Source organism: Botryllus schlosseri, chromosome 7, assembly GCF_051294905.1.
Source record: "Botryllus schlosseri isolate E-star chromosome 7, Bs_hap1, whole genome shotgun sequence".
NCBI lineage: Eukaryota > Metazoa > Chordata > Ascidiacea > Stolidobranchia > Styelidae > Botryllus > Botryllus schlosseri.
In genome coordinates, this window is record NC_137242.1 from 19,144,741 (window position 1) to 19,371,258 (window position 226,518).

The 226,518-nt window shown below is 40.0% G+C and overlaps 6 protein-coding genes, 5 long non-coding RNA genes and 1 other non-coding gene across 18 annotated transcripts; 9 read left to right on the forward strand and 3 right to left on the reverse strand.

Moving 5' to 3' along the window:
• Positions 1 to 33,667: 33,667 nt before the first annotated feature.
• Positions 33,668 to 80,432, reverse strand: LOC145442965 (uncharacterized). Its single transcript, XR_013916219.1, has 4 exons — positions 80,423 to 80,432; positions 34,214 to 34,326; positions 34,011 to 34,094; positions 33,668 to 33,762 (listed from the first exon to the last, which is right to left on the reverse strand). It is a non-coding gene; the product is annotated as an uncharacterized LOC145442965 (long non-coding RNA).
• Positions 41,484 to 42,613, forward strand: LOC145442619 (uncharacterized). The gene is made up of 3 exons (XR_013916098.1): positions 41,484 to 41,625; positions 41,753 to 41,836; positions 42,500 to 42,613. It is a non-coding gene; the product is annotated as an uncharacterized LOC145442619 (long non-coding RNA).
• Positions 47,751 to 58,552, forward strand: LOC145442617 (uncharacterized). Its single transcript, XM_080320580.1, has 8 exons — positions 47,751 to 47,973; positions 48,811 to 48,861; positions 49,928 to 50,216; positions 50,785 to 51,692; positions 52,666 to 52,960; positions 53,018 to 53,284; positions 56,981 to 57,440; positions 58,110 to 58,552. Exons 1-8 carry the CDS (start codon positions 47,880 to 47,882, stop codon positions 58,398 to 58,400), a joined length of 2,655 nt encoding a protein of 884 aa, XP_080176706.1. The 5' UTR covers positions 47,751 to 47,879; the 3' UTR covers positions 58,401 to 58,552.
• LOC145442882 (uncharacterized) lies at positions 67,923 to 74,762 on the forward strand. Its single transcript, XM_080320919.1, has 4 exons — positions 67,923 to 71,077; positions 71,142 to 71,369; positions 71,436 to 71,586; positions 72,772 to 74,762. Exons 1-4 carry the CDS (start codon positions 70,812 to 70,814, stop codon positions 72,913 to 72,915), a joined length of 789 nt encoding a protein of 262 aa, XP_080177045.1. The 5' UTR covers positions 67,923 to 70,811; the 3' UTR covers positions 72,916 to 74,762.
• Positions 75,227 to 81,032, forward strand: LOC145442940 (uncharacterized). Of its 2 annotated transcripts, none has more exons than XR_013916178.1 (8): positions 75,227 to 75,562; positions 76,339 to 76,436; positions 76,599 to 76,687; positions 76,748 to 76,811; positions 76,874 to 79,238; positions 79,567 to 79,642; positions 80,010 to 80,096; positions 80,269 to 81,032. It is a non-coding gene; the product is annotated as an uncharacterized LOC145442940 (long non-coding RNA). The 2 variants fall into 2 exon arrangements; XR_013916177.1 differs by having other exon boundaries at positions 76,939 to 79,238.
• On the reverse strand, positions 75,432 to 75,835 carry LOC145443011 (uncharacterized). Its single transcript, XR_013916265.1, has 2 exons — positions 75,734 to 75,835; positions 75,432 to 75,674 (listed from the first exon to the last, which is right to left on the reverse strand). It is a non-coding gene; the product is annotated as an uncharacterized LOC145443011 (long non-coding RNA).
• Positions 81,033 to 104,207: 23,175 nt separating the features above from the next.
• LOC145442924 (angiopoietin-related protein 2-like) lies at positions 104,208 to 117,824 on the forward strand. Its single transcript, XM_080320973.1, has 5 exons — positions 104,208 to 104,328; positions 104,383 to 104,441; positions 104,504 to 104,572; positions 104,773 to 104,869; positions 105,005 to 117,824. Exons 1-5 carry the CDS (start codon positions 104,256 to 104,258, stop codon positions 105,133 to 105,135), a joined length of 429 nt encoding a protein of 142 aa, XP_080177099.1. The 5' UTR covers positions 104,208 to 104,255; the 3' UTR covers positions 105,136 to 117,824.
• Positions 117,825 to 118,172: 348 nt separating this feature from the next.
• LOC145442947 (uncharacterized) lies at positions 118,173 to 121,837 on the forward strand. Its single transcript, XR_013916194.1, has 5 exons — positions 118,173 to 118,664; positions 120,909 to 121,053; positions 121,126 to 121,262; positions 121,332 to 121,409; positions 121,465 to 121,837. It is a non-coding gene; the product is annotated as an uncharacterized LOC145442947 (long non-coding RNA).
• Positions 121,838 to 126,203: 4,366 nt separating this feature from the next.
• On the reverse strand, positions 126,204 to 126,310 carry LOC145443892 (U6 spliceosomal RNA). The gene has a single exon (XR_013916574.1). It is a non-coding gene; the product is annotated as a U6 spliceosomal RNA (small nuclear RNA).
• A 13,401-nt stretch (positions 126,311 to 139,711) lies between these two features.
• LOC145442826 (organic cation transporter protein-like) lies at positions 139,712 to 158,841 on the forward strand. 3 transcript variants are annotated; one of them, XM_080320843.1, is made up of 12 exons: positions 140,812 to 142,207; positions 144,785 to 144,988; positions 145,489 to 145,640; positions 146,313 to 146,413; positions 150,777 to 150,931; positions 150,988 to 151,159; positions 151,599 to 151,719; positions 152,784 to 152,902; positions 152,965 to 153,182; positions 156,279 to 156,461; positions 156,519 to 156,657; positions 157,770 to 158,841. In XM_080320843.1, the coding sequence occupies exons 3-12, from the start codon at positions 145,584 to 145,586 to the stop codon at positions 157,846 to 157,848; spliced, it is 1,344 nt and encodes a 447-aa protein (XP_080176969.1). In that variant the 5' UTR covers positions 140,812 to 142,207; positions 144,785 to 144,988; positions 145,489 to 145,583; the 3' UTR covers positions 157,849 to 158,841. The 3 variants fall into 3 exon arrangements, with proteins under 3 accessions (XP_080176967.1, XP_080176969.1, XP_080176968.1); XM_080320841.1 differs by lacking the exons at positions 140,812 to 142,207; positions 145,489 to 145,640 and adding an exon at positions 139,712 to 140,762; XM_080320842.1 differs by lacking the exon at positions 145,489 to 145,640.
• A 10,368-nt stretch (positions 158,842 to 169,209) lies between these two features.
• LOC145442820 (organic cation transporter protein-like) lies at positions 169,210 to 216,052 on the forward strand. 4 transcript variants are annotated; one of them, XM_080320833.1, is made up of 12 exons: positions 186,250 to 188,042; positions 188,159 to 188,365; positions 188,816 to 189,022; positions 189,979 to 190,079; positions 200,792 to 200,946; positions 201,006 to 201,177; positions 202,911 to 203,031; positions 205,005 to 205,129; positions 209,567 to 209,784; positions 215,117 to 215,299; positions 215,364 to 215,502; positions 215,899 to 216,052. In XM_080320833.1, exons 2-12 carry the CDS (start codon positions 188,180 to 188,182, stop codon positions 215,978 to 215,980), a joined length of 1,689 nt encoding a protein of 562 aa, XP_080176959.1. In that variant the 5' UTR covers positions 186,250 to 188,042; positions 188,159 to 188,179; the 3' UTR covers positions 215,981 to 216,052. The 4 variants fall into 4 exon arrangements, with proteins under 4 accessions (XP_080176960.1, XP_080176959.1, XP_080176961.1 ...); XM_080320834.1 differs by lacking the exons at positions 186,250 to 188,042; positions 188,159 to 188,365; positions 188,816 to 189,022; positions 189,979 to 190,079; positions 200,792 to 200,946 and adding exons at positions 169,210 to 169,454; positions 169,573 to 169,779; positions 170,428 to 170,528; positions 174,644 to 174,798; XM_080320832.1 differs by lacking the exon at positions 186,250 to 188,042 and having other exon boundaries at positions 188,067 to 188,365.
• On the forward strand, positions 175,423 to 184,941 carry LOC145442874 (solute carrier family 22 member 6-A-like). The gene is made up of 6 exons (XM_080320910.1): positions 175,423 to 175,709; positions 175,961 to 176,085; positions 177,128 to 177,345; positions 180,717 to 180,899; positions 180,957 to 181,095; positions 181,609 to 184,941. The coding sequence occupies exons 1-6, from the start codon at positions 175,575 to 175,577 to the stop codon at positions 181,685 to 181,687; spliced, it is 879 nt and encodes a 292-aa protein (XP_080177036.1). The 5' UTR covers positions 175,423 to 175,574; the 3' UTR covers positions 181,688 to 184,941.
• Positions 216,053 to 226,518: the final 10,466 nt, after the last annotated feature.

A 226,518-nucleotide genomic window follows, 5' to 3' on the forward strand; every position in this document is an offset into this window, starting at 1 on the left:
CTCACTGCAAGGTGTGATGGCATTACAGAAACTGCCTTGCGTGATTTTACTTAGTCTCAAACGATCATGGATTTACCACAGTGCCGCGACCGTGGCCTTCGACACAGCGTTTCTGGTAGCGAGAAACGATATCGCCTCCACTTGACGGGCATATTTTCCAAAATTTATGAGTAGAATATATCCGTTCTCATTAATGATGAGCCTGATTGAGGTTAAAATGGCACCGTCCGGATTCAATGATAAGCCCGTGATATTTCACCGCAATTTGATGGAGAAACATAAAGCAATCAACTTAGAAAATTGCACGAGGAGATGGTGATTTGATTCCAGGATATATTCCAATAAGAAATTCCTCTCCGGATATTCAATCCATTCTGTGGAGTTTACGAGCATGAAATGATTGGGGAGCTGATTACATTGCAGTGCAGAACAAGTTTGAGTTCGACCCAAAGTTCAGTATCTCCATGCAATCAATCGTTCTGGATACACAATTGAATTAAATAGCAATACCTTCACTGGAGTCGGTTAGAGTTTTTCGTCATTGCCCTTCCCGCTCATATTTGATAGAACGTGTTTTAAGTGCCGTGATAAGATAATAAGGCTCACAGCAGAAATCGACTTGACAGTACGGGACGTGAACCCTTGAGATTTTAGAATAAGATTGTTCTTATCACGACTCAAACCCAATATGTCGAGGATGATGATAATAATATACAACAGCTTCATCCGTCTCATTATAAGCTGTAATAAATGCAGAACAACTTTCGTTTTATCATTTAGGCGTGGTGTGAGGGGGGTGTCGAGGGGCGCTGGCACTTTATTCGGGGGGCGGTAGCTAAAAAATTTGGGAGACACTGCTCTACACGGTCGTATATGTTCGAATCCCGTAAACTCGTAGACAATGCTATAATTTATAATAAGGCTTTATGCGGTAACTGAGTGGCCGTTGAAAGCCGCTGATACAAAACTGCCCAAACTATTTTCTGTGCATAAGCAACTAATGAAAAAACGAATAGCCTATGTTTCTTGCTGTAGCCTACATCAGAGGTCTCAAACTCAAATGTGCTCACGGGCCAATTTCTTGGTTGTGATGACGCCGCGGGCCACACCACAGAATTTCCAAGTAGGGGAGACCGGGGACAAATGTAACACGGGGCAAATGTAACAATCGACCTCACCGCTAGTAGGGTGGAGATATCGCCTTGATATTTTGAGTGCGCATGCGGTAGTTATCTCTCCAAACATACCTGAAGTTACGTTGAGCTACGACGCGAAACCCCGGAATAATTTGAAAAAAACGAAATTTTAGACCCTTGAGTAAATATTTTCTGGTTTGTTCAGACGGATAGTACCTCAAGTGGTTACAACGTAATATATGTAGCTGGAACAATGTTACGATAGTCTACCGTGATGATAGGAAAACTAGGACTTGCATCGCCGGGAAGGTGCCATACTGAGACGCTAATCATGGTCGAGCGTGTCAGGGGCTATCGTAACACTCTGTTACTTTTGCCCCGTTAAAATATTTTTTCAATGCTGATCGAATATCATATTTTGGTATAACCATTTATCAACTGAAGACCAATCTTGCAACAGCCAAAGTTCAATACCAGAACAGATACTACCTTGCCATACCAATTCTAACATGATCATTTGTCGGAAAAGGCCATACAAAAGTAGTGATGTAAATCGTAGGGTTCGGTTATTTCCGTGATTCTACCACCCTTTCTCATGTTGATCGACTTTTGGTGTGTCGACCTTCAATGGTCACTTGAGAACTTGCCCATGACTGAATCCCCATCCCCTGACTTTGAGCATGGTCCACTTACATTTTTTCATTTTGTGTGAACAATTTATTTTAATTTTGTACAGAACGGAAGAATGCCATTAACTTTGACGCCACACGATGCTGTGTCCTCGTTTTTCTACGCTATCATCGGACCATTCAACCGAGATATTTTACCCAGGTCGGTTTCGCACCTTTGCAGGTGACCGAATGCCCAACCCATATTGCACGCTGAACAACAGCACCTTGGTAGAAGAGGCCGGATATGTGTAGGGAGATGATGGAATGGTTGTGCTTCCCGTACACTTTGAGTTCATGAAGAAGGCACGAATGGTGATACTGTATTCAGATGCCAAAATGCGATGGGGTTAGCCTGGAAGCGTTCAAACTTCTCTCTCTTTAGTTTAACGCAATAGCACAATTAGTGCTCTCGTTTTCGTTGTTCAGTTCGTTTGTTTTTTATTATAAATAACATTGTTATAATTGCCCCGCATCGGTGATACAATTGCCCCTGGGTACGGGGCGATTGTAACATTTGAGCGGCGATTTTCGCGACCCAAAATTTCCAGGATTGATTCTTGATTGAGTTCCATTTTAGTTTTTATACTAACTATCAAGTTGTTCGCTTCTTTATATGAAACTTTGGAAACGAAATTTCCATGAGAAAAACACGTAATGTTAGAAAATCCAAAAAGTGTTACAATTTTCCCCGGTCTCCCCTAGGCCTTATTTGACGGGAGCTTGAAGACAGACATTCCAGAAACATCATGAATATGTAATTTATTATTGTAAGCTATTGCGAAGCTTTAATTACTTATGACCTGTGAACGCTCATTTCGTATTTCTGTTTCCCTCATTTGGTGATTGGGTCAATGATTATTTGATTGTTAGGTTAAGACGTAGTGTATAAATGCGTTAGTGTGTTCGCTAGCGCTTGCTGTTAATTTGCCTGTGTTGTCTACGCTGGATGCTACTTGCTGCTGTAAGAACAGATTATCTGCTTCTGTAAAATATATTTAATTCGATTGAAGATATATCTCGAGCCTCGACGGATCAGGTCATGATAGATCGTTCATCACTATTCACGCTTGACACGAAAAAAAATCATATTTTAAAATATTTGAATAAACTTGATTTTATGCCAGGCATTATTTGTTCAAAATTTTATGCCAGGCATTATTTGTTCAAATAATGAGTTATAGACATCACGCGAGAGGATGCATCATGGCCCATGTTCCCTGTAAGCTGCGCACGTGCGCAAATGCGCATTGCTGACAAGGTCTCTGCGCACAGAAAATCTAAGTTGCGCACAAAAAATCCGAAGTGATGACCTTTTTTAGAGGGAGCATTGATCATGACATCGTCAAACTGTCGGGTTATAATATTGCAGCTAGTAGGGTTACCATATTTTTGTGGCTCCGATTCCGGACACTCTCTAGCGCCCCTAGCGGATTTCAAAATGGGGTATGAGCACATTGTATGTCAATATGACGTCACACTAGCAAAGTTTTGCCTGTCGAACATAGGTGGTCACTGGTCACGACTCACGATCCGGTTCAGGATTATGTGGTTGTGTGTTGTAACCAGGACCGAAACCACATTTTTTTCAGACTCTTATTCCTCAAAAATAAACATTGATCTTGTGCCCACCATAGGGTAATCGATGCAACTTCTGAGGGCTTGCCATATGCATCTGGTCGTTAAATTTTTTGACTGAATACTGTCAATAATATTTGTTTTTCTATATATTACTATATTATAATTTTGATCCTCTCTCCGACCACATGATCAGCGTTAGCAGTAGAGCTGGTGGTGGAGGATGATAGGACTTCGAAAATGCAGGGAGCGCAATTCGACATCGTTTATTCATATTCGTGTCAGCCCGATTAGATTATTAATGAGCCGGCGCGCACCACTGAGCGGTGGTTTCCAACCTTTTATGGCCGCGACTCCATTTCCAATTTGAAACTGTATCATGGTCCAGCTCAAAACTTGATACGCTGATTACTAAAAAAAAGGTCAGCAGTCAGTACCTTTGCCCAGACTTACTCACGACCTATTTTGGAAGCTGATTACGATCAACATCTTCGCGAACCACGGATAAAGGCAAGCGACGCCCGGATCTTGAACCACTTTCTCTGAGTAAAGTATTTAAACGGCCTTAACCGACTCTAGAAATATACCGTTCTCCTATAATTGCGATTACAATTAGACTTATTTCAGAAAATTGAAGGTTAATTTTATTTATTTTTGATTGCAGTTTTTGCGAGGGTGGTAGTCCCCACAATAAAATCAATATGTGATGATAAATCGCGCGCAGCGCAGAGAAAAATTTCATGTTGCATAAATCAGCCCAAAGATAATGTTGTTTATGTTGATATACGAAAAAATTATGACCTAGACTTCAAAAATGATATAGACTTCAAAATTCCGGACATTTGGGCATATCTAGGAATTTCCTACCGGGCGCAGTTTAAACAGTGAAATTCCGGACGTATGACAACCCTAAGCTGGTGGACCTTTGACGAGCCACAATTTTTTGTAGAATATTTTAAAATCTACTGAAGATTGATCTGATATCAGAGCATTTGAGCGGTGTAGCCTAATCCGCGTTATGATATAGTCTTGAATCGTGATCAGTAGGCTATTGTTACTATGTCATTGCCAAAGTCAAATAAAATCAGCGTCAGATTTTGCCTTTGATTATTATTTATTTGTAAATAGCTAGTCATAACAGATATGTCATAACAGACTGATCTAGCGCAACGCGGGCTGTCGCTTGAAGACGCCCACGACCGCCTACGTTGGAGACGCTTAACACGAGCCCAAAACTGATTATCTCGATGTTCTTTTGTCTCCTGTTTTCTTTTGCCCCTTTTTATTTTATCTAATTGAAAAGTCGATATATATATATAACAGATATATTTACGTAATTTAAATTAGTGAATTTATTCGTGTGATACAGTTTTATATTTGATATGGACATGTTGGTTTCTTGCAAAGATCACACTATCATTGTTGTGTTCCGAAATGCAACAACGACTCAAGAGGGATGATGAATCCATCTTTTTGCGGGAGGAAATAGATACAAGAAATTAGACGTGAAGTCGGGCCGAATTTTAAAGTGAGTAAATAAATTACCATAAGTGTTTCAATCCGATTATATACTCTCTCCTGATCTTCTGTGATAACGCAGGGTTGTAACCAAGTCACAAGTCAATCTCCATTTTATAGTTTTGACGGGAGTCCAGTCAAGTCGAGTCATTTTCAGTTCACCACTGAGTCAAGTCCGAGACCAAGTCATCGAGCAGAAGGTCGAGTCCGAGTCATGGTATTATGACTCGAGTCCAAGTCATTGTTTTGACTGTTCGGTTTCCAGTTAAAGTCTCCTTAAACCCACTTTTATAACTCTGTTTGGTGATACCGGATGGTTCGCATTTATAATATAATAATTTTCCTTACTTTTAGCAATTTCGTATGGTAGAATTTTCAAGTACCAGTACCAATAGACGAAATTCCAACAGTGTGGTTACTTTACTTTTCTTTGAAATTACCATGAAATGTCGGCCTTAGCCGCCTGAGTCTCACGTCATAGGACTTGCACCGAGTCATGCGCAATGACTCGAGTCAAAGTCGAGTCAATACACAGGTTGACTCGAGTTGAGTCGAATCATTTCCGCATTTTCAGAAAATGGCTCGAAGAGTCAAGTCATCAGAAAATCGTGACTCGAGTCGAGTCAAGTCATGACTTGAGTCATTACAACCCTGTGATAACGTTGCTATTGACTTTTGTCTAGGTAACTGGAAGTACACGTGTTTCAAGGGACCAATTACATGACAAGGATTTTGTCTTGCAGACGTCACTACTTGAAAATTGGAGCAGTTCCGGTGATGCACAGGCAACAGAGGTGAGATCAATGTAGACTGACATGATATGATGCTACAAATTACTTTTATGTCTTAACAATGACTGGTACATGGTAGATAGGTCTTTTATGTGAGAGATAGATTCTAATAGGCCTATTTTATAAAACTATTTCGTGAACTCGGCACATACCGGTATATCAATTGGGTGGAAGGGAGAGTCCTATCACTACATGACACTGCCTTTCCAACAATATATGGAGTGCAGTGAAGCCAAAAATATAACTTGCACAACTCTGAATCAGGAAAAATATCAAACGTGTGCTTGGCCATTCTAGAATCGCGTGAAAGTATTTCTGGTTAATATGATTAGCGAAACAAAATCCCGAGCTCAATCATAAGCTGTTGTATCACTTGAACTGAGACAAACATTATGACCGAACATATATTAGTGATAATAGTGTGACGCAAGCTGACAGAGACATTTTATCCAATTCGGCTCATTTGTGATTCAAGTGATTGTTTACTTTAATTTTTTTTCTGCACTTGATTATGCCACCGGCACTAATTATTTAGTAAAAGGTACTCCATTACTTGAAAAACATAGATGTACTTGAATAAATGCCATTTTTAGTTGATCGTAAATATACCGTGGCTATGAATGTTTTCATTTCTGTCACATGCATGTTATTAATGCATCTAACTGTATTTGCAGTGGGTATCACACTCCAGAAAAAATTATTGGTCCAAGTAGCACCAATCAGATTCCATATCTACAACTGCCATTGCTGGATCACACGTGTTTTTGAAGAAAATTTTCCCCTCTTCGAAAAAAGTCATCTAAAGCAAAGGGAATAATTCAGGATTTAAGTGACGAGCTGGAGAAGCTGATTTTGTGCACGATTCAAGGCATCCGATGAATTTATGTTTCGATATTATTCTGGATTTTCAAGTTATGGATAGGTTTTGACAACAGATGCAACTGTTCCACTTTGGTCAGCTGTTAAAAATGATGTAAGAAGTGGTATATTGATGAATTTCAATGCAAAGGCAAATTCAAAAACTCTGCCATTGCAAGACGAACTGTTGTTATTTCTTCGTCGGATTCACCAAGGCTTTGTAGGGAAAGATGTCGGCGTTCGATTCAACTTGTCCACCGCATCTGTTAGAAGGTTATCGATAACTTGGGTTATCGATAACTTGAGTGAGTAGAGAGAAAATTAGAGAACATCTGCCCCGATCCTTCAGATTCCAAAATTACGGTAGCACACATGTTAATAATAGACTGCTGTGGAATAACGAGTGCAGATACCAATATCCCTGCTACTTCAGAGTGAACTTTATTTATTGCTTCAAGAACTATGCAATTTGTAAATGCTTGATTGGTATCGCGCCACATGGCAATAGTGGCTACGTACACACAAGTCAAGTCTGCTTTGCATCGCTATTTTTTTTCTTCATTTTTTATATGCTCAATAAACAAATAACATTCAACAATTCTGTTGGCCGTGTTGGGTATTGTTTATTGACAAATTATCAGAAATATTGACAATTTATCCGATATTTGCTAGTAGCTAGCTAGTTATGGGGAAGGCTATCCGGGACACAGCTGGGAGTGAACGGCTTGGTGTAGGCGTCCACCGTGGAGAACAAAGTCTTAACCCAGTTAGAGAAAGATCTTCGGGTCGCCATTACCCTTTCGTATCCAGCAAATGGGCAAGGTGTCCGTGACAGTTCTAGCTTTTCATCAGCCTATGTAATATCCTTGTCGATCATTGATAGTGCGTGGCTTTGTGGCCGGTCGAAGAGGCACATCTGCAACCAGGGCTTTGGAGCAGCCGTAAATTTGCATTGCTCTAGCTCCGACTCCGGAGCTTTCTTCTATCATACATTAGCTCCGGCTCCAGCTCCGGAGCCGCATTATTACCACTGCTCCGGCTTCGGCTCCAGCTCCGGCTCCGGCTCTGAAAACTATCAAAGGTGTCTGTCTACATCAGAGGTGGGCAACCCGCGGCCTGCGGGCCATATGCGGCCCGCGAGATTTTGAGTAGCCCGCGAGCTAATTTCCCATTATATTATCGAAATTGAATTGCTCAGATTGTGAACTTGCAAGGTCAACCAAAAGTATGATTAGTATGGTCGCGACACTTGGGATGTTGCTGACTTAAATATCAGTTCCGACGCATTGGCAGATCCAGGGTCCAGTCTCATTTTTAGTAAATCGTCGTACATTACAATAAACTAAAAAAGCTGTAAAATTTTTCTACACGCCTCGCGTGTTCAATTTTCGCAATATTTCTTTCTCTGTAGCCTACCCCCACCTGAAAATGAAAAAAAAACGCGTGATTCAACCGATTGAAGTCTTACTATATTCGCAATTACGAGAGAAAGTGTTTTCGCGTTTGCGCTCGCTGAAAGATCGTCGGCGATGAAATGTATAGGCACAAATTGATTGTCGTATATTAGCGGAAATCTTCGAAATCGATATGTCCAGATGCCGAATATGGTCCCGTCCTTGCAAATTGAGCCCAGCGGGCGGTGTACAGTCGACCCGCAATCTACCCAAGAAGCAATAATAATATTAACTTTGAAAACTTTACGCGCCCGGCGCGGCTACTGGGCAACGCACTCGTTCGTCAATTTCATGTGGCTCTTTAGCCGAAAAGGTTGGCCATCCCTGGTCTATATATATTACTAATTTACCCGTAGATTAGTTATATGTAGTAATCTAGAGTCTGTCAGCTGTCCGTAACAGCGGATGCAGCAACGAACACATATGTGCCGCCGTGCCTTGTGACGACATAATAAATACTTTGTCAATTGTCGATAACATCATAGTTGCACTAGAACGGACTTTACTCGATGTCATTGCTGTGTACAACATTCTAATTATGATGCTGCGTTTTGACACTGGCACTGTACTCGTTAGCATTAAGCCATACAGCTCAATTCAATCTTTAAATGTGCGATTATCATTCAACTGTAACTGTAGTAAAAGCAATATGGGCGGATATAACGACGTGATCAATAGAAATTCGATTTGTATCAAAATGCCAGTGGTTTGACGTTCGATATTGGTGCACTCGTTACCAGTCCATCCGGTGTCGATCAAGTTTATCGGAATATAATATTTTTCCGTTGAAACGAGTCGAATAATCGAATTAAACACTGTGCCATGCCCATGAGGAATTAAACTGTGCAGTATGCACATTGCACATTGCACATTGCACATTGCACATTTACAAGTTTAAGAAACAGATGATTACAAATTGGAAATCGCATATCATATCAGTAATTTGTCTCCAACATAAAATATCATGGGGTTTTGGGCTACTCTTCTGCCATCCCCTATTTACGCTCGAAAATCCTTACTGGAGTGAATGACGATGATGCGCAGTAATGAATTCCAATTAGCATGCATAATTGCATACTCAATAACACTGTCCTATCACGAAAGAACGAGTATTTGCTCATCCGATTCATAGCAACGATGAGATGGAATTTTTCGGCGCGTGCTCCTCATATCGACATGTGCAACGAAATCACGTTTTTATCCTCTGTCCCATTTCGCGTAATACATAGTGATCATTATTTTCGAATCGCATACAATTGGCCAACAAGGTTGTACTGATGATGAAATTGCGGGCATGTCGAATACCCACAATATTCATAGGCATATTCCGCATACCGAGGTTCGGTTCTAATGTATGAAAATTGAACATTGAACATACGACCAGACTTGGGGTGATTACTTCATGAATGCAATCGATTGCGATTACGATTACTTCCGAATCACGCGATTACGATTATGATTACGAATACAGGAAAATCAGTGAGCAATCGATTACGATTACGACTGCATTAGAAAAGTAATCACGATTACTCGCGATTACATTAATTTTGCTTCCTAGAACTAATCTTAGAAGAGATATTGGTAGTGGATTATGAATAAAATAGTATTTACGGTGACCAATTCTTCAATTATAGTGGTGCCCACCGTAAATACTATTTTATTCAAATCCAAATTTGTCGACGGCAATACCACCGCTTCCGCTGGTTGGATTTGGACCAAATTTGTCGAACATCGTTTGTATAGACAGGCAACGTGGACAGCAAGAAATGAAAAGCTTCTTCACGATCGCATACTCGGACCCAAATGGATCGTGAACTCGGCCATACGCAGGATCGCCAAAAGGAAAGGCTGTTCAGATGAACAGCAAACAGACGATGTGCTACGTCGCCTTCAACGTGAGATGACAGACGCAGTGACGAGAACCTATGGAAGAATGAAGAAATGAAAATTTGATATTCATGTTTTAAAATTAGAGCGTATTATATACCTACACAATCTTTCCATTGTGGAAATTTATGTCATTACGTACATATACGCAATAAACCCAAATGTCATCGTTTCTATAGACAACCCACCACTTTCATGGGGTGAACAGAAAATTTTCAAATATTTTGTTATTTATTTTATATAATAAATATAAACTTTGCTCTCCTGTAGCAATGCGGCTACTGGTTGGAATTGAACCAAATTTGACGTGTAGGCTCAAATTAGGTAACCTAACAATTTTATCAAGTAGCCAGTGCGATTTGAGAAAAAAAGTCATTTTTGAAGAGCCCTAGTGTACATTCATGTCCTGGTCGCGCGATGAGCGAAATATTTTCAAAGGTAATGAATGAATTCGATCAATAATATGTTACTTGCATATATTGGGGGTCGCTTCTGTATACCACTGGACTCATTTGGCTAGGACAGGATTATTCGGCGTTTAGGCATAGCAATATCAAATGTTTCGGTGAACTTTCCTCTATCCTTCTGTGCAAGTTTTTTTATCGCCGACGATCTCCGTGCAAGCGCACAAACGAAGTCGCATGTTGGACGACAAGTTATCTCCTAATTGCGAATACTTAGACTCAATTCTGTAAATTACGCGTATTCATAATTTTCGGAAGGTGGCTCCCATACTAAAGGCAAGAAATCGAGTGACAATAAATCATGCAAAGGGCTAAAAAAAATTTGAAATCAACTAAATATGCTACGAAATATTCTACTTTATGGTCATATACGAAGATCTTCGATAAATGGGGGTGGCCCCGATAAATAGGGGTGGCCCCTGGTTACGCCAATGCGTCGGAACTGATGTTTTAGTCATCATCAAATTTCGCGGTCAGCTAATCAAATTTTGGTTAGCCTTGCCATGTTACCTGATGTTATAACTAATTTCGACAATTACCTCGCAGGCCACACAAAATCTTCTCGCGGGCCACATTTGGCCCTCGGGCCACGGATTGGCCGCCCCTGATATAAGGATAGCGATAAAGAGGCATTATGATGTAACAACTTTCTTTGAAGATGATACGTCATTTGCTTGTTACGTCATAATTTGCCCATTCACCAACTTAGGGGCCATTTATGGCATCCATGATCAGTAACCGCGCCGCAGATACAATACAAATACCACTCGGGGCTTCCACAGACGAACGAAGTCATAACAATTTGTTTGTGCGTCTCACGAAAGTTTTTCTTTTAGTCTGCTGGGTGACTACAATAACTTTGATTATAGCTTATAGCAGACGGGAGGTAAAGAATTAAAAATAATCAATAAGGTAATTATAACAACATATCAGATGTTATAATTATAAATTATGTGCCCCCAGCTCTACTGTTAAATCTGACCATCGGGAGGGGTTTGAGAGAGGAATGAAAATGAATAGCAACATAATGCAATCATCATTATCATTGAACAAATTCAGTCATCAACTAGAAATTTAACCACCCTATAGGAGCTCAAGACCAACGTTTCGAGAGAGGGGACGAATTGCTGTTATGGTTATGGATCTAATTCTATAGCTACAATCCACGCTAGCATGGAGTATAAACAGGCGGATATGGCACCAGGTTGAAATGTCGAGTAAAGAATAGCGATTGGCGCCCGTTTCAAGTAGAGTCATATGAGAATAAGATAAAGTGAACATATAATTCTGTTTTCTACTTGATACAGATACTGCATAAGCTGCCGTTACCAGAAACGGCAAAGAACGACTCGGTTATGATATAAATCAACAGCTGTTGATATTTATTGCTTCGTTGTGGAAATCGTGATGTTTCCATTGACCAGCACAAAATTTCAAATATCTGTCCGGTGTACAGGCCTACTGCTCGCCAAGCAGCGACGGTCAGACAACGTTCAACTAAGCATAACCAAACAGGAATACAAGTTACATCTTGAAACTAGGCAGAGTGGTGATTATCATCCTGCTGCGAGGTAGCGGCTTCTGGAGTGTATTGATAACCTGATATACAGTATGGCGGGTGTTCTTTCACACTACGATGTACTGTACATCGAATATCTATTTACTACGTGTGGAAACTTCTTACGCATTGACACGCAACTAGGGATGGTGTGAATGGGAGGTTCACGTTCGCGTTCTGTGTGTGAACCTCAGAAATTAAGAGGTTCACGTTCACAAACGAACCTTGGTAGGTTCTGCACTGTGAACCTTTTTCATATATATTACAATTTTCACTTCATTATGACATCTTTGGTTGAAATTTATTGCATTTCAACTGCGGGCCACTCTATGCATGGCGTTGACAGCATAAAAAAATCAACACGAAACGAGCATGCACCTTGACAATCTCAAAATATCTACATGCTTTGTGACAAAAGTTTGCTCGAAAAATCCAGTTTTCCGTTTGTGAATATTTAGTGACTCTCTGCTGTGTGCATGACCCGCAATCACACACGATCAAGAGCGAAATACACTACATGTCGTCGGCGAATGATGCTTATTCAACCAATCAATGAAATTGATATCGTTGTCTGATGTAAAAAATCGAGCAAGCTTACGGGGTTATTCTTGACTTCATATATTTATTGTATCATAAAAACCAAATCCGTGCGATTGGGGTGCTGGCTACTATCGGTAGCGAGTATAGAAATTGGAAACCCGTTATACACTCTGCTCAATATCAACCTAGCAATACTGAGACGCCGGATACATTGTCCCGTCTGGCCTAGACTCTTGACGTGTAAGTTTATATTCCCTTGCAAGTGCTCGTCGAAATTGTTGGCAATGCGACAGAAGATATTGATTTTATGGTATTATTATTATATCATTTGATGGCACCAGTTGATACATTTGGCGACGTTTAAAACGTCGGTATGTACTTCAGCATTGTGGCATTATATTACCCGAGTCGTCGCTAGGTATGGTATACATTAACATAGGCTATCACCAGACATGGGGTAATCGCGATTAGTAATCGTAATCGATTACGACGATTACAGCATTTCCAAGTAATCGTAATTGCAATCGATTACATTCGAAAAAATCCCGAAGTAATCGTAATCGTAATCGACTACTTCCCATATTTAATCGATTTCTTTGTGAAAGAACGATTAATTTTTATTTGTACAAGGACTGTGACATAAAATGAACACTCGTGAACAAGGAAGAGATATTATACCAGTTATTGAGAGCACAATCGTCTGATTTTCAAATGCCACTGCTCATTATTACGTCAGAGGTACCCTATTAGCTTTGCTCGTCTTTGCGTAGGAACTGTCCACACATAGTAAATAGATATTCGATGTACATTAGTGTGATTGTAAGAAAACCCACCGTGCTGTATATCGGTTTATCAATACATTTCAGACGCCATTACCTCGCATCAGGATAATTAATCATAATCACCTCTCTGCCCAAGTTAAAATGGCAACTTTTATATTGATGTTTGGTTATGCTTAGTTAAACTATAGAATGTATAATAGTTCCAATTCTAGAGTTAAATGCAGTTTCACCGTTGCTGCTTGGCGAGCAGTAGGCCTCTATGGTACGAACGTACAGCAGACAAAGGTTTAAAATTTTGTACTCGTCAAATAAAAGAGTACAGTTTCCACAACGAAGCATTAAAATCAGCAGCTGATGATATATATTATACCTGGACCGTTGTTTTGCCGTTTCTCGTAATGGCAGCTTGCATTACATTATCTGCATTAAGTTGAAGGCAGAATTTTATGTTCACATTCTGTTATTCTCATATTATTCTACTCAAAATGGACGCCAATCGCTATTTCACAATTCTTTACTGAACATTTTGACTTGCCGCCATGGCCATATACAGAGGTGGTCAGTAACGAAGTACTTCTACTTTTTGGAAGTACTCAAGTAGTTTTCCTCTACTTCTGATACTTACTCAAGTAGGTATGATTTTCTCTACTTCTCCTTCTACTTCGTAATATTTTGTGATCTACTTACTTACTTTTCGCTATTTGCAGTTTGTCAAGTAGAAGTAGTTTAATTCCCATTACGAAAGATAGCCTGAGAAATTTCGGGGCTGTTTTCCCGGAGTACCAACATTTAATATTCAGATAAGTCAAGTGAAGCCCAGAAATTCTGTTGCGCTTCGTGCACAGTAGTTATGGAGTGACAAATATGTTTTCAGGAAAGTATCGGTGAATGTAATTTAGGTACGGGATTGCTTGGCTCCGCTCACACCGCATTGTCGCCCTCGCCCATATCAAATATTTTATCACAGTAACTATGGCCCACCATAACGTTTGAAATTACCGTTTCGCAATCTATCAATTACTAATCATATCGTAATCTAGCAGCCCATTATGTGTCTTGCTAATCTGGAAAATCCAGCGTTTTTGAAAGTTACACCTGTTTTAGCAGATCACCTTTGAAGCTTTATGGACAAAAGACATGAAATATAGTTTCCGCTTTTTTGATGTGGTATTTGTATTTCACTTTAAATTGCGGCTATCATACTTCGAGTTCTAATTACTTGCAGTTCTTTTTTCTGCAGAAATACATGTTGAAGCATAAAAGCAAGTGTAGTAATATCTCTATTTTCCAAAAATAAAGCTACACTAAATATAACTTTTACTATCCACAGTATTTGTTATTAACGTATACTAATCGCGCAAAGTGATGAAACTTCTACGTATTGCTCTTCGCCAAAAATCTGGGCCTTATGATATGGGGTAGGGCACCGTGCCATGATATTCTCTAAAACATAGTCTTCTAGTAAACAAAGGGTTAGTATCAGATTTTCATATCAATACTATAATTTGCATCCCATGAAGCGAAAAAATGCTTGTTCTGTCGAAAATTGATAGCTCCTGGGATGCATCAATACGAATCAAGCTCTCTGCACCTTCCGCATAGCTCAATTCGCAGCTTTTGACAGTCCATGCGAACGAATTAGGACTGTTTTCAAAACTACTTACTTACTTGAGTAGATTTAAAGTCAGTCAATTCTACTCCTACTTCAAGTAGTTTTAGGTGGCCTATTGAGAAAGTACTTCTACTCGTACTTGAGTAGATTTTTTCCTGGCTACTTCTACTTCTACTTGAGTAGCTTTCTTGACTACTTTGACCACCTCTGGCCATATAGCGCGGGTTGTAGCTAGAATCAGGATCAAAACGGCAAAAGCGTCCCCCAACCAAACTTTGGTGTTGGGCCCCCATAGGGTAGTCAATTTGGAAGTTGAAGATTTAATTTCATCAATAATATTGGTAATTGCATTATATTGCATTTTTAATCCTATCTCAGCGCCCGATGGTCAGATTTACCTGAGGGGGGGGGGGGGGGGGGGGCGTAATTCATAATTATAACATCTGGTATCTTGCAATAATTACTTTATGGTATGTTGTTAATTCGTGACCTCCGGTCTGTTATATAGCCAAAAGGAATTGATTGTAGCGGCCAAACAGCAGACTAAAATAAAAACATGCGTGAGACGCACACACAAATTGTCATGTCTAATGCTCCGTGGGTGCCGGGTGGCATTTGCATCGTGGGCTCAGATTGGAAGGACTGGAATATTAGTCACGCCCACCCAGCGCGGCTATTAACAATGGACACATAGATATACGATAACCCAAGTGTTGGCCAATGTCTTTCTTTAATAGCACACTTCGTGGAGTTGTTGGCCGAAACTGCATATGTATTTTGATGTGTCGAGGAGCGGTATTGACTGGTACCTAAATGCCTATTAATATGAATTATGCGTGCTTTATTTCTTGAGGGGGAGACGTATGCATTTCGAAATCAAGCTATCCAGAGACATTTAAATCGCAAAGCTCAATGAGAAATTCCGAGTTAATGAAATCTCTCGAAAATGCTCTGTAATTTATGTTGGTTTACAAAATACTTTTGAGTCCCCTCCAACCACGCTCCCCACCCTATTGGGGAATTGGGGGTGCGGCAGTTATGGACCTGGCAAGAATGCAAATCATTGGGTCCTATAAACCGTCCTCTATAAAATTGGCAATGGGTACATTATGACGTAACAAGGAAATGTCCCATCTTTTTTTAAGACAGTAGTTATATCATCGGGCCTTTCCAGCGCAATCCATGTATTGCCTTCCAATATAACTACTACGATACAAAATAAATGTAATCGTGAGTGATCGTGATTACTTTTCCGATGTAATCGTAATCGCAATCGACGACTTCCCGATTTTGCTGTAATCGTAATCGTAATCGCATGATTCAGAAGTAATCGTAATCGCAATCGATTACATTCATGAAGTAATCACCCCATGTCTGGCTATCACTTCACTGAAATGTATGGTTAGAATTAGCAATATGATTTCACGTGACGTCATGAGGTTCACGTTCGCGTTCACACAGAACCTTTCAAAAAGGTTCGCGTTCACACGAACCTGAACCTTTCAGAGGTTCACACTATCCCGACACGCAACGCATTGACACGCAAAGCTAATACTTCTGACGTAATAATGAGGAGTTGCGTTTGAAAATCATACGTTTGTGCTGTCACTAACATATGGCACAATATCTCGTTCTTGTTCACGAATGTTGATGTTCAGTTTATGTTTTAATCCTTTTGCAAATAAAAAGTTATCGTTCTTTCACAAAAAAATCGATTAGAAATGCGAAGTAGTCGATTACGATTGCGATTACTTCGGATTTTTTTCGAATGTAATCGATTGCGATTACGATTACTTGAAAATGCTGTAATCGACGTAATCGATTACGATTACTAATCGCGATTACCCCATGTCTGCATATACGACTGCTCTGCTGTTAAATCCCCAGGAACATGGTTAGTCGGAAAAGGTAGCGCCAAAGAAGCAAAGATTCTTAATTTCGCGAAGTTCTGCTGTTGAATTATGTGAAATCAGCAGATATCGTTTGTTGCATACATAATAGCAGCTTGTTTGTTTGTTTTGGGGTATTCATGGTGTTTGTCGACTGCTATGGTCATTTACACCAGGCCGATATTCTTCATATTTTCCGTAACTGCCGATTTATAGCACGGCCCACCTCTAGGCTTTTGTAAGACACCGCTGACGCGGATGAGGTGGCGAGGAGGAGCCTAGGTAAACCTCCAACACTTAGGTATCGGAATTCGGAAGTCGACCTCGGTCGCACTCGAACCCGCACCCATTGGTGTTGCAGCCGCGGATTATACCACTGCGCTATCTCGCCAGCTTGTGAAATACGTCGGAACCGGAGCTACCCCTCAAATAACTGGCTCCAGCTCCCGCTCCGGCTCCGGCTCCAGCTCCGGTAAAAATGCACGGCTCCGGGGCTCCGGGTCCTGGATCCGGCTCCGGCTCCAAAGCCCAGTCTGCAACTGGAACATAAAATACTGCAGCAGTTTAAGGTGCACTTGACAATCATCGGACTGGGGAAGTGCAACTGGAAACATATTGCAACGACAGCAATTTGCAGTCATATTGTAAAGCTTTGTATTTGTTTATTACTAAACAATTTGCTGACTAGTTATTTAATTTTAGTTTCCTGCACATCTTTTTTATTTTTACAATATCAAGCATTGACTTCAAGAACACTGTGCTGATACTGACATGCTCAAACTCATCAGGATCACTGATGCTACTTGCAAAGTCGCGAAGTCTAATTCTCAAAGCCAGTTAGGAGCCTTTAATTTGAGTGCTTGAATAAATCTACCAAGGACATCTGCTAGTATAAATTACAACATACCTCTAAAATCTCTTATGTAAGATTCAGCGAATAATATATAGCCTTTGCTATTTCCATTGCCCCTCGCTTCACTGGCAATCCTGTCTACGTCGGCAAAACTGAACTCTGGTAGACCCGTCAGCAACTCAGAAAATAACAGCTTCATACTCTAGTCTAGATTACTGCGTAAATTTTTCCTGTTACTGGTGACATGAGAAGACAATGTCAGTACCAGTTCAGTTAAAGCAAAAATACAGTCCCACTGCTTCTCAAACAGCTATAATGAAGTAGGGTCTGGATTTCGCTAGCAATGACATGAAATCAGTCATTAGTATTGTTGCAATAACCAACAACTCATGCATTCGCAGTAACGAGTCGCCATAACGGAAAAACAACTGCAATATTTCTGCACACAATGGTAGCCTTATGGAGGCAAAATTACGACCGCCATCCCTCCACAAGGGGCGCTAAAGCGGTGAGAATCGTCCATTGTCGTCGTTGAGCCTATTAGAACGCCCTATTATCACGTTTTGGAAGTCATATTGAAACAACCTGTTCACATGCACTCACAGTGCTCACTGTTCTGTGAGCCGCAAAATAATTAATCGAAATTATTAGGGTAGAATATTTTGGATATAGGAAAGGTAGTATTCAAGGTGGGGTATTATATTATTTAGCTATGTCATCAAAGTAACAATACGAGTAAATAGTGTACCAAGCACAAACACTAGTACTAGTTTTTAAGGGATCAGTGAAAGGCTGAAGAAGACTGAAGGGTCAAAAGGAGGACTAAATGCTGAATCTACATTCAGTATGTGTAATGTGTATAGATCAATCCTACGATCAGGAATAGGTGAACCTCCCACCTATAAGAGTAGTCTTTTCGACAGTACTCAACTGATCTTGGAATCCGTGAATGTAGGTCCTAATCTATGGATTTAGCACAATGTTTAGTCCTATGTGGGGTTGCATTTAAAACAAATGGTGTTTTAAGACATGTTGTGTTTTTTTCAAACGTTGTAAAATTATATCATGATTGCGTAATTACTCGCGAAAAAAAAAGTATTATGAGTAACAAATGCTTGTTCAAAACACTTTGTTTAAAACATGTCTTAAACAGTGTTTTGAACAAATGCCTCTTTAAAAAGAATAATTTTTTTTCAAGTTGTATAATTATGCCATAATGGTGTAAACACTTTTCAAGAAACATGTTGAATGAGCCTACGGACGATTACCACCCGATAAAGTCGACTTAAACAATATGGGATGGTTGGAAACCTCAAAATTGTCGGTTTAATAGCTATAGTACGTAGATATTTCGTCAAAGGAGCTATATTTACCCAATATTTTCAATTCTGAATGTCAATACAGCATGGCCTCACAATTGAATATTCGTGACGTCATGAGTTGAAAAAGCAAGAACACATCAATGAAAAACATGTTTCAAACAAGAGCCTTGTTTTAAATGTGTTCGTTTTAGTTGATTTTAGTTTTAGATGCAAGTATGAATGTACGGCCGATTTGCACCCAATATAGTCGACGCATACGATGCAGAGTGGCACGACCCCTCGAAATCGTCGCCTGTGCAACATTTATAGCATGTAGATATAGATCACTGGTACGGTACGGAACGAAATTGAAAATTGAATTAAAGAAAATTGAAGCACTGAAAATTGAAGCATTCCATAGTAATGAGATGACGGCTGTGAGCAGGACCGTAACAGCACCTCGTCGTTGCACGCCTTAGCCTGGAACCAACCACATTTATCGTAGATCGTCGTTTATGACCATACTGTACAATATTTCGCTTCGCATATCATCCGAAATCTTCGATATTTACAAGTTCAAGAGCCGAATAATCATCTCCTTGCCATAAAATGAACTTAGCGGTGTATGCAGAGGCGACCCGCAATATATCCAAGTAAGATTATTATGACCGAATATATTGATTAACTTTGAAAATTGTTGCGCTCTGCGCGGCTAGGTCGTGGTAGCACCCTGATTCTTCATGTCATAATTGTTATTGATTTTGATGCGTATTATTATAAGTAATTTTTTCGCCGTTAGCTAATCGGGTTTGCTCCTATCGGAAAGACTAAAAAAGGTCATCAACATTCACGTGACCCGCGCAATGGTTCGTAAATCCCATGTGGCCCTTTGGCCAAAAAGGTTGGCCACCCCTGGACTATGGTCTATCTCAGTGGTCGGGAACCTATTGATCGCGAGTCATATATGGCTTTCTTGGGTATAGGACAGGGGCGGGCGACTTCTTCGGTCGGCGTGCCGGATATGGGAGAATGAAGCACTTGGCGGGCCGGATTACAGAATATATATACATTAATCGCGTATTGATCCACCTATATAAGAAATAAATCGTATTTAATGTAAACATTAGGTTTAAAGCATAGACATCAAAACAGCAGCCTATTCATTGAATTCATTAACAGTATCCGTTGAAGTCAATCGGACATCTGTAGCCGGTCAGAGATGTCAACAAGTTCTTTGGACGCTGGCTGCTTGTAAGTATGTAGGTAGAAACTCTTAGTAAAGACTGCACGTTAACATCAGTTATATTATAACGTAGCCTTGTCTCGTTAAATTTTCACGGTCGAAAATATATGTACATTGTACAGGTACACCCAAACATAGCAAGTAGTTTCATGTCCATCTTTCCCAGGTTGGCAAACTTGGTATCATTCTGTGACGCATAAAATTTGTCACTACTTTCAGATTTAAGAGCTTCTTGGAGGTACAGAACTTCAATATACAATTCAATAGTATATTCATATTGAAATGTACTTGAATATTTTAGGCTGACACTCGTCAGGGGTAATCATCAGCAACTAGTAGAGAGTTGAAAAGAACATTGTATATCAACAATCGTATCCCAAAATATGACTTCACCAGCTTGGAATGGAACAAAGCTTGAGCTGATGTATTTCGATAAAGGACGACTCCAAGGCACATTGATGAAAGTGTGAGCGGCCCCTTCCGATGACGCGAAATCGATGAAGCTTTGCACGAGCGGGATCATCAAACAAATGTTTGGCAATGGCATAGTTTCTGGCCTTTGATCGCTCAGCATTAAGCTTGAGCGGATGACTCATGAGCGAGCTTTCACCGAGCGCGATGCACGTTTTCTACGATTGTTGATATACAATGTTCTTTACAATTCTCTACTGGTTGCTGACGAGTGTCAGCCGAAAATTCCGGGTTCATTTCAATATGAATATACCATTCAATTGTACTTTCAGGTTCGAATTTCACTTTCACGGTAGAAACTCTCTGCGGGCCGGATCCAGCCCGCAGACCATATGTTGCCCGCCCCTGGTATAAGATATGGCCCTTCGAGAAATTTTTAATGATGCACTTAATTTATCAATATTGTCATATATCAATTCTCATGACGGCGAGAATAACTATTCTCGTGGCAGCATAGTCGTGACTTTTAGAGGTCAAGAGAGTGGAGTATCCTGGGATAGGGGATCGTGCCGCCCTCTTTTGAAAATCTCAAAATTTATGCTGCTCTCGCACCGTCGACCAACACCACCCACGAATTCGATCTAACCAACATCGCGCGTCTAGAAATTTTGGATTGCTCTATATCTTGATTGACGAAAGAGAATAGCAGACATGGCGACACTTCTAGGACAATGTAGTTTTCAAATACACATTGTCGTCCTTATCTACGCCGAGAAATAAAATGCCGTGGAATTGACATTCACAATTACAAATTCAAATTAACAACAACGTCATAGCGTTCCATTTTTTGGGTTGGTTAGTAGCTTTCTAGCACCGCCGTAAAATTATAGGTGTGTGACGCAACATTATGTTACGCCGAATATTTCAGAAACTGATCAATACTTGGATTTTCAGAATCAACGCACAATTACATTTGATTCAAATCCATGATCATAAATTCTAAGCTATTTACGATGAGTTGCGTGCGCTGTCACAGGTGAGACGTGGCCCGTCTGTGCCTCATCTGAACCTTAGGTCTCCTTTCGCGCTTTATTTTCGAACAATAAATATGAAAATTCCGTGATTTTGGGATTAAGAAAGTTTAAAATCTAGTCATTCTTAAACATCGATAAAAGATACCAACAACCATTGAAGGGTTACAATTTTCCTTTACTCGGCTCTGAAGAAGTCTCAGGCTCTGCCTCAATTGCCTTCCCTAACCCCATATCACTGACGTATTACACGGTTGGTATGTACTGCTGTAGTGACCATGTTTTCGCTCCACCTACCCATGTAGGCAGAAAAATATGGCGAACAGTACGAATCCCATATATTAGTGATACACATATGTGCCGAGTTAAGGGGTGGCGGGGTGGCATGACACATGGCCATGACACATTTATGGGGTAGCGGCCACCCCATACAATTAGATTAAATGCCCACCGTCTGCGATTTTAAATCATCAGCGCTGTAAATTAGTGAGTCCGTGATAGCGCCTAAATGCCAATTATTAAACAATAACCGATACGCGCGCGAGATAGCGCAGTGGTATAATCCGCGGCTGCAATACCAATGGGTGCGGGTTCGAGTCCGACCGAGGTCGACTTCAGAATTCCGATACCTAAGTGTTGGGAGGTTTACCTAGACTCCTTCTCGCCACCTCATCCACGTAAGCGGTGTCTCACAGAAAGCTTAGAGGTGGGCCGTGCTATAAGTCGTCAGTTACGGGAAATAATGAAAATATCGGCCTGGTTACATGGCCATAGTGGTTGGTCGACAAACACCATGAATACCATAAAACAAACAAACAATTGAATACGCAACTTCGATGGCGAGGACGAACTAGTGCATATATCGCTTGCGCTGAGAAGCACCATCTTATCTCTCGACCAGAGGAGCGAATTCACGTTCTCTTCTAATTGAATTGTATTTGCGCCGATATTCGTTTACAAAATAATTCTCTAGTTAGCTCCGTGTTAGTCTATTTCATTGGAGGCTTGGAGCGCGAGATAGGACAGTGTGTTTGTGTATGCCTGCGAATTGAAATTCATTCCTGCGCAAAGTGCGCATATTCATTACTTTAACAAAGCTTTCCTAAGCCAACTTTTATCGGAAAATGCAACAATACAGCTCAAACGTCGTTATAATGAGCAAACAATTGTTGCGATGTCAGACTTGGAAGTTCCAAGTTGGAATCCCATGTGCTGTTCTCAAGTTGAGGAATTACTGAATACATCAGTGTTGCTAACTCCGGATGCAAGAAAATCGCTTACTCTGTTGTTAAAAATCGCTAGATGTTGCTAAATATTGACAAAAAGCGCTAAAATATAGCGCTAAATCTGCATTATTTGCTAAAGGTGTTAAATTGAACCATAATATCAATACATTCTCCGCTATATTTTACTCGTCTAGGTCCAAAGTAACTTATCGTATTTCTAGTTTATAATACGTAAGAGTTATCTCTAAGCGGGACAAAACGTGCAGTGCATTTCTATAAAGCAGATCGCTTTGCGCAATAATCGCTCTGCGTGACCACTAACCAGGTTTACAGGCATAACCGCTCACTATATGAGCGTGCCTTGCTCGATGCGTCCATGAATACGTGATGCGATATACCGTAGAAATGCGCTTGACTTCTCTAAACTTGACCCGAGACAACACGACCTGAACTGGGTTTGCCAGCCACTATAAGTAGAGACCCTAGGAAAATATTCCGATGACCAACCCGAGGTATGAAATTTAATAAAACAGGTTTTAAACGGAAGCTAGTGTCACATTGGTTCCGACAATACGAATAAGTTTCTTGTCAAGACAATGGAACGACCTCAAAACAGCCAACTAAAGTCTGAAAATCGGCTTTGATCTGAACAATCGCTGTACGAAATTGGTCATTGTTATGTTCATTCATGCCGGTGCCATTGTTGGAGCAATGCCGGTTTTCACACTTTGAGGGCTGTTTCGGGTTGGTCCATTGTTCTGACGAGATTTTAATTTGTATTTTCGAAATCACTGCGACACTACCTTTCGATCAAGACCAATTATATTAAATTTCAGCAATCAGGTCGCCAGATATAGCACTGCGAATTATGCTACTTTAGATTACTCGACTAGAAGAGATATGCTGTTTGCCCATGCGTAACGGCCGAGAGTTGCGTATTTATCCGTAGGTTAGTAATCTATAAATTTATCATCGGAGTCCGCGCTCTGGTGGCCGGTATAGCCAATTCCGTCGTCATCCAGAACTGATCTTTATTAGTCATTTTCGGTAAAAATCGCTCAATAATCGCTAAATACATTTCAAAAATCACTAGATTTATCGCTAGGCGCTAGACCCATATTTTTTGGCGCTAAACCGGATGAAAAATCGCTAGATCTATCGCGAAAATCGCTAAATTGGCAACACTGGATTAGATGCGCGCTTTCTCGTTTGCTGTCATCTGTAGGCTACTACTTCTTGTCTTCTTCATACACTCGTATTCTCTAGGTGTCACTGTCAGTGTTTGATTTGTTACTGCGCATTGTGCAGTGCACGGCGTTGAATTACGTTATCAAAGATTGATGCAACACGAGCTTCTCGGTAGCGTAAATTAACAATTTATTCGATTAGTTTGAACGGGAACCTTCTATGATCTCATAAACTTCATAGCTGGACGGACTCTATCGAACGTTACAATATCGCGGATCGAATTTCAAACCTTTGGGATATGTATTTCTATTGATAAGGTCGCGGCATGCGCCCATATTGCTCTTACTGCAATAACACGTGGATAATTAAAAGCGCACCATTTTACTATCAAATTCAACTGGCTGATCGGGGCCTACGTAGGCCGTAGGTCCCGGGCTGATATTAACAAGCGCGTTGTCGGCATTGAAACCCAAGGTGCGTAGCCAGGTAGTTTCGCATCTATAACTAGAAATCCCGTCCTTCTGAAATGCCAATTCACTGATTCGTATTATCGATGCTGCGTACTGCAAATTAGTGACAATCATTTGTATGCGAAATGGGTCATCGATATCTCATGTGCACTATCGGCAGTGGTTTGATTTAGCGCAGTGGTTCTTAACCTTTTTTCCTCCAGCGCCCCCTTTCAAACACTATCGTGCTCCAGCGCCCCCCAACCTCATATTGTAAGGAATGTAACAAAGACAATGAGTAAGAGGGAGGAGGGCCGTAACAGCACTTCGTCAACTCCCCTAAAACGATGCCTTGCGCACCCATAGCGTGATAAACCAAACTTCTGAGGGCTTCGCCCCCAAGAACCCCGTAGCGTGATTTCGATGGTCAGCAAAGTTTGTGGGGCATGGTCGCCCTAGGTACCAAAATTTTCTATTATGCATGAATGATTAGGTGGTAATTACATATACAAGTCGCTATAAACTTTTTATTCTCTCAGCCCACGTAATCAGATTTACCGGTAGCGCAGAGTGAGCTGTTGTATGGGAAAATAAAGGGCACATAATTAATAATTAAACATATTCGGGCGTGCCCGTAGGTACAATTTATTCGTTACCAGGGCGGTAACAGCACTTCGTCATCCCCCCAATAAAACGTTGGTCTTGGGCCCCCTGTCGGGTGATAAACCAAGCTTCCGGGGGTTTCGCTCCCAGACCCCCCCCCGCTTCGGCTATGCGCTATTTGCTGATACTAGTCATCTACATTGGGTGTCCATTTACTGAGACAACTATTCTCGACTAGTCGCGCGAAGCGCGAAAAATTTCAATAATTAATGATTGAATTGGTCAATATGATCGGGAATTCCATGTATATTGATATCAATTTTTATCCTCTCTCTGCTCACGTAAACAGATTTACCGGTAGAGCTGAGTGATGTGTGATTGAAAAGGTAGGACCCCTCAATAATAATTATACATCTTCGGACGCACACCCGTTGGCAAGAACGAAACGGCACTTCGTCAGGCCCCCCGAAAAAACTTGGGTCTTAGGCTCCCATAGGGTGATAAACCGACCGCCCCCCATCACGTTATTCGCTTTTGCCACGAAATCAGCTGTACTGTTTAGCGAGCCAGTGCGAAGCGCGAAAACTTTCGATAATTCATGATAAAATCGGTCAGTAAGATCGGGAATTGCATATATATATATATTGCTATCAATTTCTTGTCATCTCTGCTCACGTTACCAGATTTACCGGTAGAGCTGAGTGAGGTGCAATGTTCCCTCTAAGCTGCGTGTTGTACCCTTCGATAGAACTCAATACGATCGGTTCCTATGCTTTTATTAACATAAAAGTAAGCTAGTGTATCTGAATACAACATGGCAATAATACCGAGTTAACGTAGGTAAAACTAACAGAAGCGACGCCACACCCAACTAGTACGAATGAAATGAATAGTCCCAACGTGAAGGTAATCAGGAGCAATAAGTATAAACACCCACTAGTGGTCAAAAGGGACTGATACACCACAATCTCCCCCACTAAAGCAAAGTAATTATTCATAGGATTGTCCATTAGGGTTGTCCAAAATTTGAAAAATTTCGAAAATGCTGCGTTGTAATGTCTTATTCTATAGATTATTGATTAAAAACATCAACAAGCCTGAAAGAAGCTCTCAGGAACGTCGTTAAGATTTCTTACAAAGCGTTTGAAAGTAGCTGCCAAAGAGTGGGCGGGCCACCGACGGCGAAATTGCAACTAGGCGGGCAATGACGAAACCACGATTCTTGATTGGGTAATCGGTTATGCTTCAATGATGATGGCGGCTGTCAGCTCTGATTTGGGTGCTTCACCGTGTTTGACAGAAGGAGTAGGTTTTGCTGCTGCTGAGTCTGTTGGTGACGGCTGTAATACTGTAAAAGCGTGTTGTGGTTTGATGAGTCAATAGTAGTAATGTAACAGTGGTTCTTCGAATGTATCAGTTGTAGCAGTAGTTTCTGTTTTGCGGAGGTCGAGTCTGTTAGTAGAGACGGGAATTTGTAAAGCGCATTGTGGGTTGATGCATCAATAGTTGTAATGCAACACTTGTTCCTTGCTCAATGTTTTAGTTGCAGCAGCATTTTCTGTTCTGATGAGGTCGATTTTGTTAGTAGTGGTTGTGGTTATGTACAAGGGCATTGTGGGTTGGTGAGTTAATAGTCGTAATGTAACACTTGTTACTTAAATGTTTTAGGCGTAGCTGTAATTTATGATAGAAGGCAAAAATATTACTGTCATGGCAGAGGCAAAACGGCGGAAGACTGTGCACTTGCCACAGAGAAGAACAAGATCTCGATCTGAGCATTACTTGGTCGGATATGCTTGCGATTACATCTGTGGCTCGAGATTACCAACCTTGCGAGAAGTAATGAGTTACTTTCTGCATCTGAAAGACCATTGCCCTCAGTCAACCCCTACTCGTGAGCTATGTAATGTGGTGGTTCATGATGTCATGACAGTGTGGCAAATGGCGAGAATTGCCACAATACTTGAAGGAAATGCGGTGAAATTACTTGAAAAACTGAACAAAAAATATATTTTTCTGAAGGCGACCATGAAACGGGAAAGTGATCCCAAGGGTAAGAGGAAAAAATTCACGGAAGATTTGGACAAGTTGTGGGATATTGGAAGTACAGATGCGATAGCAATAATACAAAATGACATTTATCTATCACATGATAGAAAGCTCGAAGACATTGCATTCTATGAAGATTAACAGCAATCTCGCAAATGCATAATGTTGGAAGAGACAAGATTCTCGCTAAAGACATCGAAAAGAAAACAGCAACCATGGCGGATAGAACTGTTAAAAACATTCAACATGACTCAAGTGATGACTATGTTGTTTTAGCATCTTCTTCATCTTCAAAAGAGGGTGATAGTTTGAGTTCAAGTTCTGATTATGATGCTGATGTTGGTCTTGGCACCTCGACAGCCATTAAGCTGATGGCACCTAAAAATATTATGAATAATACCCATGTGTCCCAAGCTCTGGATCGATTGCAACTAACAGACAACAAGGCAACAATGCTGATCGGAGCATTTATTACGGCTTGTGGCGGTGACATAGCAATGTTCTCTCTGTCAAGATCTTCGACAAAGAGAGCCAGGGAAACAAATCGTCTTGAAATTTCCAAGGATATTTCAGAAAAATTTGCAGAAAATAAACCTCAACATGTTGCTATTCATTGGGATGGAAAGCTCACAGAGGATAGATTAGGAAATCGGTATGAGGCTCTGTCAATTGTCCTATCTTGTCATCCTCAATACTCAGAAGGAAAACTACTTGGCATTCAAAAGATGCAAAATGCTGCAGGTCAGACGCAAGCAGAAACCACTTTCAACATAATTGAAAGTTGGAATATAAAAGATGCTGTAACAGCTTTGGTTTTTGACACTACAGCAAGCAACAGCGGCTGGAAGAAGGGTGCAGCAAAGATTCTTGAAGACCTTCTAGGAAGGAAGGTGTTCTACCATGCATGTCGGCACCATGTGTATGAGCTGGTAGTGAAAGACGTTTGGAAATCTTTATTTGGAAAGGCCACAACTGGACCAGAGAATGCATGGTTTGCCCACCTTAAAAGGAACTGGAGCACTGGAGCAGTCTTGACAGGGAACAGCAATTCAAGACTCTGACTATTCCTCTATGTTTTGCTGAACGAGCTGCAATGATAGTTGATAAGTTCAAGCTACTGTTGAACAGAAAAGATTTTTTCACACGGGATGACTACAAGCAATGTGTGACTAATGCTCTTGCTCTTCTCGGTGCAGATGAAGATATACGTCATCACAAACCTGGTGCAGCACACCATGCGAGATGGATGGGTACAATTCTGTATGCTCAAAAGATGTTCATGTGGGCCGACCAATTAGATTACAAATCTGAAGAAGTTGAACTGCTGCGCCGCTTCAATTTATTTTTGGTTCTCTTTTATATCCCTGCGTGGGTGGATTCAAGCATTGGTCGTGATGCAGCTGGTAATGACTTGAGATTCGTTCAGCACATGTTGAGTTATAAGGAATATGATGAGCAAGTTTCCACAGCTGCTTCACGAAAGCTTTTGAAGCACGACTGGTATATTGTTGAGGAAACCGCTGTATACGCCTTGTTTTCACCGACGGAAAGCAAGGAAACCCGGGAAAATATGGCAAAGGCGCTCCTGCAAGTAGAGCGAACTTCCAGTTTCAGAAGGGGCCCACCCTCATTGAATGCAACTATACAGATCAACAAGGACAGTACGTTGTCTGACCTTATTGGGCCCCAGTCGTGGTACATATTTGAAGTTTTTGAATGCTCTGGGGATTGGCTGCGTCAACCGGTTGATGATTGGCACTTTTCAGATTCATTCAATAAAATGAATTGCTACGTTAGTTCTGTCAAAGTCGTTAATGATGCCGCAGAAAGAGGTGTCAAGCTAAGCACAGACTATGCTGCAATCTTGACTGACAATGAACAGCAAAGAGACAGTTTGCTTCAAGCTGTGGAACAGCATAGGAAGATTTTTGGAGACAGCAGGAAGTCTACTCTTATCAAAGGCCAGTGATCTGCAACACTGACCCTGCGATATACTTTTTAATGATGCCTTTTGTAAATAGCATTTTTGCCTTTGTTAAATCTTGAATAAAAAGTGTAATATGCGTTCGTTTTAGAGAGAGACGTCGACTTACCATAACAAGCCATAAGGAGAAATTGACTACTGGTTTGCAATTTATGAGTTACAGTCGTTGTCAACGGGTATGTTTTAGAAGGCTCGAAGGTAGCACGATGCATGCATCTAGTTCATTCTTATCTTAATTGGCCAAGCTCCTGTGCAAGAAGTAACAAAACTGTTATACACAGTGTTCAGGTAGAAAATATATTACTGGATCGTTATGCTGTTGTCGATGGCAGCATTAACAACGTCAATTTACCATATCGCCAATGCCACGAACAGAAATGGCTGCAAACCAACACAACAGAGTAGAACGAAATCGTGACCAGCAATGATCACAAAATCAGTATTTCAGCCAATCAGTAGCTTATTATTACAGGTTCCAACCAATCAAAATTCTAGGTTCGTGATTGCCCGCCCACTTCATCGATTCCCCGCCCACATGCAGACGGCTACTTTCAAACGCTTTGTAAGAAATCTTAACGACGTTCCTGAGAGCTTCTTTCAGGCTTGTTGATGTTTTTAATCAATAATCTATAGAATAAGACATTACAACGCAGCATTTTCGAAATTTCTCAAATTTTGGACAACCCTATTGTCCATATCGTTCAGGCGCGCGTTTGATTCTATTTGATCTTCTCAAGGGCGGAGGATCAGCGACAACTTCTTGCGGAGTTTCTGAAGAATCTTCTTTGTTGCTAACGTCAACCGTAGGTTCAACCAGAGACGAATCGTCGGCCACTGCACGGTCCGGTTCGGCAGCCCCATCATCGACTGGGTAGGGCTCAGTAGTAGGCGGATAAGGTGCGAGGTCCTTGACTAAGACGGTCGATTCCACTCCAGATGGATGTCGGATCAAGGCATATTTGGAGTTAGCTTCGAGAAAATCGACTTCGATTCCGAGCGGATCACTTTTGCTTCTCCTTCCGAAGTTCCTCAGCAACACGGAGCCTCCTTGGAGCATCCAATCTGGAACCGATTCCCCCATCATACTTCTCCTACTGAAATTGAAAAATCTGTCGTGCGGACACGAATTAGTAGAAGTACACAGAAGCGAACGGATAGAGTGAAGGGTAGTAAAATTGTTGTACCCTTCGATAGAACTCAATACGATCGGTTCCTAGGCTTTTATTAACATAAAAGTAAGCTAGTGTATCTGAATACAACATGGCAATAATACCGACTTAACGTAGGTACAACTAACAGAAGCGACGCCACACCCAACTAGTACGAATGAAATGAATAGTCCCGACGTGAAGGTAATCAGGAGCAATAAGTATAAACACCCACTAGTGGTCAAAAAGGACTGATACACCACACTGCGCACGTGCGCAGTGCTGACACGGTCTCTGCGCACAGAAAATCTACGTTGCGCACAACAAATCCGAAGTTATGACCATTTTTTAGTCGTTACTCACTGTTGTCCAAGGGTCTGCGCAGTGAGTTGTTGAGTGTGCGCAGACTCGTCAAAACGTAGAGCGAACATTGTGAGGTGTCTTGGAAACTGTAGGGCCCGTAACTAATAATTAAACATATTCGGGCGGGCGAACCCGTTGGTATGACTTCGTTGCATGATGTCATTTCGTGCCCTCCTGTCTGCTATATCAAAAAATATAGAATCGCCCCACAGACATATCGCCCAACAGGAATATCTAGTTTTAGATATTCCTGTCGCCCAATCGCACTAAGCTAAAAGACGCACACGATTTCAAATTGGTATTTCTTCACTGGCATATAATTTTTCCCTGCCAGATGTAATTATTATTCTGAGGTTCAGATTTCCAAGACAGAAACATTCGGTGGCAGTCATTTAGGCGCCCATGGATAATTACACCTATATGTCTTTTGTAGGCCATATATAACGAAGTTTTCGGTGTTAGTTTGCTCTGAATACTCATTAAGGATATGTACCACCACCACATCATCTACTGCGAAGCCATTTTTCTCCAGCGCCCCCCATACCGCCCCCTGAGCCCAGCGCCCCCCATATCGCCCCCTGGGCGTTTCCGCCCCCTTCAAAATCGCCAGCGCCCCGTGGGGGGCGCTGGAGGCAAGGTTAAGCGCGTCCGCATGTAGGCTTGCTACCGTCCGCAGATACACTTTCGCCAAACAGTAACAATCTCTGAGTGTAATATTGTTTGTGTTTATGTATTGTAGCAGACCGCTGGTCCTTTTAATCCAATGTCCTTAGTTAACGCCAGGCATCTGTTATGAAGGAAATATACCGTGCTAGTACCAGGATTTTACTATATCATGACAACTATTAGAACTCTACTATCTCTCTAGTGTTGCGCAAGCTTCGTATGCATTGTTACGCCAAACATAGTCTTAGCTAGAGTACTGCCTTTTTCCTGTCACTAGAACTTTACCAACCCGTTCTCATTGGCTAAAGCATTACAATCACATTCATTGTTACGCATTTTCGGGTATATAAACCCACATTTTCTCCGTGACGGTCCTTGAGATCTGAGATTCACCTCAGCGCCTGACGTACCTTTCTCTGCAATACATCCGACCGAGTGAACTCGTGTGAGTTAAGGAATCAACGCCTAAGACAGCAAGCTACAAGCAAGTCGTTCAGCTACCTACTGCTCCAGCACGACACGCACTTACTGTTACACAATCTTCTTGATAAAAACTTATGCCCGCGTCTGAACAAATTGTGCTAGTTGCCATTGCCGATTCTGGGTATTAAGGTAATACTAGCACACCCTGTAATTGTAATTATTGCAGGTTTGCGGAAAGTTCGCAATTTCGTTATCAGCGCAACCTTGACGGTCGATTGTACACGTACACTCCAATAAAATTGATCACTACTATGTATTTCGCACAGCGTACTGAGGCTGATTTCAGCAAACTAACGATCCTTATTAGATGTACAAATTCGATCTCATCGTTAGAAACGTAGATTTGAAACACTATCGCGATTTGACGATCAAATATACGTTCACCTTTTACAAATTAGGGTGCATTATTTGCATTGATGAGGGCCGCAAGCTGCGTTTGAAGTATTTTGTGGACCATTTTTGTGATAAATATTCTTGGAGCGCAAAGGTGAGCAGTGTATAATTGTGTGTGCCTGCTAGTTGGAATTTATCCAAGTGCCCATATTATTAATCCAATTATGCTTTGCGAACGTAAATCGGGAAATGATGCAATGCAGTCAAAATCGATGTTTTAAATAGCAACCAATTGTCGCAATGCGAGCTACTAAATACTAAGTAAAAACTCATTGTGTTGGCGGTAAGGAATAATTACTGATTGGCCGCGCGCGTTTTTAATCATAATTCTTGTCTGTCTTTCGTGTTCTAGAATTGTCGTGCCGTGTTACTGCTCAGTCCAGCGACGAATGCCGAGCGCGTGGCAATCAAATGACATAATTTCGCGATCGTCGTGAGACGAATCTCGCTGATTGGCCCGCGTAACACTGATAATACGACTTGTTGAATTGCAACTGAATGTTAGCGTCAGAATGGTCATTTCAAAAAGACGGGGTTTCGCGTTTCAAAGGAAGGGGCTTTCGTCACCCCCTGTTTGCGATTGCGCATGTTTATTTGTTCCATATTTGATGTTTTTAGAGGAATCAGTTTCCAATTGAACTGTCCTTTATTTCTATCTCGCTTTTCTACTCATTTTAATTGTCTGATTGTAATCCTGATTATTTGATTATTACTGCTCTACTTTCCTATTCCTTTATATTTTCCTCGTTGCCGTTGCATCGTCCTCCATTCCACCGAGCAACGGACGAGCGAGCACTATTGCGAAACACTCACTCTCTTGTATCAGCTGGTTGGTATTCTTAAAGCAATTCCGAAGATTACATTGTTTAATATTCGATTTGGATTGCTTGATTCTGTTGAAATACAAGACTGATACGCAAGGTTAGCGAGTCCATGAGCAGATTCAGCGAAGCAGACAGGGTTCGACGCTTGCTAAATCGGCACTCATTTACATTGGAGTGCCGCGTCTACGTGCCGCGGCTACGCGACTGCCGCCACCCCAAGCAAAAATAAAAGTCGGCGCCTATGGACACTGGACAGATACCAATACGTCACGGTATTTCAATTGTGAGGCAACAGTTAGTTGACATGTATGGCTCTTTAGGACTTACAATTGAAAATATTGGAACAATATGGCTCTTCGGTCGAAAAAGGTTCCCGACCACTGGTCTATCTGCATATTAACTCACGCCGTGCGTAATCAACAGCGCTCTCCACATTATTCAAGCAATTTGTTCAACGTATATCTGCACGGATTTCAAGAGATAGATTTCACAAAGTTCTAGTTTTACAGGTATCGATACGAATTCAAACAATGGACTGCGCTGCGCCAACGACAACTATCTTCGAAATAAATACTCATAAGCTGCATCCAAAATTGACATTTGGTGGAGAAGTAGACTAATACGACGAAGGTTCATAAAATCTCCAACTTCCTTCGATTTAAAGATCCCTTGCGTCGGCCTCGCTGTGACATTTATCGTCGCTCTCTTAAACAAAGATGATTTCCAATGATGTTTTTATTTTGTCGTCAGCAAGCAATAGATTAATTTCTTTCTTTCGCCTTTAGACTTTGCTCTTTCGCCGTTCCGAAGATCTGTGAATAAATTTTACAATGTACGAAAGACGCGTATTTGTTTTACATGAGAAACACACTATTGCAATAATATGACAGAAGTAACAAGGCGTTCGTATGTCTTATATAATCGTTCGTGGTGTGGGATTTACACGACACCAAGAAGCGCGCAATATGAAAAACAATTATACCATTGACATTTACTGCGGAATGCAGAGCAGACAAATACGATGAAACAAATATGATGAATGAATGCAGGGATCACTCACTCTTCTACAGCAAAGGATAGCATCGGTGTTGGTTGAAGTTGCACCAGTAGCCGGGCGGGCAGTCCAAGTCTTGTTGGCAACCCTCTACAATGAAGAAGATACATATTTTCGGCGATTCTGTACCCTAATATTGAGCATAGTTGCGTTACGCAATCGAATAACGGACTTTTCTATGCAGTAAAATACTGATACACATGACTTACGTCCTCGGACTTCAGCGAGAGTCATTGCCATAATTGCTAATACAATGCAGGTTAGTTTCATCTTGCTTATTGGTTATTACAGGTTCTGTAAAAACGACAGTACGCTATAGTACCTTTAATTTTACGTAAACGGGTACAATATCACGTCGCACGTGTAAACGTGATATCGAGAACTTCCATATGATATCAAGTAGCCTACCCTACGCTCGCGATTCATGCTCTAACGTTATATATCAGCCTCAATCGTAACTAAAGTGGTGCAAATAAAGAGAGATTCCTTATTTCTTCGACCGGCTATGATGAATGGGGTGGGAGGCAGATTATTTAGTCCGTGAAATACATCATTTGGAATTCACAGCCTCATTTTGAGACGCGAGAGAGTACGGCTGCGACTGTAAGCTGCAGAAAATCGAGATTAGCAATCTTTGGAAATAACTAGCTCGTACGATCGAATCGTGTTGCATGGCGGCGATTACGGTGCATTATTACGGCGCATGATTTCTGATTGATTATTACATGTTCTGTAAAAACGACAGTATAATACCTTTAATTTTACGTAAACAGGTATAATTGTTTCGAAACTCGGCCATGCGATTAGATAACTGATCCGGTAGTTATCTATAATGCGAAAGTGACAACGACATAGCGATAAAATACGAGTAGAAAAATATCGCGGATATCTCATAAAGCGTTGCGACTGCTCGATGTAATCATAAACACTCCTTAGCGGCGATGTATTCGCACTTGAGTGCGGCTAGCGCCAATAGAGAAGTAAAGATGTCCGTTCTTTTCGACGCCTTTATGAATTCAGAGTTTCCTGTGATGTCGGAGTTGATCACAAATCCCAATAAGCGAAAAAAGGCAGAGGAAGTAATTCGTAGTACGGTGGAGTTGAAAATACTGTGACGTGTACCGATATATTCCATCATCGTTGGATGTAGTGTGAAACGAGCCGCTAGCACGTTCGTTCTTGTTACTCGCCAGGCCGATCCAACCCTCACTTTTAACCATTTTCCTGCGCCAAGGGCGAAGTTACTTTAGACACTAAATATCGGTTGAGTACACATGACATACAAAAAGTTTTCCCTTGATTTACACTTAATATATACAAGATCTTGATCGATATTTTCGCAATTTATTCTTATTCTTTCTCGACAATGCGGGACCTATCATTCACTAAAACGGAACCACTGTGCAGTCGTTAACATCGTAAATGCTATAGACACTAAGCATAAACCATCACAATCAAACGAAATGCCATAGGCTGAAACGACTGCGCGGAGGGACTCCAAGCCAGCTCACTAAAATATATCATTTGAGTTTGTTTTGGTAAATATGTTGTCTTGAAGATTTTTATGTCAACAAAATCGTTCCTTCGGAATAGTGTGATATTTTAGGTACTGCTTCGAGGTCCCTGAAAACTGTCTCGCAGACACCAACTGCATAGGAACCACTACGTTAGCAGAAGTGTGGTTGCGCAGATGTCGGACGTTGTCGATTGACGAAGGCTATTGCGAAATCATTTCATCGTGGAGTCACCGACATATTCATCCGGAGCGTAATATGGTGTTTTCTGCAAAACTAGTTTCTGCCATCATATACGCGACCATGATAATTTTAATGATGATGAGCTCTTAATTGATCATCTTTACATTCCAGCGTATTTTCTACTCGTAATAAGGAGAGCATAATTTCAAACTTGCTACTTTTGCTCGCATATCCATCGAAGATCGTATTCATATTAGTGCGGAGCGGATCGGCAAATTTTCTGGTCCTACTCCCATCCTGTTTTTAAAGTTCTGGTCCGACTCCTAGGCCGGATTCTAGAAATGACCGTGATCCGGTCCGAAAAACTCCCATGATTATTATCTACTCACAGGATGGTACTGAATATTGATTGAAACAAAATAAACAGAAAATTAATAACTCGATAATCAAGCCCGCCCTTATCTGAAGTAATAATGCTAACTTGGACTTAGCATGTGGTTTATTTCCATGGGCGTTTTACTTAACTATTGATTCGAGGGTGGAACAGTGTAAGGCTATCTTAATCTAGATAAAAAGTACTCATCCGGCTCCAGCCGTAACAGAACGGTACTGAAGATGCTCCGAACCGGCTCCGGTCAAAAATGAGAAAATCCGGCCAGATTTCCAATCCAGTTCCGGTCCATGTCCCGCCCTAATTCATATACTATCGCAAGCATTAAACGTTTTATAATACCCAGTGTAAATAGCTAGGAGACTATAGGTCGAGGGGGGGGGGTGAACGGTTCATAAACGAATGATGATACGGCGGTCTTGGCCATCATTGGTCGCAGGTAATTAGACTAGATCCGTATAGTGTAATTTTGACTGTTGTTATGACTTACGTCGTGTGCAGTGGCAGAAACCGGAGGGATTGGTGTTCGACATCGGAACCCCATCCTCCTGACAATTTTATCTGCAATATTTAGAGGATCATTCGTACGCTTACCTATATAGAGGCTGTAAATCATAGTTACCTTGTGCACCTGTGATGTTTTATCGCTCCAACGAGGTATTTGAAAGTCAGAATGTTGATTTGCGGGAAATATGTATGTGGCAATAATTTTGTAAGTTTAGGCGTAAATTGAAACGTGAGTTTATGCCAACATTTGAGTTGATATAATCTATTTTATTTTTGAAGGTGGCGGCAAAACATTATTCATCGGCCTGCTGTATCTTTAGATTAGAGTACATAACAAAACAAGATGAAAAATTTGAGTTTAGAGCGTATGTCTCATAGGTCCCATGGTCGTGTGCCATTGGACCAACCAGGTGGCGACAGATGATACGTTCGAGCAACAAATTTTAAACGTTTATGAATATTTTTGAAAAGATGGATATTCATGTAAATGTTTGCGATAGGTAGAGGTTGTATCAAAGTATAGAGGCAGCAAAAGATCTGGTATTCTCGGATGAAGATTTTAGCGCCAGAGATCATTTTGCAATTTTTGATCCATCGGTACGACATCTCCCCGACATTGTACATACAACAATTTGGTCTGGCGACCTAGGTTCAGTTTTTTGCATGTGGATTCGAGCGTTAATAAAGTGACGCGTATATTTATCCTTGGATACTACAGAAAACGTATCGTCGGTGATGCGTAATTGCCTTCATCACTTTGAGTAAGTAAGACCTCAGAACTTTCGACTACAATTCATCGTTGTTCATCAACCGACATCATAGCGCCTCTCTTCTGAATTAATCCAAGTAATGGAAATGACTTTCCGTGCAATGCTAGCATGCTTTTGCGACGTATTGAATGTCAGCGTGGATTCGAATAACATGTTTGATTGACATCTCATCATCATAAATATCCTATTTGAGTCTCGATTGAATTATTGCAGGCAACGCTTAAACGGAAACATGATATTTCATTTCACCACGTGTCTTGAGGCAGTGATGATATTTTTTTCTATTGGCAGCATCACTTATCATTATCCTTTCTGGTACTTCACCATGTAGCCTATATCGCAACGTAGGTAAACTCTTCAGCTCGCGGGCTTTTATTAAATTATGTGAAGACATGAAGACGGTAGGCTATATATATATTGCAACAATATATATGTTGATTTGATGATAACGCACATGTGCCAGAAGCTATATCGAGATTTTAAAAGCTGTCCATCCTCGATAAATTCGTCTATGATTAAGAGATGACAGTAGGTTGTGCCGATTCTTGGGATAGGTTGTAAATTTGAATATGTGAGCAACGATCGGCTTATAGACATGTTTATTCTGGGTTCGGTCAACCTTCAGAACACACACTGCAGACAGCTTCTTGGCCAGCATGTTACCTTTTAATACGTTTCAGCAAACGGCTTACTGTGTCAAACTTGCCTTTTTCACGATCTTCTGTGAGGACGAGATCATCATAATTTACCGTTGTCTTAATTATTTTACTCTGAAACGAATCTAAATCACAAGACATTTCCAACCACAACCAAGACATTTCGGTATTGATTTACTTGGATAGTTACCAATAAAGAAGCGTTAAAAAAGCGTAGGTCCCGAGGTCGGATTATTGTGCCAATAATAAATTCAGAAAATGCAATATTACCATTATAACCTAAATATTATCATGATAAAATAGATCAAGAAAAAGTATAATAAAGTCGCTCTGTTGATTAAATATCTTGCTGCTCATTTTATCAATACTTGTATTACGTTTCACGATGCCTCCGAGGGTCGCACAAAATGTTGTTGCGGATCGTAGTTTTCCCACCACTGCTCTACTGTAATGCGGGTATAACAAACTTTCACTTTAAAGCGTTTGTCCTTAATCTTAACTTAGGCTGATCTGCAGGTTTTAGCGGAACCACAATTTTTCAGAGTCACAAAGAAAATTCTACCATATTACACATCTCACTACACGTCTAGCACCTTACTGCAAATTACTGTTGCTCAGTATGAACTGCGTGTCAACGGAATGTTAAATGAACAATATCATTAAAAAAATAACGTCACAAGAATTATATTGTTCGGTATAAACGCCGTGATAGCAATTTCATCACTGTCGCATTTAAAATTCGCCTACTGATCCTACTGATCCTCTGCAGCCAATAATGGCGTGCCATCACCAATGATATATATATATATGAGTTGAGCGGATGTTTCGACCTTAGCATACTCCCTGAGACTGGCTCATGGCTCTTTGGGGAGGTGAAGTGGGGGGGGGGGGATAAGGCCAGTATGGCTCTTCGGACAAAAAAGGTTCCCGACCACTGGTGTATGATGTTATTGGGATGTATTTTGAGATAGCACTTCAACCCATTTTACGTTTGTTTGTGGTGTTCATGGTGTTTGTCGTCTACTATGGCCATTTACACCAGGTCAATTTTCTTCATTTTTATTCCGTAGCTGCCGACTTGTAGCACGGTCCACTTCTAGACTTTTTATATGGCACCGCTTACACGGATAATATGGCGAGGAGGCGCCTAGATAAACCTATAACACTTGGGTAGGAATTCTGGAGGCGACCCCGGTCGGAATCAAACCGGAAACACATTGGTGTTGCAGCTGCGGACTATACCACTATGCTATCTCGCCACCCATTTTATGATGATGCTGTATGAAGAGCGAAATATCAAGCAATATAACGGATCATTTATATTATCTATATGCCAAACACATGTTCATCGATTTTTTAGTTGTTTCGTTCTTATTTCGTTCACCCTTCCCCGAAATCTAGTCAATCTAGTATAGCCAGTTACTGTGATTACTCGCAAACTTTCAATGCCTGCGCTAGTAGATGGATACGATGTTCGATTAATATGCGACCAAATACATCGCGTTTGAAATTATATTCTCATCCAAATTATTACCGGCGTCAAGTGTTGAAAATACGCCTGAATGTTGAGATGCTCAATTAATAGCTCATCATCATTATGATTATTATGCTCGCGTCAATGATGGCAGGAAAAGTTTTGCAGGAAACACCATATTACGATCCAGATGAATATGCCGGGAACTCCGCGATGCAATGATTTCGTAACAGAGACGGGCATGTCAATTGACAACGGCTGACATCTACACATCGGCATTTCTGTTAACGCAGCGGTTCTCTAGCTGGTGACTGGGATACAATTTTCTGGGACCTTGAAGCACTATCCAAAATATTAACCATATCACGAATATTTTGTGAAGTATTAAATTTTCAAGACAACTCATTTTACAAACCTAACTCAAAAGATATAATTTTGTAAGCCGGCTTGGAGTCCCTCCACGTGGTCTTTTCAGCCTGGCCTTTCGTTTGATTGTGATGTTTTTCTTTTCGCGTCAATAGCATTTGCGTCGCTAACGGGTGTATATTGATCCATTTCAGCATGGTCGTGAAAAAGTATTGATAAATTGCGAAATCATCAAGATCTTGTATTTATTCTGTATGAATGAAGGGTAAAACTTTCTCTATGTCGCGTGTGATTACGCGATATTTAGTTTCGTGGATGTATTCTAAGTATCTTCGCCCTGCATTTGGAACTGAAAAGTGGTTGAAAGCGAGGTTTTAATCGGCCGATTAGTAATAGATATACGGTTGTAGTCGCTGCTCGTTCCACACTACTTCCAACGATGATGGAATATCTCCCGGCACGCCACGATGGTAACTAAACTGTACTAAGAATTATTCCGTCCGCATTTTCTCGATTATAGGAATTTGTTTTCGACTCTGGAATCACAGGAAACTCAGAATCCATAAAGGCGTCGAAAGGAACAGACATCTTCACTTCTGCAGTGGCGTGACCCGCACTGAAGTACGAAGACATTGTCGCTAATAAGTGCTTTGCGGCATCTACAAGTCGCCACTCTATATGAGATTTACGCGATGAGTAATCGCGTTTCATCGCGATGTCGAAGGTGTTATCGCATTATAGATAACTAGCCGAGTTTCCAAATAATACCATGGTGTCGGTTCGAATTTAACGTTATCCATTAGAACTGCTAAGCTATAAAAGACGCTCTTGTATTGATTAGAATAAGCTATATTTGGCATCGATAAGATTTCAAGCAATCATTATTATAGATTTCCTGATATTCACAAATAAGAGTCTCCGTTTGCCAAATCCTTACAGGTTTTTTGATACGCTGTAATAGCCACAATGCAACGTAACTTAGTCGTACGAGCTAGTTATTTCCAACGGTTGCTTATCTCGATTTACTGTCGCTCACATTCGCAACCGTACTCTCTCGCGTCTCAGAATGAGGTTGTGAGTTCCGAACGATGTAATTCATTAGGGTTACCATACGTCCCCTTTTAAGAGGATTTGTCCCCTTTTTTGACTTTTTTCAAAGTGTCCTCGGAGGACGCCCTTTTGTCCTCTTTTTTGAGATTTTGTCCTCTTTTTTGAAAATTTAGGTCATATTTAGAGCAAAATGCGAGTGATATGCCGTAAATTAGCACAGCAGTGACGCTCAAACGGTATTTTGAGCTCTGAGCGGGAAAGTTGACCTTTTTTTTCAGTCAACCGATCACAAAGTGGGAAAAGTTCACCGACTTTTGAGAATTCTTCAAATTTCTGAAAAAGTGTCCTCTTTTTAGATTTCCAAAATATGGTAAGCCTATAATTCATAGACTGAATAATCTACTTCCCTTCCCATTCCTCATTCATGGTAGAAAAAATGAGGAATCTCTCTTCATTTGTACTACTTTAGTTACGATTGAGGCTGGTATATCGACAGCTAAACTTCTCACTGTAGCAACATGAATGCCGACCGTACTATGAAAATTCACTATATCACGTTTCCACATGGCGGCGTGATATTCTACCCGTTTACGTAAAATTAAAGGTACTACTGTCGGTTTTACAGAACCTGTAATAATCAATAATCGAGATGAAACTGACCTGCATTGTGTTGGCAATTATGGCGATGACGCTCGCTGAAGTCCGAGGACGTAAGTCACGTGTTTCAGTAATTTACTGCATGGAAAAGTCCGCTATTTCATTGCGTAACGTGGCGATGATGCTTTGCTCAATATTACAGTACAGAATGGCCGAAAACATATTTCGTTTTCATTGTAGAGGGTTGCCAACAAGACTTGGACTGCCCGCCCGGCTACTGGTGCAATTTCAACCAACACCGATGCTATCCTTTGCTGTAGAAGCGTGAGTGATCCCTGCATTTTGATATTAAATTATTCACATTTGTCTGCACTGCATTCAGCAGTAAATGTTGACGGTATATTCTTTTTTCATATCGTGCGCTTCTTGGTGTAGTGTCAATGTCACATCTCGAACCATTATAAGACATATCAAGGCCCTGTTACTCGTGTCATATTATTGCAATATTGCGATTCCCGGATGAGATATTGTGTTCCCCATGTATAACAAATACGCGTCTTTGGTATACATTGTAACATTAAGGTTACCACATGTTGGAATCGGGAAAGGAGGACCCTTCTACTAAACTAGAAAAGAAGTTGATTAAAACTGGAAACATCCGATTTTGCTAATCTTGCTGTAAAATTTGGTGGGTTGACTAAAAAAAGTCACCACTTTCGTTCAAATCCCGATTTACACACTTTTTAGTGATGTTGACTAAAAAAAGGTCGTCACTTTCGATCGAACCACGAATTTTCCGTTTAGTGTCATTTGTGCTCATTTTCACTCGAATGTCTCCATTATCTCATCTGTGAAAGCTGTTAAGGAGGACGAATTTCCAAAAAAGAGGACATTTAGGCGCCCTCGGAGGACATTTTTAAAAACCTGCAAAAGGAGGACAAACCCTCTTGAGAATGTATGGTAACCCTATGTAACATTTAATCACAGATCTTCTGAACGGTAAAAGAGCAAAGTCTAAAGGCGAAAGAAATTTAGAGAAGAGAATTAGAAATAATTAATCTATTGATTGCTGACGACAAAATAAAAATATCATTGAAAGTCTTCTTTGTTTAAGAGAGCGACGCTTTATATGTAACAGTGAGACAGACGCAAGGAATCTTCAAATCGAAGGCAAATGGCAATTTATATGTTTCTTCGTCATACTAGTCGACTTCCCGGTCAAATGTTAATATTCGATGCAGCTCATGTTGCGTTATTCCGAAGATATAGTTGTCATTGGCGTAAAGTGCAAGGTGGTCAAAGTAGTCAAGAAAGTTACTCAAGTAGAAGTAAAAGTAGCGACGAAAGAATCTACTCAAGTAGGAGAAGAAGTACTTCTTTCATAAGCAACCTAAAACCCCTTGAGGAAGAAGTTAAATTGACTGGCTTTAAATATACGCAAGTAAGTAAGTAGTTTCAGAAAAGTCAAAAATACGCTCTCGTGATTGTCTATAAAACTAACTCTTAAGATGACGATTCTGTCACTCAAATGAGCTGTCCTATCATTGATACACAACCACACCAATATTCAATGAATGCAACTTATTTGTTTCGATTTGAAATTGTCGAAATTCAAATGTAATCATTTGAACAGCTTTTTGGAGGTACAGAACTTCAATATACAATTGAATAGTATATTCATATGGAAATGAACCCGAATATTGTGCCTTGGAGAAGAGTTTTATCAAAATACACTAGCCAAGGCTGTGTCAAAAAGAGTTCGTGTACCATCTAAAAATAGTACATTTAACGCTCTCGTATTTGACATTTCAAGCTGGTGACGTCATATTTTTTGATACGATTGTTGATATACGATGATCCTTTGAATTGAATTCTCTACTACAGTGATTCTCACCCTATTTTTCTTCGCGGACCCCTTCTGGACCTTCATGGATCCCCGCGGAGCTCCTCAAATTCAAGTTAAAATTTAGCTTGTTTATCGTGCAGCCGTCATCTATCTTGTGCAATATTGAACTCTGAGATAGTGATAAATAGCAACAAATTACTTTTCTTCAAACCAACAACATACAATATATAGAAATAGGGTGGACTTTTATTATCTTGAAGCGAACTCTACAGCTGCATTTCTTGAAATAGTAATAGTTCTTGAAATACAGTAATACTGCATTACGTCACTAGCAGTAGTCAGGGCATGGTATGGTATGGTATGGTATGGAAGTAGGGTATGGTATGGTATGGAAATTTCCCAAGTATGGTATGGAATGCTCTTTCCATACTTCCATACTTTTTCCATTCACTACCTTCGTGTCACGAGTCATTTCGAGTCATTGCACATTTTGACTCGAGTCAAGTCAAGTCAATCGATTTTCAAAGGTGACTCGAGTCAAGTCAAGTCACTCGAGTTCTGGAGGTGACTCGAGTCAAGTCGAGTCAAGTCAAGTCAAGTCAAGTCACGAGTCAAGTCACATTTCAAGTCAAGTTGCCTTTTCGAAGTATGAGGCATTATTACGTCATTGCAATTTGCTGGCTGTCTGAAATACAGATATAGTCACCCCAAAAAATCGAGTGACTTGAATTGACTCGAGTCACCTTTGAAAATCCATTGACTTGACTTGACTCCAGTAAAAATGTGCAATGACTCGAAATGACTCGTGACTCGAAGGTAGTGACACGATTCGAACACTGCTATATAGTCAACGACTCAATTGAATTATTAGGGGGAAAGGTACAGGTATCGATCTAGGCCGATGCCTTCATCCATTTTTGGTTAGAGGATGCAATCATCCGAGGATATTTTAGATTTAGACACATGTTAGATGCAAACTTCAGGATATGGCAAGAAAATTAAATATTACATTTAGTATCAGCAATAGGTGCAACGCCCCATTCAGCTTATCCAATGTAACTTGAAACTCCTCTACGCTCGAAAGTTGGATCAAGATGAAGATCTTAGGGATAGGAGGCCTAATGATGAAGCTATTGAAATCGAAGATGATTCAGAACTTAGAGTAGTCCACCAACACAAGTTTTATGATTCGGGATTTGGAATAGAAATATTCGGAACTTTCTGCATCATTCCTAATTGAGAAAAGATTAGCCTACTTCGCAAGAGAGAGAAGTTATCTCACTTTCGATTATTACAAACGGCGTTTTCATCGTAGGGCTAATTTCGGAAGCTTTGTGTATTGCCGTGATACTGACATTGGCATGATAATGTTGCCGTGGGTGGCTGGAGGAGCTAGGAGTCCTCAAAAATGATAATAAAGTGTGGCATTCTGCAGAAACGTCTTAGGTGCAGTAACAATTGCACACTCAGTTAGTCTCCCTGAATAATATAGAAACGTTGAATGGTTGCAATTGCAATATCACAAGCACGATTGGATAATATCTGTAAGCTTTGAAATATTGTGTTTATTAGTGGCCAGACAATGAGGATGCACAAGCATACTGCACGCGTAACCCTGATACACGTATGTGCCTCTTTCATGTGTTTATGTCGGACAGAAGGTATTAAAAAAACTATAATATCGAAATAATCCCCTGGAAATCCTTGACATAGTCAGCGATGGGCAAGGAGAAGGTGTCCCATAATATCTGAATATGTTCGAGGTAAGATACCAGAGTAGATGGGAGCTTACATATGTTTGCTGACTGTTGTATCAGTATCAAACGAGACATCGCACAGAATTATGAGTTGTCAGCGTAAATTTGGACCCTGAAACTCCCACTTTATTTGTCCTGCAGGAGCAATATTAGTTTAACGCAAGCAAGAAATGCAGTGCAAATGTTTATTTGAAGTCTATTGATTTACTTTCGGCTGCTTGCGGGTTTTGAAACGTTTGATACAATAAACAGAAAACATCAAAAGTAGTACTTTTATGTTGGTTATGACTTATGAGACAATGTAGTGGGTACCTAACCCAAAAACTTGACTTGATAGCGAAAACGGAAATAATTTTTTAATTCAGCCCCCAAAAGTTAGTCAAAATCTATTGTCTAATCAAAGTCAGCAAAAATTGTGTTGGCCAGTGTAATCGGTAGCTTCATAAGCCTACGTAGCGTAACAGCGCTCAGACAAGCTATATATGGCTACGGGAGTCTGCGGTTCTCAACTTGGTACTTTGTGGAGTGACAGTTACGATGAGCAATTTGTAACACTGGATTGGAACCACACGACAACGGCTGAATATCCGACGCAAGAAACAATATAGGCCTATAGTTGACAGAATTCATTCATTAACCTTAACAAATGCTAGCGCTTATTATGTCGACTAGAACACACATGCTGAGTAAGCCGACTAAATAAATAAATCAATATCAAAAGTGCTTAAGTACGACGCACGCGCGTCCGCGTCGTCCAACTACCATATTGTATACAAAAAACATCGTCGCTATATCAAATATGCCGGACTTGATTTGTGGAACAGCATTTCGCCAACTATCCGACAGTCATCGTGCATTTCCTCATTCAACTCGAAAAACAAACAATTTTTGATGAATGAATACTATAGTTAATCCTCTAGTTCACCGTACCACGACCTGACATATCGATCTCGCCTTGCGACACATGTCACCTTTTTGTCACCTGTCCTTTTATATTACATTTTTTACTCTTCATTCAGTGTGCGACGTGCGTGCCTCCTTCCCTACATCGCCTAGGCCAGGTGGGTGTCTGATTTCGGAGACTGCTCCAAGTCGTTTCGACATCGTCATATCTTTCATTGTATTGCAGTATATTGAAATGATAACATTTTTAGCAATAAATTGAAATTGGACTTGAAATAAGTCACGTGTTCACTGTATTCAGGGGTAATCTTCAATATGAAAGAACATCGCATATCAACAATCGTACTACCAAATATGACGACACCTGGCATGAAATTTCGAAGAATCGGCGCGAGCAGGTGGCTTAAGCTCAACGCACTCGATTATTCGGAATTTCATGCCGGCAACGTCATATCTGGTGATGCGTTTGTTGATACGCAATGTTCTCTACAATTCTCTCTACTAGTTACTGAAGATTACCCCTGACGAGTGTCAGCCGAACATATTCGGTCTTATTTCAATATGAATGAATATTTAATTGTATATTGAAGATCTGTACCTCCAAGAGTCTCTTGAAGAGATTAGGATAAATCCAATAATGATATGATGATATGCCTGATAATGTTATAAGTGCAGAATGGTCCTTCCGCAATAATATCCGTATGGTCTTCTGTATAGTGATATTTCCATTCAAGACGAGGACTTCCAGCTTTACAGAAATTATGGACGACGACACTGACCGCAATTATTCAAGCTCGTATTGTGTCAGCCGCTTATATATGCATCAGTAATGCACCCTCAAGTTCTCTCGAACATTAATTGCAGACATGGAAGGCTAGATAAATCCGGGTTTCTAATAAGAGTAATTTGAGCGAAACTTCGGTAATCTAATTCCGGTCTAATTTTTGAAGTATGTTTCTTTGCTCTAATTCCAATTCTAATGTAATTTCTGGTTTTCCTGGAAATGCTACAGGCGAGCTGCATGCACAGTGCGAACCAAAGCAAGCTTAGCGCAGAGAATTTTCAATTCGCGCTTCCTTCCCAGTATTTATTTCGCATCCGGAATTTAAATTCCATTCCATGTCTTTGCGAATTCAGTAACTCTACTCCTGATCCAACTTGGAAAAGCTAAAAATGTATGGTTTCTAGAATCATTCCTCATTTTCAATAAATAACTACGAAGTATTTTGATCCAAGCCGACTTTCTGCTTCACCAGTAGTCCATGTCCGGCCGCGACCCGAAGCCCCGCGGCTCGACGGAGGTAAACATCTGCATCGAAAACATCCAGGCTGCATCGATTTCGCTGCGTCACTTTCTAACAGTAACACTCGTGTTATTATGAATCGAAATTTCTGTCCACAGGGTGTTTTCAGCAAAGCAGTCGTTCGTGCGTGTTCCATGTGATCTTTAGGTTGGTGAGGTGACGAACGTTTCATATCGTCGCGTAAATATAAGAAGAGCTTCCGCAAAACAGCGTAGGCAATCCTAAGGAGATATGGAAAAACTGCGTCATTGCCGCGGAGAAATTTCCTATTCAACTGATCCCGCCTGCTTCAACTGTAGCCCGGAACGATAGTTCCGACGATTGTTATGATTATAATCAGATTATAACTTGCCGTGAAACCGCCCCCGGCAGGTTAGTGAGTAGCATATATTGTGTCTGTAGGCTATCACTGCACGTTTATTATCTCATTTATGCTTTCAGCTACATACACATCTGATACTTGCCTATCGAAAACTGTATTTTCGATATACATATATATATATGGGCCTATAATCAGACTAATAGATTCAGATGTTCGATAACTTGAAAGTTTAAAGATGTTGCCGACTCACTCGATTTTGTGTATGCTAATTTGGACAGCGGTATTTCAAGAATACTGGATAACCGGATACTCTTCGGGGCTAGTGGAAGGTGGGAATAACTGGATTATATGATCCCATATTATAGTGCTGATGCATTGCAGAGGCATTTTCATTTGTTCCAAATTCAAGTTGCTACATCGGTATGGATATAACCGGAACAATTCCGTAAAAGATAGCTCTTGATGAGTAAACATTTCTAGAATTAGCATTAAGACGCATATGGCAAGATTTCATGATATGGACTCGTCGATACTTTAGCATAGACGTTTGAATCATATGTTCCAACGAACACGTGATGGGCGCAATTTTACAGATAAACGCTAAATTGTGTATACTGTGTGACTGATATTGGCAGGGATATCAAATTTTGAGATCCGTGAAAGATGACACTTTATAAAAGTGATATTAATAGACCTCGAAACGGAAGATCCCAAGAAAAAGTAATGATCGGTCGTTGGTTGGCTGTTCCCTGAAGGTACAGAACTTCAATATATCAATGAGTAGTATATTCAATAATTCATATTGAAAGAAACCCGAATATTTTCGGCTGACACTCGTCAGCGGTAATCTTCAGTAACTTATAGCTTCCTTGGCTAATTTGCGTTGGATTGACCTTTTGTCTTTAGGCAACCTTCCATTCAATTATATGCATAGTTACAGTTTTATGTATTTTCTGTCAATATCATAATAACTAGTTGTCATTTGGGCGTGCCCCGAAGACAGTTTGGTTATCTTAAAAAAGAGGACATAGGTGTATCCCTAGATATAGGACCATAGGTAGCCTATATGATGACCTCGAGGCCTTCAATATTATGTTATGCTATATCTGCACTCTGCACAACAGCAACAAGAAGTTGTCTCTCAATAGATCCATTTCTTGTTGTAGGTCAATACATTCAGACTTACCGAAAAGAGGCTTGCTCGCGAGTTGGAAATGGTAGGTATTATAGGATCACGCAATAGAATATATTATTCATATAGCGCAATAGTTCCTAAACTTTTTATGAGCGTGATCTAATTTGTGTTATGAAAGCACTGTAGTCACCTATTCAAAGTTCTGATTGGAAAATAGAAAGAATCGTGTTTGTTACCTTGATAAATGCATTTATATGAACTATTTCTAGGCTCTGTATATGTGGCGTATGACCCTGGACTATTTCATTACAGCTGTATCAGATTTGTGTTGTTGTGTAAGTTAATCTCGGTATTTCTTCGATACAAAAACCGCATTGGCAAACTTCTCATGCGAGTGAGTCGAAAACCTTCAAGCAGAATTTATGTGACATGTTTCTTCTAGGATAAACATATGAGCTATAAACTAGACTTTCACCAACTTCACATTAACAAAAACAGCTTTGTGGTTATGGTAAAATATCGTTTACGATTACATGATTCCGATAAAATGGTATAAGGCCGTAGTACATGATGTATGATGATTATGATGTTCTTAAATCCCACAATACAGTATATACCACATTCGGAATGACTGGGGTCGGGCTTCATGACTGACTTGCTGGCTTGACGCGATTGGCAACTCAAAAATGACATCTCTTCACTCAGATTCGTGGTACGAGAAATATTGAATAACAAACGCCCGAGTCCATCTTCAAGTCATTGAATATTTCACTTCGCGAGTATTCCAAATATCGCAGACACACTGAGATAATGTCACGACATTTATGCTAATGATCCATTTACTTGATTCCATTTAGTTATTTAGGTTTCCGATACGGCTAATTCCAACGTTATACATTCGGCATCGCAACCGCTCAGTTACTCAAACGGCTTCACCTGAAAGTATTTGGTGACTGCGAATAGACTCGAATCATTTTGGAAATTAGATTGACTCGACTTGCAAAACTAACTCGAGTTGAAATGCCCATTGACTCGAATTCTATTTCAACTCGAAAGGAGTGACTTTTTTCTCGTCGTTGCTGCATACCGACGGAATTCATTGAAACCATTGTGAAAAATACGGAGCTAATAGCAACGAAATTTCTTAGTTCCAGATAGTCAGAATACTGCTCTCGTGATAGTTGATACCAGGATAACTACAATTGAACTTCCAAGAGGCTTGTCTCCTGGGTCGTATCGATGTCAATGGAAATTAATCCTGAACCGAAGCACCGAGATCGGGAATGAAGCAAGTTCCAAACAAGTCAAGGGCATCAGAATCGATTTTCATACCCGCTTATATTGGCCAGATGATGGAGGTTACGACAGCATAATTGGCAATGTAACCGTAGCCATTCCATCTCTACAATTCGTCAATGCAAGATTTGGCTTCAGTCGGTAAGTTAATGAGCCTGCCTGTTTAAGGTGTTCTACAAATTTAGAAATTAGTAGGAACTTGGTCACTTTATCTGCGCTAGCAACGGAATAACAAAGATCACATTGGAAAGTCACATTGGCACGATAGAAGAGAGGAACCTATACAGAGAACCGTGAATGAAATGGCAGCATGATCTCCACTTAGATTCCGTATATAATGAGTACACTGTTGGATTCCGAGGTGTAGGCTATGTTGAAGATAGGCACCTCTACCGTACGTGTACAGGTGCACACACATACGCACACACATCTTGCGTCTCGAACATATGATGATTTCAGCCGTTTTAGTTGGGTCATGTTGGATCAGTGACGTCATGCCATTATCAGAACTTCTACCTCATCCCTAATATCACACCCTAATTTTCTGTCCTGGCTACCCGTATGCCCGGAGCTTCTGATTATTAGATAGTTGAACTATTGAGCTTTAATGTGTGGTACGACTTGTACATACCTTTGGTTTGTGCTGCCAATATAATACAGTATATGCACCAAGCTGACGCTGCATTTCTCACGATTTCTTTGCATTCAGATACGACACTCCGAAAACTGTCAAGTCATTCAACAATTCCTTCATTACCTTGGAGATCGATATCAAAAGACCGGTTTACAGTCAAACGGGTGTTTTTTTCATGAAAGTATCGAAAGATTCCACGGTACCAAATCTGCCGCAACGATTTCGAGTGAAGGATATCATTGGCAAATCTCGATTCATCAAGAACCACCGATTCAAGTGGGTGCAAGCTCGTGGATTCTGTAGAAGCAAGGACTTGGACTTATGCCGAAGGCATAAAGAACACGTTTGTTCATATAACCAACATTCGTTCTCGCATGCCGATGTTGAGATATCTACTCAATATATTCCGGTTCTCCCATTTAACACATGGGTCGAAGTTACTGATAATGGAAACGAAGCTTGCGACGATGGCGCATCAGGGCCACCGCTGTGGGGAATCTTTGGAGACAGGTGTCCTCTCGAAGGGTGCAAGTCTAAAAGCTACATTTATTGCTGCGATTACGACAGTGACTTTAAGCTCAGAAACTACGAACCTCACAATGTACACTTATCAACTGCGAGGGATTGGAACGGTACTGTGTACTATCGTTTTTCGGAAGAAAAAAGTAAACCATTGGATGCCTACGACTACGACTACTATTCTGGGTATGAGCGTTGGTACGACTTCTGGAAGCCAGCCCGTAGAAGCGTGGGTGACATCACCAAATTTACAGCGTCGCGGTCCTATTCCGTGCGGACACCTTCGTCATTATACGTGTGTCAAAAGAGTCTCGATTCCGATGAGTACAGTGACGTGGAGAAGTATAGATACATGCTGGATTTGAAGCCTTGTCAGCATCCCTGGAAGTATCAATATCATGTGTACGTTTCTACGAAAGCGAAAAAGGGCTTGCGTGCTTTGTACGTTGGACAATCACCGCGGGGTAGGTTCAGGTCTAAACGATATCACAGATATGTAGTCGGGGGTTCGTTTAAAACAAAATTATTTTAAAACAAACATCCTTAAAACATGGCCCTTGTTTAAAATATGTTTTTATTATCTTTATCTATTACGTCACGTTGGAATGACATTGTCGCATGGCTCCTTCAGAATAATAATTGAAAATATACGGCCAGAAAGTCTACTTTCACGGAGAAAGTTTCCGACCCATCCTAAATGGTTCAACAATGTCGTTGACCAGGACGATATCGTAATGTAGCATTTTTACGGTACGCGGTGCTCATCATCAGAACATCCATTCCTTTCCAGTGATATAATACCTAATGTTTTAAATGCAATCCTGGTTCACATATGGGTCAGCACTATGAGCATTTATTAAACACTAAAGATACAGGTATATTGATGGTTGCAAAAATAAAAGATCCATATATATACTCTTTCACGAAATGACGCGGCAACGAAGCTATGCGGTTGACTTCGTTCGATACGATCCTCCGCTTGCAAAACAGCTAAATATGGATATAAGTAGGCCTAAGCGTGATTAGAGCGAGCGGTTGGATGATTGCAACACAATCCAGAACGGTGAACGCATTATGTCGCACCTGCGTTTTATACAATTAGGAGCAAAACCTTCGCCGAAATGATCAAAACACAAAAACAATCGCCGGCAATTTGAACTGTGAGTCGGACTGGCTGTCGGGTATGGCTAATAATAACTGACGCACATAATCAATTACGCAATCAAAACAGTAGCCCTCCAATACTTTTGTTTTAACATTGATAAAATTGATTAAATATGAGCTGTAATTCTCTAAAAATGATATGTAGATGCAGACTATGTGATGTACAGCTTATCGTTCGGTGAAATGTGAATACAGGCAGGTCTACACATATACTTAGTTTAACACTAAATCAATTGAATCCCATTAAAACAATGTTGCCCAATGTTTCCATAGGTCACGGCAGCCGCGTCAGCACAACCCCGCCCTGCTGTGGATACACTGATCCAGCATCAGATTTTGTAATGTACGCGCAAGCTAAAGATGGTTGGATTCAACATCGGAAGCCGGACGTCTGCAATCAGATCTCATTCAGCGACGCGACTTTCAACGCGACAACCGTGTCGTCAACATCATTGGAAGGGAAGGGGAGGCCGCCGATATATTGTAGATGGAAGATCGATGCGAATCCGGAACACGGCAAAGGCGTCACAATCAAGTATACATACAGCGGTGGTAATCATCGTTGCAGGTAAATTCATGGTAATCTAGCAATGAACATTGCGATACATTTCAAACCCACTCTCAGGTACAATTACCTCAGAATGGTAAACCCGATGACCGGCAGAATATTTTCCGAAGCTAGCGCTTGTCATGAATCAGGGTCTTTCACTACCGACGGCAGCTCCCTTGAAATAATACTATCGGTTGAGGAGGACGCTTACTCCTTCTCGATCACGTATTCAGCGTCGGAGAAACCGTTACCAGTACCGAAAGGTTTTGAAGTATCCGGTGAAAACCGTACTTGGACGTACGCTCGGAATCTCTGTCGTGGAAAATCGTTGGAGTTATGCACGTAAGCCTATAGCTAGCTATCAGTTTTCATCATGATGCCGTTTAGCAATATTCGACACGAGCATATAGACCGGCAGGTTCTGTAACAGGCTGGGTAATCATAATCGCAGCGAGGCAAATATACTGATTCTTATTTGCTTTATTTTTAATTTATTCGTGCACCTGCATATGGAACGGTAAGATAAATATATCCTAACGACCGGTCATTTAAGAAGCAACATATATGAATGGATTCCGGTGAAAAGACGAACTGTGACTAGAAATACCCGTTACGTACCAAATCGTTATGAAATCAAACTCGAGTTACTCAGAGGCAGAAGAACGATGTTCCCTTTAATTTTTCACGAGTCTGCGCGCACTCATTAACTCACTGCGCGGTGCCTTGAATAACAATTCGTAACGACTAAAAAAGGTCATCACATCGGCTTTCGTGTGCGCGTCGCAGCTGTTTCTGTGCGCACAGACTTTGTCAGCAGTGTGCACGCGCGCAGCTTAGACGAAACATTGGGAATTAGCCATATCCAATGTGCCGTTGTGATAGGAATCCACGGTCTTGTTGATAGAGATTTGAAACACTATGTAGACCTGTTAGAGCAGTTAATTCCGTGCTGAATTCGAATACCGCTCCCAATATCTACTAAGTTCAAACCAAAGTGGCCCGTCCATACAAATCAGATTGTCTGAGTTCGATAGCACTGCTTTTCGATGTCGGCTACTGGAGCGTTAAGTAAATCATCTTAAACCACCTTCGTATCTGTAGTGCAACGATAAGCAACCTGTGGTCAGCGGGGAGTTCGCATACTTCTGCATAATGGTCACGGTCACTATTCAAATAATAAAAAAAACGTCAATACCTTTTAATCGAAAACACGTCATCACTGCCTTACTTGTCACATTTAATGACCTTATAGATTATGAGCAATCAATTTTTAAGTTCTAACAATTGTGGTTTTTGAAGACTGGTCCACGAATCAAAAAACATTTGAAAATCCGTCCGCAGAGCAAAAAGGTTGCTGACCACATCTTCGTATACCATTTCAAAACGCTAGGACATTATGGGGCCTGTGGCCTCAAGAGGGAGCATTGGCACTGGCACCATTTTATCGTTGTAATTTCGTTTTCCCCTCGCTCCCTTGCAACATAAATACATAACCTTTGGCCTGCTCGGTTATTCGTGATCCGCGACACAACTTCGTAAAAGTATTAGTGCGGAGCGGATCGACAAATTGTCTGGTCCGACTACGGTCCGGTTTTTTAATTCTCTGGTCCGGCTATGATCCGGCCGTATCTGGAAAAGTAATGATCCGGCTCCGTCTAAAAATGGAAAGTCAGGCCGGATATACAATCCGGCTCCGGTCCATGCTCGGCCCTCCACGATACGGTGGTTGTGTGAATTTATAGATATTGCTCGTTTATTTTCGCACTGACCTTGGGTTTACATGCGTGTGATTGGTTGGCAGAGGTGGTCGAAGTAGTCAAGAAAGCTATTCAAGTAGAAGAAGGAGTAGCGACGAAAAAAATCTACTGAAGTACGTGTAGAAGTACTTCCTTCATAAGCAACCTAAAACTACTTGAAGTAGAAGTAGAATTGGATGACTTAAATCTACTCAAGTAAGTAAGTAGTAGCTGTGAAAACGATCGTACTTCGTACGCATGGTCTGTCAAAAGCTGCAAATGGCGCTATGCGGAAGGTGTAGAGAGCTTCATTCGTTTTGATGCATCCCAGGAGGTGTCAATTTTTAACAGAATAATCAGTCGTCCACATCATGGGATGTAAATGATAGTATTGATATGAAAATGAGATATAATTTTTCGATTTGTCGTTTTGGTTTATGAGAAGCATGGCCCCCATATAATAAGGCCCCTACTTCAGTCGAAGAGCAATACGGAGAAGTTGTGTCGGATACGGCTTTAACACTTTGCGCGTTTAGTATAAGTTAATTAAAAATATGGCAGATCGTGATAATGCCTTATAGTGTTTAGCTTTATTTTCGGTAAATATAAGGCATTACTACACTTTCTTTTATACTTCAGCATGTATGCTCTTCAGACAAAAGAACTGAAACTATAATTAGAAGTCAACGCATAATAATAATCGTAATTGAAAGAAAAATACAAATACTACTTCTAAAAAGTGAAAAATATATTTCATATCTTTTATCCAGAGAGCTTCATCGGTGGTCTGCTAAAACAGGTCTAACGTTAAAAAAAGTCAAAGTCCACTTTTTCAGATTAGGACACGTCATGGGCTGTTAGGTATATTAGGTAATTGCTAGATTGCGAAACGGTAGTTTCAAACGTTATGGGGGCCATAGTTACTGTGATGAAATATTTGATAAGGGCGACAATGCGGTGTGAACGGAACCACGCAACCCGGTATCTAAATTATATACAGCGATACCTTCCTTAAAACATATTTATCTACTGTGCGCGGAGCGCAACTGACATTGTGGGTAAAACTTGACTTTTATGAAAATTAAATGCTGGTACTACGTGAAAACAGCCCCAAAATTCCTTAGGCTATCTTTCCTATTTGGGATTAAACTAGTTCTTGACAAACTAGAGACAGCGAAAAGTAAGTACGTAGTTCACAAAATATTACGAAGTAGAAGTAGACGTAGCGAAAAAAAAGATATGCTTGAGTAAGTACCAGAAGTGGAAGAAAACTACTTGAGCACTTCGAAAAAGTAGAAGTACTTCGTTACTGACCACCTCTGTTGGTTGGTGGTTGCTTAGTTACAAAAGTCATGCTTATCAATGAAGATTCTAGCCGGATCAAAAGAGTACTGATCCGGCTCCGGCCAAAATTGAATAAATCCGGTCGGATATCCAATCCGGCTCCGGTCCATGCTCCGCACTAAAAAATATACAGTATGGCATAAATACGTTTCTTTATGATTTATGATTGTTTTCCGCGGGATGCTACTTTTAATTCCTTCCCTAATGCTAATGACGTTTAACCTTCCTACTGTTTTCGCATATTGATATTTGCTCTTTTTGTGACCTAATCGAAGCAATCGACGGGGCATGTGTTTTCTCAACGTGATTAAAAGGATATTAGCGCAATGTGCAATTGTCTGGTATCTCCCTGTTGCTATTTAAATCTATGGGTGGGTGTCGCCAGCGGAACAGTGTGGTCGAGATACAATGGCAAACATACTAATATGTTGTCGAAATATGTTATAAACCGTATGGCTACGCCATGTTCGGATGCAAATACTGTTGCGAGTCATTTTTCTTCTGCGGGTCAGAAGGGGAAGTCAAGTCAGGTCTCGGGTTAGACGTTGGAAATTATATCCGGGTATTAATCGTAATGACTAGTGAGCACTTTTCCAACTTGAAATTATCTCTTTTTACTAGTTTTCAAAGTCCGGGTTAGGGTACAATTCTGTCTGTCTTAGATTCGGTTCCGCTAAAGACTATAACCGATGAACACGCAGGGTTGTAGCAATCATCGTATGCGCTACATCTAGGGAAGAGTCATAATGAAATTTCCATGAATAGGTCCGTATCATCCTTACGTTTGGTATCCTCTAAGATATAAGTTCTGGGCCGCCAATTTCGCTTTAGATCAAACGTATGAAAATACAAGCGCAATGCGGGCCACCTAAAATGTTATATTATCCTTGCAACCGACAGTGCTCAAAAGGCTTCCCATAATACACCATCAATATTCGAATATGTTTTTACATCACAGTCTACCACAGATATGCCCATCCGTACTGTATCCTTACGGGGGGATCCGTGACAGCTGGATTGCCGTGGCCGATCGCTTCAATGAATGGACCGAAACATCTTCCAGCAATAGATGTGATCTTGTGTCACTCTACGAGGGTCCTCCTATCTGGAGCGAGGAGAAAGATCCTAAACGAGACGTTGTGTATTGTTGCGACGGACCAAAAGTGCATTTTCCTAAATCAGAGGCTGTTCGGATAAATGTCGGGTACAATAGCAAAAAAGGAGGAGTGTATTGGTTTGGAAAGAAGGACGAGTGGGACTCGCCCGCATATAGATATAACTACAATGACCCCTACCACACTGATGTTTTTGGAGACATGTATCCATGGAAGCCTCCAAGTACAATTGATGATTTCAAGTCGGGCACGGTAGATTATTTCGAGATGTCTTCACAATACACGGAAGGAATATTCGATCTGGTAATTACGATGTTACAGAGATTCGGTATATCTTCATTTCTTATAGATTAGAGGAGCTTATGTCAGGTAAACAACTGAGTCTACTCGAGTAAAACATATCTACATTCCATTCCCGGAGTAGGAAGACCTAACTACGAACGTCTGACATTTCCATTTGTGTCTATTAGCCTATTACGCGCCAAAATTGCAAGTATTCATGATAATAAATATCACTTTGCTTTATAACTCTAGACGTGCAATGCGCGAAATTGTTAAGTTCATAAATAAATTTTGTCAATATCATATGTTATTGCTTAAATTACTCTCAGTCCACTCTCAGCCCAAGTGATCAGATATACCGGTGGAGTTGATATAGAGGTGGTGTCATCGAAAATTTATGACACGTGATTATGCATCCTGATGAAATCATTTTCATTCATGACCACGTTTCTGCACATATGGCTTGGCTGTAGTACCCAACACAGTGCACTTCGACCTTTATAAATTACTAACGTTGCAAGAAATTCAACAAAAACGATCACAAATTTAGACATATCGCTAACCATACTTTAAAGAATAGCTGCACTATACAGTAAACGTCGGTGTAATTCGGGCTGAAGTGGAATTATAGTATTTTGTAATTTGCGTCGCGATTTTGATTATGAACAATATTTCACAATCGCGTTTCAGACGGTGTATTTCTGCTCTACGTCAACTTCATGGACCGACAACACCGCATTCGACAATTACTACAAGGCCAGCCTCAAACAATGTCTGAGTCCGTGGCAGTACGCCTTCCATCTTTATGGCGGCCGGACAAAGAGCACAAACGCATCCGTTGCTCTCGCGTTTGGAAAAAGCGGAGGCCTACAAAAGCCATCTTGTTGCAGGAATAATCCGGATAGTTTCACGATTCACGTAATAGACGCCGGAAGATTAGAATCATACTCTGAACCGGTCGTGAGCGAATATTATTACTAGATTTATTTTGCTGATTCGATGTGATGAAATTGTGCGTTTGCACCTAGAAAATCTTTCACGGTAATTATGTTCGTTTGATCCGGTTGTAAAAATATGTGATTAATTACAGCCACGTAAAGTTTATGAATAATATAGATTCCGGTGCACGGTGAGATTTATTGACTTACACAAGGGGTTTCAGACTCCACTTGGGTCGCGAACCGTACTCAAACTTTTTAATCGCTTACGGGCCCGACCAGAGCAATGATTCCAAAACAAAAGCTGTAAATTCATACCTATGTTTTTCACCTGAATCTTTTATGATCAAGTCTAAACGCAATAATCCTATGCAGTATATTAGGGAACCAAGTGACTCAGTTGTAGCAATACCTTTTTTTTTCGCAAACAACCGGAATCGTAAAAATGCCATTATTGGCCGATTGAATACAGCTATTAACCACTGAAACATCAGTTCTATCGGATTGGCCGCTCGTTCTGTCCGTTCTATTGGTTAATTTTTACGCTTTCTTCAACTTCGTCGTAATGCGGCGTAGGCCGTGTGCACTGTGCGGACTACAAGAGATTTAACGGTAAATGGGGACAGTAGAATGTGCTTCATTATTATTCTATTATCATTCGACTTTTTTTGGTGGCTGGGGGCCATTTGAGTTGGAAGCTATGCATCACTGGGATTCTTAACGGCACGTTGCCCTACCTTAATATGTTGCCCGGACATTAATGCTAATGGCGCAAAGCGTTTCTTCAACTCTCCGTCAATAATTTATTTTCGAAGTAAGATCACAAACAAACGAAATTAAATTTTAGTGCAATCTTCTAATACTGAAGTTTAATTATTTTAAAATATCATATGACTAGCATACGTTCTTAAACTGATTGCAGCATAAATATAACAAAATCCTCAAACTCCTGGAATTGTTACACATTATACGAGCTGAAATTTACTAATAAGTCGAACAGTTCTGTGAAGATGAAATAAATGTTGCCATGAAAAAATATCTCGTTGTTCAGTAGAACCGTTCGGTATAAGTATGACTCGACTTAAAATATAGATGTCTCATACATGCTATTATTAGTATTTTGGGATTTTGTTTCTTTGTCGTTTCAAATCATGAAGAAGCACAATTGCAATATGTGGGTAAGGTATGTCAAACATGCGGCTCGCGGGCCGAATCCTGCCGGCCAAACGATTTTTCCGTTCCGCGAAGCCGTTTTGAATGAATGGGAAATTGCTTTGATTACACCGGTCTACACGATTTTTGCGCCAGGACTTCTTTGGGTCAATTTTAACCAATTTGGGGGCGCTGAATACGAATCTGACGTTATTTTTGGTCAATCACATCATGTTGAATATTTCTACTTTTTCGAGGTATTCAAGTAGATTTTGGCTACTCAAACATCTACCTGAATAGTATTCTGGATGAACTAATTACGTTTGCAATTTGGTTTTTGGAACGTAGAAAGTAGTTCAGAGATATTATAGCACCACTATCATGAGTTAAATTGTCATAAAAAAGGCGTGAAATAGCCTCTGAGTCGCAGTAACTGATTATATTTTTTCGAATCTTCTACCCATGGGTGGTGTCATTATAGTCATTTTGCATTAGCTGCGACGATACATCTTCCGATTTCGTATGTAGCCACCTCCGACTAACTGTTGAAAGTATGCGACCACCCTCCCCCGACCAAATATACTTAGACATTTACTGACTTTCAGTAATTCTCAGACCTCTCATTTCGTCTTCCACTTGAAATAGTTTTCACATATCTTAGAAATTACAACTTCTACTTGTAATGAAGTAGAAATGTAAGGCGTTACTTGTGCTACTTGAGTAGCAAAGCCGATAACTTCGACCAACTCTAGTTTGAAGAATTAGCATGATAAGTACAGACGGAGATTAATGATGACAAATTCTTCAAGTTATCATGATAAGCAATTTATTTTGTGGAACGTTTCAAAACAGGCTGAAAAGGCCACATATTTGGGTCATGTACCGGAGTGAATAATTGTATTCTACATAATATATCAACAACACAATGCTTATTATTTGCAAACTTTTACGTTTTACGAAAGAGCAGTGTGTTGTCACGAAATGCATTGACCGAACAAGTCTGCAGGACAGATGTACAAAGATAGATAACGCAGAGAACTAAATTAGTTACAGAGCTACTAATCACAATATTTAAAAGAGGACTGGTATATAAAGATGATAACTGCTACCGACTAAAAATAGTTGCATCCACATATGAATTTATGGGCTGAAAAGAGGTCCTGATCGACAGAAGATAGAGAACCACTGGATTCAAGTTCACCGAAAACTCAGGTATTCTGTTCAACAAGAACCGAGGTTTCATCATTATAGATGATTTCAATAACAATATTCAATCTGTTGCTGTTGTACGCTCACCGTAATGTCGCTAATGAAAGCCGAAATTTGATTAATTTATTAAAATGAGAAAAATACATACCGGAAATATTCTAACGTTATAGAGAAATTCGGAGCACAAAATCGGGTTCAGCAACCTAATATTAGTCTATCAATCACTAAAATTTTTGGCGCGACATTTGTTTGAAATTTCAAGACCATTATAATTTTATGGGTCTAAAACAGCTTCTGATTGCACGAATATAGGGAATGACCGGAATCAAGTTTACCGAAAAAACACTCATTGTGTATTACAACAACCCAGGTTTCATAATAGATGATGTCAATAACAAAATTTGATCTGTTGCTGTTGTGTGCATACCGTGATGCCACCAACGAAAGCCGGAATTTCATTGATTTATGAAAATGAGAAAAATTCATACATAAAGAATCTGACGTGATAGAGTGATTCTGAGCACAGAATCGGATTAAATATCCTTCAATAGTAGATGGAATACGTCTGCCCCTAATGCGCAGTAATTGCAGGTAATCCAAAACAGACATTACGATTAATTTAACAGTGATATAAGAAGATTCCGAGTCTATATTGTGGCGATATCTTCATCAGAACTTAAATGCACAGTTTGAAACCATCATATGCCACAGAATCTACGTGCACAGTTCATCACAGTTTTGATTTACAGCATAACATCCGGTATTAACAGAAATTGACCATGGTATAAGTATCGTGTGAATTCCTATTTCGTGTCCCCATGAAATCCACGAGTATTTCGAAGTTCACAAAATAAAGATATCAACTCCTCAGTTTCGAATTGCTCGTCGACGCAATACGACGTCAGCAGCATGAAAATTGGTTAATTACAGTACCGAACGACCAGTCAAAATGTCGTGATAATCATTATCAGTGGTCCATACGCTCCAAGCAGTTAATGTGCATTGCGATACACACTACACAGTAAACATGACTAAAGTACTTTCCCTACCGGTTGATATTGTCATACGTAAAAACCAGAGGTGGTCAAAGTAGTCAAGAAAGCTACTCAAGTAGAAGTAGAAGTAGCGACGAAAAAATCTACTCAAGTACGAGTAGTAGTAATTCTTTCATAAGCAACCTAAAACTACTTGAAGTAGAAGTAGAATTGACTGACTTCAAAGGTACTCAAGTAAGTAAGTAGTAGCTGTGAAAAGGATCATAATTCGTTTACATGGATTGTAAAAAGGTGCAAATGGAGCTATGCGAAAGGTGACGAGCTTGATTCATATTGATGCATACCAGCAGGTAACAAATTTTCGATAGCGTAAGCATTCGTCCACATCATGGGATGAAAATGATAGTATTGATATTGAAATGCGATACTCGAAAAGCACGTTTTAGAAAATAGCATGGTATGGCGCCATCCACCATATTATAAGGCCAGTAGTTTAGTCGAAAAGCAATACGGAGAAGTTGTATAGGATACGATGTAAACACTTTGCGCGATTAGTAAACGTTAATAAAAAATATGGTGAACCGTAAAAATGCCATATTGTGCAGCTTTATTTCCGGAATTAAAAGGCATTTGTTATCCAGACAAAAGAACTGATATTAATTATAACTCAAAGTATATGATACTCGAAATTGAAAGTGGAAAATAAATACTAATTCTAAAAGCGGAAAACGTATTTCATGCCTTTAGTCCAGAAAGCTCCAAGGGTGATATGCTAAAACATCTCTAAAACTAACAAAAAAATCAGAGTCCACTTTTCCAGGTTAGGACGCGCCATGGACATGCTATAGATTACGATATGACAAGTAAATACTAGATTGCGAAACATCAGTTTGAAATATTATGTTGAGCCATACATTCTGTGATTAAATATTTGATATGGGCGATGGGCGACAATGTGGTGTTAACGGAACCACGCCAAGCTGCTACCTAAATTATATTCATCGATGCTTTCGTGAAATCATACCGGTCACTCCCAAGTCCCAACCCACTGCGCGCGAAGCGCGACGAAAACTCTGGGTTTTAGTCAACTTTTATGAAAATTAAATGTTGATACTTCGTGAAAACAGCCCCGAAATTCCTCGGCCTATATTCCTGATTGGAAGATTGAACTACTTCTACTTGACAAACTGAAAATAGCGAAAAGTAAGTAAGTAGATCACAAAATTTTACGAAGTAGAAGTAGAAGTAGCGAAAATCAGATCTACTTGAGTAAGTACCAGAAGTAGAGGAAAACTACTTGAGTACTTCGAAAAAGTAGAAGCTCTTCGTTACTGGCCACGTCTGGTTTGTTTTGTTTTGGGGTATTCATGGTGTTTGTCGACTACTATGGTCATTTACACCAGGCCGATATTCTTCTTATTTTCCGTAACTGCCGACTTATAGCACGGCCCACCTGGCTTTTGTAAGACACCGCTAACGCGGATGAGGTGGCGAGGAGGAGCCTAGGTAAACCTCCAACATTTAGGTATCTTTGAAATTCACTCACCGCGGAAGTTTGTTATTGCGGAGGTTGACATCTTCACGCATACATAGTCTTTTAGTAATTATGTAACTTACTGCCTCCGTTCTCGTATTCTTGACTGATTTTGATTTACAGTGTTTTAAACAAAAGTAATTTTATTCAGAAAATCGTGTAATTATGTCTTAAGCAACAATTGCTTGACTTTTCGCATCATCGTCAATCATTTCCATAGACGAGTCACGTTGCGTCCTGAAAGGGTTAGCAGAATCAAGCATTATGTACATTCAAAATTTTGTGGTATACTTCTTGCTCGCAGGGGGCAGGTGCATCATAAACGCGCAGAGAATATGAGGCTTTGGTATCGCAAATCGGTACGTTTCGTTGGTTTGAGTTATACGGGGTATTTGAATGATCCGATGATTCTAATGTACTGATTCCATAACCTTTTAGTAACCTGTGGAATATTTACGCTGGTCTACAACCTGTCGCGGAACAACAAATTTTCGCAGAATCACAAAAATAAAACACACACACATCTAACTGAACATCTAATATATTACAGGTGCACACATTGAACTGTGTATCATCAGAGTGCTAAAAGAACAAAACCAAAAAATTATAATTTCTACACAGAACGAAAACATTATAGTGAATATAGTGACGTTATGGATACCAGTGATACTAATCAGGTCTTTGGTCTGGCCCGGGATCGAACCCACGACCTACCGACCAAGAAGCCGGACGCCGTTACGCTATCTTGTAATGTCGAGTCGAAAAGCAACAGCTTGATGCCAATTGCTAATCGCAAATGAGCTTATAAGTATTCGAGATAAGCTCATTTAGAAATATACAATTGGTATCACGCTGTTGCATTTAGAGTTTAGACCCAACAATAAGATAAGAAATTCCCATGTGAAACCTCGCAATTCTGAAATGATATCTGGAAGCGAATAGCATATACGTCACATGGATTTGCTAAGTATATTTATAATGTTTTCGTTTGGCGTGAAAATCAAATTCTAATGGCTTTATTTCTTTTTACACTTTTTTCTTTTCACACTTATTTTGTACACCAGTAGTCTACCGTAACCTATATGGTGCGTATTGTGGTCAATTTTTTGTTTCTATGACCCAAGCAAAAATTTGGGGTTCCGTCAAGAATTGCAGATTAGCTAAAGTATTCTCCAGGTCAGTAACGCTTTCGAACCATACTGGTTTAATTTTTTGAAGGCCGTGGTTGCGTGCTACGCTGGACCCTGAGTCGAATTATTTACTACGGCTCGCAACACACTCGACCCGGTATCTTGCCGCCGTGATACCGCATACGACCCGTAGCAAAAGGCAATATCAAACTTTCTGGGTACGAACACAGGACTACGACATATATCGCCTAATGATCTAGTACAGTCGTTCCGAACCTTTTTACGGTAGTCGTCTAATTCCCTGTCAATAATAATTACGTAATTACAGAAGAACATAATGAGGCAGTGATCAGGACTGGGAAAGTGAAGACCTCTTTCGGCATTAAATACGCTATAGAAAGTGGGCTGTGGCGACCTTTTTATATTCCCGAAGTTTCACGGTTGGGTTGCTCACAGCATTTAGCTGCCCTTATTGTATGACACACGTCGAAGAGATCCTTTTAGGACACCCAGGTAAAAGAAAGGCTATCAAGGGCTGGTGAGCTTTCCTATCTTGACGGGCTGTGATTATTCTTATCGGATCGCAGGAAATCGACGGACGTACAGCATGCAACCAGCATGCTAGGGTTCTGACCAGGGTTGTAACCAAGTCACGTTGTTCCGAGTCACGAGTCAATCTTACTTTTGTGGTTTTGACTCGAGTCAAGTCGAGTCATTTTCAATTCATCACCGAGTCGAGTCCGAGTCCAAGTCACCGTTTAAAGGCTCAAGTCCGAGTCATAGTATTATGACTCGAGTCGAGTCCAAGTCACAGTATTGAAGTCATGTTCAACATATGTTTTCAATCCTGAATTAGCTTATAGCTTATAGAGAATCAACGTATTCATTCTACATGCTATCTGATATAGAACCAACGAATTCACGTCTAGATACCAGCTGATAGAGAATCAGCAGATGCATGTTTATGTAGACGTACAGTTTTTCTTTCACATGATCAGGTGGTTGACTAAAAAGAGGTCAGCTTTCCTGCTCAGCTCCCGAAATAGCCGCCGGAGCTTTACTAATATGAGAGGAAATTTTGGATTAACTACAAATAGAGATTTTCGAATTTTACCGGCCGCCTCATGATATTGTTATATTGTGTAAAAATATGATTCATAGCAAATTTGGCTCAATTCCAACTAAAAAAAGCGAATTTATTAGAGTGGAATATTTTGGATATGAAAAAATAGTCGGCTTACTACTAGCATGTAATTACATAGGCGCCGACTTTATTTTTTTACGAGGTGGCGGATTTTTGTGACGTCATAATTGTTCCGTATCGATGACTTCATCGTGGCACGAGAACGCACTTTACTGCATGCCGCTGGTGTACGTGCAGAGTTTAACCATTCCCGTGACGTTTTAATATCGGCCCTGCACTCATTAATATCAATCCATGCAGTCGAATTATTAAATGAAATCTTAAAACGGCACGATCATTTGAAGTGTAACTGCGGCCTGCGCTACCATTCCGTCCGACGGAATCTGCAGTTGCATCAATGTTATTCACGCGCAATGCCCCGTGTGAGTCAAGAAATAGACTACGCACCAGACATGGGGTAATCGCGATTAGTAATCGTAATCGATTACGACGATTACAGCATTTTGAAGTAATCGTAATCGCAATCGATTACATTCGAAAAAAATCCGAAGTAATCGTAATCGTAATCGACTACTTCACATATCTAATCGATTTATTTGTGAAATAACGATTACTTTCTATTAGTACGAAGAATATGACATAAACTGAACATTCGTGAACAAGAAGGAGATATTATACCAGGTTTAATGACAGCATCAACGTCAGATTTTCAAACGCCACTGCTCATTATTACGTCACAAGTATTAGCTTTGCTTGTTATTGCGTAAGAAGTATCCACTCCACACTTAGTAAATAGATACTCGATGGACATTGTACATTGTAATGTAATTGTAAGAACACTCGTCATGTTGTATATCAGGTTATCAATACACTGCAGACGCCACTACCTCGCAGCATGATAATAGTCATCACCCTGCCTAGTTTCAAATAGTAACTCACGTATTGATGTTTGATTATGCTTAGTTAAAACGCAGTTTGACCGCTGTTGCTTGGCGAGCAGTAGGCCTATGTACGTGCGTAAGTACACCGGAGAACGATTTGAAATTTTGTATTCGTCAACTGAAACATGAGTTTCACAAAGAAGTATTAAAACCAACAGCTGCTGATATATATATCATGACCGAGCCATTTTTTGCTGTTTCACGTAACGTCAGCTTGCAGTGTCTCTATTAAGTGGAAGGCAGAATTTTATGTTCATTTTATCTTTTACTCATACGACTGTACTTGAAACGGGCGCCAATCGCTATTTCGCAATTCTTTACTCAACCAACATTTGGACCTGCCGCCATAACCACCCGCTTACACAACTAGTTAGCCTGGGTTGTAGCTAGAATCAGGACCATAACAGCTATTCGTCCCCCACCACGTCAATTTTCAGGTTGATGACTGAATCTCTTCAGTTATATTGGTAATCGCATTATATTACTATTCATTTTTAATCCTCTCTCAGCCCTCGATGTTCACATTTACCGTTAGAGCTGGGAGCACGTAATTCATAATTATAACATCTTATATGTTGTTATAATTACTCTATTGTAGCTTCGTTATCTCCCGTCTGTTATATAATCAAAAGATATTGTATAGTCGCTCAAAGGTATCAGACTGAAACTTTCGTGAGACGCACACACAGACTGCCATGTCTTGATTCCTCTGTGGGGGTCCCGGGTGACATTTGTATTGTGGGGCTCCGATTGGAAGGACAGGACTATTCGCCACGGCCAGCTAGCGTGGCTATTGACAATGGACACATACCTAAAGTTCCGGCCTTGGTCTTTCTTTGGTAGCACACTTCGTGAAGTCGCATGCTGGTCGAAACTGCATATGTTTTTTGGAGTGTCGTGGCGCGGTAATGACCAGCACCGAAATGCCTATTCTTATGAATCAGACATGCCTTTTTCTTGGGGGAGACGTATGCATTTCAAAGTCAAGCTATCTAGAGACATTAAATCGCGAACCTCGAAGAATATTTTCAAGTAAATTAGGTCTCTCAAAAAATACTCTATAATTTATGTTGATTTACGAAATACTTTCTAGTAGGGATGGTGTGAACGTGAGGTTCACGTTCGCGTATTGTGTGTAAACCTCAGAAAATCTAGAGGTTCACGTTCACAAACGAACTTTCGTAGGTTCTGCACTGTGAACCTTTTTCACGTAGGCTATTACAATTTTCCACGTCATTATTACATCTTTGGTTTAAATTCTTTGCACGTCAACTTCAAGCCACTCTATGCAAGGCGCTGGCAGCATAAAAAAATCAACACTAAACGATCAAACAACTTGCCAATGTCTAAAATTTTCCATGCTTTGTTACAATGGTTTGCTCGAAATATTCAGCTTTCCTATTTTGAATATGTATTAACTCTATATGCTGTGAGATTGACCCACAATCACACAACATCACGAACGAATAACAGTATATGTATAGTGTCAGCGAATGATGCTTATTCAACCAATATTGAAATTGATATGAAGAATACGTCGTTCTCTTATGTAAAAAATCCAGCAGGCGTATGGTCTCCATCTTGATTTGCATAAAAAACAAATCTGTGCGATTAGGGTGTTGGCTACTGTTGTATAACTTGTTTATTGGCTAATATCGGTAGCAAGTATAGAATCCAGTTTTACACTTTGTTCAATATCAATGTCGCAATAGTCGGACACCGAATACATTGTCCGGTCCGTCCTCGTCCATTAAGGCGTAAGCTTATATTCCCTTGCAAGTCCTCGTCAAAATTGTCGGCAAAGCGACGGAAGATATTGATTTTATGTGATTATTATAGCATTTTATTGCTCAAGTTGATATATTTTGTGTATTTTAAAAATTCAGCATGTACTTCAGCATTGTGGCATGATGTGGCCCGAGTCGTCGCTAGGTATCGTGTACGTACATTTATATATCGCTTCACTGATATGTAGAGTTGTAATTACTAATATGACGACACGTGACGTCATAATGTTAAAGTTCGCGTTCGCACAGACAAAACCTTTCAAAAAAGTTCGTGTTCACACGAATCTGAACCTACCAGGGGTTCGCATTTCGCACCATCCCTACTTTTTAGTCCCCGTCGAGCTCGTTCTCAACATAATTTGGGTGCGGAAGTTACGCACGTGACAAGAATACAAATTGGAGGGTGCGAGAAATCATCCCTTAAGTTGGGTAATAGGCCCATTATGACGTAACAAGCAAATGGCGTATCATATATAGAAAGAAAGTTATCACATTTTAGTCCTCCCGTCGCAATCCTTATATTGCCTTCCAAATATCTTCTAAGATTGGTTTTAAGAAGCAAAATGAATGTAATCGTGAGTAATCGTGATTACTTTACCAATGTAATCGTAATCGTAATCGACTACTTCCTGATTTTGCTGTAATCGTAATCGTAATCGTAATCGCGTGATTCAGAAGTAATCGTAATCGCAATCGATTACATTCATGAAGTAATCACCCCATGTCTGCTACGCACTGGCCTTGCAAGTAACACACGACAATTCTCGAATACTTCAAGCAGACAATAATGATGATTACAAACGCGAAATCGCGCAGCCAATCAGTAATTGTCTCTTGCGGTTTATTGCTTCGCGTTGACCAACTCGCATCTCGGCAATTGTTTGATGATTAAAACATTGGAGCATTTCCCGATTTAAGTTCGCGAAGCATTTCGGGAGTACATCGGTCAATTCGTAAATTCAATCTACATGTCGACGGCCGCCAACGCATACTAATTGAATTACGTGTTGAAGGCCGCACAAACTTCCTTCTACGGCCGCGGGTCGGCCACTTCCGGCCGCATTCCGCGATCTTACCAATAGAGATTAGAGATCCACTGTCTATTTAATGCCTAATAGTTTAATATTCGATAATGTTGTTCTGGATACGAGTACATCCAGCAATCAAGTTTATCGGAATGTAGAAGGTTCCCTGTTCAAACGAATTCGTATAAAATCAGAATTTGTGCCACCCATAATCTTGTGATGCATCACGTTAACAATGAAAGGAACACTGAAAAAGGACATTGAGCGAATTTCGGAGTACGAATGTATCAAGTAGATAACAAGAAATATGGATGATGGCAAATGAGAAAGCGTCCATTTTAATCCGTATCGCCACGAATCGGTTTTGAGTCTGACATCGTATTGAGTAGCTTTCGTGGCAACTATTGTTTTCTCATTATATCTGTGTTTTCTCATTATATCGGTATTTAAGCTGTATTGCTGCATTTCCCGATTAATGCCACTGGCAAAGCATTGTTATAGAAAGGAATCTGCGCAGAAATGAATTCCAATTTGCAGGCACACAGCAACACACCCTCCAATTTCGCGCTCCGATTACTTATCACGAAGCTAGCTAGCTCATGAATGGTTTTGTAAACGAATATGAGCGGTGAGCGCACATAATTTAGATGTCAGAAAAGCAGAAAGTATATTTGGGTGCCCCGTCTGGTCGGGAGAGGAGATCTAGGATGGTGCTTCGTCTCAGCACACGCTAGTCACGTAGCCAGTCGAAATATTACGGGAATTCGGATTTTTATTTCAAATTTACCAATATATCACCAATTCAATTCGGGTCAAGTACATGTGTAAATAGTGATCATATAATCTCTCCGTATCGACGATTTTAGGCGTATGATAAGCTTGCCAAAGAGTCCGGGAATGCTGTCAATTAGCGAGTCCCTGATCTCTGGTGAACAATTAAATACGCGCGCGTATTACGCAGTCTCGGCTACAGTTTTCGCAAATCAAAATGTGCGAACTTGATGGCACCGATTTCAAACCTTTGTCGTATTTCAGAACTCGAGACATGATACGCATCTTCTGATCGTTACGTTCAAGTATTAGCGGGAATCAATAGACACTTACGTGACCTTTGACACGGACCAATCAGATGGCAGTGTGATGTAAACAAACCGCGACATAGGGCAAACTTACTATTTGTGAGCTCTTACTCTTATGTCAAAAAGGTGAACGGATGAAGTCATAGTTCAATTACATTGTATCAGGCATATCTGATTTTGATGAATGGTAATAATATAGATCTAGTATGTATTTACAGTAATTCTAAACCAAAATAACCAGCAATGGTGGCAACTACGCAGCAGTATGCGTCCTAAAATGAATGCATTTTGATAACATTACGGATAAAGCCAGCACTTGACTGTTTCTTGCTATTCGTATACTGTAGGATTGCGATACCGCATATTTCGACTGTTTCATGGGCTAAGGTCTTAAGCGACTTATACAAGCATATATTGTCTTCAGAAATTTAGGATTTACATTGATTTGATTAGAAGCTATGGAGATACTACCAGATTTTTTTGATTTGAGTGGTATAACATTTTCTCCTAACGCCGCGGTAAAAGCTACAAAGTATTTCATGGACTGCTATGTACACGATTTGGGCATAAAGATTGAGGAGACAATCCACTCTTATTGTGGAAGCAATATTCTGGTGAGCGGGCGATGTTATCGCAGTATGCGGAAAAGTGAGGTGCCACATTCGATGGAAATCAAAGTTTTTGGAAAATCCATTATTGATTCATCTTGCACTTGTAAGGCAGGGTAAGTATCAAAACTATCGTTTCTTATGAGAATCTTGCAATAGATATTGTTGATTTCTTTTCAGACTTGGTTCTGATATATGCTCTCATGCATATGCATTAATAAAGACAATTCAGTACCTGAAGCTTCAAGGACTGAAAGACATCCCAAGGGATTTGTCATGCACAAGCATGCCGCAATCATGGAATGTTCCACGTGGAGAAAAAATTCAGCCGGCACCAGTGAGCTCAATCGTGATTGCCAAGCCATCTATTGATCGATATCGCAACCCATCTACTCCGTCTGCCTTGAGGTAAATTTTACTATATCTGGAGCCTTCACCTTTCTAATACGCTACCAAACATAACTATAATCTTAGGACATCTGCACCTGGAGAACTGTTCATTCGACAAATCGGACATCTGAATGAGCTTCAAGGCACACCACTGGAATATATTGTGAACAAAGATGCACCGTTGGTACCCACTGACCACGGCATCGCACAATTAGGATCAGTAGCATGTTATCAGGTGATCAAGATATACGTTTACGATCTATACATTGGAACTTGAACAATTGCAGGATAATAATTTTCATTAAATTTTGTTTTTAATCAACTTATCTTGAAACAGAGTGAGCAAAGCACAGATAGTCCAGATTTTGTTGAGTTGATAGATAATGCTGCATGGTACGACACCGGTCAAAATTCTATACTCTTTGATTCTTCCGATCAGTCGTTCAATATGGATACGGTGTCGTGCAATCCTTCTTGTTGTGGAGCAGTCCGGCCCTGGCATTTGACGGTGTGCAGAAGCCCGTGGAGGAATATTCAAATTTAGATTCAATTTTTTGATATCTGACTCAATGGTGAATCCCTTGTCTGCCATAATAGCATCTCCTGCTGCGATATAGCCCAAGTCCATCATTTTCTGCAATTTCCTGTATAATCCACATTGCTCGGTAATATTTTTATCTGATATGCTTCCTGTGAATAGTTCTCCCACAAAAATCACTGCACCGCCTGGGTCACAACCCACCAATCCTTTTAAAGTCGTATGTGATTTATAGTCCGAATAAAACTGTGATTGTAGTCGCAAAGAGCTTGGGGTTTGAGTCTTCAGCTCGGTACAGTCAATAATCATTATAGTTTGTGGGAATTCACGGATGAATTCAGATGGTGCATTTTTTAGAATCACATCTCTATGTGGCCAGATTGAAATTTTTATTAAGCAGCTATACATGTGATTCACCCAATTGTTGAATATTATGCTGACAGTATTGATAGAAATTCGAAATCTGTGGGATAAGTCCAACAATTGGAAATTTCTCCTCAGTCTTGCCAATGTTAATAGCAGATGATCTGCACTACCATGCAGGGATAACTCGAAGCGATTATCCGGATAATTCACATTACCATCACATGTCAGAAGTTTATGTAATGCCGTAAAAGAATTTGGATGTAGTCCAGTAAAAAATTTCATAAGTTTCTCCGAATCTTTTGACATCATGATACTTTGAAAACTGAACTTTGCTAGCATTAGTTCGTTTGTCAATTTGGTATTTTCCTGGCGGAGTTTCCTGTTCTCTGCTTCTAACCCTTCAAGGAATTTTATTCTTGTGTTCTTTCCATCAATTTCCTCTTTCATACACTGGATCTGAGCAGCTTCACATAAGACGTCCAATGAGCCTGTAGAAACATATTTTTTATTTTACAGAGCAATTCCGCTGTACGGGCACCTGTCAAGGCATACTCATCCAACTCCTGGAATGTCTCGTCACCACTACCAATAGCATCAACTATCCGCCTCCCTACTGAATATAACGGTCTCAAGCAATTTCAAGCCATTACACATCACTAAGCAACAGCACCAGAGCGGAATACTAGGATGCAAACATTAAGCCGGTTGTGGCACCACGAAAGAAAGCTCCGTCTGACCGCATCTCAGTTTGGACTTATTTTGAAACGGAAAAGTGTGCCTTCTAAATTATTTCTCGATTCCATATTTAAGCCACGGAAAGTTATTGCTGCATCAGTTAAGTATGGCCAGGCAAATGAACGAAAAGCTCGGCAACAGTACAGCAGATTGAAAACTGTCCACACTCATGACTACGGCTTGGTAGTAAACCCAGAATTTCCATTTTTGGGTGCCACTCCTGATGGAACAGTTTGTGACGGCGACGGATTCGGAATTATGGAAATCAAGTGTCCATATTCTGCTCGGGAAATGTCAATTGAGGAAGCTGTCGCCAAAATAAAAATTGGCTGGCTTACTAAGTCCTCCACGACTGGTTACTGTCTTCAACCTGGCAGTATATATTATTACCAAATCCAAGGTCAAATTTTGGTAACTGGTGCCCCTTGGTGCGACCTTGTTGTCTATACTAAAATTAGCTTGGAAGTAATCAGAATATACCCAGATATTCCTACAATTCAAGACATGCTATCTCGCCTATGCCACTTCTACAATGAATATTGCCAGCCGTACATACGCAATCTTTAACTACTGCAACATTGTTTTCCATGTTAAATTAATACACTGATTGATTGTTGAATGATTTAACTGACTGACTAGGCTGATACTGTGAATGAGGTATCTCAACCATCTCCGCTGCTATCTCTTGCACTTCATTAGGCTCGTCAGGCATATCTTGATTCTTGCTCGGAAGAATTGTACTGCTGAAAATGAAGGTAAAAAGTGATAATTTTACATCATTTTAAAAAACAGATATAGTGTATCTTGCAAAGATTTTGGATACCTTCAATAAGAAAATGGTAGGTTGGGAATGATGACATACTCAATCACCTGTTGCCTGCTTTACGCCTCTTTCTTGAACGTATTTCCTTACCATCATGTGGTATTGGATAGGGATACTGCTCTGTAGGACCAATCTGATTGTGAAAATGCTGAGGAAAGGAGAACTACACTAGTAATTCAAGCAATGGTTTGGTTTTTGGACAATGTACCTTGGAGCATACATACGAGAATCTTCTAATCGAATCAGGATTTAGCTGACTATGAGGACGTCCGCAGGCCTTTATCCATATTTTACATTCTTCCATGCGTGTTTTTGGCTTTGGAAAAGGTATGAACTGCACATCAGGATTACGGTCTGGGTAGCGACTGTCACTGTTACAACGGCCATAGGAACAGTGTTTATGCGGCATTTGTATTGATAGATTCAATAAATAAGCTAGAAAAAATCAGGAATTTACTACTTACATACGGTAGCCTATATATGATGTAGTGGTGTAGCGTGTGCCGTGTAGGAAACTTATAGGATTCCTTAAATAGCTTTGAGCGCGCATAATTAATACCGCAACCTATTCTGACTCAAGCCACCACTAACATATGCTGTTCAGTACCGCTATCCTGCAGTATACGAATACTGGTAGCAAGAAATTCCACTTCTTGCTTCACCCGAAAAGTTGTTAAATATTGCTGCGTAATTGCCTTCATTGCTGGGTGTAGTAGGGTATTTTGAATAGAAAACCGTGAATAGAATTACTGTAAATACATACTAGATCTATATTATCACCATTCATCTAAATCAGATATGCCTGATACAATGTAATTGAACTATGACTTCATCCGTTCACCTTTTTGACATAAGAGTAAGAGCTCACAAATAGTAAGTTTGCCCTATGTCGCGGTTTGTTTACATCACGCTGCCATCTGATTGGTCCGTGTCAAAGGTCACGTAAGTGTCTATTTCGCACATTAAAGTCTGTTTGCAGCGATTCGATGTTATGCAGTTTCGCGATGTCGCTTTTTAGGGTGGATTGCACAGATGTCGATTAATCCCTAATCGCCGATTAAACGTCAGTAATCGGCTGGCTTCCGTGGCACAGATACCGATCTGCCACTAATCGGTGAATTTTAATCGGCCAAATGTTATCCGCCGAGCGAGGTGTCTAGAAAGTTAATCGGCTGTGTGCTTCGCGTTGACTGCGGTCCGGGCTGGCTATAGGTACACTAGTATTTGGTATTGAGATGGTGTTAACTGGATGTTCTGACGCGCAGTTGCGGTATTAGCTGAAAATATTGTACTCAGACACTACTACAACTGTTGGCGCATATTATCGGCGTGGGCCTACCACAGCCGATAGTAACTTATGCTATGATTATTGGTACGACATTTTTTACAGACTGTACACTGTACAGTGTACACTGTACAGAATTCGATAGTATACTTTGGAAATAAAATACGAGGACGGAAAATTGCAACAGACAGGAAAAGTTTAAAATAATTGAATTGATAGAAGAATATTTTGAAACCAAGGAAGACAAAAAGACTGATGGCAAAACAAAAAGATGCGGCCTGAGATGTAATCAGTAAGAAATATGCAGCTATGAATACTGGTCCTGCGCGTGCAGCCGTACAACTGGCCAAATCCAGAATGTATTGAAAAATTTGAAACGAAAAGCAAAAAAGATATATGCATCATGACGCGTCGAACGGCCCGGACCTTCAGATGACGAACTCCTTGGAAAAGGTTTTCAATAGGTAATTTTACTGGCAGTTCTTTAAAATTCGCAGTAGGAGATGTATTGTTTCCATCTGTGTTTATCGTGACTCTCTGCGTGCTTCATACTCACGTTTTCACGCTCGTTTTGAACTGAATAGACAAATTTTGATGATCATGAAAAACATTTTTGTAATGCCCAACAAACTAACCATATCCAGAGACTGTTGCACGTCATCAGCTATACGAAAACGACACATGGGGAACACTGCTCGGCAAATTCCTAATCTGAACCACTCCTTGATCAATCTGCAATTGATTTTTATAGCACTGGTATATTTATTATCACTTTTCTGACCTTATTCCATCTCAAATTGAATGTTTGAAACATCGGTATGACTACGATTGCGTATTCGATAGTCACACGAACAATGGTGAGTGCATTTAGGACATAAACTTTTTTAATATGTTACAACCAACGGCAGAGGAACTTGCATCCAATTTTAACTTGCAACAGTCTGGCTTTGCTACTGTGCAGTGCAGGTGCCTGAGCAGTATCGTTTGCCATATTATTGTTAGGCTTGCAACTTGACTTGAAGATTTGACTTCGAGTCAGGATTTCTCATACTGTATGTCATATTGAAGCAGTGACTCGAGTCAAATCCATTCATCCTATTCCAACTCGAATCAAGTCATGATTTTAGTCATCCATCCTTCCTCTGTTTCGCGAGGTTAAGATAAACCGTGAAAAAATAATTTGAAAGTAACTTTTCTAATGTATTTCCAACTAAAATTTTCAAATAAAATGTTTATTCAGATGCATATTCTAAAGATTCAGTTTGCACCTTCATCATCGACGAGGATGTGAACACAGAGGCTGGTTCTTCATGTCACAACAGCGATGGTTAAGTTGAGGTACTAATTTGAAATCCATATGAATCGTGTTGGTACTAACATAGCCACACGAATACTTCAAATAGAACATTGTGGGTTGTTTTGATTGACATTAACATTGCTCTATTGAATTTGAACTCTATTGAATCAATACAACTGTTGTTAACCATAGTTTTCTTGCAGCCAATGAAATTGCTGCCCTTTCGTTGTTGATGACGATGTGACGCTTCCTTCAGTCCCCTCGACAGACTTCAGGATAGAACCCCAGACCGGTAAGTGTTAGCATACAATGATGGTGATGCAACCCACAGTTTATTCATTACTACCTTCAGACATGCAAGATGAAACAGAGAACACAAAAAGCTCAACGCCAATTGTCTCGAAAAAGAGAGCCAGGTGTGTTGATGAAAAAATTCTCATTTTAACTATAATGTTGGTGATCAAAATGTGGTGTTCAGAAATGAGCGTCCTGGAAATGGCAAAGGAGCAGCATGATATCAGAATGAAATATTTTGACTTACAGATGCATATCAAGTACCAGAAACTGGGAATGGAAAAAGAACTGCAAAATTGAGAAGTTACACCAACGAATCGAAATAGCACAAAAACCAGACTTGGACAACTAGTTAATTGGCTGTATATAATTAGAATAGTAAGTGCAACATGCCAGCAATATATTTTTAACTTAATTTCTGGTTTTGCTGAAAATTCTACAGTAGAACTCTACAATACTAAGCGAGTTGTGCAGATTCAATTTCCAAATTTTCACATATTCAGTAATCCCTATTCTGATTTAATTGAAATATAATTCTATTCTAATTTGTAAAAATATGCAGCCATAATTATCATCATAGCCTAATCTTGAAAAGCCGATTTTCTAGTTGTCCAATTCTGACTACAGCATAGGCTACTGGATCTCGTAATAAAAATAATTGACGAGGAATTGAATGTGTGGTTATTGTGTTCAAACACGAGATGAAATACTCGAGACATTCCAGCGAAGTGATTTTGAACAATCTGTCTGCGCTGAAGTCGTGCTCGGTTGTGCCGTCACGTTATCGGTGTCGCTAACCTCCAGGGTATACTCCAATGGATTGATTTGCTCTGTCTTTGACCAATCTACTGGCACTCTCTCTTCTGCTAGGCTCTCTAACATCTGGAGGGTAGCAAGAACATCGAGGTATGGATCCATTGTTATTCTCAGTCGATATTGCACTATATTAATGTAGCTCTCTATAAAACAGGTTGTATTGAATTTTATGGTTGACCAAATTCTTGATAAACTGAAGTGGGGTTCGGCTGTCAACAAACAAGATTACTCGAATGGGTAACAGCAGATAACTTTGCATTGCAAATTGTAACATAAATGTATTACAGCACTTGAGCACATGTATGCATATGACTTATTATATGATAACATCGTCACATTGCACAACAGTTAGATCCTTGCAATGGCTGAAATTTACTTATACACTCCTGCAGAGCCAATTGTCATAGGTTTGGAGAAATCAAAATCGTATGCAAATGTGTGTGTATGAACTCAATTTGTATATAATCACATTGGTGAAGCGGCTATCATGACTAATGCATCAATAAACGGAAAATAAAATTATATCTGAAAGTATCTATCTAGTTCTAGATATCCCTGAGTAATGAGATAAATGTCCTGCAATATACGAAATTTGCAGTAGAGTTTCTGGCACAGCAATACCGGTATAAGACGATGATTTTGGTACGCTATTCCTACAATACCTCTTTTCATAACCTCAAAACGTTTGTTCTGACGGGTTCTGACGTCCATAACCTTACACTGTGCAGTGGCAACAGTTTAGTTAGCTGCTATACGCACATGACATCAACTAAACATTCATATCCATGAAGAGCGCATCTCTCCGTTATGACGACACAGTTCATATCGCCACCGACCGAAAACAGCTGATTGGTAACGTACGTCATTTGCGTCGATTTGCGTCAGTAATCCGAGATAAGATAACTCACAGGCGAATCCGTATCTGTACCACAGAGTCACCAGGTGACCTTGCTCGCTGATTAAATTATCGCCGATTAAGGCAATCGGTGATTACTTTTCAATCGGCATCAGTGCAATCCACCCTTAGGGTGGATTGCCCAGATGTCGATTAATAAGTAATCGCCGATTAAACGTCAGTAATCGGCTGGCTTCCCTTGCACAGATGACGATTAGGCACTAATCGATGAATTTTAATCGGCCAAATGTTATCCGCCGAGCGAGGTGTCTAGAAAGTTAATCGGCTGTGTGCTTCGCGGCGACTGCTGTCGGGGCTGGCTATAGGTACATTGGTATTTCGTATTGAGATGGTGTTAAGTGGATGTTCTGACGTGCAGTTGCGGTATTAGCTGAATATATTGTTCTCTGACACTACTACAACAACTGTTGGACTGTTGGTGCATATTATAAGCGTGGGCCTACCACAGCCGATAGTACCTTATGCTGTGATTACCGGTATGGTATTTTTTACAGACTGTACAGAATTCGATAGTATACTTTGTCAGTAAAATATGAGGACGGAAAATTTCAACAGACAAGAAAAGTTAAGAATAATTGAATTAATAGAATAATATATTGAAACCATGGAAAACAAAAAGACAGATGGCAAAACAACAAAACAAAAGATGTTGCCTGGGATGTAATCAGTAAGAAAAATTGGCCAAATCCAGAATGTATGGAAAAGTTTGGAAACAAAAAGCAAAAAAGATATACGCATCACGACGCGTCGAACGAGCAAAAGCTGGCGGCGGCCCACCGCTACCTTCAGTTTATGACCTTTATGGAAAAAAGTTTCGGTAGGTAACATTACAAGCAATTCTTTAAAAATTGCAGTTGGTGATGTATTGTTTCCATCTGTGTTTATCGTGACTCTCAGCGTGCTTCATATTCGCATTTCAACGCTCGTTTCGAACTGAATAGACAAATTTTGATGACTATGGACAACATGAATTCATTGTCTTTTTGTAATTCCCAACAAACTAATCATATCCAGAGTCTGCTGCACATTAGCTATACAAAAATGACACATGGGGAACACTGCTCGGCATATTCGACTGTGAACCGCTCCTTGATTAATCTGCAATTGTTTTTCATAACACTGGTATATTTATTATCACTTTTCAGACCATATCCCATCTCAAATTGAATGTCTGAAACATCCGTATGACGACGATACCGTATTGGATCTACAAAAACAACGGTGAGTACATTTAGGACATCAACTTTTTTAATATGTTGCAACCAACGGCAGAGGAACTTGCATCCTATTTTAATTTGAAACAGTCTGGCTTTGCTATGCTACTGTGCAGGCGCCTGAGCCATATCATTTACCATATTATTGTTAGGCCTGCAACTTGAATTGGAAATTTGAATTTGAGTCAGGATTTCTCATATATCACATTGAAGAAGTGACTGGAGTCAAATCAATTCATCCCATTCGAAACAGGTAATTTTCACCCGAGTCAAGTCATGATTTTAGTCATTCACCCTTCCTCGCGAGGTTAAGATGAAAAAAGTAATTTGAAAGTAACTTTTCTAATGTATGTCTAACTAAAATTTTTATTCAGATGCATATTCCAAAGACTCAGTTTGCACCTTCATCATCGACGAGGATGTGAGCGCAGAGGCTGGTTCTTCATGTCACAACAGCGATGGTAAGTTGAGGTACTAATTTGAAATCCATATGAATCGTGTTGGTACTAACATAGTCACACGAATACTTCAAATAGAACATTGCTGGTTGTTTTGATTGACATTAACATTGCTCTATTGAATTTGAACTCTATTGAATCAATACAACTATTGTTAACCATAGTTTTATTGCAGCAAATGAAATTGCTGCCCTTTTCGTTGTTGATGGCGATGTGACGCTTCCTTCAGTTCCCTCGACAGACCGGTAAGTGTTAGCATACCGGTAAGTGTTAGCATACAATGATGGTGATGCAACCCACAGTTTATTCATTACTACATTCAGATATACAAGATGAAACAGAGAACACAAAAAGCACAACGCCAATTGTCTCGAAAATGAGAGCCAGGTGTGTTGATGAAAAAAATCATATTTTAACTATAATGTTGGTGATCAAAATGTGGTGTTCAGAAATGAGCGTCCTGGAAATGGCAAAGGAGCAGCATGATATCAGAATGAAATATTTTGAATTACAGACGCATGTCAAGTACCAGAAACTGGAAATGGAAAAAGAACTGCAAAATTGAGAAAATACAGCAACGAATCGAAATAGCACAAAAACCAGACTTGGACAACTAGTAAATTGGCTGTGTAATTAGAATAGTAAGTGCAAAATGCCAGTAATATAATTCTAACTTAATTTCTGGTTTTGCTGAAAATTCTACAGTAGAACTCTACAATACTAAGCGAGTTGTGCAGATTCAATTTCCAAATTTTCACATATGCAGTAATCCCTATTCTAATTCAATTGAAAAATAACTACTGTCGATAATTCTATTCTAATTTGGGAAAATATGCAGCCATAATTATCATTATAGTCTAATTTTGAAAAGCTGAATTTCTAGTTGTCCAATTCTGACTACAGCATAGGCTATTGGATCTCGTAATAAAAATAATTGACGAGCAATTGAATGTGTGGTTATTGGTCTTCAAACACGAGATGAAATACTCAAGACATTCCAGAGAAGTGATTTTGAACAATCTGTCTGCGCTGAAGTCGTGCTCGGTTGTGCCGTCACGTTATCGGTGTCGCTAACCTCCAGGGTATATTCCAATGGATTTGCTCTGCCTTTGACCAATCTTCTTGGCACTCTCTCTTCTGCTAGGCTCTTTAACATATGGAGGGTAGCAAGAACATTGAGGTATGGATGCATTGTTATTCTCAGTCGATATTGCACTATATTAATGTAGCTCTCTATAAAACAGGTTGTATTGAATTTTATTCTTGACCAAATTCTTGATAAACTGAAGTGAGGTTTGGCTGTCAACAAACAAGATTACTCAACTGGGTAACAGCAGATAAGTTTGCATTGCAAAATTGTAACATAAATGCATTACTGTTTGTACAGCACTTGAGCACATTGCACAACAGTTAGATCTTTGCAATGGCTGAAATCTACTTCTACACTCCTGCAGAGCCAATTGTCATTGGTATGGAGAAATCGTATGCAAATGTGTGAGTATGGACTCAATTTGTATATCTTCACATTGGTGAAGCGGCTAATGCACCAATAAACGGAAAATAAAATTCTCTGAAAAGTATCTATCTAGTTCTAGATATCCCAGAGTAATGAGATAAATGTCTTGCAATATACGAAATTTGTAGTAGAGTTTCTGGCATAGCAATACCGGTATAAGACGATGATTTTGGTACGCTATTCCTACAATACCTCTTTTCATAACCTCAAAACGTTTGTTCTGACGCGTTCTGGCGTTCATAACCTTACACTGTGAAGTAGCAACAGTCTAGTTAGCTGCTATACGCACATGACATCGACTAAACATACATATCTATGAAGAGCGCATCTCTCCCTTATGACGACACAGTTCATATCGCCACCGACCGAAACCAGCTGATTGCTACCGTACGTCATTTGCGTCGATTTGCGTCAGTAATCCGCGATAAGATAACTCACAGGCGAATCCGTATCTGTACCACAGAGTCACCAGGTGACCTTGCTCGCTGATTAAATTATCGCCGATTAAGGCGATCGGTGATTACTTTTTAATCGACATCTGTGCAATCCACCCTTAATCAATATGACATAAAACAATCACTAATTAGCGTAAACTCGACCGCATTGTCGCCAAACCGGCGAGAGATAGGAGCCAGAGCATGCTAGGCCCGAGACGCGATAGTCAGACCGTAGGCCAGCACCAGCATTCAGCAATGATCTTTTCCACTGCAGGCATATTGCAGATGCTATTGTGTGAGCCAGGGATGATATCGTGCACACCAGGCCGAAGCCCCCAATGCAGATGCGATTGCGCAGTTAAGCGATGATATAGTGTGAACTGAACCTACTGCAGATGCAATTGTTGAAGCCTGCGGAACCAGGCTTGATGGAGACGCAATAAATCAGGCTAGCGTCGATTGCCACGCGTACGGGAATGAATGACCTAATTTCGCGACGATCTCAGCGGGAGATAATGACAGTTATTCTCGCTAATTGACAACACGTTTCTCGCAAACCCGCCGCGCGGAACACTGATTACACAATTATTGAATCGCAACTGAATATAAGAGTTAGAATGATCATTTCAAAATGACGGGGTTTCGCGTTTTAAATAGGGAAGTTCGACCCCCGAAACCCTCGTTGCTACGCGCCTGGCACACGCGCGCGTATCAAAATCGAAGACGTCTCCAACGAGGTCGCATCGATTCGCCTGATTACTAATTACTGGTCACAAATCACTTGGGCGTTTGAGCATTTTGTACGAGATGGCCGCCACCTCGTAAATATGGTCACGAGGTGGCTGCGCCACCTCATAACCTCGTAAGTCGGCGCCTATGTGTAATTATATTATATGAAATAATTTCTCACCAAAAACACTCCCTTTATTTTCAAATATAAAATTTTCTCCTCTCTAAGCCAGATTCAGCATTCTTTTTATGCAACATAACAATTTTACCAAGTAGCCACCCAGTAAAATAAATAAGAAGTTATTTTTGAACAACCCTATTGTACAGACATCACACAACATTATAGCCATTCATTATTACTGACGTGCACAATGCACATACCTAACAAAACGTCAAATGGATGGATGGATTGTATTGTGTGTTTTCACTGACAGCAGATCAAATCAATGATGAGTTACAATTCAAAAATGGAAAGGAGATCCTCATATATGTTATAGCGACATGGCCTTAGAATAAATCCACATCCACTGAAACATGTTCCACTGGTGCACTAGATACAGGAATTTACAAGCATTTTTGAACCACAGTGAAGAGCATTGGATACTCATTATTTCTGGTCGCCCAATAATGCAAAGAATCATCGCCTTCAAATCTACACATGAGCTTATCAGTCTCTTCCAAGTACTTGACCATCTGAGTCATTTCATTGCCTCTAATTGAACTTTGCTTCGATTGTTTGCTTGTATAATTGGAAAGTCTCGAGTACTTTGATTACGGAGGATCTATTACCTCTTCATCACAGGATGACTTTGTACAATGCATAGCTACTATATGTGCCATTGTCTGTTGTTTTTACGGCGGCATAACTGATATCAGACGAGTGCAACGAAAGCAATGGCGATAAATAGCGATATCGGCAGAATTCGTCATATGCGTTGATCTAGCCAGTACGATTCGCAAATTTCTTCATCTTCAAGTCATATAAAATATGCCGAGTCAATGACTTGGGTCGAGTCATGCGTAATGACTCGAGTACAAGTCGAGTCAATCCAAATATTGACTCGAGTCGAGTCGAGTCATTTTCCCTTTTCAAGAAAATGACTCGAGTCAAGTCGAGTCACCAAAAATTCGTGACTCGAGTCTGACTCGAGTCGAGTCATGACTCGAGTCATTACAACCCTGGTTCTGACAACCATGCCATGTAGAATTATTTGCGATTATCACCGTCAATCTGTGTTCGTATATAAATCCAAGCATCTCGCAGGAAATCGATTATATGAAATGCAGTTATATAGCGATTATCACGAAACGAAAACTTGTTTTGAAACATATACGTAAAACACATTAATGAGTAGGCTATCCTAATTATATGGAAAATCTAGACTTCCAGAACGTACGCAACCACGCGTCTAGAATACGCTGTGGAGATTTCGACAGTTTTGCTCATAACTCGAGTGCAATATCAGACGCGAACATGTCCTATCAAGTATCGTTGCTAGTTGTTGACACAACTCAACAATTCAGTCATACCACAACGAAATGAAGTGGGGTGAAATTTAGAGCATGATAGTTGCTTTATTCCCATATACGTATAAAAATATATGTATAAACCAGAGTTGGATCAATTGTAATTTGTAATTGAGCTGAATTTAATTATTTCATTTTTATGTAATTGTAATTGTAATTGTAATTTGATAAAAAATTTGCTCAATTACTATTTCAATTACATTGTTATGGAAACCTGACAATCACAACATAAAATAATCAATCGATCATTTATTCGTCACACCAGTGAAAATCCGGTACGGACCATAGGATGACGGCGAGGGGCCTTAAGGCCGTAGTACACAGTCGCCACCTGTATTAATTAGCCTATTTACATCGGTGTTCTATGCGTGCCGCGTTATAACTAGATAATTCAGCCATGCTAAACTGTTTCCAATACTTCAGTAGCAACAGAAACCTTTGTGAATTACAATATAGGCCAAAGCAGTGGTTCTCAAACTGAGGGGCGTGCCCCCCTTGGGCGGCGGGAAAGCATCCGAAGGGGGCGCGAAGCTCCGGTAAACTGAATTTTTTCCGCACCTGGCGCGATTCACCTCCATTTCATAGTTACTGCTCTGCGTATAGTCCGAATTTCATATTGGCGAATTCTCTCATCAACAGTCATAACCTTCCACACCATCAAACTATCTGTAAGGATTGCTAACATTCTGGTTCATTGTGTGATATGACAATACGGGGAACACGAAATATTTCACTCTCATAAAGGGAGCGTGTCTAAAAAAGTTAGAGAACCAGTGGGCTAAATTAAATCATACTATATCAAAAATGAATGAACACCAAATAAACTCTTCTGTAACCTGTGGTGAACAATTTCCTACACCACGGTCAGAGTTTTATTTTTAAATCTTTGACCAGTACCGAGGCTTGCTGCAACAATTGCAAAAATAAATGCTAGTTTCCAAGCAAGGCTTCATCAAACTTTGAGATGTTATCCCAATCTTACCTCCAATCTTGGCCAAATTTACTGGGGCCAGAAATTTTCGCACCCTAATGTTCATCAAATGCAATCTAACAGTTTCCGAGCAAGTGAAAATGTAAATGCGAACCAAAATGTTGTAATTCGTAGTTATCAGTAGGTTCTTTCCTTTTGCATTTATTTTAATTTTACACATCTTATCGGTATCATCCTTATCGCTGACGCGTTACCAATTACATTTCATTATCCTCAGTCAGCTCTGATTAGCCTAATCGTTTGATTACATTTCATTGATTGTCCTGTAGCCTATACGCTGTTAGACGCTCAAACCTTTGGTTGTTAGCAGTCGCTTGAAACATTTTTCTGTGTTTTTAGTTTTCAGTACTTATGATTAGGAATAGTTCGAATACGTTCGAGTATTTTTTTTAAATAAAGGGTATTCTACAAATCGTAAATGAAACATGAATACTGAATAGGTTGAGATTGTTGCTAATTACGTCGCTACGGTTATCAAAGAACACCTCGCTACCGATCAATTAGCCTACATGGTTAACAGTAATTGTAATTGTAATTGTAATTGTAATTGTAATTAAATAATGCTTAACAGTAATTGCGATTGTAATTGTAATTTGATATTTTTAGCATTGAGTAATTGTAATTGAACTGAATTACTGTAATTGATCCAACTCTGGTATAAACCTAGGTAGACACATCAGGTTTAGCGGAGGAATAACATAAAGTCGTTTCCATAAAATGAAGCATGACCAATCTGCACGCTGAAGTGGTAGATATATATGATAAATATAAATTACTCACTGGATGTTAACAAATTATTGTACCTAGATATCATTGTAACTAGTTATGATTGTGCTGGGATGGTAAACGACAATTCCTTAAGTCCTATAGGCAGGGTTGTAATGACTCGAGTCACGATTTTTTTGTGACTCGACTTGACTCGAGTCATTTTCTTGAAATGGGGAAATGACTCGACTCGAGTCAATATTTGGATTGACTTGACTTGTACTCGAGTCATTACGCATGACTCGACCCAAGTCATTGACTGGGCTTATTTTATATGACTTCAAGATGAAGAAGTTTGCGAATCGTAATGGCTAGATCAGGGGTCACCAACCTTTTTGCAACCGAGGGCTACTTTTGCGTAATGATTGAAGCGGCGGGCTACTATTTACTTCCGCCGTTTACCCGTACCACAGTGAATTTCCGCTTTGATATTCATAGCACTGGACAGGACTGGACATCGTGTTATCTGTTTCTAGCAGTCAGTGGGAAGCCTGACATTGTATGATATCAACTAGTGCGCTGTACTCTGGTATGTAACTTGACACAGCAATTCTGAATGAGTGTTCCAGATGTGCATTGATTAAGCGTGTTTTGAGTTTGTTTTTGATGAAGTTCAAGTCCGAAAAGGCTTATTCACAACGATAAGTTGAACCATAGACGCCTGCAACCTTCATAGCTGCTGCACATACACCACTGTACTTTTCCGTATCAACAAGGTACCAAACGTTTGCTGCAGACTGAGGTGGGGGTCATTTTGCAGTGCTACAATTTCAATCCCCAACTGTTCAGCAGAAATGACAAGATTTCATTATACCGTACAGCAGCAACGATTACAGAAAGTTAGAAACATGGTATATTAAACTGCGCTGAGTGTAACAGAAACAAGCTGTGTCAAAAGATGCAATACGTAATGGGTATACAGATATTGAAAATCTGCTAGTACTTCACGGCTATCTGACTCCGAATAGCAATATTGTTTACTACTTTGGCATTGTCCTGGACGTCGAGCTACCGTAACGGAACCCCCCGCAATTTCAAGAAGACCGTGGATGGCATTCCGTCATGTCTCCTGTATAGGCAATGCGCCGTATCTTCAATTTCTGGTGATTCTATCACTGGGGCGGGCAATTTCCGCAGTCGACGGAGAGGATATAGGAAAATTTGGTACTTGGCGGGCCGGATTGCTGAATCGATACATTATTCGCCCATTTATCCACGTATACAAGGAATATATCGTTTTTAATGAATGTATTTTAACGACAGCGATGTTACTTCAATGCTATTTCTCGCCGATAATGACTAAAACAATGTGGATTTGAGAACAGCATTATCATACAGGCGCCGCCATGTCTGCTTCTCTCTGATCAATTAACACACGGTGCAATCCTTAATTAAGATTCCAAGGCGTTCGTTAAGTCCGGTACCCCAGATTTCCCATTAGGGTTAATTACATCGTAAATGCCGATATTGCGAGTCTTCTCGCTTCGACGAACTTACGCGTAATCTCCACTCTCGCACGCAGCGCACACACGTATATAATAACGTACAGTCACTTAAACTTGACGTTCAAGTAAGTGGTGGGGTAAATCGACAGACTTGGGCCCCGGGTCACATTATCATATAAAACGGGAAACTGTCCTCGGGCCGGATCTGGCCCGCGGGCCGTATGTTTCCCGTCCCTATTCTATCACATACATCTTAGTACAAATTGTAATTGAGGATATTTTTAAGTGTTTATATATGTAAGTTACATGTTAGTGTATTTTAAACAAGAATAGCTGAATCAATCAATCTATATATTTAAAAGCTCACTGGTAAAAATCTGACGAATATTGGTAAATGCTGCTATTCCACCGATTTTTAGAATGGGCTCGCGGGCTACTCATCTAATCCTCGCGGGTTACCTGGGGCCCGCGTGCACCGGGTTGGTGACCCCTGGGCTAGATCAACGCATCTGACGAATTTTGCCGACATCGCTATTTGTCACCACTGCTTTCGTTGCACCTGTGTGATACCAGATATGCAGCCGTAAAAACTACAGACAATGGTACACGTAATATAGAATGTAAATGTTTACATTCTATAATGGTATCTAGTAGCAATGCATTGTACAAAATCATCCAGTGATGAAGAGGTAATAGATCCTCCGCAATCAAAGTACTCAACTTTTCAATTATACAAGCAAACAATCGAAGAAAAGTTCAATTAGAGCCAATGAAATGACTCAGATGGTGTGTAGATTTGAAGGCAATGATTCTTTGCATTTTTGGGCCACTAGAAAGAATGAGTATCCAATGCTCTTTAGTGTGGTTCAAAAATGCTTGTCACTTCCTGCATCAAGTGCACCAGTGGAACGTGTATTCAGTAGATGTGGATTTATACTAAGGCCATGCCGCTTTAACATATCTGAGGATCTCCTTTCCACTTTAGTATTTTTGAAGGCTCGGTTACATGTCGGGTTGCGACGAGTCGAGGCGATGCGCGACGAGCTAGTAGGAGACTATTCAGTGATGCATAGCTTGTAATAGGTCAATCAGATCGGAGCCTTTTGTACACGGGTGTTTATGTTAGTGCAGGGTTATGGAGAAGCAGAGTTATGGAAAAAGTGCTTAAAAATGTTGAATATGTTCACCAAAGGGCTTCTTCGATTCCGGTACCCATATGTACATTCGCAAATTTGAGCCTACTATATGTTGGTAGTGGTACCGATTAGTATGGCAATAGGTTTTGATCACCTATGACCTGAATACTCCGCTATGCTCGTATACAGCCTTGCCAGATAACAGCTAATTAGACTTCACTTAATATATTAGTAAATGGTTATGGAGATTACCAGACATAATACAAGTGCATAACATGCTCTATGTGTAAAGTTAAGGCATCCTGGGTATTTATCCTGTAATAAAACCATACGTAAAGTCACATAGTATTCAGTCTATGTTAAATTGCCAAATACTAGTATGGCAAGAGGTTCTCGATCCCTTTCAGCGGGTATTTTTCTCCGATTGCACTCACGTACTGACGAAAATGAACTGTTTCGAAGAAATAATTAATAGTGTTAGGCAATATCCCTGCATTTACGACCCTGGCGACGGTAACTACCATAGCAAGAATGTAAAGGACAACGCATGGAGCGCAGTTACCAATTCACCTTTAATTCCAATGCAAATTCGGGATGTGAAAAATCAATGGAATATGGAAAATCCGGGACAAATACCGGAAAATGAGGAATAAAATAAATGGCAGCAACAAATCTGGAGCAGGAACAAGTACCTCGCCGATATGGGAATACTATGAAACCATGAAATTTCTGGATCCAATTCTGGATCGCAAAAAAACGATCACTAACACCGATGATACGAACAATTTAGATACCTCTGATATTCAGAGTTTGAAACTATCGGCAACCTGGAAACTCCCAGAAATCGAAAAAGGTCATCGACTGTGTTGGACTATAACATTAGTGAACTTCAGAGTAATGAATACTATCGCGTCAGCTACGTCTGCACGTCGTCCTCCAGCTGCCCCTCAAAATATGGTAGCTGAAAAAGCACCAGTTCTTTGGGTTTGGGGCTTAATGAAAAGAGCTATCAATTTGCAGCAACCTGTTCTTCTTCAATTTGAGATGGATTTGCACCAAATACTTTTACCTTTGTTCAATGAACATGACCATGATATTCAGCAATAAACTTGTGTTGAAAGATGCAGACATTGTGCATCATTATTTTAGCGAAGGTTTGGCGCAGGTTCTAATTTTCAAACAGTATTGAAAAATGCAGATCATGTGCAGCATTATTTTAGTAAAAGTTTCGATCAGGTTCAAAATTTCAAACAGTAGCATATAGCAAACAAGACAGAAAATGAATTACAATGACATGCGATTAATGAATTAGCGTACGCGATTGACATATTCAACTTGACCACTTATTTCACCAGCTACGCTGGTAAAGTACTGCATGAAGGCTTCGCGTATAGCTTTTGCTTCTCCCGAGACACCTCTTCCAACCCGATCGAAGGAAACGAAGGCTGCAGACGGGTGTTTGGGAATACTAGGTTCGCGCCGAAATGAGCAATTGTCTATTCTGAGAAAATTGTGCAGACAGACACACGCTTTCACAACTTCATCCACATTTTCTGGTTTCAAGCACAACGGCTTTCGAAACACGCGGAATTCAGCAGACATAATTCCGAAAGCATTTTCAACTGTCCTTCTGGCTTTTGATAAGCGGTAATTGAAAATATTTTCAGACTGAGTGAGCTTTTTGCTGGGAAGGGTCTCATCAAGTTGCGGCACAACGGAAATGCTCATCCGCAACGAAAACATGCGGCATACTGGGTAGTCCAGGTACTAATGGCTGGTCCGCAGGTAATTCCAATGTCCCGTCTATTATTTGCTTTCTGAAGTCGGAATGGCTAAATATCCCAGCATCAGCATTTCGTCCATTAGAGCCGATTGAAACCCACAGAAATTTATAATTTCCATCCGTTATTGCCATTAGCACCATGCTGAAGGTCTTTTTATAGTTGAAGTACCAAGAGCCGGAATTTGGTGGAGCCTCTACTACCACATGCTTTCCGTCGATTGCGCCGACGCAGTTGGAGAAGTTCCACCTTGATTGAAATTGCATGGATACCTCCTTCAATCTTGAAGATGTAGGTCGAGGTAAAACGATAGGTTGAAGGCAATTTCATATGGCTTGACATGTTTCTGGGACTATTTTACAGATTGTTGTGTGGTGTATCCGAAAACTATAGCCAAGAGAATGGTAGTCATTTCCGATAGCAAGAAATCTATCAAAAATAACGAAGTTTCAATGAGATAGGTAGGTACCATAAAAGCACACTGCAATTCACCTCAAAGTCACAGCAAGCCTCTCAGAAGGACCAATGGGTGCTCTCATACATGTGGTACATGTTTGGTGATACTTGGTCCAACCAGTCGTAGTAGTGCTCGGTATTGCGCCTTGTTCATTCGGAAAAAGTTTATGAACATGTCTTCTCCTTCCAATGCCAATTCTTTTGGTGTTGGTTGGTGGAAATGACCTGTTGATTCTGAAAATTGGTGAGTAAACATGAGACAATAAATACTGAACCATCAAAAATGGTCTCAATAAGCTAGTTTTGTCTTGCGTTCTTATTTTATGACAACTCTCTGGTCGCATTATCAAGACCAGGGCCCGCGATGCTTGTTGAGCAGTAGACTAGTAGCCTAGTAAAATTTGTCTTTGAAACGAGACCAAAAACCTGTCTCAGTAAGCTAGGTGTGTCTTGTGTTCTTTTTAATGTCAACGTTCCGGTATAAATTTCAAGACCACAGACCAAGTTCTTTCTTGATTAGCAAAACTTGTCTAAAAACAAGACCAAACAGACTGATACGTCAAAAATTGACAATCTATATTATATACAGTCTCGGTTTTAAGACATCGCTTCACCATTAAAACCCCAAATGATACTAAATCAACCTATAATGTCTTGCATTTGACTAGAGTGGACTTTGTAGTGTACTAGACCGGTACATACCTTGTGACTATCTGCGCAGGTACAACTGCCGCACCAATTTTGAGCGTTTTTTTTCTCCTTGAATTCAATTTCCTCAGTTTCACCAAATAACATGCACCGACCAAACATGCAGCAAAATTTGACGTCTTCTCTTGTCGTCCATCACTCCACACTTGCAAGACCAACAAACTTAACGAAGTGCGCTGACGCTCAAAAGACGCTGCAGGAGCGTTATCAAGCGCTACCGCGCGGCGGGAGTTTCGCGTTAGCTCGCGCCTGCATTGCGCGTCAGAGAGAGTCAGAGCGCGGTACAGGGAGTCTTTAGAATAAACAAAGAATGTCTCGCGGCAACTCATCGTGTTACCGAGCCTTAACGCATTGGTTTGATCTGCTGTCTGTGAAAACACGCAGTACCCTCCGTCCATTTGACGTTTTGTTTGGTATGTGCATTGTGCACGTGAGTAATAATGAATGACTAATGTTGTGTGATGTTTGTACAATAGGGCTGTTCAAAAATAACTTCTTTTTTATTTTACTGGATGGCTACTTGATAGAATTGTTATGATGCATAGAAACAACGCCGAATCTGGTTTATTTTTGAAAAGTAGAATCAATGATAGGAGATGGGAAAAATTTGGATTTGAAAATAAATGAAGTAATTTTAGTGAGAAATTCTTTCATATAATTTAATTGCATACTAGTAGTAAGCCGACTATTTTTTCATATCCAAAATATTCCACCCTAATAACTTCGTTTCTTTTAGTTGGAATTGAGCCAAATTTGCTATGAATCATTTGTACACAATTGTAGCCGGTAAAATTCGACAATCTCTATTTGTAATTAATCCAAAGTTATCTCTCATAGTATTGCTTTCTACTGGTTGGAATTGAGCCAAATTTGAGTTCTTTTAGGCAGTCTAACAATTTTAAGAAGTAGCCTCCTTTTTTAGATTTTGTCCTCTTTTTTGAGCATTTTTGTTAAATGTAGAGCAAATTCGACTAAGATACAGTAAATCAGCACTGAAGTAACGCTCCGGCGGCTATTTCGGTAGCTGAGCAGGAAAGTAGACCTTTTTTTAGTCAACCAACTGATAATGTGAATGAAAAACTGTACCTCTACATAAACATGCATCTGTTGATTCTCTGTAAGCTGGTATCTAGACGTGAGTTCGTTGGTTCTCTATCAGCTGATATCTAGACGTGAATTCGTTGGTTTTCTATCAGATAGTATATGTAGACGTGAATTCATTCCTTCTCTATGAGCTATTTGTGAGCTGTCGTCGATGTGCTCGCAATAGCAACTGAATGCTTGTATTTGTTATGTATCAGACTGGCGAGACAGATATTTGATTTGAAGTTCTAAGATTAGTAAAGTTATATTGGCGGCCTGTCTCGTCTATCCGTAGCATCGGTAAATGAGGCCAGGGACTGTCCGTTATCTGCCTAAATAAGAATGTGCCAAGACTCTCATAGGGACAAAATAAGCATGTTTGGCAAGCAAGGAATTCGATATCAACCAAGCACGATTGAAAGTACAAGTTGAACATGACTTCAATATTGTGACTTGGACTCAGACTCGAGTCATAACACTGTGACTCGGACTTGACGCTCTATAGAAAATAAAATGTCAGAATATTTTACGATAACAGACCGAAAATTGACACTACTTTTTTACATTTTGTTATTGGTGAGTGTCAAGGTATCTAACATATTATGTTGAAGATTTTACCTTTTTGCAGTGTGGTTACCCGTTTTGAGAGTCATGAAAATGCCTCTGGCAATTTTGGAAGTAGTCACTTCCAACTAACAGCAAAAAGCATGCGACCCTTTGACCAAATTAACTTTTTTTTTGAAACTTATTACTTATTTGAATAAGAGGAATAAAGATATAAATCGTCATTTCCTTATTGTGAGCGGCTTTGAGAGAACAGACAAGTGACGCTTGTTATGAGCGCTACCGCGGCACGATTATTGTATGCCCCGGCTAGGCATTTAAAACCGAAATCACAGAAGATAATACGCCGTTCGCCGCTATTTCGCTCTATATTGATTGCTGTACGTCTGTAAATGGTAAATCATTGTTAGAGCACAGTATTTTTGACGGGGCAATTCCCCAGTTGACCTACAGGAAGAGCCGCCAACTGCTTCGCAGTGTATGCAGTGCATATGCATATGCATACGCATATAATAGCCCGGTTATAATACATACAGGTCCAGCGTCGTACTGACCGAGAGCGAGTTACGATAACAAGCTCTTCTCATGTTAAATCGAAGTAGGAGATCTTATCAACAGACTCGATTTCATACCAGTAAGAACCCGATGTCACGAACAATAGGCGAAATCTAAGGCAGAATCTGTCGTAACTAGGATGGACACAATGATGGGAGTAGTCGAATCTGAGTCGTGTATTCAATATAATGAGTCGCAGCGAGTAGTGCGAGCTGATTTTTTCGAGTTCTGAAATGACACGCTCATTACCACTAAGAGTTTATTTATCAGCGGAAATTATTTTCGATACTATATTCCGCAGTGGATGACTCTAAACCTCGATTGGTCGTGTCGTACCATACGAGCCATGTGGTTCAAATCTACGCGCAATAATGAATGACACTTCTGTGAAGTAGTGCTCAACACACACCATTGTTACAAGAACAATGACATTTCTATGGTGGAAAAATACCAAATAATCTTTATTGCGATGTAGAACTAGCAATACAGTGTTTCCAATCGCATAAAAGGTACATATGGATTCTCGGTGTATTTCTCGGTAATGCCAATTCTCGGTAACAGCATCCTCGATGTTGATAAGGGCCACACGAGAAGTCTTCGAGTGTAAGATTATACTACATTGATTGTAGTCTTGAAAGCAAAACACAGATTGCAACATTGCAACATTAGTGAGTTAGCTTGGCGTTTAATTTTCCTTACTTCCCGGACTCTATGTATATGAAACCGGAACACACAGCTCCACAGGGGAAGCGAGTGGCGCAGTTGGTTAAACACTGCAGTCACGACACCAATGGTTACTGGTTCGAACTCTTGAAAGATGGCAGCTACAGACCAGAAAAAGGAAGCAAGACCGCAAAAGACATTGTGTTAATGCAATTACCGAGTTGGGCGCAAATTATCATTGCAAACGAAATCCTAGCGGTGGGAAAGTTTGTTGTGTAGAACATACTCAATCGGTGAAAACGCATTTACTAGTATACTTCATCATATTTTCTGTGATACTTACTAAATTATTGCCATTTACAGTTTGTTAAGTAGAAGTATTATGTTCTTCCCATTGGAAAAAGAGAAGCAGAGAGACTGGGATACGTCATACGATTCATATGGTATAGTAAGGAAGAGTGAGGTTGAAGGATAAAATATTTATCGTAAGTTGAGTTGATTCCTCGGGTAACGTGAACAAGTTGATAACTGAGTGCAGTATCGCCTCTATTTGCCGATATAGAATTACATGTGTTTTTATGATATGCCATATATTCTTAGTTAACCTCCCAATCGCGCAAACCATAAATTGACAGTAGCATCTGAACTAACTTATCTCGTCTATCTAAGTGGCTCTTAACCAAGTCGTCAACGGACTCCTGGGGCGATTTGGATTTCGAAGGGGGTGGCAACACTCTGGGGCGATATGGGGGTGCTTGGACATTATGTGGGCGCAGAAGAAAATGGACTAACGGTACAAATGGTGTCTTAGTTTTCAAGGGATACAAATTTCTATAGTTCTATATATATATATGAGTTTCGTTGCAATTTCATTCTTTCACTCAATCCAAACAAAATTCATCAATTATAAAAAACAAAAACATTCGTCGCACTTTGCGCAATATACGCCGACGGTGTTTAGTGCTTCCACGAATGCAGTGGTTACTATATTTCAACTAAAATGTGTTTCAACGGTTCATGCGCGAATTTTAGATAGCAAAATCTCCCTTAACACATTTTGATCACAATAGATGGGATTTTTCAGACAAAATGTTTTGAACTAAGTATCATATATTTATTGCAGCTCACTGCGTCTCGAAATCTGGAAGCGTGGTTATATACAACTTTTGAGAGTGAGATCCATTTGTACAGCAGACATTATTCGTAGCTTTCTGTCCAGAATGATTATTATCCTTGTTTTAAAGAGCAACAAAATACAATTTCACTGAATCCGGGTGTGTACATTCGGCTCACACCTGATAGGTATGAGTCCGTACCCAACAGTTATTATAGGAACTTTCTTTTGATCCTGAAATTAGCACACACAACCGGTAATTAGTCGAGTGGTCATTGGTCGCAATTCAAGCGCGACATATTTCGAATAGCCAAGTCCAGACCCGAAAAATCGACCGAACTGGGACCTCTACCTCGTCGTCCTTAGTACAGCCCTTGAAATATAGGGCGCCACACCATCAAAATTCCCGAAAAAGGCGCTGAGAGAGAAAGGGTTTAGAACCACTGGTTTATCTCATACGTTTTAGGTATAGATATAACACGGAGGATTTCGCAATATATTGACACACACATGCGGTTGAGTTGCGCTTTTCTGCCGCAAAACTATCGTTTTGATCATTTGAACCATGGGATCATCATAGATTCAGCCCACCTATTACTTATTAGTTGAACTCTCGATATAACTATAATATTATCGGTGTGATTTTAGGTCCAAATTTATACCTTTGCGCTTTATAAAATTGTTTATTCCGCAATAGCCGATTTTTCATGCAGTGAATATTAAAGGATATAAATCGGTTCCGCATATTACGTGATGATACCCAATGACACACATAAATGAAAATAGCTGCCATCCAGTGCTTTGTTGATACCTTCTTACAAAAATTGAATGCTACCAGTTTTATAGAGTGAACTTCCTGGTTGGATTTCTGTAAAACGGTTATTAATACCTAATGACTAAACACACGCGTATAACACGTCATGTCATAATATTGCAATTTTTGCTGGCAATTTCATTTTTGTGTAAATTATCTGCAACCGAGATCTTCACGTTTATGTGACACACTAGAAAAAAAGCTTACCAAATACAACGTATCAGGCCTAAAACAAAAATACTTTTACACTGCAGTGTAACGGTATTGGCCTAATATACAATAAATGCAGTCAATTTCTGTTTCTCTACGGCCGCGGTGATGAACGTCATTACGCTGCCCACTGTAGACCTCGAATCAGTTCTACCAGAAGCACAGTCATCTGATTATTACGAATGCTACCATTTTTAATCTATTATGATAATAAAGTGCTTGAGTGATTCAATCAATTCAGTTTATTTATTTATTTCATGTATAACAGTGCCTATCGTAGGGTTACCATACGTACTTTGGAAGGATTTGTTCTCCTTTTTCGTTCTCCTTTACAGCATTTAGAGCTAATATAGTGGACAGATTGCAGTAAAAATGTAATGCCAGTGTTTAAGAAAGGCTGTAAAAAGCTAATTTCTAACTACCGACCAATATCTGTTTTGCCAAATCTTGCCACGGTTTTTGAGAAACTGATTGACTGCCGACTTAAGAACTTTTTTGAATTGAATGCAGTACTGTCTCCGACCCAGCATGGATTCAGATCCAACCACAACACCAACCATGCAATACTATCAATTGTAACGGACTATTACAAAACCATCAAGCAAAAAGAAAGTGGCTGCAGCATTTTATCGATCTCCGCAAAGCTTTCGACACAGTTAACCACAGAATCTTAAGATACAAGCTAGAACACTATGGAATCAGGGGTATTGCAGCAACTCTACTTGAAAGCTACCTGGCAAACCGCAAACAATTTGTTAAACTGGGGACATTAAGAACGACTACCAGAGATATAACTTGTGGAGTGCCACAAGGCTCAGTCCTTGGACCGACTTTTTTCCTCATTTATATTAACGACATTGTTAATGCATCTTTATTCCGCACAACGCTATTTGCTGATGATACTCACCTCTTCATAACCTCCAACACTGTCGATGATTTGCATGCATCTGTGAATAGGGAACTCCCAAAAGTGTCGATATGGCTGCAAGCAAACAAATTAAGTTTGAATGCAGATAAGACCGAGATGCTCGTTTTAAATAATGCCAGTCATAATTTCACTGTGAACATCGATCATAAACAAATCTCAATATGTGACTCAGCAAAATATCTCGGCGTCACCATTGATTCCAAAGTGTCTTGGAAGCAGCATATTGAATGCACAATATCAAAACTAGCTCGGTGTGTGGAAATAATGACCCGTCTCCAATATTTGGTTTCCAGATCAGTACTACGAACCATCTACTTCTCTCTTTTCCACTCGCATCTGCAATATGGAATCGTAGTATGGGGAAATGCATGTACAACATTTTTGTGCAGAATTCGAACCCTGCAAAACCGCGCGATACGGCTGATCTCATCTGTACCTTTACGTACCAATTTATCGCCTTACTACCGTAAGCATCGAATTTTGCGAGTTGATGAACTGTATCGCTTCGAAGTATCAAAAGTTGTTCACAAATATTTTTCCAATAGTCTCCCTCCTGTGTTTGATGACTTTTTCATACCTGCTAAACATGTCCATTCCCATTACACGAGATCTTCGTCTAAAGGAAACGTCTACTTACCCCAACCCAATAGCAACCTAACTAAGAGATCTATCGACTACTCGGGACCTATCATCTGGAATGCATTACCATCACATATCCGTGAATTGTCTTATAATAGATTCAAAAAAACCCTACTTGATCACCTCTTGTCGTTACACTAACACTGTTGCCCTACCTCGCTCAGACATCGCTTCATTGATCATTTGCTACCATTGTTTAATTTTTTTTCTATTTTCCTTTCGTAACTAAACATTTTTTTACAGCCAGACTGTTCTGAGTCAAGTGTACCTGTTTGATGCTGGTGTGATCAGACTAGATGACCTTCACGGTCTTATCGATCATTCCTATCTAATACCGAATACTAAGCACGCATATTTTCTGTACCACCATCACTGCCGTTTGTTATGTATTTTGGTTCGATGAAATAAAGACTCTCTCTCTCTCTCTCTCTCATAAATGACGCTAAATAGGAGATTCTTGGTATGCACGAAAGTGACGACCATTTTTTTTTAAATCAACCAGCCTAAATAGTGAAAGGGTCTGAAAATTTTGACAAAGTGTCCTCCTTTCCCGATTCCAAAATATCGTAACCCTAGGTTATCGCCTATTATTAAGGTCATGTGCTCCACGACAATGACTTTAAAATGTTCATGATCTTTTGCTTTCGTAATCTTCAGGACGACCTCAACACTCGCGCGCTTCCCGCATCAGTCACACTCGTTTTGCGTGCGGCTGAAACTTTATCATTGCTGCCGACTTTCTTGGCTCGGCTCACCATCACTCTGGACTTTTTCGAAATACTGCTAACTGCAGTGAGTTTATCGCCCAGATTAACCTTCGACACATAGAAACGTGGCAGAGTCGAGCCTAGAACCAACAACAATTGGTTCAATTCAGTTAAATGAAGTGAATGTAGTATAGGGTTACCATATTTTAGTGACGCATATTCCGGACACTCTTTAGCGGCCACTTCAAAATGAGGTATGAGAACGTTGTCTGCGAATATGACGTCACAATTGAAAAGCTTTGCTTATCGACCAGAGGTGGTCACGATCCGACTAAGGAGTATGTGGTTGTGTGTTGTGTAACCAGGAACGAAACCTCAGTTTTTCATCCCCCTTCCGATCAAATAAATATTGATTTTGGGCCTACCATAGGGTAATCGATGCAACTTCGAGGGGGGGGGGGTGTGCTATTAGGGTTGTAACCAGAGGTGGTCAGTAATGAAGTACTTCTACTTTTTCGAAGTACTCATGTAGTTTTCCTCTACTTCTGGTACTTACTCAGGTAGATATGATTTTCGCTACTTCTACTTCGTAATATTTTGTGATCTACTTACTTATTTTTCGCTATTTCAGTTTGTCAAGTAGAAGTAGTTTAATCTTCCAATCAGGAAGATAGCCTAAGGAGTTTCGGGGCTGTTTTCACGGAGTATCAACATTTAATTTTCATAAAAGTTTAGTAAAGCCCAGAATTTTCGTCGCGCTTCGCGCGCAGTGCTGGATACGGAGTGACCAGTATGTTTCACAAAAGTATCGGTGATTATAATTTAGGTAGAGGGTTGTCATGGCTCCCGTTCACACCACATTGTCGCCCTTCGTCCAAATCAAATAATTCATCACAGTATATATGGCTCATCATCACGCTTGAAACTGATGTTTTGCAATGTAGCATTTACTTGTCATATCGTAATCTAGCATGTCCATGTCCATAGCGTGTCGAAATCTGGAAAAGTGGACTCTGAATTTTTTTTAGTTTTAGAGCTGTTTTAGCATACCACCTTTGAAACATTCTGGACTAAAAACATGAAATACATGTTCTGCTTTTAGAAGTAGTATTTATATTCCCAGTATCATATACTTTGAGTTATAATTATTATCAGTTCTTTTGTCTGGATAACAGACATGTTGAAGTATAAAAGCAAGTGTAATAATGCCTTCAATTTCTGGATATAAAGCTACACAATATGGCATTTTTACGGTCGACCATATTTTTTATTAACGTTTACTAATCTCGCAAAGTGTTTACACCGTATCCTATACAACTTCTCCGTATTGCTCTTCGACTAAATTACGGGCCTCATAATCTGGGGAATGGCACCATACAATGCTATTCTCTAAAACATGCTGTTCGAGAAAACAGAGGTTAGCATCGCATTTCCATATTAATACTATCATTTTCATCCCATGATGTGGACGAATACTTTTGCTATCGAAAATTGGATACCTGCGCTGGTATGCATCAATATGAATCAAGCTCGTCACCTATCGCACAGCTCAATTTGCACCTTTTACCAATCCATGTGAACGAATTAGGATCGTTTTCATAACTACTTATTTACTTGAGTACTTTTAAAGTCAGTCAATTCTACTTCTACTTCAAGTAGTTTTAGGTTGCTTATGGAAGAAGTACTTCTACTCGTACTTAAGTAGATTTTTTCGTCGTCACTTCTACTTCTACTTGAGTAGATTTCTTGGCTGCTTTGACTACCTCTGGTTGTAACCAAGTCACAAGGCTCCAAATCATAAGTCAATCTTACTTTTATAGTTTTGACTCGAGTCAAGCCGATTCATTTTCAATTCAACACCGAGTCAAGTCCGAGTCCAAGTCAGCGACCAGAGGTTCGAGTTCGAGTCATGGTATTATGACTCGAGTCCGAGTCCAAGTCATTGTGTTGACTGCTCAGTTTCCAGGTAAAATCTTGTTACACCCACTTATCATAACTCTGTTCGGTGATATCGAATGGTTTGCATTTGAAATATATTAATTTTCCTCACTTTTAGAAGTTTCCGGTTTGTCGCATTTAGACGTACCGGTACCAATAGACGAAATCCCAATAGTGCGGTTACTTTTTATCCTATCTCAGATTGACCGTTCGCTATGAGGTAGATAGTATCTACGAAAATTTAGTGCACGTACTTTATTAATTCTGGACACAATGATTCGAGTATTTGAACCTGAACCGAGTAATAATTTTAATGTTTCGAGTCGAGTAGTGAAAAACGATTTTTTTTGAGTACTGAAATTATACGCTTCTCACCACTGAAAGTTAATTTATCAACGACAATTATAGTTTCCTTACTAATTTTGACTACTGACGCCTTGAAACCTTCACTGGCGGTATCGTGGCATCGAAACATATAGTACAAAGCTACGAAGGTTACTGGACGTAGCACATTCCTGAATTCATGAATATCCCACAACATTGTCCCCAAGCGGAATGGAATGCGTGGTCGAAAACATACCCAAGTATCTTGTATGAGATGGATAACAGCCATTATATTATTTGTGGTGGCATAAACGGTACATATTTGAACTTTGACGTAAAACATTATATTATGACGTCATAATGAGTGATACTCGATTACTCGACTCGAAGCATATTACGTGATTCGGCATTGAATCACTCAGGTACTCGATTTTGCCCAGCACTACTGATTACAAAAACAAGTCCGCACCTTTGCATAGACTTACTCACGGGCTATTTTGGACGCTGATTACGGTCAACATCTTGGCCAGAGGTCTCAAACACGCGGCCCGCGAGATCATTTTGTGCGGCCCGCGAAGGCATTTTGGAATTTCAAGTATTCGACAATATATTCAAGTATCATATATCTTTTTCAGATTTAATAACTTAAAGTTCACTCTCAAACTACTACAAAAACCGGAAATGTAAACAATTACTTCACTATCACATCACTTCTAAAATCTACCATGCGGTGGAAGATCGCTTTTTCGTCACATTTCGGGTTCATGATGATAAATCATGACCCGTTGATGATTCGTGACTGAAAATTGTGATTTTGTTTGGTGCGACCTTTCGATTTTGGATTAACTGGGTGATAAAATGAAAATTACTCGAGTTGAGTCGGGTCAAAAGTTATAATCTGAGAAGGACTTGCGTCCCGGAATAGTGACTTGGTAATCCTGTGGACGCAACAATCTATGACACTGCCAATGGGAATAGTAATATTTCAAAATCCCATAGCTTGCGTTGCCCAAGGTATTAGATGTCAAATCAGGTCTGTATGGAAAATATTTGCATTCCGTGGCCCCCGTGACGTATTTTTGGTTATATCCCTGGTGTTGTTTGTTCTCTTTATCCATTTATTATCGGGGGCGACTAAGGTAGTGGTACGTCCCACAGCTGTACCACCAATGTATTCTTCGGCGATTCGTCATTTCTATTTCAGGGGTTCTTAACTAGGGGTCCGTAGTCCCTCCGTGGTACGAAGCACCACATCAGGGGGTACGAGATGCATTATCGAAATAGGCCTATATGCTGTGGAATATTTTCTGAGCCAATTTATTCAACTGGAAAATATTCTTCGCGCTACTCGCGATTTCATGTGAATGGGCTTTCTGATTTTTATATAGGTACCATCAGAAATTGTGTTGAAATTATACAGGAGGCACGGGAAATCTATTTTATTCAAATATTTGAAAATGTGATTTTTTTCGTGCCAAGCGTGAATAGTATAATAGTAAATTACATTTTTCACGATATTTGTGGAAGCCTGGCTGCAAGGTGCCGTCAAATAAGGCCTGCTTGGATATTATACATTGAATACCTCTATTATGATAGGTCTGCGGCCCGCGGCGACATTAAAATTAGGAAATTGGCCCGCGAACCCATTTGAGTTTGAGATCTCTGATCTTGGCGAACCCCAGAATAAAGGCAAATAACCCCACCTCCCACGTTTAGAACCACGATCTTCGAATGAAGCATTTAATCGGCCTTAACCGTCTTCAGGAATATACTGTTCTCCTGTGATTGCGATTACAATTAACCTTTTCTCAGAAAATAAAGGATATTTTTAGTTTTTGTTGCAGTCTTTGCGAGGGTGGTAGTCCTCATATTGAAAACAATATAGGGCCTACGTGGTAGTAAATCGCGCGCAGCGCAAAGAATAATTTCATGTTGCACAAAGTTTCCCCAACAATATTTCTTTTGTGCTGATTTACGAAAAAATTATGATCTTACGTCGAACCGTCAAAATTCCGGACATTTAGCCATATTTTAGAAATTCCTGCCGGACGCAGTTTGAACAGTGGAATTCTGGACATGTGCGAGAAATTATGGACGTATGGCGACCCTAATCTAGTATTAGTCTTCAATTCAAAGCAAATATCACGCATGATGACGTCACACCCGTATGAATAGCGTGGAAAGTTCAAATATGTGTCTTTTATGCGACCATATAATGCCAGTTCTGCATTGAATATAATGTGGTGCTTTTTCGACTTTATACCCAATCATTGCACTTTGTGACAAGGCTGTGGATCGGTTACGACTACACAGAAATGTTATTTCCACTAACGTGCGTGGTTTTGCATAAATGTTACGTATGCTGCCCCACGAACAACGCGGTTCACAGCCTTCCACATCGAGAAACAGTACAGAAACTATAATTGTCGTTGATAATTTAACTCTTAGCGTGAAGAACAGTGTCATTCCAATACTGTAAAAAGATGATATCTCACTATATACTCGACTCGGATCATTAGAATAAATACTCGATTCAGATTCGAGTACTCGGATCATTTTATCCAGCCCTATTCATATTTGTGAGCAAGGTTTTTCAAGCATGTGTATGTGCATGATGAAGAGCAGATTTCGTGCCCAGAATTTTCGTTGAACGTAATTTACGAGTGTGCCTTTTCATAACACTCAGAACAGATTTCGTCGTGGAGTAGCGTCAAGCTCATCCATCACAATGAAATGATGTTTGAAAGTGAAAATAGATGGTTTGAAGTGTTTTGTCTTTCAAATGCATACACTTTATGCAACATTAAAACATTAAAATCCATATTTTGTTTCATAGTCAACGTTGAGTTTCGGGCGTCAAAATGACAATGATGACTCGTCAATTCGCGCTCCTCACAAACGCAATTTCATGCATTTTATAAATGATTTCAATGAGCTGACTTCCTCAAATTTACAGTCAATGCAGTGATACATTATATCGTCATTACAACGTGTTGCAGTTGATGGTTATGTAGTGTAGAAAACATCGAATTCGTAATGAATCGGTGCACGCGTAACATATATCCTAAAACATGACTCTTATTTCATTCAGTATGATACGCAATCTTGCTGCAGTTGACATTGAATACCGAAATGCTTCTGAAAATGTCATCCAAGATTTGGATTATGTTCACTTTCGGATTCATGATTTACCTTCGTTCATCAGGTATGAAGTATTTGGGTTCCAATTCGAATAGATTGGAAATTTGTGATTTTGTAGCACAATTTTGCAAGAGAAGTTACATTGATGGTGAATGGATTTCCGAAGGAGATTGTGTGGTTGGTATTCAAATAGTTTGATGTCGCTAATGATCGTTCTATTTTGTGTACGTTTCATGAAGGGTCCGGAAATGATGTCGCAGATAATGAATGAACTTCGGAGCAAATCAGAAGATGAGAAGGAATGGACTGTGAGTTGAATTCAAAATCTTCCAAAGACCATGATGCATCGTTTATTATGTTATAAGTAAAGCTCGATTTAAATTTAAAATGACCATAAGCTCACAATAAGGTCGAGGCACCATCGAATTCTGTGCCACAACTTCGAACTTGAAAAAAGTGAAATTTTGAGATTTCTGAAATTTCGATTGTTGGTTGAATTTATATACAGGTTTTCCAGCGAAGAACGAACGGAGATGTGGATTTCTATCGAGGTTGGGTTGATTACGTGAAGGGATTTGGTAATTCTGAAGGAGATTACTGGCTCGGTATGAAGGTTTAGAATTTTTCTCATATCAACTTGTATGGTTTTATTGATCTTATCTTGGATACCATCTGTGCATTAAAGCCCATTGCATGATTTAATATCAATATCTCTAATACTTTGCTACGTTTGTATCCAGGGCTCGAAGAATTGCATGAAATGACAAAAGAAGGAAACATAGAATTGGAAATAAACATGATCACAAAAGACACTGGGATTTACTGGGTGGCTAAATACAGGCATGATTTATTAATAATAAATTCAGTTTGATGATTCTGTTAACAGGCATATTAAGAAATAATAATAGATTGGTGACATCAGGAATATAACGATTCATAAAATCCACAATATAAGAACCACTAGCTTGGATTCAGGGCTGTAACTTCCGTCCCCCACACCAGCCAATTGTACCAAAAAGCATTTCGTAAATAAACATGAATTTTAGCGTATTTTTGTGAGATTTATAAAACTTGATAATTTCCTCGCCCGTCACGTGATTTAATGTCGTTAGATGTCTTGATTTCAATATGGGTTCCCACCTAGAAATAAATACGCATGATCTATACCAGTGGTTCCTAACATGGGCGATATCGCCCCGCAGGGGGCAATTTGGCGGCCTAGGGGGGCGAAAATGACGAAGGGGGCGATATGGGGGCGAAAATGGACAGAGGGGGCAACAGGGGGCGATGACGCGTTAAAACGGCTATATAGGAGTCAAGTCGGAGAAATATCCTTTTTTTTATTTTTTTTAGTCAACCCACGGAAATTTAGTTGCAAAACTGTAAAATTCGACATCGAGCCGAAAAGTTGACCTTTTTTTTTAGTCAACCCACCGATGATTACAGATTGTATATTGATTTTCCGGTTCACAAAATCTGGGGGGCGATGATCGGCGTTGAGCTTGAAAAGGGGGAGATGAGTCGAAAAAGGTTGGGAACCACTGATCTATACAAATGGGCCTTTTTGTTTATTCATTACCGCGCCATCACACACCACGTTTTTCTTTTAGTTTAGTTAGAGCCTTTTCACCAACGTACCACTAAATGAGACGTTGAATATTTGCGCTGATGCTCTATATAACGGTAAGCTAATACCCCCTCCTTTCTCGAGAGCTACCTTCATTGAATTGATGAGAAACGCTGTGTGTTCTGTTGAATTTAGTTTCAACAATATCATGTTCCTACAATCTGATGGTGTTGCAATGGGATCACCATTGGGTCCTATTCTAGCCAATATATTTGTAGGATTCCATGAAGATAAGCTCTTCTCTTCTTGTATTAAACCGCCCTTATCATACCATCGCTATGTCGATGACACGTTCGTGATATTCGATAATGAATCAGACTGTGATAGTTTCCTGGAAAATTTAAACAAACTACATCCAGCATTGCAATTCACGTCGGAAAAAGAAATTAACAATCGCCTGTCATTCCTTGACGTTCTTGTGAAGAAACGGGACGGCAAATTCCTTACCTCCGTTTATAGGAAGCCCACATTTTCGGGTCATTACCTTCGATGGAGCTCTTTCAGCCCAAAAAGTCGTAAAATCAATTTAATCGGCACCTTGGTTCACCGGGCGTTGATGATTTGTTCCGAGGTCAAATTGAATAATGAACTTGACTACATCCGTAAAATTTTCATTGACAACGGATACCCAGAGTATGTTATTAAGCGGACAATAAGTAAAAAGTTAAGTCATTGGAATGATACCAAACCAGAAGAAACCCCCGAAGTAATTTCTCGTGAAAATAGGGATGTGTACATTCATCTTCCTTGGATTGGCCCGGTTTCTTATCGATTTGAGAAACAGATAACTTCAGCAGTCTACCGCTGTTATCCAGCGGTGAAAACCAATGTTGTTTTTACCACGATACCAATGTTTCCTGCAACCAGAAAGGACGTTCTCCCGGCTATAAAACAAAGCAACGTAATTTATGAATTCAAGTGCCACTGTGATTGTCGGTACGTAGGGAGAACTTCCAAACGGTTGCAGGACCGTATCAAAGAACACATTCCACCGTCTGTCAAATCTTATATCTCAAATTCTCAGCTTAACAATCCGCTTGTTCTTGAACGTAACCAGGCCATGGGTCAAAAATCTTCTATAGGCAAACATTTACTAGAAAATCAAACGTGTGCTGCTAACTATCACGAGGACATGTTCTCTATATTGGCTAAGGGTCGCAATTTATTTCATTTGTCTGTTCTTGAGTCCACCATCATTACTATGAGCAAACCTAGTCTATGCCAACAGAAAGAATTTGTGTATCATTTGAAAATCGCGCATTAACTTGTTTTGCTTCGCTATCTCCATGCCAACGCTGCAGTTCTCTCGTTTTCCCAACTTTGTATATTATCTCTGTGACGTCATAATTAGCGATACATATTGTTGCTGAACATAGTTATTCGAATTCTCGTATTATTGCTGACGATATTCCCCCTGACGAGGGTCAGCCGAAAAGCTTCGGGAATAAAATGAATATTTTATTCAAATGTGTCATGAAGTTCTGTACTCCTAAGCGTCTCTTTTAGTTACTGCTGTTTCGTTTTGGCCATTTCAATATCTTTTGACTATATACCAAACGGGAGGTCACGAAATACCACACATGTAACAAAGTGATCGAGAGTCCCGTCCGAACATTTAAGAATTATTAAAGTACGTGCACTAAATTTTCGTAGATGCTATCTACCTCATAGCGAACAGTCAATCTGAGAGAGGATAAAAATTTAAAGTAATGTACGGCATTGCCATTATTATAGACATTTCAAGTGCATTGAATCTGATTTGATAGCAGAACCGTGTTAATATCCAAGCGATTCTTCAGGGGTCGGCAACCCCGACACGCGTGCCATTTGTGGCTCGTGAAATCATTTTTCATGGCATGTCAAATGATTTGACGCACACAAGGTAATATATGACCATGTTTTTGCAAAAAGTGAAACAGGAGTTTTTTAAATGTACAAAGCTCGTCGGCGACCCCAAATTATTTTGTAAATCAAAATAAAATAGAGTCTTTTGTTGTGGATTTTATTCATCTTGAAAAATATTTCGCGCATGGCGCGGTTTCCTGGAACCTGGTTTCTTGATTATAATGTGGAAACCGCCCCAAAAATATAAAAATACATAAAACATATTTCTAAATGTGCATAGTGTGCAGATATGATTCCATGAGTATTGGCAATTTTGAAAGAACGGCAACCTATGTGTGAATCCGTTCGGACGCTTTAGTGCAGCCTGCGGGAGCGCGACTATATGGGTTATGAACCGGCATTTCGCCACTGGGCATATTCACGCTAGGAGACACGACCTCGGCAGAAAGTTTCGGCAACATGCCCCAATGCGTCTCCGTGCGGTGTGTGCGCTGCCAAAATTGGCGGCAACAATGAATATTATAACCATCGCATGTTAGTAAAACGGCCGACATTGATATGTCCACTGTCCAGGCGCCGAATAATAAATGCGTCGCAGCTTGAGCCCCACTTATCAAAACGGATCCGCCGAGGATAATAATGAGCACCGTGTTTCACGAAAGGAGATATTCTTTTAATTTCGTCTGATACGTGATAGCGATTCCAATATATCTGGAACAACGACCTATACCGCTTTACCGCGACCTTTACAGACAAATATAGCACCAGACCAACCTAATGGGACATCAAACCGACTGGTATGATACATGGGCTGGGCATATTTTGTCATCATTTGGCCATATCATCGTCACAACGTTGATGTGCCCGTCACTTATGGGCAATAGTACCTATTACATCGGACTTGGAAAGGACCAAAGCAACTGCAGAATATCAATCAAAGCGCGACTAAGAATAAATGATGCATATGATTCGTACATTAAGCGTCTATAGTGCGGGAGCGACTACAATTTATATTCTTCGCGACAAATACTTTAAGATTCACTGGCGTAACCGATGCCATAGCTGCAATTAAGCGGTTGGTGGGATTCTTTGCTTTAAACGCTAAATATGACAAAATTCAAAATGTTTGGTACGCGAGTTGGTAATATTTAAACATTTTTTTAACATTTTGACACGCTGCATGCGAAAGGTTGCCGAGCCTGGGATTATATGATGTAGCACTGCGATATCTTTAATTCTTAATACGTCACGTTGTCGGAATTTCGAGGTCATTATTCAGCATTAGCGCCTGTTCTTAATTTCTGCAATTTCTGCATTGGACCCGGATCCGACAACTAGAGACTGTCCGTATCCGGATACTCTGGGAATGCAACCTTTGATGCTTTCTCACGTGGCGACCATGAACGTTTCTCCACGAAAGACGCCGATCACGATACTCATCGTGCGAATTGCGCTTCTAACTGCGAAGGAGCCAGGTGGTATGCTGGCTGCAGTCTCGCCAATCTGAATGCAAACTTCCATAAATCTGGCTGGCAGGGTTTTTGGTGGAATAGTCCCTCCTTCCTCCTGCGCTACTCGGAAATGAAGTTTCGTAGGAGATTGTGAAAAGAAAGATAGATTTCGAAAGACGGTCATTATCTGAAAATAACGAGTGGATTATTCATTACTGACGTACCATCGATTTAGATCAGTGGTTCTTAACCTTTTTTCCACAAGCGCCCCCTTTCAAAAATTATCGTGCTCCAGCGCCCCCCAACTCATATTGTAAGGACTGTAATAAAGGCAATGGGTAAGAAGGAGGGCCCTAACAGTACTTTGTCAGCCCACCTAAAGAAACTATTGTCTTGCTCAGCCATAGCGTGGTAAACCAAAATTCTTAGGGATTCGCCCCCGAGAACCCCGTCGCGTTATGTCGATGGTCAGCAAAGTTTTTGTGGCCTTGTTGCCCTAGGCACCAAAATTTTATATAATGCATGAATGAATGGGTGGTAATTGCATTATTTGCATATATATGTCGCTATAAAGTTTTCATCCTCCCAGTCCACGTAATCAGATTTACCAGTAGCGCTGAGTGAGCTGTAGTATTGGAAAATGAAGGCCACGTAATTAATAATTGAACATATTCGGGCGTGCCCGTTGGTACAATCAACTCATTACATGTTGTTACTTTGTTACCTCTTGTCCGCTATACAGTCAAAATATATGGAAACGCATAAACGTATTAAACTAAAGTAAGCACACGATTCAAAAATCTTCAGTGGCGAAAAAATTTCTCTGATGGGTGTTATTTGTCCTGTGGGGTGCAGATTGCGACGACTTGATAATTCGGCACGAGCGATTTAAGCACCTATGGACAATTAGACTGATATACATCGGAGTTTACGGTCAACATAACCACAATCCTCTTCGGCTAAGGTTTTCTCGCTGATGATCTTTTTGACACACATTTCGGAGTCCCATATCGACCGGAACTCCATATGTCTTTGTGCATCGTTGCGTGATAATGGCCGACACCCAAATGCCTATTTCTATTTTCTATAATTATGCGTATTCTTCCGTGAGGGAGTCGTCAAAACATGATGTGTAATTTATGTTCATTAACCGAAGTAATTTAGGGCACGCTTCGAGCTCACCGATTGGGGGTTTGGGTTGCAGCAGTTTCGGCCCCCCTGGAAAGAGGTCAAAGTCCTGTCGGTCTTTTCGGAACTTTGATATTGGAAATATTTCGCGCTTTAATCACGCTCGAGGACCATTCGACTATAATAATTGTGTGTGGTATATTCAGGGTCAAATCAAGATTGTTATAACAATCGGGTACGGTCTCATACCCTGCGTTTCGAACCATCCCGAATCCACTTCTGCGATTGGCAATACGGGGAAATTAGTGGTATCAGATTCTGGCTTAGTGCTTTGCGTAACTATAAATAAGTCAACTGAGAATGGGATGCATATATCTGCTCACATTGAATTTATTGCTGTACCCAGTTATAATTTTAACATGAATGTATTCCAAACAAGGCAACTCATATTATATAACGTTCATGTGAAGTTGTGAACCACAACACTATCATCCTTTATGATACGATGAAGAAATACTATGACGATTTAATTTTGTAGCTCTCAAATACAAGTATATTTAGTTATTAATTTCGTGCACTAAGCTTCAAAACTTATTTAATGTACAAGGGGGTATCACTCTCGAAAGTGATATAGAGTGCCTCCTTCTTCGATTTTCACATGCTGCGCGCTGCGGGATATAATACCTAATTCGGAAGAGTTTGTTGGAAAAAAAACCTAGCAAGCGTGACGGCAGTGTTTTAACGGGAAATTGACGATCTAAAAGTACGCGCAATTCGTTTTACATTAATTATAATAACCCACTACATTTATGAAAACATATGTAGCAAACATCGTCGCACAGCGCGACCAAAAAATTCATGATTTGACATGTTTTGCGAGATGTTAATTTACTCTGAATACTTATTAAGGATATGTCCTACTACCGCATCATCAACTGCGAAGCCATTTTTCTTCAGCGCCCCCCTTATCGCCCCCCTGAGCCCAGCGCCCCCCATATCGCCCCCCTGAGCCCAGCGCCAGCGCCCCTTGGGGGACGCTGGAGGCAAGGTTAAGAACCACTGATTTAAATATTTGACATATATTTGCTCAAGCGGTTCTGAATTAAACGGATTGCGCTCATATCGTGTGAAATGAAGATAACATGTTTAGTGTTGCTCTGTTTCCTTCTTAGTAGTAGCATTCAGAGGTGGTCAAAGTAGTCGAGAAAGCTACTCAAGTAGAAGTAGAAGTAGCGACGAAAAAATCTACTCAAGTACGAGTAGAAGTACTTCTTCCATAAGCAACCTAAAACTACTTGAAGTATAAGTAGAATTGACTGACTTTAAAAGTACCCAAGTAAGTAAGTAGTTGTGAAAACAATCCTAATTTGTTCACATGGATTGTATAAAGGTGCAAATTGAGCTATGCGAGAGGTGACGAGCTTGATTCATATTGATGCATACCAGTAGGTATCCAATTTTCGATAGCATAAGCATTCGTCCACATCATTGGATGGTGGTGGCGAGATAGCGCAGTGGAATAATCCGCGGCTGCAACACCAATGGGTGGAGGTTCGAGTCCGACCGAGGTCGACTTCCGAATTCCGATACCTAAGTGTTGGAGGTTTACCTAGGCTCCTCCTCGTCACCTCATCCGTGTATGCGGTGACTTACAAAAGCCTAGAGGTGGGCCGTGCTATAAGTCGGCAGTTACGGAAAATAAAAAGAATATCGACCTGGTGTAAATGACCATAGTAGTCGACAAACACCATGAATACCCCAAAAACAAAAAAACAAAAAACATCATTGGATGAAAATGATAGGATTCATACGGAAATGCGAAACTTATCCTGTTTTCTCCAACAGCACGTTTTATAAAATAGCATGGTATGGCGCCATCTTCCATATTATATAAGGTCCGTATAGTTTAGTCCAAGATCAATACGGAGAAGTTGTATAGGATACGGTGTAAAGACTTTGCGCGATTAGTAAACGTTAATAAAAAATATGGTGGACCGAAAAAATGCCATATTGTGTAGCTTTATTTCCGGAATTAAAGGCATTGCTACACTTGCTTTTATACTTCAACATGTATGTTGTCAAGACAAAAGAACTGATATTAATTATAACTCAAAGTATATGATACTGGGAATTGAAAATGAAACATAAATACTAGTTCTAAAAGTGGAACACGTTTTTCATGCCTTTAGTCCAGGAAGTGTCAAAGGTGGTATGCTGAAACAGCTTTAAAACCAACACTTTTGCAGGTTAGGACGCGCCATGGACATGCTAGATTTCGATGTGACAAGTAAATGCTAGATTGCGAAACATCAGTTTCAAACGTTATGATGAGCCATATATACTGCGATGAATTATTTCATATACGGGCGAAGGGCGACAATGTGGTGTGAACTCAGGGATATCTAGTTCTAGATATCCCTGTGTGAAAGGAATCACGCCAACCCGCTAGCTAAATTATATTCATCGATACTTTCCTGAAATCATACTAGTAACGCCGCATCCACTGCGCGCGAAGCGCAACGAAAATTTTGGGCTTTACTCAACTTATATGGAAATTAAATGTTGATACTCCATGAAAACAGCCCCAAAATTCCTCAGGCTATATTCTTGATTGGAAGATTGAACTACTTCTACTTGACAAACTGAAAATAGCGAAAAGTGAGTAAGCAGATCACAAAATATTATGAAGTAGAAGTAGAAGTAGCAAAAATCAGATCTACTTGAGTAAGTACCAGAAGTAGAGGAAACTACTTTAGTACTTCGAAAAAGTAGAAGTACTTCGTTACTGACCACCTCGGGTAGCATTGATATAATTAAACAGGCTCAAGGAACGAGTGCCAGGTCATCGATTTGTCACGCCCACAACTTTTAAACTTCATCAACAAACCAATTTCATCAATTATAAGAGGTACCTTGACGAGATCTCGGCACGATTCAATTCGAGTTTGAATTTACCACACTTCCACTTCCATTGAGTAGCACTACATTGACAACCTCAGCAAATTAGAGGTAGGGCCTATAGCAGTGGTCGGGAACCTTTTTGGACCGAAGAGCCATATTGACCCAATATTTTCAAATTCAAATCCTAAAAAACCATAAATGCCAATCAACTATTACGTCAAAATTAAAATTTCGTGACGTATCTATTGGCAGCACTAATACATGGAGTTTTTAGTGTGCGCCATATTTTCTCGACTCACGTGCCTAGGTGGGGTCAAACATGGTCACTATAGCAGTACATACATTGGAACCTGCAATGAATATTGGTATTTTCTATTGATGTTCATGTTCATGAACGACCAGATTTTGAACATTTTTACTCCTAAAATCAAGAAATTTTCAATTTATTGTTCAAAAATAAAGCGCGAAAGGAATCTATATTCACTGATATGAATCGAATGTAATTGTCGCACTGACTCCCAATATCTAAATATTAATCGACTTCTCCAGTATTCGGCTAGCAAAACGTTACATTGTAACGGAGGTATACTAGAAAACTACTTACCAATTGAGAACATGGATAGGTACGGCGTTGTCTGTCATTTGAATTACTATATTCGAATGCCACTTCCAATGCAGTTGTTCATTTCTCGGCGTAGATCAAGAAAACAATGTGTCATACAAAGGATCGCCATGTCTGCTATTTAGGGATGGTGTGAACGTGAGGTTCACGTTCGCGTTCTGTGTGTGAACCTCGGAAATTTAGAGGTTCACGTTCGCAAACGAACCTTGATAGGTTCTGCACTGTGAACCTTTTTCATATATTACAATTTTCAAGTCATTATGACGTATAACATCTTTGGTTGAAATTTATTGCACTCTATGCATAGCGTTGGCAGCATACAAAATCAACACTAAACGAGCATGACCCTTGACAATCTCAAAAATTTTACCTGCTTTGTTACAAAAGTTTGCTCAAAATATCCAGCTTTCTGTTGGTGAATATTTAGTGACACTGTGCTGTGAGCTGGGCCCGCAATCACTCAACATCAAGAGCGAAATACGCTACATGTATAGGTAGTCAGCTAATGATGTTTATTCAACCAATTAATGAAATTGATATCGTTGTCTGTCGTAAAAAATTTAGCAAGCGCACCGGGTCCATCTCGATTTCATGTGTTAATTGTATCATAAAAATCAAATCCGAGCGATTGACCCAAGGGGTGTTGGCTACTGCTGCATAACTTGTTAAAACAGGTAAAACCCGTTTTATACTCTGCTCAATATCAAAGTAGAGCAACAGTCAGACGCCGGATACATTGTCCGGTCAGGCCTAGACCGTTAAAGGGCGTAAGCTTATATTCCCTTGCAATTCTTCGTCGAAATTGTTGTCAAAGCGATGGAAGATATTGATTTTATAGGATTATTATATCATTTGATTGCTCCAGTTGATACATTAGGCGACGCTTAAAAAGTCAGGATGTACTTCAGCATTGTGACATTACGTGGCCCAAGTAGTTGCTAGGTATCGTGCACATTATTATATATCACTTCCCTGGAATTTAGGGATGGAATCAGAAATATGACGTCATGAGGTTCACGTTCGCGTTCACACAGAACCTTTCAAAAAAGGTTCGCGTTCACACGAACCTGAACCTTCCAGAGGTTCACACTATCCCTACTGCTATTCTCTTTGATCAATCCAAAATTTCGAGGCGCGCGATGTCGGTTAGATCGAATTCGCGAGTGATGTAGTCGCAGCCGCAAGAGCAACCTAAAAGTTTGAGGATTCTGAAAAGGGGAATACGAGACTCTAACCCTGGACACCCCACTTCCTTGACCTCTCAAAGACATGTTCTAGGCTGCCACGAGAATAATTATTCGGGACGTAATGAAAATTTAATAACAAGTTGCTGCAATATTGATAAATTTATTGAAAAATTAAAAAAAATTTGAAGAGCCATATCTTATACCCAAAAGAGCCATATATGGCTCGCGAGCCATAGGTTCCCGACCACTGCTCTAAACGGTGACTTGGACTCGGACTCGACTCGGTGCTGAATTGAAAATGACTCGACTTGACTCGAGTCAAAACCACAAAAATAAGATTGAATCGTGACTCGGAACCATGTGACTTGGTTACAACCCTGCCTAAAGGGCATATGTACGTCAAGGTGCAATGCATCAACGCCATGGTTTCCCGGCCACAGAGTTGAACATGCATTCACTGCAGGCAGATTGAATAAGGAAATACCGCAATTATATCATGAAACAGACATGGTAATAAATGTGGAAAAGTTGACGTGACACTGACGAGGTCCGCCAATGTTAATACAGATTGCAGGGTTCGCCAAATCAAAACAGCTCGAGGGCCACTAGTGAAATATCGTAGAGGTGACGTGTTGCGAGAATGCATATCGGGTCAAAATAGGCCTCGCCGTTCAGCAACCACGTTTTTAAAACTTTACGTCTGTACAAAGCTGTCCTCTATAACATGGGCGAAGGGCATAGCAAAAGTAATAATATTTTATTAGAGAACTACAATTATAATAAAAAGTATCATGATCATCACTATGATTTTTATCTATGAGCTGTGAGCGATACCAAATAACGCCTTTAGCGACTAAGAAATCGCGGGCTGGCGAGACACGATAATAGTTGAATGACTATATCAGCAGTCTATCACCTCGCCATGCTTGATCTTGTGGGAAAGTCCTTAGTCGTTTTCTAGGCTTCTCGGTATTGCCAGTGTCTGTGTCATCGCACATCAAGGCAATATGTCCATTTTTATCTGATGCTTGTATCTACCTCGATGGAATGCTGTTGTCATCGCCGAAGCCATTTCAGCTTGTGATGAATAGTGATGTTGGGCACAGGATCACAAATCATTTGAACCATATTTTGTGACTGAAATCACTTTCAGAATTTCAGAATGCTTTACCAATGCTTCATCCGAAACCTCAAATAAGATAGAGGGTCGCAATGTATGACCTCTCGGGAGGCGTGTTGGTGACCACTGGATTAGAGTGTTTAAGCAATATAGCATAGCAACTGCTTATATCTTCTTTTGAATATGTACAGCCAGGGCCTATGATATTCGTAGGCCCCGGTACAACTCTATATTGGACGTGGACTTTTTGAAACTATGGGAATGAAATATGCACATCCGGCTGGTATCTATTGTATTTATAAGTCATAGATAGTGTATATCACCTATCGTGACAGAATCACCGATGTAGACGTCAGTTGACAGTGAAAGTCCATCTCATAAAGTCATAATCTGAAAAAAACTCGAAATGCAATATTATCAACGTAGGCCTATTCGGTAATCCTTCTAGAAATGCGCTGTTTCTCAGTGTTTTAAAACACTTTGTTTGAAACATGTCTAAAGCAGTGATTCAAAAAATGCCTTTGAGAAGAATTCAAGTATATTTCAAGTATAATTATGCCATAATTGTGTTAGTACTATCGTAGGGTTACCATACATCCTCTTTTAAGAGGATTTGTCCTCTTTTTTGACTTTTTTGAAAGTGTCCTCGGAGGACGCCCAAATGTCCTTTTTTTTAAGAAGTTTTGTTAAATATAGCATATAATACGACTTAAATATGTTAAATCAGCACTAAGGTAACGCTCCGGCGGCTGTTTCAGGAGCTGAACCGTCAAGTTGACCTTTTTTAATTCAACCAACCACAAAGTTGGAAAAAAGTTACCATTTTTCCGGATTTTACTCCAGGATTCTAGGTCTGAAAATTTCGAAGAAGTGTCCTCTTTTCAGATTTCCAAAATATGGTAACCCTATGCATGTTGTTGTTGTTTGTAGTATTCATGGTGTTTATCGACTCCAATGGTAATTTACACCAGGCCGATATTCGTTATTCATGATTCCGTAACTGCCGACTTGTAGCACGGCACGGTTCTATACTTTTTGTAATACACCGCTTACGCGGATAATATGGCGCGGAGAAGCCTAGATAAACCACCAACACTTAGATATGAGTTCTGGAGTCGATCTCGGCTGGACTCAAACCCACAAACCATTGGTGTTGTATGGCTTTGAATTATACCACTACGCTATCTCGCCACACTCCGAAAAAAACATGTAGTAGGCTATGAGCCTATATACGGACGATTTGCACCCGATATAGTTAGCGCACGTATGGAATGGTTGTATCCCGTGAAATCGTCGTTGCTTAACAATTATAGCACGTTGGTATAAGAATGGATGTTCTGCTGATGATCATGATGATGGCCGACCGCAAAATTCTCCATACCGATGCAGTCCTGGTCAGGGATATAGAGAGGAGATACAGGAGTCGGAAGACTTTTTCGTCAACGGAACCATCCCAGCAAACACGAGATATATTTCTGACATGTTGAGATATCTTTTTCTTGTCCTAATTTTGTCCAAATTATATCTTGTACTGAAACATATCATAAATATATCTCGCTGATATGTCCCAGATTATATATTTCTGTATATATCAATAAGATATAAATTGTAGATATTATTTGTATCGCGCCGTACGTATATGCTATATCTCGAAAATACATGAGGGCTGAGAAATTCGATTTGGCTAGAGGTGTATGGATTTCAGCGTATCAAAGCATTTCAAGGGGTATTGATCAAATGAAAGTCATCACTTGACTCAGGATTATTTATCGTCATGCGACATAAACGGAATATATTAAATCCCCGGTCGACGTTTCGGACTTTTAGTTGTTACTACTCATGTGGCGAACATTCGCAATCCTTGAAAGATATGTGAACAGCGTTTCTCGGACGCCATGTTTGAATGGATTACTGTTTTTCAACTGCATTGTGCAGTGCACTGCACACATTCCACGGGTTCAAGTATCCGACAGGATTGGTTGAGATCGAAAAAGTTTCAATGCAGCAGCAAAAATATTGTTATTTTATTCATATCGTTAAAATTATTTCGGCTCGAAGCTTTTCGACGCAGCAGCGAACGTCAACATGTATGAAGAATTTTGTCTTTGTGCCGTAATAATGCCAAGTACACATAGAGTCACGATTGGTTGAAAACGAACGAAAAAGTTCGGGTCAGGGATCACGTGATTCAAGGTTCCGTCAGGAGGATTGATTGAGAAGACAAGCCACTTCCCACCGCGAGGGAAATCGCTTTTACAAAGGGCATTGAACCTGCACGTTCCGTAGGGCTTTAGACTTGAGTGCGTAATGAATTTACCGTTTGTTGTTAATATTGCCATATTGCCTGTCATTTAATGTACTGTTTGATTGTTTTCTTTGTGTTTGCAGATTCCTATCACTTTAGCTTTTCTGAATCCGCAGTAATATGCAGTCTGACAAAAGGTGAATATGCTGTACTGTTTGTGGAGGAGGAAGAATCGGTTGCTGTATAACATAGGGGCTGGAAAGCCAATGTGGAGGTGAGATCATTCGTTCACTCCTTACTGATATGTTACCGGTAGCTACCGGTAATTGATTGTGAATTGTGTAAAACTGTTTGCATATATTCAGAAAGTACCGGTATTGCATTGCTTGTGGTTAGAAATAGGACACTGTAAAACTCGCAAAAGCAAGGCATATTCAGGTAATTGTAGGTATCTTTTACAATATTGTCGCTGTAGGCCTCAAGATATCATCGATTAGTTATGGAATTAAACTGCCGGTAACTATACAGCAGGGTTTTGCAGTTGGTTACGGGTGTTTTGCGGTTGTCCAGAAGGGTTTTGGTGGAACCTAACAGGGTGTTGCTGGTGATTAGCAGGGTTTTCCGGTTGTCTAAGAGAGTTTTGCGGGTGAAAATAGGGTTTTGCGGTTGTCTAAGAGAGTGCTGCGGGTGAAAAATAGGGTTTTGCGGTTGTCTAAGAGAGTTTTGCGGGTGAAAAATAGGGTTTTGCGGTTGTCCAAGAGAGTTTTGAAGTTGTATAGGAGAGTTTTGCGGTTGACTACCAGAGTTTTGCGGTCGTAAAGAAGAGTTCTGCAGATAACTAGCAGGGTTTTGAAGGTGACTATAGCAGTAGTCTACCTCAAAACTCTCCTATACAACTTCAAAACTCTCTTGGACAACCGCAAAACTCCCTAAGCAACCGCTAAACTCCTTAGTAGTCAACCGCAAAACCCCATTTTGCACCTGCAGAACTCTCTTAGACAACCGCAAAACCTTGTTAGGTAACCACAAAACCCTTCTGGACAACCGCAAAACCCTCGCAGCCAACTGCAAAACCCTGCTAGTCACCCGCAAAACCCTGCTGTATAGTTACCGGCAGTTTAATTCCATAACTAATCCATGATATCTTGAGGCCTACAGCGACAATATTGTAAAAGATACTCACAATTACCTGAATATGCCTTGCTTTTGTGAGTTTTGCAAGTTTTGCGGGTTTTGCGAGTTTTGCGAGTTTGCGGTTGTATAGGAGAGTTTTGCGGTTGTTCAGGAGAGTTTTGCGGTTGTATAGCAGAGTTTTGCCGTTGACTACTGCTAGTCACCTTCAAAACCCTGCTAGTTACCTGCGAAACTCTTTCATACAACAGCAAAACTCTGGTAGTCAAACGCAAAACTCTCCTATACAACCGCAAAACTCTCTTGGACAACCTCAAAACTCTCCTATACAACCGCAAAACTCCAGTAGTCAACCGCAAAACTCTCCTAATCAACCGCAATACTCTCCTATACAATCGCAGAACTCCTATACAACCCTGTTAGGTTCCCACAAAACCCTTCTGAACAACCGCAAAACCCCATTTTGCACCTGCAGAACTCTCTTAGACAACCGCAAAACCTTGTTAGGTAACCACAAAACCCTGCTAGTCACCCGCAAAACCCTGCTGTATAGTTACCGGCAGTTTAATTCCATAACTAATCCATGATATCTTGAGGCCTACAGCGACAATATTATAAAAGATACTCACAATTACCTGAATATGCCTTGCTTTTGTGAGTTTTGCAAGTTTTGCGGGTTTGCGGTTGTATAGGAGAGTTTTGCGGTCCCCCAAGAGAGTTTTGCGGTTGTATAGGAGAGTTTTGCGGTTGTTCAGGAGAGTTTTGCGGTTGTATAGCAGAGTTTTGCCGTTGACTACTGCTAGTCACCTTCAAAACCCTGCTAGTTACCTGCGAAACTCTTTCGTACAACAGCAAAACTCTGGTAGTCAAACGTAAAACTCTCCTATACAACCGCAAAACTCTCTTGGACAACCTCAAAACTCTCCTATACAACCGCAAAACTCCAGTAGTCAACCGCAAAACTCTCCTAAACAACCGCAATACTCTCCTATACAATCGCAAAACTCCTATACAACCCTGTTAGGTTCCCACAAAACCCTTCTGAACAACCGCAAACCCTCGTTGCCAACTGCAAAACCCTGCTGTATAGTTACCGGCAGTTTAATTCAATACCTAATCCATGATATCTTGAGGCCTACAGCGACAATATTGTAAAAGATACCTACAATTACCTGAATAAGCCTTGCTTTTGCGAGTTTTGCGTGTTTTACAGTGTCCTGCTAAAAATACCTATACTAAGACAAGAAGAGGAAGTCCCAATAACATATGATAGCAATTGGTCCCTGTACAAAATACATATGATATGCTCAGTCAGTAACGGAACTTAGAATTTGCAAATGTACATTGCATAATTATCAGCACAATCTTCATCATCCATCTGTTTTAGATGAATGAAATATGGTTTTGAAGTATATGGTGCGAGCTGCGGAGAGTAGTGACTTGCCTTTGGATGTTTAAAGATGGAGCAGAATGACCAGAACAGAAACGTCAGCCAAACAAAAAAATTTTGGATACTTCTGTGTCAACGAATGGTAACCTTTTACTCTGTCTGGTATGTTATACACGTAGAATATATAAACAAGCAAAATTTTCATACTTTCTAGATGGGGCCAGTATTGCAAGGAGACATATGCAGACACCAGACATGCCAAATTCAAGAATGCCATCATCAAGTTTTGAGAGTGAAAATCATGATCATAACATGGAAAGTAGCAGCCAGCTGCAGGAACTACCCCAGGCAGTAAGTTCCTAGCAATATGATTTCTTCTCAAATTTGAGTGCGGTAATTTAAAGTAATTCTGTATTTAAGATGCTCCTTCATTTGAAAGTATTGTTGACTTAGAAAACTCTGAACGTCAAGAATGTGCTGGCTTATTACAGAGCATTGGTAAGCTTCTCGCATATGGTCAAACTGGCTATCTTGTAATCAAATCTATTTTTAGCTGCTCTGTATTGTACATCCACACCTGCAAAGCTGTGCGATATCGAATCTTCTAGTTCGTCCGTAGACAATTGCGACGTTTCGTTACCTGAAGATATGAAGTTGGAGCTGAACCAGATGCATGCAGCTGAACTAGATGATGGATCTCATGGAAGGTCATATGAACAACGACATCACGGCAGTTGCCCGGTATTGCTGAAAGATGTTATTGAAGATCCGTGTCAAACCTTGTCTCAACTGTAACGCCTAGAAGACGACTTGAACAGGGGCAATTACAAGACGTCTGAACTGGTATGTTTTTGTTCCTCATTTGAATGAAGCGCTTGTTCGTCCAAATCATGCCATAAGTGCTAGCGTTATTAGTAGGGCAAGTTTTTGACACTGATTTTTACAGCTTCTGGCAGCTTCCTAAATACTCATAAGATATGTAGAATGCTCCGAATTACTCGTAAGATATGTAGAATGCTGTTTCAAGCTGTTTGAAGGAATCTTATAGTGCAACGTTTTGCAACTTTTGTCCATTTTTTTCGTGCAACATTTTGCAACTTGCTCGATTTTTCATGAAAGTATTTTCGATTCTGGTGAAATACACGGCCAAATTCGACTGAAACACCGTAAATCAGCACCGAAGTAAGGCTTTTACCGGTATTTCGGGAGCTGAGCCGGAAAATTGACCTTTTTTTTAGTCAATCTGGGAAGTTGACCTTTTTTTTTAGTCAACGAGCAAAATGTGGTCCAAATGGTCCGTGGACATATGAGCATACGACATTACAGCATGCGACACATGAGCATGTGGGTTAAATTACGGGTTAGGGGTAGGTTAGGGTTGGGTTAGCGCTAGAACTTAGGTTAGGATATATGTAAGGGTTAATTTCAGGTCTATGTTTCGGGTTAGGGTAAGTTTTTGGGTTGTACAGTCACATGCTGAAGTGACGCATGCTGATGTGTTCCATGCTGAACTGTCGTTTTCCATTGTGTCGCATGCTCATTGCTCATATGTCAGGCAACCGGTCAAAATGCAACCTCCGCAACTTTTTTCAAAAATAAATGCAACTTTCCACGAATTTAACTGCAACAAAAACTTGCCCTAGTTATTAGTATGGCTTTTACCAAGAACACATCAGAAGTTATTGATCATTCTACCACAAACGTAAAAGTCAGTACCGTACTTGTACCACTGATTTGCAATCACGAGGTGGTTCCTTCTGCCTTGGTGTGTACGTTATCAAAGTCGAGCAACGTTGGTTGTGTCAACAGGAGTTTCTGCGTAATCTAAATATTGTACGTTGATCCCAAATCATCTGTTCGGCTCGATTAATCGACCGTTTTTTTGCGGTGACATATTTGGTGATAAAGACCTGCTGAACTAGAAGCATGTACCAGTCAAAAATATTTGTTTTGATTATAATGTGAATATAGTATTGATGGTATATTGAAATTTGATACCTCAGAGTCTCGTTAACAATATTTTCGAGATGTCTCAACTCAATGATACTTCGTCGTTGTCTGATAATGTCTTGTAATACCATGACTGAACACATCTTCGAAGTATATTTTCTTTTCAGGAGCATGTAGATTGGCTCATCCTGACCTTGTCAATCCAGAAAAACGAATTAAAGACCAAGTTGCACCATATGTCACTGTTATCGGATCTTGCAAGGTGATTTTGTTCATGAGTTTGGTGCCGGTGTGATTTCTGTGCAATTTATGGTATTATTTGAGTGTCAGTGAATTGTTGCTACTGCACATCTTCAGTTCACTGTATTTACTGTGAAGTACATGGAATAAGCAAAAATTACCACTCCAGCCTCTGACAAGCAACTGAAAATATTCATAAGGAACATTCTTAAGCCCGTTCTCAAACTAGGCTTTCAAAACCATTTACTAGAATGACCACTTTATGACGCCAATGGAGTGAGAATCTCCTCGACTAAGGACAAGCCTCATTCTACAGGTTCTGGTTTCATATCTTGACTTTACAATGGCTGCAGTGTAAATCAGTGGTTCCCAAACATCATTTTCACCTTACACGGGCTAGAATGAGTCGAGCAATAAAATTTACTAAAAGATCTCGCATTTTCCTCCAATCGACCCTTTCGTTACCTCCCATATCTCTAAAATTCACTCCCACGATACCGCCCACTTTTGGAATCACTGATTTTAGCTCAGGGTCAAACAGCAGGATGATCGTCCTACTTTTGAAAGAGGGTTTGAAATCTTTTAATGTATGCAGCTTGAGAGGATCCACTTTACTCGTTATATTCCACTGATAATAATCAATTGTAGCAATAATCTACTCATTCATGTTATAGGGTGATCACGATCATGAAGAAGAAAGAAGCACTCCCGTAATCGTGTAGTCTAAAGACGCAGATACTTGAGGACATTTCGCGATATTCACAGCAGACTTGGAACTAGATAATTCTAGTTGTGTAATTTCAGTAATTGGAGTGAGATGCTGGTTATCTAATTTCTAAAATATTTATTTGCTCAATTCTACTCGAATTTGTGGAATGATCTTATTTGATTCTAATCGAATTTCTGATTTTCTCGAAACTGAGACAGGAGATTTGATATCAACTGAACTTGTTGAATTTCAGTAATTCCATTGAAGAAGCTGAAAATTGTCTAGTTGTCCAACTCCGCACTAATTCAATCGATTTTACTCACTTGTTAAGTGTTTTTCTACTCTGTGCAAGCGCTGACTCCCAAACGAATAATGCATTGCTACCCAAATAAACCCGAATACCTCCCGGCGACATTCGTCAGCAAGTAGTAGAGAATTGAAAAGAACCTGTTGATAGTATCACCAAACATGACGTCACTGGCGTGGATCACCTTGATTATTCAAAATTTCATGCTGATGACTTCATATTTGGTGATAGGATCAACAAGTTCTACTCTCTACTAATTGCTGACGAATGTCACCTGGAAGTACTCGGGTCCATTCCAACACATCACTCGTCTAAGAATCAACACTTGAACTAAGTAAAAAAGTACTTCGCAAGTAAATATCTTCTGACTAGAGTCGGCTGCAAATATACGGGTTTATTTCAATATGAATTAATAATCCAATTGTATATTGATGCTCCGTGCGTCCAATGTATTGATTGCTTGGTTTAATTTTTTGCTTATTGTTTAATAGAGAACGAAAAGTACTGCATGATTTGTAAAATTAATGGTTAGTTTGCTTTCATGTGAAGTGCAGGATGTAACCTACGACAGTTCAGGGCCAGCTAGAATCATGTTTTGTGAAAGACAATTGATGAGGATGGGGAATTGATATATTTTTAGAATATATACAAGAGATATCTTCTCAGGATATCTTTTAGACATCTTATAGGGATATCATATAGATGTCTTAATGTGTCGACAGATTTATATATATAATACATATTATTAGGATATATTTTGAACACGTGAGAGATATAATATGTATATCTATAACATATCTTGTGTTTGCTGGGATCTTGACCCAATATTTTCAATTGTCTATGTCAATCGACTGTGACGTCAAAATTAAAGATTCGTGACTTCATGGTTAAAAAAATACACCAATAAAGACATGTTTCAAACAAGGGCCGTGTTTTAAACATGTTTGTTGCAAATTGATTTTTGCTTTAAATGCAACCCTAAGTGTAGCAAGGAAGATACTATTTTCCGGCTATCGGGTGAGAATACTTATGCATCAGTACAGCAAGGTCAATAAATTTTAACCATATCGAAACGAGAGTACAATCCAGGATACATGAAGTATGGATTCCTCGCAATCGAATACGGAGGAGAATGTTCGTTAATGTGCGTGGTTTCTATGATAACCGTTTTTAACGCGACCACGGAGCCCAGCCTGTTGAAACGGCACCTTGATTAAAAACAAAATACAGAAAGAAGAATAGAGATACCTTGCCTAGGCGTGTTAGTGCGAGGAATGGCTTTCGGCCATCAAGTGGCCATGGCCAATATATGGCCAAGATCGTCCAATTCAACCTAGACAATGGACAATGGACATAAGTCCCCAATGTGCTATGAATAATGTTACACCCCGCATAGACGATCTTTTCTACCGGAAACAGTTGTATCTAGCAAATTAAACCATCTCTTCGTACTATTCACTGGTGTTATGGTGTATTAACAACGCCAATTACTAATATAGTTTACTGCAGGGCTGGCCAACCTTTTCAACCAAAGGGCCACATTCGATTGACGAACTATTGTGCGGGCCACTAGCCTGGCCACGCGCGAAAATTTTTTGAAGTTCATAGGTCAATAATATTGTCACTTGACTATATTGCTGGTCTGTTGTATATCTCTGGGCTAAGTTTGCGAGGACTGGGCTATTCGGCGCATGGACATATCGATATCGAAAGCTGCGACCGACACGCGTCAATCATTTCTTGCCTAGGTTTCATAGTCGACGGTCTTACTGCGAGCGCAAACGCAATGTCGCATATGTTGAACGACACTTTGTCTCGTAATCGCGAATATAGTTAGACTCAATCTGATACATTAGGTATTCGTCCATTTTCACAAAAGGGCAACAATAATAAAAACAAGAAAGCGAATGACAACATGTTGCGCCAAGCTTGTTGAAATTTTTTACCTTTGATAAATCTATCGCAAATTATTCTGCTTTATTGTAGTGTACGAACATATACCAATACGTGGATGGCTGATGGATCTGTCAATGCGTCGGAACTGATATTTTAGTCATCACATCTCAAGTGTTGCGGCCAGACTAATTTTTTTATTGGACGCTTCACGATTTTGCGTGTCATCCTTGCGCAGGGGCCATGCTAATCTTCTCAGTATCGTTCCAATTTTAGTATGTGTACCGCCGAAGCGAGTACGGCCAGACTAATCAAATTTTTGGTTTGCCTTGCAAGTTCGCAATCTGTGCAATCCATTTTTATGACATTAGAAATTTCGGAAATTACCTCACGGGCCACTCAAAACCTTCTTGCGGGTCACAGATGGCCCGCGGGCCACTGGTTGGCCGGCCCTGGTTTACTGGTACATTCGACTAAGATAAGTCATTTGGGATCTATGTAGTACGCGGTGAAGTAAGTAAAAAACAAATTATTGGAACGCGACCGGACAAAGTTTGAGAAACACTGTAGTAATGAAATGACGGAGAGCATGCGTTGGTACTATCCGGTATTTGATTCAATATTCTCAAATACTTTGCTGATTTCCGTGGTATTCCGATAGTTTGTTATAGCTAAACACTGATGGGACAATTTAATACAAGGAAGTCAGACATCGACATTGCGCTGATTGAAACGAAAAACCATAAACCATCAACCCTCGATGTTGGTATATTTATCTGAACACGACACAAATTGGTAATGGTGAAATTGTTTCCGACAATATATTTTGATATCTCTATAGCAGGGGTCACCAACACGCGGCCCGCGGGCCGCATGCGGCCCGTGAAGTCATATTTTGCGGCCCGCGACCCAGATTTCGAGAAATTTCGGAAAAACGCTTAGTAAGCATTTTGAAATGCTGAAAATGATTTCAGTTTAAATATATTGTTGTTGTTATTCAAAGTAAGTCATTCGCCTGTGCCCACTACAGCTATTCCTCACTAGCTGTAACGGCTTCGGAGGAAGAATTTGCTGATTTGAATGGGCATGTTGCCGGGACGTGCAATATCACACCACTGCCAAGACCAGACGCTTGAAAAACGATTTCTGCTGTCCAAAAGACCATGGTTTACGAGGAAATAGTTTTCCAGCAAGTACCGTGTTTAGGTAACCCCATTGTAGATTATTTTATCCAGGGGTGGTCAATATGTGGCAGTAGAAGGAAAATTATGCGGCCGTCAATACCTAATTCCACTATGTGTCGGCGCCCGTCAATACGCAAATTGAGTTTACGAATTGACTCCCTAATTAATGAGAGGCTTCAATTCATTCTTGACATTTTCTTCGCGTCACGCGCGGTTCAATGCGAGTTGATTTCGATTTTAATATAGTAGTGTCCTTTGTAATCTGAGTTCAACAGTACAGATGCAAACAGCAGAGGAAAATTATGCGCTCCATAACGAAATACCAATTTGTAATCGTGTTCTCCTCATCACGTAGGAAATTTGTTACTGGTAGGCCTACGTTTGAGCGAATCTAACATATTTCCCGTATACCGACAATCCTGATGGGAGATCAAGAAATAAAAGCATGCAGCAAAGGGGACTAATAACAATTGGCCCACCCAAAGATGCAGCACAGCAATAATAACTTCTCTAAATTTTCTAAGAAACCCCCTGCGTTCAATCTACCAGTGGATCTGAACACAGAGGCTGGAAAAAGATATATATTTGATAGTAATATGTGAAACTATACTAATATTAATGACGGAATTCACTCAAAAATGTGAAAAAATTATCGCGCTTCGCACGTCTACAGAACGTATCTCGGTGGCTGTTCGGAACATGGCCACTCAACGATTTCGGTGCACATAGTAAGCCGATGTGAGTGAATAGATTAGCCCGGAGTGTACCGGCAATGGATATGGACAGTTCACCGTGGGTTTTTGGCCTCCGATTAATTCATTACGATTAAGCACTGGAATGCGGCCGTCAATAGCAAAAAGGTCGGCCGCCCCTGTTTTGGTTTTTGCAGAGTGTTGTCCGGCATCGTGCGCAGCTCATAGTTCAAAATTAATTGAAATTGATGATCAGGATATTATTTGTTGTAATTGTATTTTTTCAATAAAATATTATTTCTTTTGTGGTAACCATGCCCGTCGCCCATGTTAGATAGCACAGCGTTGTACTGACGTAGAGATATCAAAACGTGGTTGATAAACGGCGTTGCCTATTTGTATCTCGATAATGAAGTCATGCGGCCCGCGGCCTCTATAAATTTTGAAAAGTGGCCCGCGACCCATTTTGAGTTGGCGACCCCTGCTCTATAGGCTTCTCAGCTGTATCTTGCGAATTACAATGTCACTCTTGTATAGTCAAAGCTATACATGCCACACAGCGAGAAAATAGTGGTACAGAACCACGAAAGTCTGCGTGCTCACACTGACAAGCTTACAGTTGAATTACTTTCCCAGACTTCACTGCATGATTTCAAAATGCATTGTACGATATCCCGGGTCATTATAATATATTTAGACAATGCAATGTTAACAATATTTTCTTACTTGATCCATATTTACATACGACTACAGGCCGACTCATCGCACCAGGCAATTTTAAAATATAATGCGACATCCAGTATACATCAGTGGTTCTCAACCTTTTTGGCTTCGCGGACCCCTTTTCACCGTGACGGACCTTCGCGGACCCCCTGAAGTTTTGGTTCAAATTTGGCACAATTATGGTGCGACCGTCATCTGTCTTGTGCAAATATAAACTGTAGGCTTGTGATAAACAGCAACTAAATACCTTTTCTCTAAAATAACACCATACTATTTATGTAGAAATTGGGTAGACTTTTAATATTTTTTAGCTAATTTTGCAGCGATATTTCTTAAAGTAAGTGGTGATATGAACAAGTGCCGAGAATCCCTTTCCACGAAGATGGATGGAGGCTAATGTATTAACCAGTAACGCTTCAGACGACACTTTTGGTGTGCTCGCAACATTTATCGCACCATGATGAAGAAACATATTTTTAATGAACATATCACGTCCAGCTTACTCATTTTAATCTAGCATTTCATCTTGAAGTTATTCTGGAACAGTGGTTATGTTAGTAATATTATTATTATTACAACACACGACGTTGGTGCTTATAGCCTATTTTAGGGCTTTGTGCTCCACGACAGGATATATTTCATGCAGTTCGATGTATTTTTTTCATGGTCAATTTCTCTTGCACTCTCAAAGTCTATTTATCTTCCAGGCTTTCATCAGTTCTTTTGCCGAAAAAATTCAGCTCGACCAACTGTCATTTCTGGGCTTTCTAAGTCACTGCAAGTGGTTATGTATATCACAGGATAAATGGATTTCGTGGCGAGGTTTCAATCTCTTTTTTGGAAAAAAATAGGAAAACTACTTCAGGAGTTTTTATTTCATACTACTGTTCACTAATTTGATGACACCGACAACTTTAAATCAAAAATAATTCTCAAACATTTACTAAGTCAACCTGGTTGACATTACTATCTCCCTATTTTTATTTTTTTCCACAAAGCCGAACAAAACGTCTCTAAACAGCAATATGTTTGTATCAGTATTGGCGATTTGGCAATAAAAATGAATGATCATAGTAAGATATTTCATGTCAGAAGATTATTCTGATGATGCGAGTAATGAGGTTTTACCAGTTGTGAAGGAAAACTGCCTTATGCTTTCTCTAATTTAAAAACAAAGTAAAAATTGGGTTATCAATCATTTTGTAAATTTAGAGGTCTCGCGGACCCCCTGAAATTGCTTCGCGGACCCCCGGTTGAGAACCACTGCAGTACATCTTAGCAAAAGCCGACACTTTCCGAGAACGGAGTGCGACTTGATTAGTTTATGTCCAACGCCACATCCGGATGTATAACGCAAAGTCAATAACAAGTAGCTAATGTAAATGAAGATTTAGTTTTGAGTAGGAAATAATATTGAGGCTTATGTCATGAGTTGTTTTGAAGTTGCGCCATAGAGATTATAATGCCTCCAAACCCAAATACCGCCTACTTGAATTCGATGATTGAAATTTTTACGCATTATATCCTTGCCTCAGACGTGACGTATAGCTTAGGCACAGGTCAACCACTTAACACACCATTATATTAGTGTCTACCATTGACTTAACGATTCAACACTATGGTTAAGTATAATTGGTTTTGCGATGTGATTAGTCCCAAAGCTTCCTTTGACTACATCTTGTGTACCCTGTACGCATCTGCTTCGTTTCAAGTCGAGGAATTGCATGTGATCTTTGTCAATGTAATTCCAACACTCGTTCAGGTGCATCGTGTTTCAAATACGTCATGCTGCGTTGGTCAAAAATTGAATTAGAATGCTCCATCATTACTTGTATATTGAATATACCATAATCAATTTGAATCCCATCAACCCCTCAAGTTCAAACAAATCTCACTTTAATAAAATTTACCAGTATCAACTCTAGCTGTAAACTAATGCACATGTTGCATTACAGTAGCTTCTACGGTAATAGAAAAGAGTATAGTACGGTGTCACTCATGAATAAGCGTACGCAGAGCTTCTGGTGAGATTCTTCGATAAGACTGTGCATATAGGTAGATGAGTGCATTACTGGGTTTACGTCTACGAAATGACACATTTTCTTGGCCTCCATTCATCTGACTACCTACCACCTAATTATGTGAATGATGACGAACGTGTGATGCTACTGGTACCGTAGTTATTATCGGTATTCGGGTTATAAGCTGCCGTATTTAGTCAAAACAATGTATTTCTCTGTCGTTTAATAAACTATACAGATCTATAGTCTGCGCAAGCAAAATCACAATATTATGCCATTCACAAGTATGTTTTGTGATCTAAGCTCGCGAAACCATCAGGATGAACTCTATTATTATCAATTGATAACGATAGAATATCTCATTATACCTGACGGGCAAGTACAGTAGCCTAAACAGGACCCTAATGACGCTATGTCAGTCAAGAAAATCCCTCCTGGAAAATGTGACGTTTGGACTCGAGCCGCCTATATCAGTGGTTCCCAACCTTTTTCGACTCATCGCCCCCTTTTGAAGCTCCACACCGATAATCGCCCCCCCCCCCAAATATCGGGAACCGACAAATGGGTATAAAAGCTATGATCACCGGCAAGTTGACTAATAAAAAAAGGTCAACTTTTCGGCTCGACCCTTTCGGCTACATATCAGCTATACCCTATTTCATGTACTGTTTCGTGAGTCACCGTAATTCGGCTAAGCGCGCGAAGAACGACAAATCTATTTAATTTATGTTTTAATCGGTCAATATGGTCAGGAATTGCATATATATCGGTATCAATTTTTTATCCTCTCTCTGCTCACGTAATCAGATTTACCAGTTGAGCTGAGTGTGGTGTGTTGGAAAAGGTAGGACTCTTAAATAATAATTAAACATTTTCGGGTGGACCCGTTGTTATATTGACTTCGTTGCATGATGCTTTTTCGTAACCTCCTATATCTGCTATGTCAAATTTTATGGAAATCGCCAGAACGTACCAAACTAAAAGAAGCACATGATTTCAAATTGGTATTTCTTAACTGGCAAAAATTTTTATCTGCGGGATGGCATTTGTCCTGCAGGGTTCAGATCGTCAGGAGAGGAACATTCGACGCCAGCCATTGAGGCGTCTATGGACAATTAAAATATATGTATATTTTATATATATCGAAGTTTTCGCTCAGCACAAGGGCATTCCTTTTCGGCCTAGGTCTTCTCGCTGCTGATCGTTCTCGGAGTCGTATGTTACATGGCCTATAACTTCATTTGTCTTGGTGTGTCGTCGCGCAGTAATGGCCGACGCCGAAGTCTCCATTTTATAAAATCATGTGTATTTTTGTTGGGGGAAGGGTTCCCCAAAACCATGATACATGACAACAAAATCGCGCGCAGCGCGAAAAGTTTTTTGAAAAAGTTGCATGAATTTCTAAAAAAATACTATATAATTTATGTTAATTCACGAAATAACTTTGGGCGCCCAATTGGGGGGTTTAGGGTGCGGCAGTTACGGTCCTGACTCCATATAGCTGTTTTAACGTGCGATCACCCCCTTATCGCCCCCTTCGTCCGTTTCCACCCCCCTATCGCCCCCTTCGTTATTTTCGCCCCCCTAGACCGCCAAATCGCCCCCTGGGGGGGCGATATCGCCCACGTTGGGAACCACTGGCCTATATGGTTGTCAACGTAACGCCTCTGGGGGAGGCCCCCTTTCTGCCACAGCCGATCGATTATTACACATGAGCAATCTTTATCCATAACGGCCAAGCGACAGGCTACAGGTTTCGATTTCGACAACCTTCAACTCTCACTGACCACGTTAAAATCAAGATAAAGAACTGTCAAGAAATAGAAAATACCAACAGAAAATACATTTCAGTCATTGCTTTGCTAATACCACTCAACCGGGTTTTGTATATATTTATACCGTATTAAATTTTTTCGACTGTGAATTATTTGGTGACCATTACCGTATAACAGACCTAAGCATATGTTAAACTCTTGTAACCAGACATTTGCGAAACGTTGTTGAGTATCCTTGTCTCATGGAAGGAACCTTGATTGATGACCAATCCAAAAAGGCAAATTATTTTGCACTCCAACCTTCTTTATCCTCAAAAATCCTAATTATAATTTGTACATATATATCTATATTGAAAACATCAGGGGAGGGAGTTGGAAGAAAATGTTCAAATACATTTTGTCGGAAACTATGAGCGTATGCTGTCTAAGCAGTGGTTCTCTAAATGTTTGAACGCCCCCACCTCTTTAAGATAGTAGAAAATTTCTCTCGCCCCTTATCGTCATATCACAATGCTAGCAATCCCAACGGATAGTTTGGTGGCGTGGATGGTTATGACTGTTGGTGAGATAATTCTCGAATATGATATGCGTGATATGCACAGAAAAATAATCATGAATTGGAGGGAAATCGGGAGGAGCTTCGTGCCCTTTTCAGATGCTTTCACGCCCATCAAGTAGCGTACACCCCGAGTTTAGAACCACTGGTCTACTCGGACGAGTTGAAAGATTTCCCTGCATAAACTTACGCAATGGTGCAGTGTGCACGCAGCCATACGCACAGAGATTTCTCTCAGATAATTAAAAATTTGTGCAAGCTTCGGATTTATAATAACATTTCATGAATGGATTCCGACATCGGCGACACGCAAGAATGTCGAAATGCATAATCGGCTCCAAAGCGTAGATTCGTGACTTATGTCATTTATGGAATGATCGGTCATATAGCTCTTGTGGGGATCGTTTTCCGATATTGTATGCTATGTGAATTGCGGTACATGGTCAGAAACTCAAAACAGTCAGCCTAATATACATTTTGAATAGGATTAATTTAGATTACGTTTAAATAAATTTTAGATTGTGGTTGCAGTTTATGCGTGCGGTTGGTTGCGAAGTGACAACAAAAACATTCGGGGCGATTCGCATATCGGAAGTCTACCCAACCATTAAAATTGGTGACTTTGGTCACGCTACTGCCATCAGATCCTGCGGCCTCTGCTACTGCCATTTCGGTATGCGGCCGCTCGTGGCAGAGTAGCTAATGAGAATCGCAGTGCTAGAACGAAGCAGAAATTATTGAATTATTCTCAACTTTGCAGTAAGCGCCAAGTGCATCGCAGTTTCTACTGAAAATGAAACGAATAGACGTCTATTGTACAATATAGCTGAGTAAGTCACGATTCTCGAACGGTGTGTCATCCTACATCACAACAAATTACAGACAGCAATTGCTGGCGAATGACGAGAATGAGCATTATTATATATCTGTAATTTAAAATTATACGTATGCTATGCGTGTTACGAAACTGCAAATTCTATAACCAATTTGGATTGTGTATATCATCTAACAAATATAGTTCGAATCTATGGTTAAATGCATTGATTGATCGTGAACGGAATCAAAATGCTACTTTGGACGTTTCTCTTCTAAGTTATGGCTATATCGCAGCTGAATCCAAAGAGCTACGTCGACGATCCGGTGGTACAAAATCATCCTCCACAATTTTGTCTGAAAATGTTGCTCTTTTAACATTTCATTCCATTCGGTCCCGCACCTACGTCGCCACGATCCCTTGTGTTCAAGGGAAGGATAGCCCAATTTAGATGCGAAATTAACTCGCGAGCTTGCTTGTCGTTCGTACTCAGTACTTACGGTTTAGGATAACTGTTTTCGTATATTTTATTCCATCTTCAAATGTGAATGCTTTGAGAAAATATAACTGATTACAATGTTGTTGTATAGTATTATTATAATAGTGTTCACGTTTTGTAGTTGCAAAATTTTCGGTTCACGTTTCATTATTACATTACCGTTCTTACATGTCTCTATCTACTTCATCAGATCTCCAATCTTACATATCTGCATAAAGCATCTTGCATGGTAGATGTTAAGGAACAGTAATTCTCTAAATAAGTGAGTTGCCGTGCCACGGTGGACTTGATGAGTCTCAGGTGTAGCCTACCCTTGCCCATTGCCACGCATATATTAGTATCTTTAGTAATAAAGTTACCAGTAAAGTTACTATTGTAAGGTAATAGCTCTGTTATTCCATGTTGTGACGTTACGAAAAAAAATCCGTTTGACTGCTTACATAACGACTCAAATGCAGAGGTGGTCAAAGTAGTCAAGAAAGCTACTCAAGTAGAAGTAGAAGTAGCGACGAAAAAATCTACTCAAGTACGAGTAGAAGTACTTCTTCCATGAGCAACCTAGAACTACTTGAAGTAGAAGTAGAATTGACTGACTTTAAAAGTACTCAAGTAAGTAAGTAGTTGTGAATACGATCCTAATTCGTTCACATGGATTGTAAAAAGGTGCAAATTGAGCTATGCGAAAGGTGACGAGCATGATTCATATTGATGCATACCAGCAGGTATCCAATTTTCGATAGCATAAGGATAAGCATTCGTCCACATCATGGGATGAAAATGATAGTATTGATATGGAAATGCGATACTGATCCTCTGTTTACTCAAATAGCACGTTTTAGAAAACATCATGGTATTGCGCACTCCCCCATATTATAAGGCCTGTAGTTTAGCCGAAGAGCAATACGGAGATGGTGTTTTGGATACGGTGTAAACACATTGTGCGATTAGTAAACGTTAATAAAAAATATTGTGGACCGTAAAAATGCTATATTGTGTAGCTTTATTTCTGGAAATCGAAGGCATTACTACACTTGATATTATACTTCAACATGTACGTTATCCAGACAAAAGAACTGATGTTGATTAGAAATCAAATATATGGTACTGGGAATTGAAAGAAATCAAAAAACGGAGCATGTATATAATGTCTTTAGTCCAGAAAGTTTCGAAGGTTGGTATGCTAAAAGAGCTCTAAAACTGAAGAAAAGTCAGAGTCCACTTTTCCAGATTAGGACACGCCATGGACAGCTATAGATTACGATATGATAAGTAAATGCTAGATTGCGAAACATCAGTTTCAAACATTATGATAAGCCATATATACCGTGATGAAATATTTGATATGGCGAAGGGTGACAATGCCGTGTGAATGGAACCACGCCAACCCGCTACCTGAATTATATTCACCGATACTTTCGTGAAATCATACTGGATACTCCGCATTCACTGCGCGCGAGGCGCGATCAACATTCTAGGCTTATGACTCGACTTTTATGAAAATTAAATGTCGATACTCCGTGAAAACAGCCCCGAAATTTCTCAGGCTATCTTGCTGATTGGAGGATTAAACTACTTCTACTTGACAAACTGAAAATAGCGAAAAGTCAGTAAGTGGATCACAAAATATTATGAAGTAGAAGTAGAAGTAGTGAAATTCAGATCTACTTGAGTAAGTACCAGAAGTAGAGGAAAACTACTTGAGTACTTCGAAAAAGTAGAAGTACTTCGTTACTGACCACCTCTGCTCAAATGTCAACAGAATGCAAATGCCACCTGTATGGTTGCGGTTCCGGTATATCAATGAAGTGACGAGATGGATGACAATCTGAGATTAATCTCACTATGTAATGAGCGTCATTGCCCTGTCCTGTATCGCGATTTTTCACTTCGCTATTGGATAGTATTGATCTTGGAAGCTTGAAGCTTGAGTTGAGAGTACGACTAATAGATTTCAAGTTTCGGCAGAGTTTGACTGAACCGTATCTACGAAAGTGTGAGATAACTAAGCAATAATCGCACATACATTTTCAACCGACACGAGGTGTGTACATGCGGTTTGTAGCTATCGGAATACAGTCTCGTCGCTCCAAAACTGATGTAGTAAAACGTAAAACGTAAAACGTAGCCGATATCTGTAACATTGCTGTTGACAATGACAGATACATCGATAACGGGATAAGGTCGCCGACGTTGCCGCCTTTACTCAAAACACAACGCGCCAGTATTCACGTAAAATTGTCTCAAGCGGGAGGCTGACTCGGTGATGCGGATGATCGATTGCAGATGACGAAAGATTCGCGAGAAGGGCAGTGGTGATATGTAACGTCATACTTTTGCATAGCGCCGGCTGGAGTTCTCTATTGGGTCCTCTTTCAAATTACCACAACAGGAAATAAGCCTTCTATGTAGCGTAAATAATTATGCAATTACTACTGATATACTCGCAATGCCACGACAGCACATTCGCATCGCTGCTGTCCAATTTATGAGAGGTCATATACACGGCGAGACTACAGTGTATGCCACTAGTACTCGAAAGAGCAATGAGCAATTGAGCATTATCTCTCTCCCACGAGGTGTCTCAATGTTGAGAATTGTTTATGCAGACTGTTCTGAAAAGTTCGTCAGAAAGCGCTGTTTTAGGGCGACTCACACATTATTCGCTCAGAAATAAAAAAGTTATTGTTGGATCAGTAATACTCTACTACTACTTGCAGCAATCAGAGGAACGGCTAGTGGGTAAAATAAATAGGGACACTGCAAGATGTTAGCTATGGGAAAGCTCAGCTTCAGTTACTCTACTATTACTGCGGCCTGCGGGTACACCTACATCGGTCCTGTTTGCTTAAATAATGTGTAGAGACTTCGTCAGACTGAGCAGCGAACACGACATTAGTCAACGTCTTAGTTCAGATTACCATGATGTCCCTTGGTGTTACGAACTCTACACAAGCCGTTCGCTTGGGCATTTTGACAGGATAAATCACAGAACGTCGCCTTGGCAGTGTAGTCCGGACGTGGCAATGTGTTCATAGCATGATAAAACCGCGGTCGGCTTAATATAGCGATACTGATTGCTCAGGAGACATCTCTGGTATACGACAAAATAGAGAAAAAACTATTGGATACGCTAGCTTACAACCCGTGGGTACGTTCAGCAAAGAGGGAGTACAACACTGATAGCGTCACACGTTCGCCCTATTGTTTTGACAACATTAGTTGATGCTAGACGGATGGGTGCTACGAAGTTGCGTCCTTTCGCAGACGAAGGTCAAGTAGTGCCATCATCTACCTACAACGTCTTGTCGAGGAATCTCGCTAAAAGGTCTGGTGACTGGTGATACCATCACACTATTCATCACACTATTCTGCCCGCTCATCGTATATAGAAGCTTATTGTCATGTAGCCTTCATTTCAATCTTCAGTCAGAGTTCATATTGGCCAATTGTCACTAAGAACTTTCTTTCATTTTATTTATAGAATTTAACCTGGATGTGTTATATTTTGGGCTGGACAAAATCGAGTAACTGAGTGATTCGATTCTGAATCATGTATTACGTTTCGAGTCGAGCTGAGTATTCCAGTATCACTCATTATGACGACACAACATAATGTCTATATCAAAGTTCAAATATGTATTTTTATGACACCACAAAGAACATAATGCCTGTTACCCGTTACACTAAAGATACTTTGGTATTTTTACGACCATACCAATTTCATTGCACTTCTTGACAATGTTGTGGGATGATCATCACTTCGTCCCGTAACGTTCGTAGCTCTGTACTATGTTTCGTATGCTGCGACACGGCCAATCAAGGTTTCAAGGTTTCCTTAGTGGAAAATAGTATAAAAACTACAATTCTTGTTAGTAAATTAACATTCAGATGCGAGGAGCGGATATTCTGAGTACTCAAAACATCTTATTTTACTACTCGACTCGAATCATTAAGATTAATACACGATTCAGATTCGAGTACTCGAATCATTGTGCCAAGCCCTAGTTATATTCAATATATCATAAACAATAGCAGCACTCAAATATCATTTCCCGAACGTTTCGTCAGCTCATCATGAAGCACTTGAGAGCGGTGAAACACGAGGCATATAAATGAGCAGGTGCTAAAATCACAAGGATAAAGATCACATGCAATTTCATGACTGGAACTGAAGTAGACGCGCTATTTAAACAGCAAAGTCCGCGCTGAAGAGTGATTCATCAAGATTGTACGACAAGGTAGACAGAATATAGTAACGAGTGTGTGTAGGCTATTGCTGGTCGACTAAGCATCACATACAGAATCAGATTTACCGATTGTGTTGTGCCCATGTGTCAATGTGTGGAGTCAAATATGGGGTGATCGTAATTTATAATCGTAATTGATTACGGTGATTACAGCCTTTTAAATTAATCGTAATCTATTATATTTGAAATATACAAAGGGATTGTAATTTGTACTTTACCTGGACTCTTATGGTATAAACCGATAGAGGAATAGTGCGATGCATTATAATAGCAACTGAAATGTCGGATTTTCGAACCTTGTTGCTCATTATTAGGCCTACATCGCGAGCATTCGCTGTCCATATACTACTCTTTGCGAATTTTTTAGCAATTCGTGTAGTCACGTTCTTGGTAGACATCGGATGTTAATAGATATTATGTCTTCGTTATAATAGAATGATTGGAAGAAAACGCTGGTGTGTCATGTTTCTCGTCACCAAAGGTACCGCCATCTTACAGAAGTAGAACGACTATAGCAACACTCTGCTATGATTGACTCTGTTTTGAATCGTGCAGATCCACACTATCGCTATTGCAATGAACCTGATATATGTGGTTAACTGGCTGTGCTCGCAAGCTAAACTCAGATGCACCGTACGTTGCTGCTACACTAGCATGCAAGCCGCACAAATGTCGCTGCTACCGATTAAAGATTTCAGAATTTTATACACTTCAAATAAAATCATTACAGCTGAGCGGACGCTAAAATAAGTCGCGAATAACCGATCTGTTCCGTATTATGTGGATCGCGGGTATGAACGGCACACGTGTGATTAGAGAACCATTTATCGTTATTGCAGAATTCCGTGTTTATTTGTCTCATTCTCAGGTGGTTGTATACTTGAAGAGTGCACCCAATGTTATCTCACCATTCTCGATATTTCAATCTACCATCAGTCACACTTTTTTACAGAATGTTGGCATGGGTTGCACGAGTAGAACGAAAATTCGTATAGTAGAGGGGGAAATTCATCGGAGAAGAAGTTGTGCATTTGATATATTATGAATTAATACGCAAATATCGCCATCGTTGTGAAAATATATTCCCTTATAATGTAGCCTCATCTAAATCCATTCCACGAATGTATATTAGACCCAACATTGACACACCAAAATAAATGATATCATCGATAATCGTGATTAATTTTTCCAGGTGCAATCTGAATTGTAATCGACAATACTGCTAGATTTTTCTTTAATCGTATTCGATAGCACTGCATTGTTACAGTAATCGCAATGTATGCCCTGAGCATCGGAAGCTGTAAAAAAGAGCCAAGGATATATTATGTAAAACTTTCGATCTCCGAACGCAAGTAAGCGCCATCTGAGTTTACAGGAATTACAATCTAGATGAGGCAACGTCATTACAACGCATGACATAATCGTCAATAACATTTCCTTTACGACAAAGCAAATACTAATTACCAGAAGAGACTCACAGTTGACCGTCAAACGTCCAGATGTAGTATTAGCCGTAAACTCATCAAGGCATGTTTTGTTGTTGGAAAGTGTCGACTCTTGCTGAGATGCACTGGATATTCTACTGTATTGAAAAATGGTATCATGCTTTGGTGTGCAAAAGTTGGTGTGTACACATGGATCATCTAAAGAGATTTTCCTTACTTTCCGATGCCGATATATCGTACATTGAATTTTCAAATTACGCATGTCCCGTTACAGAAATAAATTCATAGCGATACTCGTCTGTGTGAGCACGCAGACTTTCGTAAGGGGAAACTGTCTTCTCGGTGTACGGTGAACTTGGTCGTATAGGATTGAATACAAATTTGACCTTGAGCAGTGTAAGATGGAGCTATAGTTAGAGGCATGTAGTGTAGAGATATCAAACTATACTTTCAAATGCCATTTAGTCATCACGATTGTTGTGTCTTGTGCAGACAACAATATAGCGTCGATGGTTTATGGTTTTACGTTTCCACCACCGCAATTTCAATTTGAGACCTTCTGGTATTATTTTTTCAATCAGTGTCTAGCTTATAAACTCATCAAAACAACATGAAAATTGACGAAGTCTTTGAGCATATTGGATCAAACTTCGGATGGTACCATCGCGTGCTGTACGTCATTGTCTTTCTAGGAGGGATACCGAATGCTTTGATGCTGTTGCATTTTGTGTTTTCCCATTATGAGGCGGACTTCCACTGTGAGCTACCATCTACAGCCATAAATGTGTCACTACAGGTGAGCAATGACGTTTATACTTTCTACGACTTGTAGTAACTACCAGTCGGATGTGGATTTTAAAGTGCCTACTTCAGACATTCCTTATCAAATGTCTAATTGTCCATATTCATACATATATGCAGTTGCTGCTGCATAAACACTATGTTATATCCTGCATCCGCATTGCCCTGATATAACATTATTATTTGCTTATTGAATCTGCCCGCTGTGAATGCATATTTCATGTCGGCGTGGGGAATAATAGCATTTAACATACTAGTTAATCATTGCATTGTGAAACTGATATTATGGCATATAAAACAAGACAAGTTGGCCGACATACCCAACATTGCCGTGTAAGGAATAATCACTGTCTGCTACCAACTGACTAGAATTTTCATAACGATTAACAATGATTTCTAGCAGGTGATGAATTTCTGTTTACCATATTTGTAGAATTTCAACATGTAGCTTTATGGTCGTTAGTAGCATCGAATCGACCAGTTCATTGGGATTAAGGCTACTACACAGGAACGTGATTTTTAACATGCTGTAGAGTAGACTATAGAGCACCTCATTGCGTTGCGGTAGACCACTGACTTATAGATTGTCGAGCTGTGATAATAAATCATCAGTTACGATGCTTGACACGGACGCATTTGCGCCCGATACTGCACTCGATTTCCTAATTACATTGTCGTGATTTTCAGCGCACCGCCCCGTATTCGAAATGCATGATTGTGTAAATTAAGAACAGGGAGCTTTCCTAGCAATACTACACTCTTTAATTTTACTTTTCATATAAGAATCAAAAGTAAATGGTGATTTCTATGCACGTCGCGATATGTCACGAAACAGTTAAATAAATTGCATGTTTGGCGCATTAGGTGAGAAAACTTGTTTCGGATTTCGTGATCATCGCTATAGCTGCAATGCATTTAAACGACTTCCTGCGAAATGCTTATATTGATATTCGATGACTGATTAAAGGTAATAATCACAAATAATGACATCGTGGACCAAACGCTCACATGCTGGCCATATAAAGCCCCATTATTTTAACTCAATATCGTCCGCCCATTCATTGCGATTCACGACATACTCGGAAATGTACTTGACCCCATGAACTTCTTTCGGTGCTCGCCGAATCAGGTTTCCTGTGTAGCTGAACACAAACCCTCGTAACTTGGAAAGTATATTAACAAACAGGTTTTCCGTCGAAATAGGTCACATATTTTAACGCAGAAACTCCATCACTTAGGCAGGTAGGGAAACTTATCTTCTAGTAAATGCACTAAAATAACTGTTTTTACTAAGCATTATCTGCACACTACGAAGGGGAATTACAGCTCTGAATGGAATACTACTAGCGCCGAACAATGAAAAGTATCCCATCTGCATGCAAAGGGGCTCGAACATACTCGGTCAATAAATTATCATAAGACCAAGAGGAAGGACGAAAGGTATACCGATCCCACGCTATAGAATCGCGGCGTTGTGATGAAACGGAGCCCTGTCTTACACGCTGCGAAATGAATCAGGCTGATTCCACCCGCATACTTCGTATCATATGTTGCACAATTCAGCATTATGAAGTCATTTGGTTAATAGATAATATTACGCCAATAATATTTCTTCCGCTTGATTGATTTTGTGCCGACAATGTGTTCCATGATTGATAACAAAGCTATTAATTGGCTGCATTTTTTCAAGTATGCAGTTATGGAGAAGTACATCCATAATAGTGGAGTGGTCGCCGGCAGGGCCGTAACAGCACTTCGCCAGCCCCCCCCCCAAAAAAAAACGTTGGTCTTGGGCCCCCCATATGTTGATGAACCCAACCTCTGGGGGACGAAGCCCCCCAGACGCCCCTCTGGCTGTTCGCTAATTGCCGCTACTTACTTATCCTATCAATTGGGGGCCGTTTAATGGGTCAGCTTTTCTCGCCTAAACGCGCGAAGCGCGAAAATTTTCTATAATTCATGATTCAATCGGTCAATATGATCGGGAATTGCATATATGTTGCTATCAATTTTTATCCTCTCTCTTGCTCACGTAATCAGATTTACAGGTAGAGCTGAGTGAGGTGTGTTTGAAAAGGTAGGACCCCTCAATATTATAATTAAACAATGTTTAATAAACATCTTCGGGCGTATACCCGTTGGCAGGAACGAAACAGCACTTCGTCGGGCCCCGCAAAAAATCGTGGGTCTTGGGCTCCCATAGGGTGATAATTGATAAACCTATCCCCATTACCTTGTTCGCTTTTGCCACGAAATGAGTTGTACTGCTTAGCGAAAATTCATGATAAAATCGGTCAATAAGATCGGGAATTGCATATTGCCATCAACTTCTTGTCCTCTCTGTTCACGTAATCAGATTTACCGGTAGAGATGAGTGAGCTGTCTTGGAAACTGTAGGGCCCGTTGGTATGACTCCTTAACATGATGTTATTTCGTGACCTCTGTCTGCTATATCAAAAATATAGAATCGCCATATAACGTAGGCTATACGAAACTACAAGACGCACACGATTTGAAATTGGTATTTCTTCACTGGCATATAATTTTTCCCTGCGGGATGGTATTTGTCTTGTGAGGTTCAGATTGCCAATACGGTGTTTTGTATATATAACGAAGTTTTCGGTCAGCATTAGTGCAGTCCTTCACGGCCAAGGTTTTCTCGCTGCCGATCGTTCTGGCACACTTCTTGGAGTCGCATGTTACATGGCTTACTTTATGTCTTGGTGCGTCGTGGCGCGGTAATGTCAAACGCCGATAAGCCCATTTCGATAAATCTTGCGTATTATTTTTGGTGGGGGGAGAGTACCCAAAAATCAAGATAATCGGCAACTTGAAATCGCGCGAGGCGCGAAAAAGTTTTGAAAAAGTCGCATAAATTTTCAAAAAATACTATATAATTTATGCTAATTCACGAAATAATTTTGGGCCCCCTTCGAGCTCGCCCCCCCCCCCAATTCGGAGGTTTGGGGTGCGGCAGTTACGGGCCTGGTCGCCGGGTTATCCAATGGCCAATATAATCATCATCAAACTATATCAAAAGATATTTAAATCGATATCAATGTTAGCTGATGTCTTAGAAGTACATACATGTGTCATGGCATCGATCCCGGATGTGCATACCAAAATCTAAACCGCTCAGTTTCTAAGACTCGTCCTCCTCAATAACCTATAACATGGGTTACCAACCTGGAGGGCGCATGTCCCTTTTTGAGGGGCAATGGAAATATTCATCATCTGTAATTCTACTTACTCCCCTGTAACGAAATGAATAGAATACGATTTAATTTAAAAACGATTATATGAAGTTTAGAAGAGACGGCAACCTATATTGAGTTTTGAGAACGTATTGTCCGCATTTTAGGTTATACTAATCAAATCATGCGCTAAGCCCTATGAAATTCTCATGTGATTGCCGCTGCCTGAGTTCCCAATAACAAATTGTCGTGAATGTGGGTTTTCACAAATGTTACTTCTGAAGACAAAGCAGCGCAGTGCCCTATATTCGACATAGGCGCTTCCCATCACCATAGCAGAAACAAGCTCAGCCATGAAATTAATAGAATATGTAATAACTAATTCATGTGCTATCGTGTTTATTGTGTATTGTATCTATATCATTTACCATATCCGTTATAAAAGTATTTATTACTTTATCATTTTAATTACGAGTTAAATATAAACCAGCTTTTTAATTAAAATAATGCTTGATTTTTTTCAAAAATGTTGAAAAAACAGGCGGTTATTGATTTTACAATTGTTTGGAAAGGAGCCACGGTGCCAAAAAGGTTGGCAACCTTTGTCCTATAACATGTTATACACGAAACAATAACTCCGTATTGATCGCTACCGACCAGAATCAGTCGAAAATCATTTAGCGAATATATCATCAACAAGAAGTATTCGTTACCCGTAATTCTGGAATAACAGGCTACCACGAATGGCATGCCTTTAACGTAGCTTTCACATATATATGGTCATTTGTCAGTTATACAGAAGGTACTGTTTTCAATTCTGTAGGCTGGGATGTACGAAGAGCTCTTAAACCATTCTATACCAATGGAGAAGAGTCCGTCAGGAGATTTGACACGAAGTCAATGTAGAATGTACGACCTCGACTATTCGTCCGTTTCCTGGGTGAATTCAACCACGAACAAGACCGTGGGATGTCAGTTCGGATATCGCTTCTACTTGGAAGAAGGCCAAACTACGGCTATCGCCGACGTAAGCGTTGCATCCTTCAGACGGATTAGTTTTTATAACGATGATATCTATTTATCTAAGGACCTTACAATAGAGATTACAGACACATAATATACAGTGTACTGCGATACACTTAATATTGCGTAATGTAGTATGATCGCTCAGATGACATCAGTGCGCCACTCCAGCCGACCCTCGATGTTTGTTTTTTCTGATTACAAGCCGTATGATATCGATCACTGCGTGCACTCGGGCGAGATGTTGCCTGTGCTCATTGGACTCAGATGACATTGGTTTTAGAACTAGTTTTAAATATCCCTGGTTGACTCGATCTGAGGGATATAGACATCGCATTATTGCGCACGCTACCAATTTATCAGCGTTTGACCTCCACATTGCCAATAGACTATGTTCTGTAGAATAATCCTGATTTTGTCTTAGCGCATCTTTGCGGGGACTAGCTAGTATTGCGTTCATTTGATGATTCCGCAAATCTGCGAATAGAAATCGACTCATTTCAGCGATCGGAAGTGCGAATTTGATAACTCTTTCCCAAAGTGCAAAGGCGTGGATGCAAATTCATTTGCTACAGCGATGTAGCCAGAAGTCGGTGTAAATGGATGTCAAATTACTGGTCTCATTCCGGCAATGGACAGAGGTGGACAGTAACGAAGTACTTTTACTTTTTTCAAGGGACTCAAGTCTAGGTTTTTTCTACTTGCATTACTTTATTAAGGTGTTATTATTTTACACTACTTCTACTTTATGGTTTTCAGTTTTTGGGAAGAAATCGTGGCAAAAAATACTCACATTTCGCTTACCTGTAAATTGCTACTTCTATGGGTTCTTTTGTAGGTTTAGCTTGCCTGTAGAACGTACTCAATGGGTTATTATTATAGACCACTTCTACTTCTACCTTACTTACTTCAGAATTGCATCTTCTATTTTTGCTTGAGCACCAACGATGACTAATTGGACTATATAAGTATATGACATAGGATGCAGTATTGATTATGTAACGAAAGTGTCTTGTATGACTTGACAAGTAATTGTCATGTGTAAATACCGCACTGTCTACACACGCACATGCTCTGCTCATGCTCATGCTACTGTGACAGTACGTGAGTAATAACGAATTTTGAGAATAAGGATGTAGCAATCGGCATATTAAAATCACAATTCCGTTCATGCTTTCATACTGCATATGCCACAACAGGCCTGTTGTATACTTCGATTAAATTCCAGAATATGCTATTTCGATGACGGGTAATGCATCAAGTTACGGACTTTTGCGTGTGTAGCATCCATTAATGTCCTTCTTACTGCATCATCGCTTTTGCTACAGTTTGAGATGGTGTGCGACCGTTCGTGGATGGTTCCCGTGTCGGTGGCCGCAGTGCAAGCAGGAATGGCGCTAGGTTCATTCACTGGAAGCTTGGGCGACAGGTAATAGTCTTGCAAACTGTCACGTTCATTCAGCGTGTTTAGAAGGTCTTTCTGAATTAACCAATAACAATTCAAAAATAGCTTCTAAAGCAGGAGAATTTACCAGATCTCCAACATAACGTTAGATGCAAATCAGCACTTTCTGGTGCAAAATTATTGGTGTCACACCCATTCCAGTGGGTGGAAACGATTCGAATACACCAATCTACATGGAGAATTCTACCAGGGGTGTGGAGCAGTGCAATTTCCGCATTATGCGAATGCGAATGGAGAAAATACGATACTATGCCAAACTTAATATTGCTGTACTTGTACCATTCTGATTCCTTGACAAATTTCCACTTCGTACACAAGTAAGATGGAAATGGTATAGTTCTCTACTGGCTATAATATATATCACGGTTTATTCAAATCTTTTAGGATTATGAATACGACTTTCAACCTTTTAAAACCCAACGTCTAATTGTCACTATTACCTTTATTGTCAATAAGATACCCTTTTATGTTTATATGTTTGTTAATCTGCCTACCAAGCCGTCAGTTACTCACCAGCCAGGAATCTCAACTTATAAAACTGGGATATAACACCGGTAAGACTGCACGCAGACATATAATCGCTCGATCTATAATTTCTGTCATCAATGTCAGGTAAGCTGTTCAACAGTTTCCGAACAGCTCGTATAGGCGTAACACCAAAGTTAATCGTGTTAATGAATGAGGATATTGCGCGTTATGGCGTTTTTGTAACAGGCAGAAACGTCGTAGCCTCCCTTCTCAAAAAAACATGAATGCTGATCTTCAGCCCCCGTAGGGTAATTACCACTGCTTACGGGGGCTTCGTTTCCTAACTTTTATGGATTATTGCGCCCTGTCCCACCCTCAGTAACAGGTGGACTCGTTGCGTAGCGAAGTCCGCGATTTGCAAACAATGCTGATTGGGAACGGGCGAACTCTTGACTTTGTATCGGCTTACTTATGCACCTAATTCGTCTGGCTCGATGTTACAATAAACCGGTGCACGTTCATTGTCTATTCGCGTCATGCGTAAAATGTTATCAATTATATGGGTACCAGCATATTAGACCGGAGATGGTCATGTTTCGCATGCCCAATTGTCACATGCCGAAGTGTCGCATGCTATAATGTCGCATGCTCAATGCTCATATGTCCAGGGACCATTATTTTCTTCTGCGAGTTGCATTTCTACGACGGTTGTCCGATTGCAATGACAGGACTATTCGGCGTAAGGGCATATCACTACCAACGGATTCGACCAACATGATGTGGCCATTTCGGCCAATGTTATCGCTACCGATCATTTTGGCAGCGCACTTCGCGCAGTCGCGTGTTGGTCGAACATTCACCATCACGTGTTGGTGTGTCCTGTTGCCTGTGGTTTGTAAATGGCCGGCGCCGGAATGCCTCTGCCCTTTAATCCCGTACCGGCTGATAATACGATCCGATTATAAATCATTCCAACGTCCTCAAGCGATATCACCGTTCCATAGTTACCGGGAATCGAGTCGGATTCATATCGGTAAAGTCTCCCTTTTTCATTTTGAAGTAGGGATCTGGGACCCATATAGAAATCAAGAAATACAGAGAACCAGAAACAGACATGCTGTACACAAAATGCTATGCTTTATGTTGATATTTGGAATAATTGTGGGTCCACTTGGAGATTGTTACCCCGCACCATACAGTAGTATTGGGGTTCGGCATTTCCGTCCCTGATGATAGATATAGGGAGCACAAAGACGTCGATTATTTACTGACAATCAGTACGCGAACAGTCGTGGAAAAATCATTACGAACAATCGTTGAGCATGGTTCGTGATGTAATAATCAGCAGCGAGGTTTACCAATACAAAGTTTCGATTGTCAATATCTTAATATATCGTACTGTTTTTGTTCAGTTACTATTAGAGTAATATTACAACTAATTTGAAAAAGATCCGTAATCGCCCTTTCACAAAGTCAATTATATATATGTGCAAAATAATCCATTATGTTGCATTCAGTGGTGCCACTCCTAGTGTTTTAACACTAGATTTAGTGTTTTTTCGGTCGTCCTAGTGTTCTAGTGTTTTTTTTCGCACAATTTTGCTAATCTAGTGTTTTTCTGCAATTGTGCGAACAATGAATATTCTAACAATAGACTGCTAAATTATACGCTAAATTTATCGCTAATAAGGCGATTTGGTGTCTCTGGCTGTGTTTGTTTTCAACAATTATATGTGGTGGTGCAGTAACAAGCAAATATCACGTAACAGGGTGCGCTATGAACAGGGTCCGTACTTATGAGCGAAAGCCTCGGAAAAAATGAAGAGCGATTTCGCTCTGATGCTCTGTCGTTTCTTGTTGAACTCACTCATGCAGATTCGGGCAAGATTTTCATTTGCCGAGGACAGCATAGTTTCGTAATTGAATATATCGAATCCGTTAACAGCCTTATCAGAATAAAGAAAATCAAAAATCAATAATTCCTCTAGCTGTGCAATTGACCTCTGTGATCTAATTTGATGAACTTCATGATTTGTCGGAAGAATGGGCTGCTTTGGCAAATTCGCACAATGAGCTGCAGGTTATCAGTCAATGCCATCAAACAGAATTTTGGCAAAAATTGAAATCTGTGCACAATGGATTCAGCGAATTAAAATTCCCTTTACTGTACTGAGGAAGCTCATGACGAATCTCTCGTCATTGCCACATTCCACTGCATGCGTGGGAATGGAGTATGCTGCATATGAATACCTCCCCGTTGTTTGGTTGAAGATGTACGGTAGTGAGCAAGATGCCACACAAGAGATACTTATGTTTGATGGATGGTCTACAATCGAAAGATAATTTTTATGATGCCGTACAATTCGAAAGCGACAATATTTGATTTTTATCTTACCCTGTTGAATTCGTTTCATTAATTCTCGTTGAATAATCATGCAGTATATCATACATATGGATTGAATTCATGTGCGGAACACTTCTTAACTATGGATTTGTACGTTGGTCATTATGATTACTTGGCAACGGCAAATCTTTCCAGCAATTCAGTAATCTAGTGTTTTTTCACGACATAATCTTGTGTTTTTCCAGAAACCTAGAGTGGCAACACTGGTTGCATTACTTTGGAATTCTCTCAGATGTGATCTGGTACGATTACGGTTACTGGAAAATACTGTAATGGTGGTAATCAAGTACCACATGTGTTGTGATAAATGACTGCAGCTCTTCCGTGAAAGGAGCGCTGGATTAAGGGCAAACGTCATCACGGTTCATTTCGAGTCCCTATTATGAGTAACGTGGGACAAGTTTATGTATTTTTCCGCAAGCTTACTTGGGCTCTCGTTGTTTGCATACCTGGTTTTTACCATTGATCGTAGAATGTACAGGGAAGGAGTCGTTGGAACATGCCCGATTTACCACAAAACAATAGATGCGATAAGATAACTCCACATCGGCATGACAAGTGAAACGTTACTGGAAACCCAATTAGACAAAACGGAATAATTCATTCGGTATTGTCATAAGACAGTGAAGAAGGATACGAATATTTCAACTGGACAAAATTGGGATTTTTTTTAATTCATATTTAATTTTAAATTTATGAAACACGTATGATTTCCACACTGTTGTCTCGCCGCGAAGAAAGTGTTATGGATTCAGTGTACTAATGCTCAACCTTGGTATTATATCGTAATTTATTCTACAGCATCGCCTTGTAGCCCTTCGCCTTAATGTGTTTGCGTTCTAGTCCATGGCGCACAAGACTTCGGCAGTTGATAAGATCTACTCTGAAATTTTAATAAGAGTAATAAAGTGTTACGGGGTTTGTAACAATTTCCTTGATATTACTAGTAGAAGATCACATTTCGGGTATTTTTTAAAACGACAAAGTGAATTTTGGCACGGGGAGATAAAATGGGTCACTTCAAGCCTTATATCCCCTTCTAATTCTAACGTAAGTGAGTCGCTATGTGTAATGGTCCTTTCAACATAATTCCGTTTTCGTCATTCAGATGCCATTTACAGACATTTTCAGTGATGATTCATATTATATTTCATTGCTTTTCGTTAAACATGAATTTACATGTGCTGACTGGCGGTTTTATATATTTACTGAACGATGTTTGGTAAAATTGTGAATTATATAATTGGCATAAAAATCCAGAATTCAAGACAATGGAACGGTCTGGAGAATGTTCCTTACTCAACAATGTCTTCTGTAATATGCGGATCGTGTGGCTCCATACATGCAGACTACCATATGAATCATTTTAGATAAACCAATTCCTAATTCATCCCTATATACCAAACCTATTAGCCGAGTCTTCGCTATGATAACAACGCCATGTATTATTGGCAGGGTTGGCCGACGCCCGGTGTTCATAGGCGCGTCTGTCACTCAAGTTCTTTTCACGATGTTCGCCGCCGTCTCGTGGGAATATTATAGCTATGCGATCGCCAATTTTCTCGCCGGCTGCGCCCAGCTCGTGAACTTCGTTATTGCCTTCGTGCTGGGTAAGTTGGCTGTGAGAAAAAGTCGGTGGTTTGTTCATGAAAACTATGTATTGCAGCCTCGGAAGTGATCGCGGTACGTTGGAGGAACTTTATTGCCATTTCATCTTTTTTCGCCTTTGGATTAGGATATATCATCGATGCTGGTCTGGGATACTTTTTCCGAAATTGGCGTCATTTCCTGTGGGCTATTTCTGCGACTAGCGCTCTCTTTTATCTCCCTACGTTCTGGTGAGTAGTGGTATATGAGTCCAATCATATTGTTCCATGGTTATTTCAGTATCTGTCACATTTTCTATCATGATTTCACAACGGCATTTGTAATAACCGAATGCGATAGAATTTTTGTAATAACTAGAATGAGCTCCCGTATAATAGGCCTGTGGTCTTGGTTTGTGTTTCACAGGCAAACAATGATAAAATGCGAATTATTGTGTTAGTCTATTGCTGTCGCCTTTTCTTCGCTCTATCCGTACTCGATTTCACATTCGGGTGCGCTTAAGTGACCTGGCCTAACTTGACTAGCCAAATATCTAGCGAGAAACAAGCATGTGTTACGTGTTGGGCGCGAACAGACTTGTAAGAAAATATCAATTTTACCAGGAAAATGACCCGCGCAATCGCAATCCTGGTGAGAGCTAATCTTCTAACACATTTTTGACATTGACAGGCTTCTGCCGGAATCTGCTAGATGGCTAATGATTAAAGGTCGCACGCGAGAAGGTATAGCCGAGCTGAAAAAGATGGCAAAGCAAAACAAATGCGAGTTCAATATCGATGAGTTTACCAAGGTATATGTCTGTTGTACAATGTCCATCCATACACCTCAAGTGACTGGGATAGTCAGGTGCGAAAGCGAGCTGATTCTTGCATATTTTGTGTTGAAGCGTGTTATTTGGGTACGAAGGGTATGAATGTACGCAAATTTGAAGTACTGGACTCTTAAATCTCGAACCAGAAGAATCGTTAAAAGTACCTATAACATGCCCAAGTATGTCGCGAACGGCGTACATCGTTGTTCAATGCGTGGTTTTGCTTAGTCTTTGATTGTCCGTAACTGTAAAAGGGTTAGGAATCACTGATATACGCATTACGCTCAACAAAGCGCACTATAATATTGAAAATACTTGGAAGGATGAATTTCAGTGCCCTCGAGCATACTGAATCAATGATTTCAGTAATAAATCACTGTGTAACCTACATGCCACAGTGGCCGCACCTTGGTTATATCGTACATGGCCAAAAGAGGTAGCATGCTATCATTTAAATCGCATTTTGTCGATGTGCGAGGCTTGGGTCGTCAGACGTTTATACACTTACGCTGGCGCCCTAAAACGTTTGCGAACCACTGAATTAATCCACGACCCTGATACACAACGGCCAATGTAAACAAAGAGAAATCTATCAACCATTAAGAAAAATTGGGTCACCATAAAGCGTGACTCGAATAGGATACATTACAACTACATAGGTGTAAAATAGGTGTACTCGACATACCATACATTCCTAGTCAAAATGGTATGTATTTCCACCCGTGTTAGCGTGTACCACTACCACCCTGATATACAGGTGTGAAAGTGAATATACACACATGACACACGAAACCAGAACCTACGGTACAAATCAGGTCACCGGCTCTATCTGATACCAAGTTTTGCTTTAGCACGCATTCCGAACTGTGAAAACGCATCACATATACCAATATGGGAGTACAACAAAGCGCCATTTACCTGATGTGCACCATACACATTGTTGGAGGTCGGCGAAAAACACGATTTTTGTTCGCGGTGCAAACGAAATGGCTTTTCGTGTTTGAAAACATTGAATTCTTGAACATATTCTGTTTTTGCCTCAGACGAAAATGTTTGAAGGCGAAGAAGAAGAGGAAGAAAAGCCATCAAGTGTTAAGGAAACGCTGAAAATTCTTCTTTTTACTAAATTGCGTATGCGATGCCTGTCTGTCTTCTTCGTCTGGTATATTCCTTTTCGTTTGAAAAAATTGAGAAGCTTGTTAATAATCCATACACCACATTCAGGTTTGTGACCGGTCTGTCATACTACGCCATCTCACTCTACTCCACCAGCTTCAGCGATAACCGATTCATGAACCTTTGCCTTGCCGGAGTGTCCGAATTCCCAGCTCTTCTTGCCGCGTACTACGCGGTGAGGTTTTCAGGCCGTCCAAGGGCAGCGTTTCTACTCATGTTCCTCTGCGGCTCATCCTGTTTTATCCTACCCTTTCTTACCGCCGAAGGTGAGGTTCAACTAAAGTGAAAAAAGTGGCCGTTACTGACAATACCAAGCAAAATGAGTAATTTCTGCAGCGGAAGAACGTTTTTCTATAGTGAGAGTTGAATATATGAAATTCAGAAATTACAAATGTTGGTCCTAGACTTGCGTTTTTTAGATGCGCACTACATCATGAGTAGGCCTAGATATAACATCACGAAACAACTAATATGGTGGCTGATATCTATGCTAACGATATAAAGCTTAGGAATTGCTCTTCGGCTGACGAATTGTAGGTAGATACCGTTTTCCAAACGTGTCCTGTCCATTCCATTTCAAGAATTTTAGCACCCGGCATTGTAAGACTGTCATAGAAGACGGCCACAAAAACTTTCAATTACCCATCATGCAAAGTAGGCTATCATGAAGCACAATTGCACCAAAAACATCTATCTTAGCGGGCCGTTGTAATTTTGAGAAATGAAGGCAAATTCAATCGACAGCAACCGGAATCAGTGACTCTCTTGGCCTGTACGTTATAAATGTGGATAACTTGAAGTAGCACGAACGCGATTTACCAACTGTTGCAAAATCGGAATCCCACAACCGCCGATTTGTCACGAGATGACGTTACAGTTTCACCCCGCATTTCGCTACCAGAGAGAATAATATCCAATTGATGTTTATCACCGTGAATTCAGCAATCGAATCATTTAGAGCAGACCCGGGCATTTTACGGTCAGGGACCTGACTCTGGTTCTTGCCCGACCGCAAAAAGTTGCTTGGAATTTAAATAATTGAATCATTTAAAAGGTAATTTCTCGAGTAAAGCCATTGGCCAGTGGTTCTAAACCTTTTAGCCTTCGCGGACCTCCTTTGGACCGTCACGGACCACCGCGGACCCCAAAAGTTTAGGTTAAAATTTAGCTCTATAATCGTACAATCGTCATCTGTGATGTGTAAATATTAAGTGTAGGCTAGTGATAAACAGCAACAAAATGTCCTTTCTTGGAATGAAATCATACTATTTATATAAAAATTTGGAAGTCTTTTATTATTTCAAAACGAATTTTGTAGCGCCGTTTCTTGAAATACACGACCGTGTCTCGAAAATCCGCGCCGTCGATTTGACATGAACGAGTGCCGGAAAGCCAGTAACTCCCACAAAGATAGGCGGTAGCGAATGTAATAATAATGCGGAACGCTTCCGACGACAACTTTGGGTATTATCGCAACATATGGCACCGACATAACGTCCAACCAAGTAATTTCCATCTAGCAACTCATCTTGAAGGTATTTCGGAATAGCTGTCAGGTCTATCACAGGAGAAAATGGATTTTTTTATTCCAAATCCCCAACAAAACATCTCTTAACAGAAATATATTTGTGTCGGTAGGCTAGTGTAGGGTTGCCATACGTCCGGAATTTCCCGGACATGTCCGGAATTTCACTGAAAAATCTGCGTCCGGGAGGAATTTCTAAAATATACCTAAATGTCCGGAATTTTGAAGTCTCGGAGAAGGCTCAAAAGTTTTTCGTAAATCAACATAAACAATATTATTTTCAAGCAGGTTTATGCTATTCAAAATTGTTCTTCGCGCTGCGCGCGAGTTTGCAACGTATAAGGATATTAGTATGGGCTTCAGGCACCACCCTCGCCAAAAAATGCAATCAAAATAAATATGAATAACCATCATTTACTGAAATAAGTCTGATTGTAATCGCAATTATAAGCTAAAGGTATATTCCTAGAGTTGGTTAAGGCCGATTAGATGCTTCAATCACATAGAGTGGCTCCAAATCTTGTGGGGTCGCCTGCCTTTATCTGGAGATCGCGATGATGTTGAACGTAATCAGCTTCCTATGCCGTGTGTAAGTTTGGGCAAGCTGAATTTTTTTAGTAATCAGCTTATCAAGTTTTGAGCTTTGCCACGGAACATTTTCAAGTGGGAAATGAGGTCGCGAGCATAAGAGGTTGGAAATCACCGGATGTACAACCTGCTGGGGCATTTTAAAGTAGCCTAATATATCGAAGAATCAATATTATTGACAGAATTCATACATAAAATATAACAGCATATAGTAAGTGCCCAACAAGTTACATCGACTACGCTATGGTGGGCCCAAGATCAGTGCTTTGGGGGGGGGTGTTGTTTCGGACCTGATTAAAGCACATAAACAGATAGCCGCACCGACGTAACTGTATAGCAGGGCTGTCATACACAATCCTGACAGGGCAGACACGGCCCGCCAGATGATTTCATCCGGCCCGTAGAGGAATCTATTGCTAACCCTAGCAAGTAGCAATCACCAGAGCTCACATTACAGATTGGCCAATTCATGACCTATGTTCCACTTCATTCCTGTATTGTGTATACAGTCGATGGGCAATGCTTTGATAGTGTGACGTCATATTGACGGCCAATGTGTTTCACCTCATTTTAAAATCCGCTAGGAGGCGCTAAAGAGTGTCCTGAATTTGCTACACAAAAATATGGCAACCCTAGGCTAGTGGCAATTTGGCGATTAAAATGAGTTTGCACAATAGAATATTTCATCTCAGACGGCCATTCTCTTTACGTGAGTCCTGGGGTTTTAGCAGTTGTGAAGCGAATCTGATTCGATGGTTTATCTAAATTTAGAAAAATACAAATTCGGTTATCAACCCTTTTTCAAAATTGGAGGTTTCGCGGACCCCTTGAAATTGCTTCACGGACCCCGGTTGATAACCACTGCCCTAGGCTGTATAGACCAAGCCGGGAATACGTTTACTTTTGGAGTCAGTTTGTTTATCCGCCGTGTGTTCGTAGCCTACGTAAGTCTATGCGTGATCCAGATCCAAAATAAAACCAATGTAACGAAGTGCCTCGTGATGATTAAAGTCCATTTGCATCTTTCGTCTTAGTTGGTTAAGCAATCTCATCCTCTGGTTCCAAATTTGAAATTAATTCGATTTTTATATAGTTTATAGATTTGTTCACAATATCTTTTTGCTTGGACTTTGGCAATCTGAGCAGAATAGTTTGCCACCATTGATTTCGAATCCTTCAGCAATAATTATTTTCTTTTTCCGGCGAACCAATTTTTATCACATTACATAATTTCCTATCATTGCTACAGAGCTTTCGATAATTCGCACCATCGTAGCAATGATTGGAAAGGGCGCGATATCGGCTATATTCTACGTGGCCTACTTTCTGTCGGCGGAAACAACCCCAACCTTGCAGCGAAGTTCCAGCATAAGCGTCGCCTCATTTTGCGCACGGATCGGTGGGTTTGGCGCTCCATTTCTGGCGTATATCGGTGAGTTTCGATTGGTAGTAGATATTTACCGTGATATCATTAGAATTGAATTGACAGGCAAGACTAGTCCCCTTCTTCCCAACTTGCTGATGGGAGGTGTCGTGATGAGCGCAGGGTTCCTGTGTATCTTCTTCGTCCCCGAGACGAGAGGCGTGCCGCTGCCGGATAGCACGGAAGAGGCAATCGCAAACAAAAGGTATATCCCTCATGTTTGGGCAATTGGCATGCAAAAGGAGTATAAGGTGCTTCAATAACATCAGAGTAGGCCTACTTCTAATTGCGCAATGAGCCTGTTGCCGTGACTGGGTTGTGTGCAGGTACGACTTATTCTTTACCGAATGATCACTAGATTGCGAATAGGCCTACGTCTCGTGGTCAAGATGCTGCACTTAACTGCGATTCCCTCTACAAGCAACAGTTTAGGTATTTCCATTTGGTTTGGAACTAGCAAAATTTCATTACGACTCGACTCCTGACTATGCATCAATAAAATCCACAACCCTGTCACAATAAATATGAAAGTTTTGCTCGAACTCCAGACGTGGGAGAGAGGTACGACCGATCAGACTTTGGAGGTTCGATCCGGTCCGAGCTCGATTTGGGTCGACTTCGAAAATTTATTGTTATCATAGCATACTCCACAACGTTTCAGGACCATGAAATATTACAATTTTATGATCTCCGCCCGAAATCTGGCCAAGCCACTACCGTGATTAAACAACGATCTAATATTTGTAGCCTACTAGTTGATGAGCGCAAATCTAGCTGCAATGTCAATCTTGGGCTTCGAACCTGCTGACCACGAGCACAGTTTAGACCGCCCGATTAACCTCTCAGACTCACAGCTCCCCAGAACCACAGCTGCAACACCAATTGGTTGTGGATTCGAGTCCAACCGCGGTCGACTCCAAAATTCCTACCTGAATGTTGGGGGTGTATCTAAGCTCCCCCTTGCCATCTCCTCCGTGTAAGATGTGTCTTATAAAAGCCTAGCAGTAGGTCGTGCTATAAGTCAGCATCTACGGAATGATCATGAATAAAATCAGTCTGGTGTAAATTACCATAGTAGTCGACATACACCATGAATACCACGAACAACAACAACCTCTGAGACCCAGGCATCTCCGTATTTCTGATGATTGTCAACCGAACGTATTCGAATGTCGATACGACAATACAGAATTGGAATTCCAGATCTGACAGCACCTTAACGCTTACGATGGGCATCTCAATAATTCCGCTTCTATCCAGAATATCTGCATAAGTATCTCTCAATATGTTTTTATCTGCTGGTTTCTTTGCATTTAGAATTTATCGTCTGAACGTGTGCCGGGATCTATCCATGAAATCTGAAGACATGTTAGGGAAGAAACCCATCCAATTGTAATTTGGATATGCATTGATTGGAAGACTGCTGAACAGATCATTTCGATTGCGTTACCGCGTGAGAGACATTTACGCGTCGCGCTTGATTAATCCTAACACCAAGCTTAATCATTTTTGTCTGACATTTTGCCACTCCGGTGGGAGCGTTTTTTTTTCGATATAACATTACTTGTCGGGCAAATGTACTACAACTAGCCACTAACAAATCCAATACTGATGACTGCTATCAACCAGCCTGCTTATATCTACTAACTTCGTTATCTCTTACATTCCACTCGTCATTATTGCACACAATTTCGCGTTAAATAAAGCGATAGATGTTACTCGAAGTATGATCATGACCATGACTATTGTCCGATTACCGACCGCGAACCGCCATCTTCCCGTCAACTTGGCCACCCCTACAACTGTCAGTGTTGAAAAGAGCGGACCTATTATACGTATAAATACATCTAATATGCATGGTGTTGAAATGTTGGCGCGAATCTAAAGTTACCTAATAACGCTTTATCTATAGATAACTAACCTACGGATAGATGCGCATCACGTGATTCACGGTCGAGTGGTGCTACATGCGCAGATTTGTTGTCGCTGTGTGTTGTCAGAATCAGCGCGACTGTAGCTTTCGAATAATATCAACGTTAATAAATTTGACCGCTAGGGTCGTCATCTATGGGATTAGCAATTACGTTGCCGTTTCATACTATGAAGCGACAACAAATCTGCGGATGTAGCATCACTCGACCGTGAATCACGTGATGCGCATCTATCCGTAGGTTAGTTATCTATATTTTATCCACTATGTATACTGGTGAGTTTTCAAAACCGGGGAAATTTGATTGCAAAATGTACTAGCTACTGTGTACCTCCACCGTTGTTATTAGTCAGTGTCGCGTGATCTTCGTTGCGTTATTCTTCAGCCACCATCGCCTCAATGTCTTTCACAACATTAACCGTGTGGATTATGAATTCCAATACAAAAAAAATTCCGCAAGCGTTCGTAATATATTGCTTCTGAATCAGTTCGACATGCAGCAGCTAGGATTGCGCATGCGAGGACACAACCAAACGCACGGCATCGCAAGCGAAATGCGTTTGAGATCCGGGTGTGATAGCGAAGTTCATAATTGCCAAGTCAGTTGTGAGTCAGAGTGAAACCACCGGTTTCGTATGTACGCACACTACCCACCAAGAGTGCCATGCGACCAAGCCGTGTAGATCAGTTTTACAAGCAAGTCTTTGGTGTATCTCATTCAGGAGGATCGAATCCATAGAATACCGTTCGAAAAGTCAGATATATAACGTTCAGCTATCTCATCAGTGAATTGACTAGATCTTGAGTTTGAGACATATAATGATCTCGTGTACCAGCGTCGGTGACGGCTATCCCCCCACACGACATAGTACCAGAGGTGGTCAAAGTAGTCACCGTCGCTACTCAAGTAGAAGTAGAAGTAACGCCGAAATTTCTACTCAAGTAGAAGTAGAAGTGGTGGTTGACTAGTAAGTAAGTAAGTAGGTATTCCACGCCTATTTTAGCCTAAAAACTGAAAACTGTCAAGTAGAAGTAGAAGTAGTCTAAAATCAAGACTACTTAATAAGTAGTGCGAGCAGGCAAAATCTACTTCAAGTACTTCAAAAAGTAGAAGTACTTCGTTACTGACCACCTCTGCATAGTACTTATGAACATATAACTGGAAATGACGACATACAGGGTTGTGATGACTCGAGTCGCGATTTTCCGGTAATTCAACTTGAGTCACGTCGTTTTCCTTTAAAAAGGATGGTACCTCGACTTGAATTGAGTCACCTTTTGTATTGAATATGTCCCAAATCATTTTACATTACATGATTCGAGTCCCGACCGATACTTGAAATATAGGCCCAAAAACTGTCCCGTCAACAGGATATATCTGGGTGTCATCAGGTACCTTAATGGTTCAACTACCAGTCGGATATTCGGGGCCGATTCACCGTGACTTCAGATCTTTATGAATGATTCACTGGTTACTTGGTCTGGGTAAAATGATTCGAGTACTCGAAGTATTAATTTTAATGATTGGAGTCGAGTAGTAACAGATGACTTTTTCGAGTACTGAAATTATACGCTCCACTCAACTGAAAGTTAATTTACCAACGAGAATTGTACAAACGTTACAAGAAATAAAATATTTCCGAAGTCATGATCATCCCACATCATTGTCAAGGAGTGCAATGAATTGGCAGAGGTGGTCAGTAACGAAGTACTTCTACTTTTTGAAGTACTTGAAATATATTTTTCCTACTCACACTACTTTTTAAGTAGTTATGATTTTAGACTACTTCTACTTCTACTTGACAGTTTTCAGGTTTGTTGGCAAAAATAGGCGTAGAATACCTACTTACTTACTTACTTGTGAACCCCCACTCCTACTTCTACTTGAGTAGAAATTCCGGCATTACTTCTACTTCTACTTGAGTAGCGACGGTGACTACTTTGAACACCTCTGGAAATTAGCATGGTCGAACAAATACCAAAGTATCTTTAATGTGACGGATACTAGGCATTATGTTCTTTGTGGTGACATAAAAGGTACACATTTGAACTTTGATATAGACAGAGGTCCTCAGACTTTTTTAGACACGCCCCCCTTTTTGATAGTGAAAAATTTCAGCCTCCCTTATCGTGATATCACAAAATATTTAAGAGAGAAATCAGAATGCTAGCAATCCCAACGTATACTTTGATAGCATTGAAGGTTATGGCTATTGATGAGAGAATTGTCAAATCTGAAATTCGGACAATAAAAAGAGTAAACGCCACGAGCCGGAAGGAAAATCGTGCGAGGCGCGAGAAAATTTTCAGTTAACTGTGGCTTCGCGCCCCTCTTCAGATGCTTTCACTCGCCCCAAGGGGAGCGCGCTCCTAGTTTGAGAACCACTGATGTAGTACATTATGTTGTGACGTCATAATTAGTGATACTCGAATACTCGAGTCGGCTCGAAGCGTAATAAGTGATTCAGAATCGAATCACTCAGGTACTCGATTTTGCTAAGCCCTACTGGTTACACCGTACCCAAACAATTTTGCGTTTCTTTGCCATACCCATTTCATAATACTTTGCCACGATGCCTCGAGTGATCACTATTTCACAGAAATGCCGTTTTCACGTGCATATGACCTTGAGCTACATGTTGTGGAGTGGATGAGGTGATACCAATGGATGTAGTCGTAGTGTCGTAATGTAAGTAGAAATCGAATTCAAAATACGCTGCCAACCCCGCGTGCCACATGTGGCTTGCGAGAAGGTTTTAGTGGCCCGCGGGGTAATTTCCGAAAGTAGTAGCCTAATATTATCAAAACTGGATTGCACAGATTGTGAACTTGCAAAGCCCATCAAAAATTTGATTAGTCTGGCCGCAACACTTGAGATGCAATGACTAAAATATCAGTGCTGACGCATTGGCGGATTCATGGGCCAGTCACATTTTGGTAGATCTTCGTACATTACAATAAAGCAGCATGATTTGCGATAGATGTATCCAAAGTAAGAAATTTGTTCACGCGTCGCGCAATATGCTGTCAATTGATTTCTTGCTTTTAATATTGTAACCCCCTTCTGAAAATAAAAGAACGCCTGATGTATCAGTTTGAGTCTAAATATACTCGCGCAATTGCGAGACAAATTGTAATCCAACACGCGACCTTGTGTTTGCACTCGCAGAAAGACCGTCGACGATGAAACCTAGGCACAAAATGATAGAGGCATGTTGACCGAAGCTTTCGATATCGATATGTCTAGGCACCGAATAGCCCAGTCCTTGCAAACTGAGCCCAGCGATATGCAGCAGACCCGCAATATAGGCTACTCAAGCAACAGTATTATTCACTTATAATCCTCGATAATTTTTCGCGCTTCGCGCGGCTAGTGGCCCGCGCAATAGTTCGTCAATTGCATTTGGCCCTTTGGCCGAAAAGTTTGGCCACCCCTGCATTACAGCCTTCTAGTACGGGCTCAAACCTATCGAGTTCGTGCCCCGCGTACATAGTGCTCGATTACACTTCATTGATTTATCAGCGGTGCGTTGGGACTGTATTGGGGTTTGTTTTTCCGTATACCATCAGATTTACTAGAACCGTTGTATAGTACTCGGGTGGTATTCAAAACAAATGGTTGTTAAAACACTTTGTTTAAACATGTTTTAAACAGTGTTTTAAACAATAGCCTTTATTTTTAAAAATGTGTCTTTTAAGTTGTATAATTATGCCATGATTTTGTTAATAGCTTACCTTCAAAACAACATGCTGTATGAGCCTATACGGACAATTACCACTCGATATAGCCGGTGTACTCGGTATGGGATGGTTGGAACCCTCGAAGTAGTCGGCTCAATAGCTATAGTACGTAGATATAGATCATTGGTACGGAATAAATGTTCTGATGATGATGACCGCCGACCGTAGAAATGCTGCATGACGATGTAGTCCTGGCTAAAGATATTTTTGGTCCATGTATATAACAGGGGTTGGAAGCCTATTTCGTCAAAGGAGCTATATTTACCCTATATTTTCAATTGTCAATGTCAATACACTATGACGCCACAATTGAATATTCGTGACGTCAACGATATAATTGAGGGAATGCTGCACCCACAGTTGGTTCAAAACGCAAGTTCATAACAAAAACATATTATATATCCTATATACTGGCGTGATCACAACACTAACCGGGACCATTCTTTAAGAAATGACGGAGGAATATACTGAAAATTTCATTTTGTGACTACATTTTAATGACCATTGCCATCGTAGAAACATAACGTCTATCGATGAGATAACTCGCGCCATGCGCGACGAGAATATTGGAGATGTTTATTCATTTTGGGAAAAGTTAATTCTCAATTAAAACCATATGTATATCGTACAGTATCGCATCCTATAGAGCAGAGGTTTTATGCGTCGCGAAGGAAATTATTATTGTTACAATACAGTGGCCCTTATCGCCTTTTTCAGGCTATGTGCGACACGACACGAATTTATTGTAATGTTCATTTCTTTGACTTCGTATTCTTCGGGAAAGACTTTTCACTCTTGCTCGCAGCCAATTTCTGTCTCTCTCGCTCCCATGCGCCCCCATCGTGGTCTCTGCTGTCGACTTGTAGCACGGCTCACTTTAAGTCTGGCCTTTTTCGATGCACTACCGTACTAGTGAGGTCGGCGATGAGGAGCCTAGAGAACGGTATAAATTTGGGCCACGACCACCTAAGCGATTTCCAAATCTCTTGCAACAACAAAATGTCTTCGCGCATTGCGGATTTGTCTGACACTGAATTTTCTGGAAATGTCTAACTTGCGTCGGTTATACTCGGACCGGGTACAGGCAGGGCAGAAAAGAGCGCGGTCGTAACTGCCGCACCCGATATTTTTTCTACGCATAATTACAGAAATAAATCAACTTTATTCGCAGTTGTGAAAGAGCAGAATATTCCTATAGTGTTGCTTAAAGCCACCGGAGACCATTGAGCTGCATTAAACTAGGGCTGTGCAACGGTTTTCGATACCGTCCTTTACGCCGTCGCCGGGACACATAAAGACATAAGTTTTGGCCTGGATGCGGATACGGCCAAAACGTGGTGCGAAATGCGCTCGTTGCGAAGCTTTAATTGCTTATGACCTGTGAACCAGACTTGGACAACTAGAAAATTTTCAGCTTTTTCGAATTTGATTGGAATTAGAATTAGAGCTACTCAATTTATCCAAATTAGATTAGAATTAGAATTAGAGCTACACAGCTTTTTCCAAATTAGATTAGAATTGAAATTAGAGCTCCACTGCTTTTTCCAAATTAGATTAAAATTAGAATTAGAATTACTGAATTCGGAAAAACATGGAAATTGAATGAACTTGTGAATGAAAAATAAATACAGCAAAAACTTCAGTTCATATCAAATCACAGAGGAGTCTCGTAACCACGACAATGATGGATGTCTGTATTCAAAGCTTTGCTCGTTTTGCACTATACCGGAGGTCATCAGCACGCGGCCCACGAGGTCATATTTTGCAGCCGGCGATCTGATCTGTAAATTTAGAAGTACGCGAATAATGATCAATGCACAATACATCATTTATTATCATTGCGCAAATAACATTATCAGGCGATAAGCGTCACAATTGTTCAATAAAACCAACAAACAAGCTACTTTACTAGCATGGCTATTATGCGTCGCACAATAACTATTTCTGTACGGTGCAAGTATTGCGATGGTGGCTTGGCACTGGATTTCCCTGTGCGAGAGGAATATTATTTTTAACTCGCTGTAAAATACCGCGGTCAAATAGGCATTTGAAGGAAAACAAAAAAATTAGATTACAATTAAAATTAGAGCATATCAACACTTTACAAATTAGATTAGAATTAGAATTAGAGCATAAGAACAATTCATAAATTAGATTAGAATTAGAATTAGAGCATAGAAACATGTCACAAATTAGATAAGAGTTAAATTACTGGGATTTCGCTCTAATTTAGTGAAATTAGACAACTAGATTAATCTATAGTTGTCCAAGTCTGCTGTGAACTCTAATTTCGTATTTCTGTTCCTCTCATTTGGTGATTAGGTCAATGATTGTTTGATTGTTGGGGTTAAGACGTAGTGTATCAAAGCATTTGTGTGTTCGCTAGCTCTTGCTGATAATTTGCCTGTTTGGTTTACGCTGGAGGCTACACTGCTGTTAGAACAGATTATCTGCTTCTCTGTATTAAATTTAATTCGATTGAAGATATAACTCAAGCCTCGACGGATCAGTTCAAGATAGATCGTTCATCAATGCGCTGGATAAATGCGATAAAACTTTTGCACAAAATGATCTTCATTATTGATTTGTCCGCGGTCTTCAAAATGATTGGCACCGAATAGTCTCGCACTTGCAATCTGTGGCCAACGTAGGAAAATAATGTACCCTGATTTGAAATCACGTGCGTCACACATGTTTCATAGAACTGCATTACGTACAACTAGTTGTCTGCGCATTCTCTATTTCATACATGCCAGTAAATACGAAGCATACTGACATTAAAATGCATTCATGTCGATGCGTGAGGCTTGGGTCGCGAGATGAAAGAAAACTCAGATTTTGGTCGCGATGCAAACCACCGCTATAGCGTCTCAGCGCCTCTATCGTCCTCGAGAATTTCCGCCCCTTGGTAATCTAAATCAACCCTTGGGGGCGCTAGAGCCAAGGTTAAGAATCACTGGTGTATCCGAATTCACGAGCTCTCATGCTAGGGTACTTTGTCGCCTTTAACCATATCGAAAAATTAAATGGAAATGGAATACAGTTTATATAGGACTGTTATTGACGGCCTGCTCATTTCCAATGAGACGCCAAAATGATTTGCGACGTAATGAGTAACAAATCTACTTGAAAATACGTTCCGAGTCACGAGTCATTGCACATTTCTCATGTGTCGAGTCCAATTCAAGTCAAGTCTTTCAAAAAACTTGATCCGAGTAACCGCAACACTGGTATTTACATCAACTTGTTTTATAAAGGTAAGTGTCATACGCTCAACCACGGAAACGGGTGATATCAGGAGGAAATAAGCACTATCTACGCCAGTCGTCAAATTCTGAATGATTCATTGTCTTTGTAGCATGCCTCTAAACAGGTAGTGTGATGATTGTTAAACAGTATTGAATGAGTGAAACAATTGAAATGTTGAATTCGACAGTTTCCGTTGTAGTAGAATGAAGAAGCCTACTGAGATTTCCAGGAGTATCAAGTATACTAATGAATCTGAACCAAACGGCTGTTCAATCGAATCAGTTCCATCAATGACTTGCGTGATAACGGTTCGAGTTGTTCTTATCCGGATTAACCCACGATGGGGTACTTCTTGCACGAGTTACTAGCGTAATGCAGGGGTTCTGAAATAGCGGGTTGCGAACGGGCATCTCACAAACAGAGCACAAAAGCTTCCAGGGTAACCTTTTGTCTCGCCATTTGTGAGCATCATCATCCGTGTCCTTTCTTTAGGGATTTGCCGTGGTATTTTCTCAGATAATGCCGACTTCAACTAGTACTATAGGCCTACGTTTTCGTCGGCTACTAAACCTTGCGTTCAGTATAATTCGAAATGACAACGACAGCTGATAAAGTTCACCATAAAACGTGAGCGTATATTCGCGTCAGCACTATAGGACCACCTGCTATTGGAAAACACTCAAAAGCACCTTCGGCAGATTTTTTGTGGTGTTACACGATAACAGAGCCACTTACACCCCTGAGATTGAGGCCAATATTCATAAGAATCGGTTGAATTTGACTCAGTTTCACCCATTGGAATGACTGGAAAGTAGAATCTGCAACCTGAAACTGACGTTGATCGGATTTAAAACCTACGTTAGGGTGATAATCGGCAAAATTCACTATTTTCGTTTACAGTGCTGAGAAACTAATATTTCATGTAGATGGGAGGAGATGTGGTCAGTAACGAAGTACTTCTAGGTTTTAAAAGTAGGCTAGTCAAGTAGTTCCCTTCTATTTGGCTTACTCAAGTAACTCTAATTGGCGCTCTACTTCGCCATATTTGTGACTGAGTTACTTACTTTTCGCTACTTGCAGTTTGCCAATTAGACATATTACGTTCTTCAAGTAAGAGAGGGAGAGAGAGAGAGAGAGGGAGGAGAGGGAGAGAGAGGGACCAATATTGAGAAATACCTGGTTCCTGGTCTGATGCATATACGCAATTTAAGGTCGCATAGTCGCTTAGAATTGTACAACTATAGCCATGTTTTAGTTGGTCATTAATATTAGGCTACCATATTTCTAGTTGCTTTCCTAATCACACAAAGCGTTAATATAGTATTCAGGGCTGGGCACAATGATTCGAGTACTCGAATCTGGATCGAGTATTAATTTTAATGATTCAAGTCGAATAGTAAAAAACGGTTTTTTCGAATACTGAAGTTATACGCTCTTCGCCACTGTAAGTTAGTTGATCAGTGACAATTAAAGTTTTGATACTAATTTTCACTGTGGAAGCCTTGAAACCTTGATTGGCCGTATCGTAGCATACGAAACATATAGTACAAGGCTACGAACGTTTCTGGAAACAGCACATATCCGAAGTCATGATCATCCCACAACATTGTCACTAAGTGTGTGGTCGGAAAAATACCAAAGTGTCTTTAATGTGGTCGATTACTGGCATTATATTCTTTGTGGTCGCATGAAAGGTACAAATTTGAGCTTCGTCATATTACATTTTGTTATGACGTCATAATGAGTAATACTCGATTACTAGACTCGACTCGAGGTACTCAGGTACTCCAGTTTGCCCAGCCCTAATAGTATCCATTACTACTTATCCGTATCGGTCATTGTCGTATTATAAATACGACCTTGTGATACGAGGGAGGGCGAAATACTGTCAAATTTTTTGAACGGGGACACTGGGGTGAAATAGGTATAGAACAATGTTCTATAGCAAATCTATCATCTGCATCACATGATACGCTTTTTTGTAGGGAGGTAGCAACACAAAACCGGCTCTCTGCACCGTCCGTCTATGTCAGTTTCGGGCTTTGACGGTTACTAAATGTGTATATATGACTGCTTTTCAAAATTACTTACTGAATTGAGCAGTTTTCAATGGCAGCAAATTATACTTCCATACTTGAAGTAGTTTTGGGCTGCTTCTAAAACCACTACTTCTGCTAGTACTTGAGTAGAATTCAGTATCTTTACTTTCTACGTCTACTTGAGTAGTCTCGTTGAGTACTTTGACCACTTCTGAAAGTGAGAACTAGGTCGCATAATTTTACAATTGTGTCGCATCATCTTTGCGTCATGTGTTTAGTACATTTCGAGATCACTTAGCAGTTTACTTTATACGATACAGTTCGCCTTCGAAGACCTGCAGCGCTATAGTCACAATCTAAGTAGGCAGCTGTGTCAGCCTAATCGTGTCGTTTCTGCGAAAGCAAGACCTCTGAAGTTTCCAATGTTTTCACCCTATTCTTCTGGCTTACATGGCGCTCAAGGTTCCGAAAATAATAAGTACCTTTGACAGGATATCAAATATTCAAGCTGGGTTTCTTTCGTTGAGATCGGTGAGAAATGAAGAGGTAACGCAGTATGAGCAACGGGTAGGAATGCATAATCAGATAGATATGCTACTAAGTTGGTTTGTCAGTCCAGCAATCAATTATTATGACCTACTGGCTTATGACCAATAGCTGGTTAGCTGAATGTAGAATACCCGTAACTGTGGTATGCTTTGCCATAATCTCCTGGACAGCTCCGCAAGCCGGTTTGTTGACACAGAATGGCAAAGTCGTATATACCAGACTTGGACTACTAGATGATGGTGTGTGATGAGCTCAATTATAATCTAATTTGGAAAAACATAATTTTCTGGTTTTCCAAGTCTGTTAGACACTTGCCGGTGCTCCAGATTTCCCTGGGAAATACTATTTCGTCGACGCACGGATATATCAACTATTACCTGTCCTATGTCCATGCATACCTATAACCACGTCAACTAAACGCGACACAGCATTTTATCGCACTGTAGGAAATATGGACACCGAAGAAGAAAAGTGCTTCATTCTGCACGAACTAGCCGGATAAATTTGTACTTGAAATATGCTCTCACTGACCCAAAGATATTAGAATATGTTTTTGAATATGTAATACCGTCGGTGCCATATATAGCATAGTTAATAGCCCATAGCTATGCATACAGCATGACGCATGTACATATGCGTGTGTACCGATGACATTTATGTCCGTATATTTATTGTACAAGTCCATGTCACAAAGACAAACGATTAAATTATATATTATATACATTATATCAATTCCGTTGTCGTGTAGACGTGGCGCACAATACCTGTGATGTGCTAAATAGCGCCACTATCGGGATTTTACTACTAATAATGACGAAACGAGACAAAGAATGGAATGTCCGAATCGAGACAGAGAAATCAAAATAAACGGGCTCGGGCGAGACACACCCAGTTTGGCAGCGGAATATTCCTTCAACTGAATGGATGTGTTTTCTAGTTAGGGCCCATAGATCTAATTAGGAGGGAAAATGCACGTTTCACGCGTCAAGTTTCATACTCCATTCTTTCATCTCTATTAGCAAGTGGCAGGAGCAGTATGCCTGTTTTAATATTGTAATTCACTTGTATTGTAGTTTCCATCTAATTATAAGCTAACAAATTGTTTCAGAGCAATATATATTACGTCACGCCGACAAATATTTGTAAACCCATGTTCTATTGCCTACCAACAGGTAACGCAAGAGGCCGTACCCGGTCATCAGGTTGGGTGAAAGCAATTTGCAAATTATGAAATATATAGCTCAGCTATATGGCACCTGTTTAATGCCTAATTGTCTATGTATCTAGCTCATTACGACTAAAAATAACATGAAGATCGACGAAGTGTTTGAGCACATTGGGTCTAACTTTGGGAAGTACCATAAGGTTCTCTACGTTATTGTATTTGTCGGGGCGATACCGAATGCATTAGTGCTATTGCATTTCGTGTTTACACATTATGAAGTGGACTTTCACTGTCGTTTGCCAGCTGCAATCGTGAACATTTCAAAACAGGTGGGAACTTTTCGAGGTTATCCGTTACACGGATATAGGGTCATATGCTGGTACAAGAAATATACTATCTCATGTCCACGCCCATGTTCTATAAAATTTATTATTTCCAATTTCGTAGAACGGGATGACTTATGAAGAGCTCGTGAATCATTCCATACCAATGGAGAAAAACCCTGCTGGAAATTGGGTCCGAAGTCAATGCCTAATGTATGATCTCAACTATTCGTCTATTTCGTCGAAGAATGCCACATCGACCAAGACAGTCGAGTGTCAGTACGGGTATCATTTTTATTTGGAGGAAGGCCAAACTACGGCAGTTGCTGATGTGAGTAACATATCTAACATGCGGAGCGGATTAACTGAACTGATTATAGTTACTTACAATAACCATAGACCCGGAACCTGCCACGACCTTATTAATTTATTTGCCACAAGTTTGGAGATGGATGCAAGCAATATAGCATAACTCTGGATATTTTTTCCACGAAATGAATTCAGTATACGGGTGATTTTATTCGCTTTCTGCTAATTTGTAGTCGGCCGTCAATTACGAGCTGGGGGCTCGATATGATAAAAATCATTGTGTCTGTGCTACAGAGGAAAACATAAACAATTGAATGAAATGACGGATCTAGTGTGACGTGAATAACAATTACGACTACATGAGTAGGCTACCCGCCCGAAATATGAGATGTCAAAAACCCCTTTGGCCACCTGGATACCGAGATCTCAAAAACTAACGTAACGATATATCTCTTTTGAAATAAGCATGCCAGCTAAAAATGAAAGAAGATGAAGAAGAAGATATTCATGTATTTGAAACATTCTTCCGAAGACCAAATCCTTCGTAAAAAGAAGAAAAAATATTCCTAATTAGGTCCATCAAATTATAATAGCATAATACAACTACAAGCATGCTGTTCTTGGTGCCCTGTGGCCTTTCCCTGATTTCCTACGACTGATTTTGTCGCAGTTTGAAATGGTGTGCGATCGTTCATGGATGGTTCCTGTATCAGTATCTGCCGTGCAGGCCGGAATGGCACTTGGTTCATTTGGAGGACTTTTGGGCGACAGGTATTTATAATGCTTTTATGAGGTTGGATAGATGAATTTAGATCAGTGTTTCTTAACCTTTCCTAACCTAAAAAACACTTACGTTAATCAGTAAGCGTCCGGGAACCCCAAATTTTCTATGAGTCATACAAATAAATCACAATAAATATCTAACTACATATCTACAGCATTACTGTAGATCACTGGTGCATAAAATGAATTGAACAAAACCATTAACATATGATTGTCATACAAAACGGAGACATTATTATGAATATTTATTGTAAATCACCGTGGGAGTGATCGGGCCTAATTGCCTGCAACTAATGATGGCCTGGACGCGCGTGTCATCAGAAATCATATGTCCGAGTTGAGTGCGTGTTGTTGTTGTTTGTGGTATTCATGTCGACTACTATGGTCATTTACACCAGTACTTTAGAGATTCCATTCTCCCCTTACACTTGAAATAGTTTTGAGATGTCTTGGAAATCGCTACTTATAAATTTCCAGCAGCACTTTTACTTCTATTTGAGTAGCAATTCCGACTACTGTTACCATATCGGTGTGAAATTATGCGGCAGAGGACTTGAATGAAAAACATGCTAGAAAACGTTCACTTATGCGAAAACAATAACATAGCAAAAAATTGGGAGAAGCAAGCCCATAGTTTAAATATGAAATGCTTTAAAATAGCAACGACTCGGTATCGCATGTTACGTCTTTCGGCCCATTTGTGTGTGCAAGCCTGAGAAGACTTTGTATATATTTACAATATCTTAGCACCTGACAGAGTACATCAGCGCTTAACGCAATGCCGGTTTTACATCCTGCGTGTTTCACTGCCGGATATGCATTACTCATATTGCATATCATGCTGATGCTCACTGTCGTACGTATTCAAACAATTTATTGCAATTACTGACTTCGTCAAAATAATCATAAATTCGACTGCGGATGACGATACTACCTGTAAAGGTCTCATACCCGTCGACACCATACAAGTGAAGTAACACAATGTCTACATCAGGGGTTCCCAAACTTTTTATGGACAAGACTCCAAATTTCGATTTGAAAATGTTCCGAGACCCCACCTTTCAATTTGATGGCGGTTTACTAAGAAACTTGTCAGCACCTTCGCCTGAACCTACTCACGGCCCATGCGGGAAACTATACCGACTATATGTGCGCTGCATTAGCAATTATGCAATTATGAACTCTTCAATCTCCGCCAGTCAAGACCATACCAATGTGCAAAGATTTCTAATATATGTCCAATCGAGGTATAGAGGCAGAAAGTTATTCGGCCTCGCCGAGCGTGTAAGTATGTAATAAACTGCTGTTAACACATATCAATATCGGTAACTCGCAGTTTTCTTGGAAGTAGAAATTACTGCCCTATAGATTTCTACGTTCCCAACAGTTAAATCTTCATAGTGGTGACCAGACACCAACCTTACTCTACTGAGGTATAGGTGGCGCATTTCCTTGGCGCTTTGACGGATGTGATACCTTGTATGCCGGGTTCGCATTCCCCAGAGCCGCCGATAGCATGTAATGGACATTGGCATTTTATTTTCGTCTCTGCCATTGCGATCGCGACCCGTACTTTGGAAACGCCTGGTCTACATTGTATCATTGAAGAGTCTACCAACTATATGTAATAATAACAGGGCAGAAGAAAAAAAAACAAACAAATATAATATCAGCAGGGGTGGTACTATATGAACAATCGAAATGTGAAGTCGGAAGCAGTAGAGACAAACGAGAGAGACAATACATGGAACACCAGACAATAATATAATAATTCTGTTCCCACTGATACTGCACTTAAACGCAATATATGAAGGTGTGTTATTGGCTGGTATCAACCTGGACTGGGCAAAATCTAGTGCCCGAGTGATTTAATTTTGAATCGAGTGTCAGGCCTCCATCGATTATCACTCCTTACGACCTCAAAACAGTATCAATGATGCGGAGAGTTCAAATATGTTACGTTTACGCGATCGTAAAGAATATGATGCCAGTTCTACATCACATTACGGTACGGTGATTTTGTATATTACCGAATATCTATTTCATTATACTTTGTGACAATGAAGCGGGTTGATCCCGACTTCAAGAATACGTAAATGTCGCTATGCTGGGATACGACTAATCGGGGTTTACAAACTTCCACAGTGAAAAATAATTTCATACCGCAACTATAATTCTCGTAGAAAAATTAACAGTTAGAGACGAGGAAAAGTATACTTTCAATCCTCGGAAAAGGCAACTCACACTACTCCACAAGAATCATTTTGTCTAATCCAGGGGTTCCTAACATTTTGCCGTGGTCCATTTTGCGGTTTGAAAATGCTCTGTGGCCCATCCTTATCCTGGAGTCATAGTCCTGTTCAATAAGTGGTAATCACCAGTGCCCATATCGGATGGGAGATGTGGTTCCGATGGATCAAAAATTGCAACATGATACCTAGCCCTCAAATGTTCAGCCGAGAACAGCGGATCTTTTGCTGGTTCAAGATTTGGATACAAGCTCTACCTACCGCGGATATATACGTGAATATCCACCTTTTCAAACAATATTTATGAGCGTTCAAACTTTGATGCTTGAACGTATCATCGGCCCCCACCGGGTGGGTCCAAAGGCATGCGACCTGGGGACCTTTGAAACATACGATCAAAGAGTCAGATGTTCCCATTTTTATCGAACATTATACTATAATCTAAGCTGCAGCAAGTCAAATAAGAAAGTTTGGTCGCAACCTTAGAAATCTAGAATAAATATGAACTCAAATGTTGGCAGAAAGCGACACTTCGATTCAGGCTCGAACTTACATATTTTAGGGTACCTACATATTCGACATTCTGGCTTCCAAATAGCTCGCTATTGCGACAAAATATAACAGGTCATTTTGAAATATAGCCTCTTTGTATGTGTGCGTGTTTCTGTTGTAGCATGATTAGTTGATTCAACTATTTTGCTTGATTTGGCTATGATATCAGCGACCCCTACACCGCAATTTTTGTGACTGAATTGAAGAAATCCACTTTTGGGTAATTATGAACAACACATTGAATATGTGCTAGTTAGTTTTGGAGAAGAGAGTGTAATATAACAGTATATATCTCGGTAATTAACTTGGTAATAATAAATAACACAAAGTCAGTAGAATATCTTGAAACATGACAGCAAAGATATATTGGTAACGCCGTGTTAAGATTATCGCATATAGTACGGTATCTCGAAACGTTGCACAGGAAATAGTCAGCATATAACGCAAGGTGATGTCTTGATGTGATGTTAAACTTGTGTAATCTGACTCCAGAATGTTACTTGTGGCAATTCGCTGCGTATACCTTCCTTTCGACGGATCAGCGTCCATCGGCGTTTGCACAGCTTGAGGGCTGACGCACGACCTCGCAGAGTCTGTCTTGTACACCCGTAATTGAACACACGGACCAAGTGATTTTGTTTCTGTCCCCAAAGACTTGCAGATTTATTGAATCGTTCCAAAACGTAATGTCGAATCGAATTGAATGAATGAAAATATTTCACGTGTAAAACATACATGTAGAGACACGTATTTCTTCTCGATATTTCACACGATACACATAATACATGTTTTTGTCGGGTTATTATTTCCTGTGTAACGCTTCGAGATACCACTTGGACTTCAAACTATATAATACCCAAAGAGTCGTTACCAATACCTATGTTTCATTTCCTATGTATCTTACGATACTGATTTTATTCAACGTGTTATTCATAATTACCCAAAATATATACCGTTAAAGATGGTATTGAATAAAAAATTCATGCGACTCTTACATTGTACAAAGATGTCAAGGCCGGTCATTTTAAACCGATACGAGTCATCTAATCAGAGTTGAATGAAAAGCTTTTTGTATCCTACGTATAAATCGATAATATGAATTTATTTTTGAGCGAATACCAACAAATATAACTCAACTTTCTACAGCAATTCTACAATTTTCCAAATAGCTCTCTGGTCCACCTTAAAATGCTCCTGTAGCCCATCGTTTGAGAACTCCTGGTCTGGTCCCAGTATTAGCTGCATTATTTTGCAATTATAGGCTATCTATTACGTGTCGGCCCAATCTATACACTATTGTAGGTTCGGCCGTCGCCCAGTATTTATTGGCGCCTCCGCGGCTCAAATTGCTTCCACTGCTTTCGCCGCTGTGTCGTGGGAATATTACACTTATGCGCTGGCCAACTTTCTCGCCGGCTGCACGACACTCGTGAACTTCGTGATCGCATTTGTGCTAGGTAAGTTTGGTGAAATATTGAAATGCAATTCTGTGTCATAGTGTGATGTCTTGCAGCTTCGGAGGTGATTGCGGTCCGATGGCGTAACTTCATTTCCATTTCGTCTTTCTTCGCGTTTGGACTTGGATATTGTGTAGAGGCCGCGTTGGCGCTGTGGTTTCGGCGGTGGCGTGACTTCATGTGGGCTGTTACGGCGTGCAGTGCTATCATCTATATCCCCACTTTCTGGCGAGTGCGCTAGGCCGCTATCGAGATTATATGGTGCATCAGCACGTTCAATTGCTATTCTGAAAACTCGCTTCACACAATATGGTAATGAAAGGGTACAAATATAAGCTTTTACAGTTTGGTGAGCAAGGTTTCTATGAATTAGACTATATTAGGGTAAATTTTCGCATTGAAAGACTCTCGCCAACAACATGACAAAGTGTGCCGACATTCGTTCATTAACGTCCTGCTTCATCCGTTTTCTGAAACTTTCGGCATCTCCAATTACGTTACCACAGCGGACCTATCTCCTTCATAACCATTCATTATATTGATCAATGATCAGTATATCTCATTTACGCAACCAAATTGTACAGTCGTACTTGCTAGTATCACGCATGTCGTGTGAGTTTGGCAAAATAACGAAAGTGCTCCAGGATCAAATGGGAATAATGGACGAAACTTGATTTACTAGCCGGCTTTCGCTGAGGTTGCCGCTTGAATGATTTGGCTTGCCCTTTGTTATATCACCGAAATGTCCAGAGTGAAGCTCTTTCAAAGTATCAACTATGAAAATCCGCAGGTTTCTGCCGGAGTCTGCCAGATGGTTGTTGATTAAAGGGCGTACGGAGGAAGGGGTAAAGGAACTAAAAAATATGTCGAAGCAAAACAAATGCGATTTCAGTGTCGAAGAGTTCATCAAGGTCAGTTTCCGTTATCTGTTTAGTCATCAATTGTTGGAAGTAGATATAGCAAACAGTAATTAACTCGCATCCAATTCGGATTTTTTCAAGAGTACCTTCATTTCATTGGAAACAATCCTGTATGTTTGCTGTATATATATTTCAGTAGGTCTGCATCCAATATATATTTTCTTGTATAATCTAAGACCAATTTAACAGACGGGGACAACGCTATGAATAACATAGCCTATATATCTTCAATTTTGTCACAGACGAAAATAATGTTTGATGCCGACGACGACGAAGAAGAAAAGAAGGAAACAACTGTATTGCAAACACTGAAAATCCTCCTAGTAACTAAACTAAGAATGCGATGTCTGTCTGTCTTCTTAGTATGGTACGTAATGTTATGTGTTGAGTAGATATAGACCATGCAGTGGTTACGAACCCTTTCAAGGTCGTGGCCAAATTTCCGATTTAAACATGTTTCGCAAATCACCTTTTAATTTGATAAGCTGACTACCAAATATCGGTCAGAACCGTCGCGCAGTCTTACTGATTACTAAAAAAGTTGAGACAAAACTCAGAACCGTCAACCAAATCTACGGCCTGTTGGGAAGCTGATTACTAAATAATTGTCGGCCCACTCGCGTCCCCCAGGTTGAAACCACTGCTGTATACATAAAACGCTCTGTGACTGACTGAAAACAACATCCTTATCAGTAATGAGCCGTAGCCTGTACGTTGAAAACCTCTGATAGGGTTGCAGTACTTTCGAATTGAGTATATCGATGTGTTACTATCTTGTTGAAGTCATATCAAGATATTTTCAGACCGCTATCGAAAGAGACCGTTAGTAAACGCGACGATTGAATTTTATGAAAATAAGCAGCGGTGTCGTGAGTTTCTATGCGTCTCCATATACGCGATGTCGTTACGTTGGTATGCATCCATCCGTATATGTACAATATGCATAGATGTGGGGTAGGTATATGATATTTTTGAATGCGAAGTTATCGGCGCACGAACAAGTCCAATGCGTATTCGTCCGAATTGTAGCATTACGTATGGGTTGTCCAGTGTGCACCTGTGTAGCCAGTGTACTAAAGAAGTCTTCGGCCCTCCCAAATTTTCGACCGGTTGGTCATTACGATATCGCATGTTTTATTCATGTACTATTTTAACACGTCACTGTGCAAGCAATATTCGCCCTTCCACAAAGTCTCCAATTGCCCTTACAAATGTTTATTTAGGCTACGCCTCTGATTGCATGACGATAACTATAACGGGAATAACGAGATCTCAATATTTTCATCCAATGGTTTACATATGCTCGGGTACAGTTCGAGGACCGTGTCTCCAATCATCACCCCAGCTAATATCTGCTCTATAGGCTATCTTTGGATGTAAATATTTCACAGAACATACATTTATTTTAGGTTTGTGACGGGTCTCTCTTACTACGCTATCTCGCTGTACTCGACGAGTTTCAGCGATAACCGATTCATGAATCTCTTCCTTGCTGGAGTGTCCGAATTCCCTGCTCTTTTTGCTGCGTATTATGCTGTGAAGCTGATTGGTCGACCCAGAGCTGCATTTCTGCTCATGTTCATCTGCGGTTCATCTTGTCTAATGTTGCCCTTCATTACTGCGGAAGGTGAGGTCTGGTGTAGGCTACTGTGACTTAATTACTATATAAGTCGATGTTGGTATCTACTTCCGTAAGGGCAGGCATGCGAGGCCGAGGCGAGGCATATGCCAAAAATAGCAAAAATAGCTTATTTTTGGCATTTCTCATATTCTATATTCTACATTGCCATGAATTCATAATTACAGACTCGAATTAACCATGTAAGACGCTTCAGTTTGGTCTTTCTTATGAAACGGAATTCACAAAACATGCAGTATCCACACTGTACCAGCAAACAGCAAGATTTAAATTCGAATTGAAAACGATATTGGATACCAAATTTACCCAATACAAAACCGACTGCTTCTGCGATATCTATTCTCAATAGTCGATTCACTATATGCGTGCAAAATTACCGACATTCACACAATACTTATGATAACAATTCAAAAGGGTTTTTAACACGTTTTGATCGCAGCCTTCACTGTACCCAGCCAGCAATTGTTTTAAATCATGAGTGACTTTAATAATCAATATTTATAATTAAAAAAAACTATATATACCCGTCAATGAAAAACTGGGAAAGGACTGAATGTACATATGTATGTATGGTAAGTATAGATCTTGAGGCCTTTTGCACCATGTCTGTTCCTGAATGGAACTATGTGTCTATTTGAAAACGTGACACAATCTATGAGTTATTGAACGATGAACATGCAGACAGTTTTCAATTGAAAGTTAAAGGGGAATAGAATTTGGTATAATACACATTGAGCTAACTGCAGCCTGGGTGGCGGCTACATGATGTAACAAAACGCATGAGCATTGAAAACAGGAAAACACCTAGTAATAGCGGTAAATTTTCAAATTACGGCCCGCTATCACAGATTCCGAAACATGTTTACCACTACTTTGGCGTGCAGAGATCACCAACTTCTTAATCGCTTAATATCATCTATTTCCTAATCTCTGGATCGATCAATACATAGATTGGTCTTAAATCCAAATTTATTTACTGGACTTTTTGGCCTTTACACTCACCGTTCGTGGACTCCTTCGATAGTAGTCTGCGGACCCCCCCCCCCGAAGGAACTTAATTTAAGAATTCTGCTTTAAACACTTGTTTTGTTGATTCATTCAAATTTCTACTAATTCTAGTTGACATTTTTATCAAACTCTTTCACAATAATCTATATTTTCAAAAAGCATTGTTTTTAGAATTTTAAAATTTTAATTTTTTGCATTTTTGGCATTTGGTTCCTGAAATGCCGAAAATAACACGGCCTGCACATATCATATCCACTTTTTCTTAGGAATAGAGAACATAATCTGTCCTGTACTAAAGATTTGCTCGATTTAATGATTTGTACAAATGACGTGACCCATGTACAGCAACACACCTATTCGTGAAAACAGCTTATCAATTAATTATTACCAAAAGACTGAAGAATACCCCTGCTGTACGAAAAAAAAATTTCCAAATTCAATGATTACCCTATAAAAACGTCAAACACGTAACACATCAAATTTGGGGCAGTTCTAACAAGCAGAAGTGAGATGATGACATTGTGAAGTTTCAAACAAACAAAAAAACTAAAAATAAATTTTCAAAGTGATAGTCAATATCTGGAATCTGGAAGTCTCTTTTATCGCGCCAATTTAGATGTGATCAGAGCTAAGCTTTTGATTCTTTACTCCTCGGGAATCATCGGGAAAGAGTGTGTAGATATATATATAGAGAGAGAAAGAGTCTTTATTTTCATCCATTCGAAACGCATAACAATCAGACAGAAATATTGGTGCTACAGAAATTATGCATGGACAATATTCGGTGTCAGGTAGGAATGATCGATGCGACCTAGGAGGTCAACTAGTCTGATCACGCCAGCATCAAACTGGAACACTTGTCTCTACACAGTCTAGCCTAATATAACAAGTGACTCATTGGGGATTATCTTGAATTTAGGAAGTATCACATCATCATACAGTCCTACAGAGTATAGTAACGGAATTTTTCACTGTAAAAAAGATTATTTTATGAAATCTTTAAAATTTCAAATTTTGTTATTCAACCTAGCAATTTCATCGGGAATTTGCGATAAAAGGATGTTTTTGAACAGCCGAATATAAAAGCCCCAGATGAAACATAACGGCGAATAAAACCTTGGGTGTCTTGTCGTCTCCTTCCCAAGCCTATCGACATTGAAATCAAACCAGATGGTGCACTATTAATGAACACTGAATAGCAAGACCCATGTAGATTATTGTACCACTATTCTGGCGTTTTGTAATATATATAATATATAGCAGAAAATCGTAATTTGAGTATGAAATGAGCAGAAAGCATGAAATGCCACGTATAGGTAACGCAGAAAAATATAGGTATATTGGAACGAATTTTATCCGTCTGATTCTATTTGAGTTTTCTTCTGTGGCCTGCAAGTAGGGCTGTTTAAAAATAACTATATTTTTCATTTTAATAAATTTTAAATTTTTGAACGCTAATATAGCTTCACTTCAACAGGTTAGAATTGAGCCAAATTTCGTGTGCAGCGTTTTTTTTAACCAACCTAACAAGTTTATAGAATATTCAGTAAAACTTGAAGAAAATAGTTATATTTGAACAACCTTACACTCCAGGTTATCCCTTAGGTCTAGTCCAATGCGGCCCGCTTGGCTTACAGTATTGGACCATATTGATATATACCAGGGGTGGCAGACCTGCGGCCGTAAAAGGGAATTATTTATAATCAAAAAATAATTATTTACGAATTGGCTTCTTGGGTGATTTTTTCGATTTTAGTATAGTAGCGTCCTTTACAATCAAAGCCCACAGTATACAGATTCGAACAGCAGAGGATAATGATGCACCCCATATAGAAATAACAACTCGGAATCGTGTGCTATTCCACTATATCGAAAATCCTGGTGGGAGGTCAGGAAATAACACCATACAACAAAGTAACTAATAACAATTGGACCACCCGCAGATGCATCATCATCATTTATAACTTTCCCTAAATCTTCGAAAACACCCCTTCTGTCAACTCTACAGGTGAATCTGATCACATGGGCAGAGAAAGGATAAATGTTTGATTATGTAAAACTACTAATATTAATGACTAAATTCATTAGTCAGCCTGAAATGGACATAGACACTTTACCATCGGTATTTGGCGCCTAGCTTGTTCAGTACGACCGTGCCCTGGAATGCGGCAGAAGGCAACATGAGTAGTCGAAATACGGTCATGAATGGCGAAAGGGTTGGCTACCCCTGATCTATACGTATAAAAATCAGACTACGGTATGCTTACAGATGGTATACATCAAAGTCAAAGATTGAAGTTTGCAATCCAACTCAAATTAAGCGTGAATGTTTTGGCATATCAATGTTATAGAGCTTTCGACACTTCGCACTATCGTGGCCATGATCGGGAAAGGCGCCATTTCTGCGATATTCTACGCGGCCTACTTCCTGTCGGCGGAGACTATCCCTACTTTGCAAAGAAGCTCCTGCATTAGCATTGCATCCTTTTGCGCTCGGGTTGGTGGTTTTGGAGCACCATTTCTGGCTTACTTAGGTGAGCTTCAATGTAGTCCTGTAATATCTCAGCTCAACACACTACAATATTTCACAGGTAAGACCAGTCCACTTACTCCCAATTTACTGATGGGTGCTGCTTTGATGTTCGCGGCATTCATGTGCATATTCTTTGTTCCGGAGACAAGAGGCGTCCCCTTACCTGATACAACGGAGGAGGCGATCAGTAATCAACGGTATAAACGCAAATAACTACTAAATTTTTTTTTATCGAGTCTGCAGGCCTGCGTTCTTAAGCGTTACGATAAAGGAAACGAACCTCAATCAGATACCATCTTCGGTGAAGCGTCTCCAATTTACTTCGTCTCAAACAATAAGATGCGATAGGGCATAGTTGGCCATATTTCGCAATGTCAAACTGTAGCGAACAAATCCTAACGTAGCATATTATCGGAGTCTAATTCGTGGGTTTATATTTATTCTTTACGGTCGTTTAAGTAGATAGTTACAAGCTCTAATTTTGTCGGGAACGCCAATTTGATATGTGATCAGATTTCATATATGCACGAACGTGTCACGGCATATTATGTAGACCTTGTATCGAAAATTACAATCTTTTGCACTCAAACCCATGCTATAACAATACTCTAATTGAGGCCCAATATACACGGCCCATTTTACACTCTGCCTGTTCTACATGAATCCCATGTTGTCTTTCGTTACATTGTTACATTTTGTTTTTCATACAGGATTTATCATCTCCATTTATGTCGGGATCTGTCAATGAAATCGGGAGACCGTTTCGGAAATAAACCAGTCGACCTGTAATCGAAGATTTAGTCACGTCCACAATTTTAATTTGATCAGCATTGTTATATATTATGCGTCCTTCCTATACTCTGCGTTCAATGACTGTTTGTCCCGTGAGTGATCCGGTTCCCGAAATGCTATATGTATCAATATGTACATGAGCTAACGAAGGGGCGAGTGCCTCGCACACTACTATATGTGTATTTCTGTAATTATGACACTAATAGGGTTTCCATACGTCCTCTTTTAATAGGATTTGTGCTATTTTTAGACTTTTTTAAAAGCGTGCTCGGAGGACGCCCTTTCGTCCTCTTTTTTGAGAATTTTGGTCAAATTCACGGCCAAATTCGACTGATATGCCGTAAATCAGCACCGAAGTACTCTCCAGTGGGTATTTCGGTAGCTGAGCCGGAAAGTTGACCTTTTTTTCAGTCAACCTGCCGCGAAGCGGGAAAAAATCCACTCAAGTAAAAGTGGAAGTAGTGAAGAAAGTACGAGTAGAAGTGCGAGTACAAGCACTTCTTCCATAATTCACCTAAAACTACTTGAAGTATAAGTAGAATTTACCGACTTTAAATCTACTGAAGTAAGTAAGTAGTTTGGAAAACAGTCTCAATTCGTTCGCATGGACTGTCAAAAGCTGCAAATTGAGCTATGCGGAACGCGCAGCTTGATTCGAATTGCTGCATCCCATGAGATATCAATTATCGACAGAATAAGCATTCTTTCGCATAATGGGATGCAAATTATATGAAACTGCGATACTAACCCTTTGTTTACTAGAAAACCACGTTTTAGAGAACATCATGGCATGGCGCCCTACCCCATATTATAGGGCCCCAAGTTTAGGCGAAGAGCAAATATGGAGAAGTTGTGTCGGATACGGTTTCAACACTTGGCGCGATTAGTACACGTTAATGACAAATATTGTGGATCGTAAAATTTATGTTTAGTGTAGCTTCATTTTCGGAAAATAGAGGCATTACTACAGTTGCGTTTATGCTTCAACATATGTTCTGCAGACAAAAGAACTGAACGTAATTAGAACTCAAGGTATGGTACTCGGAATTGAAAGTGAAATACAAATACCACTTCTTAAAAGCGGAAAATATATTTCATGTCTTTTGTTCATAAAGCTTCAAAGGTGATCTGCTAAAACAGGTGTAACGTTTAGAAAAGCATGATTTTTCAGATTAGCAGGACACGTCATGGCCTGCTAGATTACGATATGATAGGTAATTGCTAGATTGCGAAACGGTAGTTTTAAACGTTACGGTGGGCCTTATTTACTGTGATGAAATATTTGATATGAGTGACAATGCGGTGTGGGCGGAACCAAGCAATCCGGTACCTAAATTATATTCACTAATACTGTCGTTAAAACATGTTTGTCATTCCGTAACTACTGTGCGCGAAGCGCAAGATAATTTCTGGGCTTTAATTGACTTTTATGAATAAATGTTGGTACTCCGTGAAAATAGTCCCGAAATTCCTCAGGATATCTTTCGTATTGGGGGATTACACTTCTTCTACTTGACAAACTGAAAATAGCGAAAAGTAAGTAAGTAGATCACAAAATATTACGAAGTAGAAGTAGAAGTAATGAAAATCAGATCTACTTGAGTAAGTACCAGAAGTAGAGGAAAACTACTTGAGTACTGCTAAAAAGTAGAAGTAATTCGTTACTTACCACCTCTGTCACCAACACGAGTTTTCAATACGAATCACCAGCGGGCTCATAAGAAGCAATGGCGATATGCCACCGATCATACTAACTACTTACGTAGTCGCAGTTGGGAGATGTATTCGATATATAACTGTGTATTTCTGTTCTATATTTCTTATATATTTTTCTGTTCTATATATTTCTGTTCTATATATGCTCAGTTCTTTCCTTAGCGAACCTCTTGTATGATTTAAATCGGTCTAATATAGTTTATACATTCATATTAGGCTATTACTCGTCAACAATTTGCGCTAGCTTAAATTCTATCGTGTAGATGTGTAATGTGTATTGCATCACATCAATTTGTTTCATCTTCCTGGGGTCATATTCCAGTCGGCGATGTTGTTCAGTAGTTCTACGTATGAGTGAGCGATAAAACATCTTGTTGAAGGCATGGAGTAGCAACCACTTGGCGGCTATGGCTCTGCGCCAGGGGCGGCAAAATGAGTCTGCACAGTGCACAGTGCATAGTGTACATAGCTGGCTAAAATCAGCGTATAATTGGTAGTCCAATAGCTGGCGACCCGAGAGCTCAAATTCAATCAACTGGTCTCAATCGAAAGCTAGTGTCGAACTGATTACGAAAACACCAATGAAAATGTGAGCATGCTGACAATGGAACCACTCCGAAATAGCCGTCAAGATTGATTGTTCCGAACAATAGGAGCGCCGCAACACAATGACCAAGTGACCATGATAATGGAAGTTGTATCGAACCAATATTCGGAACGATGCCGATTTTCAGACTTAGATTACTATTTCGGGGTTGTTCCGTTGTCCTGACCAGCTTTTAAAATGTATTTCCGGAATCAGGGCGGCAACTATAGCTTTCGATTAAGACCAGTATTTTTAAATTGGAGTTAGCTGCGGAAATTGACTGATTTAAGATAAGAGGCTGGTGCGGAGCAGTGAAATCACGTTTGATCGTAATGCAACAGCGTTTGATCTTTTACAGTATTCAGTTAAATCACACCTATGCTTGATTCGACACCATATTAATGCTCGTGTTTGAAACTTTGTCTGACCATTAGTGTTTCAATTGCAAGATGTGACAGGAGCTTCACAAAGCTCAAACTGATAAAGTCTTATTTACGTTCTACCGTGAATGATGATAGGCTATCAGCTCAATCCATTCCTTCTATAGAAAGGGACTACGTTCAGAAACTTGATTTTGAGGATATTGTCGCTGATTGCGCCTCGGTGAAAGACCGAAAAGTTCAGTTTTTGGGCGGCTATTGATTTTTTTTATTCGCATAACGCAGGGGCCAACTTTTTCGGCCAAAGGGCCACATGAGATTTGCGAATCATTGCGCGGACCACTTGGATGTTTAATGTTGATCACCTTTCAATAGTCGTCCGATAGGAGCGAGTATGATTATAACGTAACGATGGAAACAAGATTTATATTACCAAGCATCAAAATCGATAACAATTATGTCATGAAAAGTCAGCGTGTATATTGCACTTATGAACTAACCGAGCAAAGCGCTAACATTTTTCAAAGTTATTGAATGAGTTCGGCCAATACTAATGTCACTTCCATGTATTGGAGTCGTCGCCTCTGTATGCCGCTGGGTTCATTTGGCAAGGACAGGATTATTCGGCGATGTGACATGTCAATATCGAAGTTTCCGGCGTAGATGCGCCTATGGTTTTGCGCAAAGGTTTCATCGCCTACCATCTTTTTGTAAGTGCAGATGCGAAGTCGAATGTTGCTAGACAGCACGTTTTCTCATAATTGCGAGTATTGTCAGACTCAATTCGGTAAATTTTCAGGGTGGGGTACTAAAAGCAAGAAATTGAGGGATCAAATCGGTCTTAGTGCTAAGAAAAATATCCAGTCAAATAAATCCTCTACAAAATATTCTACTTTATGGTCATATACGAAGATCTACGAAAAATGTGGCTGGCCCTTGGCCACGCCAATGCGTCATAACTAATGATCAAGTTATCAGCAACCCAAATTTCGCGGTCAAGCTGATCAAATTTGTTGTGCCGTTAGCAGACGATATATATAATCGTAATAAATTACATGGAACATTTATGATATTACATCTTATTTTTGGAATTATCTCGCGGACCATTCAAAATCATCACGTGGGCGACGGGTTGACCGATCCTGGCCTAATACATTCGCTCACCATTTCTTGTCTTGATAGTTTTTGGCCTTATAAACGCTAAGACGACGAGGCTTCTTTCTCAAGCTGAGACGCGGCAAATCATTTGCATTTATTTTCATTGAAAAGATTGCTTGAACATGAAACTGTAGGTTGGAATTTTCTGCGGTCTACTCGAGGAGGAGAGCTTTATCAACGGAAGCCATGGGCGGCAGCACATGCTGCTACGCCACTGGTTGAAGGTATAATTAACTCGATATTGGTTACACGATTCAGAATTAAGAGCGACTCGATCCGTACTTCAATGATCTTGCAAAACACAATGACTTGAATCACGTCTCGTACTTCGAAAATCGTCAATGTGTTTGTGACTTGACTCGTGACTTGACTCGACTTGGCTTGAGTCGACTTGACTCCAGTCGCATCTAAAAATCAAGCAACTTGACTTAACTCGAGTCACCTACCGCAATCGAGTGTCTTAACTTGACTCAAGTCATAATGTGCAATGACTAGATATGATTCGAAGGTAATAACTCGATCCCGACACTGGTATGAATGTTATCAGAACATGCATATATATATCTGTTACGTATAGCTCTAGACTGTAACAGCGCGATAATTCTTATCAATCTTTCTCACGCGAAGGACGAAAGTCTTATCGCGTGTTTCTTTGGTGTTGGTTAATATTTTGAGATAATGCCTGGCGATTATTCTACCATTGCAATCCATTCACCAGATACCGTGCTACTCATTCACAAAATAGCTTCATCAGAATATATTCCGTTGTAGTCTGTAACAGAGTTAGTCACCAGGAAAATATTGTTTTACGGCAGGCTATCTCACTGTACTGAGGCGATTGGATATATGAATTTGTTTCGTTTGGATCGTATCGCGTTCAAGTCCCAGACCCTTTAATAGTATTTGTGTTCGAAACGATTCTGGCTTGCCCAAATCCATCATCTCCGTTACTGCCGAATAATGGAGATGACTACTTAATGCCCATTTCACTCTTAGGATGCTAGCAAACAGTTTGAAATTGCGCTGTGTTCCTGTAGCGTATGGGATTGTGGTCGTGACAGAGGAACCTCTTTATTTTACCTACTGGAGAGTGGAGTCTGTACGACGATTCTGGTGTCACGATTAATGATCAATAACAGCAGTAATGTTTTCACAACGATGTGCACTTTGCGCCAGATCAACGTTATCCTGATCTATAATCTCGAGATCGATTTAGCATCCGATTGTGCTGTATCTTATTCGGATCATATAACAGGCGAAACCTTAAGGCTAGAGCAGCAATTAATAGGACAAAATGATCTCGAGATGAGGATTTTAAATACTCTCTGTTTGCGCTTTAGTTAATGATCCCCAGTAAGATATAACTTACTAACCATGCAGACGAGCATTGATATATAGAATGAATTCGCATCAGCGAGCATCCTGGTATACGAGACGATACTTCTTGGATTGCGAGTCGCGATGGTTGGAAGGGAAACGTGCTTGATCCTCGATGTGATGTCGTCTGCGACATTTAGGCTACAATTTCCGTGTTCCATCGAACTTTTTGGACGGTCATGTCAGCTGCGTCTTTGATCTGAATTAGTGAAAGTGTGACCGTTTCCATAAACATAGTGTGATCTCTAGGGTGACTTTTTGGACGTGACAAGAAAAAGTCAAAATTTTGTCACAATTGCAGCGTCAGGTCAGAAAATTGTCAAAATTGTTTACAAATTCAAATTGTTTTTGCAACCTGCATTTCGTTTGTATCGTAGATGTTTGCACTGACAGTGAACTTATCATTTGACATTTGTCATCTTGTGGTCGACTTTATAGGCCGGCCTACCATCGCAGACGGCCCATTGTCTGCTCATTGTGAATCATAAACGGTCAAATGAAACTAATAAGCTGACATGGTGTTATGCTCAACTTACCGCAATATCATAACTAAAGCAAGACTGCGTGGTGATTGGTTCTTATATGGAGAAGCGCATGATGAAAAATTGTGATGTAGACAACATTGTCATAATGAAGCAACACAGTGTGTCACCAGCAGTGTAGCACAACTTCAGTGTTGCCAGCAAACAACTGCTACTGTTGAACGTTCTTTCTCCATTTGGCGAGCTAGTTAGTAAAGACAGACGCTTTCTACCCGAGAATGTAGGATAGTATTTTTCGTTACAACAATTATTTCTACCATAATTCGTCACAGGTACAGATTTCGTTAGAATAAAGTTTTTTTCATGTTAAAATTTGTCACTTTTTAAGTCAAAAGAGTTTTTTTCAAGCCAAACTACTTCGTAAGGACTGACAATTCCAACTATAAATAAAGATAGATTGTACAATTCTAAGATTACGTGCGAAAATACCTAATTTACATACATGAGGGCAAAATTTTGTCAAAATTCATTTCTTAAAGGTAAAAGATGTCGAAATTTTGATTTTTATAAGTCAAGCTTTTTAGGTAAAAAATCGCCTTAGTGACCATTATAGCGGAGCAAAAACGGAGTGTGATCAAACCAAGCAAAATGGGGTATGTATAGGATTTATCTTGGCAATATTTGCAGGTCAAATAATATCTGATGTCATACCAGAATTCGTACCCGAATGGTATGGAAAATGGAATGTCTAACTATTTTTGTTAACCAGCTAATCACGACCAAAAACAACATGAAGATCGACGAAGTGTTTGAGCACATTGGGTCAAACTTTGGAAAGTACCATAAAGTTCTTTATGTAATCGTATTTCTCGGAGGGATGCCGAATGCATTGCTTCTAATGCATTTTGCGTTGACACATTATGAAGTGGACTTTCACTGTCGTTTACCAGCTGCAATCGCGGACATTTCAGAACAGGTCGGGACTTCGTTCAGTTATTCGCTACAGCAGAGATATGTGTGGATTAGAGATGTACGTATGGGTCACGGTTTTTCGGGATCGGGGGATCGATAAAACGGAATCCTGTGTTTCCATCCGAATGGTGTTTCCGTTCTTAATGTTATGAACCGGATACAAAAGAATGGAGAATCTAGCCGAGTTCAAGATGATACGAAACATCGACGTATTTAAACGGGAAAGTCACTTTCGCGCATAGAACTTTGAAATTCTGTCCTGGGTCGGATCCAGAACTCGGGCAAAAAATGCGAATCCGGATCTAGTGCTGTTTCGGATGGAGTGGTTGGATTCCTGTCCGCCTCGAATCCAAAACTGATCTTGTACGTAGGCCTATCTAACGTGGGTACAATAATTATATGCATATCAGATGCGATGGTAAGTTCTAGATATTTAAATATATTCATTTTGTAGAGCGGGGTGACTTATGAAGAACTTATAACTCATGCTATACCGATGGAGAAAAACCCGTCTGGAAATTGGGTCCGAAGTCAGTGCTTAATGTATGATCGCAACTATTCGTCCATTTCATGGAAAAATTCCACATCGAATAAGACTATCGAGTGTCGTTACGGCTATCATTTTTATTTGGAGAAAGGACAAACTACGGCTGTAGCTGATGTGAGTAATATAGGCTATGCGATCTGCATTATGAAACACAAGTTCAAGTTTATTCATAGAATTTCATCATTCCAAAAATCACCAGACTGCGGTACAATGAAAGAACTGATTAGTTCCAATAACTGTAGACTAGAGGCGTGGATCCTGTCTGCCACTCGCCTAAATTATGTAGCGAAAAGCAGCAAAATGAGCTTGATGAAACATCACATCTTTTCACCAAGGTAGCGAATAGCGATCATTCAGTCTTTCCCCTCTTTGAGCATAACCTCGCTCGTGTGATTTGAGCGTGTACGGAATTCCGAAATAAAGAAATAACATGGTCCGCGAACAATGTTATGCATTTCACGCACCACGCAGTAGCCTACTCAGAAGGTTCCACATGTCTGTATTGGACCCACGATTGCATAATTGAAGTTATTATCTCATGACATTTCATTATATCGCGATTTAAACCATATAGTTGGCATCGGCGAACAAGATAAACTCTCATAGTGTAAACGTTGCACTGTAAATTCGTAAAACCATGATGAGTATGTCTGCACGTGTTGTCTCCACACGTGTTGAATGCAGGTGTCTTTAGTCTTCACCATAGGCGCATAGAGAGAGAGAGAGAGATTCATTACCATTATCAGTTGAACGTCAATCCTAAAATGCAGCAATATTAGATCAATATAAAATAAAACAGTTCATAAACGGCATAAACTGGGAGCCTGATGTGATCAGATGTCTTTTCTTGTGAACGTGTCACCCATGAATAAAGATGTGGGACCGAAAAACTATAAACGATTTAATGAAACCGTGGATCTAATGTGACCTGAAAATGAATCATGACACCATGAGCAGTGAGCACCCGTCTGAAATTTAAAGTGTCAAGAACCTCGCTTTACAGCCACCTTTGCCACATCTCCTTAGTCCTGTAGCCCTTTCTTAACTTGCTACGAATGATTCTATCACAGTTTGAAATGGTGTGTGATCGTTCATGGATGGTTCCTGTATCAGTATCCGCAGTGCAAGCTGGAATGGCACTTGGGTCATTTGCCGGAAGTTTGGGGGACAGGTATTTCAATGCTTTCGCTGATGCTGTAAAGTAAATGATGGACACCATACCATATATGCTTGCAAATAGTGCCGCATATGGAATATGAATCCCGAATGCTTGATTTTACACAGATTTCGCTGTATTTTAATACGGCACCATATAATTGAACCCTATGGATCAGTGATTCTTAACCTTTTTTCCTCCAGCGCCCCCTTTCGAAAATTATCGTTATCCAGCGCCCCCAACCTCATATTGTTAATAATATAATAAAGACAATGAGTAAGAGGGAGGGCCATAACAGCACTTCGTCAGCCCCCCTAAAAACGATTGCCTTGCGCACCCATAGCGTGATAAACCAAACTTCTGCGGGCTTCGCCCCCATGAACCCCGTAGCGTGATTTCGATGGTCAGCAACGTTTGTGTGGCCTGGTCGCCCTAGGTACACAAATTTTCTATAATGCATGAATGAATAGGTGGTAATTACATATATAAGTCGCTATAAACTTTTTATCCTCTCAGCCCACGTAATCAGATTTACCAGTAGCGATGAGTGAGCTGTTGTATCGGAAAATAAAGGGCACGTAATTATTAATTAAACATATTCGGGCGTGCCCGTAATCACAATTAATTCGTTACCAGGGCCGTAACAGCACTTCGTCAGCCCCCCTAAAAAAAAACAACGTTGGTCTTGGGCCCCCATCCGGTAATAAACCAAACTTCCGGGGGGATTCGTCCCCTAGACCCTACTTCGGCTAACCGCTATTTGCTGATACTAGTCATCTACCTTGGGTGTCCATTTACTAATCCGGCTATTCTCGCCTAGACGCGCGAAGCGTGAAAAATTTCAATAATTAATGATTGAATTGGACAATATGATCGGGAAATGCATGTATATTGATACAATTTTTAACCTCTCTCTGCTCTCGTAAACAGATTTACCGGTAGAGCTGAGAGATGCGTGATTGAAAAAGTAGGACCCCTCAATATTAATTATACATCTTCGGGCGTATACCCGTTGGCAGGAACGAAACAGCACTTTGTCAGGCCCCCCGAAAAAACTGGGGTCTTGGGCTCCCATAGGGTGATAAACCGACCGCCCCCATTACGTTGTTCGATTTTGCCACGAAATTAGCTGTACTGTTTAGCGAGCCAGTGCAAAGCGCGAAAATTTTCGATAATTCATGATAAAATCGGTCAATAAGATCGCGAATTGCATATATATTGCTATTAATTTCTTGTCGTCTCTGCTCACGTTACCAGATTAACCAGTAGAGCTGAGTGAGGTGCAATGTTCATTCTAAGCTGCGCACGTGCGCAGTGCTGACACGGTCTCTGCGCCCAGAAAATCTACGTTGCGCACAACAAATCCAAAGTCATGACCTTTTTTTAGTCGTTACGCACTGTTGTCCAAGGGTCTGCGCAGTGAGTTGTTGAGTGTGCGCAGACTCGTCAAAACGTAGAGCGAACATTGTCAGGTGTCTTGGAAACTGTGGGGCCCGTAACTATAAATTAAAGATATTCGGGCGGGCGGGCCCGTTGGTATGACTTCGTTACATGATGTTATTTCGTGTTATTTCGCCCAACAGGGATATCGCCCAACTGGGATATCTAGTTTTATATATCCCTGTCGCCCAATCTTACTAAACTAAAAGACGCACACGATTTCAAATTGGTATTTCTTCACTGGTATATATAATTTTTCCCTGCCAGATGAAATTCGTCTTCTGAGGTTCAGATTGCCAAGACAGGAACATTCGGTGCCAGTCATTTAGGCGCCTATGGTCAATTAAACCTATATGTGTTTTGTAGGCTATATATAACGAAGTTTTCAGTGTTCATTTGCTCTGAATACTCATTAAGGATATGTCCTACCGCCACATCATCTACTGCAAAGCCATTTTTCTCCAGCGCCTCCCATATCGCCCCCCTCCATATCGCCCCCTGAGCGTTTCCGCCCCCTTCAAAATCGCCTGGAGGCAAGATTAAGAAGAACCACTACTGTAGATCAATGGCTCTTACCCGGTGTTTCATGGGGCGCCATGATCTAGCCTAAGGGGTCCCCTGGAGGTCAAGAGTCAAGGCACACTCTCAACTCACAAATATGATTTGTAATGACACGCCCGTCTTAGGCATCATAGGTTGTATTGTATGGAATATGACTGATCAGTAGTCAGCAGTTCCGTTTCGGCCGATCAATACGATGACGCTTTCGAAGGTGCAGCTTGGTATTTATGAACTGGTATCTGAAAGGGGAGAGCAGAAGTCACACCGATTGGCATTAAATATTTGTCATGGTCATAACGTTTTTGCATTGTGTGAAAATAATATTTTAACGGTGCTGTCCCTCTATCACCATACCGGTACACAGCTCATTCTGTGTACCAATAATCTATAGCAGTGCTTTTCAACCTTTGCGATGGTACGCACTTGTGCGGATGAAAGAAATTACAGTGCGAATGAATATCCGGATGAGGGTGGATGAAAATCGTAAATGATTGATCCTTTTGTGTCGTGAAATGATTCAAATAAACCTAATAAGAAATTCAAGTGCAGTGGTCCCCTAACTTTTCTCGTTGCCAAGCAATTGTTTGACTTACGACGCACCACTAATCGTAGCTTTTACAACAACTTTGTCTCACACCAGCAGTAGAGAATTATTGTTGTGCACTATAATTAATAATTATTAAGTAATCAAAAGTCTGGTTCGAAAGTGGATGTAGTGCAGTAGCGGTTCGACCAATAGGGCAACTAGGGCATTGCCCCACCTAAAATTCTGTTCCATAACAATGATTTACCATAGACGCTCAGCAATCAATATATATCGAAATCACGGCGAAAATCGCATTCTTTTTGTGCTTTCGCTTGTAAATGCCCAATTGCCCATATATAGCGAATTCTCCACGAAAATCGAATTATCTTCTGTGTTTTCGCTTTGTAAATGCCTAGCCGGGGCTTGCCCTGGTAGCGCTCATAACAAGCTTTCGCTGTCTTTTCTCTCAAGGCCGCTCACCCTAAAAAGAAACGGTGAACTATACTCTCTTTTATTCATCAAATTACCGAGCAAACGGGCCACTGGCGAGTCGCCCTGCCAGTGTGATGTAACAATGGTATGTACCTGAACTCAGTCACCGCCCTATGCGTTGAGTCGACCTTTGCGGATATAAGTCGATTTTGTTTCGCAACGCAACACTTTTTGAAACTTGGTATGTTATGTTGTGATGGTGACACTGCTCCAAGTTTCAGGGTTGCTACTAAAAGTTTAGGGTAGTAATTTCGTTTCCAAAGTTGACTGCTGTGCTGATCCGTCATGTATCGCAAACCGATTCTACTCAAAAGCGGGTATTGGTCTCCATTGATTTTGACGATGTTCCATATCGAGATCGGTCATGACATTTGGCATCGTAAGTCTTAATGTTAGTATCCAACGCTCTACCAAGTTTCAAGTTTATCACTGAACTATGTGGGTGGTAATTTCGTTTCGTTAGTCGAGTGAGAGCAGACTCGCCATTTATCGCTAACAGATTTTACGCATCACCGGTATTGGTATCTATTGATTTTACCGATGCTCCATATCTAGATCGGTTATGAGCTTTTCGACTGATGTCTTGATTTCAGTATCGAACGCGGTGCCAAGTCCCGAGATTGACACTCAATGATTAGGGAAGTAATTTCGTTATCGAAGTCCAGTATGGTAGATACGTACGATGATCTGGCAAATAGGCCTAACTACCGCTTTACGGATTTCACGCAAAAGCCTGTATTGGTCTGTGCTAATTTTAACTGTGTTTCATACTAAGATAAGCAGGGAAGCGAGTGGCGCAGCTGGTTAAGCACCAACGTCACGATACCAATGACAGTGGTTCGAATCCCGGTTCGGACTAACTTCTTTGTGTCCGAGGTTATACGAGCTCCTCATCGCTGACCTCACTGCAGTTGCAGTGACTTAAAAAGACCAGATATCACAGTGAGCCGAGCTACAAGTCGGCAACAAAGATCCGATGAATCGCGAGCGAGAGCCTGAGAGAGTGGAAAGAATGTTAAGCCAAGAAGAAGAAATGCATTGACCCGTTGAAAACTGTCATGGCGTGAGCACAAAGCCCTAAACAGGCTATAAGCACCACTGTTCTGTACAATAATATTAATACTGAGATAGGCGATGATCTCATGAAACTAAGATTCTCGGTTTGCATTCAAACATTTACTTTATTTTACATTCTCCAATGTCAGTTTCACTGTGAAATTGTGGCCTTCGAACCATTTGCTTATACCCCCTGTCAAGCGCGATAGCTAGTTCGTTTTCGGTGACGGCTAACAGCTGCATGATCACTTGATCAGTACATTTTAGGCAAAATTCGGTGTTTTACGCAACACTCGGCCCTTACCAATGCAAGATGATTTTCGCTTCTGATATAGTAGTGTCCTTTGTAATCTGAGCCCCACAGTACAGATCCGAACAGCAGAGGAAAATGATGCATGCACCCCATAAAGAAATACAAATTTTAAATCGTGTTCTCCTCTTCACGAATGATTTTTTTTTCTGATAGGCCTGTGTTTGGATGAATCCAACATATTTCCACCATAATAACAAATCTGACGGAATGTGAAGACAACAAAGGGGGCTAATAAGAATTGGCACACCTAAAGATGCAGCACAGCATTATTAACTTTCCTGAGTTTTCAAAGACACCCTCTGCATCAACTCTACCGGTGCATTTGATCACATGGGCAAAAAAGGATAAATATTTGATAGTAATCAGTGCTGGGATCAAGTCACTACCTTCGAGTCACGAGTCATTTCGAGTCATTGCACATTTTGACTCGAGTCAAGTCAAGTCAATTGATTTTCGAAGGTGACTCGAGTCAAGTCAAGTCACGAGTCAAGTCACAAATCAAGTCAAGTTGCCTTTTCGAAGTATGAGGCATGATTACGTCATTGCATGTTGCTAACTGTCTGAAATATAGATTGAGTGGTCATTGATTCTGAACCGATGAACGAACATAGAGGTATTATTATTATTATTATTATTATTATTGGTAAAAAACGATGAAAAGATAGTGACGCTTTTCACATTAAAGCCTTTTGCGTCACACCATAGCATGCATATGAGAAATGCACAAACTTTTCATCCAAGAAATATTAGAATGATGAAAAAATAAATCGTCGACAGAGGCATACACAGGCATATTTGATTGATCTGTAGGCACGCATCGAATTCGGAGACATAACCACTACGAATTCAGAGATATAAGCATTTAAATAAAACGCCCTGTTTCCTTGACATATTGAATGACATGATCCAACATGCATTCACTAGTTAATAGGTCTACTGTATCAAAAAGACTGTCATTATTAATATAGCGTTTCAGATTAGCACGTTGCCGCACATACTTCAAACAGTTCATTAGATAATGATCGACGGTTTCGGGCAACGAACATTGTTCACATAGAGGAGAATCATTGCATCCAATCTTATGCAGGTGGTAGTTGAGCCGACAATGGCCTGATCTCAACCGAAACAGAATGATTTGCTCTTTTCTCGATGCTAAACTTGGTAACCTCTTGTAAATCGTGTCTTTGATGAGCTTGTACCGACTTCCGGTGTCGCTTGTCCTGTACAGTTGATCCCAGTTGTTTCTGCACGAGTTCCAAAGGAGCGAGTATGCATCCCCGACGGAGACGAAGTCCAATTGTTGACGGGGCGGTGTTTCTGATGCTGTAGCGCTTCTTGCGAATTGGTCGGCGATTTCATTGTGCTGAATACCACAGTGTGCTGGAATCCACACAAGTGATACTGTGACCTCGCGTTGTTTCAATTGGTGTATCTTCTCGACTATCTCGGTAACGAGGAGAGGAGCTGCGAAATTGAAATTTGCTATACACGTTAATGCGCTCAAGCAATCACTGAGTATTGCCACATAGAGGTAAATATACAGGCAAGGCAAGAAGACGTCGCATCGCTCACATATACGTAGTGCTCCCAAACTACGCAAGTAATTGCATAACCACAGTTTATAGTTACCAGCCAAAATAAAAAACAGGTAAACTAATTAATAAGATGTAATACATTACCGCCAATGGTTGAGGACTTGATAAACTATCTTCGAAATAAATTTCAATAAAACAAGACGGCTGGTTAAGGTAAGAACAGAGAACAGAAATAGACATTTTGCTAATAAATTACTTTGCTACACTAGGTGACGACAGCGTAAGCTTCGATCACTTCGTTTGCGGTTGATTTATTTGCGAAAGAACAATGGAGGCTTGGTAAAACGCACGATCATTGAATAATTGGTCCCTCTCACTGGCTATACCAGCGTTTCGCGAACAATCCGACCATACTCAAGATACAGTGATTTTTATCGACACCGCGAGTACTTGATGACTTGAAATTGACTCGTGAATTTTGCTCCGAGTCACGAGTCAATCCACATTTCTGATACTCCGAGTCAAGTCAAGTCAAGTCATTTTAGCAAAGTGACTCGAGTCGAGTCAAGTCATACGAAAAGGTGACTCGAGTCTGACTCGAGTCAAGTCATGACTCGAGTCATCCCAACACTGATAGTAATATGTGAAACTATACTAGTATGTAATGAAGAAATTCACCCATAAAAATTGAAAAATTTGCGCGATTGGCGCGACTACAGAACGAATTCCTGTGGCTCTTCATAACAGGACTATTCACGATTTCGATGCGCATAGTAAGCCGATATGATTTTAAAGATTAGTCCGGAGTGTGGAAATTAGGGTTGGTAGTGGGTTAGGGTATCCCAAGATTAGGGTGCCCTGACATCAATATCCCCACACCATAATTTCTAGGGTTATCGAATTTTGGAAATCTGAAAAGAGGACCACATTTTCATTTATATTTTCGGAATCAGTGCGACAGTAGCCGAGTTCACTGGTAATCGTACCGGCAATGGACATGGACAGTTTAACGTGGGTATTTTAGGGTTGGTACTTCGGGATCAAATTTTAAATCCCCGGATCGGGATTTCCCGGGACTTTCCCTTCTCAATCTCTGGATTTGCCGGGATTAGAAAAGTAGTAAAATACACATACAAGTTACCAGTGTTGGGATGACTCGAGTCATGACTTGACTCGAGTCAGACTCCAGTCAACTTTTTCGTATGACTTGACTTGACTCGAGTCACTTTGCAAAAATGACTTGACTTGACTTGACTCGGCGCTTCAAAAATGCGAATTGACTCGTGACTCGGAGCAAAATTTACGAGTCAATTTCGAGTCATCAAGTAAACGGTATCGATTAAATCACTAAATTTTGTGAATGTTGTGTTGATTATTGTGCGCGATACGCCTGCTGTGTCACTTGCGACTGCGAGAGTAACCAGTCATTCACTCATTTTACGTTTCTTAGATGGACCAGTGCCTACATTCCACAGTGATACCCTTTACCATCCCTCTTGTATGATTTAAATCGAGCGAATATAGTTTGTTCGTTTATTTTCTCATGGATGGGTAGTGTATTGTACCATATCAATTTGGTAAACTTTTCGAGGCTTCGAGCCTATTGTCTGCTAATAACAGACTGTTACATGTTGCTATACAGTAACTCATGTATTTTAGTTGCAGTTCTACGTGTGCGTGAGCGATACAACGCCTTCTTGTAGGCATATTTAAGTTCATATTAGTTATTTGATTCAAGATAAATGGCCAATTATTCTGTCTTTCACACAGCTAGCAAAATGTAATGACTTTGAATCATCTCTGATACTTCGAAAATTCATTTGACTTGAATTATGACTTGACTCGTGACTTGACTTGACTTGACTTGACTCGAGTCACCTCCAAAAAACGAGTGACTTGACTTGACTCGAGTCACCTTTGAAAATCGATTGACTTGACTTGACTCGAGTCAAAATGTGCAATGACTCGTGACTCGAAGGTAGTGACTTGATCCCAACACTGCAAGTTACGCAAAAAAAAACATTTATTCCTTGTGATATTGACGCAAAAACATTGGAGCATCACGAGTATCATCGTACAGACCAGAGGTCTCAAACTAAAATTTGCTCGTGGGCCTTTTTCGTAGTTGCTGATGATGCGGCGGGCCGCAGCATCAAATAGGGGTACAATACGTATCTGTGAATAGGCCTATGCATTATATGACGGACCTTGCAGACTGCCATTCCATACACATTGTGAAAACATGCTTCACTCTTGTAATATTCACGTTTGCCACGATTCTCTTTTTTAATATTGTTGGCCTGGCTTAATTCGGCGAAATAATGAGTTATAGACAGTTACAGACACCATGCTGGAGACTAATGCATCATGTCATCGTAAAAGCTGTCGCGTTATAATTTCGCAGCTAGCGAACATTTCACATGTGATAGCGATTCAAGTTTTTGGAGTGGTTTTGGAGTGAATGTAAGCCCCTGAGGAATAATTATATTGGGCATATGCAAATAGCTTATTTTGAAACAAGATTTTGAAACTGAACTAAATTTCAGCATTTCCAAATTCTTCAGTTAGCCTTCTTTTTATGTGCGAGGCTTGAGTCACGAGATGCCACTAAAACTCAAAATATAGTCGCAGTCCAAAAGGTTTACGAATCACTACTTTAAGGTTGTTGAATTGGGTCTTGAACTTTCATGTTAGATTGAGCTGAAGGACCGAACACACGGTATCGTGACTTTCTTTAGTCTTCTTATTTACTCGCGAGACAGAAATGGGAAATTGAAAAAAAAATAACAGAACACAAGTCGGAGCAGTGTAAGGAAGCGATATCTAATGTACCTGCTCTCCTTAGTAGTTTTGGAGCTTAGCATTCGTCCGCATCATGGAATGTAAATGATAGTATTGATATGGAAATGCAATACTAATCCTTTGTTTACTCGGACACCCCGTTTTAGATAATATCATGGCATGGCGCCCTGCCCCATATTATAAGGCTCCTAGTTCAGTCGAAAAGCTAAACGGAGAAGTTGTGTCGGATACGGCTTTAACGCTTTGCGCGATTAGTATACGGTAATTAAAAATATGACAGATCGTAAAAATGCCATATAGTGTATAGCTTTATTTTCGAGAAATATAAGGCCTTACTACAGTTGCTTATATATATCCGTATGTATGTTCTCCAGACAAAAGAACTGAAACTATAATTAGAACTCAACGTATAACACTCGCATTTGAAAGGAAAATACAAATACTACTTCTAAAAGGCGGAAAATATATTTCATGTCTTTTGCCAGAAAGTTTCAACTGTGGTCTGCTAATACAGGACTATCGTTAAAAAAGTCAAAGTCCACTTTTACAGATTAGGACACGTCATGGGCTGGTTGGTGTAATAGGTAATTGCTAGATTGCGAAACGGTAGTTACAAACATCATTATGAGGGCAATACTTACTGTGATCAAAAGATTTGATTTAGGCGCAACCCGGTATCTAAATTATATTCAGCGATGCTTTCGGTAAAACATTTTTGTCGCTCCATATCTACTGAGCTCAAAGCGCAACGAAAACTCTGGGTATTACCTGACTTTTATGAAAATTAAATGTTGGTACTACGTGAAAACAGCTCTGAAATTCCTTAGGCTATCTTTCCTATGAGAGGATTAAACTACTTCTACTTGACAAACTGAAAATTGCGAAAAGTAAGTAAGTAGTTCAAGAAATATTACGAAGTAGAAGTAGCGAAAAAAGATATACTTGGGTAAGTACCAGAAGTAGGGGAAAACTACTTGAGTACTTCGAAAAAGTAGTACTTCGTTACTGACCACCTCTGATTTTAGTGCACTATAGTTGACATCAAAACGAGAAAAGAAGTTGTCTTCCGAAGAATGTTCATTTTCTTTTGTAAAACAGTTTTCGGTTGGTTTGTGCGGATACAATTTCATTTGCATTAAAAGTGCGGATGGTGCACTTGAAATGCCATAATTTATAGTATAGCCTACTGCTGAAACATGATATGCTAATGCTTTAAATAGCAACGACTTGGCAACGCATGTTATGCCTTCTTGTCCTTTCGTGTGTGCAAGCTTTAGGATGCATTCTGTACAATAACATAGCACGTATCTCAGTAAATAAGCACTTACCGCGATATCGTGTTATCCCACGTGTTTTCGTGCCGGGTATGCATTTCCCATATTGCATATCATATTACCTAACACTACACCGGCAAGGAGAGACAATGTGCAGTGTGCACGCTTATGCACACAGCCGTTCGTATGCCACCAATTCGACCTATAGGACTGACGATTCCGGGATAGGTTTCAAAGTTGAAAGGTATCGCGACGGACGATACGGACTAGTATAGACTTATTGACAGACAGATAAATAGACGGATAATAATTTATTGTTTCGGCACAATATTCACAAATTTGATTTGAGATACGGGCGATAATTCTGTAACGGTCTCATTACTTGTCCCCATCATATGACGGTGTAGAAACACAATTTATACATTGTATATTAGTGGATAGTCTGCAAACAACATGAAATGACAGGGAATAAGAATCAGTAATTAAATAAAATACCGGCAGGTTTGGCAATATATAAACAATATAAATTTGAATATGGAAGCAGTAACCAGGTTAACGATAACTTTACAATCGGACAATTAACAATAATAATTTCATTCAGTGCTCAGTGATACTGCTTTAGAAAACAATACATAAAGTTGTGATAGTTGTGTTTATTGCCTGGTATCAACTGAATGATTCTTAAAACATATATATTACTTCTCGTCTCAATCTATGCACAATCGTAGGTTCGGCCGTCGTCCGATATTTATATGCGCTTCCGTGGCTCAAATTGCTACGACAGCTTTCGCTGCTGTGTCGTGGGAATATTACACCTACGCGCTGGCCAACTTTTTCGCCGGCTGCACGACACTCGTGAACTTTGTGATCGCATTTGTGCTTGGTGAGATTGGTAAAATAATTGAATGATTCAATGCTGTTTCATGGCGTGATGTCTTGCAGCTTCGGAGGTGATCGCGGTAAGATGGCGGAACTTCATTGCCATTTCGTCTTTTTTCGCGTTTGGACTGGGATATTGCGTCGATGCCGCTTTGGGACTGTGGTTTCGGCGGTGGCGTGACTTCATGTGGGCTGTTGCGGCGTGCAGTGCTATCATCTATATCCCTACTTTCTGGTTGGTATCAGAGATGGACAAAGTAGTCAAGAAACCTACTCATGGAGAAGTAGAAGAAGTGACGAAAAAATCTAATCATGTACCAGGAGAACTAATTATTTCATAGGCAACCTAAAACTACTTGAAGTATAATTGACCGACTTTAAATCTACCCAAGTAAGTAAGTAAGTATAGTTGTAAAAACGATTCTAATTCGTTCACATGGATTGTCAAAAGATGCAAATTGAACTATGAGAAAGGTGCCGAGCTCGATTCATATTGATACATACCAAGAGGTATCCAATTTTCGATAGCATAAGCATTCGTCCGCATCATGGGATGAAAATGATACTAATCCGCTGTTTCTCGAAGAGCACGTTTTAGAAAATATCATGGTATGTCGCCCTCCCCCATATTATAAGGCTCGTAGTTTGGTCGAAGATTAATATGGAGGATTCGTATAGGATACAGTGTAAACACTTTTCGCGATTTGTAAACGTTAATAAAAGTATGGTGGACGTAAAATGCCATATTGTGTAGCTTTATTTCCAGAAATTAGAGGCATTACTACACTTGCTTTTATACTTAAACATGTAGGCTATGTTATCCAGACAAAAGAACTGATATTAATTAGAACTCAAAGTATATGATACTGGGATTGAAATTGGAATATAAATACTACTTTTAAAAGTGGAACATGTATTGCATGTCTTTAGTCCAGTAAATTGTAAAGATGGTATGCTAAAACAGTTCTGAAATAAAAAGTCAGAGTTCACTTTTCCAGATTAGGACACGCCATGGACATGCTATATTACGATATGATAAGTAAATGCTAGGTTGCGAAACATCAGTCTCAAACGTGGTGATGAGCCATATATACTGTGTTGAAATATTTCATATGGGTGAAGGGCGACAATGCGGTGTGAACGGAGCCACGCCAAGCCGCAACCTAAATTATATTCACCGATACTTTCGTGAAATCATATTGGTTACTTCGTATCCAATGCGCGCCAAGCGCGACGAAAATTCTGGGCTTTACTCAATTTCTATGAAAATTAAATGTTAATACTTCATGAAAACAGCCCCGAAATTCCTTTGGCTATCTTCCTGATTGGAGGATTGAACTACCTCTACTTGACAAACTGAAAATAGCGAAAAGTAAGTAAGTAGATATCAAAATATTACGAAGTAGAAGTAGAAGTAGAGAAAATCAGATCTACTAGAGTAAGTACCAGAAGTAGAGGTAAGTTACTTGAGTACTTTCAAAAAGTAGAAGTACTTCGTTACTGACCACCTCTGGTTGGTATACTATAGATTACATGTTGCACCAACACGTTCTCTAGTTATTTTGAAAACTCGCCACACAAAATTGCGTTATGGAAGGGTACGAATAAAAGCTTTCCACATATTAGATTGAATTAGATTAAATTTTCGCACTGAAAGATTATTGTCAATGACATGCAAAGCTGAGCAGAGATTCGTTCATCATCTTCCTTCTTCATCCATTATCTTGATCTTTCGACAAGTGCAACTAAGGTGTACACTGTGCTGTTTTGCATGCGAGAATCGCGCCTGTAGCCTGTCATATGCCACAAATTAGTCGCAGTGATCCGGGATCAAATGAAAAGATGCTCGAGACTTTACATGGCTTTCGCTGTGGTTGTCGTTGAACTGATGGGCCTTGGCTTGTGGCAGATCCCGATGGAGTATCTTTCAAAACTTCTATGAAAATCGGTAACTGTGAAAATCCACAGGTTTCTGCCAGAGTCCGCCAGGTGGTTAATGATCAAAGGGCGTACTGAGGAAGGGATAAAGGAACTAAAAAAGATGGCGACACAAAACAAATGTGAATTCAGTGTCGACGAGTTCATCAAGGTCGGTTTTGGCTATTTGTTCAGTCTACTATCTTGATGAGCAGGAATAGGAAACGATAAAAAATCGAATTTTCAAAAGTTATTTGCTTCAGGAAAGAAAACAGTAGTTGCTTGTATATTTTAGATTAGTACATTCATATTGAAATCAACCCGAATATTTTCGGCTGACACTCGTCGCAGGTAATCGTCACCAACTATAGTAGAGAATTGGAAAGAAAATTGTATATCAACAATCGTATCACGAAATAGGACGTCACCAACATGAAATGAGATCTCAAATAAGAGAGCGTTCAATGTACTATTGTAAGATGGTACATGAACTCCTTTTGTAGACAAGGCTTGGGTTGATGTATTTGATAATGGTCGACTCCAAGGCACACAGATGAAAGTGTGAGCGGCCCTCCCGATGACGCGAAATATGTCGTCTCGATAATTTTTCGCTCACGCTCGATTATCCAACAGATGTTTGCCAATGGCAGAATTTAGGGCCTTTGAACACTCAACCTCAAGCTTGAGCGGATAAGTACATTGAACGCTCTCTTATTTCAGATCTCCTTTCATTATCGTGACGTCATATTTCGTGATACGTTTGTTGATATACAATGTTCTTCCCAATTCTATACGAGTTGCTGACGATTGCCCCTGACGAGTGTCAGCCAAAAATTTTCGGGTTCATTTCAATATGAATATAATATCCAACTGTATATTGAAGTTATGTACCTCCAAGCAGCTCTTAGTATATTTCTGGACGCCGAATTCAAAAATTTAGGCAATAATTTTTGACTATACAGCTCTAGTTTAAATTTTTCATTTTTTTTTAGAAATCTACCTACGGTAAGCCTTGGTACACTTTATTGAATTTAATATACAATCAGTGTATCAATCGCATCAGTTATACTTCTGCATAGCATTTGTCTGGATGCAAATATTGCTTCTGAATACTTTTAAACCAGTGGTTCCCAACCGGGATCCGCGAAACATTTTTAGGGGGCCACGAAAACTATAAATTTGCAAAATGGTTGATAACTTAATTTTAATATTTTAACTTAGAGATATCACGAGACCGTATCGTTTCATAACCACTAAAACCTCATAACTCACATAAACAGAATGGCCGTCTGAAATGAAATATTCTACTGCGCAAACTCATCTTAAGTTTCAAATTGCCAATAGGCTACTGATACAAACATATTAATGTCAAGAGATGCTTTGCTAAAAATCACAATACGATTAAAAATTAGGTCAATCAACCATTTTGCAAATCTATAGCTTTCGTGGACACCCTGATAATGCTTCGCGGACCCCCGCTTAAGAGCCACTGCACTAGTGATTTTATTCTAATATAGATACCCCAAACGAAAAAACAAAAATTCGCAGAATGTACAGAATTGAGTTGAACTGTGTTCGCAATTATAAGCGAACGGTGCATTCCTAGTGCCTCATAGGGCAGTTGGGAAGCTTCAGTCTAGGGGTGTGCACTGTGCAATCTGCTTAGCGAGAATATTAGGCACCGGCATTTCGGCACCAGCCATTTCCGCGCTACTTAAATCAAGCTGTTTGAAATGTATTAGTTTGCTTATCGGGCGGCGCTACGTTATCGCCTTTTCAGGTCCTGTGCACCATGATATGAATTTAGATAGGGCTCATAATTTCTTGTATTTTCGTATGATTGGGTACGACTATAACTCTTGTCAGCACTCACTCACTCTTTGGTCTCATTCGCTCTCATACGGCTGACTTTCTGACTTCGCTTTCCAAAGCACAGCAGTTGCAGCGAGTTCGGCCGTGAAGAGCCCTGATAAACGTGCGACACGGAGAAAGACTGTCAGAACCGTGTTTCGAACGCTTGCTGTATATATAATGATGCAGGCCTTCAGCAGATAGGCCTATATCTTTTATTATTCTACGACTACTTAAGCAGGCAGGAGCAACTGTATCGATATCATTTCTTTTCTATTGTCAATTTTGTCCAAGACAAAAATGTCGTTTGATGCCGACGACAACGAAGAGAAACAAAAGGAAACAAGTGTATTGGAAACGCTGAAAATCCTACTACTAACTAAACTGAGAATGCGATGTCTGTCTGTCTACTTGGTATGGTACGTACGGTTATGTATTGTAAAGATATAGGTCGGTGATTCTGTGGCCCAATTTCCATTTTGAAAATGTTCAGGTCCAACTCAAAATTTGGTAAGTTGATTACTAAAATAAGTTGAAACCTTCGCTCACACCTGCTGACAATAAAGGTCAGAACCGTCAGACCTACTCACCGAACTTTTTGGGAAGCTGATTACTATAAAGCAGGGTTTCTCAACTCAAAAAGGGTGACATCGTTTAGCAACCATGCTTTTAAAGCTTTACGTGAGTACAACGCTGTGCTCTCTAACGGGCGACGGGGCATAGTTACCATGAAGATATTTTTTTTTTTTAAGTAAGTACAAATATAACAAAATATCACGATTTTAACGCAGAGCGAACGTTGGCAGTTGTATAATTGTATATCTGACTCCAAGATGTATTATTGACTCCAAGATGTATTATTGACTCCAAGAAGGTTGCGTTTACAATTCGCTGCGTGTTTCTTCTTCCGTTCGACGACCGGCGTAACCCACGCCGTACGACCTTGTTGGCTGACGTACCATCAGGCCTGTCTATTGCACACGCATTCGATGGATCACACTGACGAATATATTTTGTTTCTGTCTCCACGACTTGTAACTTTATTGAATATCACGTACGGTTCAAAATGCAATATCTCTTTCTCGCAATTAGCGAAGCACTTATAAATGTCTATCGACTTCCGAACTGGCTCATAATCATGCATGTATACCGACTTCCTCACCAGCTAATAATCACAAACGAATGCATCAACCTCTCTACGTGGTATTACATGCACCAAACATAGTACGATTTATACTTCTTATCTATCATTCATACGACAAATAAACGACTGACAAATGTCTTATCGGGTCTCAGTTCAGGGAATTACGTAAGGTTTACCAACTCCCTATTGACTATTATTAAAATGAAATTATACCAATATCTTTCGTTACAACTTATTTTGAACTATGAGCTGCGCACGATACCTGACAGCGCTTTTCGGCGACTATGGAATCGATTTGGGGGTTAGGGAGACACGGTAGCCTACTGTCTGAATGACTCTTTCATCGGAAAGGTTGATATTGTAGAGATGCCCCAAGCCATTTTGTAAGCAGCCTGTCTGTCTTGTTGGGCGGACCATGGACCGGGGCCGGACTCAATATCCAGACAGAATTTCTCGTTTTTTGTCGGAACCGGCTCTGTACTCTTTCTTATACGGCCGTAATTGGAACGTAGTTGTATCAGTACGTTTTACTAAAAATATGACAGCCTCACCGTCTTTCACCCTCGAATCAATAGTTTGAGTGAAACGTTCTTGAAAATAAACCAAATGCCAAGTCCAAGTTGGCATGATTACTTCAGATAAGGGTTGGGATTAATCTTTGAGTTTTTAATGTCCTGTTTGCACTGTTTTAATCAATATTCAATAGCTTCCTATGTGTGTCGATGATTATCATCGAAGTTTTTCGGACCGGATCATGGTCATTTCTAAAATCCGACCAAGGAGTCGGACCATGCACAGATTTAAAAAAACAGGATCGGAGTAGGACCAGAGAATTTGTCGATCCGGTCCGCACTTCTGTCTTGGCAGTGTCTGTGTTATGGGCACGTAAAGGATATATGCCCATTCATTTCAGTTGATTTTTTCTCAGTGGAATGCTGTTGCTGTCGCCGAAGCCGTTTCAGCTTGTGAGGAATAGTGATGTTGGGCACAGGAGAATAGGTTTATTTTGAAGAGCAACAATATTTTGAAACTGAAATAAATTTTAGCCTAACAAAATGATTTCTAAGCGCTCTTCCGAAATCTCAAATCAGGTCGCGGGCCGCGTGTTGCTGTTCACTGCTATAAAACGATGTCTTCCTATAGCTAAGGTCACACCAAGCTTTCGACAAACCCATATCACTATCGAAGGTCGGTAAATGCGAGAGGTGGTCATTGACGAAGTACTTCTACTTTTCGAAGTACTTGAAGTAGATTTTGCCTACTCAAACTACTTTTTAAGTAGTTGTGATTTTAGACCACTTCTATTTCTACTTGACAGTTCTCAGTTTTGTAGGCAAAAATAAGCGTAGAATACCTACTTACTTACTTACTTCATTGTGAACCACCACCCCTTCTTCTACTTGAGTAGAAATTCCGGCGCTACTTCTACTTGAGTAGCGACTTTCACTACTTTGACCACCTCTGGTAAATGCGGAGATTAAATTTCCAAAATTTAGTTCCTATGCCCGTAACGTAATAACAACAAATACGAAATATTAACAGCAATACAATAAATATATTTATATACGAGGGGCAATGAGAATCGCGAAAATGCAGCAAAAATCGCGGTATTTCGCTTGTAAATGGCTATCCAGGACATAATGTTCTTGCCCCGGTACCGGTTATAATTAGCGTTACTTATCTATTCTCCCAAAGTCGATGATAATAAAGTACAGCGATTTACTTGCTATAGTTATCTTACTCGCCAAAATTAGTGAATACGTAGGGTAGCTGGATTTTCATCAGCGATGACTTAAAGAGGAACTGTATTCTGAATATGATGTGGTCTCAAATAAGAGAGTGTGATATGCCTTAAAATTGGAAATCATACATTCCTCCCTCCAAAGGCTTTGCGATCGTTGATTGGAAAATGCGATCCAGCGCCATTATAATCCACAAGCGAGAAACCAAACCAAATTTGAAGCAAACCAGCAGTCATATTTTTATGCCTGAATACGCCATTACAACCAAGGAAATTTCGAACTTCCCCCCTGTCCCAATGCCCGATTTTGTGGCCAACCACCACTGGTATATAGATGTGGGGTATGTGAGATTTGGCAATGTGAAGATATCGGCGCATGGACAATGGACATGTTAACTGAGACTTCGTACGAATTGTAACATTCTCGAGCATGTGGTATATGGCCTACCTATGTAGCCAGGGGGCTAAAGGCGTCTTTGACCTTTCTTTCTGAATTTCGACCTGGTCATTACGATATCGTATGTTTTAAGCATGAAGGCTACTGTTTTAATCACGTCCCAATGAGTAACTGACGGCACATCATCGTGCAAATTAGCATAAATCCGGCCTTTCCAAAAAGTCTCCAATTCCCCTAGACATAGGAGTGCCATATGTCCGGAATTTTCCGGACATGTCCGAAATTTTACTGTTCAAACTGCGTCTGGGAGGAAATGCTAATATATACCTAAATGTCCAGAATTTTGAAGGCTAGAAATAGGATCAGATTTTTTTCGTAAATCAGCATAAACGATGTTATTCCGGACACATTTCGCCACTCGGGCTTTTTCTTCACGCTGCTCGCGATTTAGTGCCACATTCATTGATTTCAACATGTGGAACACCTCAGACCTCGCAAAACATGCAATCAAAATAAATAAATATAGTCATCATTTACTGAAATAAGTCTTACTGTAATCGCAATTATAGGAGAACGGTATATCCGTAGAGTCGGTTAAGGCCATTTAGAGGCTTCAGTCAAAGATAGTGGCTCTAAACCTGGGGGTCGCTTGCCTTTATTCTGGGATTCGCAAAGATGTTGAAAGTAATCAGCTTCCAAAATCGACCGTGAGTCTGGGCAAAGGTGCTGACCGTTGTTCAGTAACCAGCTTATCAAATTTTGAGCTAGACCACAGAACATTTACAAATTAGAAATGGAGTCACGACCACAGAAGGTTGAAAATCGCCGGACGTGCAGCCCGCTGGTGCGTACCGGCATTTACGCTTATAAATAGTATTTTCCGTGTGACATGACATGACATGACATGACTTTACGATGTATAATGCATTTTCGAAGTCACCATCTTTCACCGGCCCTACCGCTAACTATGTTCAATGTCCATGTGCGTGAAGAGGGGATAAAATTTTGGTAATTAATGTATGGAAGAACCAATATTATAGACAGATTTCAGTAACAAAGTTTAACGATCAGACGCATGTAGAAACCATATGTAGGCCAAATAGTAGGCCCCCAGAAGTTTCATCGATTACCATATGATGGGCTCAAGATCAGTGTTTATTCGGATGGGAGAGAGCTGAAAAAATGTGGATTCGGTCCAGGTTACAACACACAAGCACAAAAATGCACCGACTTAACATTCTAACGGCTACTGATCCGGACCGTGACCACCTTTGGTCGATAGGCATAGCTTTGATAGTGTGACGTCATATTGACGGAGAATGAGTCATACCTCATTTTAAAATCCGCTAGTGAGCGCTAAAGAGTGTCCGGAATTTGCCTCGCAAAAATATGGTAACCTCGCCTCAACATGATCATTCTGGCTACGCCTCTGCCTGGAGGATCATAACCAATAGGAATAAGGAAATCGAAAAGAAAATCTTGTGTCCAAGCTTCAAGCAATCCCAGCCCCATAGCATACCCGCTTCAGGCTATTCTGCAACGCAAATGTTCAACCGAACGTATATTAATTTCAGGTTTGTGACGGGTCTCTCGTACTACGTTATCTCGCTTTATTCGAAAAGTTTCAGCGATAACCGATTGTTGAATCTATTCCTTGCTGGAGTGTCCGAATTCCCGGCTCTATTTGCTGCGTATTTCGCTGTGAAGCTGATTGGTCGACCCAAAGCGGCATTTCTACTCATGTTCACCTGCGGTTCATCTTGCTTAGTGTTGCCCTTCATTACTTCCAAAGGTGAGTTCCGATGTAACGTGACGTATTTACTATGTGAGTTGAGTTCGTTATCTGCGTTTGGAAGATCGGTAAAAAGATAGGTCAGTTTCAGACTTCGGCGATGATTTCGGTGTGAAGTGTATTCACTGAAAACGCCATGTCACAAATAGATACGTTACCGAACATGGACGCAGGGATACTGCACTTTTGTTAAAGGTGTTTAAAGAGCTGCTTGGCGATACAGAACTTTAATGTGCAATTGAATAGTGTATTCATATTGAAATAAACCCGAATATTTTCGGCTGACACTCGTCATGGGAGAGAATTGGAAATAACATTGTATACCAATAATCATATCACAAAATAAGACGTCACCGTACTGGAATTTCGAATAATTGGGGCGAAGAGAGCCTTTAATCTCAAGGCACTATTTCGATCAGAGGTCTCAAACACGCGGCCCGCGAGAATATTTTGTGCGACCCGCGACGGCATTTGGAAATTTCAAGTATTCGACAATATACACAAGTGCCACATACCTTTTCTAGATATAGGAACTTAAAGTTCACTCTAAAACGACTATAAAAATCACTGAAATCTCAACAAACTACGCTATCACAGTGCTTTGAAAAGTTACCATGCGCTATAGAACAGCGGTTCTCAACCGGGGGTCCGCGAAGCAATTTCAGGGGGTCCGCGAGACCTCTAAATTTTTTAAATGGTTGATAACCTAATTTTTATTTTATTTTTTAATTTAAGAACGCATGAGGCAGTTTCCCACCTCAACTGCTAAAACTTCATGACTCATATCATCATAATAATCGTCTGACATGAACTATCATGGTGTGGAAATTCATTCTCATTGCCGATTTTCCAGTAACCTGCTGATAGAAGCATATTACTGTTTAGAGACGTTTTGTGGGGGTTTGTAGAAAAAATAAAAATATGGAGATAATAACGTCAATCAGGGTGACTTCCTAATGTCTGCAAAACCTTCTCGATTTTAAGTTGTCAGTCTCATCAAATTAGTGAACAGTCGTTTGAAATAAAAATTTCCGAAGCATTTCCCTAATTTTTCCCAATGCAGGGATTGAAACCTCGCCAAGAAATTTATTTTATCCTGTGATATACATAACCACTATTTGAACAGCTTCTTGGAGGTACAGAACTTTAATATACAATTGCATAGTACATTCATGTTGAAATGAACCCGAATATTTTTTCGGCTGACACTCGTCATAAATCGGACAATGATATACCTACTTGTTAAGCTGGGCTATCAGATTCTTATTGCGGATGCCCTATCGACAAGACTGGTTTTTTGATGAACAGAGTGTTTCGTTGCTATCAAAGCATTACGCTCCAACCCTGAAATTCATATCACCAGTTATATTGGTATGCAGCCTTGTCTTGTTGATGTTCAATTGTTTATGGACGAAAATGTTTGCTCGTAAATAGATACGTAAACCCGAACAGAACAAGTAGCTTCATGACAGTCTTTCTCGGGTTGGAAAACTTGGATCCATTCTTTTGCGCATAAAATTCATCTATACTTTTAGATTAGGATTTCACTTTGACTGTAGAAACTCTCTGCGGGCCGATCAAAATGCCGTCGCCGGTCGAATCCGACCCGCGGTCCGTATGTTGCCTGTCCCTGCGCTAGATGCTGGGCGTGATATGTTCATAAAATACATGTTTCCTCATTTTGGAGCCATAAATGTTGCGTTCACACCAATAGTATCGTCGGAAGCGTTATGCTTTAATATTGCATTAGCCTCCCTCTATCTTTGCGAAAATGGTTTTCGGTACTCCTCGTTCATATCAAAACGAAGACGCGGATTTTCAAGACACGACCACGTACTTCAAGAAATACAGCAGCAAAATTAGCTTTGAAATAATAAAAGTCTACCAATTTCTACAGAAATAGTATGATGTTATGTTCAAGAAAAATCATTAGTTTCCTGTTTATCACAAGCCTGCAGTTCATATTTGCCCAAAACAGATCAAGGTTGCACCACAATAGAATCAAAATTTACCTAAAGTTTGAGGGGGTCCGCGAGGATCTGTGACGGTCTAAAGGGGTCCGCGGAGCCAAAAAGGTTGAGAGCCACTGGTATAGAAGATCATCTATTACGTCACGTTTCTTGGTCATGATGATAAAACATGACCCGTTGATGATTCGTGACTGAAAACTGCGATTTGATTTGGTGATAGATTTCGTAAAATTAATCGAGTTCCGATTGACTGGGTAATTAAGTAAAAATCACCGAGTTGAGTCGACACAAACGTTAAAATCAGAGAAGGACTTGCGACTCGGAACGGTGTCTTGGTAATGCTACGGACGCAACAATCTATGAAACTGTCATGGGGATTGGGGAATAGTAATATATCAAAACGTCGTAGCTTGCGTTGCGTTGGGTATATCTAGACTACTATATATATATATATATATATATTATATAGCTATCTAATCAGGTTGGTATGGCAACCATCGGCATTACGCGACCGCCGTGAAGTATAATCGGTTACATGCTGGGTGTTGTTTGTTCTCTTTATCCATGTTATTATCGGTGGCGAGTAATGTAGTAGTACGCTCCACAGCTGTAACAACAATTAATTCATCGGTGATTGTACATTTCTATTCCATGGGTTCTTAACCAAGGTCCGTTGAGCCATTTGGGGTATGAAGCACCACATCAGGGGGTACGAGATTCATTGTGGAATTAGGCCTATAGGCTGTGGAAAATTTTCTTGCCCAATTTATTAATCTGGAAAATGGTCTTCGCGCTACGCGTTATTTTATGTGAATGGACTTTCTAATTTTAATACAGGTATACCATCAGAAATTGTGTTGAAAATGAACAGGGGCTATACGAGAAGTCTTATTGGAAGAACGAGGGGTACGATTGCTATAAGGTTAAGAAACAATGCTATGACTATGGATCAATAATGATTATATTTATGTTGTTATTGATATGTTCCAATAATAATCGAAAGCAAAATCTAACGCTGATTTAATTTGACTTTGGCAATGACAGTAACAGCCCACTTATCACGGCTATATCAAAACCCGGATTAGGCTACACCGCTCAAATTATCTGATATCAGATCAATCTTCAGTAGATTTTAAAATATTCTACATAAAATTGTGGTACGCCAAAGGTCCACTATAGCTGCAATATTTTATCCCTACAGTTTGACGATGTCATGAATCATGAAGCATCCTCTCGCATGATGTCTATAACTCATTATGTTAACAAATTATGTACGACACAAAAATAATTTCACTCAAATATTTGAAAATGTGATTTTTTTTCGCGTGAAGCGTGAATAGTACAAGTGAATTACGTTTTCACGATGTTTGTGGAATGCCTGTCTGCAAGCTGCCGCCACACAGGACTACTTGGAAATTATACATTGACTATCCCTATTATTGACGCTGCAGCCCGCGGCGTCATCAAAAACTAGGAAATTGGCCCGCGAGTACGTTTGAGTTTGAGACCTCTGATTTAGTTGGTACATTAATTTCAAGAATATGATGAAATAATGGTGGTAGTCATGAAATATTGGTAGTAGTAACATAACCTTGTTGTGATGACCTTCATTACACAGCTTATATAAGGCTTTTATAAACTGAAACGAACACGATAATAGGCAACACAACTAGGCCAGCAATTTAAAGGTATCAAGAAAGGTCAAGGAGCGACACAATATATAGCGGAGAAGATCGGTGATCAAGTAATAATTGGTTAACTAAATGTTAAGGAGGAGAAAATCGAACGCAAGAATTTAATACACTCACTTCACTAGTAAAAGACAAAGAAGTTAATTTCTCAAGTGATGGTCAATATCTCCTACATGGAAGTATATTTTGTCGCACCAATGTAGGCGCTCTTTCACCGATTTAATACGAGACGACGTCACTTTTCTTCTAACGTACGCAGTCAGCGCGTATGTTGGCCTGCACTTTATTGATCCCCGGATAACACATTAACTGACTGCGGACAGAAGCAAACGGATTAATAAGCAGCATAACAGCGTTGGTCGCTCATCAGTAAGTAGTCGCGCACTGCGCACGCAACGGACGACGGTTTTCTGGGTTGCGCGCAATTGGCACCAATGATTATGATGGGTGATGCGGCACGCAGGGAGAATGAGTGCACCAACGGCTATATTGCCATGACATGATAGCGGTTCTTAGGACTTTTTTCTTCTTACTGGCGTGACAAGTGCATTATTTCCTTTCAAGCAAAATTTCAAATTTAGAGTGTTACATCATCCTACACTTCCGCAGACTAGTAACGAATTCTCCCACCGTAAATCCGATTTTTTATAAAATGTTTCAAATTTTAAGTTGTAATTGTTCGTTTCCAATGGTTATAATTAAGCCTAATATATTGAGCACCTTTTTAGCTAACAAAACAATTTTGGAATTTGCGGTAAAAGATGTATTTGAACAACCGAATATAAGAGCGCCAGATAAAACAGATTGGCGAATTCAACCTTTGGTGCCTTCTCGTCTGCTTATCACGCCTATCACCTATCAATATCCAAATTAAATCAGTCAGTGCGCCATTATTGAGCAGTAAGAACGATGTACCACGCTTTTGGCGTTTTGTAATATTTATAATATATAGCTGAAAATCGTAATTTGAGCAGAAAGCATGAAATGCCTCGTATGCAAAACCCAGGTTCTCCACATAGGCCTACTCCAATGCGGCCCGCTTGTCTCAGAGTATGGACCATCGTGATATATGCTATGCATATTAGGCTACACTAGATTACGATAGGATATGCTGACCGACGGTGTAAATTAAAATCAATTATTAACATTTCCAATCCAACTGAACTTGAACATGTATATTGCGTCATCTCAATGTCATACAGATAGGGTTGTATTTAAAACAAATGTTTTAAACAGTATTTTAGAAAACTACCTGTTTAAAAGACAAAAAATTGTTTTATTTTCGAACGTTGTACAATGTACACTGTACACAGTATACATTTATGCCATGATTATGTTTGAACACTTTCGAACGAACATGTAGTATGAGCCTACAGGCGATTTGCACCCGATATAGTCGACGTACGCGATATAATATGGTTGGAACCCTCGATATCATCGTCGGTTCAACACGTGTAGCACGTAGTTATAGATCGCTGGTACGAAATGGGTGTTCTGATAATGATTACCTTCGCCCGAAACAATGCTTCAAAATTATGTAGACCTGGCAAAAGATGTCAATCCACTGACGTCCCTATTAAAGATTCGAGACGTTTTAATTAAAAAAGGCCATGTTTTAAACAAGTTTGTTTTAAATTGACTTATGTTTTAATTCTAACTCTGCATCAACAGAGCTTTCAACATTTCGCACTATCGTAGCCATGATCGGAAAAGGCGCCATTTCCGCCATATTCTATGCGGCCTACTTTCTGTCAGCGGAAACAACCCCAACTTTGCAAAGAAGCTCCTGCATTAGTATCGCTTCATTTTGCGCACGTGTTGGTGGTTTTGGAGCACCATTTCTGGCTTACTTGGGTGAGCTTCAATCAAGAATACTATTTTCATATCTCAACTGAAGGTAGACGGACATATTTTATAGGTAAGACCAGTCCACTAACGCCCAATTTACTGATGGGTGGTGCTTTGATTTGCGCCGCATTCATGTGCATCTTCTTTGTGCCGGAGACAAGGGGCGTTCCATTACCTGATACCACGGACGAGGCAATCAGCAATAAAAGGTATAAACGGTAACTTTATCGAGTCCAGAAAGCCTGTGCAGTGTGCACTTACAAAGGAAACGAATTTCCCTGAATTTGCAACTTCGATTAAGCGTCTCCAATTTATATCATCTCAAACAATAACATGCCATAGGGCCTAGGTCTACTATGAGAGATATGGACCTTTTGACAATTTGAGACTTGCTCAGATTTTATATATGCAGGGGCGTGTTCTCGGAGTTTCCCTATGCCTTGTGCCGAAAGTATATTAATCTTTCGTCCTCAAATCAATGCTATATCAACACTCACTAATTGGTCCCTAATATACACGGCTCGTCTCATCTCTGCCTGTTCTACTTATATCCCATGCTCTCTTCACGTGACCATGACATTGTTATATTTTGTTATTAATTACAGGATTTATCATCTTCATTTATGTCGGGATCTGTCAATGAAATCAAAAGACCGTTTCGGAAACAAACCAGCAGTCGAACTGTAATATAGAAGATTCAGTCACGTCGACGATTTTAATTTTAGCAGCATTATTGTATATTATACATCCTTCCTATACAGTGCATTCAAAAATTGTGTCCCAATCAGTGATCGGACCCGCGAAGTGCATTATTTATCAATGTCTAGATGAGCCGAAAAAGGGGTGAGTGCCTCGCATACTACAATATGTGTAGGCTACTTCTGTCTGGCGAAACTAACCTAGATTCCATACGTAAAAGAACTATATACTACTTCCAGCACTAGTACCCAAAAGCACGAGAAGTTCGCCATTAGAATGATGAATATATAAGTTTTGACTTCCCATCTGTTTTGATGCTACGCCGATGCTAATCCTGGGTATATATCCGTTAGTAGTGAGGCTAAGGAACTTTGTGCCCCGCCAATCAGAGAGCGCCACGTCATCATAATTGCCACGCCCATTTTCATACCCTAAGGGTACATTCATCTGCTACGTCATCTGTGCCACATCATCAAGCGCCACGCCATAGTGCCACATCATCCATCCATTGCTATATCATCGCTGCATTGATTGCCGCATCTTGATACTTTTCTCAGATATTGTATTATGTGTATTTAGGACTAATATCATCCGTCCATATTTCTAAACTTGATTTTATGTGTATAAGTTACGGTTTCTGCAGTTTCCACATTTTACGAGTCATGATTGCCGCGTCAAAACTTACCTTGGCTAGAATCGACAGATTTTCTATTATGTGTAAATTAATTACTTAAATGCGACTTGATAATAATAATCCCTAGAATAATATAAAATGCGATTTTGAGTGCAGGCAGATCGCGGTTTCGATTTCCGAGGTCTCCACATTTTAAGCCTTATTATCAGCTCGCAGTACAACCGCTATCCTTCGCCGCAGGTACGCGATCCCCGACGTTATAATGATAGGACCAAATTAGCCGCATGAAAGCGAGTCTAATGAATATAACGGCAGACACCAAGTTAGTTGAAAAGTAAAACTAATCGTGACCGATGCAAGACGGATTGAAACAGCGCTTTCGCTCGATTCTTGTAGTGACCACATTTCATACGATTCAGTCCTTTTCGTGTCACTAGAATAAGGGTGATTAAACCGACAGTATGAAACGCCGCCCGCGTCTTATAACGTAATAATGTAAGCTGCGTCGGGTGCCCGAATAGTCTTGTAGAATTTTCTAAAGTCGTAACAGCTTAGTAGCATATACGCGAATCCCAAGGCAAAAATAATCAAACGAACTATAGCCGCCGCCGTGCGAAGCTTCAGTAGCATATACGCAAATCCCAAGGCGAAAATAATCGAACGAAGTATAGCCGCAGGCGCGAGATTCGCCGGGCTCTAATTATACAAACACTATCTCTGCCTGTACGCGAACCCTAGCGTTATAACGACATGGTCTAATTAGCGCATTCTGAAGCCGTAAATTTATTCAACTTCATTGAGATAGCCACGATTTAAAGATGGTAATCGAGCGAGACAATAGCACTCGTCAAGGTTATACAAACATAACCTTAAACTAATCTTTACTTCATAACATATAAGGTTATAAAAGTAAGCAGATTTGTATGAAAGCACGCTACATAGAAGTGAAAGTAGTCTAGAAACATAACTACTTACTGAAAAATCGTTACGTAGAAGTGTACTTGTATTGGAGCAGAATTGTGATCGATACATTAATGATTTTAATACTCTGTATTTTTAATTACCCACACCTATGACTCGAAATGTTCTTAAGTAACTCATGTTTACAATATCACCTAAACGCAAAGTTCCAAAATTTCCATGTTGATCAAATACCACAAACTTTGCTTGCTTTCAGAGTAAGTAACAAAGCGCATAACAGATTTCAACTAAATAAGTCGGTACTCCGAAAATTTTGTTAATTTTGACCACTATGTTTTGATGATAACTTGCTTCCGAGAAATAAATAACATTCATTATACGTTAGATGATACTTTTCCTTGATATTCTATTTTGTGTATTTAGGACTAATTCGACATCACTATGTGGCGACAGGCCTGATTTGAACACACTAATTTTGCGAATTAAACTTATCGCCCAACACGGACACTCAATGAAGAGCACCCTGGAGACATACATAAATGCTCCGCAATTCTTGACATATATTATAATGAGCCTATAATAAGCTGACAAAACCTATACTTGAGTACTCCGAAATGTACAAGTACTTAACCTTTACACGACGTTTTTGTAAAATGAATACTAATTTTAATGAAAAATAAAAATTATGTACTCAAGTAGGTTTTTATCTACACGCACCAACTACTCAAGTGTTTATGACACAGGAATGATTCATTAAGTATAGCGCAAGCAGGCCAAACCTATACTTGAGTCCTCCAAAATGTACAAGTACTTCGCTATGTACTCCCTCCACGTAAAAAGTGACTAGGTTTTAGACTACTTTATCGATCTTCGATGTTGCGCAAATACCACAAACTTTGCTTGCTTTCAGAGCTGGCAACTAAATGCAAGACATACTTTACGCAAAAGTCTCTATTCTGAAAATTTTATCAAGTTAATACTTTAAAAAGTTTTACTTGAGCACTAAGGAATGTACAAGTACTTTACCTTTACAGGACGTGTTTCGTAAAATGAATACTAATTTTATTGAAAAAATAAAAAATAAAAAAGGGCGAAAAATTACATTTTATCCCGGAACGCAACAAAATAAATCGTATGAATTTGTAAACTACTTATTCATGACATAATAATTCTACTTGTATACTTTTTCATATTTTGTAACAATTTTAGTATTACTTAAATAAAATACGGAAAATATACTAATCGAAAAATTCGGTAACCAATTTCGCAATGATGATACTTTTCCTTGATATTCTATTATGTGTATTTAGAGCTAATGCGTCATCACTATGTTGGCGACAGGCCTGATTTGAACACACTAATTTTGCGAATTAAACTTATCGCCCAACACGGACACTCAATGAAGAGCACCCTGGAGACCCACATAAATGCTCCACAATTCTTGACATATAATATACTGAGCATATAATAAGCTGACAAAACCTATAGTTGAGTACTCCGAAATGTACAAGTACTTTACCTTTGCACGACGTTTTTGTAAAATGAATACTAATTTTATCGAAAAATAAAAATTATGTACTCAAGTAGGTTTTTGTCTACACACACCAACTACTCAAGTGTTTATGACACAGGAATGATTCATTAAGTATAGCGAGAGCAGGCCAAACGTATACTTGAGTACTCCAAAATGTACAAGTACTTCGCTATGTACTCCCTCCACGTACAAATTGAGTAGGTTTTAGACTACTTTATCGATTTTCGATGTTGCGCAAATACCACAAACTTTGCTTGCTTTCGGGGCTGGCAACTAAATGCAAGTCAGACTTTATGCAAAAGTCTCTATTCTGAAAATTTTATCAAGGTAATAGTTTAAAAACTTATACTTGAGCACTACGAAATGTGCAAGTAATTTACCTTTACACGACGTTTTTTGTAAAATGAATACTAATTTTATTGAAACAATAAAACATAAAAAAGAGCGTAAAATTAATGAAGCCAAAATGTAGAGTATGCAACCGTTATTTTGCAATTATATGGTGCTAGGGAGTGATATTTAGAGGGTTTTGATCGTAGGTAATTATCTTCATGGTGGCATCAATGCGATTTTATGGTAGTCAGTCTGCTGAGTCGAGATAAAATTAATTGCCTTGTGCTACCGCCGATAGAGTATTGAGTACTTTTTTATTTTTGCTATTTTTCATCGCCATAAGTCATTCTGGACCACGAAAAGGCATTGTACGATATAGATGAAACTTGAGAAAATCCTAGGATCCTCATTTTCAAAGTAGCTTAGATCTCGAAATAAGCTTTGACTCGCTATTTTCCTCAAAGCATGGAATTATCACGAGTATCACCTTCGATCACTGAAGAAAAGGATTAAATTATATCCGAAGCATATTCCTTGATCAGGAATTTTATCATGTACGAACTCGACGACTCATGTGTTAAGGTAAATACGAAAGCAGAGAGAACCTTACGTCGAGTTGGGAATGAAATGTTCGAGCGACATCGAACTGTCCTAAACGCGATCTCCAACCGTCTCCGCTATAGAGGTGTTGAAGTCAATGAAAAATATGAAGAATATTTACCCGATGAGCGAATGTTCCTGATGATAGCTGATGAAATTTTCAAAGATACCAAAGAAAGTTGGGGTAGGATCGTCTCCCTTTTTTGTGCTCGCTAGCATTCTTGCTCGCAAGAACGAGGATGAACATCACGGAGAGCATATAGAAGCTATCATACAGACAGCCGGGAAATACATTGCTAGCAGAAGACGAAAGTGGATAGTGCGAAATGGAGGATGGGTAGATGATTTACATGCTTACGATTTACAAATTATCTTTTAGCATGAGATATATAGTGTATCTGCTCTCCAGAGCCCATAAATCATCTCTAGATGATGAAACTCAGCTTTACCTTCCAATTCGCATCCCAATTTATATTCTACGACACGATAACTTTCCTCCGTATGATCATTAAGGCTTCTATTTTTGTTGCAGGATGGCTTTGTGGGATTCTTTGCTAATACCGCTTTCGACTACAATGAAGTTTGGAAGGGACTCGTGTTTATCGGAATCGGACTAACATCTATTGCAATGGCATTATCAAGATAATGGATGTTCGCATGTTTTGTCTCATGTAATATTTTAGGAATAAAATTCTTCATCGTTTAATCGCATCCATTTTATTGAAGGATCTATACAGTTTCTTCTGAGAATACTCGAAGGATTGCCCCATATGGAAACCTTCTTTATACTTTTAATTTTTCAAATTTCTACAGCTACGTAAGGGAATTGTTAGGGTTACCCAGAATACGCTGCAGTTCAAATTTGATTCGATTACGAGCATTATAGGGACAGAGATTTGCGATAGTGTAAAATAACCTACCTCACGACATCAAATTTCGTCTTCTCTCCAAATGGAAATATCATGTTCTATAATATTGTCGATACCGAACAAATATAAATTTTCCTGTGCTGTTGCTTTGCAAGAATACTTCGCTCACATAGTAACCAATTTCTGGCGATAAAGCTTCAGCCATGATACTCTGGTGATTTTTTTCAATATAGTTGAGAAATGATATAACGCACCCTTAGGACTGTGCAATCTGCTCCATCATTATACGCTTGTAAGTCGTCCCGGCCGGCTTGCGTGTGTCAACGAGTATGCAGTAATCATTTTCTTCGCTACCTGAAATGGAGCGATTTAGCCTCAAACTCTACGCATTAGCATACCGAATTTAGATATAGACGATAAATAATATACAGTATAGCTCCACTTAATTAATTCATAATATTTTAACTACCGCGAGATTCGAGTAATAAGCGGGGCTAGAGAGTCTACCCTTAACAGAGAACTTGCATAATGCATATACATTCGAATTTACGCGACTTCGGCTTATTGCCGGTTAACATTATAGCCGCGCACAGAACTCATTATTACGTTATTAGCTATTGGAGAAATCTCAACGTAATTCAATCTGCGTGCACAATCCACGTAAGCTAATGTCGCATCGAGAAATCATAGCTAAACTTAGTTTAAATCGACACGAAAATACATGGATCTTACCTTATTGCCTGCGATGCCTGCCTCATTCACTGTGCACATGAAAATACTTGTAACAGAAATGTGAAGTTTTCAGAATGCGAATTGCTTTACGTCGGAAGTAAGCATTCTAATTCGTATCGCCAACGCGGCATTTTCTTGGAAACGCAACTTTATTTATAATGTTCTAATTCATATTGTCGATGTGGCCCGACTTCTTGGAATCGTAAACATTGAATGCCCAACTTGAAAATTGGTTCGCAGGTGTAGGACATTATGACAATGGGACACATCAAATTTCATCACACATTTCATGATGGAACACTTTTAAAACTAACGCAGCTCTATACCGACTTCGCGTGAATCTGTTTTGCGCGAGCGTATAGCACGTACCTATGCGTACTCAACTTTAATGATGGAATTACAGATGTAATTAAGTTTCAACACTTTTACAATGATTCGTCTTGCTTCTTATAACATCCCACTCGAAGCCCTCGTTATTAGGCTGTGATCTCAGTCTGAGCTATGTTTTGAAACCTGTACGGAACTCTGCAAATTGTTTCGATTTATTCTGTCCGTTTTAATTTAAGATAAGGAAGTTCATTTTACTCAATTCATCGATGCCTACGGTACTCTACAAAATTTTCTGATTAATTCTCCCTATGTTAATTTATCATAAGAAAGATGATTTGAATCCTAAAGTACGAAATACTTGCTCGCTTGAGGTAAGCCTCAGCGCTTGGAGTGGGATTTTACGAGGTGTGTGGACTCATTTCGAAGGGCTCTATGCCATACGAGCATACTTTACGCTCCAATTCGATTCCCACACATTCCATATAATTACTAACAGAACCATTGAGTACCAGCCTTGAAATTTCGCATAGTACTAGATGGCAAGTATACAATTTCATGACATCCGACAGTACGACGGAGACTATCAAAAGATCGAAAGAAGTCCTCTATTCTTTTCCAAAATAATCAAGGTTTTATCAGGACTTCCCTTCATATAAACTCCAGCAGAATCACCAATAACCTCTCAAGTTTACTCAATTTACTCTAATTTGATACTCGAGAACTAAATCCCTATTTTCCGCAAGTATGATAGAGGCTATCGCTCGATACTCAACGATTCGTAATTTTGCCGGAATACAAGTGCAATTAGGGATTTAAAAGTAACTAATATAGGTGGTTATGTTTGTGGATTATTTACACTTCTACTTATCGGTTTTCAGGAGAAACTACCTACTTTTAGGACTTTATATTTTAAAGTAGTTTGAGGTTACGTTTGTATCACCTTGACAAGTGCTATTATCAAAAACTGCTTTTACTAAACTCTTACACTTTCACTAAATTTCTACACTGAATCTTGTAAAGTAGATAGAAAAGGAAATGTATTAACATAAGGTAAGCGAGAAGCGCGCAAATTTCGATTGCATACAAATACCACAAATTGTGCTAACTTTCAGAGTTGTTGAGTATAGAAGTACTCGTACTTCTTGAGAGTACCCAAGTAGGTTTTTTGCCTACATGTACCAAATACTCTCAAGTCCTTATGATATTGGAGTACATCAACTTCATGATAACTACAGTATTAAACATAAATATACCTAGAGTACTAACGTTTTACTTACTCGGAAATGACTACTTCTACCTTATTTTAAAGGATTCTCGCTCGGAGCGAAATTTTATGTGGATTTTGGATAATATCCAAGATGTAGGCTCACTTCGAAGGGTATTTCGTACAACTCAAATATTGCGCAGTGAGAGTTCGCAAATTCTCGATGTATTTTTGTTATTTTTATTGCGATAAGTCATTGTGCAGCGCGAAAATGCGTCGTAGGATATATATGAAACTGGCACCACTCATCAAGACCACGAAAACAATACATTTCAACATTTAGTAGAAGTAAATTGCTAGTAAAGTACAAGAAGTGATGATTTCCGAGTGAGTTAAAAAGTAAGTATTGAAGGTATAGTCTACCTGAAGACCGAAAATTCCGCAATAGAAGTAGATGCAGTGTAAATAGTTAATCACTTGATTAAGTATAGTGCAACCACATAAACCTATACTTGAGTACTACAAAATGCACGAGTACTTTGCTGTCGACTCCCTCCGCGTAAAAAGTGACTACGGGTTAAGACTACCTTTACCGATACTCGACAGTTTATGTTTTAGGTAAAATTCGCAAACCAAGTAATTTCACCAACAAAAGCTGATTAAATGAATTCACTCGAATGTACTATGCCGCGCTGATAAGATTAATTATAATCTACTTATCATGTTACAGTGTTTTTTCTAGCGGAGAAAATCTTTAAAATGTAGTAAGCAGGCCAATATGAAGATATTCATTGAGCTGAATAAACATAAAAAATACTCCCGCGCCCCAAAATTTATGTATAATCTGAATTATATTTTCTGAGTAAAGTATTATCTAACGTATAATGAATGTTATTTATTTTTGGAATATTAGTCCTAAATACACATAATAGAATATCTAAGGAAAGTATCATCTAACGAAGTTTCATAATAAACATGAAAATACCTGGTGTCGTTGAGTTGAATAAACATAAAAAATATTCCCGCGCCCCTGGTTATAGGGTTAGGAAGAGTCAGAGAGTTAGGTTTAGGTGGGCGCGGGAATATTTTTTATGTTTATTCAACTCAACGACACCAGGTATTTTCATGTTTATTATGAAACTTCGTTAGATGATACTTTCCTTAGATATTCTATTATGTGTATTTAGGACTAATATTCCAAAAATAAATAACATTCATTATACGTTAGATAATACTTTACTCAGAAAATATAATTCAGATTATACATAAATTTTGGGGCGCGGGAGTATTTTTTATGTTTATTCAGCTCAATGAATATCTTCATATTGGCCTGCTTGCTACATTTTAAAGATTTTCTCCGCTAGAAAAAACACTGTAACATGATAAGTAGATTATAATTAATCTTATCAGCGCGGCATAGTACATTCGAGTGAATTCATTTAATCAGCTTTTGTTGATGAAATTACTTGGTTTGCGAATTTTACCTAAAACATAAACTGTCGAGTATCGGTAAAGGTAGTCTTAACCCGTAGTCACTTTTTACGCGGAGGGAGTCGACAGCAAAGTACTCGTGCATTTTGTAGTACTCAAGTATAGGTTTATGTGGTTGCACTATACTTAATCAAGTGATTAACTATTTACACTGCATCTACTTCTATTGCGGAATTTTCGGTCTTCAGGTAGACTATACCTTCAATACTTACTTTTTAACTCACTCGGAAATCATCACTTCTTGTACTTTACTAGCAATTTACTTCTACTAAATGTTGAAATGTATTGTTTTCGTGGTCTTGATGAGTGGTGCCAGTTTCATATATATCCTACGACGCATTTTCGCGCTGCACAATGACTTATCGCAATAAAAATAACAAAAATACATCGAGAATTTGCGAACTCTCACTGCGCAATATTTGAGTTGTACGAAATACCCTTCGAAGTGAGCCTACATCTTGGATATTATCCAAAATCCACACAAAATTTCGCTCCGAGCGAGAATCCTTTAAAATAAGGTAGAAGTAGTCATTTCCGAGTAAGTAAAACGTTAGTACTCTAGGTATATTTATGTTTAATACTGTAGTTATCATGAAGTTGATGTACTCCAATATCATAAGGACTTGAGAGTATTTGGTACATGTAGGCAAAAAACCTACTTGGGTACTCTCAAGAAGTACGAGTACTTCTATACTCAACAACTCTGAAAGTTAGCACAATTTGTGGTATTTGTATGCAATCGAAATTTGCGCGCTTCTCGCTTACCTTATGTTAATACATTTCCTTTTCTATCTACTTTACAAGATTCAGTGTAGAAATTTAGTGAAAGTGTAAGAGTTTAGTAAAAGCAGTTTTTGATAATAGCACTTGTCAAGGTGATACAAACGTAACCTCAAACTACTTTAAAATATAAAGTCCTAAAAGTAGGTAGTTTCTCCTGAAAACCGATAAGTAGAAGTGTAAATAATCCACAAACATAACCACCTATATTAGTTACTTTTAAATCCCTAATTGCACTTGTATTCCGGCAAAATTACGAATCGTTGAGTATCGAGCGATAGCCTCTATCATACTTGCGGAAAATAGGGATTTAGTTCTCGAGTATCAAATTAGAGTAAATTGAGTAAACTTGAGAGGTTATTGGTGATTCTGCTGGAGTTTATATGAAGGGAAGTCCTGATAAAACCTTGATTATTTTGGAAAAGAATAGAGGACTTCTTTCGATCTTTTGATAGTCTCCGTCGTACTGTCGGATGTCATGAAATTGTATACTTGCCATCTAGTACTATGCGAAATTTCAAGGCTGGTACTCAATGGTTCTGTTAGTAATTATATGGAATGTGTGGGAATCGAATTGGAGCGTAAAGTATGCTCGTATGGCATAGAGCCCTTCGAAATGAGTCCACACACCTCGTAAAATCCCACTCCAAGCGCTGAGGCTTACCTCAAGCGAGCAAGTATTTCGTACTTTAGGATTCAAATCATCTTTCTTATGATAAATTAACATAGGGAGAATTAATCAGAAAATTTTGTAGAGTACCGTAGGCATCGATGAATTGAGTAAAATGAACTTCCTTATCTTAAATTAAAACGGACAGAATAAATCGAAACAATTTGCAGAGTTCCGTACAGGTTTCAAAACATAGCTCAGACTGAGATCACAGCCTAATAACGAGGGCTTCGAGAGGGATGTTATAAGAAGCAAGACGAATCATTGTAAAAGTGTTGAAACTTAATTACATCTGTAATTCCATCATTAAAGTTGAGTACGCATAGGTACGTGCTATACGCTCGCGCAAAACAGATTCACGCGAAGTCGGTATAGAGCTGCGTTAGTTTTAAAAGTGTTCCATCATGAAATGTGTGATGAAATTTGAT

Coding starts and splice junctions, on each gene's coding strand:
- LOC145442617 (XM_080320580.1), top strand. CDS start 47,880: ATGTTGCCGACTCACTCGATTTTGTGTATGCTAATTTGGACAGCGGTA. Junction 48,862..49,927: donor TTGCTCGCGAGTTGGAAATG/GTAGGTATTATA, acceptor GAAATTTCTTAG/TTCCAGATAGTCAGAATACT. Junction 52,961..53,017: donor GGTGGTAATCATCGTTGCAG/GTAAATTCATGG, acceptor ACCCACTCTCAG/GTACAATTACCTCAGAATGG.
- LOC145442882 (XM_080320919.1), top strand. CDS start 70,812: ATGGAGATACTACCAGATTTTTTTGATTTGAGTGGTATAACATTTTCT. Junction 71,370..71,435: donor TCTACTCCGTCTGCCTTGAG/GTAAATTTTACT, acceptor CTATAATCTTAG/GACATCTGCACCTGGAGAAC. Junction 71,587..72,771: donor GATCAGTAGCATGTTATCAG/GTGATCAAGATA, acceptor TTTATTTTACAG/AGCAATTCCGCTGTACGGGC.
- LOC145442924 (XM_080320973.1), top strand. CDS start 104,256: ATGCTTCTGAAAATGTCATCCAAGATTTGGATTATGTTCACTTTCGGA. Junction 104,329..104,382: donor GATTTACCTTCGTTCATCAG/GTATGAAGTATT, acceptor GTGATTTTGTAG/CACAATTTTGCAAGAGAAGT. Junction 104,573..104,772: donor AAGATGAGAAGGAATGGACT/GTGAGTTGAATT, acceptor ATTTATATACAG/GTTTTCCAGCGAAGAACGAA.
- LOC145442826 (XM_080320841.1), top strand. CDS start 140,577: ATGAAAATTGACGAAGTCTTTGAGCATATTGGATCAAACTTCGGATGG. Junction 153,183..156,278: donor ACCCTTTCTTACCGCCGAAG/GTGAGGTTCAAC, acceptor TCATTGCTACAG/AGCTTTCGATAATTCGCACC. Junction 156,462..156,518: donor TCCATTTCTGGCGTATATCG/GTGAGTTTCGAT, acceptor TTGAATTGACAG/GCAAGACTAGTCCCCTTCTT.
- LOC145442874 (XM_080320910.1), top strand. CDS start 175,575: ATGAAAATCCGCAGGTTTCTGCCGGAGTCTGCCAGATGGTTGTTGATT. Junction 175,710..175,960: donor GTGTCGAAGAGTTCATCAAG/GTCAGTTTCCGT, acceptor ATTTTGTCACAG/ACGAAAATAATGTTTGATGC. Junction 180,900..180,956: donor ACCATTTCTGGCTTACTTAG/GTGAGCTTCAAT, acceptor AATATTTCACAG/GTAAGACCAGTCCACTTACT.
- LOC145442820 (XM_080320832.1), top strand. CDS start 188,117: ATGGTATGGAAAATGGAATGTCTAACTATTTTTGTTAACCAGCTAATC. Junction 189,023..189,978: donor AAACTACGGCTGTAGCTGAT/GTGAGTAATATA, acceptor ATTCTATCACAG/TTTGAAATGGTGTGTGATCG. Junction 200,947..201,005: donor TGTGATCGCATTTGTGCTTG/GTGAGATTGGTA, acceptor GATGTCTTGCAG/CTTCGGAGGTGATCGCGGTA.